We start from the raw sequence: 268511 nt of genomic DNA on the forward strand, positions 1-268511 counted from the left end.
CCCCAGAGCATAGGTCCCTTCTTTACTGAAATTCCACATTTACATCCTGCTCTTGTAAGATACGAAGAAAGGACCTAATCTGAAAAGGCTGTGGCCCTTTGAAGGTCAACAGAGAACTGTTCTAAGGTGGCATCTTTTTTCTCTCCAGAGCACGCGCCCATTTGCTTTGTGTCTCTGCCCTTTCTGACTTTTCCATAATTAAAAGGCTGAACTGGTATCTTCCTATTCATCTATTCTGCTTCCCATCTCTGTAAACTGATTCCTGAACACGAAACAAATGCTGATTAGTTAGCACAGGAAATGACTCACAGTTCCTGTCCTGGATCTCCTTCATGGCGCTGGCCATGCAGCACACAACACACATTCTCCACAAATAAAACACCTACCCACCACCTCCATTCAACACATGGAACACACCCCTCTTTTCCTCAAACCATCGCTGCTGGGGGCTGCCCACAGTTGCCTGGTCCTTCTTGTCTGGAGTCTGGGCTGGGCTTGGGTGAACAGTAATCAACGAGAGGACGGCAGAGATGGGAAACAGGATGAGCATGTTTGAGGAAGGGCTGATCTAATTTGGGGCAAAATGAAAAAAATTAAACATGGTATCATGAAAGACACAAAACTATGCATAGTTTTGTTAATTTAATTTTTTTTTACACACGCAAAAATGCACAGATCACAATGGCCCAATTTTAACAAACGGATTCATTCACATGACCCACATCTTTCCATGCCTCTAGTGCCCCTCACCAGTCTCCCCACTCTCAGAAGAGACCATAGCTTTGAGTTTGTACAGGCTCCGGACGCACAGGCTCAGCGGCCATGGCTCATGAGCCCAGCCGCTCCGCGGCAGGTGGGATCTTCCTGGACCGGGGCACGAACCCGCGTCCCCTGCATCAGCAGGCGGACTCTCAACCACTGCGCCACCAGGGAAGCCCTATAGCTTTGCCTTTCTTTTCCCATATAGACTAGTTCTCCCTGTTCTGGAACTTCATCTCAATGGTCTTGCTAAGAATGTACTCTTTGCATCGGTCTTCTTTTGCTTAGCTACCGCCTGTGACATTCACCCATGATGTGTGTGTCCCAGCGGTTCATTTTTTTTTTTCCATTGCTCAGTAGTGTCTTGCTGTTATGCACTTAATTTTAAATTATTTTAGTAATACAAACAACATACTTTTTTTCTTGCAAAAATTTGAAACGTTATAGGTAAGAAGTCTAATATCCTTTGGCCACTGCCACCCCTTCTTCCCACCTGGAGATAATTACTGGGATCTGTTGGAGCAGGTCTTCCCCCCTCTGTGCAGTCACATGCATGTATATGTCCCAGTAGAAAACACGTAAGATTGTTTCTTGTGATTTTCAAAACAGTAGGTACCACATTATACGTAACTCTCTGCAACTTGCTTTTCTTACCCAACAAGATGTTTGTAGATATAACGGTGTTTGTGCACAGATCCACCTTATTTTAAAAACTGCTGCATAGTATTTCATGATATAGATATTCCACACTTTATTTAGTCATAACTGAGATTGCTTCCAGTTCTTTCCATTCCAGCAAATGCTCAAATACTTCGGTAAACATATTTGTCAAGTTTCGTCACACTCAAGTTAGTGTTTCTGTCAGACACATGTGGAGAAGTAGAATTTCTGAGGTAGGGTGTATTTAAAATTTTAATATTTACCAAAGTATCTATACCAATTTACATTAGAGTGTTACACAACTTTGAAATTTTTGCCAATCTATAAGTGAAAAAAATCTTACCTCATTTCAATTTGTATTTCATTAATTCTAGAAGGGTCAAACACTTCTTTATTTGATTACTCACTACCTATGTTTTCTTTTTACTGAAGAGGAACTCCTGGCCTGGTTTTTCCATTAGGTGACTTCTCCTTTGCTTACTAGTTTTATTAGGTTATTATTATGAATAGGTTAGTTTTAATACATATTATTCTTCTCAGTGCCAAGCCTTTGTCTGTTCTAGTTTTTGCAACTAAAATTTTTTTCTGTTACTTTTGTAGCATAGAAATTTTAAATTAAACCAATCTTTGAGTTATGACCTCTGCTTTTTCAGGCCCTGTTTAAGAAAGTCTTCTTTTCATCAAGGTCAGAAGCACAGGATTTTAGTTCTTTTTGACATTTTTATAGTTAACAGGTTGATTTTGATGTGCTTGTGAAACATCCTGATAAGCCAATTCCAATCTCTTCCAATCTTTTAGTAAATAAACTTAGATTCCTATCATGTTAGCCATCTTCCATTTTCAACTGTGTCTTTCACTCTATTTCCAGTTTGGGGGGTGGTCTAAATAAAAAATAAGAAATGATCCCATTTTAGTATCTTTTGTTTCTTTTTTAAACCACCTTAAATTCTGGTCAGAAAAAAAGTTTATTCACTCAACAAATATCTTTAGGTTGCCTGCTTGAGATGGGCACCAGGATGCAGCACGAAGAAAGAAAGATACCCAGGACTGAGCAGTGCTCAGTCTGGTGGGGAAGGCAGACATAAAACAAGAGTGTGATGAGAGCGAAGGAGACATCTAGTAGACGGTGCTGTGGTACCCAGATGTCAGCTGAGGTCACACTGTGCTTGGAGACTTAAGTAAAATTGGCTTGGAGTTTTATCCCAAGTCCAATGACTGTCCCAAGATTTCTGTGAATTCCTCAGGGCTGTTGTTGCCTCTGGCTCTGAGCTTTTTGCTTCAGTCCGTTGTTTTGCTTGTCTCTTGCACCCGCAACTGTCCTCTTCTCTCTGCTGCGTCCTGGCCGGTGGGAACTTGGTTCATTCTCACTCAAGGCTTGTGTTTATGAAACTCTGGTGAAGCTGTGGGGAGATGGGTGTGTATGTGTGACATACAAATTGAAACCCAACACTCCTTTAGCCTCCTGGTCACTAGGTACCTAGTGCATCTTTCAATGGTCACCTTTCTCTGTGGGTCCCAGAGCCTTTATGTTTGGTGTCCTCTTTCTGCCTCAAGACTCCCTATACATCTCCCACCTTCTTGTTTTTCCAATCCCTTCAGAAGCTCCGTTTACCCCAGTTTACTACACAGACAATTTCACACAATAGAGTCTCATCGTTTTGCAGCACAGAAAAAACTAGCAGAGGATTCAGAGTTTCAGCCTCTTTTTTCCCCTCTGTAAGTGGAAGGGGCCAGTATAAAGATGGATTTTTCCCATTGATAAGGATTATGCTACCCTCTCTGTTAGCAGGCAGAAGCAGCCATTGTCAGTTTTGGGTTTAAATCACCTTTTTCCCCCAACAGAGTAATGTAAACAGTGTAAGCTAATGCCACATGGGCAGTCACTGAGAAAGTGACATTGAAGCTGAGATCTGAAGGAGGGGCAGTGGTTATCCAGATGAGGGATGGGGCTGGGAGAGGTGGGCTTGGAGAGGAAGTGTCTCAGGCAGTGTGAGTAGCACAGGCAAAGGCCCTGAGGTAGACTAGAGCAAGGCTTATTCAAGAAGTTAAGAGAAGACACCAGGAATAAAGGGGGCCAAATGGTGTTAGGTTGAATTCATCTTAAGGGCAGAAAGGGAGTGGAGGCAAGGGCAAAAAATGAAACATGTTAAGCAAGTAAGTACAAGTTTTAACTTTACATTTTAAAAAAGATTGTTCTCCCACAATGAGCTAGTACTTTGCATTCACTAGAATGGCTATAATGAAAAAGAAAAAAGGAAAAGAAATGTTGGCAAGGAAGTAGAGAGATTGGAACTCTCGCACATTGCTGGTGGGGATGTAAAATGATGCCACTCTAGAAAACAGTCTGGCAGTTTCTCAGAATGTCAAACATAAAATTACCATATGACTAAGCGATTCAACTCCTACGCATATACCCAAAGGAAGTGAAAACCAGTATTCAAACAAATACTTGTACACAAATGCTCAAAGCAGCACTATCCACAATTGTCAAAAGATGGAAACAACCCGAAGGTCCATCATATGTGAAAGGATAAACAAGATGTGGTATATCCATACAATGGAATCGATGTTATTCAGCCACAAAAAGGAATCGAGTACTGATACACGCTACTATACACGCTATACGGTGAACCTCAAAAACATGATACTAAGTGAAAAAAGCCCGAAAGGTCACCTTGTAGTTAGATGAAGAGTTCAGACTAGGTAAATTCAGAGACCGAAAGATTGGTGGTTTCTAGGGGATAGGGAAAAGGGGGAAATGACAGTGACTGCTTGATGGGTGCAGTTTCCCTCTGGGGGGGTGCAAAAATGTTTTGGGACTAGATGGAGGTGATGATTGCACGACATTTTGAACGTACGAAAGGCCACTGAATTGTATACTTCAAAATGGTTACTTTTATGGTACATGAAATTTAACTCATTAAAAGTAAGATTACTCAGACCTCCACGTAGAGAATGAAGTGGAGGGGGCAAGAATGGAGATGAGAGAATGGCGGGGAAGCTGCTGCAGGGGTCCAGGTGAGAAAGGATAGCAACTTGGAGTAGGGTGCTGGAATGGCCTGGGAAACATCCATGTGGCGAGTCACAGGCAAATGGACAGGGGGTCAGGATTTCAGGAAGAGAGGGAACACCGAGGCTGGGGGTACAGACCTGGGAGGAGGGTGTGTCTACACCTTCTGAGGGAGGGGAGGCAGCAAGGAGAGAGCATGGAGGCCTGGGTGAGCTTTTGAGTAAATACTACAATTTTGAAATATTGGTCCAGACAGACAGAGGACCGCCTAAGAGTGACCTGAGGGGGAAGCAAGGTTAAGGACGGTTTGTATTTGTAGGCTCTGCGGCCACTGACCGGGGAAGGGGAACTGAGGATGTACATGTTTGGTGCAACTGGTTGAAGAGCATAAGGGTTGGCTCTGGTAAGGAGCAGGGACATTTCTTCCTCTGAGAACCAATAAAGAGAATGAGGTCTGAAAGCCATTTTGATGTAAAGATGTAAAAGTTGTAGGGCTTCTATTGAAACCTCAGGGTAGAACATATGGCAGCTGCAGAGGGCTGCGGTAGGCCCTGGCGCAGGTCTGGAGACAGTGGAAACATTTCGGAGTGGGTTTTTGGAAGAGCGCACTGCAGAGTAAACTGGGACTGGATAAAGGACTGCCAAGGAGCCCTGAAAGTCAAGAACATACCTTTGTCCGGGAGCCAAGCTTCTGTTACGTAATTTTTTTTTTTTTTCCAAAAGCACTAGGGCCAGAGGAAGAACTAAGGCAGTAATCCTGGTGGGATAGTGTTACATAAAACACTTTAATCAAGCAGCACCCAGAAATAGAATGGGAAGAGTGTGAAAGAAATACAAGAAGTCTTATGAGAAAGATTTAAAAACCTTCCATATGTAAGCTCTTTCTTAAAGAAATGCTATTTAAAACCATATTGCATATTAGATAAGTAGCTGTACACATAAATTAGCCAACAGGAATTATTTTTGCTTTTAGATATGTACTGATGTCAAAAATTATTATTATAATATATAGGTAGCCTTTTATAGGCCGATATATTGATGCTAAATGAAATAAGTCAGACAGAGAAAGACAGATGCAGCATGGTATCACATGTGAAATAGTTTTAAAAAAGTCCAACTCATAGAAATAGTAGAAAAATGGTTGCCATGGGCTGGAGGTAGGTAAAAGGATACAAACTTTCAGCTGTAAGGTGAATAACGTCTGAGGATCTAATGGATAATATGGTGACTATATTTGACCACAACAACTGAAATTTACTGAGAGTAGAATTTAAATGTTCTCACTTTCACCCCCCCCCCCACCTCCCCCAAAAGACAAATATGTGAGATGATGGATGTTAGCTAAGGGGAAATCCTTTCACAATGAATACATGTATCAAATCACCACCATGTTCCCTTTGAATATCTTACAATTTTATATATCAATTATACCTCAGTGAAGCTGAAAAAAAAAAAACCACACACACAGCATGAACAAAGACATACATTACATCAAGAAGTCAGGTGTTTGGCCAGCAGACCAGTTGGCTGGAACACAGCAGAGGTACACAAGGGGTAAGCAGGATGAAGTTCTGAACTTAAGCAGGATATAAACTGTGGAGCATGCCACTAAGAGGATTAGGTAGAGAGGTAAGGCTGAAAGCTCTTATATGGCGTTGACTGATCAGAGCTAAATTATAGGAGATGAGTTAGCACATGAGAACACCTTACCACAGTGCCTGTCACACAGCAAATGCTCCATGCGAGTCAGTCATCAGTAATTATTGGGTGGGAGTATGCGGGATGAACTTGACATCTCTAGCTATCTCACACCCAGCATATAGAACATTCCTTACTCCTTCTGAAACTGTTCCTGCTCTCTAGCACAGAAAGTGATGCCACCATTGTTGTAATTGTCCAAGTCCAAGGAACCCCTGTCTCATTACTCTCCGTAACCAAGCAAGCCCACCCTCCCCCATTTCTGCTTCCAAAACGTATTTTCCACCACTTTGTTTTCCTCCATCTTTACTGCTATCATCCTGCATTTCTCATCTACACTTCTGCAATGATTTCCTGTCCATATTTTCATTTTTGCTACCTACCCCACAATAATTTTCAACTCAAAATGGTCTTTCTTAAATATAGACTAGATAGCCTCACCCCCTCCTTAAAAGATCCTACTGGCTTCCCACTTATCTATTTTTCTTCCATGGCCTGCAGGACCACGTTTTACTACCTCTTCATTCTCATCACATTCCACTTTCCCTTTGCTAGCCAATGCTCTAGATGCGATCCTCTTATCTTAAGCCCACTGCATGTTCTATTCCCTCAGCTGGAAATGTCAGCCTACCACTGTCCCCCTGCCCTGCTGTCTGGCTCTTTCCCATTCTTCAGTAGCAGCTTCAACATCACTCTCTTAAAGGCTCTCCTTGAGCATCTAATCTAAAGCAGATTTTCTCCCTGCCCACACCCTCCCCTATGGGTTACTTTGTCCACCACCCTTCCCTTGCCTTTACAGCAAATAGCCATATTTGAAATTATACTTATATTTTTGTATTTGCTTGTTTAATGTCGATATTGGATACTTTCAGGTGCAGGTATTAAAGTCAACTCAAATGGTCTTACACAAAGAAGGCTCCAGAGGGAGGGTGGGATTCAGATTAGATCACATCTTCCCTTGTGCTGGAGGAATGCCTTATGTTGGTTGCCTTAAGTGTAAGATTATGACTAAATACGTAGGATGAGTTTATTATGATTGCAGTGGGATTAACAGGAAATCCAACGCTATGATTTAGGCCAGTTCTTGGAGTCACATTCACTGCTTAATAATGGAGGAAGAGTGGGATAAACACCGGACCCAGCCCCATCGTCCACTGACATCTCCACGTGCAGTGTGAGAAGGGATCGCTGTTTAATTCCTTCCTGTATACTCGCTCCTAGGGCAGTGCCGGATGTGTGGTAGGAGCCCAGGGAATACTTGTTGAATGAAAGAAAAATTGGAGAAGAGAGTCTAGGAGCCAGTTTAGAGGCTACCGATTCAGTGGAGATATATAGATGGCTTACAAATCAGTCACAAAAAAAGTAAAGGGATGGATGAAGGTGAGTGATATTGTTTGCTCAAAGACTTTGGACTTGGCAATTGACCAGATGTGAAATGAGAGGGAGATGAGGAAGTCCAAGACAGTTCTGAGCTTGGGATCAGAGTCCCAGGCCCCCTTGCTTTCACTTCAATGCTCTACCTTCCCAAGAAGTACTGAAAAGGGGGCTGAGGACAGAATTATAAGGCACACATTCTCAAATGGGGTAGATACTGCCCACGAAGTGCTGAAAACTGATTCTCAGGGGAGGAAAAGAAATCAGGTATTACAATAGTTTGTAGCTCTCCAAAGCCATGACAAATCTTACCCTCTACCCTCTAGTGTTTAATTTCTCTTGTTAGGGTGAATTTTAATTAAATCAAAATTTTCTTTTTAGGAGGGGGACAATAATGAATTCTTACAAAGTTAAGAAACACTGAATTAAGGGATGAAGAGGCTTAATGAGCAGTTTAGGACTGAAGAGGGAGGTTGGAGGAAAACCAGGAAAATCTCAGATGTCTATATATCTACATATTTTGATATACACCCACCCTGGCTATTAAACAAAGCATCTTATACAGTTATAAGTAACAGTCACAGAAATACGTCTTCCAACTTTTTTACTGAAAAATTCAAAAGAATTCTGAATATGGCATTGGATTTCAGCCAGGAAAATCACCACTCTTCTGTTCACAGAGGACACAGATGCCTCTAGGACGCTGTGTTTGATTATTCTAGCAGATATACATTCTAAAAAATGTGATCACTACAGCAGGCTATTGCCACAGAGAAATGAGCTTAAGTGACCTTCCAGGACTTCTTTTCACATACCAGTCACTCTTAACAGGCAAAATAAGCCTGTCTGAGTAAACTGGACAAAGTCTTTCAAATAAAAAACATTAATGAAGTTTAGTTGAACATTCAAATTCAATCAAGAAGAAATTTTCCAAAATTTCTAAAATAAATGTATCCAAAAAGCAGATGAATGTCTGCCACAAGAACTAGTGTGAGTCTGAACCCTGTTTTGTTGGGGGCACAAATAGGAAATTTCCTTGTCTAGCTGTATAAAATGACCTGGAACACCCTTAGCTCTTGGTACTTGTCTGCACTGATAAGCAAGGTTGGCTACAGGTGGTAAGAGGCCTTAGTGAGTGAAAGGCATTGATGGGATCCCCCTCCAGGATGTCAGAAGAGACTTGTTTAACAAGCAATGTAACAACAATAGAATGGGAGAATATATTTGCAAACGAAGTGACCAACAAGGAATTGGTCTTCAAAATATACAAATGGCTCATGCAGCTCAATATTAAAAAAACAAACAACCCAATCAAAAAATGGGCGGAAGATCTAAATAGACATTTCTCCAAAGAAGACATACAGGTAGGGACTTCCCTGGTGGTCCAGTGATTAAGATTCTGTGCTTCCACTGCAGGGGGTACAGCTTTGATCCCTGGTTGGGGAACTAAGATCCCGCATGCCGCATGGAGTGGCTAAAATAAAAATCTAAAAAAAAAAAAAAAAGACATACAGATGGCCAAGAGGCACATGAAAAGATGCTCAACATCACTAATTATTAGAGAAATACAAATCAAAACTACAATGAGGTATCACCTCACACCGGTCAGAATGGCCATCATCAAAAAATCTACAAACAATAAATGCTGGAGAGGGTGTGGAGAAAAGGGAACCCTCTTGCACTGTTGGTGGGAATGTAAATTGATACAGCCACTATGGAGAACAGTATGGAGATTCCTTAAAAAACTAAAAATAGAACTACCAAACCACCCAGCAACCCCTCTACTAAGCATATACCCAGAGAAAACCATAATTCAAAAAGAGTCATGTACCATAATGTTCATTGCAGTTCTATTTACAATAGCCAGGACCTGGAAGCAACCTAAGTGTCCATCGACAGACAAATGGATAAAGAAGATGTGGTACATATATACAATGGAATATTACTCAGCCATAAAAAGAAAGGAAATTGAGTTATTTGTAGTGAGGTGGATGGACCTAGAGTCTTTCATACAGTGAAGTCAGAAAGAGAAAAATAAATACCGTATGCTAACACATATATATGGAATCTAAAAAAAAAAACAAAACGGTTCTCCAGAACCTAGGGGCAGGACAGGAATAAAGATGCAGACGTAGAGAAGGGACTTGAGGACATAGGGAGGGGGAAGGGTAAGCTGGGACGAAGTGAGTGAGTGGCATGAACATATGTACACTACCAAATGTAAAATAGATAGCTAGTGGGAAGCAGCCGCACAGCACAGGGAGATCAGCTAGATGCTTTGTGACCACCTAGAGGGGTGGGATAGTGAGGATGTGAGGGAGACGCAAGCTGTCTGATTCACTTTGTAAAAAGCAGAAACTAACACACCATTGTAAAGCAATTAAGATGTTAAAAAAAATGCTAAAAATAAAGACACAATAGCTTTAATTTACCTAAAAAAAAAAAACAAAAACTACAATGAGGTATCACCTCACACTGGTCAGAATGGCCATCATCAAAAAACCTACAATAAATGCTGGAGAGGGTGTGGAGAAAAGGGAATCCTCTTGCACTGCTAGTGGGAATGTAAATTGGTAGAGTCACTATGGAGAACAGTATGGAGATTCCTTAAAAAACTAAAAGTAGAGCTACCATATGATCCAGCAATCCCACTCCTGGGCATACATCTAGAGAAAAACTTGGTTTGAAAGGATACATGCACCCCAATGTTCATTGCAGCACTATTTACAATAGCCAAGACATGGAAGCAACCTAAATGCCCATCGACGGAAGAATGAATAAAGAAGATGAGGTACATATACACAATGGAATATTACCCAGCCATAAAAAACAAAGAAATAATGCCATTTGCAGCGACATGGATGACCTAGAGATTGTTATACTGAGTGAAGTCAGAGAAAGACAAATATAATATGATATTGCTTATATGTGGAACCAAAAAAAATGGTACAAAGGAACCTATTTACAAAACAGAAATAGCATCACAGATGTAGAAAACAAACTTATGGCTACCAAGGGGGAAAGGGGAGGAGGGATAAATTGGGAGATTGGGATTGACATACACACACTACTATATGTAAAATAGATAACTAATAAGAAACTACTGTATAGCACAGGGAACTCTACTCAATACTCTGTAATGACCTATATGGGAATAGAATCTAAAAAAGAGTGTATATATGTATATTATAACTGATTGACTTTGCTGTACAGCAGAAACTCACACAAAATTGTAAATCAACTATACGGCAATAAAAATTACTTAAACAAAAAAAAGAAAACAAACAAAAACAAACAAGCAATGTAATCTGTGGGGCAAAAGGAGCCAATATTGATTGCCATGATGAAAAGTTTCCAAAACCATATTTTTCCTTTTAAATAACAACAAGAACACAAACAAGAAATGTCTAAACAACATTATATGCAATGCTTGGGGAAGAAGACAAAAGGTAACTTAGCAGATCAAAACTTCAACCCAAACTGCACAAAGCTGTATGTCATATTCTCCAGGAACTGCAAAACTTGGTTATATTCTTATTCCCGTATAAGTATTCAATCACTTTCCCTGAAAGTTCAGGATGGGGAGAGATTCTTATCACAAAAGACACAAAATACATTTCTCTCATTGTCTTTGAGTAGGCTGTCCGTATTTTATTTTTTAAGCTCTAAGTTTTGTGATTCTTTTCTTGAAAACAACCAGGTTCCCCTCCATCGAGAGGCTAGTGTCATAACACAAAGACTCTCAACTTGAGAGATGACCCCAGTGTTCCACGGAGAGGTTTGATATTCTGGGAAGACAGGAAAGTCATTCATTCCCTCCAGCAGTTAGAGAACAGCCATTTATTTATTATATATGACACTAATTTAGATGCTCAGAAAGGGGGAGCTATGATCCACACATTTTATTTGCTTTTAATTTCACCCCATTAGAGTCTTAAATTTCTTTGCATAGTCAAGATGGTCAGGAAGCCCCTGAAGTTGACTGTGGCACTGAAAGGAAGCCTACTTTCAGTTTGGCAACTTATCTGCTAGGTTACAAAGTGTAATCTGCCTTGAGGCACAAGAAGTGGTCCATTAACAAATCACTATAGCCACTAAGACTGTCCGTTCATACAGTTTATTTCACTAGACTGCAATTTTATACACAGTATGAAGAGGTTTCCTGATAGCACACATATAGTTGACTTTCTGTACTGCTGAAGAACCACTTTTATTTTTTTTTTTACATTATATCGTAATACCTTATCATTAAAACATTATTCAGTGAATTTTTTCCAACTACATATAAATGGAGATTTACCACACACACGGTGCAAGAATGTCTTTATAACATATTTGGATCACAAAATGTGAATCTAAAATACATCACTGTAATTAGAACACTACTTTAAAATTACAATGCCCCATGTTGTATTAGCCAGATTTGATCACCCTCTGTATACATCACAAAGCAGTTTGGTGGGTATCTTCTTGGAGGACTGGCAGCAGCTTTAAACTATGATTTCAAAAGAAATCTTTATTTTGGAATCAAAATTTTGAATTTGAAAAACTTCTTCCTTTATGCGTTCCATATTCTCAGAATCAAAATGGGACATTAAAAAATGTATAGTCTCTAAAACAAGGAGAATAAATCCAACCCTCCTTTAGCTGAAAGGCTGGGGGTGTAATATTAGGTTTCGTAGAAACCTAAGGAAAGCACTGTATGGGAAATGGAAATTAGTTCAAAAGAAACATAACATTTCCTTGAAAGCTTCCTGGATTCCTCTGCCCACCCCCCCACCTCTGTCACCACCTCTGTCAAACACAGAAAAGAATACTGCATTGCAAATCAAGATCTATTTCCATGAAATGATGTTCTAAAGAAAATGTATGTAAACAAGTCAGAGAGAAAGATTTCTTCATTTCCCCATTTTTGTGGACTGAGGCAGTGGGATGGTATCAGTTAAATAAGATCTAAAACTCCTTAATCAAAGAACCACTTCATTGTACACAAAACAGCTAGGGATAACTGGTGAAAATTTCTCATGTGTTTCCTTTTCTTTCCCCCAAAGTTTGAGAATGTTTGAAAGTTCAATAAATAGTAGAAAAATAATCCTTTACTTAGAAATTTTGAGATGCATCATTTAGAGCTTAACATGAGTTCCATACAGCAACTGTGGTATCTAGGTACCGCTAAGAAACCAGGTGAAATCTTCAAAGCACACATTTCTCTCTGCATGTGCCACGTTCCCAGTCTCCGCTGGAGCATATTTTTCTCTCTTCCAGTTAAGGAGAGCCAAATGTTTCGGGCTCCTCGGAACATTCCCCTGGCTCAGCTTAACCAAGGCTGCCAATGTTTCACTTGTAGGTTCCATCTCTGTTTAGAGGTTTGCTTCTGTTCATTCCGTTGGTATTATGGCAGGTTCATTAATCAGACTTATTTCCCCTCCATTTCACAACCAGCCTCGCATCTTCACAAATGTGATTCTGTCGTTGTTTCTCTTGTTTTGAAATATATTAACAGGCAGGAAAACAGGTTAAATGACTCTAGACAGAGCACAGACACAAGTGGATTTGCTGCTGGCTCTTTCTCCCTCCAGAACATTCCATATCTCCCAGATCTCATCTTCTGATGGAGGTGAGGAGGTTAGCATTCTGCGTCGACAGTGTGTACGGTCACGGCTGCCTGCAGGTGGTGGCTGTGATGCAGCGTGGGGTGGTGAAGGCGGTAGTGGTGGAACTTGTGACTTAGAAGGGCAGCAGTCTGAGGTGGGGTGTCCAACTCCAAGTCTTCATCGTGGTTTCCCACGTCCACCCCGGCCGACAAGGGGTCGTTGGTGCACGGAGGGTTTTCACTGTCTTCCTGTGGGCTCATGGTGCTGTAACCTAGAAGATGAACACAACAAACAGGCGGCTGAGAGCTTCCAGAGGCAGGGAGGAGACGTCACTGCAGATTTCTGGGGCACTGGGAGGCGCTCCTACCTTTGTGTTACATAAGTGTCAATGTTTGCAGACTGTCAGCAGACCTCGAAGTGACTTATTTTTAAAGAGATCTTTCGTTAGCTCTTGCCTTAAAGCAATTACACCATAAATACACAATCATTTTAGACAATATGAACAACAACCCTTTTCCCAAATGCCCAAACCAACAAAACCAAACCAAAAATCACCCCAATCCTTTCTGATCCATAGACCCCACAACTGACATTTGGGGAAATATCCTCCTACACTATTCCCTCAGATAAGATTAAGGCTATTTTTTATTTTTGAGGGGAAAAAACAAACAGCTTCAAGACAAAGATCCTAACAGGACTCAGATCAGTTGGGGGCTGGTGGGGGAAGCTGAGCTTCAAAATGCCTGAATGTGAGGCCACAGTAAGAACAAAAGACAGCTGCCGCCATGGCAGCCCTGGTGTCACGTAATCCCTACACACCCACAAGGCACACATTTTAACGTCCATTTTACAGGTGAGGGAAATGATGATCAGAGAGGTGAATGAACTTGCCTGAGTTCCAGCCCCCAACAAAACACTAACTCTGCATACATTCATAGCAACTAGCAAAAGAATCAGCTATTCTCTGTGTAAGCTGGTTCACTATATTTAAAGATTAATTTCTTTTGGTATTCTAAGTAATACATGTTTCAAAAGAAAATGCCCTTGCTGATCAAAGGATTTCATTCCAAGAACCTTGGCATGTTTTTAAATATTGCAAAAAAAAAAATCCCCTTTAAGAATTTTGAGAAGTGACAGCTCATTAATATTTCCGCTGCATCTACAGTTAGCATCAATCAGCACTCACCCGTGGGTAGCGCTAGTCACATCCATGGCTGCAAAACTGACGTGCCTGCATACTAACCAAGCAGGAATAGTTTGTGGTTGAAAATGTTATGCTTCGTGCAAAAATGAGAAAGGCAATTCTCAGTCCTCAATGAAATGTTGTTCAAACAACATAATTCTTTCAGTCCCACTCAACAAATATTTATCAGGCACCTACTATGTATAAGACACTGTGTTGGGCACTGCAGGAGACCCGGAGACGAAAACCTGATCCCTGCACAAGGAGCTGATACACTAGTGCTTGAGAAATAAAACAAGTACAAGCATAGCTCAGTTCAATTATTCATTTATTGAAGACCATCAGGAGGCTGAAAGGAGAGACTATGAAACACGAATAAGAGATGTCCCTTTTCCTTAAGGATTTCACCACTGAGTAAGAGACACATATTTACAAAATTAGGCTTATTCTAGCACAGATAATGGTAAGTGCTATAATGGAGGTTTAATTGAAATCCAGCAGAGGGTTTGACTAATTCTGGCTGGAGGACTGGGAAAGCATCACAGGAGGACTCATACTTTAGTTGGGCTTAAATGGATGAGTAGGAGTTTGGTGAAGTGGCTAGGAGTAAAGGAACAGACGAGTATGGCCAAGAGGTGTAGAAACACAAGGCTATTTTTACACCATGTGGCTAGGATGAGTGCTAGCAGGTAGATGGAGGAGAGACTTGAACTTACAAGGTTTTGAGCAGACCAGAAAAATAGCACGATCATTTCTGTATTTTAAAAGGAGAGTTCTGGAGTCCCTCCCATCAGGAAACTTACACAAACCTCTTAGATAGCCTCATCCACCAGAGGGCAGACAGCAGAAGCAAGAACTACAATCCCGCAGCCTGTGGAAAAAAACCCACATTCACAGAAACATAGACAAGATGAAAAGGCAGAGGGCTATGTACCAGTTGAAGGAACAAGATAAAACCCCAGAAAAACAACTAAATGAAGTGGAGATAGGCAACCTTCCAGAAAAAGAATTCAGAATAATGATAGTGAAGATGATCCAGAACCTCGGAAAAAGAATGGAGGCAAAGATCGAGAAGATGCAAGAAATGTTTAACAAAGACCTAGAAGAATTAAGGTAACAAACAAACAGAGATGAACAATACATAACTGAAATGAAAACTACACTAGAAGGAATCAATAGCAGAATAACTGAGGCAGAAGAACGGATAAGTGACCTGGAAGACAGAATGGTGGAATTCACTGCTGCTGAACAGAATAAAGAAAAAAGAATGAAAAGAAACGAAGACAGCCTAAGAGACCTCTGGGACAACACTAAATGCAACAACATTCGCATTATAGGGGTCCCAGAAGGAGAAGAGAGAGAGAAAGGACCAGGGAAAATATCTGAAGAGATTATAGTCGAAAACTTCCCTAACATGGGAAAGGAAATAGCCACCCAAGTCCAGGAAGCACAGCGAGTCCCATACAGGATAAACCCAAGGAGAAACACGCCGAGACACATAGTAATCAAATTGGCAAAAATTAAAGACAAAGAAAAATTATTAAAAGCAGCAAGGGAAAAATGACAAATAATATACAAGGGAACTCCCATAAGGTTAACAGCTGATTTCCCAGCAGAAACTCTACAAGCCAGAAGGGAGTGGTATGATATACTTAAAGTGATGAAAGGGAAGAACCTACAACCAAGATCACTCTACCCGGCAAGGATCTCATTCAGATTCGATGGAGAAATCAAAAGCTTTACAGACAAGCGAAAGCTAAGAGAATTCAGCACCACCAAACCAGCTCTACAACAAATCTTGTGGGAAATACAAGAGAAGAAAAGGACCTACAAAAACAAACCCAAAACAATGAAGAAAATGGTCATAGGAACATACATATCGATGACTACCTTAAACGTGAATGGATTAAATGCTCCAGCCAAAAGACACAGGCTTGCTGAATGGATACAAAAGCAAGACCCATATATATGCTGTCTACAAGAGACCCACTTCAGACCTAGGGACACATACACACTGAAAGTGAGGGGATGGAAAAAGATATTCCATGCAAATGGAAATCAAAAGAAAGCTGGAGTAGCTATACTCATATCAGATAAAATAGACTTTAAAATAAAGAATGTTACAAGAGACAAGGAAGGACACTACGTAATGATCAAGGGATCAATCCAAGAAGAAGATATAACAATTATAAATATATATGCACCCAACACAGGAGCACCTCAATACATAAGGCAACTGCTAACAGCTATAAAAGAGGAAATCGACAGTAACACAATAATAGTGGGGGACTTTAACACCTCACTTACACCAATGGACAGATCATCCAAAATGAAAATAAAGAAACAGAAGCTTTAAATGACACAATAGACCAGATAGATTTAATTGATATTTACAGGACATTCCATCCCAAAACAGCAGATTACACTTTCTTCTCAAGAGCGCACAGAACATTCTCCAGGATAGATCACATCTTGGGTCACAAATCAAGCCTAAGTAAATTTAAGAAAACTGAAACCATATCAAGCATCTTTTCTGACCACAATGCTATGAGATTAGAAATGAATTACAGGGAAAAAAATGTAAAAAACCCAAACACATGAGTCTAAACAATACGTTACTAAATAACCAAGAGATCACTGAAGAAATCAAAGAGGAAATCAAAAAATACCTAAAGACAAATGACTATGAAAACACGACGATCAAAAATCTCTGGGATGCAGTGAAAGCAGTTCTAAGAGCAAAATTTATAGCTATACAAGCCTACCTCAAGAAACAAGAAAAATCTCATGTAAACAATCTAAACTTACACCTAAAGGAACTAGAGAAAGAAGAACAAACAAAGCCCAAAGACAGCAGAAGGAAAGCAATCATAAAGATGAGAGCAGAAATAAATGAAATAGAAACAAAGAAAACAATAGCAAAGATCAATAAAACTAAAAGCTGGTTCTTTGAGAAGATAAACAAAATTGATAAACCATTAGCCAGACTCATCAAGAAAAAGAGGGAGAGGAAGGGCTTCCCTGGTGGTGCAGTGGTTGACAGTCTGCCTGCTGATGCAGGGGATACGGGTTCGTGCCCCGGTCCGGGAGGATCCCACATGCCTCAGAGCGGCTGGGCCCATGAGCCATGGCCGCTGAGGCTGCACGTCCAGAGCCTGTGCTCTGCAACGGGAGAGGCCACAGCAGTGAGAGGCCCGTGTACCGCAAAAAAAAAAAAAAAAAAAAAAAAAAAAAAAAAAAAAAAAAAAAAAAAAACCCAAGGAAACTTAAAAAAAAAAAAAGAGGGAGAGGACTCAAATCAATAAAATTAGAAATGAAAAAGGAGAAGTTACAACAGACACCACAGAAATACAAAGCATCCTAAGAGGCTACCACAAGCAACTCTATGCCAATAAAATGAACAACCTGGAAAAAATGGACAAATTCTTAGAAAGGTATAATCTTCCAAGATTGAACCAGGAAGAAATAGAAAATATGAACAGACCAATCACAAGTAATGAAATTGAAACTGTGATTAAAAATCTTCCAACAAACAAAAGTCCAAGACCAGATGGCTTCTCAAGGTGAATTCTACCAAATATTTAGAGAAGAGCTAACACCCATCCTTCTCAAACTCTTACAAAAAATTGCAGAGGAAGGAACACTCCAAAACTTGTTCTATGAGGCCACCATCACCCTGATACCAAAACCAGACAAAGATACTACAAAAAAAGAAAATTACAGACCAATATCATTGATGAATAGAGATGCAAAAATCCTCAACAAAATACTAGCAAACAGAATCGAACAACACATTAAAAGGATCATACACCACGATCAAGTGGGATTTATCCCAGGGATGCAAGGATTCTTCAGTACATGCAAATCAATCAATGGGATATACCATATTAACAAACTGAAGAATAAAAACCATATGGTCACCTCAATAGATGCAGGAAAAGATTTTGACAAAATTCAACACCCATTTATGATAAAAACTCTCCAGAAAGTGGGCATAGAGGGAATCTACCTGAACATAATAAAGGCCATATACGACAAACCCACAGCAAACATCATTCTCAATGGTGAAAAACTGAAACCATTTCCTTTAAGATCAAGAACAAGACAAGGATGTCCACTCTCACCACTATTATTCAACATAGTTTTGGAAGTCCTAGCCATGGCAATCAGAGAAGAAAAAGAAATACAAATTGGAAAAGAAGAAGTAAAACTGTCACTGTTTGCAGATGACATGATACTATACATAGACAATCCTAAAAATGCCACCAGAAAACTACCAGAGCTAATCAATGCAGTTGGTAAAGTTGCAGGATACAAAATTAATGCACAGAAATCTCTTGCATTCCTATACACTAATGATGAAAAATCTGAAAGAGAAATTAAGGAAACACTCCCATTTACCACTGCAACAAAAAGAATAAAATACCTAGGAATAAACCTACCTAGGGAGACAAAAGACCTGTATGCAGAAAACTATAAGACACTGATGAAAGAAATTAGAGATGACACCAACAGATGGAGAGATATTCCATGTTCTTGGATTGGAAGAATCAATATTGTGAAAATGACTATACTACCCAAAGCAATCTACAGATTCAGTACAATCTCTATCAAATTACCAATGGCACTTTTACAGAACTAGAACAAATAATCTTAAAATTTGTATGGAGACACAAAAGACCCTGAATAGCCAAAGCAGTCTTGAGGGAAAGAAACGGAGCTGGAGGAATCAGACTCCCTGACTTCAGACTATACTACAAAGCTACAGTAATCAAGACAATATGGTACGGGCACAAAAACAGAAACACAGGTCAATGGAACAAGATAGAAAGCCCAGAGATAAACCCATGCACCTATGGTTAACTAATCTATGACAAAGGAGGCAAAGATATACAATGGAGAAAAGATAGTCTCTTCAATAAGTGGTGCTGGGAAAACTGGACAGCTACATGTAAAAGAATGAAATTAGAACACTCCCTAACACCATACACAAAAATAAACTCGAAATGGATTCGAGACCTAAATGTAAGACTGGACACTATCAAACTCTTAGAGGGGGCTTCCCTGGTGGCGCAGTGGTTGAGAGTTTGCCTGCCAGTGCAGGGGACATGGGTTCGAGCCCTGGTCTGGGAGGATCCCACATGCCGCAGAGCAACTAGGCCCATGAGCCACAACTACTGAACCTGTGCATCTGTAGCCTGTGCTCTGCAACAAGAGAGGCCACGATAGTGAGAGGCCCGTGCACCGTGATGAAGAGTGCCCCTCACTTGCTGCAACTAGAGAAAGCCCTCGCACAGAAACTGAGACCCAACACAACCAAAAATAAATATTAAAAAAACAAAACAAAAAATACTCTTAGAGGAAAACATAGGAAGAACACTCTTTGACATAAATCACAGCAAGATCCTTTTTGATCCACCTCCTAGAGAAATGGAAATAAAAACAAAAATAAACAAATGGTACCTAATGAAACTTCAAAGCTTTTGCACAGCAAAGGAAACCATAAACAAGACGAAAAGACAACCCTCAGAATGGGAGAAAATATTTGCAAACGAATCAATGGACAAAGGATTAATCTCCAAACAGCTCATGCAGCTCAATATTAAAGAAACAAACAACCGAATCCAAAAATGGGCAGAAGACCTAAATAGACATTTCTCCAAAGAAGACATACACATGGCCAAGAAGCACATGAAAAGCTGCTCAACATCACTAATTATTAGAGAAATGCAAATCAAAACTACAACGAGGTATCACCTCACACCAGTTAGAATGGGCATCATCAGAAAATCTACGAACAACAAATGTTGGAGAGGGTGTGGAGAAAAGGGAACCCTCTTGTACTGTTGCTGGGAATGTTAATTGATACAGCCACTATGGAGAACAGTACAGAGGTTCCTTAAAAAACTAAAAATAGAATTACCATATGATCTAGCAATCCCTCTACTGGGCATATACCCAGAAAAAACCATAATTCAAAAATACACATGCACCCCAATGTTTATTGTAGCACTGTTTACAATAGCCAGGTCATGGAAGCAACCTAAATGTCCATCGAGAGACGAATGGATAAAGAAGTTGTGGTACATACATACAATGGAATATTACTCAGCCATAAAAAGGAACGAAATTGAGTCATTTGTTGAGACGTGGATGGTTCTAGAGACTGTCATACAGAGTGAAGTAAGGCAGAAAGAGTAAAACAAATATCGTATATTAACGCATGTATGTGGAACCTAGAAAAATGGTACAGATGAGCCGGTTTGCAGGGCAGAAGTTGAGACACAGATGTAGAGAACAAATGTATGGACACCAAGGGGGGAAAGCGGCCTGGGGGTGGTGGTGGTGGTGTGATGAATTGGGCGATTGGGATTGACATGTATACACTGATGTGTATAAAATTGATGACTAATAAGAACTTGCTGTATTAAAAAAAAAAAAAGAGTTCTGGGACTTCCCTGGTGGTGCAGTGGTTAAGAATCTGCCTGCCAATGCAGGGAACGTGGGCTCGATCCCTGGTCCGGGAAGATCCCACATGTCGTGGAGCAACTGAGCCCGTGCGCCACAACTACTGAGCCTGCGCTCTAGAGCCAGCGAGCCACAAATACTGAAGCCCACGTGCCCAGAGCCCGTGCTCCACAAGAAGAGAAGCCACCTCAATGAGAAGCCCGTGCACCGCAAGGAACAGTAGTCCCCGCTCGCCACAACTAGAGAAAGCCTGCGCACAATGAAGATCCAACGCAGCCAAAAATAAATAAATAGATTTACATATTAAAAAAAGAGAGAGTTCTGGTGGCAGTTTGGTGGCTGAATAAAAAGGAGAGAGAGGGAGGCAGTTAGGAGGTTATTGCAACAGCCCAGCTGAGAGTTGTTGAATTAAAACTATGGGATTGGACAGACAGCTCTGGGGTGGAAACAGCAGTAGTTCATCAGCAACTTGATGTGGGGGGCTGGGGGGTGAGGGGTGGTTAAAGAGGACTGCAACTTACAGTCAGGATGATGAGAGGGTGACTCCGAGATCCTGAGTCTCAGGGAAGGAAACGAATTTTGTCTTTGCACATCTTGATTTTGAGAGTCTGTGGATAACGTATGTAGAGGTACCCAGCCAGAAAAACAGGCACGTTGGCCATAAATCAGGACAGAAGAAGGAGAGTTCGTTGTTGTGTGTCCATCATTACTGAGTGCCCTCTTGGTGCCAGATGCCAGGCTAGGGGTTCAACAGAAAAAGGGGTAAGGTGAGGCCCCAGCTTCTGAGAAGCCCACAGTCAAGAAGGGGAAACGCAGGTGCGAAACTAGAGGCATTACAAAGGAATACCAAAGCTGATGAAGTTGGCTTAGGCTCCTGGAGGAAGCGACACTTAAGGTGGCCCTCACGGGAGAGAGGGGTTCACTAGGTAAAGGAAGGGGTGGAAGGTACTTCAGGCAGGGAGATGAGCATATTCAAAGACCAGAAGACTGAAAGGCTCCATGGATTTGAGGAATGGGGAAAAGCTTCACGTGTAGGAGAAAAGAGCAAGAGATGAGGCTGGACAGGCAGGCTGAGACCAGACCAGGAAGGCTGGTCAAAGGGCAGGGGGAAGGTAGATGGCAGTAACATAACGTGTGCTTTAAGATGATCCCTTGTGGCAATGAGGAGGCTGGCCACAGGGAAGGAGGGATCTGAGGCTCAGAGGACAGGGGACTGAGCATCGGCCCGAGAAGACGGCGAGGCCGTGAAGTGGGACATCAGCCGTGTTTAAGTGGAGCGAGCAGCTGTTCAAGTTCAGGGAAGGGCTGGCTCTGGTGACCAAATGGACTTCCTGGTGAAGATGCCAAGAGGGTTAATATCCTTGGGGTTTGTAGGTTCAGTTGCTGGAGGAATAGTGATGCCTTTACCCAAGATTAAGAGATCAGGAGCCAGAACAAGATTCTCAGCTTCAGTAGTGCTAAGTCTAGAATGTAATGTAGGCTTTAAAACCTCAGTTACAAGTGTTCTACACGTAAGAGACTAAAGTACTAGAAAACACATTTTAGCAAAATCTCAGTGTCTGTGTCGATTATTTTTAGCCAACCTTTAGTGCTAGGCTGTCTTCATCTTGCCTCCTGGATGCCTTCCTGACTGCTCATTTACAAGCACCCATCGGAACTGACAGCTGATTTTCACATTCATGGTGTAAAATTCATAGTGGTCCTTCTGCCTGTCTCACCCTCCCACCTTCCCTTATCTTGCTATTGTGCTTCACGTTATGTTTGAAGGTCTTTTCTGGGAAACCTTCCCAACCAACATCCACCCCACCCAGTCATACCAACCTATAGGGGTTCTGGTGACTCTTCTGTGAGTTTAAACGGTAATCTGTGCACATCCCTATCTTAGATTTTACCATATTACAAAAAAATATAGGGCTGTTTTGTCCATTAGCAAACTCCTTCTTCAAGTACGAGGACTTGTGCCTTACACAAAGCATGCGCTTAAAAAAAAAAATCACATAATTTTTTCAGCAATCTGTGGTTCTGTCTGGTGTGACATTTTACCAGTCTCATCTAATAATGAAGACATTCTAGGATTCACTGGGCCCTGCCTGGAGTTCTGACTTAGAGTCCAGGGGTGCTCTGAACCTGGCTGGTCACAGGCCCAGGTGGGTGGTGACCTTGCAGCCATTCCCAAGGCAACTCGGGGGCAGCCCCGTTTCTCCTGGTGCTTTCTGATGAGAATCCCAGCAGGGACCCCTCCGAAGGGAACCCCTCTGGGGCAATTCTGTTTTATTTCCTCAGTGGGACACTACTGCTCAACCCCTCTGTAACTTACTCAGGCTTCCTCTTATCTCAGTAATTCATGGAAATCTGGAGGGAGGGAGTAGCATGTTTCAGAGAAGCAGGAGAAAGCCAAACACGTGCTCTCACTTAGCAAATTAACTGAGCGTTTACTCAGTGCCAGGCAATTCTGTGAAGTGCTGGGAACAGTGATGCATAAGACAGACACGGTCTCTGACTCATGCAGGAAGCAGCACCATTTGAGACACAGAGGACATTTACAAATACTTTCAAAGAAAGACTTCTTTACTATCCAAAGGTGCATACAGAGAAATTCCTGCAAAGCCAATTTCAAGGCGAAACAGGCTTCCATAAGGAATAGAAGAGTCAAATTAGGCTTTTGCTCTTTGTCATTCTGCTCATGTATTTAGCTGACGGTTCTTAAGAAAAGCCTCTTGATGGCAAGGGCTGTTAGGTCCCTCTGGGGACTCACTCACCCCTTTGTGGTCACAGCGAGTAACTGCAGGAGAATATCTCTGCACTTCTAAAAAATGGTTTTGTGGTGCACTATGTAATTTTTGACCAGATTTTCAAGGTTCAGCATTTGCATTTTAAGTCTTTTGGAATTTACTTCGCTAGGGGAAAAATTCCCTTTTACAAAGAAAAAAAATGTTGCTTAACGTACATTTGTAATGTTTCTAATGAGATGGTAACTAAAACACAGATTCACAAGGAACAAATACATACTGGTGATTTTTAACTTAAAAATAAGCCAGTTGATTAGTTAGAATATGATATTTTCAAGAGAAATAATGGGCAAAGCAGAGTGTAACAGTTAACAGCCAAGTGCTGGAAAACTATCATTCTACATGGTGTCAGAACGTTGATAAAAATGATTCTACTTTTCAGACACCATTCTTATTTTGAGTAGTTTTCTTTTAAGATACAAAAATTAAAAATCAGGTTCTTTTAAAATACAAAACTCTGTTGGCCACATGAAATGTTTCTAGTTAAAAATGCAGCCTGGAGTCTCCAAGTTTACGTGGGTAACATTTAGTTTTAATTCTGGGAATATCACCACTCTGAACCATACCATGAAAGTCTGGTCTGTTCCATACTTATACATTTATATATTTTATTCTTCTGAGGTTTCCTTTTGTGCGTGTCCCCTCTCCCCCCAGGGTCTTACATGATTTACTTGCAGATAAAAGTGAACTCTCTCCCCATCTTCTTCTTTGTTCCACTTCTTTAAGGAAGCTGTCACATTCAGCCTTTTATCAGTCTTGTGAATACATGCACGCATTTACAGTTTCGTGCTGGATTATCAATTCCTTGAGGGCAGAGTGGGTATGGAGGTGAGGTCAGCTCTGAGCTCATGCCTGCCATGTTATCTCACTTCATCCTCACGACAACCTTACCCGGGAGGAATTTCTAATCCCGTTTTAATTATTAGGAAACTGAGGTCCACGTAGCTTCACTAAGGTCTCACTACCTGGAAAGAAGGGGAGAGGTGGGATTCCAAGTGAATTCTGCTTGACCTGTCTTATAAGCTCTTCTAGACCACGCTGCCTGGCAGAAATAAGGCCCATCCTGCTCCCTTCCCCAACTCCTTCCTCTCTGCCAAGCAAACAGCAGATGCCCGCCTGATACCTTCACCAAATAAGAGAACACACGCTTGAGCAAGTCGTGTAGATCAGATTTCCGTGTTTAACGTGTACCTATGGTTTATCCTCTAGGTACCACGGGGACATTAGCTTGATACCACCCCTTTCAGTGACCCACCATACAGGTTCAGGGATATGACAACGCTCGGTTAAATGCTGCTGACTTTGTGGTGCCTTTGGAATTACGTGGAATGTCAATGTCTTCCGCTTCTTCTGGCGCTGCATTCTGTCTGCATGAGAAACTCTGGGGATAACAGGGATCCAATTATTGTGAAAAATGAAAGAAAGCAAGCCCTTAGCTAGATTCCTTGGCTTCTGGATGCTGACACCGCACTATTCCTTTTATCTCAGCTGTTGCTTCATATGCCATTTTTACTAAGATGATGGGAGGGCTAATGGAACATTAGAACATCACTCAGAATTCCAATTTTGTACTGAAGCGGTTTCTACCAGGGGAAAGGGGGGTGGGGAGAGGGAGAGAGAGAGAAAGAACTCAGTATTTCTGCTGAATAAGAAATTATTTCTGTTGAACTCTAGTAGCCTCAAACCTGTTTTATTATTCAAAGGAGAAGAGACACAGAACTGCCTGGCAGAATGAATTTATGCAGGTTCAAAGGTTTTTCTGGAAAAAAGGCAGAAAGTCAAAGAAACTGAGAAATTTAAGTTCTGCTTTGACTCTCCATAGAAACCAGAAGTTTCTATTTAGTTGGTGGGAACAATGTCATTCAGAGCCCAAATTAAGAGTCCCCAGTTTAAAAATCAGACCTTTGGCTTCTCCTGTTTTCCAAAGGGAGTTTGAATACCTGGCTGCCGTGTAAAAGGCCACATTGGTTGCTTTGATGAATATCTACTCCTGCATTTTTTAGCACAGGTGTGGAAGCACACTGCTTGAAGACATTTTTTTTTTCAGGGTAGATGTGGAGAAAGCAGAATAAAAAAAGCATAAATGCATTATTTATGCATTAAAAAAAGACCTGATTCTGGGAAGAAAAGAAAGATTTCTGGAAAATTAAACAGCTATATGAAAAACAAAAAGATCTGACAATTACAGGAAAGGATGTACACTTCTGTTATATTTTTGTGCAACAGTGGCAGGGATGCCTAGACAGTAGGACACATCTGCTGTTCTCTGTGACAATAAGCCATACGGGCACTGGGAAGGTGAGAAGGTACATGGTGGCCATGCTGTTGGTACATGTTGGTGGACTTGATAATTGGTAGCTCACTTAGCACCCAGTGTCTCTTCACAACTCAGTCCCGACCCTTCCCGAGCATCTTACAGGCACTTTAGGCACCTCCGTGACTTTGTACACACCAGTCCCTTTGCCTCTAATATCCTTTGTCCCTCACTTTTCTTTAATCATCCTTCAAGGCCCAGGGTAAGTGTTGTCTCTTTGGTGAAGCCTTCCCCGGGGCTCCAGGCCAGGCAGGAGGTCAGGGCAGGGGACGCCAGATGACAGCATGGATTCTTGCCAGGCCCTGAGAGTATGTGGCCAAGAGAGCCCTTGTTGATACTGGTGTTTGCCAACCAACATCACTGGGCAGCAGGACCTATGACTAAGCTGATTCACTGAGAACCACGTGGGGTACCACTGGTTCTCAGTGAATGGGTAAGCAGGTACCATTGAGATGATCTGAACGCTTATTCATGGAGAAAACCCAGGAGGCAATCTGTGTGCCCAGAGGTCATCCCACGTATGCCTGGGAATGCTGAGCCATAAGCCAAACTCTCCCGGGGCTTAATAAAAGTTTCATGTTGGAATGTATCTTTTTGGAAAACTATGTCAAAATAATTTACCTGAGCATGGAACAGGAAAGAGAGAGAAGGGTTATTTATGCATAAATAACTTGTGAGCACTGGCCCACAAGTGCACCAGGGTCCTCAGGGCCTCGAGCGCAGGAAGCCAGACCTTCTTACCATGATCGCTTTCTGTTCCTGAGCGACCCCAGTAGCGACGCCTCCTTTCTGGACTGTGTGCATGCCGTTCGATGACTGCAGCTATAAATCGAGTATTGCTGACTGTGGAAGGCAAGGATGGTTAGTCACTCTTAGGCCAGTATCTTTATTGCATCAAGCGCATTTGCGCTAAGTAGCCTCATTCACGTGATGGGGGGACTTATTCCTTGCAGAGCTAGAATGAGTCATTTTTCAACAATTCTGAGGATTAGGGGAGTTGGTTTTAGGACTGGGACAGCAAGAGGTCCCTAATGACATATCTCCAACATGCATCAAGGAGATATACTCTGTATAGTTGAAGGCCAAAGTATCTCAACACACATGGAGCTCTCTTTTGATAGAGAAATGTTCTTTTTTTTCCCCCTGAGTTGTATACATTAGTTAAGGGATTTAAAAGAAATGCATGCCTGATGACTCCCTTTCTAAAATGCTATACTGGAAAGGAATGAGGAGGAGAAAGAAAGGGAAGAGTAAGGTGTTTTAGGCCAAAGTACTTAATGCCACAAAGAACACCCTGAAATCTTTTGAGATGTACTAGAACAAAGCAAATACCTACGCTTATTCCTAATGAAAATGGGGGGAAAAAAGAACCCCATCATGCCAAAGCATCTTAAACTTTAATATGAGAAAGCACATTTATTCTGGATTAGCTCCTGCTGCCACGTTCTGCACGGAAGCAGCCTGGATACTCACTGATGCCTCTGTCTTCGTGGCCGTCATCATCCCTTTCATCTCTGTCATTCTCCAGGTTGGACATACGCACTGACATTTCTACCCATCATTCAAAAGAGAGAAACATGACTATTTAATCAAACAAAATCACCCACTTTAACGCCCTGCAGAGTGTTCATTGGATGACTGGATGACAGCACTCCATCAATGAACTGATGCCCCATCTCATTTTTTTTTTTTTTAAAGGAGGAGGGAGCAGGAATCAGAAGAGAGAACAAGAGGTGAATAATCCAGTGGGGCACCTGAGATTGATTTCTGGAGACAGAGGAGAAAAGATGTTGATTGAGGCTAACAGGTCTTTAATCCTCTCCTCAAGTACCTGAAACGGAAGGAAGGGGTCTAAAACCACGGCTGACTGTGCTGATAAAATGGTGCCACAGAATGCTAGAAAAGGCCAGGCCTAAGGTTACACTGGAGGGCAGTCACTCTCAGTCAAACCAAACCGTACCAAGAGGAAAGAGCTTTGTGGTCAGCTCAGTTACTAAATCAGGCAACACGATCCCATGATCCCCCGACAGGATTGCGACCACAGTGAAATATTCCAACATCGACTAATCATGACGGCTGCCAGGCTCCTCACCAAGTCCAGGAAAAATGATGAGTGAGTCTTATCTCCACAGAGGTCAGGGTAACACATCCCAAGGGGTTTGTAGGGAGGATGGGGATGGTCGTTAAATGGTTTTGTTCCTTGCAAACGAGCACAGATACCACATTTAACTCTTGATATGGAAGCCATAATGACCAATTAATCATTTTGTATCTGACCTCAAGTCCTTATCCAGGTTGGACAGTCCTTATCCTGTTTTAAGAGATGTGATCATTCCTTTGAATGTGTGTTCATTCACACAATATAGTAATAGCTGCAATAGAACAGATTCATGTTCTTGCCAGTAGTGGCCTGAGGTATCTTTGGTCCGCCCGTCTTTTCGGAACAGCAAAGGCAGCATATCTGAGCTTAGCGAAGAACAAAATTTCCCACTCAGCATCCCAGCTCCCCTGACTGTCTTATTCCAGAGGCAAGCTATGGCGGGCTCACGCTTGCGTAAGGAGAGAGATAATCTAGGGATTTTCTGGGGAATCAAATGGGGCTTGCAGGATTTAGGCCCTAAAGAATGAGCTGTGAACTAAAGGAGGGAAAAGCAGGCTTTGGGGACCTCCGAATCTACTCCACAGTAGCAGGAAATGTAGCACTGGTCTTACAGTCGCTTAAAGGCTTACAACTGGTTACTGTCCTTCTCGCCTTGGAACAACCCTGGGAGCCTGCTGCCTCCTGGGGGAGTTTTGGGATTCCTTTCGAGCTCACCTTGGGCAGCAAGAGGAGACATATGCTGATGACTCCGGCGATGAATCTGATGACGGTATGCATACACGGCCAGGACCAAGACCATGATGCAGCCCATGATGCCTCCGGCCACGGGACCCACAGGGGCACTTTTAATCATGTTCAATGTGACAACCTCATCACCTTCATTAAAATAAACAAACAGATGTCCTTCATAAAGATTTCCCAAGTGTAGCAGGAGATGGGGACGGGGGTGAGATGGGAAGGAATGCAGTGGGAAGGGGTTTAGTGAAGATATGTAAGAATGGCGGCTTTAAGCTTTGAATCCCTTAAAGAAGACCCACTGGGATGTGGGAACAGGGCTTCCTTTAATTTCTGGTTCTCAGATGACATGCTGCTTGCTTGCAGAGCACACAATTGGCAAGGACTTGTGAAATAAGCACGTGGTTGAGGATCCCTTAAACATGCAGTGCCCAGTCTAGGGGCCCAGCCCTGGGCTGTGCGCTACTCTTAGTACAGAGGTGAGGCAGGGCGACGTGGGTCTCTTCGCACATATTTACTCTACGTGGTGTCATTTATTTCAGTGGCTCAGTCACGTGACCTCCAGAAAGGATCAAATTTCAAAGCTTATTGGGTTCCCTTTAAGACACTATTTGCACTTTTCAGACAGGAAACTGCAGGTGGGCATATAAAGTGACTTCTTGGAGCAAGGTCACTTCAACCGTGTCCTAACCTGGTCCGCTAGTCATACGAGAGCTCAGAACCCTTCCTCACATATAGGAAAAGCTTTTCTTCCACAGACAGGCTAATGTGGGGAGATGTCAAAAAAGGCATTAACTAAAGGCTTTTCACTTGCCAAGCTAAGCTTGAGGAGCTTGTGGTAATTCCAGAAAGACACTGAGAAGATCTCAGGGTGGGTATGCAGGTAGTATTTTTGAGGTCTTGGGGCCTAATCCCAATGGTATTCCTCCCCAAAATGTCCCTGTCCCCCACCCCAAGCCACCCCACTGCACTGGATAGCTCTGGCTTTTGCCGACCTCAAGGACCTAAATACTAATTTGTAGCCGTAAGATTTCTGCCTTCAAAAGTTGTGAGGGAAGGTAGCAGCAGGAAAGCGATATGCACGGGTCACTCTGCCCATCACCAGCCCTGTGTTTCTGACAGCTGGGATTCACATTCACACAACCCCACAGTTCAGCTGCTCAGAAATCAGGCCTGATTTTTCTCAGAACAAGCTTTATGGGAATGAATTCCAGGCTTGCAAAATTTGGCAGGAAAGATGGCTGCTTACTCTGCACAGTATAGCTAGCCAGCTTTGAAAGTAATTATTTGCCTTGGTTTTGCAACTAAAAACTACTGGCAAAGAAATCAGGGAAGTAGGGTTGAGAATTATTTTAAGATCTCTGTCCTAGTATAGAGGCAAGAAAATACGTTTTCAAGAATCAAATTATTCTGGGTTCCCCAAAAACATACCTATTGCTCCCATGTCATCAACATAGGGACTTTTGGCTCCAACGATCCCCCCGAAGCATTCTTTCTGGGGAGCACAGTAGGATTTGTCCAAGTGGGTCTTGCCATCGCTGTCCACCATGCACCATTCACAATCCAGCACACCAAAGCAGTCCCTGCCAGAAAGACAACGCTGAATATTCCAGAAAGCGGTGTCATGCAGGGGAGAGCACATGGACTTGGGCATCAGATAGCTCTCAGGGGTTCCATGACTCACTAGTGCTATAACTCCTTGAGCCTGAATTTCCTTTCCTTATAAAAGGAGAACAGCCATAGCCTGCCACGGGAAAGCTGTCTAATGTCCCTCAACAACCTGGAGATGAGAGAAACAGAACCGCTCTCTGCGCATCAAACCATGAAGTCCACACATCATGGATTAGTGCAGGGTCACTCAGAATCATCTTAAAAGACCACATGGCCCCAAGGTTTGTTAGACTTTGGCCTAACACTCCCCAGGTATATGGTCATTAAAAAAAAAAAGAAAAAGGAAGGAAGGAAAAATTGATCAAACAAGTTGGGGAAACAGTGGATAAGTTCAACAGATTTCTTTGCTGCCAATTTCTTAGAACTTTTAACATGTTGAGTGCATTCTGACACAGTGTTTCTCAAGCTTAACAGGCTTTGGGTTACTGCATAACACACCGAATTAATCTATCTGAGGCCCTACCATTCCTTTGCTAAAATACATACTGAAAGTAAAACTGGCTGCCCCTTTCACCCAGTAATTTTGTTGAATCAAACTGCAGCTTGCAGTTGTTTAGTCCCAAACACCCTAGGGAGGAGGGGGAGGGAGCAGGGAGCGTGTGGCTTTCAGTTCTCAACACTCCTGTAAAGCATATCTGCTTTCTAAGAAAGAATTGATGAGCTTCAATGTATCACACATAGAGCTGGGTTCTGTTTCTAGAACCCATGAGTTCCTGCCCCCTTGCCCTTGCTTCTTCATGCCATTTCCTCTCTTACTCCTCTTATTTCAAGAATAACTTTCCCATCCACAGATGAGGCTACTAAGGTATGGTACATGTGCCAAATAGCTGTAACAAGTGGAAACCAGATAACATTAAACCTGGTAGATAAAGGGCATATCAAAATCAGTTCTGGATCTGAAAAACTGGTACATCTTTTTAAAACATCAAGAATGGGGATGATAAATACCATCTGGACAGCTCAAGGAGGCTGTCGGTCCCTATTCTTTACTAGGTTCTGCTCCTGCAGCTATGATGTTGACGTGAAACCAGCACCGGGCACTGCTTACCCACTCTCCATCCTCTGACTGCACCTGCTGTTGACACACTGGTGAAGAGCCTCCTGCAGGCCAGGGTCAATGGCCGTGTACGTCACTGGCTCCTGGTGGACTTCACAGCTTGGGTTTCTACGTAGGAGCAAGTCTGAAGGTTAGGACCAAGACCATCCATATTCCAAACTCATCATGCCCTTGGCCCCTGACAGTGTCAAACAGATCTGGGTTTGAATCCTGGCTTTGCCACATGAAACCCTGGGCCAATCTGGCCTGAAAATCTGTCACTGAGATAAATAATGCTATATTACGTGTGAGCATCTGTGTGTGTGAAACGTTCCTACATGTTTATCAAAGGGTTAATTTGAAAACTAAGTGACAGGGCCTCGCTGGTGGCGCAGTGGTTAAGAATCTGCCTGCCAATGCAGGGGACATGGGTTCGAGCCCTAGTGCAGGAAGACCCCACATGCCACGGAGCAACTAAGCCCATGTGCCACAACTACTGAGCCTGCACTCTAGAGCCCTTGAGCCACAACTCCTGAAGCCTGGGCGCCTAGAGCCCATGCTCTGCAACAAGAGAAGCCACTGCAATGAGAAGCCCACGCACCGAAATGAAGAGTAGCCCCCGCTCGTTGCAACTAGAGAAAGCCCACACGCTGCAACGAAGACCCAATGTAGTCAAAAATAAATAAAGTAAAAAAAAAAAAAAAGAAAGAAAGAAAGAAAGAAAACTAAGTGACTTATTGGACATACAGTATCTGACACATGTTAGGCACTTAGTTAATGCTTGTAACAGTCTCATATTTGTTGTAAGTAGCACATATACTCAAAAATTTTTTAGCATTTATATTCAAACCTGAAAGTGGACTTCATTTTAAGACACTATGGAGTTTGGAAACTGGCTCACTGAACAGTTCCATCATTAGAATGAACCACCTTCTTATACTTCCAACTCGAAACAAATCTATAAACAAGACTCCCATTATAAATATGCACACACACGCACATTTTAAATTTACCTGTTCTCTGCATTGGTGAGGTTGCCAGTGCACTCATTGACCTCTAGAGGGCACTCACAAGGACATTCACACTCATTTTGTTCCATTCTGAAAAGGAAAAAGAAAGTTACTATGCAGAGGGTTGATAAACTATATATTGTACATGCACTGAGGGAAATGAAATAAAGACACCATGAGCTAGTTAAAAGGGACAGTAAAAGTTATCACTAAAGGTTTAAATACACAATTGACCTCAATCCATTGTTCTTTGGACAAGGATGCTATGAACAACACAGCTCTAAATGCTTTTGTAACCAGGACTTTCCTTTCCTCTAGGACACACCTGAACACTTCATGTTTATTTTGCAGTTGGCATCAGTTAAAATATTCAGTAGTGTGGTAAACAGAGAATATGACCCGTCCCATTTTTACCGGTGACAGTTGAGACAGAGCCGGTCCACCATGCTACAAGCACAGAAGGCCAGAGAGTCACACGTTTCGTTGACAATGCCGACAAATGCATTGGTTCCCGGGATCCTCGCCAGTCTGTATTTAGAACAGTGACTGCCGTGCACAAGGTTTGTCAAATCCCCCTATAGACAACAGAGTTGTCAGAAGTGACAGACAACAATGCAAAGTTTCAGCTCTACCATCCTGAAAACAACCCTTCAACCAACTGCTGAAAATACTTCAGTCCAACTAAAGCAAGCATCCTTTTCTTCGTTCTATAATAAGAAAATGTGATAGCTGGCTTCATGAAATGTCTACAGTATTTGAAAGCCAAAGATTCTAAAGCAGCATCGTAAAGTTGAGTATGGTCATTTTTTCTGCACGTGTCATATGAAGTAGGCCAATTATTTAAGCCCATGTTGGTTTCCACGCCAGTTATCCCTTATGTGTGCATGGTGAGGATAAGCCTAACCCTGAGAATCATGGCACTGAATCGTTTCTTAAAAGGTCTAGACGAATTCTTTACTGCCTGGAAGATGCCCACCTTTACAATATAAGCAATAACATAGGCTTATCAGCCTGTTAGCTCCAACAACCAGGAATGTTCCAGTTCCATTTTGGAATAACTTGGGCCATTAAGAATTTATTCTAATTCATATTCCACTAAAATTTGCATGTCTGAAAAATTTCTACTGGAATATCCCAGCTTCTCTGCTGAAGACTCAGGAAATCATTGTACAAATGACAGAAGATAACAGAGTAAGGCAGACTTTCATATGACAACCTTACCTGACAGCCCCCCTCTGATTACACGCATGTTTGTCAATGTCTCCTTTACAGAAAGGGCTCATCAGAATGGGTATGGGGGTTGAACAGAGTAATAATGACTTCCCTTGCTTTGAACACACTATCCTATTAATATATTCATTCTTAAAACTCTTCTAGTCCCCTACACAATTGTTTTTACAATCACTTTTTCTGAGACTAAGTTTAGGATTTTCATTTAACCTCTCTTTTTTTTTTTTTTTTTTTTTTTGCGGTACGTGGGCCTCTCACTGTTGTGGCCTCTCCCATTGCGGAGCACAGTCTCCGGATGCGCAGGCTCAGCGGCCATGGTTCACGGGCCCAGCCGCTCCGCGGCATGTGAGATCTCCCCGGACCGGGGCACGAACCCGTGTCCCCTGCATCGGCAGGCGGACTCTCAACCACCCCTGGTTGGGGTGCCACCAGGGAAGCCCCAACCTCTTTTGTTTTTGACTTCAAGCTAATTTTATTTTATTTATTTAAAAAATTTTTTATTAGAGTACAGTTGATTTACAATGTTGTGTTTAGTTTCAGGTGTACTAGCTCAATACATCTTTATGATTATCTTTTTAATAATACATGTAATGATTTGTGAATACATTTACTTCTTGTGAATAACTTTTTGAATGTTGGTTCTGTCATGACCCATTCTCTCTCAGCTAGGATTATTTACAAATTAATAAGTATATCCTTAAGATCTCTAACCATATCCAGGTAAATCTGTAGCATCTCAAATCACAAGAGAGTATTCTAAGCTTAAAAAAAAAAAAGGAATTATTTTTGGATGATCTACATAAGAGCTCTCATCTAAGAGGGTGGATGACCAAGAACTAACCTAATTTGGCTTTAAGAATTTAGGGAGACTGAGTAATCTCTAGAAGACAGGAAGAGGGGACCACATGGTGCCACATATATTTATACAAGAGTGTGGGAACAGACTTCAGCAGACATTTCAAAGGGCTTAGATTGGGTAAGTCTTTAAACAAACAAAACCAAAGCAAAATACCAACTGTGAAACCTTAAAACACTCACTTCTCCATTCAGGGCTTTATATCCCACAACCATCAGACTGGGGAGTTGGACTAAGGTCTGTCATGTCCTATCACTCTAATTCGCAGGCAATGAAACAGCCGGTAATAGCTAACATTCAGACACAAACCATGACTCCATTGCAATTCCATAGCTGGATGGGAGAAGAGAGCGTTGAGGAATCAACTTACCACTAGGCTCGTGTTGAATTTATAAAACCTCTGGACCGTTCTGTCACTGAAGCTGTTGCACAGGTTCTTCTTTACAAAGTTGGGGTGGTTCAGGATGTCATTTGCTACCAGGGGCTCCTACCGAGGCCAAGCAGAACACAAGACAGGTGCCATGTGGTTAGTGAGCCGCAGCCCGGCGGAGAACTGGGCTCTAGCTTCGTGACAAATACCTTGTGGGTGATGTGCTGCTGTTCCACGGGTGCATGTCCTTTGGGGTCAATGAGGGTTGGATGTGCCACCAGGTAACCCCTGTCTTCCATTATGAAGCACCTGTGCCAAGACAATGACATTCCTCGTTCACAGAAGCTGCTGTTCTATGCTCCTGGAGAGCATCTATCTTGCTAGCCCTGACAACAAATTGCATTTAGCAGGTTCTCAGTAAATATTCATGGACGAAATGAAGGAAGGCTGGCAGTCAGGTGACAGACACGTTAATTCTCAAGGCGCTGGATTACCTAGCATACGGTTTAAGGCGAGAGAGTTACACCTGACTCTGAGGTCACCTACATACTTCGTACAGAATGTGACCACCCAGACTAAGTAAGATGGGCTCGAAGATCTTTTGCAAGAATGTATAAAGTGGGACATTTTTTTCTTTTCGCTGGGGAGGGAGATTCCAAAAGAAGCAGTCTTGGGTATTTTCAGGCACAAATTTTAGGTAAACCATACAATTTCCTCTTTCAATGACAAACATACCTAAAATACAACATTCAGAGGACATGCAAAAATATATTTGATGGAAACACTAAATAAGTGAAGCTAGAACTGCTTTAATCAAGACTATATTCTGCTCTATTTTACTTTCCATTCGTCATAACAGTTTGCTGTGAATTCTGCATTTCCCCATTAAGGGCCAATGTGAAATTCAGCAGTGATATGAAGCATGGGCTATGAGTTGGAAATAAAGGTATTTTTAAAAGTGGCCTGTATTAAATCAAGGGAATGCCCTTGCTTTGACACGCTCTTTTGAAATTCAGGTGGCAAAGACCTTTGGTTCCATGAGCCTCTTTCTGGGGAAATGTACAAAGGAACAGTCTAAGCATCTGAAAATCTCACAAAGACTTTGGTTTAATAACTAAGTTCACATCAAAAGTACTACTCAAGAGTACCCTCTGGTCTTTCTAGCACTCAAGATATGGGAAATCTCTAATTACAGACTCCTAGAGAAACAAGAGCTTTTGGAGAATTCTGTGCCACAGTTACTCTTCTTGTCAGAAGCCAAATCTGTCCATCTAAGTCATAAACAGCATGCATCTTAGAAAAATAAAAGAACAAAAACCTCCTTTATAGAACACCCAGGCAATGGCCTCAGTTTCTGACGCTGACTATGACAATGTGCTTGGCATTCAACTGGAGATAGCTGACATCTTTTTCTTTGTATTTTGCAGCTAGATAGGATATAGGGTCCCTGAAGGGCTCACCTTATTTTGTTGCCACCATCTTGGTTACAAACTGGTAATAAGTCCATCAGAACCTTGTAGAAGTATCGAAGCGTGAAGTCAATGCCCATCACAGCCACAGTATGCCCGGAAGACAGCTGTGTACTTCATGTGAAAATGATCAGTGAGAATAAGAGGTGTGTCTTATTTAAAGGCAAAAGCTATGTTCACTCATAAGGACATTGTCTGGTATCAGAAACACATGACTCCTGTTTTCCGCACTTTCCACCCTTGGAGAAACAATGAACTAAATGACTAGTTTAGCATAACATGGAGATTTGACAAGAGAAAAATGTAAGATTAAAGGTAGGACTTCCCAAATAAGACTAGCCCAAAACATGGGCAGCTGTGGAATAGGGCTAGTCCTAACTATAGATGGTCAGACAATGGTGGGATTATTCTTTGTCAAGAATATGGGGGTGGTGGGGGGATAGGCATCAGCTGGGAGGTTTAATGTGTGGCTGTTAGGTTCCTTCCAACAAGGAACCTTTATTTTTCCTTCAATTTTTTTTTTCTAATTGAGGTATAGTTGATTTACAGTGTTGTTAATTTCTGCCGTACAGCAAAGTGATTCAGTTATACATATTTATACATACTTTCTTTAATATCCTGTTCCATTATGGTTTATCATAGGATACTGAATATAGTTCTCTGTGCTATACAGTAAGACCCTGTTGTTTATCCATCCTATATATAAAAGCTTACATCTGCTCACCTCAACCTCCCACTCCATCCCTCCCCCAAACCCCCTCCCCCTTGGCAACCACCAGTCTCTAACAATGAAACTTTAGACAAGGAGCCTGAGTGATGTCCTTAGTTATTTCCTTCATTTTAGATCATGATAAATATACAGTTATTAATCTATACATCTCATTTTATAGAGCTCTCAAAGGTTAATTAGTTTTAGGTCATACAAAACTTAGTGAAAACGCTTTGTTTTCTTTCTATAACACTAAAGTTGGCTGTACTCAAAACTCAGCTCACATTCTAGAACGAGACTCTCCTGGTTCACAGGCCAGTTCTGTCTCCATTCTAAAGTGCTACTCTCAAAAACAGAAGCACCAAGGAAGAGAAAGTTGGGCAATACAACATGATGCTTGCTAGCTTTTTAGCTCTGGAATCAATCAGATCTGGGGTTAAAACTTGGCCTTGCTGATTTCTATCTATGTGGCTCCTGGGATGCTACTTAACCTTTCTAAGCCTCAGTTTTCTTATCTGAAAATGGGGTTAATAATAGCTCAGAAGAAAATTCCCAAAGTAAAGTCCTCTTTGGGAAAATCAAAACTTGGGAGTGAAATTAGCTTTGCTATGTAGACAACTGGTTACTAACAACACTGACACTAACATATTAACTCAACTCACCACTCACCACCCCCATCAAAAAAAAAACCAAAACCCAAAAAACAAGAAAAAACAAACAAACAACAAGAAAAAGGGACCATGACCCATAATGAAATTTCTATCAGAGCTTTGCTGTCAAAGCTGTTTTTGGCATGGGATGGGGAAGACCATGTTGTGGGATTGCCTTTGAGAGGTTATTGCCTCAATAAGAGCCCCTATTATTACTTAAGTAACTTAAATTCTCCCATGGAAGAACTCCAAGACTCAGTTACCTTATGGGATTTGTGCATTGTAGAAAAGAATATTTTGCTGAAGTATTAGTCAGAAGAAGTCTAAACTTCTCTTGCTGGTTCAGGAAAGAGTGATGAGTCTAAACAACAGCCGTCGTTACGATAATATTAACGGCTTCCATTTGCTGAATGTTCACAATTTATAGGCATTCTGGTAGGCATCTGAATATATCACTTCAATAATTTCTCACAGAAACCTTATGAGGCATTATTTCCAGAAAACTGAAGCTTGGGGAGATTAAGTATTTGGCTAAAGTCACACAGTGAATAACTAGTAGAAGCAGGGATTTAAACTCAGTGCCTTCAACTCCAAAGCATATATTCCTAACCAATAGGGTTTCTGCCTCCTTAGATCTGCATGGTACTCAAGAGTTTCCAAGCAATTTTAAACCATCTACTTAATTTCCTGTGAAGACATCAGAAAGGAATTATAGTTCCTATTTTATAAATGAAAAATTAGGTTTAGAATGGTTAAAAGACTTAAAGAAGATTGAGCACCTTTTATTTATGGTTTAGAGACTAAATCTGGTTCTTTCTACAATACTATAGCTGCCTCAGTGAAAAATACAATTCAGGTTTTGTGGGACAAGTTGATTTTGTTTCTAAAATTCCCCTGTATGACTGCCATCTGCCCCTGTTGATGATAAATGTGCTGAAGCAAAAGCATCTATTATATATGGCCCATGGAAGTCTAGCATTCATATTTTCACCTGTATTTAAAAAATGTACATGGTTACTATAGCAACCCATAAAGAATACCATAGAAAAATCAAACTAAGCCTACATTTCTCAGCACAACGGGCCATGCTGTTTGCAGCGCTTTGATGAGATTTTCACTGCCAAAGACTTGTCTAACCAGCCCCTTAATCATTGACTGTACTTCATCATCACTACCACATTATCATCCTCCAAAGAATGCATCCCTAGATTCTCAGGCCACTAATAATGCTGATGAAAGAAACTGTTTAACTGATAAGTGAGCACTGAAAAACCCTGTCCTCAAGCTCTCAGCCCAACCGCTTCTGAAAACCAAGGGAGAATTAGAGTGCTTCACCAACAAGTTGAACATTAGCTTAAGTTCCCTCTTCTGACCCATTAAAATGCAAGAAATTTAAAGCACGAATGGCGTGATAATAAAAATAACTACCATTTATTGGGGATTTGACATTGGCAAGTATAGTGCTAAGCATTTTACATGCATTATCTTTAATTTTCATTATGTTAGTTCAATTTGGGCATTGTTACCTCTGTTTTCCATATGAGGCTCATAATAATAATAAAAGTATTTTACACTTATTGAGCCCTGACCATGGGCTACACGCTGTTCTAGGAGCCTCACATATATTATTTACAGTAATCTTTAAATAATCATTTGAGGCAGGCCCTAATATACTTCTTTCACAGGTGAGGAAACCAAGGCAGAAAGGAACTTGTTAATAGTCATACAGACAGTAAATGACAAATCCGCTTTTTCAGAGTGGAATCACATCTTAGGAGGAGGGCAGGTTCTCAAGTTGGCACATGAGACCAAAATCACTGGTAATCATTTGGAAAAAGTACCTCAGCAGAGCCCACCTATGAATATACCCATTAAAGCTATAGTTGCTTTGGTTAAAAAGCAGAAGCGTTAATTGACTTGCATTCTAAACTATGGTGAATGAAATAGATGGCTTTAAATAATAAAAACACGCTCCGCTAAGGAAAATGTTCAAATGATCAAGTCCATGGGATTGCATATTTTCTTTTTTTTTTTAATTTTTTTAATTTTATTTTTGCTGTGTTGCATCTTCGTTTCTGTGTGAGGGCTTCCTCTAGTTGTGGCAAGTGGGGGCCACTCTTCATCATGGTGTGCGGGCCTGTCACTATGGCGGCCTCTCTTGTTGTGGAGCACAGGCTCCAGACACGCAGGCTCAGTAGTTGTGGCTCACGGGCCTAGTTGCTCCGCGGCATGTGGGATCCTCCCAGACCAGGGCTCGAACCCGTGTCTCCTGCATTAGCAGGCAGATTCTCAACCACTGCGCCACCAGGGAAGCCCGGGATTGCATATTGATTAAGGCAAGAGCAGATACTTATTCCTGAAATATACTCTCATTGAGTGACTGATGGACGGGATTTAAATGGCCATTTAACTCTTGTTAAACTCGAATAGCTAAACTTGTGTGGGCTAAATACACTATAAACAATAACCACATAAGGGAATTGAACCCAGGTTTTTTCTAAGTTGAAAGCCCATCATATTTCCATCATGTGTCATTTGGGCTGACACCATAAATATTTATCAATAAATGAAATGAAAATTCTTCCACCCATCCAAATTCTAATAAAAACATGTATATGAGCATAAAAATCTGTACCTCTCTGTGACCTCCTCCCCCCGCCCAACAAAAAGAATACTGTGTAGAAGGAAAAGCTAACGGCTCTTGATAATGAGTGGCAGATGGGAGAAGTCGGGTGGAATGTCAAAGCCTAAGTAAGACACACACAGGTAGGTAGGCATTCTCTCCCTGCTCCCCCAGCAACATCTTTAAGAGCCCAATTCCGGCCATGGGCATGTCCTTGTCATCAAAGACCAAGGTGACTGCTGCCTCCTCAAAGAAACCACATTTGTTTACTTTTTCTCAATTGTTTAGAATAGATGGGAGAAATGACAAGTTTTGCTATTCAGACAATAGTAGGTGTATGCCTTACAGACGGCCTGTTAATGAAAACATTGAAAAGATCTGTTCTAAAAGAATGTTTACTTGTTTATATGTGATGGAGCCAAACAGATACCATGTCCTGAAAAGAAATCAATATTTGGCTGGCAGCAGGGCCCTGCCATGGAGACACAGGTCATGATATTGAAATTCCACACAGCACTGCTTCCCAATTCTTGATTCCAACGTACTAGAGAAGAATTCTACTGAATGTCAGCCATTTGATATATAATGAGCACTGTGAAAAGCCTAAAGTTAAGCAAGAAAATCTGTCTCCCATAAATTTTAAGGCATCATTACAGATACCAGTCAAAATATGGTCTTTATTGGTTGCTAGGGAAAAACAGCGATTTGTATAATGAAGGGATTAAAACAATGTGTTTGGACTTGCCTCTCTAACCAACATTTCACTGACATTTGTAGCTTAAATGCTGAAACCTCAAAAGCCTGAAATGTAAAGCACCCTAAATATATTTACAGTAATACTGACATTTTATAGCATGCTTGGAAAATCAATTTTCAAAATGCTTTTTCATTCCTCAAGAGAGAGCAAGGACAAAGTAAAAACAGCAACAAAACCATAACAACAACAATGAACCCCTATATAATTCTAAAAAGACTCAAATACAAAAGGAAACAATCTCAAGTCTTGATACATTTTTTTCTTCACTAAAACTACTCTGTTCTTGGGAAAACACTCTCTGATAATAATAATTGTCAGGCTCTTGGTGCTATTTCTTTGATTGGTTTACGACTGGCATTTCTAGGAACTGCTTTACTGAATCTAATATCTTCCTTTTTCTTTTTCATAAGCACCCTCACGGCCACTAACAGGGCTAAGTGCTTTTGACTGCCTCAATCACACGATAATCGTGTGAGGTAAGTATTATCCCCATTTTACAGACATCAGGAGGAAGGTCAGGGTATCCAAGATGGCGCAGCTAGAGAAGATATTCAAACCCCAGCTTGCCCCACAACAAAGGTCATACTTTTGCCGCTAATTCTTGGTGTCTACTATTCTATTCAGATTTTCAAAGTATCCTTAATGTGTTTAAGAAATGAGTAAAAATTAATTGAAATATTACCTGGATGAATGAATTGTATGACTGATGGTCACTACATAGCCAGCTCCTCCAACGTCTAAGTAAGGTCCAGTCAAAGAAATCAAACCTGGATTAGCTACTGCGTGGAGATACCTGATGGAGACCAAAGAAAGTCGTTACTTGAGGGTATGAACAACAACTTTGCACATTTCGAAGAAAAGTGAGCTCGTAACCCTAAAAAAATATTATAAATGGTGCTTATGTTACATTCAAGTTCAAAAGGATTCCTCCCTTTTATGTCTGACGGTAGCATCAGCAACAAGGGGTCAAGAAAAATATGAAATTCTCTTTAAAAAAGATGCTGAGCTCAGTATATATGTGAGCTTTTAATAAGGTCTATAGGAGAGATGTTTTAGAGGCTAAAACAAAAATTAACAAATCAAGTGGAAACAAATACAACTGGGCACCCAGAAATGGCCCCTGGATTGGTAAAGGTGGGGGAACAGGCAGTAAAACTAGCGGCCACTCATGAGTGACTCAGTTACTAAGCGGCACAATGCTAGAAATCTCGTTTTCATGCCCAGGTTGCCCTCCTGCTATACCACCTGACTAGTTTTTGCTTTTGAAAATCAGAGTCAAAATAAACCCCAGAAGTAAAAAGTGTTTTTCAGTTTACGTGTGTTCATTTTTCATAGGTCACATACGAGCTGTCATTTGATGCCATCATCACACGCAGTGACATTAAGTATACCTGCTGGGGACACACTGCATACAAGACGGGATTCAAACCACTAGGAATTGAAATGGCCAAGTATAAAGTATTTCAGTCACAAAATTTCAATGAAGAGATAAAAGCATTGTAGACAGAGGAAGCCCACAAAGCTTTTGTTAATATTACATTTAAAAAATGATTCAAAAACATATTTTCACTGTCATGAAAAGTATCTTCTTTAAATATGACTGCCTGAAGTTGCTTTATTGTGTGTACTTATCAGGTCTCTTCGGGACTGGAGGGGGGGAAACCTTTGCTAATGGAAGCCCCGAAAACTCACCATTGTCTCCTAGTGGGATCAAATGCTTTGTCCATGAGGGAACCAGGATAAATTCTGAGGACGCCATTGGGCGTTGCTATGTAACGGCGGACAATGTAAGTGTTCAGGCTACTCATTTCCATTTGTGTCATCCATTCATCTGTGACGTGGCTGGTAGCCATTACTTCATTTCTGACAGAGAACTGGGAAACAAAGGAAGACATAGCAGGGATCCTTTAAGACTCACATGAAAAGAGAGAGGCCTGCTGGCAGAGCTTCCCAAAGCTCTCTTGCAGAGAAGCCAAGCCCAATTACTTTTTAAAAATCTTTCCACAGCAGATGGATACAGCCAAACTTGGTGAAACAAAAGCTTCCTGAAATATAGCCAGTGGACGTGTGATTTACTTAATTGTTCATCCTAGCTAGGCTTTCTGTGTTTAAGAGGAAAGATCCTATAATGCAGCACTAAATACACACCCAGACACACATACAAACACGTGTACACACATCCCCTAAATCTCTGCTTCTTAAACTGCGTCATATTTATCTCAACAGACAGTAGGGGCACTTTACTTCATTCCCCTGGGAAAAACGGGGCTGGAAAGTTTCACTGGTCTCTAACTCATACCCCCCTACCAAGAAAGCCCCTAGTGCATCTAACGCCTTAAAGAGATTCTTCATCTGGCCCATAGGGCTTCTTAATCCATCAGAAGGGTCCTCGCCGGCCAGCCTCCCCTGGGCCACACACTCTGCCTTTCTGGCTCTCCAGCTGAGAGGCACAGATCCAGAGCTCGGCTTCCTACTTCAAAGGTTCCCTACCAGAACCCCCTCCCAGGCCTGTGGAGGGGTGCAGCAGAAGTGCAGCCCCGGGACAGCACTCACTTTGAGCCCCGGGTTAGCAATGAGGCGGGTGTTGTCGCTGAGATAGGCTGTGTAGTGTTCCACCATGCGCTTTGTCTCCGGCTGGCTGAGGTGCTCATAGGGGGAGGAAAAGCTGCCAGCAGACAGCATGACGGTTGGACTTTCTGAGAGAGAAGCAAACAAAGCAGGCCTGAGAACACGGAGCCTGCATCTCAGGCCCAAACAAAAGCATGGCTAAGGCTCTGCCCATCTGTCAGCTGTGGTGGCTTAAAAGTCCTCCCTAAGGAAAGCAAAGAACTCCACACTGGAAGGAGCTGGGAAAGAAAAAAGTCAGATCCTCTCCCTGCAGGGAGCTTACAGTCCTGAGTGAACCTAAAGAGATACAAGAGCTGAGAATGACAAATAGTCAACACATCTTAGGCCTACATATAATATCCTACACTTATTAGGGTCGAGGAGGCAGCATATGACATGGAGCCAGCATGGGCTGAGCCTGGGCTCCACCATTTCCTGGCTGTGTGATGTTGGGCAAGTTGTAATACATGTGATGTTTTTATCATCTGCAAAGTGGGGGAAATAGCAGCGCCGACCTTATAGAGTTATGGTATTATACTAGTTAATATACACAAAGCAAACGATTTAATAAATGTAAAGTATTTAGAACAGAGCTTGCACAACTCAAGTGCTTCTGTAAGTGTTAACTCTTATTGTTCATATTAGTATGATTATCGAGGAAGAAGGAAAAATGGAATAGTGGAGTCGACGCAAAAATCAACTAAAAAAATTCTTCTCACAGACGGGGACAGCCAAACATGGCATAAACAAAATCTATGGAAACAGAGTAGTTAATATACACATATTTAATTGTTGGTCTTATCTAAGAGGAAAAGCCCAGTTCTCTGTTTATGACAGAAATCCTTGCAATGAATTACATTTTGAAATGAAAACACTACATCTCTGTCTCTAAAATTTTACTCTTCAATCATATATTTTTAAAAGCATTAGAAAGCACTAGCACATGTCCTATCTCATTTAAATCTGTGGGTCCTTTTCTATTCCTTTGTTAGTTCTCACTCACAGTGTTTTGTTTCCTTGTGGCCTGGTTATCTCTGACTGGACACTGTACTTAACAAATTTGTAGGAAATGCTGAGGCTTAACAGGATGGGAATATCTTCCTCTAGAAGGGTTATTGCATCTTGTGCTGCACACCAAGATGAGGCAGGAGATGGTAAGGTGGAAACAGTTCCCAATAAGGAGACAGGATACTGGCCTAAGTGCTATACGGGGAGACTTTGGTATTCAACAAGTCCACGATGAGTGAATGCTTGAGGTTCCTTAGACAACTCAATGACAGGAATCCCATGTCAAGGGCTGATTTAGTTCCAATTCACCTTTACCCTAAAGATATAGTCCTTTGGGACCTCTGCTAACAGCATGTATGTGTGTGTGGAAGGGAGGAGTTTCCTTGTGAGTCTTCTCCTTTTGAGAACCTTGGATTTGATTTTGGCCTCTCTTCCTAGCCCTGAGCAGCTACCTAAAGCACAATTTCACAGTTGTTTCTTCTGTATTGATGAATATGTGCACTGTAAAAGCAGCTTTAGGGGTTGGCTTCCTTCTCTGTGTTCTTATATTCTCCTAGACTTAGGTCCACTACCGATTAGGTTAGTTCTCTGATACTTTTCAAAAACTTGAAAAAAGGTTCCATCCAGGATTTTTGGTTGAACCCAGCAGAATGGGTCAGAATTACCTAGTCTTCCTTTACCAGAAGACAATGCTTCCAGTAATGCTATGTCTCCTTTAACTTTCATATCATCATGGTATAGCTTGGGAGTTATTATTATATTCATATCAAGGAGAAGAAAGGCAGAGGCTTAAAAAAGTTAGGTTGCCTAGCAGTGGATTCATGTGTATATACTCATGGGGTCCTCCGTGCAAGGATGGACCAGAGAGAGAGGACTGTCCTGGAACTCAAAGAGCTTAGGAACCAATTGGAGAGACAAGGATAAAGAAAAAAGAGGAAAACAACAATACTGGAACAACACAATAATATAAGAAATGTCTCAGGGACAAAAGAGGTGGGCCAGAGGAAGGGAAGGACAGACAACTTGGGGAGTGGGCCTTTCCTGTAGTGACATGGATTGAAGGAGAGAAAAAACCAATATACAGGACCCAAAGCTTTACAGTCAGGAGCTAGACACATAGCTCTAATTTACATAAGATACATAGTACTTATATACACACTTGTGTACTTAATTGCACTGGATGATACACTCTTTTAAAATTCCTCTTTGCCTCTTTGTGTACCAAGACAGACAATGTCCCCTCCTTCAGCCCTCTTGAAGGGAGCTCTGACGTACATTTAATACCTTGCCTCAAAATCCCCATCATCAATGAAATTAGATGGAAACCACTTATTTGCCATTGTTTCCCTTATTTTCCATTCCTTTTAAAAAATATTTCAATTATCCTGTTCCATTTTCATTACCAACTGTTACTAAACTTCCCTTGGTGACTTCTCCACACATTGTCCTGGGGGGAGTTCTATGGCCAAAGTGAAGTTGGGTGGTACAGTGGAAAGAGCACCCATTGAAAGTCAGACACTGGCATAAGGTCTGTCTGTGTGCCCCAGGATCAGCCCACTAGTCCTATGTAAAGTATGGGAGTTGATAAAGCTCTACATTTTCTGGGCATCTCTATGAGGCAGCACTGTCCAGCTGAAATACAATGCAATTCCCAATTGTAATATAAAATTTTCCAGTAGCCACATGAAGAAAAGCAAAACCAGAGGTTAAATTAATTTTACTAGTATATTTTATAGATGCCAATATATCCAAAACATTATCACTTTAACATGTAATCAATACAAAAAATTAAGCATGTATTTTATACTTACAGTAAATCTCAACTTGGTCTAGTCACATTTTAAGTCCTCAAAAGCCACATGTGGCTAGTGCCTACCATACTGGACAGTGTAGCTATGAGCGATTATCCAAAGGAAATAAAAAATCTAGGCTTGAGCTGTTTTCTCATCAAGAAAAACTGCTGCACTTCACTGTCTCAAATTTTAAAAGAATGACCTTGTAAATCAACTATACTTCAATAAATTTTTTTTAAAAAGAATAAAAAAATAAAAATAGTGACCTCATTTGCACCAGCAGTAGTGTAGTAGTGTTTAGCTTCTTCCCACAGTGGCTAAGGGAATCGTGCATATCTTAGCTTTCCTGTAAGCATTTTTTTTAAAGACAACTTTTTTTTTTTAAATTTTGGTTGCATTGGGCCTTCGTTGCTACATGTGGGCTTTCTCTAGCTGCGGTGAGCAGGGCCTACTCTTCGTTGCAGTGCGTGGGCTTCTCATTGCGGTGGCTTCTCTTGTTGAGGAGCACGGGCTCTAGGCTCGCGCACTTCAGTAGTCATGGCACGCGGGCTCAGTAGTTATGGCTCATGGGCTTAGTTGCTCCGCGGCATGTGGGATCTTCCCAGACCAGGGCTCGAACCCATGTCCGCTGCATTGGCAGGTGGATTCTTAACCACTGCACTACCAGGGAAGTCCTCTGTAAGCATTTCTTAAAAATATGAATTAAAGGACATACATACTCTTTTGTATAGAAACAGAAGGCACCCCCCCCCCACAAACCTAAATGACAACAAACAAACAATGTAAAATCCAAGTTGCCATCCCTGGCCCTCTCCAAGTTGTCCACACCACTGGAGTGTGTCACAGATGAGACCACTTAGGCTGCCTACTCTCTTGATCTCATATCCAGGCAGAAACTCTATAGGATGGAATTCAAAAGAGAAACCCAAACACAACTGCTCTCATTTGGAACCTAGAGACTGGTGACTTCTATCTTTGATCCTCTTCCCACCTGTGCCCCCTCTATTCAGTTTTCCAGTTGTCTAACGATTCTTATTCACTTTTTGAACCCTAAGTATTTTCAACAGTGAAAAAGAGAATACCTGTTTTAAAGTACTGTGACTACACTGTGACGTACTGACAACTTACACCATGGATGCCTAGTATGTGCCTTGCACATGGCAGCATGCAATAAAAGGGGCAAATCAGGCATGGGAGAAGCATGAACCACATCTCAGCCTTGCTACTTTCTGTGTTACCGTGGGAAAGTTATGTATTTCAATAAACTCAAACATCCTCATCTGTAATAGTTCAACTCAGTTGACGAATGTAAAGTTCCGGGCACAGAACACATGTAAATTCCCTTTTGCTTCCTTTGAATTATTTGCCTATCTCCTGAGCTCTTTTCAAGCAGGGACCTGTGATAGATACAGATATGCTATCTAGATATATAGGTATGCTACCCTTAGACCCTTTACCATTTCTCCACCTCCTGCCTTGCATCCCTATATCTGTGTGCTTGCCTCTAGTGGGCCATACCTGTCACTCTCTTTGATGGACATTGTTTGAGCTGCTAAAACCTCTTTGTCCAGCACTAGCACAAAGCTGAAAGTGACTAAGGAATACAAAAGTCCAGCTCCCTTTCTTGAGTCTGGGCAAACTCTGCGATGTAATTTACACTCCAAAGCCCCTCACAGGATTAGGCTGAGGCTGGAATGTCACTTAAAATCAAACTCTTGCTTGCTTTCTCCTCCTTCCTTATCCTCTTTCCTTCACTTCCTCGCTAGTTTCTTCTGAGAGTTCATCCTTAACAAATCACCAACGCACAAATCTTCATCTCAGTGTCTGATGGAGAACCTGATACCAGGCAAGGCCTCAAACTGGTTTTACATTTGCCTCCCCACACTGGCACTGCAGGTATTCAACATCTTAATTCAAACTGATATTCATGGTGAGCTGCTGTGAGGAAGACCACAAAGGAAGCTGAGAAACGCCAGGGCTTTACCTAGCGTGGCCAGCTGTTTGAAGTGGAGGCAAGCGCTAGGCTGGCCCAGGAGGTCCAGCCGGTGGTACAGTAGCTTGCTGCTGGGGACAGTGTTGAGGTTCTTCAGTTGTTTGACAGGTATTTCCGGTTGTATCACCACAATACAGAGAATGAAGGAAGTGTCTTGCACCTGGAAAAATCAAGAAAGAAGTTCTAATACAGAAAATGAAAGTTCCAGGGGAGAGCGACTTTGCCTACATTATTTTCTGCTCTCTCTGTCTTCTACTCCACATAGAAAAACATTTGATGAGTGAAGGAAAGACATGGACATGGGGCAGTAGAAAATGGCTCTAGCAAAAGATTACATTTTCTAATTTGTATTTTCCTTTCTGATCGAGGGAAATTAATGAATGTAACAGAAAATTATGGAGCTAATGAAGGGATCAGAAAATAGTTCCTTTGAAACAGTACCTACTCCTAGTCCTCTTTTGCTTATTTAAGTTAATGGATACAAGCTGGGACACGGCATAAGAACGCAAAACTTATTTCTGTTTGGGTTTGAAATGCATTTTAAAATATACAGTTGGTTTTGAAATGACTATGTCGAGAATTGACTACTTTAAATGCCAATGATAAATCCATAACACAGTCCATCCAGAATCTGGTTTACTCATTCTATTCCCAACGAACGCTTTCTTTGCTCTTGGTTGGAGGTGACTAGGACCTCAGACTCATGAAAAGCGCAAATCCTAGAGCTCCCTTGCAAGGCTGGACTGACTTGTCCTTTCAGACAAGGAAAGGCAAGTGTGCTGTAGCTTGGCCTCATTTAAGCTCCTGTGTAGAGACAGGAGTACTTTCAAATTCACTTTGCTCCTACTAACGGATGCTTGAATAAAATTTGGTGGGAAAAGTGACCACTAATGAGTCAAAAGCCAAGTCAAACTACTTAGTTCCAGCTCCTTGACTTAAAAATACAAGAAAGCCAAACTTCTCTAAGTCCATTATATTAAGAGATGAACAGAATCTATTTAAAAGATGGTTTGTAAATAAATGAAAAGAGTGATAACCAGCTAAGTCAGAACTAAAGATGGTCAGAACCAAAGCAGCTCAAAGGATTTACTTAACGATCAAGGAGAAATTTTTTAACTAGGCAGGTTAGAGTTCAGAGTAATGTAGGATTTATGAGGTTGGCTGCAGAATCTTTTTAAACACAGGGGAAATTTGCATCTTCCTGGAATTGCTTTCAAGTACCGCTGCCAAGGATATTCAATTAGATTAGCAAACTTAATCCTCTTCCTCCACCCAACAAATTAGAGACTGACAGAGTGTTCTGAAGTGGCATTTACTACTTCCCCTCTTCCCATCTCACACAGTCATCCTTTGAGTTTGTTTCCTGTGTTGCATGTTCTAAGGAACCAAAAGGCAAAAACTTTACCAGAATGACCAGAATATAATTTTATAATTGGGTCAATTCTGTAAGAGAGAAAAAAAAATTACCCTAAGCATCTAAAAGCAACACTTTATAAATAGTTTTTAACTGGAAAGGAAAACAGATTTCAATACAGGTCTTCTTCCTATTGTGTTCTTAGCCGAAAAAAACAGTCTTTGCAATAAGGAACTATGTATAACATATCCAGAAGAGCTCTCCGTGACTGGGGAGTGGTTTTTTTCACTGACTGTCCATGGGATTCATGTTTTGAAGTGAACCGTGACCGTGTAACACAGGAATATTGCAATACCTTCTGATGGTCAATAGCTCCTTCTGTCACAGCATGGAGCCTCATATGCTCAAAGATGGACTGGGGTTACACAGTGACAGAGTAGTAATCTCTTACTACTGCTAACGTAATCTCTCATTTTACCTTTAAATTAATTCAGTGAAAAAATCCACCGGTACCTGCTATATCTACAGATGCTAAGCAGTTTAACTTATTATTATCAACATAAACTAAATCTATTTAAATTATATTTAGTAGAAGAATCCATTTTATTCTTGAGGACAAGAAGAGTACCTATTCACCCCTCCCTCCAGTGTAACTAAAAAAAGCTTAAAAATACTTAATCTTACTCCTGGGGAACCAGGCAAGCCTTTTTAACTTCAATTTCATTATTTATTACCTCTTTAATTTTTCAATTAATAGTGATGTTCTTAACAATTTCAGAACTCTGAGAAAACTAACACTTCTACCTCAAGTGACTACATGATTATATCCATTTGGCTAAGTAGAGTAGCCAGAATTTACCTGTATGACTGAAGAAAGACCATCTTAAGATAATACTTCTTTCCAAAATGTTAACACTAGGTTTATTTACGGTACAAAGAAGGTCTTAAAATGCCTCCATTTCCTTCTTTCTCTTTTAATGCCAACAAACATTAATATAGATATTTTCCCAGGATGTAACTGTAATTGCTTTCAATCAGGATATACTGTAAGATAATAAGATAAGCAATCTCCAATTTCAAATATAAAAGTATTCTTCAATTCAGAATTCTGGTATCTGGCTCGCTCTTTCTGATGTGAAAAATTAAGCAATTAGACATTATTTAAAAATTGTATAATTGCAAAAATAAGGGCAGATGGTGCAATCATTCTCAAAAAAATTCCTGAAAATGAGCTGACTCAGGGAGTTTCAAAATAGACTTTGACCTTTTTCAAATCTGCATTATCAGTAAAATAGCAATAGAATTAGGCTTGTAAACGTGTTTCTCAAATGGTTTTATTATTTTGTTTAATTTCATTTCCATTTTAGAAATTACCCTTGCCACATGATGCCTTAAAAACCAAACAGAAAGGTCAGAGGAGAGTCATATCTGAAGGTGTGTTGGCTACTCCTAATTCCTGTCATTCCTATGCAGACACTGTACAGAGTTGTTGAATCCTCTGCTTCTACCACTAAGCTGGATGCTCTATGAGGGCAGAGGCAATATCACTCTTCTTTATTCTTCTTAGTTCATAGTCAATGTTCAACAAGCAGTTTTTAAATGAATGAATAAACAGATCCATTTGGAGTCAACAACAGGTAGAACAGCAGATATGGTCCTCCAAGAGAATCTCAAGTATGACTGCATTTTAAGTTTAATGATTAATATTTGATGATAAAAAAAATCAAAGTCCACTATTCTTTTAGTCAATTACAGTATTTAGGGCCCCATAATAGCATTATTATGCTATGCTTGGAAGAGGGACTAAAGGACAAAAACATAAGTAAGATGGACAGTGTGTGTCAGATTCTATTTCTCTATGATTCTTCAAGGCCTAGTATCTGAACGAGGCTAGTGAAAGAAAGCTGAAGTGCGTGCCACAGGTACGGCTACACTGTCAATCTGCTTGTGACACGTGGGAATAATCCACATTCTAATCTAAACCTTTCTTTTCCTTGGCATCAACAGAGGACATTTATGGTTTCATATCTCCTTTTCAACTCCCAACTTCCACAATATGAGTTGAAAATGATAAAAACAAAACTGAACACAATCTAAATGTGTATTAACAGGGGACTGTTAAAAGAAATTTGACCCGTCTATGTAATGCAGTACTACAAAGCCATTAAAGTTGTGTGCACACGCACATACACACACAGAGATACGTGCCTGTGTGTGAATAATAAGTTTCTGGAAAATGATCAAAGTGGTTACCTCTGAGAGACGGGAGGTAAAAGTCAGGAGGGGAAAGGGCAGAGGTCACTTTTTTATTTTTTATATGGCTTGATTTATTCATCATGAACAATGACTGGTTTTATAAACAAAAAAGGAAAAAAAAATATAAAATTTCTGTGGAATCTCTTCTTTTTTCCAATCACTTTAAAACTGATCAGTAACCTTTATCAGACCGATGTTCCCTACAATTCCCGTACGAGGAAGAACGCAGCACCCCACAGCTCCTCGGGCAAAGGAGGCTTCCTCTCACTCACCATCTTCCAGGCATAGCTAACGTTGTAGGCCTCCTTTCCAGTTTCTCTCAGCTTGTTTATGTGCCAGGACAGGGATGAGTTCACAGGGACTGCGATAATCTGGCTGCCCAGAGGGAGGCTGCGTTGGCAAACAGAATGCAATACTTCAGGTAAATGATAAAATGAAGCACTTAATTAAAGGCAGGGAAGATGCTGTGAGTCAATGACCACCTCCTGATTTTGAAAAGCAATGAAGCTCATCACTTTTGAAAGAGAGAATGTGAGATTTTCGATTCTGTAAAAGCATTCTGTCAGCTCTGCACCAAAAACATTCCTTACTCTCTACCCTGCCCCCCAGTTGTAATTCTTTCCAGAGACCAACTTGTCTCAAATCACTCAGTCATTAATTTACAACCAATGAGCACAAAGACCCATTTCTCTATAGGTTACCATCTGCCAAAATAATGTATCACGGTGGGAAAAAATCCAATCTGTTCCTTATTTCAAGAGAAAACGTTGTATATGATTGTGCTGTCAACTTGGAATGGACCCTACTTTGCCAAGCTATTTTTTGGCATGCTCTGGAGCTGGTCCTCAACTTAACCCTCTTATTTTGCCAAAATTTTTCCACTTGATATAACTGGAGCATTTTAAAAAATGAGATAAGATATATCTGATTTTACAACTAAAGGCAACATGAACATAAGAATTTGATTTACAAGACACTTCCCCCAAATAATAGTTCTGAGAGATCTTACCTGTTTTACAAAGTAAACAAAATTTTGGCTACGATCCTTATATTAAAAATTACACTTTTGATACCATTAAAATAATTTGTACACTTGTTTTATATCCTATTATAAACACTCGTATTTGACCTCAATGGATCTTATTCTCAGAGAAAACCAAAATACTACGACCCTCATCTTTTCCTTACCTTAGGATATTTTGCCGAACCAACTCAAATTTGGGGATATTTTCATAATGGATGATATCAGTATGAAGCGGGGGTTCCGATAGTAAATATGGCCTGGTAAGAGATGGGTGCATAAGGGTATACCCTGAAATAAGAAAACAAAAACGCATGCTATGAGAAACATGTCGTAGGAAGTACTGATTCTGATAAAAGTGCCCATCACAAGTTTGAAATACGGGATACTCTGGGATGGCTGCCCGACACTCAATTTCTCAGTCTGTAACTCACCAGTCCAATAAAAAACTGAACTTACTTTATGTGTTCTTGCATAAAACTCTGGAAGTGTAGCAAGACACCTTAAATTATCGGACATCTGCCTCATCAAGAGTATTTCTGAGGTGCTCGTCATTTGGTTTTCATTTCATAAAATATTCTAATCTATCACATAAACTTTAATGCCGGTAAATGTAAAGAAAACAATATAGACCAAAAAAGGATCCAAAGGATCACATTTTCTGTGTCATTCAATCCTCAAGTCTAATTTCCTGATGTTACAAAATAACCGTTACCCATCTCTCAACACAACACAGAAACAAATGCATAATTTTTAGATTCATTCTGCCATCGTTGAGGTGTTCTATGAAATGTGAGTAGTCCTAGTCACACAGTTTTTCTACAAATACTACCATTTTCCTATTTTGTTAGTATCAGAATGTCTAGATGATTTTCTCCAAGATCTTAAAGAAATCATTCTTTCCAATGATTAGATTTTAGCAGATTACCTTTGTCATCTATGAGAAAAGTATAGGAAGCCAAAGAATCTTGGTAATACGTCACATCTTCAAGGATGTAAGCCAAGTTCACATCCACTCCTACAATTCCCAGAAGGAGGTTTCCAAAATAACAGGGTTTACTCACAGTCATTATCAAACCTGTGGGTTAAAAACAAAAAATATTCAAAGGATGGCAGAAAAGGCACCGAACAAAGGCTGGCGCTGTACTCTAGGGAACTGTGGAGGCTACTATCAGACGTCTCAATTTGCTCTGAAGAAAAGTTTTCCGTGTGATATAGTAACCAAGCACTGCCTTTGCAGACAGCATAAGGGAGTTAGAGTGTGAGGAAAATAGACTCTTTTGGGGGTTCAGATATCTTAGTTAACTTAAATGGAGGGAGTTTGTATATTTTCCACTATTTTTTCACCTAAAAGGATATGCTATTCCAGATCAGTGCAAGACATCAGCAACACTTAATACACATCATTCTACTTCCTGAAGTGAGGATGATTCAGTTGAACTTGAAAGACCACTGAACAAAGAATCTAAAATTCTGGGTTCTAGCCCAGCTGTGCCCCTTATGTATCATACATGTGACACTGGACATAACTTTGAGCCTTGGCCTTCATGTCTGTTTAAAGGACACAGTAGTGACTGCCTTACTAATTTCTAGGGGTTGTTGAATGAAAGAGATTACGGATAAAGGAAAGCTTAGAAGGTACTATGTTTTATTAATGAATCCTATGAAAAAACAGGAAGATGATGAGGAAAAAAACCTAGAAAGGTACAGAATCTTATTATCTGACCACTTAGAAGGAGACACTAAAGTTCTAAAGGAATGTATTTCTAGTCACTTGGGCCAGGAGTTTGTAAATTTTATGTAAAGGGTCAGATAGTAGATATTTTAAGCATTATGAGCCATATAGTCTCTGTTGCATATACTTTTTTGTTTCTTTTCCAACAAAGCTTTAAATGTATAAAAACCATCCTTAGCTCACAGGCCATAGAAAAACAATAGGATAATTAGGGAAGGGGAAAAGCCAAGGGGAGGAAGATATACAGAAGGAGAGGGCATGAATGGCGGTCAGTGTGTGGCCTCAAGCCCCAGGCCAGCTGGGCTGTCCTTCCAGTTCTGCTGCTGGGCTGGGCAAGTTGCTCCACCTCTCTGAATGCATCGTTTTATGTAACACATGGGGAGCTGAGACAAAGTGATCTCTAGGACCCCAGCAATTCTATAACCCTATGGCTCTAAATGAAACTTAGAACAAAAAGATGGATCGTTTCTCTCCATCTTGCTCTTGTATTTTCCTGCACTTGATGACTCGTCCATGCTTTTGCAGCACATTAGAAAGCCTTTCTTCTATCAACACCAGGAAGGGGATTTGGATCTCTGAAGTCTTCTACAGAGAGAATCATGTCTGATGTCCACTCCAAGTATTACTGAGTTGTTGTGATTGCAAAGGCCAATTAAATGCATCACTTGGTAGGAAGAAGTGGATGCAACACTGAAAAACCTTGTGAAAAGTTATGCCCTGTTACAAGATAAATAAGTTCGGGGATGTACAGCACAGGGACTATAGTTAACAATACAGTATTGCATATTTGAAAGTTGCTGAGAGTAGATCTTAAAAGTTCTCAACACAAGAAACACATTATTACTATGTGAGGTGGTTGGTATTAACTAAGCTTACTGGGGTCATTATTCTGCAATATATACATATATCAAATCATTATGTTGTACACCTAAAACTAATGGAATGTTGTATGTCAATTACATCTCAATAAAACAAGAAAAAATAAAAGTTATGCAATGGGTGCCTATTATAATTTCAAAAGCATTCTTTAAGTAGTCAACATTTAGAATGCTATCTATTGGTTTTAAAACATTTTAAAAATAATAAGTAACTAAGAAGGTTTTAAAAATGCATTTTGGAGGAGGTTTTTACTCAGGTATCCCTGGACAAAGGGGTTACAAGTGATGCGAGCAGCGCTGTGAGGGTCAGCAGGGAGACAGAGGTCACGGTCTGCACACCACATTCCCCTGGGCTTTGGTCTAAGATTAAAGCCATTTTCATAGAGTAGTAAAGTACAACAGAAATACTCGGAGACCACATGCTCACTTCAAAATTCTATTCTCCTCTGGACACACTGAGAGCAAGTCTGATAAAAGAAACGCAGTCTTACTTCTCAATTAGCAATTTCGACAGAAGACTCTTTATCCCATTGTGGCAAATAAAGTATGCTAAGCTCTTCCTACGCTTAATGAAATACCCATACGTCCTCCCTACTTTAAAGCACACAGACTTGCATTTTAAAAGAAATATGTCCAGTAACTGATATTTGAATTTGTGGAGGTTTTGATTTAGAGTCACGTAAACATGAGTTTCCCTAGACTCAGGGTCCCCTTGTCATGGAGCTAGAGGAGGTGTCACCCAGTAATTCTAGGGACCGAAGATACAAAGATGAAAATGACACACTCAAGTAAGGGAATGCAGCAGACCTGTAAACCAATCACTGAAACTCACTGCATAGGAGTCATAAAACAGGCCCTAAGGACTACACTTGGGAAAGCATCAGCTTTGCACATAATTTAATTTAAAGCATTCATGGCAGCTCTCTGGATGGTAGAGTAAATTTCAGAAAAGGTCCTACTCTGCCTGATACCACTAATGGTAAGAGAATCTGACGGCATAATCTTCTGTGCTCGTACAGGACTCAGTTTCTACATCTGTCTCAGTTCCTTTCACACAGAATTATCATGATTCATTGATCTGTTTTTCTCTTATCAGATTAAAATGCTTGTTGAGGGTGAGATATGTGCCTTGCCCATCACTGCCTGACACAATGCTTGACAGGCACTCAGTGACGCTGGTTAACGCATTAAGGTCACTCGCATTTAAGACTTGACATTTCCCTACAAAAGGAAATAACTTTATCTAAAGGTGGGAGTTTCTATTCTATACACATCTGTTGGCCCTGCCAGAACTAGGAAGGATAAAAAAATTGAGGTTAGCAGTAGCTACCATATTTCTTCCTTATAGAAAGAACATGTCTACTTACTTTCTAGAAAACGCAGTCTCTATAAGGCTTATTACTTTTTATACATGAGTTTTCTCTGAATATCTATTTGTGAAAATTCCTAGTTAATGGAACATAAAAACAAGATCTCATATGGTGGTGCTGTCTGTCTAGTCATTAGCTGCCTCTTCAACCTTCACTATCAAGAAAGAAGAGAGGGAAGGATGTGGGGGGAAAAAGATAAGCAAGAATATGAGGAGGAAAAGAAAAAAAGCTGTATTTTTAGTGAGCACATACTGTTGGCCTGGCATTGTTCTAGATGCTTTACATATACTAGTGCATTTCATCTTCACAACTACTTTGATGGAAATATGATTTTTTCTACTTTAAATTTATTTATTTATTTATTTTTGGCTGCGTTGGGTCTTCGTTTCTGTGCGAGGGCTTTCTCTAGTTGTGGCAAGCGGGGGCCACTCTTCATCGCGGTGCGTGGGCCTCTCACTATCGCGGCCTCTCTTGTTGCGGAGCACAGGCTCCAGACGCGCAGGCTCAGTAGTTGTGGCTCACGGGCTTAGTTGCTCCGCGGCATGTGGGATCTTCCCAGACCAGGGCTCGAACCCGTGTCCCCTGCATCGGTAGGCAGACTCTCAACCACAGCGCCACCAGGGAAGCCCCGATTTTTTCTACTTTAAAGACCAAAAGTTTAATCCTGTGAGGTTGAAACACTTTACCCAACATCGTATTATGGGTAACTTGTGACATCAGGATAGTGATAACAATAATAGTAATAAGAACAAAAGTAAAATAATAAATAAATACACAGCAGCCATCGTTATTGAGAGGTATGCCGGGCAGTAATATAATCTTATAAACCTAATAACTCAAAGACTATTACATGAAAGATGTCATTACATTTTGAACAGATAACCAGATGTGAATTAACAAGATTAAATACATTACCAAGGACAACAGCTAAGTGGTAGAGTGGGATTTGAAATCCTCTCCATGTCAAGTCTGTATCTATTTGACAGACATTGTGTTGCCTTGCCTTTGAGGCCGAATTCCAAGCACTTCTGACTTTTATTTACCATCTGCCATGCAAAGTTACTCTTTAGTTCCAAAATCCCTAACCTTTAGATATTGGGAAATCCTCACAAAGCTTCCCGAGTAGATGTACCCATTATGTTGACTGAGGCTAGGGCAATGAGGAAAAAATAGGCCTGGGGATTTCTGCTCTAGAATACAGTGCTAACTGGACCAATGGCAGGAGGCTACACAATCCTCTGACCAGAGAAAGTGATGCCCACTCCCTTGCCTGCCCACACTCCCTAATGCTCACATGGTAAGTACTGAACAACATTTAAAAGTTACTGTTTGACTCCTGCCCATTTCTTTCCCCCTTCCTTTAGTAGGAAGTTTTCTCCAAACTCACCATCTCCCATCTCATCAGAGAAGGGGAGGCTAAAGACAGCTTCATCAATCATCCGGTTGGGAAGGTTGGTATAGAACCTGCCAACTGTGGTCTCCAGGTTACTCAGCTGGTTCAGCACCATCATGCTGCCCTTAATCACAGGCAAGGCTGTCCGGTCCAGCATGCCATACTTCCCTGAGTTCTGTTCAGCAAGATCTCTCAGAAAAGCCAGCTCTTTCAAACCAGTCACCCCATCTAAAATAAAAAGCCAAGGGAAGACAATGTAAAACAAAACAGTGGATATCCATAGAATAACTTTGCCATTTAGATCTAATAAGGGTCTGGACGAGGTCTTGCAATGCCAAGGCGGTCTTTGCAGAGACAGTGTGGACTCAGGACACAGATACCAGTTCCTGCTGATGAACAGAGCTGGAGGCGTGATCTTTCCTCAAATAGTCAAGAGGGCAAGGAATTCTTCCAAAGGCAATGATGAAAAACACATGAGTAAATAAAGGAACCTCATCCAGCAAGGATGTTCTTCCCTTAAAGTTTAATTATAAAATTTAAATTATTGTTCTGCATTTAATATTTGAAAGCAAAAGTAATGATTAACAAGTTTGCATTTAATTTAAATTAGTAGATGAAGTTGTAAGAGTTTTAAAGGATAGAGGTTTACCATTTCATTTCTTACCTCTTTGCCTATTAAACACTTGCCAAAGTCTCATGCAACTAAATGAAAGAATTACGGATTGTATTGAGTGGTGTCTCCAAACGCTGTTTCTTTAAGCTCATTTTAATTACAAATGTTTTCATGCTTTATATTGTTAGGATAATACTGGATTTGATTTATTTAGTATACTTTTTTATGTTTAGAGTTTTAAAATTTTTGTAAAAGATTCAGGCATACTGGGCTGAATTGTTCTACAACATCTGTAATCTATAGCACAAAAATAAATTTAATAAACCTTTTTTAAAATTTTGGTTTGCTATTGTTGGAACACAGTCAAAAGGATTAGTAACTGGTCCCATATGGGTACCATTGTAAACAAATTCAAATGATTTCAGTCACTACTGAGATTCTACCAATGAGTTTTAACAAGGTTTTGCCTCATGTTCTTGAACTGCTTAGTCATTAAAAAAATCTGAAGAGTTCATGGTTCACCTACCTTAAGTGGCTTTATCATTTCTAAATAGGAAGTATATATACTTCTAGGCTTGTAAGTCCATTTCTAAAGTCACGGCAAGATCTAATGGATATAATTTCTTTCTTCACATGCTGTATGTAAATAGTTTGGATTTTGCTCCACTCAGACAATGCTAAAGGAAAGTCGGCATCAGATTATTGTTGCCTTTGCTTGACACAGAATTCACATGGGAGGTGAGTGGTAAAAGACACTTTCCTCCCATGTCTGGGAGTAAAAGACAACACAGAAGATGTGATCGATCCCTGATCTTACACCCTTGATAAACTCACAGGGGCGAATGATAAAAGGAGACAACTTCAAGGCAATAAACACATTTCCTTTCTTTGTCATGCACTGCACAGCTCTTTCAAAATGTACAAGAAAAGTAACAAACAGGAACATCTACTAGACAAAGAAGCACAGTAAAGGATATCAAAGATTGGGTTACTTTATATCACTCCATTTTTTTATGTCACTCCATCATGAAATGTTATGCAGGGGTGGCAGTAGAGTCAGTAGGGTGGCAGACTGGATTATTCTATCATCAGTGTGCTCATGCTGGAAACTACATTTCCCACAATCCCCTTTCTTCTATGCTTCCAGGTTAAAGGTGGCCAAAAGTGAAGTGTTGTAAGATTTAAGAGGTGAAGAGAGAGATGTTAAGAGACAGACATAGAGGAACCAGAATGTTCCAGTCCGTCCCACTCTTCTGCTCTGTGTTCAGTTCCCTTTCCCAGCTGCTGGCATACTCACCAAGCGCAACTCCACTCCAGATGCTTCACTGAGAATTCACAGGGGTAGTGGCCATGAAAAGCCAACAACCTCTCATAGACTTCTACACCAGACCTCCTAAGCAGTCTTCCGTGTTCCTAGCCTCCAGAAATCCCTGCAAGTTCCAACTTGTTCACCCAGACCAGAGCTGGTTAATAACCTTTGAGTTGTCATTTCCTCTTTTTGCATCTTTACTCTTCCAGTTTCCCCCCATAATTGTGTACACTCTTCTTTTTTTCATTGGAGTATAGTTGATTTACAATATTGTGCTGGTTTCAGGGGTACAGCAACGTGATTCAGTTATATACATATATATTTTTCAGATTATTTTCCATTATAATGAATATAGTTCCCTGTGTTATATAGTAAATCCTTGTTGCTTATCTATTTTATGTATAGTAGTTTCTATTTGCTAATCCCATACTCCTAATTTATCCTTCCCCACCAAGCCCTTTCCCCTTTGGTGTGTTTTCTATGTCTGTGAGTCTGTTTCTGTTTTATATATAGATATGTATTACATATATAATACATAATATATATGTATAATTTTGTATTTTTTAAGATTCTACACATAAGTGATCTCATATTTGTCTTTCTTTGACTACTTCACTTAGTATAATATTCTCTAGGTTCATCCATGTTGCTGCAAATAACAATATTTCATTCTTTTTTATGGCTGAGAAATATTCCATTGTATATATACACCAAATCTTTTTTTTCTTTTAAACATCTTTATTGGAGTATAATTGCTTTACAATGGTGCGTTAGTTTCTGCTGTATAACAAAGTGAATCAGCTATATACATATATCTATATATGTATACATATACATATATCCCCATATCTCTTCCCTCTTGCCTCTCCCTCCCACCCTCCCTATCCCACCGCTCTAGGTGGTCACAAAGCACCGAGCTGATCTCCCTGTGCTATGCAGCTGCTTCCCACTAGCTATCTATTTTACATTTGGTAGTGTATATATGTCCATGCCACTCTCTCACTTTGTCCCAGCTTACCCTTCCCCCTCTCTATGTCCTCAAGTCCATTCTCTACGTCTGCGTCTTTATTCCTGTCCTGCCCCTAGGTTCTTCAGAACCTTTTTTTTTTTTTTTAGATTCCATATATATTACACCACATCTTCTTAAACTAATCATCTGTTGATGGGCACTTGGGTTGTTTCCATGTCTTGGCTATTATAAATAGCGCTGCTATGAACATTGGGGTGCATGTATCTTCGTGAATTAGAGTTTTTGTCTTTTCCAGATATAAACCTAGGGGTGGGATTGCTAGATCATATGGTAGCACAAGTCTTAGTTTTTTAAGGAACTTCCATATTGTTTTCCATAGTGGCTGTACCAATTTACATTCCCACCAACAGTATACACTCTTATTCTGATAATATGTTGTACCAAAATTTTCATAGTGACTCTCCTTCCCTATGACAGAGTTAAGGGAATGTGTCAACCCTCGTGAACAATGTTCAGAGATATCTCTCAGAGAGGTGGAAAACCTGCAATGAGGACATATTTCAGGCTAGATTAAGGGGGAGAAAGAGAAAAGATGCGAATAGTTAGAGGGAAGTAACCAGAAGTTTCAAAGAATGGAATTATCAGGGGCACAGCAAGAGCACAAGATACTCCAGTGGGAAGATGTAGGTACAGTGAAGAGATGGGTGACAGCAAGAAAATTTCTTTACTCAGTATCTGCCTGGGAAGACCTTCAAATTGAATGGAAAAGACATGATCACTTCCTTTTATGTTTCCTTACTCCTGTCCTATTGCATTTAATTCATCTGCCTTGTCTGTCTTCTTCACTGGGTCAAGGGCTTCCTGAAGACAGAGATTTTGTGTACTACAGCTCTAGGACCTCAGTGCGCTATGTTGTATATGGCACATGCTCGATAAACACAACATATCTTGTATATTTATTATCACAGCAATCCTATGAAGACTTTGTTCTTTTCATTTTACAGATAAAACTGAGGCCCTCAAGAGATTAAGTAATTTGCCATAAGTCACATGGCTAGCAAATGGAGACTGAAACTGAGAACGTCTAGACACCATCCCCTGTGTTCCTCCATGTGTATGCAGTCCACAAAAATATCTGCAAAAAAATCATGCTGGCCAAAACACAGATTCCTGGACCCCATCTAAGAGGGTCTGAGTACAAATTTGTAGATACTGCCTGGGAGTCTGCATTTAAAAAATGAGTCTCTAATATATCCTTATCCCATTAAAATATGAGAACCAGTGTCCCTAAAGCCACCTGGTTCTGCATGGAAATCTGAAAGTGGATAGGGGAGATAAAAGCCCATAGGTGGGAAGGGCTGCTGGATCAAGACATGCTCTCTTAAAAACAAGAGAATGGGGCCACTTTGAACACTGAGGAAAAGGGACCCAAAGAAGAGGACGAAGAGCTGTGTATTAACAGGTGGGAGGGACATGACACAGCAGAGAGGCTGGAAAATTGGGCTTTCATCAGACTGGAGGATGGTTAAATTGCTGAAGGAAAAATAATGAGTATTTCCTCAGATTTGCTAGTTTACTAAACCCTCTCACATATTGTCTGATTTAATAGCAACACAATCAACCTTGATGAGCACCCAGCAAGTGCCTGGCACCATTCTGGGTGCCTACCGTATGTCGGGGTTCACAATAACCCTGTCAAGTAGATAATTCTCATCTCCAATGACACAGCTAAGGAAGGGGAGGTAAAGAAAGTGTCACAAGAGGCTCCAGGTAGTGATTCCGCAGGGAAATGTGATATTCACAGTCCTGGTTATACAGAAGAATCTAGGTCAGTACTTCAGCTTCCTGCTCTTAAATCAATGAGATAAGTTAATAACCTCTATGCAGTATCAAAATCCAAGAATATGAGGAGAAGTGAAAAAAATGGAGCTGTACAGAATCTTGTGCAAGACCACATAACTGGTGATGGTTTAGAAATGAGCAGCTGGCCGGAGAGAGAGAGATGTAGAGACAGGGACATCCTAACACACACCCTGAGTACCCATGGGAGGTAGAGAAAGACAGGCTTGGGAAGGAATCTGCTTCTTATACCCTTCATCAAAGCACCCTGTGATGGTTCTTCGTTATTTTTTTTGAAAGCAGCATGCACGTAGACAGAACTTTCATCTGAAAGAAAAGAATCTCGAAACACTACCTACCGTTCATGAGGGCGTAGGTGAGAATCATTACGGAGTTGTTTAGAAAGCTATTTTCTTCACTGATGACACGGAGAGTCGCCTTTTTATCTTCTTCTGAAGAGTCCTTTGATGTAATGCCAGCAGACAGGTAAATGATGACCATGTCTGTATCTAAACAAAAACATGCAAACTGAATGTTACATCGGAGTCTGGCTAAAGGCAGCTACTCAGTTTCTCTTTCACTGGGCTTTCCTGCCTTGAGGACCTGCCCGGTCCACCGTTTCTACTCCCGCCCGTCTGATGCCGGGCTTTCGTCTTCTTGCCTCCGCTGCTCTTTCATCCTGCCCGTGGTGGGCCACGAGGCCTCATTTACCCAGTGTCAGGTAAGGAGATGTTCCTAATGAGTTTACCAGATTGAAGAAGGTGTGTTCCTTTAGGCATCTATGGTTGTGGTAATTTAGCCATCCTAAAGGGACATCTTTCCTGCCTTCTGAAATGGAGGATTCAGAACCTGATTTACCTTTTCCTTAGTGTCTCAGGGTTTTCCCCAGGAACACACATTTTTTGGGGGACTAGGTTTTACAAAAAAAAAAATATTTATTTTTGTTTGGCTCTGCTGGGTCTTAGTTGCAGCACATGGACTCTTTGTTGCTGCATGAGGGATCTTCATTGAGGTACGTGGGATCTTTAGTTGCGGCATGCAGGATCTTTTAGTTGTGGCATGTGGGATCTAGTTCCCTGACCAGAAATCGAACCCAGGCCCCCTGCATTGGTAGCGTGGAGTCTTAACCACTGGACCACCAGGAAAGTCCCAGAACTAGGCTTTAAAATGGTGGTTCTGCCAAGGATGCCTGAGACATGTAAGGTTATCTGTCTCTATGCCAGGTAATGCCAAAAACATTTTTGTTTTAAAACTCACCAGTGTAGGAGAGCAATAAAAGCATGGACATAGGAGCCCGGTTGCTTGTGTTCACATCCCAGCTGCGCCACTTTCAAGCTGTGTCTGGATTGTTTCAGGCAGATTTCCTAACCTTTCTACACCTAAATGTCCTTATCTACAACAACATGGGGATAATGACAGTATTTATTTCACAGGGTTGCTGTGAGGATCAACTGGTTAATTTAAGAGTGAAAGTCAGACTTCCCTGGTGGCACAGTGGTTAAGAATCTGCCTGCTAATGCAGGGGCCACAGGTTCGATCCTTGGTCCGGGAAGATCCCACGTGCCACGGAGCAACTAAGCCCGCGAGCCACAACTACTGAGCCCACATGCTGCAACTACTGAGCCCGCAGGCTGCAACTACTGAGCCCGCAGGCTGCAACTACTGAGGCCCATGCACCTCGAGCCTGTGCTCCACAAGAGAAGCCACTGCAATGAGAAGCCCGTGCACCACAACAAAGAGTAGCCCCCGCTCGCTGCAACTAGAGAAAGCCTGCACGCAGCCAAAAAATTTATTTTTTGGCCCAATGTAGCCAAAAAATAAATAAATAAATAAAAATTAAATGTAAAAAAGAAAAAGAACATTAAAAAAAAAAGGGTCAATTATAGTTTCAAAAAAGAGTGAAAGCCCAAAGGGTGATGGTAAATAGAGGATAAAAGAGAAAAGAAAGAAACCTCAACACAAACAAAACAAAAACGAAACCCTCGCATTGGCCTGAAGTAGCACCTATGACTCTAGAGTAAATTGACTCTCCAACCAGGGCTAATGATTGGGAAGTCATTTTAGCTCAGGGTGAAAACTTCTTTCAAGTGGATTTACTCAAAAATAAAAGTGGTGCATTTCCTACCACTAAAGATGCAGAGGCTGAATGATGGCTTTAATGGAGGAAGGGAAGTAAGCCAGCTGGATTTTTATACTGTCTTTTTAATCTGAGATTCGCTGATTCAATATCTATTTTTAAGACAACCTACACAGACGTTTACCTTTTTATTGAGAAATAATGATTGATATGCTATATGCTTAATTCTTCAGGTTTTTATGGTTGTCATTTATCTGAGATTGCTTTATAGTTACTGGGGTAGGCAACCTCCAGGTTGGTCCCCCAACGATTTCACTTCCTGATATTCACATCCCTGTGTGGTCTCCCTTTGAATGTGGACTAGATTTAATGACCGGCTTCTTGTGAACCGAATGCAGCAGAGGTCACAGGGTGTCAAGAGATGGATTAGGTTACAGAAAGACAGTGGCTTCCACCTGTGTGCTCTCTCTCGGGGAAGCCAGAGAGCATGTTGTGAGCTATCCCATGGAGAGGCAAGGTACTGAGGCCTTCAGAATCGAATCTGCCAGCAACCATGTCAGTGAACTTAGAAGCAGACCTTTCTCAAGTTGAACTATGAGATGACAGCAGCTGTGGACAACAGTTTAACTGCAACCTCATGAGATACCTTTAGCCAGAGGCACCCAACCATGCTGTGCCCAGATTCCTGACCTACAGACACTGAGATAATAAATGTTTATTGCCTTAAGCCAGTGAGTGTTGGGTAATTTACTACCCAGGAACAGATAATTTAAAAAATTATCCTAACAATTATGAGGGTACAATGACAGAATTTTCTTCCGTTTGTAAATTTCCATTTTAGACCCTGCAACATCCTTTACTATGCAGAATTGAATAATTACTACTAAGACTTAATATATAAGCAAGTCTTAAAGCTAATTTTGATGCTTGAACAATTCTCTAATAAATATTAACTGCAAATTTAAATTACATATTTTTTCATCAGAAATTAAGATATGAAAGCTGATGTATAAAAATATCATAAGCTAGGGAATATCCCTGTCTTAAACTAGATGTCAATCTTTTTCCAGTGTTGAAAATACAGTCCTGTAAATTTTTCTTTTTAGGATGCTAAACAGCTCACTTAAGCTTCAGACTGGAAAATACTACTTGACCCTAGCAGGTAGAATACAGATATACCACGAAGCTAACAAACCATCGCCCTGTGGTCTGTCATTTATGTGTGATAAATTCCTGGACACCTGCAAGACTGACCTAAAATGAACTCTTGAATTTTCTTACTTGGCTTTATGATTCTGGATGAAACACGCTGTCACTGAGAGCTGGTTTTAGGCACAGGTCCACAACTGGAAAACCAGAAGGGCCTGCAGCCTGCAGCTCCTTTAGTCGCCAAGCGTATTTTCTTTCCGTCCCAACAATAAGACATACACTCTGCAAGCATCCTCACTGTCTCTGCCCAGCCACTGACTCTACTCCTGCCCTATCCTTAGGCAAAATTGAGTTATTTTTCTATTTTTAGGTATCAGACCTGCCAAATTTGGTCTGATTTATTTTTTTACTTGCTAGGATATCCCCTCTCTAGTCGCTCATGGGAACATTAAGCCTTCTGGTTAGTAATGTTAGGGATGAGTAATTATAGGGACTTGGGGCAGGGCAAAGACATAGCATGTACCTGGAAGAAAATGCAATCCTCTCCGTTTGACAAGTTCCTGTCTCAGCCACTAGCATTCCTTGGGGTCAGTATCAAAGGGGGGGGAACAAGTCAAATTTGGGCTTTGCCCATGCCATTAGATTCCCACTCCCAGCCATCTTATTCCTTCTGCTACAAAATGACCCTCCCCAACCAGTTATCCCCCAGACAAACCCAGAACAAACAATCCAAATGTGTCGATGGTATCAGTTACAGATCTACCATGGGATTGAAAAAGAGCCAGCACTGGATAAAAGTTTTAGATTTTCTGATTAGTACAAAGCAAATCAGGACAAAGCCACCATGATATATGCCATGTGGCTTCTGTTCATATGACCACCAATGTGGGGCAGATACCTTACTGTCATTCACAGACTAATCCTTACAATAACCCTACAGGGTAGACTCATTGGAATAATCCTATCCCACTGCCTTCAAACAGTGCCAGGTATACAGTAGATGCTAAATAATTGCCTGTGGAGTGAACACAAGTAATGATGTAGAGTACAAGCTCCTATGAGGAGTACATAGACCCCTCACACCATGCTGTAGCCAAGGCTACTAATGGTCCTTGACCGTCTTTGGGCTTGGGGTCAACTTAGGATGTCTAGGGTATCCGCTCTCCTTTAGCCAGAGCTAGAAGGCTTTTTCTTTTAAAAAAAAAAAAAATATATATATATATATTTTTTTTTTTTAATGTGGACCATTTTTAAAGTCTTTATTGAATTTGTTACTATATTGCTTCTGTTTTTTATGTTTTGGTTTTTTGGCCACAAGGCACGTGGGATCTTAGCTCCCCAACCAGGGACCGAACCCGTACCCCCTGCATTGGAAGGCAAAATCTTTAACCACTGGACTGCCAGGGAAGTCCCCAGAGCTAGAAGTCTTGAAGGAAACAGAATATCATAACCACAGCTAATATTTATTTAATATTTATGAGGGAGCCCTGGATCTTATTATCACACCCAGTTTGCAGATGGGGAAACCAGACCTGGAGAAATCAAATAATTCACACAAGTTTAGAAAAATTTCAGAGTAGGAATTTGAACACACATTGGTTGAAATTCAAAACCCACATACTTAACCACTGTGCAACATTGCTGGAGAGCAGCTCAAACCTCTCCTTAATAAACTGGGTAATACTAATTCCTGATGTGTTTCTTTATGCAATCTAATTTGGGTTCTTTTTTCTTTGAACTGCCAGTAGAAGTTGTAAAGTGGAGGTCTGTGAGCTAAACTTTAGACACATCTTACTTGGCCTAAAAAAGACTCCTCTGAGCATTGAGAAAAAAGACATCAAAATGTGTCCAAATCTGTGATGGTCACTCTCCTTTCCATGTTTTTGCTCGCCAACATTAAGAAAAACCCCCAAAACCCAGAGGAGAAACGTTTCCTGTCAAAGCAGTCTTCTGCTAATGTGCAGGGCAGGAAGGTTTGTAAGAAGAGGTTTAATGAGGTCTCTATTCACAGTTTTAAAGCTGGAACAAATGACAACATTTGAAAATGAAGGGGTTTCACATAAAGATCCAGATTTCTGGCTTCTCTTAAAACAGAATATCTGGCAACACTGGATAGGCGTTCCTGCAAGGCAACGAGAGGCTGGACAGGAGAGCGGCTGCCTCCTTGATAGAGCATGTGCCCTCTAGCTTCCTGTGCTCCCCACACAATCCTCATTACCTTACCTCGAGCTCACCTGACACACTCACTGCCTGGCTGCTGCCAGTATAACATATCTCTTCGTTACTTAAACAGTGTAATAATCATCGAAATCGGACTTCATCTCTAAAGATGGTTTGATGGCTGAAGAATCAAGTAAGAAGAGCACATCTGGTGAGGAATGCCGACAGCCGGATGGCAGCTGGTAAATGGCATCCACAGGTGAATGGCATTGACCGACTAGCCAATCTGTCTTGAATACTTGAGAGGTCAGCCTTATCCTTTGGCCTTATTGAACTATGGACAACTTTACACTCAGCCATCCTGTAATATTGGTCTGTGGATAGCTGGTGCTTGCCAAGGCTGGCAGGCAAAATTCTAAGATGACCCCAATGACCCCCACCCTTGTATGACTCCCTCCTCTTGAGTGTGGGCATGACCAGTAATTTGCTTCTGGCCAATAGAATATGGCTAAGGTGATGGGATATCATTCTTGTGACTGTGCTATATATTTGGCAAAGATGGAGGGATTCTGCAGACGTAATGAAGGTCTTAATAAGCTAACCATGAGGGAGAGTAATCTATTTAAATCAAAAGGGAGAGTAAGCCTGATTAGGTTAGACAAGGCCTTTAAAAGAGGGTCCAAGCCTTCCCTGAAGTCAGGGGCTTGAAAAAAAGATGCTCTCCTCCTGGCCTTGAAGAAACAAGTAGACATGCGTTTCACAATTGCAAAGAAATGAATTCTGCCAACCATTGAGCTTGGAAGAGGACTCTGACCCTCAATGAATCCACAGACTTGGCTGACACCTAGAATGCAGCCTTGTGCAGTCCTAAACAGAGAAGCGGCTCAGCAACTCATGGACTCCTGACCCACGGAAACTGTGAGACAATAAACTGTGAGATAACAATACACAGAAACGTAAAACTGATACGCCATTTACCATCATTAGCTGTAATAATTACAGTAGCTTCTGTCTTTCAAGGGCCCACCATGTGCCAGGCACTAAGTTGTGCATTTATCAATGTGGTCTTAGTTTTAATGCAGACACACTGAAGAGCTTGAAAATATATTTTTTAAATTTATCTCAACAGGATATGTTCATTGAAAAAAACAACCTACAAACAGATTTTCTAATATAAAAGAGAAAATGACATAGATTCCTTTCAGTAGTTTCAAAGCATGTATCTTATTTCAAATATCCTTCCCTTTACTTTAGCATGCATCCTAATTCCAGATTTTCTTTAACACATGAAAATTAAATTAGAGTGCCTTTGTACATCTGAAGGGCTGTGCTCATCTAAATGACAGCTGGTTAGAAGAAGGAAGGATCGAGGCAAGAATTCCGGCTGCCCCGTTTCTGAGCACATGCGCACAAGCAGACAGCCACTCTAAGTCACTGAGGAGGAGAGGCTGACAATTAGCATCAAAAAGGATGTGGATGTTCTCCTGGGAAATAAACGGGGATATGTTCCTAATAAAGGCGCAGGAAGAAGAGGCTCAGGGAGTAAAGAAATCGTGCAGACTGAGTACCTTTGATTGGAAAAGATGAGAAAATCTAGTAAGATCCTAGTATTAGATGACCATTATGACAACACAAGAAAATTTTATCCCGTCAATTTAGAAAAAAATCCCTCTAGACATAGTTACGTGATCAATTTACAATATATTTCTATTGCCATCCTCTATCTGTTAGTTTATGAGCAACTAATTTATTAGTGAGCAAAGGCACTTACTTGCTTGGAACTTGGTGCTATTGTTGGTGCTTCGAATCAGCTGAAATGCCTTTTGAAATCCCACCGCGTGCTGGGTAGGGCTGTCCAAAGACTTGACACTGCTGACGAAGGTGGACATTTTCCTTTTTGTCTCACTGGTGGCTGGAGACAGGAATGTCTTATAGCACTGGTCAAGTGAGCAAGTCCTGACGGTGTCTGCCACAGTCAGCATGGAGATCTGGAGGGGAAAACAAACAGACAAACAGACCTTGTTATTCTGCCAGGGGAAGGTTTTCTACATTTCAGAAGAGCGCCCAAAGTGACAAGTCCTACCGAACAGTTTTGGAGAGTTTAAAAGGAAATGCCTAGAGGCATCGACCTATCAAATTTGAAGAAGATTAATTAAGGATTGGTAAGGGACAGGGACCCTAGAATTTGGCTTTTGTTCCAAGATGAAGTCAGCAGTACGGTGTTCATCTAGAACATTAAAAACAGTATTTCGCACACATAAAAATCTTGGCAAGTACTAATCGTCTGGATTCTCCGACTGGAGGTGGCAGTGACGGTAAAGGCATAGGGTGTGTGTTTTAAACAACTAGATTAGTGAGTAAAACCTTAGGAGGTGGAAAAGTCAAAATGATGAAGCAGAAAATGTCTACAGGCAATAGATTATCATTAGTTGTAAACACACCTATCTCTGAGGTATCCTAGAGATTAGTAAACCTCTAGCAGCCTTCTTTTCTCCCTTGCCTCCCATCAATCTTGAGATAAAGACAAGTCATCCACCAGTGTCCAAGCCCTAGCCCTGTTCCTCCTTAGTATAATTTCCAGTGTGAAAGTCACAGCTAATTAGAAGTCTAGGCAGGGCCATTCAGGAAGTGCAAGACTCAGTTTGGTGGGGATGGTTTTATAAAGAGATTTGGAACTAGGGCTGGCAGCTGCTTCCTTAAATACGAGAATAAAAACTACAGCACTCTCTTTTCTCAAAGTCATTTTTAAAGGTGGATTGAAAAATACATATCATAAAACATAAAGTACTTTTAAAAAGGTATTCAAGAAAGACCCAATGCCAATGGGGTGGGGGGGGTCACTGGGGTCATCATCACCTTATCGTGTTCATCGATGGCGCTGAGGATGACCTGGGCAGCGTCCTTGGCAATCTGAAGCTGGGTGTCTGTGACGGAAGCCCCGTGGTCCAGGATCACTACTATGTGCTTTGACTGCGGCCGGACAGTGGAGACGTAGATAGGTCTAGAATGGGGAGAAGCTCTCTGGGGTCAGTTCTGGTTTAGAGTAAAGGCCTCAACCTCACACAGCTATGAGTGCTACATATGGGCAGGCACGCTGGCCTCCCTGTGTTTCTGGGGGTTTGGCACAAGGATGGAGAGACCAGCACGGAACGAGAAACTATTCTGGTGCACTGAAAACAAGACCTCAAGACAACAGCGTGCGTCTGCGGAACAGGGATTGGTGACTTCTGCCTTCCAAAGATTAAAGCAACCGGGAGAAGGATTTAAGAAGCAAAGCCTTTGGAAGGCTGGCTTTTGCAGCATATGTGAAAGTCCACCCTCCCTGGAAATGGAACTGGTGGCCCCCCGGGCAGCAGAGACAGAATAGCAGGGAGAAAAAAGTCCACCAGCCAGTGCGGGGGTCCTCTGCAGATTTAGAGTGGGGCTTGGCTAACACGGAGGCAGCCTGTCATCTGTGAGCACGCTGAGCAGCTTTGAATAGCTGGTCTGGTTTCTCTCTCCCCAGACAAAAGCCACTGCTAGGAGGGCCCTTTTCCTTTCTGTACTGAAACAATTTACACAGGTCAGCCACCAAAAGGCCCCTTATCCGAGCATTTAAAACTGTGCCATCAGATTTGTCCAAGCCAGTGACAGCCACTCTTCTTGCCAGGTTTTTGTTTGCCAACATTAAGAAAAGGGGTGGAGGTGGGGGGAACGCCAAAGGGGTGGAGGTGCCTCCCACCAAAGCAACCTTCTGCTAGTGTGCGGTGCAGGCAGGTTTGTGAGAAGAGGCTTAATGAGGTCTCTATTCACAGTTTTAAAGCTGGAACAAATTAGAGGGAGCTTAAGAGAGCAAATCAGCCTCGAGAGAATTCTCTCCTTTATCGACACCCCTAAAACACTAGCGTGTTCTGTGAAATGTTAGATGCCAGTTGAGTCACAAAAGCCTGGGCACAAATTAAGAAATACAGGCAAAGGACCAAAAAACCTCAAAATCGGGCCAAGTTTACACTAATTGTTCTCAAGCCAAAAGTCCTACATTAATACGAAAGCACTACTATATTTTCACTAGTCAATACCATTCAGACAAGTAGGGAAACTGGATAAAAAAAATCCAAGAGCGGTGGCTACAGAAGCGAAAGAGGCAACAGAAAATAAGGAAATCTGTCTGTGCCGACACTGACAAGCAGGTCGAAGACTGAACTTGTAAGTCCTCCAAGCTAGATGAGTAGATTTTTTTTTTAAACGGCATACCCCCTTCTTTCCAATTCAACTCAACATAAATGAAGAGCAGAATACGTGTTCACACTGTCACAATAAACTGTTAAAAACTGCTTTACTGGGATACATAAATAGCAGCATTATATGTACAATCCGGGGCGGTCCTCATAGTGCAATTGGCTCCTTTCTGATATGCTCTGCAAACCCACTCCACACTTCAAAGGATGTGGAGACCTTGCAAAAGCCTCAGAGGTGAGAGGACAGGTCAAGAGACGGCGACAGCAATCTACGAGGAGAGGAACTCGGATTACTTAGTCAAGGAAACAGAGGCTTGAGGATTGATTTAATGCGTATTTAGGGTAGAGATTCGTGAAACCTCCCGAGTGTGGGTGAATGCTGATTTGTGACGAGGTGCTGCTTTTCCTTTTGGACCATCCCTCACAGGTGATTCATTAAAAGTAGAATGCCATCTAATCTATCTTCTTAGAAGTAAATGAGAATTAGATGGTTTATGATGTCTTTGGCCTCTCCTGAGAGATGAGCCAGACGAGAACCCAAGGTCATGGATTCTGGAACAGTCTCCAAGATGCTCAAGTCTTCAGCATGCCGTCTAGGGAGGGAACGGAAGAAACTATACAAATGATACAAGTGTCCTTCAGGAAAAGCACAGAAGTAGTATTTTCCTTGGGGAAAATTTTAGATACAATTTATTTATTTTTTTCTTCCAGTTGTATTGAGATGTACTTGACATACAGCACTGTATAAGTTTAAGGTGTACAGCATAATGATTTGACTTACAAACATCATGAAGTGATTATCACAATAAGTTTAGTGAATAGATATAATTTAAAACAAAGATGGAAAGAAGTTAAATTGGTGGTTTAGTCTCAAAAAACATGGCATGGAAAGCAGGCATCTTGCACTAGTTCCAGAAGTTCTGGCATCAAACATCTAACCCTGCAAAAGGGAAACTGTGGGGATTAAAAAGGAAAGTATCTTTGCCTAAGGGGTTCTGTAAATTGATGAGTGTTGTCCTAGAAATCATCTCACCATTACCGCCCTTCTAGCTAAGTGGTAGCATCTCAAGTCATTTCCTGAGAAAGGCAGCATGTTAAGGACCCTCGATCCAGTGTTTTCTGGACAACCTTAAGACTTCTAGTAGCTGAGATTTGCATGTAAATTTCACAAGGATGGCCAAGCATGTTATCACAGAAAGGAAAGCTGAGAATCACAAACTCTATTCTGAGCTATGCTGTAAAGTCTTCTAGCACTGCCCTTGAGAGAAGGTATTATCATTTGTCTCTCAACGAAGGTGTCTGAAACTCAAAACAGACTGGGTGCTTCAAAATTTTTTATTTCTTAGTAAATACCTTGTTTTACTTGGCTTGTTAGATAGTTCTGAAAAAGTTCCAGGCTTCATCGTTTGCCTTCCCAGGCATTTCTACACCCACATATGTTAAATAATGAAATCATTTCAGGATAAGTTTCTGAAACCACAGTTTGGAGGCAGAGCTGTGTGTATGAATGGGGAGTCTATATTTTATACAGATTACTCTTAAGCAGTAATTAAAACTCTGGCAAGCAAGTCAACGTACCTACTGCGATGCTCATAGCTGCCCTTACACCGGAACTTGTGTGCTGGGAAAACAGTGAAAATTCCTTCTTCTGAACTGAAATACTGCCACTTAATTCCAGGGTTGGATTTCAGGTTGTCTGCAAGAACTGGAGGAGTGGGGAAGAAGACGTATAACCAACAAGTCCACAGGTGCACGCAGGCACTGTGCCTCGGGCATCTGTTTTGCATAAATGGTTTGTACTATGAAGAAAAATCCCAGTAGGTATAAGGCTGTAAATTTTCTACTCAACATTTTCTTTCTGTCCCTTAAAAAAAATACCCCATGAATAGAAAATGTAATGAATGTTTCAGTCAAGTGAAGCAATCACTCTTAACATTGTATGGTGACACTATATGTCGTGAATTATTTTTTCGGCATAAATGATTCATTTGCATTCATCTCTCTCCTCACTGGGCTGGTCCCTGTTAAGCCAGTGTATACTTGCTGGCTTGGAGTATGTTCTCTAACTGTGGAAAACGGTAATATTAATAGGCTAGTCTCCCGAGGGACTAGACCTGTGACCTTGACCTTGTTCACTTCACAGTGAGGGAAACAGCATCGATAGTACTTGAAAAATGAGAACCACAATCATTCAGGAAGAGCTTACAGAATGATTCCAACATGGCAGCACTGGAATAGAGGCCTTCCCTCACGTTATCTCATTTAATCCATAAAACAACCCTAGGATGAAGGTGGTATTATTATTTTTTAACACCTTTATTGGAGTATAATTGCTTTAAAATGGTGTGAGTTTCTGCTTTATAACAAAGTGAACCAGCTATACATATACATATATCCCCATATCTCCTCCCTCTTGCGTCTCCCTCCCACCCTCCCTATCCTACCCCTCTAGGTGGTCACAAAGCAGAAGCTGGTATTATTATTCCCTACTTTGGAGTTGAGAAAATATGCTTACAGAGCTTAAGCAAATTGGCTGAGGCCTTGTCAGGAACTGGCTGAGCTGGGATTCAAATCTGGGTGTCCTGGCTCCTGTGTTCTTCACATCAGTTGGTATTGCCTCCCTTCCTAAGTGTACTGCATCCCTGCCACTGGTTTGCAGCTGGGGTGGCAGCCACCTTACTGTGTGCAATACTGTCCCAAAAGCTCCATGAAGTCTTTCTCTCTTCTCTGATGCCCCTTCACTCTACTCCACACCACCTCATTTATGTATTACACACTACTATGCGTAGGGTACTGCTTTACATGTTGCAAGAGATACAAAGATGAGCAGAAAACAAGCCCTCCTGTAATAAGCAATACATCAGAATTAGATAGAGGGAAATGGAGCAAAACAAGAAAGCATGAGGTGTATTTGGCAAAAATATATATATAAAGCTCTGAATGCCACAAAGCCATCCTTTTTTTTTTTTTTCCTTTGGCTGTGCCTCGCAGCATGTGGGAATCTTAGTGCTCTGACCAGGGATCGAACCCACACCCCCTGCAGTGGAAGTGTGGAGTCTTAACTACTGGACTACCAGGGAAGTCCCCAACACATGGCCATCTTTTAGTCTGGCTTGGGGGTCAGCAAGCTTCTGTAAAGGGCCAGGTGGTCAGTGATTCTGGCTTTGCAGACCATATGGTCTCTGTTCCAACTACCCAACACTGCCTTGTGGTGCGAAAGCAGCCACAGACATCCATAAAGGAATGTGTGGGTGTGTTCAATCAAAGCGAATTTGCGAACATCAGTGGCAAGCCCAGTTTGGGCAGTGGTCCTCCAACCACGCTGTGTAAAATGTACTATGTGGAGGCCTTCAAAACTATTCAGCAGTTACCCTGCCCAACACACACCGAGGAGCTATAGCACACTGTAGCCTCACACAGATCCTAGGAGTAAACAGTTATTAACCCCAAGTTACAGATGAGGAAACAGTCTGAGAGAGGTTTGTTGACTTGCTTGAGGTTTCACAGTGGACAAGAAGGGAGTCAAGCCAGTGTATGACCACAACGTCCATCCCCTCTCTCCACTCTGCCAGCCAGCCTTATCAAGGTCATCACCTGGACTCAGGCGACCACTCTCTCTCCGGGGACCAAAGCTGACGTGAGTGCATGTAAACACGGAAGAGGGTTTTTCTCTGCCTTGTCTCCTGGGAGTCTGAAGCTCAACCTTGATCTCATATTAGCACTCTTCTCCAGGCAGCCCTGCCAACCCAGCAATAAAAAGGCAAACACCGCCTTTGGGAGAAAGGAAAGCTCGGTGACCTCATTTAAAAGTAACATCTGTAACAATAAACAGGCTACAGTGAGACTATTAAAAGGGGAGCCAATGAGAGCAAGAATGTTTTAAAAATAAATCAGAATTCACACAGTGCGTGATACATTTAGTCTCACCACAAAAGATCATTCTGGTTCCATTCCAGCACTAGAGCCTAAGTATTGGGCAAGGTTCCTCAAACCCTCCCGCTGAGAACTCCTTTGGTATCTGATTAAATTTCATCTGTTATTCAGCACTAGCAGAAGATGACGGCTATGATGGTAATGAGGACCCCAGGGCCCAGAAGCCTTCAATCTATCATTGCGGTGTGCACCCCAGGCAGGCCCCTCCTGACTTAGAGGTGGAGGTGGATGATAGCCCTACTATCTATGCAGAGAACCCAGAGGGGTCTTCCCCCATTCATAGGAGTCAGTTAGGCGTTCTGACCACTGGATCACTTGGGCTGGGGTCCCACACACTCACTCTTTCCTCAGAAATGCTGGAAGCTGTCCAGGAAGAAAACCTGGGCAGACGCCCAACCTGTGAGCCCACGCTGCACAGTGCTAGGCTTTAAGTTATCAACGGGCAGGGTCTGGATCTGTCTAAACTGCTCTGCACACCGATCTCAGACAGACACACGTGAAGGAGGCAATGAATGTTTTTTCCTTACTGAAGCTGAACCCGAACCCCAGGACAGAAGTTCATCACACCCTCTGACATCCTCCAGCATTTTACCTCTTCCCACCTTCTAGCTAGAATTACTGTCCTAACAGGAAACTGTTGGATCCTCCATCCCTAGACTCAAAGATCCTTGAGGGTGAGATCTATATCTGAGCCTTGTCTGTTACCCCTGAAGCAGAGATTCCCAGTACCTTTCACATCAAGGCGCACACTCTGCGTGATATCTGCAGCATACAGACTGGGAAGATCTGCATGGAAGTACTATTTCTCAAATGTTTTGATACTTTTGTTTGATAAATTCTAAAATCTTACTTTCCTCTAATGCCAAATCCAATTAAACATAAATTAAACATAGAGCAATGATTAAATAAATCAATATAGAGCAATCATAATTCTAAATATGTTTAAAAATGATAAACACTCCCTTCTCCCAACACTACTGCCAATGCAACCAGTACAAAAATAGATAAATGGAGAGAGAAAAAGCCTGCTTGTCGGATGATTTCACGGGACTATACATGTCAAAACATATCAACTGTATATGCTAAACATGTGAAGCTTATTAGATGTCAATTATTCCTCAATAAAGTTGATTTAATAATAGTGCAAATTTATTGAGCATCATACAAACTAGTTTTTTTTTTTTTTTTTTTGTGGTACGCAGGCCTCTCACTGCTGTGGCCTCTCCCGTTGCGGAGCACAGGCTCCGGGCGCGCAGGCTCAGTGGCCATGGCTCACGGGCGCAGCCGCTCTGCGGCATGTGGGATCTTCCCGGACCGGGGCACGAACCCGTGTCCCCTGCATCGGCAGGCGGACTCTCAACCACTGCGCCACGAGGGAAGCCCCACAAACTAGTTTTATACACAGTCTGATGTTTTATAAAGACTCTGTGAGTTTGCTATTATACCCATTTTACAGATAAAGAACTAACTTGCTCAGAGTCATAAGGGCAGAGTCATGATTTGACCTAGGTGTCTGCCTCCAAAGTCCTGGCTCTTTCCAGAACACTGTAGTGTTTCTACATGTCCATAGATACTTGCTGAATGAATTGGCACTGAATAGATAAAAAATGCACTGAGTACTTCTTAAGAGGAAGAATAAATATATAAACAGGTTGATTGTTTTCAATCAGAATAATCAGTTGCATCAGTTTGTAAATATACAGTGTAAAATAAATACAATTAAGGAGACACTTGACTCCTTAAGGAACGATTTCAAAATTGAAATAAGACATAAGGCTAAAGTGAGCATTTAATCTTGTGAGAAAAAACAAACTGCTGAACTGCTAAAACTGGCACACACCAGCTGGGAGTCCAACGTCATGGGCTTTACCATTGACCTCAAGGGCTGGTCTACCTGGAAAATGACAGAGACACGAGCTACAGCTTGGAAGGCAGAGTCGACGGTAATTACAGCACTCAGAACTGTGCGTGAGGTCAAACAATAGCGTACTTTTTTATTTTGTTTTTGCGGTACGCGGGCCTCTCATTGCTGTGGCCTCTCCCGTTGCGGAGCACAGGCTCCGGACGCGCAGGCTCAGCGGCCATGGCTCACGGGCCCAGCCGCTCCGCGGCATGTGGGATCCTCCCGGACTGGGGCACGAATCTGTGTCCCCTGCATCGGCAGGCGGACTCTCAACCACTGCGCCACCAGGGAAGCCCTCAATAGTGTATTTTAGATAATAAAGGGAGTTTTTATTTGAGAGAGAAACTATAGCGCTAACACCTCTTAATTATTTTGTAGGTGCTCAGCTGGTTAGAGATGTGAGCCTGATGTGTCTTTTTCTTTGTCAAATTGAGCAGGCATAAGAAAGCCATTTGGACACGGGCCCAGTACTATTTTGCACTCTTTACTTAATTTAGGTTGGCTCTTAGGAACTAGAAGGGATACCCTGGTAAATCAGACGGACTGGGAATAAGCAGCCATGGGTTAAAATGCCATCTCTGACTGGCAAGCTCTCTGACCTCCAGTTTAACTTTCTATCCAGTATCCAAAGGCATCTTTCTAAAACGGAAATCAAATCCCACCGCTGATTTGCTTAAAACTGTTCAAAGGTTTCCCACATAATCATGTCTAGTGTTAAATCCAACCCCATCAGGCCCTGTACCATCTGGTGCCTTCCTACTCCCCAGGCTCACCTTCCCCCTTTTCAACTCACTACATTGTACATCGAGAGCTATTTCTTTTTAGTTCTGTAAATATGCCAATCTTTTTGCAATGGAATAACTCTTCACCTTCTCAGAGAGACCTTCCCTGACCACCCTCCATTATTATCCTCCCTTAGAGCATCCAGTATTTTCCTTCATAGGAAATTTTTGCCATAGATGGCAAAAATTGCTAAGTTCTGTGTATTTATTTCTGCCGCTATTTGTTTTGTGTCTCTCATGCAGAGGAGCTGTCAGTCCCAGGAGGGCAGGGGCCAAGTCAATTTTGTTCATCACATTCCCTGGCCCTGGCACAAGCCCAGTTTTTAGGAAGCACTCAGTCAGTATTTGCTGAGTGAATCAGTGAATGATGATGTTGGCCAAGGCATGTGATTTCACAATCTCCACATCTGTAAAGTAATAGCTTTGGACAAGGTATTTCCAAAGACCCTGTAGAAACCCAGAGAAAAGTGGTAAGAGGGCAAAGAATGAAGGTCAATAGGAAGGAAGTACATGGATTTACAACTAGAGAGAAAGCTTTTATCGAGTTTATGAAAGAAAAAAGGAAGAGCATTCTCACTTCCTATTTGCTTAGAAGCTGTAAGTCAGTACTATGAGATTATTAATAGCGATTCAATACTTTGCAAAATGTCCAAACAGTACCAAGAAACATTTAAATGAGGATGATGGAGAAAACTTAATATTGGCCTTTAAAGGATGTGGAGCTCCCTGTGACGGCTCCTGTTTCTCTAAAGGCAAAACTCTCCATCCCCTTCAACAACTGACTATTTCTCACTTACACGTCCTATGCTAATTATAGGTGAAGACCAACAATTTTGCCATACCCATTGGCTTACTTTTTCTTTGACAAACTGTCATCAGATAAGCAGCTGAAAAACCGTGCCTTTCCTCTTTCTAGGCATTCCTGTCTATTGGGTCTCAAGATCTGCCTGCACACAGTGTACTGAACTGTCTGTGGATAACTCTAACATATGGGTCCCAGATTCCACAGTCCCCAAATATTTTCCTTCCAATTTTATCATCTACATCTGACTAGTTCTTATGTCATTGGCCTCTCCAGTCAAAACAAAACCAACCACGTCCCCAAACTCCTTGCCTGCCTTCTTTAATGCTTAACCCACCAGGCCAATGAGAAAGAGCTGGATTATGAACCGCCTGTATTTGGGCTGTGACTTTCCCAATAGCATTATCCAGCGGAAGTAGGGACAAAGGGAAAATGCCCTGTAACAGAAAGCCTGTGCTCCCACTTCGAGGAACTTTGGGCTTCCCGATGCCCAGCCCAACACCGCTCAGCAAAGCACACAGAGCTTTCTACTTCCCACAGCTTGCCAAATGTAAAACACAGGAGCTGTTGTAAGCACACAGAGGTGCAGACACACAAAAACACACATCCTGGGCTTCCCTGGTGGCGCAGTGGTTAGGAGTCCGCCTGCCGATGTAGGGGACGCAGGTTCGTGCCCCGGTCCGGGAGGATCCCACATGCCGCGGAGCGGCTGGGCCCGTGAGCCGTGGCCACTGAGCCTGCATGTACGGAGCCTGTGCTCCACAGCGGGGGAGGCCGCAGCAGTGAGAGGCCCGTGTACCGCAAAAACAAAAACAAAAAAAACAAAAAAAACAACAAAAAAAACACACACATCCTTTCCTAACAGACCAGAAATTACACAGCACCTTTCAGTAATACTCTGTGCAACTGCAATCCTTTTGGAGGGAAGTAAAATAAATTAACATCCTGAGGACTCCAAACAAAATTTCTAGCCTTATGCCCTATCACACCTTTCCAATTCCTACTCCTTGCTCACATCCTGAGTATCGTTTTACCACGTATTCTGGAGGGGCCATATTTCATGGATACTGTGTATGCTGTTCCAGAAGGGGCAAGCATATTGAGTGTTTGACCACGTGCCAGGCACTTTGCAAGGTCTTTTATTTATATTATCTCAGTTAATTCTTACAACAACTCTATGAGGTGGGTTTTATTTATTATTCAGGAAACCAAGGCATATAGAGGTTAATTTTCCCAAGTATTTAACAGCTAGCAAGAGCCAGAATGTGGAGGTTTACCAAAGCGATACTGTTATTATCATTTTATAGCTAAGGATATTCTGGCTCAAAGGGAGGAGTTACTTAAGCTTTGGGCCTGGAATAGGATCCAGGCCACACTGTCCTCTGATTCTTCCACTAAAGCCCATTGCCGAAGTTAGGTTAATGGCAGCTGACTCAGCCATCTCATTGTATTTACTTTAGTCTAATACTAAGGAGAGGACATCCACAAATCTCTGATTCTGTTCCAAGCTCACAGTTCATCATGTCCATTCTAAGCTAATTACATGATGTAAAATAACCAGTCCATTCTGTCCTTGATTCTGTTGAGGCAGCTTGGTCATGGGCTCAGATAATCCAGAACAAATTTCTGGGGCAATCCAAAATCAGCACAGGATCCACGGCTCTACCCTCTTTCTTTCTCAGAGACCATTCCCAGAGGACCCAAAGGTCAAGGTAGTTTCCAAACACTCATGGAAAGAATACGACAAAATTAGCAGAGATGGAGTTCTCAACCCTGGCTGACCATCACAATCAGCTTTTGGAGCCTACGGGTTCCCAGGCTTTACCAAGCCAACATTCGGATTCACTAGGTCTGGGTTGGGGGCCAAAGAATAGGCATTTGTGTGTGTGTGTGTGTGGTACGCGGGCCTCTCACTGCTGTGGCCTCTCCCGTTGCGGAGCACAGGCTCCGGACACACAGGCTCAGCGGCCGTGGCTCACGGACCCAGCCGCTCTGCGGCATGTGGGATCCTCCCGGACCGGGGCACGAACCCGTGTCCCCTGCATCGGCAGGTGGACTCCCAACCACTGCGCCACCAGGGAAGCCCCAAGAATAGGCATTTTTGACAAAGCACATCAGGTGACCCTGATGATCAGCCAGGTTTGGGACAACTCAACCAAGAGGTTAAACTCCGTTGTCCTGTCCGTTTCCTTAGCTTCACTTGCTTCTTAGACTGACTCTCTCTCTCTCTCTCTCTCTCTCTCTCTCTCTCTCTCTCTCTGTCTTCAGCATATAAATATTTTCAAGTTGCTCTAACTTAAAAAACTATCATCTGCAGAACCATCCCTAAATCCTATCCCTTCCTAAGTTATCAGTGACCTTTCACCTTTTCTCTGCCAATCAATCAGTGACCTTTCAACTTTCTCTGCCATGGACAGTGGTCTCCACGGACTCTCTGCTTCTTGCCATCCCATTAACCACTCATCTTGGATAAGGCCATGCTTGCGTAGGCCATGGCCCCTCTCCATGACCCCTCCCACTTTTGGACGACCTAGTCTACTTCCAGTTTTCTCTTTTCCCAGGCTAACTACTCTTCTATCCGTTCTTCACAAAGCCTTCTTGCCTGACCTGCTTAAAGTCTGTCAGCTGCTTGACTTCAAGCTAAGAAACAGATCAAAACAAAAACCAAACCAAACCCAAAGCAAACTCCTCAGACTGATACACAAGGCCCATTAAAATCTGGCTTAGTGCTACCTTCATTTTCCGTTACTTATCATATTCCCTCCTCCACAGTGGTCGGCACGTTCCACAGATTCTGAAATGGGAAATGTGTTTGCCACAAGCACGTCACCTAATTCCTACTGTCTTCTAAGACTTAACTCAACCTCACGATTTGCGTCAAGTGCCCCAGGCTTACCTTTATCGTGACAGCATTTAGCACTGCATCACGACCATCTGTCTGTTGATTTTTCTCCTCATTCCTAGTGCCCTCAACACACATAGGACAAGGTTGTGAGCTCTCTGAGGGGAGAAATTCTGTCTTAATTACCCTGGTGTGTGCCACAGTAACTACGGTAAAGCTGTCCCCTGAGAGAAGCTTGTTATGAGAGAGAGAGATAGAGTCAGGGTTGGTTCTGGTCTCAAGCTTTGGTGAGGAACAAAATGAAGCTGCTGCTAACTAACGTATGGAACACGGGCTGGGGAGGAGGTTTGGGTGGGAAGAGAGAAGGTGATAGGTTCGGTCAAAAGAGACTGAAGTGTTATTAGGCAGAATACAGTAATGGGGAGAAATCCCTTCATCCTAAGCAGTCCGCTGTAAGGAGCACATCGGACAAGGAGTCAGGACATGTATGTTTAGTCACGTCGATACCAACAATTTGTTGTTTGACTTTAGGTAGGTCAGTTAATAGATCCTATCTAGTTTAGGTAGTTAGGCTTGTTTCTCATCTATAATACTGAGTAAACATTTTTCCTTGGTATCCATGGTAAGACTAAGACAAAAGTACGTAGTGGTGTATGAGGTACCCAGCAACAATGGACTGATTTTCTTGTGTGCATTGCATGTTTGAAATCACCATAGTTAGTTTCATGCAAATAATACTATTCATCTAGATAGTCTGTCTCTATATAGTCTCCCTATACCTAAGACATTTATATGTGCTGATCTGCTGTCAAGCTAAGAAAGCCAGGCCTGACTTATAGCACATCATGACTACATTCTTCTCTTCACTAAGGTCCTTCCAAAAGTCTCGGTTATTCCATTACAAAGATGAGACAACAAAAGTACAAAGGAAATCCTAGTTCTATTCATTCATTTATTCATTCAATAAGCATTTACTGTGTACCTGCTATGGGTAAAGCACTGGATTGAGCACCTGGCATACAAAAAACAAATGAAAAGGAATAGAGCATCAAACAGATGTTCAATATAAAAAAACATTAAAATTCTATAACAAGAATGTACCATAGAACAAAGTAATGAAGAGTTGTAACTGGGCCAACACAACACTGAAGGGTCACCCCAGCCTCTCAGCTCCCCTGGGGGTGGCTGAGGACTCCACTGAGGCTGGATCTCAGCCCATCTTCCCCTACTGCTCAATCCTGCTTCCTTCCCTTCCCCCACAGACTGCCAACCTCCATCTCAGAGTCTGCCTCCTGGTAAACCCAACCTGCTACAACAGACAAGGAATTCTTACCGAACAAGAGCAAAGTATGGAGGAGTAATAGAAACTGGAGATTTGAAACAATGAAAGGGATTCCCTGAGGATACAGCTCAGAGGGCTTAAGGAAGAGGAGCAGAAGATGAATTTTAAAGGCTTCCACCTTTATCTTAGAGGTAAACTATCAGAGGTTTTTGAGAAATGGAGTTACGGAGCAGATATTTTCAGAATACCTACAGTGTGTAGGATATATTGAAAATGAGAAAGAATAGGAGAAGGGAAAACTTTTGGGAGGTGGTTTCTACATTAATTCATCTTCTAGAAAGGCAATGAACATTTACGTTTATGGTACTGGAGTGGAGAAAACAAAGGGGATTCAAGACACACCTTTGAACTATGGAATCTAAGCCAAGTTTCCCTTCAATGAAAAGGGTAACGAGGGACTTCCCTGGTGGCGCAGTGGTTAAGACTCCGCCCTCCCAATGCAGTGGGGCCGGGTTTGATACATGGTCAGGGAACTAGATCCCACATGCATGCTGCAACTAAGAGTTCGCATGCCACACTAAGGAGCCCTTGAGCCTCAACTAAGGAGCCCTTGAGCCTCAACTGAGGAGCCCACCTGCCACAACTAAGACCCGGCACAACCAAATAAATAAATAAATATTAAAAAAAAAGGATAACGAGACCTACATCACCACTGGATGTGATGAGAAGGAAGAGGGACACACAGGTAAATGCCTAGCCAGGTGTCTTGTACATAGTAAATACTCGGCAAATATTCATTCTCTCACACTCTCATTTGGTCAAAACTGTTAAAGCCTGAAGTACTGGGTAGAAAAAGGCAAGGAAGAATTCCCAGTGTAACCAGGAGAGGGGTACCCAGATTGGGGAGTAAGTTTAGAGGAAAGTGTTCTTGTTTGTTTGACTGTTTTAAATTTTGAGGTAGCTACAGGATAATCATGGAGAGATGTGTCCCCTGAAGTTGGTTCCTCAATAAATAAACTCAGAAACAGGCCAGGGTTGGAGACAGAGATTTAGAATTGAGTAGCATGTGGTAGGAGTGGGAGTACTGCATACATCGAGAACATTCAGGGAGATAACACTCAGCGAGCAGAGGGAGGTGGTGAAGAGAGGACATGTGGGGACATCCACTGTAGGGAAAAGGAGCTCAAGAAGAAGGATGAAGAGGCCTGGACAGAGAAGTCCGGGGATAAATGGCACAGGACAATTTTATAGGAACTAAGGATGACAGAGTTTCAAAAAAGAAGCTTACATGCCAAATGTTATATAGCGGTCAAGTGAAACTGTGGAGGGGTCCCTTGAGATCCTCCAGGGAGCAATGATATAGTGAAAACCTGGGACAGTCTAAATGTTGAACTGGAATAGATTGGTTGTTTCAACAATGTTACACAATTACACACTGCTACAATGATAGAGATGTATATTTATTTACATAGACACAGAGGAATGATTTGCTAAGTAAAATCATTTAAAATCAGAATACATTTGCTAAGTAAAAAAACAAACAACAAAAAACCAGGCTGTATCCATTATGATCATAGGTATTATGGAAAGAGTATATATATACTCTTTCCATAATGAATATATGTGGCTAATAAAATCTTCTGAAATCAGTGTAATAGGGTTGTTGTGAGAAACTATAAGATGAGACTTCAAAGTAGCTCGCAATATAGGGATAGAGCTTGAAGGGGAAGCAAGGTGAAGAAAAGGACCCTCTGTTTGTGTACTTAATTTTGTGTATATACATACGTACACCCACACACATGAATGTAAACGGAACCATATAACCTCAAGAATCTAGATTTCTCAGTGACTGAATAGTTTTTTAGATGTTATAAAAATAATTACCAATCTTTTATAATACTAATGCAATCATGAAGCTGGAGTAATTAGGCATTAAGAAAACCCCTAGAAATTCCTAGTTTTGTTGATTTTTATTCTTTTATTATAGACAGAACACAGCTTTACACTGCATTGGTATTAGCATTTTTTTTTTTTGCGGTATGCGGGCCTCTCACTGTTGTGGTCCCTCCCGTTGTGGAGCACAGGGTCCGGACGCGCAGGCTCAGTGGCCGTGGCTCACGGGCCCACCCGCTCCGCGGCATGTGGGATCTTCCCGGACCGGGGCACGAACCCGTGTCCCCTGCATCGGCAGGCGGACCCCCAACCACTGCGCCACCAGGGAAGCCCGGTATTAGCATTTTTAATACATAATTTTCAAGCTATTTTAAAGAAAGGTGAAAAACCTATAGCACAGAGCCAATCTTTGTCGTTCACAGAAGGAAGCAATGAAGCCACTGAAATTAACAGCATGGTCCATAGCCGCCAGTGCCCACCTGTACCTCCTGCAGCATTTCCTGCTGTAACGTGACTTATAAACGCCTCTTTCACCCCGTGAATCCTGTTTCTCAGTGAAGACGGCAATGTGACCAAGATCGAAGTTTGCAACTTCAAATGCTCTTTAAATCAAATACAATAAAGAAAGTCCAGACACCTTTTCTTCTGGCGAGAAAGACTAACTCCCACTTCCACTCTCACCTCAACTGTGTAACTCAAGAGAGCAAGAGGCAACTTTCCTTGGACTCTTCAAATAAACTCTCTTTACGGATCAGGCTACGCACAAGAAAATAGCTCAGCAGGAATTTTAAGAGAGAGAGAGAGAGAGAGAGAGAGAGAGAAAGTGAGAAACTAGAGATAAAAGCAGGAAAGACCCTGAGCAAAACATGACCAACACCATCATGTAACACATGCACTGTCAAACGTTAGTCATTTGAATGGATTCAGGGGCAAGGAGTCAATTTAGAAAGTAGAGATCTGGCAGGGATGGTTTTAAGACGAAGAATACACATGTGTGTTGGATGGATGGACACATGACCTAGTTTTGGATAAATGAAGCTAAGAATGGTTTACAATTTGTGTGAGTCTGTTTCCAGCTAGGCTGAGAGGCAATCTGAAACTGTGTTATCAATTAGGGACCCATTGATGGATTATATACAGTCTAAGGCTGGACATCTTACAGATGTAAATATCAGACATGTGATAGCCTACGAAGCACATTAATTCTGCTCTGAAAAGGGGCATGAGCTGGAGAGGCGGGAAAGGGGGAGCTCTGAGGTCACCCTCCACCATCTCCCACTCCTCTCGTATTACAAATGAGTGTTCAAGAATGTGGATTTTGGGATGCAGCCACTGTCTGGTGGAATGTCACAAAACTTCAAATACAAGCAAGTCAGTTCTCAGACACCTGAATATTGCCAAAAATGGCTTGTAAATCCAGCTACGTCAACGGTGCCGAGAACAACTCCTGTCAGGTAGGACGTTAGACTTGAGGCGTGCTCTTGGAAACAGCAAAACTCAAGATCTGATCTTTAACTACATACCTCTGCCCTCACCATCCTTTTCCTCCCCACCTCTCCCTTGACAAATAAAGACTGTAATAAAACAGCATATTGTCAGGATTCCCAGTTATTTGCGCAGCTGAGCTCTACCCTAAACCTCTATCACAGAAGAGAACTCTTAGTATAACCACCAGGTCTTCAGTGCCTCCCCGTCCCCGTCCCACCCCCACCACCGGCCTCACTCTCAGCTGATGGTTTTGATTCCTACTTCTCTGAGAAAACGCAGTTACGAAGGGCATGTCCCCAAGTTCCCAACATCACGTCGGTCGTTCTGGGCATCTCCACATGCCCTCTCTTTCTTCCCTCCTCTCATTAGAAATGAATGCCCTGTGCTTCTACATCCTCTACTTGGAATCCCACCATCTCTTGCCTAATCAAGGAAAAGACTCCAGCAATTGTCTCTTTTCACTCCTTACTTTTCTCTACTGGATCCTTCCCCTTGGCACATGACCTTGCCATAATTTCTCTCAATTTAAAAATATTCTCTTGGGGCTTCCCTGGTGGTGCAGTGGATAAGAATTCGCCTGCCAATGCAGGGGACACATGTTCGAGCCCTGGTCCAGGAAGATCCCACGTGCCGCGGAGCAACTAAGCGCGTGCACCACAACTGCTGAGCCTGCGCTCTAGAGCCCACGAGCCACGACTACTGAGCCTGCGTGGCACAACTACTGAAGTCTGTGTGCCTAGAGCCCATGCTCCACAGCAAGAGAAGCCACCACAGCGAGAAGCCTGTGCACTGCAACGAAGAGTAGCCCCCGCTTGCCGCAACTAGAGGAAGCCCGCGCGCAGCAACAAAGACCCAACGCAGCCAAAAATAAATAAACAAATAAATAAATTTGTTTATTTATTAAAAAAAAAATTTCTTGACTCCATGTGGCCCTCCAGTTTCCCTTTCAGCAGACCTTTGGAGTTCACGTACTTATTGTCTCCATCTCCTTTCCTGCATTCTTAAGAGCTTGAACCAATAAGTATTAGCCTTTCATTCTATTCTACTGTCCCACCAAACAACCCTCGTCAAGTTCACCAATAACCTCTATATTGCTAAATTCAATGGTCAGTTTTCTTAGCCCTGGTCTTAGTGGGCCAACTTAGCTAACAGCTGATCTCTCCCTCCTTCTTGAAACACTTTCCTCCTTTGGCCTCAGGGAGATGGCTCTCCTGTTTCTCCCACCAGACTGACTGCCATCTCAGATTTTGCGACTGCTTCCTTCTTGTGTCAGTGACCTCTAAGTGGTCAAGTGTCCCAAGACTCAGTCCCTGGACTCTACTCTTTTTTATTCATAGCCACTTGCTATATTATGATCTCATTGAGTCTCATGATTTACGTACTACCTATACACGATGAATCTCATTTATAAATCTCCAGTCTGGTCCATTCTCTGGACTCTAGACTTGTATATCCCACTGTCTATGAGACATTTTCACTTAGGTAACTAACTTAACTTTTCTAAAACTGAAAAGTTGATTCCATGCGTCCCACACAAACCTGCTCTTCCTCTACTTCCCCATCACAATCAATGGCAACTCTGTCCTTCTCGTTGATAAGGTCAGATATCTTGGAAGTCCTTCCCAACTCTTCTCTTATTCTCACACACCCTATGCTGGGCACAGCTGAGGGAAAGAGGGCAAGTACTGAATCTGACAGTCAAAAGACTCAAGTTCCAGCTCTGTGCCCTGTTCCAGCTTTGGAATCTCCCATAATTCATTTTCTCCGCCCATTCCAGGTCCTTCTCTACTCTCTTCAGTTTTTTTTTTTTTTTTTTTTTTTGCGGTACGCGGGCCTCTCACTGCTGCGACCTCTCCCGTTGCGGAGCGCAGCCTCCGGACACGCAGGCCCAGCGGCCATGGCTCACAGGCCCAGCCGCTCTGCGGCATGTGGGATCTTCCCGGACCAGGGCACGAACCCGTGTCCCCTGCATCGGCAGGCGGACTCTCAACCACTGCGCCACCAGGGGAGCCCCTCTTCAGTTATTTTTTATGAAAAATATTTTCACTGAGCTTCCTTTCTAGCAGTAAATAAACCCCACCTGCTCCAGAAGGCCTCAAGATTCTCTGACCAATTTTTAAAAAAATGACTGAATTCATTATATATTGGTCTAGGCGATAAGTGCCTGGCAGATTTAGGTCAGGTCATTTAGATAGCAGCTATAGTTTTATTATCCTTAAGCAATATAAAGCTTACAGTTCCTTCTTTCCAGACCTAATAGATTACCTGGTTTGTGTATACAACGCCCAAAGGCTACAATTCTTCCCCTGAACCAATACTGGTTGGGCCTCTCAAAGTAAATATTCTGGCCCTCTGGCTTTTCTCTTGGCTTTTACATGTCTCCAGGAGGCCTGGAATCTGGGAAATACAGTTCTTCATGTTTAAGGGTTAACTCCTTTATCTCTCTAGTAATGAGGGAAGTCTTAGGACCCTCCTGAGCCTCAGATTATTCCTTGGTGAAATTCTAGGATTGAGGCTGGTGATTTCTAAAGGCACTTCAGCTTTTAAAATGTGAAGCCTTTAGGTTCTGAGGCCCATCACTCAACAAGTGTGCATAACAAGGCAAACAGAGTGAGAAATGTAGACTGGAACTCCAGAGAAAGACAGCAGAGACACAGTGTCACTTGGAAGCTATACATAACCATGTGTACAGGTGCCTTAGTAGTTATTACTACTGCAGATGACTGGGTTCTAACAAGACCATGAAGAAAGTTCAACCTCAACATACAGTCAGTTGTCCATATCCACAGATGCGAAACTCGCAGATACGAAGCGCCAACTGTAACCGTTATACCTCACCATTTTATATAAGGGACTTGAGCATCTGTAGATTTTGGTATCCTTGGGGGCTCCCTGGAGCCAAGTGCCTGCAGATACTGAGGGACGACTGTATAGCATCATGGCACTGTTCAGTAGTAGAAAAGCTCCTTCATCATTCTTCAATCCCACCTCCCAAATTAAAAATTATAGATAGGGAATACAAATGAATTCAACACTTCCTAAGTGCAGAGACAAATGGGTCTCTCAAGTAACCTTTAAAATAACAAATGTAAAACTGCTAACAAATGAGGTAATGGATTAAAGAATCTAGCAAATCACATGGCATACTCCATATATGTAGATGTGTAGTAAGTGCTCAATACACGTCTACTCGATTTTCTTCTTCCCTTCCTTCTTTTTTTTTTTTTTTTTTTTGTGGTACGTGGGCCTCTCACTGTTGTGGCCTCTCCCGTTGTGGAGCACAGGCTCCGGACACGCAGGCTCAGCGGCCATGGCTCACGGGCCCAGCCGCTCCACGGCATGTGGGATCTTCCCAGACCGGGGCACGAACCCGTCTCCCCTGAATCGGCAGGCAGACTCTCAACCACTGTGCCACCAGGGAAGCCCCCTTTCCTTCTTTTGAGTGTCAACTTGCTAGAAAGAAATACCTGATTTTAAGTACACATTTTTTCTTCAAAACTTAAAGAAAATCGCTAAAGCAATAAATTTATTCAACTTGAATGTGGTAGAATATAGTTCACCTTTATAAAACCAAGAGATTACTGACCTGAATTTAAGTCTCGTCCTGGATTGAAGGCTCGGCTATTAACAGTAGTAGACAGTCGATCACAACTAATTGTTCTAGATACATTGGTATTAAAGTTCCCATCAAATCTGAAACAATAGAAGAGAATTAGCAGTATTTATTTGGTGGTTATTCAATCCAGAAAACTAACCAACGAAAGTAATACTTCATACTGTGTACAAAATAGGTCAGCTCATAAACAGTAAAACTGCAATTTAAGTATTTTTAAAAAATCACTTCAGAGCAGTGTGGGTAAAACCAACATCTGCATCTAGAAGGTTTTAGAAATCAAGATCAATTCTAAGGAGATTAAAAAAAAATTCTTCAAGCCAACTTTTCCCCCAATGAACCTGATTCAGGTACTATTGATAAAATCATACAGAAAATAGATTTGACAAAATTCAGACTAGAATGACAAAAATTCAGACTTGAGCTCTGATGTGATATGTGAAACAATTCTTTAAATTATCCTGTCTGAAAACCAAAGACCAAGAACAAAAAAAGACAGTAGTGAAGGAGAAAGAATGGCTGTGGAGTAGGAAAGATCTAGATTTGAATCCTTGTTCTGTCACTATTAAATGTGTGGACTTGCACAAATTGTGCAATTTGAGCCCCAGGTTTCCTATCTGAAGAAAAAAAAAAGAAATAATAAAACACTTTCCAAAGCTGTCAAAAAGATTGTAAATAATGTATCACAGTTCCTCTCATGATAAATGACACAGAGCTTGCACCTTCCAGGTTGTAATATAGATGAGGCCAAGGTCTTTCTTGATTTCCAGTGGGAGTGCAATGCTGTTACTAGAGCTAGAACAATGCTAGTGCTCTGGTTAGTAGTTGATCAATAAACACTAGTGTAATCAGTGACTCATTTGCCAGGGCAAACAACAGTCTCCAAGAAAATAATAGGAAAATGTACCGACTCATTTATACATAGTCACTAAGACTATTTTTAAGTGAATTTAATCCAGGAGTAACGAAAGAGAAAAATCTTGAACCTCTAAATAAGCTATTTGGGATTGCAGATACTGAGAAGATTCATTAAGTTTCTAAGAGTTACCTGCAAATAAATGCAATCTGAAGTTAGATTTTTAAAAACTTGTGTTAAAATGTGTACCTTAGATGATAAATGTCATTAATGAAATTCCATTAACGCAGGTAGACAGGCTCTATAACCCTGGAGAAACACTCCTAAAAATCGAGGTCCACGTGATTATTCACATGAATATTGATTTTCTGGATCTTATATAAGAACTACTAAAATGAACTGATCGCATAAGCAAAGGGGCTAGGTATTCAAAGAGTGTGCTGGGTTCCAAAGCAGAAGTTCAACAGTTTTGTTTCGATAAATATCATCTCAAAGGAGGTGGCGTTTTAAGGGATTTGAAGAGACTCTTTAGTCCAGCCTCTCACGCAGTACACAATTATATCAACATTGTCAACTGTGCTTCCAAGGACACAGTTGCTTCACCAGTGGGGTCACTCTTCCTTGGACCTGCTCCAGTTTGTCTAGACGAGAAGATTGCTGCCTCAAAAGCCACAGATGGAGAGAAAAGAGGAGATTAATACATCAGCAGCTGCCGGTGTGCATAAGCAACATAATCTCACTGTCCCTCTCTTGTTTTAGCATTTAACATCTGTGAGGCAAGAGTAGCATTAGACAGGGAACTCACTTGCCCTCCATGTGCTAGACAGCCACATTAAACCTATTCCATCACATACTTTTTAATAAAAGACAGATAATATTTAGGCTTTGTGGCCTACAAGGTCTCTGTCACAGCTACTAAACTCTGCCACTGTGGTGTGAAAGCAACCAAAGAGAATTTACAGAGGAATAAGTGTGGCTGTGTTCCAGTAAAACTCAATTTTCAAAAACAGGTGGTGTGCCAGACTGGTTCCACCACTCCTGATCTAGACCAGGGCAGTCCTGGAGAATTCTCTGAGATGATGAGAAGGTGTTATTTTTGCACTGTCCAATATGGCGGCCACATGTGGCTACCAGCATTTGAAATGTGGCTAATGTAAGAGAGATTAAATTTTCAATTTTGTTTAATCTTAATTTAAATGTAAACAGTCACCGAATAGTGGCCACCATATTGGACTAGACTTTCTAGTGCAAGTCTAGAAAGTTCTCCTGATTATCTGCCTAATTATCCTTCAAGTCTTTGTTCACTTATCACTGCCCCAGAAAGGTCTATTCTGATTGTGGGTGACTTCCTAGTCTATGTCAAGTGTCTCCATCTTCTCTCAAAGCAAGTGTCATAATTTTTAATTTACGGCTCCATTTGCATATGTTTTTAAAAATAAATTTATTTATTTATTTTTGGCTGCATTGGGTCTTCGTTGCTGCACGCGGGCTTTCTCTAGTTGCAGTGAGCAGGGGTTGCTCTTTGCAGTGCACGGGCTTCCCATTGCGTTGGCTTCTCTTTGTTGCGGAGCACGGGCTCTAGGCGTGTGGGCTTCAGTAGTTGTGGCTCGCGGGCTCCAGAGCGCAGGCTCAATAGTTGTGGCACACGGGCTTAGTTGCTCTGTGGCATGTGGGATCTTCCTGGACCAGGGCTTGAACCCATGTCCCCTGCACTGGCAGGCAGATTCTTAACCACTGCGCCACCAGGGAAGTCTCTGTGTATGTTTTTAATGGGTGGATTTTGATAGATCAGGCTATATGAACAGACAAGAGCCCCTTGAGAGCAGACCCCACGTCTTGCTGGTTTTATTCACCACTGTGCATACATAACACTTAGCATTGTTCTTGTCAAAAGCAGGCACTCATATTAACTGATCTTCTATGAACATCCATCGTGACAGTGCTTAGCCCTATTCTGGGCTTCCTGAGAAGCCTCCAGAGGTCCAACAAGTGAGGATCATGACTCAGATAAATGGTTCCTAATTACTGAAAGTCTAGCCATATCAGAATCATGTGGAAGCATGTTGGAATGCAGATTCCTGGGATCCACCCTAGAAGAGTCTGATTTAGTGAGTCTGGGGTGGGGCCCTGGAATCGGACTTTGACAGCCTCTCCAGGGGTGAGAAGCCCTCCAATCCTGTCATGCAGATTCTTTAGAAATAAGGCAGTAGAACGGCTTTCCACGTGAGCACAGGTACTTCTCTGTATGCCTCAAAGAGACCAAGGACAGAGGATCTTTCAATTTGAATCAAGAGAGCAGAGTAATTCTTAGGTATGCCTGAAACTCACATCTGGACTTTGCAGTACAAATTACAAACTTTTTTTAGACCTACCTATCTCACGGTTGAGGAAAGTGACACCAAGGAACACATAGCAAATCAGGGACCTAAGAGAGACTTGACCTTATCACCCAGCTCTCTGTCCAAGGATGAGCCACACACCACACACTGCTTCATTTAAGTGACAAATAAGGAAGAACTTGTTAAAGGGGACAGGCAACTCAAGAGAGTTACTGACAACTTCTCCCAGAAGAAGTGTAAGCTTGAAGACAGCCCCGTTCTCCCCGGGTGGAGACTCCACGGCCAGGACCTGGGCCATCAGCCCTACCCCTGGAGAAGGCTGAAGTCCAGCACCGAGCACGTACAGACTTCCAAGGCCGTTGTGAAATGAGAGTTCGCTCCTGGGACCAGAGAGACCAGGGAACTATTTTATAGGTTGTTTTTCTTTTTGTACTGTATTGTTATAAAAACATTTTTATAACAATAAAACTGAAAGTAACATATTAACAAGAGTCGGTGCTCAGTAAACATTTGTCAGTCATAAAAGGTTTCACGATATAGTGCTGGTCATCAATAATCTGCCCAACCTTCTCTTCCCACTGTCTCCCAACCTATAGCTCTAACCAGACCAGTCCCTCAATACATGTTTTTCCTGTTGGGTCCGAACTGTGATGCTCTCTGGTGTTCACTGCGCCCATTCTACAAAGCCCCCAGCTCTTCTCATCTACCTTCCAGGAAGTCCTCTTGTCAGCCCCAGCCTGTGAGGAGCCCTCTCTCCTCTAAACTGACTAGTGCCACTCTGCATCTTAATTCATGCTTGTGTGTCTTTTCCCTAATTTTTAAATATTGTTTTGTAATCAGGCTTAGCATAATGTCAATGCAGTTGATGTCTGACAGATACAGACTGGTTGGTTTTAGATTCTGCTTATATCAGCAAAATACTAATCAATAAAAATTCTAACATAAGATTTATTACAAATAATGAGAAAATTATCTTACTTATTTTGCCTTCCCCATATACTAAATAAAGGTGAAGTGAGGGGAGGTGCCAAGATATTTTGTTATGGAAGCCTTATTGTCTAAACCCTACCATGTAGCACTTGAACTCCCAATTCTCTCTAAAACCTTGAGAAGTTCTTAGTTCTGCCAATGGATTGTAGGTTCCTTGAGGATTTATATTTCTCTCTCAGGTTTAGTGCATTCCTGGGAATGTATAGTTCTCCATAAGTTTTCTTATTGGTGGCTGACTAGTGTGGAAGGGCAGAGAGCTAAGTCACTGGAAAGCTTTGTATATTTTATTAAATCATATTCATGAACATCTATGATGAACAAGGAACTCCCACCCTGGCAAAGCATGGTCAGGAGCATGGCCTCAGAGGTACACAGACCTGGATTGGAGTCTGGGTTTAAATTGCTTATTGCTGTCTACCTCTTGCATAGAACTTACATTTTCTAAGCCTCCATTTTTCTCATCTACAATATGGTGATAAAAATAGTACCTATTTCATAATCAGAAAACAGCTTGTAAGAGCCTAGTACATAGTAAACATTTAATAAATAATAATAACTAGTAATGGATGTATTAGTAATGATAACAGTTAACAGCTACTGTGTTGTGTGTGTATATATATATATATATATATATATATATATATAAAATATCAAGAATATTCCAAGTGTTATACATGGATCAACTCATCTAATCTTCACAAGCCCAAGGGACATATTATTATTATCTCCATTTGAAGACCAAGAAACTGAGGCACAGAACGGTTAAATTAAGAAGCTCAAATTTATAAGCAGCTCATGCAGCTCAATAACAAACAACCCAATCCAAAAATGGGCAGAAGACCTAAATAGACATTTCTCCAAAGAAGATATACAGATTGCCAACAAACACATGAAAGAATGCTCAACATCATTAATCATTAGAGAAATGCAAATCAAAACTACAATGAGATATCATCTCACACCAGTCAGAATGGGCATCATCAAAAAATCTAGAAACAATAAATGCTGGAGAGGGTGTGGAGAAAAGGGAACACTCTTGCACTGCTGGTGGGAATGTGAATTGGTACAGCCACTATGGAGAACAGTATGGAGGTTCCTTAAAAAACTACAAATAGAACTACCATATGACCCAGCAATCCCACTACTGGGCATATACCCTGAGAAAAGCATAATTCAGAAAGAGCCATGTACCAAAATGTTCACTGAAGCTCTATTTACAATAGCCCGGAGATGGAAACAACCTAAGTGTCCATCATCGGATGAATGGATAAAGAAGATGTGGCACATATATACAATGGAATATTACTCAGCCATAGAAAGAAACGAAATTGAGCTATTTGTAATGAGGTGGATAGACCTAGAGTATGTCATACAGAGTGAAGTAAGTCAGAAAGAGAAAGACAAATACTGTACGCTAACACATATATATGGAATTTAAGGAAAAAAAAATGTCATGAAGAACCTAGGGGTAAGACAGGAATAAAGACACAGACCTACTGGAGAACGGACTTGAGCATATGGGGCGGGGGAAGGGTAAGCTGTGACAAAGCGAGAGAGTGGCATGGACATATATACACTACCAAACATAAAATAGATAGCTAGTGGGAAGCAGCCGCATAGCACAGGGAGATAGCTCGGTGCTTTGTGACCACCTAGAGGGGTGGGATAGGGAGGGCAGGAGGGAGGGAGATGCAAGAGGGAAGAGATATGGGAACATATGTATATGTATAACTGATTCACTTTGTTATAAAGCAGAAACTAACACACCATTGTAAAGCAATTATACTCCAATAAAGATGTAAAAAAAAAAAAAGAAGCTCAAGATTCATAGCTGGAAGTAACAGATCCAAGATTTGAACATATATTCAAGCTCTCATTCATAATGAATACATTACACTGTATCTCAATAAATCAATCAATAAATCATCATTAACATTATCTAACAGCTGAAGTAGAATTCAATTCTCTCAAAGGAAAGGATTACTCTGAAAGCTTGTGGGGCTTAGGGGAAATCTTTGCTTTTTACTTAATAGGAAATGACAGTAGCTAAGCATAAGGGTTCACCATGGATAGCTACAGAGAAAGATCCCTAGGGACAAAGATGAGGATGCAAAGGAAGACGAAGAAGATGTTAAAGGCAGGTGTTCTCTATTAATTGTAGATACCTTAGATTTTTAAAATGTTTACCACTGGCATAGCTTTGGAATTGGCCATTTTGGGGTTACACTTTTTATTATTTCACTCCAGAAAAGCCTCAAGCTCCCTTCCCATTCACCGCTAAAATCTGAGAGGTTTCAGGGCAGCAGTGGTAGCTAGAAGTTCCACGTGAACAGAAGAGCGAGCATGTCCATTCTCTGCATGGAGAAGAGATACAGCAGACCTGGGGCCAGCTCATAGCAATTTTCTCCTTTTCCTGGTACCAACTTTCTCCTCTGAGAGCAAGACCCTGGCATTCTGGTAATCTGACAACCTTAAACAAATGGCTTATGTACAAGAAAGATAAGATAGAACTAAGAAAAGACCAAGAAAGAGGAAATTTCACCAAATTCTGAAAAATTCTCACACGGGACAACAAATTCCAGGTGCTGAATAACATAACGGACAACAGACACAACTTAAGCTTTACGGTAAATGTGAGCGAGGCGTAAAACTGAAACACGGCTCAGGGACGCCTCAGCTGATGTGGTGCAAACACACAGCCTTCCAGATATCAGACCTGATCCAAAAGTAACACAGAAAATACCTGAAGCTCTTATTTTTCTGAAGGAATCCACAGAACAACCCCGATGTTTGAGAATTAAATAACCACTTTGCAGGAGAACCTCAGCCAGAGGGGCAATTTGACCTATTGTCTAGCTGGCTCACAGACCTTTGGATTCTGAAAGTTTACTAGCAAAGGATGAAACAGATTGTTACCTTGTTTCAAGAACTGGATTTAATCCTTGTTTCCTGGGTAATCCCCACATAGTGAATACTGGTGGTTTTAAATTAATTTATACCTATTAAATCCCCACATTCTGATATTGAAAGGATTCAGGGACATGACAATCATTCTCCTTCCTCCTGCTTCTTGCTCCATGGAGTTCTTTAAGGCAACAGTCTAAAGAACTCCATGGAGTTCTTTAAGGCAACAGTCTCAATGTCTTGAGTCTCCCGCATGTGGGGAGCACCCACTCCAAAACCGAGTTAACATGAAATGCAAGAAATAAACCTCACTCTGCTTCTATGGCTGCCGACACTGCTGACGTGCAGGCAGGGAAGGAAGCAGGTGTCAACAGGGGGCTTAAGAGATATAGGAGCATGGTGTGTCCAGAGCTGGTGAGTCAGCTGGGAGAAGTAATTACGTGAGTAAAACCCCCGTGATTATCTCTCCACCTTCTACTCACTCACACTCAGTAATGCTTGTTTCTCTTCTGGACTCCAAACACAGCAGTAAAACTCGCTTAGCCATCCTCCAGGCACCAGACGAACAGTGGCTTTGCCGAAGACAGGAGCACATTTTTATGCCCATATGCCTTTTAGAAAAATGATTTCTAAAAAGAAATGTGCTATTTACCCTGATTTGGAGATTGAGAAATGTGAAGTTCATTCTTATAATCCGTTATAAAAAGATGTCAGTTACTCTTAAGGGTTACCTAAGAGATTTTTCACTGAGAAATATATTAGCTGCCAGTCATATTTATAAAACTTCAGGTTTATGGAAAGGTCAAGAACTGGTAAAATTATAGATCTTCCTATAAAATAAGCAGGCAATTCAACTTATCTTTATATCTGTCCTTTAAAAAAGTAATAAGAGAACAATCCTATATAAATCTCCTGTAGACTCTCACTCTGAAAAGGGGAGATAGTGGATTACGACTGCTTTCTGTATTCATTTTCATAAGATAAAACCGGTGCCTGAAAATTAGTTTCAAGAGAAATAACTCCATCTTTCCTACCCGTTCAAGTTAAAAAAAGAAAAAACTTCCTTCTGGATTTACTTTCATGAACAACTGATCGAAACTTCATCCCGAGGGAGAAAACAGAACTGTGACTCCCACTTTGATCTCTTCCCCATGGAGAAATTCACTCCCTGCCTGGCTTGCAAGATGTTCACTTGATTGACGTTTGCTCTGATGTGCAAACTGCTTTGAACTTCAGACATTTAATTCCCATCAGGCTGCAGTCATTTTTATTCTCCTTCAACAGGATTTACAAGCAGGAGATCAGCAAATGTAGAAGGTAAAATAAATTTGCAGAAGCTTTGAATCTCACATCAAAACATTGTTCAAGTGAGTTCCAATTGGATTTCATTCAGCCTCGATTCACAGTGTAAATCAACTTTTCAGTGGAGTCCCAGTTTAAAAAGAAAAAGATATAAAGGAGAGAGACACATACACCAGTTGGGGTTTACTTCCTGAAATCTCTTTCTTGGTCTTTGTTTGAATTTCCTTTGGAAGGTGATTTGCCAGGCAAATCACTTAAAACCCTGGGTTTTCCTCAACATTTGCAGCGAAGCTGCTCAATTTATCACATAGCACACAAAAACCACACCCACAGTGTGGGCTCCAAGGACGCTGGTGAAATGCGGTATTGTTCATGGGCACATTTTAAAGGTAATAATTTAAAAAGCAAATCCCTGTGGATATCTCAGACGAGCAAGGCTTACAGTGATAGTTGAGTCCATAAATAAAGCCAATATGGTGACAGCTAATGGAGTAGGGGATATTTTTTACTTGTCTGTTGTTTTTAATCACTGCTCGAGATAGGTGCAAAAGGTTTAAAAAAAAAACAAACCAAAACACCACACATACACACCATTTCTTGTGGAAGCAAAATCTGTTATCGGATCAGAAGCTGGTGTGGAACAAATGCTGTGAGACTTCGGGTGGAGCTCCCAGCACAAGGCAGTCCCTTGCTGCTGGTGTCACTGAACTACCAAGTTCCATTCTAAGAGCAGCACACATTTTTCTGGGAAGCAAAGAAGGCAAGACCCCTCGACCAGTAGCTCCAGGAGCCTTTAAAAGGAGATCTGGACACCAAAAAACATCCTAGTGACGGCCCAGCAGTGCCTGGTTTACTCAGATATGACAGGGGGACATTTCACTTCACCTCCATTCAACCAGGTTCCTGCTCATTCTTTCTGGGAAGTGTCTGCTCTCCAAATATTTGAGCAATACCAGTTGAAAAGAATTAAACAAGAGCCCCCTTATCTTCCACTTAACCACCCATGAGAATAACGTTAAGCAAAGAAAGAGCTAAGATAAAAATCAAACATCTACACTGGCAAATATTTAAACTCTGTTTGAATGGTGGGGGAAGAGGTAAGAATGGGATCACTTCAAAAAGGAACTCTCGCATTTATAAAGAAAATGATACTCGACACCCAGCCCCAACTGAGTTTACTTAGTCAAACACCTAAATTAACGGGCAAGCTGAAAAGCTGTCAAATAATGTGTAATCACGTTCCAAGAAATGGTTTTTCCTTCCATCTCTGCAGAGATTGGAGAGATAAGTCACATTCTTTCTGTTCTTATCAGTAATAAGGATTAAATCTTCAGGGTTCAGCAACCCAGCCAGAGTGGAAACAAGGCTGGTTTCAAATGCCCTTGGAAGGTAAGGCTTTAGAGCAATCACGTGTCTCCCTCTCTGTGAGAGTCTAAGTGTCACACACACCAGCCATATTTCTTTTTTACCATTCTCACTACCCCCCTCCCCACCCCCCTGCCCACAGCAGATCACTGGGAGGAGGCCCTGCTGTAATCTGGTTTTGGCTTCTAGATTCCGTTTAACCTGCCTTCTCACACAAGCTTGGAAAACTGCACAGGTGTGACATCTGGGGGAATTGGAAGTGGATCCACAACCACGTTAAACATTTACCCTTTAACTTCCTCGTCACCAGGTTGGGACAGCGATGCATGAAGAAGAAAGAAAGAAAGGTATCTGAAAAAATAAGAGAAAACAGGCAGGTGGACAGAGGCCGGGTGGGATCCAGGCTCCCTTTGTGCCATTCTGTAGCCCCCCGTCCATCTCACCACTTGACCTCTAACAAGGACTTCACACACTTTACAGTTATTTATTTATATACTTTCTCCCTTGCTAGGAAGATGTAAAGAGAGAGATCCTTTCCCGTGTTTATCCCTAGAGCCTAGCCCAGAGTCTGCCTGTGAAGGGTAAAATTTTAGCAAATGCTGAATGACAAAATGCAGAAAACCGAAGAGGCTGAGGCTTGCCAGGACTGGAGACCAGAGCTTGTAAATTCGTGTGTTTTCTTCCTGCACATACGCTGGGTACTTAGTAAATAGCAGACAACTGTGAGTGGTATGACACAGACATCAGAGAGAAGCACTGAGAACCCCAGTTAGCCGATGACCTTGGAGATGAACTGGTTCATTCAATCTCTCAGGCACATTTGTGAAGGAGACAGACAAGGCCTATCCAAATCTCCCTGTTCTGTAGAAGGAACATGAAACGTAAGATGTGGAATACTTACGGTTAATGTGTCCTCAAAAGGAATTACTGACCCAATATTCAAAAGTTAATAAAGCTACGAGTCTGAAGATAGCTGGGTCCATCATCTTACCAGACCAGTCGAGTCTCCAAGAAAGATAATAGACGTGGGATTTTTAAATCTTGACCTTCTTTGGAACACTGATATTTTTGCACAATAAAACACGTGAAAACCTCAAGGGAAGTCCTCTGCTATAACAGGGTCTATTTCTTAAAGCTGGCAAAGACTACTCGGTAGTTTCTTTTAGAGACTAGCTAGCTAGATAGGGAGCAAGCAAGAAGGAAAACCGCAAGACCACTGCTCCCTAAAATCCATAAAAGGCCACTGGTGAAAATCAGTATTCTAAGCAGTGTGGCAGGTCTCCTGTCCTTCCTTCAGTGAAGGTCACCCAAGAAAAATCTAGAAAGCAGGAGTGTCAGCAGACCCAAATGCATATGTTTTCTGCCATGAGGGTGCTCATCAATACACCTAAAGATATATTTATATCTTTATAAGTATCACACACACACACACACACACGGGAATGACACAGACTACTGCAGTAACATGGTTTTAAGACCGAGAGATAAACTAACCAGACTGTGGGAGCTTAATATTCAGCCAATTTAGAAACTTCAGAGGCTCATACAATAGCCTCAAGTGAAATTCTAAGAAGGAATACATAGTTCAGCATTTCAACGGGCAGATAAGCCATTCCGATTTTACCACTGGTCAAAATATTTTACCATTAAAAGAAAACATGATTTGGAATCGGCAAACCTGGGCTCCACACCCAGCTCCCCGGAGTCCTGACACAACCCCTCTGAGCCTACTTCCTCATGTGCAAAATGCAGGAGGAGGGGGATTGTACCCAACTGGACTGATAGGATCATAGGAAGAAGGTAATGTAAGTAAAATAATGTTTACAGAAGAAAGTATTTTACTGAAGCATAAACATATGTAACTCTTTTACGTAAGTTAGATATTGCAACTGAGTAGGCCTTCTGAAATGTAAGGTGTTCTACAGAATCTCTGTTGAATTTTGAGCTCAACGCAAGTCCTTCTGGTACCAATAGCCATAAAGACTGTATCTGTAATATTTCGCCTGCCTGCAGGTAATAATAATTTTTAAGTGGACTGGAGATGAAATTGTGAGATAAGGCAGGGAGAACACTTGAAAGACTGAGATTCACCTTTCAGTACTGTGAGGGCAAAAACACAAAACACATCTTCCTGTGGAAGGAACAGGACCTGCGATAAAATTAAACTCAGTGGTCAAGAACCACGCCTGTCACTTTATTTGACCTTGTGTTACCCAAAGAAAAATAGAACAAGAGTCATTAGTGCAAAAGCACCTGGCTAAGTCACAGTGCTTTGTTTCTCATAAGAACAGTAATAATAAGAAATAAAATGTATATAGGGTTAAACAATTTTTATCATTTTTTTTCATGTGCACCACCTTGAAATAGGGCTGGAAAAAATAGGATTTGCCAACATGTGGATCAGCTGTTATGCCTAGAAACATCATTTTATACAAAACTCAAGTGTGCATCAGCACAGCATTAAAACTATACCTTTCCACTATGCCCTCTCCCCTGAACTGCCATGCATATAACATAGTTGGGGGGGGGGTGAAAACATCTGTGGGATGAAAGTAAAGTGATGCTACAGGCTAAAAACTCAACTGCTGGGCTTCCCTGGTGGGGCAGTGGTTAAGAATCTGCCTGCCACTGCAGGGGACATGGGTTCGATCCCTGGTCCGGGAAGATCCCACATGCTGCGGAGCAACTAAGCCCGTGCGCCACAACTACTGAGCCTGCACTCTAGAGCCCACGAGCCACAACTACTGAAGCCAATGCGCCTAGAGCCCGTGCTCTGCAACAAGAGAAGCCACCGCAATGAGAAGCCAGCGCACTACAATGAAGAGTAGCCCCTGCTCACCGCAACTAGAAAAAGCCTGAGGGCAGCAACAAAGACCCAACACACCCCAATACAAATAAATTAAAAAAACCCCAAAACTCAACCGCTTGCCAAACACCTCCTAAGAATGATCCACATGTGACTTAAATTCAAAATCAGCATGTTCATACTGAATTCACCTTCCTCTTAAATATCTTTTGCTCTTATTTTCATTGTTAGTTAATAATTCCTCTCCTCTGAGATGTTCAACTTAAAATTTAGAATCATCTTTTAAAATCTTCCTCCCCACCCAGATCTCCAATAAAATCTAGTTGGCAGAATCTATATATTCTATATTCCCTGTCTATGGGTAATATTCTAGGTAACCCATCACCACCCAGGACATCTTTTGTTTTGCTACAATCCTTCCATGAGGTGTCCTTACTTTTCTCGTAGATTATTAGGGTGGCCCAGCTTGACAAACGACTTGTCTCTTCACCACAGTTTATCCTTCACTTGCCAACGAATTAATTTACCCAAATCTCAGACCTTAACCACAGTCTTTCGTTGCTTTAAAACCTACTGTTGGGCTTCCTTGGTGGCGCGGTGGTTGAGAGTCTGCCTGCCGATGCAGGGGACAGGAGTTCGTGCCCCGGTCGGGGAGGATCCCACATGCCGCAGAGTGGCTACGCCCGTGGGCCATGACCGCTGGGCCTGCGCGTCCGGAGCCTGTGCTCCGCAACGGGAGAGGCCGCTGTAGTGAGAGGCCCGTGTACCGCAAAAAAAAAAAAAAAAAAAAAAAAAAAAAACCCTACTGTTTACAGAGGGAAACTTGTCCAGGCAACCAAGGATTCTGAGCCCACCCCATACATCTCTTATCTGCCATTCCAGCTGTATCTTACCCCTCACCACACTCAATGCTTTATGATGCTTGCTGTTTTCTGGTCTGAAGCATCCTTTCCCCTAGATATGTCTGCAGGAGTTCTACTCTTCAAGACCTCAACTACCACTCTTCTACCAAGCCTGAGTGCTCAGAGACCTCTGTTCATAATCACTTTTTCTTCTAAAAAAGTCTTTGGGTTTTTCATGACACTTGACACAGTCTGCTTAGTTTACTCTGCACCCTCTGAGCTCCCAAAGGTACAAACTGCTTTATTCACCTTTGTCTATCAGACAGGGTCTAGCACAATGTCTTGCACTTAACTATCTTGAACATGATACAGACAAGTTGAGTTGAAAGAGACATATACATAGATATCTGGAAATTTTGTGCTTTTAAATTCACCCTGCATAATAATCATTAGTATTGTTATAATAATTATTCATATCTATTATTATTATTGATTGAATCTAGCTAATAACTGAGATAACTAAGTCAACATCAACTTAAGTTTCCTATCAGAGCTTATCACAATGGAATAATACTCAGATGAAAACGACGACCATCTTGAATGGGCATAAAAGTATTTGAATTTCTGCCTAGAGGTAAAGTAGCTCAGTAATTCTGACATCATCATCACTGCCTGTACTCAAACTAAAGACCAAATCAGGTTTGCTACCATGCATGAACTCCTTCAGCAAATATATATTAAGGACCTGTTCAAGCAAGGTACTGAAAACAAAGTTGACAGGGTCCCTGAACTCAAGTGTAACAAGAAGAAAGACGAAAAGGCACACAGGATAGAAATATGACTTAGAATCCGATATCAACCACTCTCACAGCTATCCAGAATCAACCTCAGTCACCTTCAATTCATCCCTCTTCCAATACCCAACAGTGGGTGCCAACAGCCAAGTTCAGTCCCCCTTCTTGTTCCTTGCCTACATAAATGAAATCAAAGTAGGTCTTCTAGTAGTTACATGGTGGACAAGTAAAATCCCCTTAAAGGGGATCATCATTTCATTCCCTTTCTCAAAAATTTTAAATTCTCTCATTCAAACAACCAGTATTTACTGAGTGTCTACCATGCATCAAAGACACATGGAAGCAAGAGAACTGTCCTTCATTTCATTTACAGAGCTTAAGGTCTCCTGAGTTATTCAGTCTAGAATTTGAGGTTCTCTACAATCTGATATTAATCCAATTTCTCAGCTGCCTCTTCCATCACTTCCCCCAGACACAATGTCCTCTTCAGTGTTCCTGGCCATTTCCTTCCATGCGGGTTTCTTTAAATTGACCTTTCTCTCCTGGAGAGCTCTCTCTCCATACCCCTATACGTTCAAATCCTTTTCCTGCTTCAAGACTCAGCTGAAATGCTTCTTCCATAAACCATTCCACAAATGTTTACTTTTTTAAGTTAATGAATAAATGAGTAATTTAACCTCTGTAGGTCTTGTTGCATAATATCATCTTTTTTTTTTTTTTTTTTTTTAGGTAGCTCTCAAAAAGATGAAGAAAAATCCCCTAACAAAGCTAGAATTTACAAATTTGGGCAGCAGGAAAAGTTGCCCATAATAAATCTTGAGTTGGCTCTCTGGAGTATAGTTCAAACTGCTCAGTTTACAGTTGAGGAAGCTATGGACTAAAAAGGTTAAGTGAACTTTCCAAGATCACACAGCAAACCGGCAGAGCAGAGGCCCATCTGGTCTCAGTACTATATTCCTATGATATAATCTGTATCACAACTGAATTTAAACTGAACAGGAAAGCTGTCTTTACTGCTTAAGATGTTTCTCTTCTACCATGATAGAGACTGAATTGATTTAAAAATAAGATATTTAAAAAGAGGCTCGCCTCCTTTTAAAAATGAAAGAAAGCTCATGTTTGAGTTCAGTTTAAAAAAAAAAGGGGGGGGGCCTTCCCTGGTGGCGCAGTGGTTGAGAGTCCGCCTGCCGATGCAGGGGACACGGGTTTGTGCCCCGGTCCAGGAAGATCCCACATGCCGTGGAGCGGCTGGGCCCGTGAGCCATGGCCGCTGAGCCTGCGCATCCGGAGCCTGTGCTCCGCGAAGGGAGAGGCCACAACAGGGAGAGGCCCACGTACCGGGGGGGAGGAGGCAATCACAAGCCAGGACCTGATGCTCTTTAGTCCCTAAAGAATCCTAAGGAGCCTAGTACAGGAATCTGAACATTATATGTCAGCATGTGAATCATCAAAATTAAAAACAACTCTCTTAAGTAACTTATTTCTGGTTCCTATGATGTCAATAATACTTGAAGAACTTAAAATGTGAACACAGAAATTTGCACAACATCTAAATCATACCACAAAATATACAACCAATCTACATGGATAAAGACTTATTCAAATGCCTTCACTCCTTTGCAGGCAGCTCATTAACATGGGCATTAACTTTTTTTTTTTTTTTTAAAAGAGAAGCAGTCTAGGAGAACACTAGAAAGTTCCAGGAATGAGAGTCTGGAATCCTCCAATCTAACCCTGAGGGTTAGTAAAAATTCAACTTCAAAGGTAGGTTTTGTAGACCAATTTTCTATCCTTTCTCTAAGAGGGTGTGATGGTTAATTTTATATGTCAATGGGGCTGGGCCAGAGTGTCCAGATATTTGGTCAGGGACTATTCTGGATATTTCTGCAAAGGGATTATTATTATTGGATTATCAACATTTAAATCAGGGGACTTGTGGGTGGGCCTTACCTAGTTAAAGGTCCTAATAGAACAAAGACTGACTTCCCCAAGCAGAAGGAATTCTTCCAGCAGACTGGAACTGTAACTCTTCCTGGGTCTCCAGCCCCTGCTGGGCTACCCTGCAGATCTGGGACTTGATCTCCACAATCACGTGAGCAAATTCTTTAAAATAAATCTCTCTTCCTCTCTCTCACACACATCCTACTGATTCTGTTTCTCTGGAGAACCCTGACTAATAGAGTTATAATATGGGCTTATTCATGAGAATTGTCATCAGGAGGCTGTGTTCTTGCATCAGAACCTATGCTAGTTGCTTTGTCTGCAGCACAACACCCTCAACAGGTTGAAGGATGAGACCTGATTCCTGAAATCATATTGTTCTAGTGGGTGCCAGCTGGGGGATGCATTGAATTTGGGTTCTCAGAAAGTGAGACGAGTCCTCTATGCCTTCCTTGGTGACGGTATCAATCTCAGTGGACGTCCCAAATCTAAGACCTCCCTGTAAAATAGCAAAAATCCAATTTAACAATGGTGGCCAGAGTTTCTTCACTTTTGAGAATCAATGAAGCTTTTTAAGTCTCCCCTGATGGGTATGACAGAATTCTCTATAAGGCTGAAGTCTCCTAGCTTCGGGTGGCTGGCTTCAGAGAGCCTTGAAAACAAGGTGCTTACTTACTGTAGCTCCATCAGAATGTGACTTTGCTCATCTCAAACCTGGCCTAGATGCCTAATGCCAGCTCTCACCATGATTATCCAATTAACAAGTATTAATTAAGTGAGGATAACAGCACTGAATCCTACTTGGAGACACAAAAAAGAATAAAAATCTCAGTTCATTTTCCCAGTACTTCCTCCCTGGTTTAACCTCTCCATTGTTCCTGTTTCCTTAAATAAAGATATCAAAAATAAAAAATAAGAATGTTACCAGGCAGGAGCACCTACAAAAGAAATTGGGGAAGGAAGGAGAGAAATGGATTAAGAGATGTGGAAGGCAAAATTATTGACTGATTTATGAAAAAGTCAAGGGTTAGCAGGGCCTGCTGATAAAATAACAGCTTCAGATGTGCACAGGATAACCCAATCTCTGTGGCAAGCCGGGTTTCGGGGATAGATATTCTCAGTATTATGCATAAAGGAGCTATATTTAAACCTGACAGAAGGAGCACGTATGTTTAAGATGGCATATCAGGGAATGCACATGGATAAGACATTTTAAAAATTTATTAACATTATATCACATGCTAATGTGGGCCAAGCAGGTAATGAAAGTCAGGGGAATAGGCTGGGTGTAATGCGATAGGAGCTAGTGGGGACTGTGGTGAAGGGGAGAATGCAGGCTGTCTTCAAAGGGGGATGCTCATCACAGAAGCTGACTACTGCCCAGTGGGAATGTGGACTCATCATCGTCAGATCTGATTTTAGAGAGGACAGAAATTTGGATTTCTTTTTTTTTTTTAATTTTTGGCTGCATTGGGTCTTCGTTGCTGCGCATAGGCTTTCTCTAGTTGTGTTGAGCGGGGGTTACTCTTCATTGTGGTGCACGGGCTTCTCATTGCAGTGGCTTCTCTTGTTGCAGAGCACGGGCTCTAGGCATGTGAGCTTCAGTAGTTGTGGCATGTGGGCTCAGTAGTTGTGGCTCGCTGGCTCTAGAGCGCAGGCTCAGTAGTTGTGGTGCATGGGCTTAGCTGCTCCACGGTGTGTGGAATCCTCCTGGACTGGGGCTCGAATCCATGTCCCCTGAACTGGCAGGTGGATTCTTAACCACTGCACCACCAGGGAAATCCCTGAAGTTTGGATTTTTAAACTGTGTAATTCCCCTAAATTTTAAAGGTAGGCAACAGATTTTAAAACTTACAAATTTAAAAACCTTTAAAACATCTCGGGGAGCCAAGATAAACACACTTGTAGGCCAGATATAGACCACGGGCATTATTAGGTGTTTCTGTGTCTCTGCAATCCTTGCGAGGGAGCCCAGGATCTTGTGGACCCTCACCACCTAACCCATTACAACACAAAGGGAGCTGTAAATTAAATTACACGAGTGAATAAACTCATTCTCAAAATTATGCTATTTAAAGTAATACCATTGAAAATGAGTTTGTCTTAGATTAAACCACAGCCTATTTTTTTCCATGTTAGATAATATTAATTCTTCACATCATTCCTTCAACAAATATTGACGGAATACCTAATCACTATGCAGGACCCTGTACAAAATAATTAACTTCCAGGGCTCCTGAGTAAGAAGAGTTGACTGGTCTGAGAAGCAAAGTATCAAAATCATCTGAAAAAAATCAATTTTCTGCTGCTTTGCAGGTTCTCTCTGTTGTCATCATAGTATAACCTTCAGGGTGTATTCTGCAGAATATTCTATAATAGAGTGCTTTAAAGTTCCTCTCTCTTCAGAACTGGGCATTTTATTTTTTAAAAATATGCATAATCAAGCTTTAGTGACAAAAATCAAATATGGGGCTTCCCTGGTGGCACAGTGGGTTCGTGCCCCGGTCCAGGAAGGTCCCACATGCCGCGGAGCGGCTAGGCCCGTGAGCCATGGCCGCTGAGCCTGCGCGTCTGGAGCCTGTGCTCTGCAACGGGAGAGGCCATACAGTGAGAGGCCCACGTACCGCAAAAAAAAAAAAAAAAAAAAAAAAAAAAAAAAAAAATCAAATATGGATTATAAATCAGTAAAAATAAAATTCTAGGCCTAAAATATAAAAATTAGCCATTGGTTAAAATCAGTCATAAAAATTTTGGCCTAGTGCTAACTTGTCCTTAATACAGTTGGAGAAGCAAGGTCAATGGGCTACAGATACAATGTTAGTAATAAATAGCTCGAGTGCTATTGGGTCACTGTTGCATTTTTAAAAATGTTTACGGGGCCCACGTATTTAAGAATGGATAAGATCCAGATATAAGACTGGTGATCCCTTATCTCAAGTCCACTTGCTTATATTTACTATAATGGCATTATTAGTGCATATGATTGTGGCCAGTTCATGGGCATAAAGAGTTTGCTTTATAGGGAATTTCCTGGAGGTCCAGTGGTTAGGGCTCCGCACTTTCACTGCTGGGTTCAATCCCTCGTCGGGGAGCTAAGACCCCACAAGCTGCACAGTGCAGTCCATCCGCATCCCCCTCACCAAAAAAAAAAGAAAAAAGTTGTTTGCTTTATAGGACAGTAAAATCTTACAATTTGGAAGGACTTCTCTTAACAATCTTGAGCCCATTTTTCCTTAACTTCAGTCATTACCATATCGATCATCTTCAAAACTTTGGTCACATTCCCTTAATATTTTCATTTTAATTAATGCGTTTTTTAAATTTAGGTATATTTATTTTAAAAAGAAACTTTATGTTGCTTCCATAAGAGAAAAAACAGTATCTCTTGACAGAGACGATAACCTGTTTTTAGTAATTTCCTTACATTGCTTCTCAAGACTGGGAGTTCTTCGTTTCTGCATTTAACTCCAACATGGACTCCCTGAGATTCAAAATGGAGACTTTTTCGGAGGGATTGAAATATAAGAAAGAGGGACTGAAAATGTCCACACTAGGATACCACAATGGTTAAAAAATGCAGATTAAAGCGTTTTATGAGAAACTGGAAAAAGGGCAGCTAAGGATTCCTACCCCGGTTCACAGCAAAAACTTACTATTAACTCTTCCCATCTTTGAATCTTCATTAAAAAGGTGAAAGAGCCTCGATTTTACAAAGTATTTGTGCTTAGCCAATGCCTAGAGAAGTGTCAGCTCAGTGTTCACTCCAAAAATTCCTACACACATTCTCTGGCAAGTGAGCTTCTTGTTTAGCCAAGGAGACTCAGTCTAAGAGAAGGGTAGTTGTCGCTTGCCACTTTCAGCTGCAGACGGCTGTGATCAGATCTCTCTTTAAGAGGGAACCTGTTTTTTGTCATCTGTACATCTTCTGAATACTCAGCTTTATCATCAGAACTCTTCTGGTTTTACCAGATTCACCCCAAATGGCAGCTCTTGGCTCTGTCAACTACTCCTGGTAAGGAGAGAAGATTGCATTGCGGTTCCACAGTTTGCATTCTACATTCAACACAGAAGTCCAGCCTCTAAAGGAGGAACAGCCTCTCATACTCATCTGCTTACTCAGCATGGGTCCTGCTAGAAGTATAATTCAAGTCTCTTAGATGTTAAACTGAACTAAGTGAGAAATTCCTGGAGGGCAGAAACTACATTTTACGGTTTATTATATTCACTTAGAGGTAGACCACTAGTTTTTGCCAAATGGCTGGATGGACTGCATCTCAGACCTCAAGCCTTATCCTAGCATAGTCAAAATGGAAACCACTGTCTTTATTGCAAAACATTTTTTTTTTTTGCGGTACGCGGGCCTCTCACTGTTGGGGCCTCTCACGTTGCGGAGCACAGGCTCCAGACGCGCAGGCTCGGCAGCTGTGGCTCACGGGCCCAGTTGCTCCATGGCACGGGCGATCTTCCCAGACCAGGGCTCGAACTCATGTCCCCTGCATTGGCAGGCAGACTCCCAACCACTGCGCCACCAGGGAAGCCCTATATATATATTTTTAAATTGAAATTATACTATACATGCTGCTTTGTGACCTACTTTATTACTTATCCACATATTTTATTAAATATTTTTCTTTTTTTTTTTGCGGTACTAGGGCCTCTCACTGTTGTGGCCTCTCACTGTTGCGGCCTCTCCTGTTGCGGAGCACAGGCTCCGGACGCGCAGGCTCAGCGGCCATGGCTCACGGGCCCAGCCTCTCCGCGGCATGTGGGATCTTCCCGGACCGGGGCACGAACCCGTGTCCCCTGCATCGGCAGGCGGACTCTCAACCACTGCGCCACCAGGGAAGCCCTACTCCAAAACATTTTGATGTAAGTCTTCCCAAACTTGAGATGTGTACAGTGTGTGTATGCATGTATGGCCATTTTCACAAGTCAGCAAATTCTCTTCTACAGCATGGCTGCATCTTATGTTATCACCTTTTTGAATGTGACATAATTTCCTTAACTAATCTCCTATTATTAGAAATATATACAATATAGGATAGGAATATACAATAGGAATATATACAATATTCGCTATTCTAAATGGCACTACAATGACTCTGTTTACAAATTTATCTTTAAAAACATGTCATTATTTCCTTGTGATATTCTTCCAAATGACCAGATCAAACAAGATGCACACTTAAAAAAAAATTGAAGTATAGCTGATTCACAATATTGTGTTAGCTTCAGGTGTAAGCAAAGTGCTTCAGATATATATCTTTTTTTCTGATTCTTTTCCATTATAGGTTATTACAAGATATTGAATATAGTTCCCTGTGCTATACAGTAAATCCTTGTTGTTTATTTTATATATGGTAGTATCTGTTAATCCCATACTCCTAATTTATCTAACCCCCCACTTCCCCTTGGGTAACCATAGCTTTGTTTTCTATGTCTGTGACTCTGTTTCTGTTTTGTAAATAAATTCACTTGTACTGCATTTTAGATTATAGTGATATCATAGAATATTTGTCTTTTTCTGTCTGACTGACTTCACTTAGTATGATAATCTCTAGGTCTAGATGCACACTGCTGAAGTTCACAGAATCTCTGGTGATGCCACCCACCTGGTATAGTACTCTGCTTAGCGGAACCACGGCACCTCTCCGCTGTGTCACATTTTGCCCTAACTATTTATTATGTTCAGTATTTGGCCCCCACCCAATAATTTTTTAATTTCTTGAGAGCAGAAATTACTCTCAAGTAGAAATTCCATCCCCTTACTCATCCCCATATCCAAACCATTCCAGATCCCAATAAATAGTAATCAAACACAATTGCGAGGTACTGGGATGAAAATGGATGAGGTGTAATCCCTGCCCAGAACAGCAGGGGAGGCAGACCTACCAACAACTACATGTGAAACATTCAGCTCTACACTGTAATAGAGATGGAGGAAACTTACTATGGGAACAAAGATGAGGGAGCAGTGAATTCCTCCAGGGCAAAGGTAAACAAGGAGAGGGGAAAAAAAGAGGTAACAGGAAGCTATGGAGCGAGGCAAATTATTGAATTACTTCTTGAAACATTAATAGAAATTCATGAAGGGGGAAAATAATGGGGAGGTGACGTACTAGGTAGATTTACGAGTAGACGCCAGTCAATTCAAGCTTTTTGTTTCATCTAGAGTAGTTCCACCTAGGAATTTCATGAAGATCTCCCATCTTCTGAGGCAACTTCTGCACTACTGACATTCTGAGCCAGATAATTCTTTGTTTTGCAGGGCTGTCCTGTGCATTATAGGATGTTTGCAGCATCCCTGGCCTCTCCTCACTACATGTCAGTAGCAACGGTCCCCACCTTCCAATTGTGACAACTGAAAATGTTTCCAGACGTTGCCAAATATCCCTGGGGATGAAGGGGAGTGGAAATCACCCTGGTTGAGAACCAGTGTTTTAAGCGTAATTCTAGCTCTAAGGACTTCTCCCTTATTATACTATCTTTTCTCTCAGCCAGGAAATGATTTTTTCTTTGGTTCAAAGCCCTACTGGACGCTTATTTTATTTTTAGGTTAGAGACAAACTGTCAAAAACATTAAGCTACTGATGCCCCAACTATAAAAATGATATCAGTAACGAAAAATGAAATGTTCACTGTGATAGCAAAGTATATGTATCATGGCTGATATTTGTTCAGAACATTACAATTTGCAAAATACTTTCATAATTGATTTTACTGAATGCTCACAACATCCTGTGAAGTATCCATCATTGATCCCATTCTAGGGATGAAGACAGGCTGGGTCAAAGACATCAAATATCTGAGACCACCTGAGTATTAAGTCCTGGAGCTAAGATTCATATCCGGACAGTCTCATTCCAAATTGTATACACTTTCCATTTAGTTTAGCAAAAAACTAATATGAGCTTCTCTAGGTTGCAGACAGGCTAAGCCAGAGAGAAAGACTCATCTTAATATCACACAGATGGAGAAATAAAATGACTTGAGGATGCTCTGTTACCTACATAGCCCACCAAGAAGCTGTAATAAGTAAACACTTCTTTGTGGAAGCAAAGCATCACTTAACTACCAAAAAACTATGTTGTCTCCATCCTTTGCATAGCTTCAAGAGCACTTATTATGCAAAAAGAAGAGTGATACATACTAAATATGCTAACATTTACACTCATAATTTTTAAAGTATGTTAACTTATTTTAGTCATTCTATTGTAAACAGCCAATTCTAAATTGGTATAATAGAGATTATTATCCACTGATAGAAAACTGTGCATACAAATAAACATTAAGTAACTAGATTATGGTCACACAGATAATTAGAGACTAAATCAAAATTAAGTTCTTTGTACCTCTAGATAAGTGTTCTTTCCCCTCCAAGCAGTTTCCAGCATCACACGGCCCTATACACCTCCAGATAGAAATATCACTATGCCAATAAATAAAAATATCCTCAACCATTCTGTTTCAATATTATCTGAAGCCACATCTGCCTTGGTAGTTTTAAACACACTATAAAGTATGAAGTGGGAGTTTTTTCTACTCTTGTATCAAAGATAAAAAGCATTCCCTTAAATCAGGCAAATTAGCAGAATCAGTGAAACTGTCTTATTCATGATGCATTAGTTAACACATGAAAAAAATGTTTGCAATTTTCTAGACTTAGTCAACTCTGTACTCAAACAATGCTTGATACTTCTGAACCTGGATTGCAGCCTGACAAAAAGGCAAGCGGGGAAGGTCCATGAGTTTCCTGGATATAGTCGTACTTCTTTAAGAATTACTTGTCTATGTTAAGGTAAAGAGCTAATTTAAGACAGGAATACATTTTGCAATAAACAAACAGGTATTTTAAATATGAATGGAAAGCCATTCAATTCCTGGTTTAAACAACAACAAAAAATTCCAAGTCTTACTCCATCATAGAAGGTGGGATAGTACAGCAGTCTTGAATCGCAGTTAGAGGAGAGGTCAGGTGAGCCGTGTAGGATGCTTCTACAACTTGCTTGTTCCGGTTGACCACATCCAAGTAACGGTTGAACTTCTCTCGGATTTTTTTGGCTAGCTGTAGGATGAGAGTAAGCAAAATAAATAGAAAGACCAGGACAATAACCCATTGTACTTTTTCCTATAAGTTCATCAATTTGTGTCACAAGCTGCCTGCAGTAAACTTCAGGTAAGATAAACACACACCCAAGTCTTATTTCATTGTGTAAACTGAAATAAAAATTGCAAAATGCCCAGAAGGCACAGAAGGATACTTCAACAGCAGTAAAATAATAACTTCTATCTTACAATAGATTATAATACATTAAGAACTACCCGTGTGCTCAAATTCAGATAGAATGCTGCTGACCCATAAAATGCCTTGCTGGAGAAAACGAAGTCTGTTGATATTATTGTCGGCATGACAGTGGGTATTAGGAGTTACAGAGCAACAACAGTGATTGGAAGAAAAAATGCCACTATTCATGGTTCTCGATTCCCACAGATTTTTCAGGAGGAAAACACTTGAAGGAAGGGAAATGATATTCAGTATCTTCTGCTACACAACTCCAGGGGGCGCCATTCACAGCCTTCCATGTGAATGGCAAATCCCTGAAGTTGTGCAATGCAGACATCCATACAAAACAAAATACATTGTTAGAAATAGATCTGTGTTTGGTCTGTTACACCTTTAACACGGACAAATATCTTTCTTAACTGCTGTGAACAGAACACTTCATCATAATACACTTTCATATGGGGATAGCAAAAGCAAATTGCTAAGCATACTGCTTTTTTCTCCATTGTTCCCACCAAATATCACAGCTTAATTAGAGATCTCTAAGGAAAACAGTGTTGTTTTTCTTCCCCTTAAACAAAATGTTACCCAAATGCAGTGACTGATAGAATTATTGCTAATTGGTTTTGTAGAGCTATTCATTATCAGCACACTAGAGGAGAACTAATCATCTCCTTTGGGTCATGCATCTCGCACAATCCAACAGCTTGGAGGCTGAGAACATGGAACCAAATCAGAATATCTTCGTTTGTTATTTTCAAGCCGATTTTCAAATCTGCTTCAAATTTCCCACCTACAAGTGTCATTCTTCATCGCCCTTGGGAACAAATGTTCTGTAACAGGATAAAGATAAGGTGTGCTTGAAAGGACTGGAATTCCAAATAACATCTTCACAAATTCACTTCTAAAATGAAAAGGGAAATTGCAAACATTTCTTTCCCTCACACATATCCAAACACACAGACACTTGAGAAATACCCCAGTGTTTCTTCTACACATTTGGAGAATTCTAACTTAAAGCCAGATCTAGCTCATCATGATATTCTTTTTTTTTTAATTGGAGTATAACTGCTTTACGATGTTGTGTTAGTTTCTGCTGTACAATGAAGTGAATCAGCCATATGTATGTGTATATCCCCTCCCTCTTGGACCTCCCCACCCCCCATCCCACACATCTAAGTCATCACAGAGGACTGAGCTGAGCTCCCTGAGCTATACAGCAGGTTCCCACTAGCTATCTATTTTACACATGATAGTGTATTTATGTCAAACCTAATCTCTCAGTTCATCTTAGCCTCCCCTTCCCCCCATGTCCACACATCTGTTCTCTACATCTGTGTCTCTATTCCTGCCCTGCAAATACGTTCATCTGTACTATTTTTCTAGATTCCACATACATGCATTAACATATGATATTTTTCTCTTTCTGACTTACTTCACTCTGTATGACAGACTCTAGGTCCATCCACATCTCTACAAATGACCCCATTTTGTTCCTTTTTATGGCTGAGTAATATTCCATTGTATATATGTGCCACATCTTCTTTATCCCTTCATCTGTTGATGGACATTTAGGTTGTTTCCATGACCTTGCTATTGTAAATAGTGCTGCAATGAACATTGAGTTACATGTTCCTTTTTGAATTATAGTTTTCTCAGGGTATATTCCCAGTAGTGGGATTGCTGGGTCATATGGTAGTTCTATTTTTAGTTGTTTAAGAAACCTCCATACTGTTCTACACAGTGGCTGTATCAATTTACATTCCCACCAACAGTGCAAGAGGGTTCCCTTTTCTCCACACCCTCTCCAGCATTTGTTGTCTGTAGATTTTCTGATGATGCCCATTCTAACTAGTGTGAGGTGATACCTCATTGTAGTTTTGATCTGCATTTCTCTAATAATTAGTGATGCTGAGCATCTTTTCATGTGCCTCTTGGCCATCTGTATGTCTTTGGTGAAATGTCTATTTAGGTCTTCCACCTATTTTTTGATTGGGTTGTTTGGTTTTTTGATATTGAGCTGCATGAGCTGTTCGTATATTTTGGAGATTAATCCTTTGTCTGTCGTTTCGTTTGCAAATATTTTCTCCTATTCTGAGGGCTGTCAGATCCAGCTCATCGTGATATTCTAATTTGCCTCACTGCCTATTTTTTAATGGGCTAAGAATGGCTCTTACATTTTTAAATGTAATTTTTTAAAAGGTATTTTGTGATATTTAATAACTATATGAAATTTGAATTTCAGTGTTCATAAGTAAAGTTTTATTGAAACAGTCATTTGTTTACATATTGTTTCTGGCTGCTTTCATTATGCAATTGCAGAGTGAAGTAGTTGGAATAGAGATTGTATGGCTTGCTTTGCTATAGGCAGAAGTCAGAAGCCCTAACATGTCCAAGATTGAGCCATAACTCCAGTAATTTTATAAAAATCTGCGCCCCATTTAGAAGTGGGGGTCCCTCTACTCCCACTGCTTGAATCTGGGTAGGCTTTTGATGGCTTCTACCAGTAGCATAGAGAAAGTGACACTATGTAACTTGCAAGGCTAGGTCATAAAGGGGCATGCAGCTTCCGCCTGTCTCTCTTGGAATGCTCTCAACTACCATGCTGTAAGAAGTCCAAGACACATGGAGAGGGCACAGTCAAGTGCTTGGTTGGCAGCCCTAGGTGAGCAAGTCTTCATCCCAGTCCTTGCTCCGGATATGAGTCAAGAAGCCTTTGGATAATTCCAGCCCCCAGGCTTCACTGATGGAACCCCAGACATTACGGAACAGAGGTGCCATCCTTGCAATGCCTGAACCACAGAATCCGTAGGCATAAAGAAACAGTTGTTTATGCCACTAAGGTTGGGATGCTTTCTAATGCAGCAACAAGTAACCGGAACACCCAGGATAGGTGGAATTCCATCCTAAGATAAACATGTTGAAGCTAAGCTAAACAGAGCTGCTCAGACAGAAGCACTGCAACTAAATCATCAGAATTATCGAGACTGTAGCCTGTGAATTATAAACCTGTTGCAATGAGGTTTCAGGGTTCTTCAGAAAATCATAACAGCTGCCATACAGTGGTACTTACCATATGCTAGGCACAAGGACCCTACAATGGAGGTACTGTCACCTTATATCAATGAGCCACAAAATAAAAGGACCCACTCACTCATTCAGAACTCACAACTGTCTTGCCTATAAAACCTGTGTGTTCACTTGCTCAGCTATGGTGCCCCAGACAAACCTAACTTAAGAGAAGCTGCAACATGATCAGCCATGGCACAGAGTGGGCTGGCCGTGGAACTAAGTGTTCCTTGGGTTGCAGAACCCAAGGGGGGGGTGGTTACTGGCTGATGGGAGATTGGCCCTGCCCGGGGGTTGGGGAGCAGGGGGTGGTATCTGCCTTTGGCCTCCTGGTTAGGGTGAGTCTCACGCTTCATTCTTCATAGGCGGAGGCACTAACTTGCACGCAGAGCCCAGACACGCAAGGCAATGAACAAAAGGTCTCAGAAGCAAGCTCTCTCCACTAGGATTCGCACCTCTTGGTCAGAAACCCCTGTGTTTCATACTGCGACACCCTATCTTGTTTATTTAAAACAAATAATTGCCAACATCTGTTGAGGGCTAACTATGTGTAGGGCACTATTCTGAGCACCTCACAAGCATATATCAATTTAATCCTTCAAAGAACCCTATAAAGTACACATCTCCATCTTCTAGAAGTGGTTGCTGAAGGTTAAATAACCTGCTCAAGGTCACAAAGCCAGTAAGTAGTAAAGCTGGGATCTAAAGCCAATAGCATTCTGCTTTAGGAACAAAGCTCCGGGCTTTATGCAACACTGCTTCACTCTGTAAACACACAGACCAGCAACCTCCCTCGCCATTTCTTTTCAAACCCGTTTGAGCAACTGCTGTGAAATTCTCGGCAGGATACCATAAGCAATACACAGCCTCATTACTTTATAATAAGAATTAGATTTTTAATAGTTTACATTTCATTTAAAATGCTTCATAATTCCTATGAAAATCAAAAAATTGAAGAAGTTTAGAACTGCTAAATTCTATCGCCAATATGAAAAAGGGATCGGGCCGAATTTGAAATAATGTATCCTCCAAAACAATGCCTATCTGTTACCTGACTACTGTGGTATCAGTTCCATTGAACTAACTTAAACTGTTCTGATTACTCCACGGTGTTCCAGTTTGTTCATAACCTGGAAGGAGAACAGAATGAATGTACCATTCCTATCCTGCAGGAAGTGAACTTCAGAATCCAGTATTTTCCTCTGGGTTTTCATCTGAGTTAATTTATGTCATCACAGAGTAGTAAGATGAAATTGTAATTCCTATTTTATGTGTGAAAAAACAGAGGCATGTGGAGCTTGAGGGTCTCTGGATTCCCAGGGGGTGCCTGGCCTCCTGTGACCCCACTGCCTGAGATGACCCACCCTGTGCCCTTTGGACAAGGACGGCGACAGTCACTCACAGTAGAAACCTCACACTCCACCGTGGGGTAGATTTTCCCTTTCGAAAAGCAATCTCTTTCAGCATGCCAACCAAATCCAGGTTGCTGGGCAAGCATAACAATCTATTAGAGTAAAGATAGCCCACAGAAAGATTAAATCCTGAATGTATCTGTTAAATGCGAGAGAACTGGCTACCAAGGCGGAAACTTCCAAGAGGCCAGACAGATTCTGCGTGCGTATCCTGCCATGATCCCTGCAGACAGGCGAAAACAAAGGACGTTCTCAGCAAAAAGCTACAGGTGGACCCACAATCCTCCTCACTGTAATTAAAAACATTTTTCTTTCCATGGCTTAGCTTTCATCTTTTATCCTTCTTTATCCTCTCCCCTTCATCCCCTAAGGGGTTCCTGAATGCTGATGAGATGACGGGACTGAAACCATCTTGTCATCTTTTGGGTCAATTCTTCGGCTAGCCAGCATCCAGCCACGGGTCAAATGATGAGTAGGTAGCGCGCCGGTCCCCATGGGAACAGATTCTAATTTGTCATCATCTCCAGTGACAACGTTTCATCACAACATCAATGAATTTCTTTCTTGCTGAATTTCACTTCCCTTAATTTTCCCATAGACATTTCTGTCATTTGCATACTTCCCCAGAGGGCCCCCCCCCTTTTTTTAAAAGCTCTTTTTACCTTAGCTTTACACTTTTGAAGAGTGGAGATGGGGTGGGCACACAGTTAGAACAAGGTAAAAGAAAACAAAAATGCAAAGGCATAGTACAAACTTTATTTATGCCTCTTTCCTAAAAGGAAGAGCCAGAAGGAGTTTTGAATGTTAGGGAAAGCTTTATTTAAAATACATAACAATGATGCTGACAGGCACAGACAGGAAAGGTACCCTAGGGAACTGAAGATTCATAGCAGAATTCCTATTGAATGTAGAAGAGTTTAACATTTGACATTCAGAAACCTCTGTGCCATGGTAAGAATTTAATAGCTGATCCCCCTTTCCTTCGGCTCCAGCCTTATTTACTCAAGAAAATAAACCTTTCGTTTTCCAGCAAGTTTCAGGATTTGGTTATTTAAATATCCGTGACATAGACATAATTTTAAGTATACTCAAGCACAAGGAGTTAACATCTCTGAACATCACACCATTGCTTTCCAGAGTTCAAGGAAGAAACCTCCTCATTGTTTCATGTTGTACACTGTTTATAGGATATAAGAAACACCCTACCCTTGCTATTATTTTTATTAGCAACAGTTGTAATATTCCAGACAGCTCTCCCAATTATTAGCTGGGAATCTAGGCCAGTTCTTTGACTTCCCTTAGCCTTGGTGTCCTCATGAGTAGAACAGGACAACATAGTTTCAAGGGCTTCTTGTTATGTTCAAATGAAACAATGAGTATATAAAGCCCAGGATGAGTACAAGGGATTATTCTCATTGTTATACCCCAGTCTCTGGACTAGGGAGAGAGCATATGGTGGTGATAAGGAATTAATGTGGGGCTTAAATTTCCCAGTAATAGAGCCGTAAGTAACAGGAGAGGGACTACCTGCATGTTAACCATTTTACTCACTCATTTAGCTCATATCCTCATGCTTAATCCTCCACAGGAAACCTGGCACACAGTCTGGAGGGGAAAAAGCATTTTTTCCCTTAAAAATTAACAGCAAAATGGCACAAGGAGCTTAAGCTTTGGAGTCAAAGAAATTTGAGTTAAGTCAAGCTCTGTCACTTACTCAGTAAATGGAACCAAGTAAATGATTTCTCTAACCCTTAACTTAATTACCTCTAAACTGGAGATAACAATAGCTGCTCCATGATATTGTTTGAGAACTAAGAGGGATAGTGCTCATAAAGTATCTAGCAGAGTGTCTAACAGATTGTATGTGCCAAATAAATGGTAGTGACTTGTTTTACTCTTGTTGTTCTTACTACTATTATTGTCATTGTTGTGATTATTTGAGGGACGTTATGTACTGACTCAGGTTCTGTGAGTGGAGAATCCCAAAGAGCGTAGGAAGAAGAGTCAGGAGGGTTGTGTTAACACAGGGCTATGACCTTACCAGGGCTGTGGGTGCCTCTTCCACAGCACTGTGTCATGTAGGTTACATAGTTAACAGTCGTAGGTAGTTTGGGACTCTTCTGGGATCCTCTTTTTCTAAACGTAAGGATCTAATAAGACTTTACTCCTGTGTCACACTTTGCGATTTTCAAAGCATTTTTACCTGACTCATCTCATGTGTGCCTTCCAACAACCCTGGGAGCTAGGCAGAGCAGACATTCCCTGCCCCTTCTCTACAATCAGGAAATCAAGGCTCAGTTGCGCGCCCAAGCTCATGCTGAGTAAGTGCAGAAAACAAAGAGACCATTGCTTCTAATCCCCAGCTCCACTCTCTTTCTGCTACAAGCTCCTCCAAATTGCAGAAAAGTGTGAACTCTCCCAGATCAAATGATCTAAGTTCTACTCATTCTTCCAGTCCCAGCCCCGCTTTTACCTCTTTGAAGCCTTCTCAGGACCTTCTTTCCCCAAATTACCTAGGACTCTGCATCTGTGCCACTCATTGTTGGTCTTTCCTCATTTAAAGATTCCATTTCCCCCAAGAAACTAATAACATAACAGTAATTAGCATTTACCCACTGCTTACTATGTGCCAGGCACTTTGAAAGTGCAACTTTATGTGATGCCTTTTTTTTTAATGCTTACAATGCTTGGTAATTGCTATATGCTATTTTTATAGATAGTTCCGATAGGTTAACCTACCCAAGTCAATCAGCTAATAAAAATAATTAGATCGAACCCATGCTCTTGAACCACTGCACTATGCATTTTTCTTTCATGTATACCTAGCATTGAGAAGAGACTTTAAAGGTTCCTTACTGTATTCATTTCCTCTCAATCTACCATTACTTGCCATGTTGGAAAAACCTGCTTTCCGTTCAAAAAAGGGCAGATAACTTAGAATATTGCTCATATCCGGTTCAAGCCCATCAGAAACTCTGGGCCTGTCCAGTTCCCTATCTTCATCTGCTTCCTGGATAATACAAGCTGCTCTGGAGTAAGTCTTGCTGAGTAAAGAGGACAAGTTCAGAGAAGGTACCCTGATGGCAACTGGCCATAGCTGTGATGTGGCTGTCGATCCACTCTGAGCTCAGGTCTCAGGGTGGAAGAGCCTGGGCCTGGCAGGCAATGATACAGGACAAGACAGATGAAGACCCAGAGATGGGGTGGGGCCCGTCTGAATTTCTAATGGCCCGCGGAGGCTTCAGGGCTGTCTGACGGATGTGTGGGAATAGCACATCCAGTGGAGAAGTGGGGCAGCCGCTGACAGACGAACTGCAGGTGGACCAGGAAGATTTATGTGCAAGGCTGTCTGGGCTCCAGGGTCACATACCCTGATCCCGGGAGAGGTGGGCCCCTGTGGCTGAGCTGGGGAGGCGTGCAATGGAAAAAACAGGAGGCAAGTGCTGACATGCCAGAGAACCGAAGGAGGCTGAGCCCTGGGAATCGGTTGAGAGTGGCAGCTTCTCTCTTTAAGCAAAACACAGGTTTGCTTTAAAGATTGTAATGGGGTTTGGTTTGGGCAGCAGTTTGTGCTAGATATTCCAGGAGAGTCACGGAAACACATAGCCGAGCCTCCTGAAAGCCAAGGTTATCAACTCAAGGGCTCAATGGGCTCTTACCCTGTTTTTCACCCCACTCTACCCTTAACAACCAGATCATAACAAAAGAAACAAAAGGAAGGGCAGGCTTCAACCCACTTCTCCCCACTTCACTGTAACAGGAGCCCTGGGCTGAGGTTCCTTTAAACCAAAATAAGCAAGTGCTCAGGACTTGAAAGTTTACAGCCTGTTCCTTCGCAAGGAAAAAGCAGTTGAACCTAATCTTCACCTTCGAAAGACTCAAGAGGCTGAGAACTGGGGCAGGGGGTAGGAGCACGGGCCACAGCATATAGGAAAAGCGAACATTTTACATTACAACTTTTGAGATAAGTTTTCCTAGTTTATGAATCAGGGAGGAAAGGAGTTAAAATATACTGGAACTTAGGAATTCTCTGGTGGCCCATGAGGGATACAGAGAAAAGGAAAGGAAACCCAGTCCCATTACTCTTACCATGTAAAACTCTCATTTAGAGAATAAGCATCTGTGCATAACTTATAAACACCAAGTATAACTTAGAAGCATTCTAAGTAACAGGGTGGGGTGGGGGATGAATTAGAGGCACTGGGGTCAGCTGGGAGGGCTCTGGGAGCCTGCAGTTTCACTCTAGCCCACACTACTTTCCCCACAGCAAATGCAGGTAACACCTCTTATCTACACCCAACCTCGCAACCTGGCCCAGAGCCGGGCACGCTGCAGGGACTTGGGAAACATTTTTTGTATAAATGAAGGACGAAATGTGACCTAGCCTCCAGTAGGAGGCCAACTGACCAGAGCGTTTTAGGGTTCTTCACAGGCCCTCTGAGAGCACAAGGGTCAAATACTTGCCAGCAGGTGTCAATAAGTGGAAAGAAGAGACTGGCAAGGAAACAAAACTCTGCCACTAAACATTTCCTAATCTTCACCTGGCCAAGAACTCATTAAATCCAATTCTTGGGAAGACAATCTTAAGACACAATGAAAAAAAAGCTAGATGTTTCCATTTCCTCTTTCTTAATAATAAGTTAACCCAACTTACCTTTCCAATGGAATAGAACATCGTGTCATTTTAGGACTTCATTGCACTTCTAACAGCAGCAGGGCTTAATTACAGTTAGTCTAAGGTCTCCTACTCCCCCGTTATAAAAATATAAGTCAGTGTAAGACAGCCTAAGGCACATCATATCCCATTTTTTGAGCAACAGATTTTCACAATGTAGACTCCCTTTAAAACTAAGGAAAAATAATAGTACAAGGGAAAGCATCTTATAAACATTTGATTTCTTCAGTTGTTGAAGCCTGGCCTTGAGTATCCACAATCATTCGAGTCTTCAGTATGGCCTATCTTAGGAGGTAGGGGCACTCTCTCCCCTGGTCCTACATTCACACAATAAAACCAGCTTGTAATATACTTATCTCAGTAGATAGAAAAGCCACTTCTTGGCTTTAGTTTCAAGATACTTGAGTAGTGACAAATCAGCCCCTGAGATCTAGGGGCCTTTATGATGCAGGCCTGAAGCTTGAAGTACTAATACAGAGATAAAGTTTCTGGTTTCTGCTTTTTCATAACTAGGAAAAACAGCAACACTCACATAGACCACTTAGATGAGGTGCAAATGCTGTATGCTAGCAGGAAATGCACTGCTATTAAGACTCGCTAGAAATAACAACACAAAGTAACGTTTCCCATGTGGGTTCCACACCAGAGGAATGAGGGTATTTGCCTCAACCATAACAATTTTATTATATCCTTCTCTGAACTGTTCTGTGTGTTCCCTTGCCAAGCTGCATCTGATACCATTCTCTAACTGACAGTTGGATTTAGGAAGGTCTTCTTATCCCCTATCTGACGACAGGGAGGATGGCGAACACAAGAGCCAGGGTATGCGTGCTCTTCATTGGCTGTTGGCTTCCACAGGACTCACGCTCACACCTTCCCCTAGAGGGTGGTGCACGACATGAGTGTCAGCGGATGTGACAGTGACACTTCTCGATGACTTTGCAGAAAAGCCAGCATGCTCTTTGCAGCATATAAAAGGACTAAAGGCGGCTTAAGTAACAACCAGTGAGAACGCCCATGAGCAGCTATTTCAACATGATCTCTACCTGCCCAGAATCTTCTAATATTATAAATAAAGTTGTAGTTCTTGGTAAGCTTCCAATTTTATCATACCACATGTTATTTCATGGAACCAGATTTTCAAAGCATTCGGCCAATTCAGTGTTCTTGATATGAGCAGCAATTAATTCCTTTGCATCATTGCCACAAGTATTTCCTATTGCGTGAAGGAATATATTAGGGGTAAGTTGGTCCCTGCTCTTAAGTTGCTCGCTAGGTTTTAGAATACACTCTTGAGCTTCTGTTTATGCATTCCACCAGTGCAGATGATCTGAGCTTTTTTTTTTTTTTTAGTAGAAGCAGCAGTTTCAGGTGGAGGATGGAGTTGGGGGGCAGAGGGGGGATCTGAAGAAATCTTGGCCGCTACCTTCTCACCAGCATTTCCTGATACTATCCAACCTCAGGATACTAAAAATGTGTGTAAAAGGGGCTTAATTTTTTCCATTTTTAGTGGAATGTTCACTTCTCATGATGAAGTCTTCCTGGTTTTAGAATGAGGACTTAGACTCAACCTATCCCCTTCTACTTAAATAAAGCTTTGAGTGTTCAAGTCAAAAGCCCAGGCTTGTCCTTTTCAAGGGTCTGTGTCACTGAAAGAAGGTATTTGCGCACATGCGGATGGCAGAGATATCTGAAGAGCTGAAGCTCCAGCTGGAGCACGGAGAGATGCACATCGTGGCGGGAGCTTGCATGTCTTCTCCCCGCTTGCCCCAAAGGCCTTGCCAGCCCCTCTCCGGGCTGCAGCCTATTCTCTCCAGCTGTGCCTGCCTTCAATAGCCCCTCCTCCCGTGCCTCTGCTGATGGAGAAATGGTACCAGCCCCTTCATGTGTTCCTTCCCAAAGGGTGGGAACACCAAGTGTGGGAATTAAGGGAATGAGGAAATGGGCTACTCTGGGTTGTTGTCAAAACAACAACACAAAAAGCCTGTAGCCGTAATTTTCAAGCCCTAAATAGTGTGTGATGGTGGTGGTGGGAGATACAGAGAATTCCATTTTTCTATAATTGGTATATGTGTGCATATGCAAATGTAAAAATGAACACTGTGCTGTAAACATATGCACAGAGTACTTACACACAGTGCAATAGATACATAGTACATTATAACAAAATGTGTGAGTATACAGGAGGGGTGTGTGTATGTGAGAGAGAGAGTGAGAGAGTGAGAGAGTGAGAGAGCGAACAGGCGAGCAGGATTATCTCAGCTTATCTCAACACCAGGCATACATTGGCTAATGTACAGTATGTACCCCTGAAGTCAGCTGGTCTATATTTAGTACAGGAATTAAAGCTTTCATGCATGCATTCACACATATTTTCACTTCCAAATATACACAAGGATTCAGAGCATATGCTGCATATATACTTTCCTGAAAATATAAGCAAGATAGTTAAATACTTCAAATTCCAAATTGCCATTTCTTAAACAGTGAGGTGGTAGTTATCAGGCTGCTTTCTCTCTCCTGGCCCACCTTGGTTTTGGTTTTTTTTTTTCCCTCTAAGAAGCTGGCTGAGCAGTTCCTCAAATATCCCTGATTACTGTTAAATGCTTCATATTGGGAGAGAACCTGGGAATTCTGAGGTAGCTAAAGGTTTGTTACCTTCTCTGTGGAAACTGCATGAACAAACGCTGTACCAACCACAATTCTACAGTAAGAATTTCAAAGAGTTATCAACTTCTACTCATGAGCAACACAAAGGAAGCCCACTATGTTATACTTAAACCCTATGGACTAGCCCAACAGCTGTAGATTTTTCACTCACTCAATTAGTTAAAAGTTCCTCTTTAGGGGATACTATTTACCACCCCCCTCAATCCCAAAAAAACAAAAAAAATCAATAGCCCCATAGAAGTTCCACAATGACACAAATTAGAACCAACTGACTTAGGTATGGTAATAATGGAATAATGATGAACTGTGAAAAAGACAAAGGAGTCTGCTCTTTAAATAAATCAAGGACTGCATTTATTTTTATATCTTGTTTATATTCCTGCAGGATAATCCATTAGTAACAGAATGCTCTTCCTCGTAAGACACAAGTTATATCCTTGTGATTTATTAGAGCTAAAAGGCAGACGGCACCTCCACCATTGTTTGGCCCATGTCAACTGAGTATTTAAACTCCATCTTTTTCTCATTTACCAGCTGAGTTTTCATCAGGGTACTTAACAATGTTTAGACATATTTATCTTACTTTGGTTAATGTGTAATACTCTCAGGAGAGAATAAACCACCTTCCTCTTAAAAATTGAAAACATATAAAAGGATTGGCAATGGAAGAAGTATGAAAAGCAACATAGCATAGTGATTAAGAACATGGATTTTACAGTTAAAATTCTGGCCCTATCACCTAATTCAAGAATGATTTGGGGCACCATTACTTAATAGCTTTGAGTCTCAATTTCTTCAACTCTAAAACAGTGAGAGGAATTGTATTTGTATCACAGGGTTGTGGTAAAATTTTAATGAGATAACTCAGGTGAAGCAGCATTTGTTAAATGAACATGAACCATCACGTCAAATACACCACCTGTTCCAAAGTGCAACACAACCTAGATACACACTAGGTCTTGCACCCATCTCCCACTTATTAGAATTCTAGAAAAACATACATAATTTGAATATAACCAAAAATACTGCCACACCAGGTGGGATCCATAGTCCAGTTAGACAACCATTCTGCCTCTCATAAATGCCTAAAGAGGGCATCTCTCCTTTGGGCCATCACCGGCAAGAGATTAGCAAGTTATACCAAATACATGAACACATGTCTCCTGTGACTTAATTATGTCCTCGGGATAAGCTCTTTGTTTCTCCTCCTACAATGGCAAGTATACAGTAAGTCCTCAACAAATGTTTGCTGAATTCATCGACTGTCAGAGTCTCCCCCTTAAAGAGCTCATACTCTAGTTTATCCATTCATTCCCCAATATCTATAAAGTATTACAGTGTGAGTTATGCTGACAAGGTCCCCACACTCAGGAGTTTCGGTTCCCTCAACTTTTATTTTTAGAAGAGGTAATAGATACTACAAATGTTCTTTCTGCTACAAAAACATTTATAGTATTTAATATTTTCTTACCTCTTCCAAACTTTGAGGAATATCCTTTAACCACAATATTTTTGTACTTTTTTAAAACCAATTCAAGTTCAACCTTGCATGACTTTTTTCTGGAAAGCAGCATGATGTAGCATAATGATTTGTAAATCTTTTTTTAAAGTGGTAGACCATTAAAAAACACAAAACTTCATACTAAACTTCATACTAAACTTCAATATATCAAACAAGTAAAGTAAATTGCTGCAGGAGGGAATGGAGAGGAAAAACACAGAACCTGGGCCCTTATGTTCTGTACCAGTCTCTGCAGTATCTCCCTCATACCTTTGGAAACAAAATTTTGAAAATATATAGTACAGCATTGAATCTAAATCCCTTGAATCCCAAATTGGCTTCTCTTAACCTTTCAGTTGGGTGACCTTATACAAGATATTTCTTTGGTTTGATTTTCCTTGTCAGTGAAACTTTTCCAGCTTTTTTTGAGGATTATGAATTCATGCAGTAAATAATTACTGAGTACCTACCATCTACTACATTGAGATACTTTTTCATGGTACTGAGGGTACATCAAGGACTGAAATGGACAAAAATCTCTATCCTCATAGAACTTATATTCTATTTAAAAAGATACACAATTTAAAAAATGCATATGGAAGTCCTAGGTGATAAACTATAAGGAGATAAATAAAGCAAGAAAAAGGTAAGAAGCAAAGGTGGGTACAATTAATAACATTTATAAATGGGTGGTCAACGAGGGTCTCAGTGAGAGGTAACACTTAACTAACACTGCAAGGATGTCAGGAAACAAGCCATGTGGCTCTATGAGAAAAGATTTAAGGACAGTGCTTGATTAATAATACATATTCAATAAATGATGATGATTCTCATAGCCAAGATAATTTAAACAAAGCACAAAACTAGGATTAAAAATTTTGTCTCTGCCATTTTACTAGTACTCTGAGGCCTTGAACCACTTACAGTGACCCCTCTGAGATATGGTATTCTCAATGGAAAATGAGATAACAATACCTGCACTTTTTACGATGTCACTAAGCAGCTAAAAATGAGAAAATATACATGGAAACATTAAGGAAATAGATAAAGAACCACATAAATGTGACAACTATGGAATCCCCTCTCATACTATCTTTCCAAAATGACAGATGACCATTCCGTCTTATTAACAAGGCATCCAATGATTTGATAGGTAGCCCAGGACGAAGATTTCTAAGATAAAAAATAACTTCTCTTTTGGAGACAGACCAAGAACACTAAGAACTGAAACAGACCTAGATTGATTTCCAATAAAGGAAACCTAAACACTAACCAGCTGAACTTGCTGGGGCTCTGGTTTGAAAGAACAGTCATCTGTTTGCTCTGGTCCTTGGTTGAGTCACTATAAATTCCCCATCTGGGTGGCTTCAATACACCTGAACTTTTCTTTTGCCTTCCTAGAGATTTAGTGCCTTTGGTTCACTCATTCAACAAACACTTAATAAATACTCACAATAAATACAGAGCCAAGAATAGATTTGGGTGAGGTGGTGAACTAAACCAGGACTCAGCCTCAACAAATCCCCTGCAGAAAGATGGGGGAAAGGTTGGGGGCAAAGAAAGAAAGGAATCCGTACTGCTTCCAGGATTCCTCTAGTTGGAACAAGTCTGAGCCTTGAACATATTTCAGTAGGTAATTGTAAACAAAATGAGAGCCTTCAGGGTACCACCACACTACATTACACTTGGCAGGGCAACCCCCAAGCAAGTCTAGATTCTGGAAATATGAATATTGAGGTACAAGAGTAACTCCAGTCATTTTTTTCAGCAAATATTTACTAAATACCTATCTAGTACCAGGCACAGGGAGCCAGAATTCAAAAGACAAAATTCCCAATTGCTCAGTTCTTCCACACCCCCTCTGTTTGTCTAACCACTGGTGCTTTTCCTTCTGTGGTCCAGTGCACAGTTCAACAACATAACCAAAATTTTCTAGAGTGGAGAGTTTCTGGTAGTAAGGATACAGAACTAAGACAAATGCAAAGCCAACATAAATCCTATGTCCAGTCTCACATTTCTCAACTGCCATGACTTTTATTTTACAGCCCTCACAAGTCCCTGCCAGGGTCTTTCTGTTATCATCCTCTCTTGGAAATTCTCCTTCTAAAGTGGGCCTTACCTAAGAGGATTAAATAGCAGACTAAGAACAGCAATCTTCTCACTAGTGTACTCTTATATTCATACACTATCATCTTTTGTATTCAGAAAGCAGAATACAAAATACTGAAAGCCCACTCTGAGCCAACAATATAATCTTTTAAACAACCTTGCAAGACAGACCCTTATCCCCATTTTATAGATAAAATTGATGTAGACACTGAAAAGTTAAATATCATGCCAAAAATCAAACAAAAGAGTAAATGACAGAGTCCTCCCTGGAACTCAAGTTTTTCAAATCAAAAGATGAAGCTCTTATTCTCTATCCCAAGCTACAAGGGAGCTGTCAAAAAAAAGGGGGGGGAGAAAAGTTTTCTAACGTTTCTGGTCTTGTACCCATGGTTCTTGAGGTCCTTTCCAGCTTTAAAATTCTAAAACATCATGCTAATTAGGACTGATTATTTACATTTTAACACATAAAGTGCCACCTCTAAAACTAGTTTTCTATTCACAATCTCTTTGAAGAAAAAGCTCTTTAATGTTTTTTTGTTTTTTGTTTTTTTTTGCGGTACACAGGCCTCTCACTGCTGTGGCCTCTCCCATTGCGGAGCACAGGCTCCGGACATGCAGGCTCAGCGGCCATGGCTCACGGGCCTAGCCGCTCCGCGGCATGTGGGATCTTCCCGGACCGGGGCACGAACCCATGCCCCCTGCATCGGCAGGCGGACTCTCTACCACTGTGCCACCAGGGAAGCCCAGCTCTTTAATGCTTTTAGGCCACATGTAAATTGCTCTGCTACTGAGTATCTTTTCTTCTATGAATAAGAGGATATTATTTTGTGCAAAATCTACTTCTTGCTTTTCAGATGGATAATAATCTATTGCTTTGAACTGATCTGAATTCCTCATGACTGAGGCCTTGAGTTCATACTCAGATAAAAGAATAATTTAGAGTATTGGCACCTGCTCAGTATCAATTTCTTACAAAACCAATACGTTTCTCCTTTACTATGTCCCAGTGAATGTATTTGGTGGAATGAAACATTAAACTTTAAATCTTTCAGGCAGAATTGTCAGCGTCAAGTAACAATTCACAAAAATAATTAAGAAAAACTAGACTTGTACTATATTTTAAATGCTAGAGTGGTTTTTTGTTTTTTTTGCAGTACGCGGGCCTCTCACCGCTGTGGCCTCTCCCGCCGCAGAGCAATAGGCTCCGGACATGCAGACCCAGCGGCCATGGCCCACGGGCACAGCCGCTCCGCGGCATGTGGGATCCTCCCGGACAGGGGCACGAACCCATGTCCCCTGCATCGGCAGGCGGACTCTCAACCACTGCGCCACCAGGGAAGCCCATAAACGCTAGAGTGTTTTGAAATACCTTTGGGGGCAGAAAAATTCTTAGATTCTTATACTATACATGTATGGGGTAAGCTACATCTAAGGATAAACAACTGAGCTGAGATTTGAGCTGTTGACAAAGAGAAGCAGTTTGTGTCCAAGTTAATTGCCTGCTAAAACAAACAAAATCAACACTCCTCATAGGACTATAACAGAATCCAGAGTTTTTCCAATCTTCAGGACACAACCCCAATTTTTTGACATATAAAGAAAAAGTGTGGTCAATTCTCAAGAAAAAAAGACAATCACAGAGATTAACTTCAAATGTTTGTAGATGTTAGAATCAGGATTCTAAAACAGCTATTATAACTATGTTCAAGGATTCAAAGGAAAATATGCTTGCGATGAGTGGAAAGAGAAAGAGAAAAGTCTCAGCAGAGAAAAACAAAATCTATTAAAAAGAAACAAGTGAAAATCCTAGAACTTAAAAATACCTCTGAAAAATTTTAAGTATATTTGGAGAGGTCAACAGCAGAACAGAGATAATAGAACTGAAGTTAAAAATCAAGAAAAATTATCTAATCTGAAGGTCAGAAAGGGAAAAATTAAAAGAATAATAGAAGGAGGTATCATCTCAGGAACTTATAGTAAAATATCAAAAGATTTAGCACACGTATAATTGGAGTCCCAGAAGGCGCGCACAAAATGAAGTAGAAAAACTACTTGAAGAAACAGTGGTCAAAAGGTCCCCAGGGCTTCCCTGGTGGCACAGTGGTTGAGAGTCTGCCTGCTGATGCAGGGGACACCGGTTCGTGCCTCAGTCTGGGAAGATCCCACATGCCGCGGAGCAGCTAGGTCCATGAGCCATGGCCGCTGAGCCTGCGCGTCTGGAGCCTGTGCTCCGCAACGGGAGAAGCCACAACAGTGAGAGGCCCGCGTACTGCAAAAAAAAAAAAAAAAAGGTCCCCAAATTTGATGAAAGATATAACTTACAGATTCAGAAAGCTCAACAAACACCAAGCAGGATAAATATGAAGACTGCTATGTCTAGGCAGCCATAGTCAAATTGCTGAAAACTAAAGATATATAGAGAAAAATCCTAAAAGCAGCCATGGGGTGGATGGAGGTGGGGGGATGACAACGCATACAGAGTAATAACAACTTAGGTTGACTTCTCATCAGAGACTATGGAGACCAGTACACAGTGGAACATTGCTAAGGTGCTAAAAGATTAAAAAAAACTGTCAATCCAGAATTCAATCTCAAGCAGAAACATCTTTTAAGAGAAAAGACAAAATAGTGACATTTTCTGAGTACAAAATATCATGAAACACTAACACAATTCGTCACCAGGAAATCTGTACTATAAGTAAATATTATAGGAACTCTTCAGGCTTAATATCAGTTGGTATCCTTAGAAATAAATGAAGAGCATCGGAAATGATAAATAGATGAGATTTATTTTTCTTTTCTTTTCCTTTGTTTATTAAATTCTTATGACAGTTTAAAGCCAAAGCAATAACACTCCCTTGTGCAGTCTATAATATTTGTAGATGTAATAATATGATGACTCTAGTATAAAGGATAGTAGTGGGAAAATGAACCTATAAGGTTGTGAGGGTTTTAGAGTATACATGAAGTGATAGATTTTTAAACTCCAAATAGACTGTAATAAATTAAGGATATATATTGTAATTTCTACAGCATACACTTAAAATATGTAAAGAAATATAGCTAAAAAGTACAAGTCAAAAAATATTCAAAAATCCAAAATAAGGTAGGGAAGTAAAAAATAAAAAATGGAGGGGAAAATGGAAAAAAATAAAATAAAATAGTTTAGCTAAATCCAACAATCAAACTAAACATTAATTGACTAAATACTCCCCATTAAAAGACAGAAATTATCAGAATAGCTAAAAAAGAAGAAAGAAAGAAAAGAAAGAAAGAAAGAAAGAAAGAAAGAAAGAAAGAAAGAAAGAAAAAGAAAGAAAGAAAATCTCAACTATATTCTGTCTACAAGATACACACTTTTAGCAATAGAGACACTGAAAGTTAATGCTTGTGAAAAGACACACCATGCAAAAATAGGAAGCATATAAAGGTTGGAGTAACTATGTTAATATCAGGTAAAATAGACTTTAAGGAAAGAGCACTTTCACCAGAGATAAACAATCATATTTCAAAATGTCACAATTTATAACTTGTCAAGACCTAACAATCTTAAATGTGTACATGGCCCATAATGGAGCTTCTGAATACATAAGGTAACAATGCACAGAATTAAAGGGAAAAATATACAATTTCATCATTGTAGCTGAGGATATTAACACTCCTCTCTACAAATGATAAAATTAGACAAATTAAAAATCAGCCGTAAAACAAATGATCTGAACTATCAACCAGCTTAACCTAATGGATATATAAAGAACGTAACAACCAACAACTGAAGAATACACATTCTTTTCAAGTTCACATGGTATATTCACCCAAGATAGATCCTATATACTGGGTCATAAAACCAATGTTTCAATAAATTAAGAAGGATTGAAAATCATACAGAGTCTGTTCTCTGACCACAATGGAATTAAATTAGAAATCAGTAACAATACGATACCTAAGAAGACCCCAAATGTTTTGAAAGTGGATAACATACTTCAAAGTAATGCAAGGGTCAAAGAAGAAATCACAGGGGAAATTAGGAAATATTTAAAAACTGAATGATAATAAAAATATATGATGTTCAACTTTGTGGGGTGTAACTAAAGCAGTTCTTAGAGGAAAGTTTATGGCTGTAAATTCTTCTATATGACAAAAAGAAAGGTGTAAAATCAATGAACTAAAGTTCCAATTTAAGAAGCAGGAAAAAGAGCAAAACTAACCTGAAATATAAGGAAGGAAATAACAAAAAGCATAAACCCATGAAATAGAAAACAAACAAACAAACAAACAAAAAGCTAAGTTCAAGTTTTAAAAAACTTGCTTATCACTAATTTGCTTCCCCATTCATTCTCTCTTTCTCTGTCACCTAGTTTATCCATTTTACTGATTTTTTAAAAGAACCAGTATTTCATTTGATTGATTGTTCTCTATTGTTCTTCTAGCCTACAGATATTAAAAGGATAATAAAAATATTATGAATACTTTTATGCCAACAAATATGACAGCTGAGGTGAAACAGACAAATTTCTTGGAAAAAAAAATCAACTTACTAAAATTGACACAAAATAAGACAAAATCTGAAGAAAAACAAAAGGAAAAAGAAAAAAAAAGAAAACCCCAACCCCAGAAAACACCCAAACCTACAGCTATTAAAGAAACTGGACGATCAAAAGCCTGCCCTCAAAGAAAACTCCAGGTCCAGATGGTGCTCTGGTGAATTCTACCTAACATCAAAGGAAGGTGTAACACCAAACTTATAATCTTGAGGAATTTCCATACTAATTTTATAAAGTCAGTACCCTAAAACCAAAAAGTGATAAGTGAAAAAGGAAAAAGAAAGAGTAAAAAGAAAACCAGGGGTTTGGGGAGCAGCGTGGGCTGTAGTTATAAAAATGGTGGTCACCTCTTTCAGAAGGTGACACTTGAGGACAGACTTGAAGGAAGCGAAGGCTCATGGGGATACATGTTGGAACAGAACCAGTGCAAAGGCCCTAAGGCAGGAACGTGCCAAGAAACAGCAAGGAGACAAGTGTGGTATCCTGCAGGCCCAAGTCCGAAAAGTATCAACATATGAAGGAAAAAGGAAGGGATCAACTGTTCAGTACTAATGTTAGTGAAATACAACAAGGACCCTGGATTTAGCAAAGTGAAGGTCACCAGTGACCTTGAAGAGAGCGGTGTTGTGGGACTGGTAAGGCCAGAGAAGGTTTTAGAGAGAATGGGAGAACTGGATCTAGTGAGTATAGACAGCTCTTGTGATGGGCTGTGCCTCAAAGGGGGAGAAAGAAACGGGGCAGTAGTTGGAGTGGGAGGTGGTGTCAAGAGAAGAGTTTTTTCTTGTGTGTTTAAGATGGAACAGCATGTTTACATGTTAATGGATGTGATTCTGAAGAAAGAAAACTGATACCACAGAAGAGAGAGGGAGACTGTTAGACGAATGCCCTTGGCCCAATGTCAGGTGCATCTCTCCTCTATGAGTATGCAGTTCTCCTACCAATTTTCCCATTTCAAAAGAATTCTGAAGTCTTCTAAAATCAGCCACTGCCAACAATCAATATTTTATGAAATACTGCAATTATTATGAAGATGATGCTTGCCATATCATTGAATAAATTGTTAACATAAATAATTACTAGAGCACTTGAAAAAAAAGCACAAACTCTTGAAACATGTCCAAAGTAGCTTTGATTTTTTTAGTGATTCAATCAAGCGCCCCAAGAAGCTTTTCTTCCTTTTGTTTTGTTCTTCACTGTTTTGTGTTTTATGGACCACATTTTGATATCTTCTAGGGCACTTAATCAAAGATTTATTTTTCTTGATGCAGGTTCAATTTCACATAATGCCCTTATGTGCTCAAACAACTTAATTTCTTTAAGTATTCAAAACTGGAGTCTATGGGAGGTGATCCACTCAAGAATGTGTGCATGGGATATTTATTTTCCCCGAGGCTGTTGCCATAGTTTTTTGGCAGCAAAATTACATAATGAACTAATTAAAAATTTAAAACACATTGTTAGGCAATTTAGAACCACACTCTGAAGGTTAATTTAAAAGAAATAATGAGAAAAAGCAAGGAAAAGTCTATATACCATAGAGAGTTGTGTGGTAAGAGTCAAGAATCACAAAATGTTTTTTATTAGTTTTAATTATATTGCTCCCCTAACCAGAAATATATTAACACGTTAGATTTACTGCCTAATTACGTACTATGCATAAGTCAGATCCAACTCTCAATAAGGTTTGATAGTAAAGAGGGAGGGCAAGAACCCTTGGGGCTCTAGTTTCCATTACCCCAAAGGAGAAATGATGGATAGAAAATGCAAGTCAGTATTCCAGATACTACAAAACATACAAAAACAAGCATAAAGAAGTGGTTCCTTTCCAACTAAAGATCGTGAGCTATAATTAAGAGGACATAGGTCAGTAATCTACTTTGAATAACTAATCTGTTTTTGGCTTATCAAACAAATCTTTAGAAGCAGTTGTAATTGTCCTTATAATTATTAAGAGGTTAGTGCCCTGGATGAAAGTGGAAACCACCTTTAGGGGCACTTAAGTCCCCAAACAAGGTGAGAGCCAGAAATGTGGGAAATAAGCCAGTGCCAGACCCTTCTTTTTACCCTGAGAATTGGGCATAATCTGGAGACCTTGAGTTTCCACTTTGATGATAGCACAGCACAACATGGATAAGAGAGAAACCTCAGGGCTTGGCCAAGGTGGGAAATCTGATGGGAGGTACTACATAAAACTATAACCCAAAGAGCTATGCTCTCAATACAATGAGGAAAACAGAAGGGACGGCTAGAAAATTAGAAAGACTCTACATATATCTGGAAATTTTAGAACATAGTTTTAAATAACTAATAGATCAAAGAAGAAATGATAAAATACACCTGAAACTAAACAATAAAAATAATACATATCATAGGTGGCCACTATTACCATACATATACAATACTTTTCTGGAGGCCACTGTAGCAGGACACAGAAAAGAAATAAAAACTATAAGAATTAGAAAGAAAGAATCAAATCTATCTTATTTGCATATATGATCATTTACATAGAAAACCCAAAGGAATCTATAGGTAAATTATTAGGACTAATATAATAGCTTAAGAAGATAATTAGATATAAATACATAGGAGTCAATAGTAACAGAAAAATATCAATTTTTTTAAAAAAATTCTTATATAATAGCAAAGAGCCACAGATGCTCTCAAGAAAAATAAATGAGAGAGAGTGGCATGGACATATATACACTACCAAACGTAAAACAGATAGCTAGCGGGAAGCAGCCACACAGCACAGGGAGATCAGCTTGGTGCTTTGTGACCACCTAGAGGGGTGGGATAGGGAGGGTTGGAGGGAGATGCTAGAGGGAGGGGATATGGGAATATATGTATACGTATAGCTGATTCACTTTGTTATAAAGCAGAAACTAACACACCATTGTAAAGCAATTATACTCCAAGAAAGATGTTAAAAAAAAAAAGAAAGGAATTGCAAGTTAAAACAAAAATAAGATACTACAACACACCTATTAGAATGGCTAAAATCCAGAACATTGACAACCTCAAACGCTGAAGAGGATGTGGAGTAACAGTAACTCTCATTCACTGCTGGTAGGAATGCAAAATGGTACAGCCACTTTTTAAGACAGTTTGGCAGTTCCTTGCACTATATTGATACTTCACCATAATATCTGGCAATTGCACTCCTTGGTATTTGCTCAAGTGGATTGAAAACTTATGTCCGCACAAAAATCTGCACACAAACTTATAACAGCATTATTCATAATTGCTAAAATCTGGAAGCAACCAAGATGTCCCTTAATGTACAAATGAATAAACAAGCTGACCTACATACATACAATGGAATATTATTCAGCCATTAAAAGCAATAAGGTAGCGAGACTTGAAAAGACATGAAGGGACTGTAAATGCATATTGCAAAGGGAAATAAGTCAACCTGAAAATGCTATGTACTGTATTATTCCAGGGAAGAAATGGGCTACATTTTGTGTTTCAAAACTATAATTTTTAGCATATGAAAGTTTTTATGAAATTAAAAACTTAAATGCAATTCTGTAAATGGCAAAACTATGGAAACGGTAAAAAGATCAGTGGTTGCCAGGGGCTCAAAGAGAGGAAGGGAAGGAAGACTAAACAAATGAAGCACAGGAGGTTTTAAGGAGGTGAAACTGTTCTGTTTGATAACATGATAGTGGATACATGACATTATACACTTGTCAAAATCCATAGAACTGTACAGAACAAGGAGTGTACTCTAATGTAAGCTATTAACTTTAGTTTTAATAATAATGTATAAATATTGGTTCATTAAGTATAACAAATGTACCACACTAACACAATTTTTTTCCTAATAGGGGAAACTGTGAGGAAGCAGAGGAGGTATATGGGAACCTGTGTAGTTTCTGGTCAATTTTTCTGTAAACCTAAAACCGCTCTCAAAATAAAGTCCACTAATTTTAAAAGGAAAAAAAAAAAGAAAGAAAAAGAAATGAAGGGGACAGTGTTACCCCTTCTGAATACGTGGTACTGGCACAGTGACAGATAAATACACCAACGGAACCAAATCAAACTCACACATACGTGGAAACTTGACTAATGACTGAAAACAGATGGGGAAAAAAAGACAAATTGTTCAACAGATAGTATAAGAACACTCAGAAATACATATGGGGCAGAGGAAAAAGAAATCGAATACCTACTTCACCATCCAACACTAAAATCAATTCCAGGTGGATAAAAGTCTTAAATGAGAAAGGCAAAAGTTTTAGAAGACAATAAAGGAGAAAATTTTTATGTCTTTGGGGCAGAATTTAACAACACACAATAATCAGAGACCAAAAAGGAAAAGTTTTTTTTTGTTTAACTTATTAGTAAAATACTATAAAATATTTAGCTTGAGATAAGAAAGCAAAAGTTTAATTCAGTTAAAACAAACATTAAGATCTTTCAATATCATCAGTAAATCTCTTTGCTTTATGAAACCTGTCCCACAGAGATGACTATATTTATTTATTTATTTTTTAAAGATTTTTTTTTTTGATGTGGGCCGTTTTTAAAGTCTTTATTGAATTTGTCACAATATTGCTTCTGTTTCATGTTTTGGTTTTTTGGCCGTGAGGCATGTGGAGATCTTAGCTCCCTGACCAGGGATTGAACCCGCACCCCCTGCGTTGGAAGGCGAAGTCTTAACCACTGGATCAGCAGGGAGGTCCGAGATGACTACTTTTAAAGGAAAAGACTGGTTTAAAAAAACCTGACTATTAAAAATTAAAACTTCAATTCTTTAAAAGATATCATAAAGAAAGTGAAAAGAAAAGCCACACATTGGGAGAACATTTATATTTATGAAACATAAACCTGTAAGGGAATCTAATATGGTAACCACTGGCCATATGGGGCTACTTTATTAAAATTAAATTAAATGAAATTTAAAATTTAATTACTCAGTAGCTCTAGCTACATTTCAAGCGCTCAGCAGCCACATGTGGCTAGCGGCTGCTTGATTAGCACCAATATGAAACATCTCCATCAGCACAGAAGTCTCTTTTGGACAGAGCTGATACAGAACATGTGTGGAATATTTAAACTTCTAAAATAAAGAGACAGCCCAATTTTAAAAATGGACAAAAGACATTAGCAGACATTTGACACAACAAAACAACATACAAAAATGAACCATAAACATGTAAAAAGTCATTTCAACTCATTAGTAATCAGAGTAAAACAAATTAAACCCATTAGATATAATTTCAGACACCCCAAACTGGGAAAAGATTAAAACTCGGTAGCACCAAGTATTGAAGACGGTACAGAGCAGCACATTGCCAGTACTCCGTCTGTAGGAAGGTAACCCGTGGCAACAACTGTGGAAGCAGTTTTGCATTATCCAGACACACTGAACACTCTGGTACCCAGCAATTCTACTCTAGAGAAGGGATTCTCCACCTGAGCTAAACAGTCCGTCTCCTCACCTAGGGCACGTGGAACATGTATAGATACACACACACTAGCATTTAATTGGCAGAGGTGAGGGATAATAATGTTTCTGCAATTCAAAGAATTATTCCACCTGAACTCTGCACCAGGAGACGTGAACAACAGCAACAAAAATTACGACACTAGAAACAACCCAAACATCACCAACAGAAAAATGGATACTTAAACTGCATTTAATGGAATACCACAGAATTGGAAATAAAGGCACCTTAGTTACAGATATCAACATAGGTGATTTTAAGGAATATAATGCTCAGTAAAATAGCAAGATACATGAATAATACACTTAAGATGTATATAAAGAACAAAAACAGTCGAATAATGAATTTGCGGATATATATATATCTCAAACACACAGACACACACAAGCAAAGGAATGGCTAACAAAAAAATCGGGATAGACTTATCTCTGGGAGAGGAAGGGAGGTACCACCTGGGAAGGTCACATGGGAGCTTTCTGAAGCACCGGTAATGCTTTACTTCTTTATATGGGTAGTATGTTGAGATGTTCATTTTAATATAGTATTCCTTTATTCTACTCATATATGTTTTATATACTCTTTACATGTTTGATATATTTCACAATTTTTAAAAAGTCAGCTCAATTACTAATTATCTAGGATCCTTGACCTTTCTGAACTTGGTTAGTAATAGTAACTTCACCTACCTTACAGAGTTATTCTGAAGTTTCAAGGAGATAATATATATGAAAGTGTGAATGACTGTGATGGGGGATAGAACAGGAAACCTAAGAGGTAAGTATTTCCCTAAAGATTTCATCCTGGGTACTGTCCAGGATCACAGGGCCCAGAGTTCCTGGGTAGCTATTAATCAAGTCAAGAAGATGTGAGGAGCTCTCTGTTTTGTCACTTTAGAATGGGAATAACTCTAGTCCAATTCAAGCCACAAGAGTATCACAATATTGAAGGGAGAGCAGATACTCGGTAAATACGTAAATATAAGCTTTTATTATTATTGTTGTTGTTAGAGTGACCAGAGGACTGAAAGGGCCTGGAAATCTTGTCATAGAAGAAGAAATTATCCACGATCTGGGTATTTTAAATTTTAGGCTAAATGATAATGGTATGATAATTATCTCCAAATACTGGATGCAAAAGAGGCATAAGATCTGTTTTGTCCAGGGTTCTTCTAAAGAGACTGGAGAAATTAGAGAAAAGTTAAAAAGTACATTCCTAGTCAATATAAAAGAGAACTTTTTGACAATCAAAGAGAGAAGGCAGAACTGACGATGTGGTGACTCTCCTTCATCTGACTTATTCAGCCAAAGACAGTTTAGCAGAGACTACTGTTTTGTATGAAAATATAGATTTTAAAAATAAACTGTTAAAATAAAAATACAGATAATATAACTTAGTGTAAACTTACTTTGAAAACTAGCTCTTTTACGTATTAGTCATGAGACGATAGCTAACTTATTCTATCTTTCGGAGTTTCACCTACCTCATCTGTAATAAGGATAGTATCTTTCCTTCAGCGTTATATGGAAAAAAATCAATGTGATAATATACTGAAATCACCAGTGTTCTATGTGTGCTAAATCAGCTGCTAATATTTTTAAAAAATTATTATGGAAGGCTTCCCAACTTGTTCACAGCTAGATAAAAAGAAAAAAGCAAGAACATCACTCCAAGAAAACAAAACAACTTTCATGTTTAAAAACCAGTGAAGGAAGAACTTGTATCTGTTACTCAAGAAAAGCAGTAAAACTGATATCCCTGGATCAGTTTCTTTAAAATGTTATCGAATGGCCTTTGGTCTCCCAAAAAGTTTCCTTGAACATGCTTTGTGTAGAAACCTTCCCCTATAAAAACCCTTTTAAATTTCATGACCCTAAAGCACTTTCCAGTGTGCTGGAATAAAAATAAGACAGGAATTATGAAGGTAAGATTTGATATAGCAAACCACATTCACTACAACTCAGGTCATTAGGTTTTAAAAATATCTAAAGCTAAGAAAAAGGGTACGTGCTTAATGGCTTATGTCCTCTAAATTTAACCTGCAGAAACCAATAAAGATCTTTAATGTCTATAAATAAGAGATGCTGAACTTCAAGATCAAATTACAGTAATTTATTATAAATAAATACCCTATAAATAACTTCACTTTAATGATACTTGCAAAACTTTGTCCTCTTGCATAGCACTTCTGTAGTTCCGATCAAGTCAAGCTGTTTTCCATGAATAAGATGAAGGCCCCAGAGAGTTTAAATTATTATGTATTTTCCTATAGTTATCTTTTTATTCTGTGGAAGCACTCTGCTACACTCTGGTTTTTAGTTTGGTCCTGTTTTTTACTTAAGTCTCCAACCTAGCTTCAAATTACTAGTTGGTGGTCACATGGTGTAATGAAGTTGGTGGATTAACTGAAATTAAAACCCAGAATCCTCTTTACCACCCTTCTTTTCAAGCACAGATCAATTATTTATGACCAAGTTCACCAACACTATGTTTTAATTTAGGAAGCAGTCCATTAGAAGCCAGCTATAAATAAAGTAAACAGAATCTGGCCTCAGAACTTTTTGACCTCACAGTGCATTGAGAAGATGGGAGAAAAGCAGCAATGGAAGAATACAAGAAGAGGAAAGAAAAATAAAAGAACAAAAGAAGCCAACATCCACTGAGCTGCTTCTATGTCAGGGCTTCCACCTAAAGCATTTCACTTATTCTCAGTTAATTTGACATTACTTCATTTAATTCTCACAACCCCATCATGCAGATATTATGTCCCTCTGATTTAAAACCTCAAAAGGCTAAATTGCTTCCTGGGAGTCATGAAGTAAGTAGGAAAACCAGAATTTGACCTGGGGTTTGTCTGATTCCAAAGCCTGGGCACTTTTTCCTATAGCAGATGAAATAATTTCTAATATTTTAAAATTTGAGTAGTTTAGGAATTTCCAAAACAGTAACAAGGCACTAAATAATATTTTCAAAGCATAACATGAACAGCAGAAAGCCATCTATATAGCCATTATTTCAACTGCTTATAAGAACGTGAAGTGGGAAGTTGTCGCCATTTTGCTTAAGATGTATATGAAATCACACCCAGAAAACAACAGACAGCCTCACGTGGAGATTGGAAAGTGTAATGAAGTCACACCCAAAAGCAAGACAAAGACAGAGAAGGTCAAGTGCTAAATCACGTCTTACCTGCTGTACTTCACTTTCTCCATTTGAGATTTTCTCAGTGTAAACAAAGGAGTTGAATATCCGCTGCAAGGAAAAGAAAATGAACAAACATCAGATTTTCTAAACAAGACAGCCATTTTCTATATGAATGTGTATGTGAATAAGCTGTTTACAGCACAGATAGAATCAAGCAGAAAAATTTAATTAAAACAGTTATTTTACACAGAGAAATCCAAATATCAGCTAGTCAATCACACTTATGTAAGCAATACCCATCCACTTCTGTAGTGAAATAAACCAGATGTTACGCTATATTTTTCATTTTCAGAAATACATTTAATTATAGATTTCCGGAGCCCATGCCATTTTATCCGACTGGTATAATCTGACAAAGTTGTGTTTCTCATTTAAATCCTGCACTCCCTGAATGCTGTAATTGTTTACAGACACTACAGTCTAATGTAATCAAGCTCTTTAAAAAAGATTCTTTCCATATTCCCTCATGTCCCTGTCCAACCAGTACCTACTCAATATTGTCTATCACCTTCATTACCCAAGCAGCCCCTCGAAAGAGTAAATTAATAGGGTTTGCCAAACATGTGTGGCCTTAAGAGAGAATCCAGCCCTTACATGCCAGGAAACAAGACGGCCGTGCCAAGACATCAGTCCAAACTGCGGCACACAAGCACACACATTCTTCCCGCTGGTCTCTGCCTCGCTGGTACCCAGTCCTGCAGACACTGCCTGCATTTACAACACCTTGCAGACTTATGACTTTACCAAACCCCACCATTACTGACCAATCACAAAAGATTAACCTGTAACAAACCAGAAAAAAAAAAAGAGAACCCAAGAAACGGATCTGTTAGGGACTGGGGGGAAAAAAAAGGAACAGCAGCCTCGTCATTTATCCTAAAACTTTAAAGATACCTCTGGAACTCTCCAGTTGAGTAAGGAGTCAGACCTGGAGATGTCAGCCAAAATTTACCGTGTTCCTTTGTATCCTACTGACAAGGGTTTGTCGTCATCTGGGACAGCTTCCCAGACAGCCTAACACACCTGCATGGTGGTGATGAGGAAGACAAGTGCCAAGTTCATCAAGTGCTGTGCAAATGAAGGAAAATCAAGGTGATGGGGCTGGGGGAGGGGTGGGGTGGGGGCATGTTGCTGGGGGAAGGGAAGTAAACACACTTGGGAAGGATGGAGATGGAATGGGACGGAATTACAGTCTGGAAAATTCTAATTACAAATTATGATAATTTTTCAATGCACCACTCATTCAGTCAACAGATGCTTACTGTCGTTTTCTTTCCTGAAAATGACTTGCTGATAGGAAAGGTACAGATTTTTAGTAATGGTGATAATGATACTGGCGACTAGTTATTAAATGTTTACTGCGGGGCAGACACTATTCTTAGGCATGTTACACCTATATACCTATTTCAGTCTCATAAAACACCTTTGTGACAAGCACTATGATTATCCCCATTATATGAGTATATATGAGGAAACAGAAGCATATTTTATTGAGTGCCTAATGCAATTCACATTGTACCTCATATGCATATCTTATGTAATAACAAAATTCCTGCAGCTCCAAAGATGAAAAACGAAGACCCTGGGAAATTAGGTAATTTACCCAAAGTCATTTGGCAGGGCTGGAATTTGAACCCAGGCAGTGCGACTCCGGTTATGGTGCTACTAACCCTATTGTCTCATGAGCATTTGCTACCTGGTAGCTGGACACATATGAAAAACACTCCTGTTAGGAGCTAACACCCAAACGTAATGCAGATCAACAATCCCTTTATGTGTAATTCTAAAATTCAAAAGGCTCTGAAAATCATAAGTTTTGCATAACACATTTGCTAGCAAAATATGACACGACATGAACTTATTGGTAGTAAATCCTAACTTGAACTGATGTGGATTTATAGTCTTTATTAAACCACTTAGTGAGTATTTATTCTTTTTGATGCAGATGTACTAATGCATCTGATTACAGGGTTCTGCTTTAGATTTCACTGGAGGTGTTTCATCATCAAGGTGCAACAGGATTCTGAATCCTAAAACAGACATCATTTTGGAGAAGGAATTATAAATCTGCAGACCTCCAGCCCCAGTTTTCTGGTGAACACCTTAGTTCACTAGACAACAATGCTTTTAGAGGCTGTGTCAATGTCACTGCCACCTACACTCCCAGACCACATTCTCTATTTTTATATAATTTGATTTTCACAACCTGCTCAGTACCAAGAGTGCACGTTTATTAAAAACTAACATAATTCATGAAGTGTCTCCATATCTTGATGAGTGTGGTCAATTTCTTATTTCATTTCTGGCAGCGATATTTCAGTTGATACATTATCTGTCCTATCCTGGGAGGTGTTCCCCCAAGAGGTGACTGATGGAGTAACCCATGTTCTGGGAAGCAAAGCAGATCCACTTTGCTCAAAACAACTACCAAGGGCCACACCTAATGAGGAACCTCAGATCCTTCCCTCTTCTTTGTTGTTAAAAGAAAGGTGAATTCCTCAGTAGTAATAAGGAATATAAGCCAGGAAGTGTTTGCCAGGCCGTGTCCAGCCCGTTTTACTCATTCATTTTCTTAACAATTACTATCAATCATGATGGCCAACACTTTTATTAGAGCCTTTTATGGCTTATAAGTGTTTCTATATTCTCAACACCTAATAAAAATTAGGTGGGTAATAGAAAATGTTAAAAGAAAGAAGTTATAGATGTAAGCAGTAGTGAGTTTACAGACTACTTATATATTTTATACAACCCTCTTACCACCCCAGAAATGAAAGGTGGCCTGCTAGAATAATAGTTTGGAGCTATCACCAAGCAAACAACTTTTTGCTCCTCTCCCCACAGCGGGGAAGGGTGTTCGTGAAAGGCCAGTAGAACCTAGACAAGTAACTCACAACTAAACAGGTCAGCCAGCCACGTCTGGTGCAAGGTTAAAAGTTCAGGCTTAGCTGTGTGCCCAAGATCTCAAGGTATAGAGTGATATTCCATTATGCTCTAGATTAATGGCCAGTAATAATCTTTCTTAAAATGCAGGGCCTGCTAAGCCCAGTTCTCAAAGGCTTATTAGGCTTAGTACTTTCATAGTTTACAGTTTCACATAGATGATCTCATTTGATCCCTGCAACAACCCGATGTGGGAGACAGCGATCTGAAACCTATTTTACAGATTAAAAACTACAGCTCAGAAGTTAGAAAACGCATCACAGGTAAAATATTGAAGTGTTGAGGTCTAAATCTAGGTCGTGAGTTAAAAACAGGCATTGCTTCTAGCAAAACTATTAAATTTATTCACATCACCTTTTCGTTCAGGATAATCTAGAAATCCTATTATCAGGATACAGAAAAAGAGTGAAGATTGGGGTCTTTTTCTATCAATTTTATTTTAAGCAAGATACAATGTGCTGGTATAACTTTATATACATATGACCAATGTCAGGCATAACTAATAAGAGTCCCAGACAAAGATTTTATCTTTTATTACTTTCTATTGCTATGTAAAACTGTGAAAGGAATAGAATACAGAGTTTTCTGGGCATTTTATTTTTAATTTGAGAGCCAGGAATTCCAAATGATACACCTAGCTGACATTTTCGTGACTGCAAGAGTTTCTTGGTTGTCAGAGGACTTGAAAAGTGGAAATGGAAAAAAGTTTTCTTAAAACATGACATGAAGAGCAATCCCAAAAGGTCAGATTGTTCGTCTTCTCTGATGCTTCACTCACAGTAACAGGGTTAGGATGTAGGTGGGTAGGGTGGGCATGCCGCATTCTATTTCCAAGTTGTCACTTTCCCTTACTCAAATTCCCTCGAGGACCAAAGGAATTCCAGACATTTGAACTCTTAATTTGAGCACAATCTGGAGGGAGTTTGAAGTCAATCTCCTCGGTGTACAAATCCCTGGAAGTAAAGGCAAACATATTGCTTGTTCTTGCCCATTACTCTTCTCATTCTTGTCAAATACTAGAAGTAAAAATACACTTTGTTGTATAGTGAAAACATCATTAAAATAGGTGAGGGGTCTTTACAAGTTATTTTAAGGAGAAATAGTTCACTGACTCCTCTTTGTCAGTCATATTAATTTCCATAATCAAAAGAATACAAGAACAACAACATGCCTTATTCTTTTTGCGGTACGCGGGCCTCTCACTGTTGTGGCCTCTCCCGTTGCGGAGCGCAGGCTCAGCGGCCATGGCTCACGGGCCCAGCTGCTCCGCGGCATGTGGGATCTTCCCAGACCGGGGCACGAACCCATGTCCCCTGCATCAGCAGGCGGACTCTCAACCACTGCGCCACCAGGGAAGCCCCCATCATGCCTTATTCTTAAACTCAAGGCAACTAAGTACTCTGATCTAAAGACAAAACTGACCTTTCCCTCATTAAAACACATACCTTGGAAAACTGGAGGTATCTTCTGAAGTTAATTATATGCATATCCTATGACCCAGCAGTTCTCATCCTGGTATATACCTAGCAGAAATGTGTTCGTGTTTATCAAAAGAAATCTTAAGAATGTTCATAGCAGCACTACTCATAATAGCCCCAACCTGGAAATTATCCAAATGCCTATCAGCAACAGAATAGACAAACTGTGTGAATTCACACAGTCGAATATTTGGGCGAGATGAAAATGAACACACAATTGCAACATGCATCAACGTGATGACTCTTATAAACATATTTCTGAGCGAAAGAAGCCAGACACCAGGGCACAAAGAATGTTAATTCCATTTGTATCAAGTTCAAAAACAGGCAAAACTAACCTAGCCTATTAGAAGCCAAGATAATGGTTACATTTTGTGGGACAGTCAACTGAATAGGGCATGAAGCCTACGTTTGGGATGCTGAAATGTTCTTTCTCTTGATCTAGGTGCTGGTTACAGGGATGTGTTCACTCTTGTGAGAACTCATCCAGCTGTACATTTATAAGTGTGCACTGTGCTGGATGTATGCTATACTTCAATAAATCTACTTTATTTTATTTATTTATTTTTTTTTGCGTTATGTGGGATCTTCCTGGACCAGGGCACGAACCCGTGTCTCCTGCATCGGCCACTCAACCACTGTGCCACCAGGGAAGCCCAATAAATCTACTTTAAACACACATTCTAGGCAGTTTCTTTAAAATATACCCATGACAAATGTTTTTGTATATTTTAAAAATCATTTATGCAGTTTTAAAAAGGACAATAATCTATTAACTGGGCTATTATACTTAAAAAAAAAATCTACACCCCAATCTGCAACCAGATGAAATTAGACTGTACCAATACTGGAGAGTCACCTAGCAATTTACAGATAAGGTCTCCTGAGCCTTCCCTGAGGCTACATATTAACTACTCCCTCAAACTCTAAGTATATACCATGACTTAGTTCTTCAGTTTCCCATCAATGGTACTGTACTAACCTGAATTTCCAGCAAGAAAAAAGTTGTCTTTATCTGAGTCTCATCCAACCTGCACGCTCTAAACTTATATAACACAATTTAATCAAATCTCCTATTTGCATATTCTGTTCTTTTATTCCCTAAGCGCTGCCTTCCCCCTCCTCCCCCAAAGAGGAAATTAAAGAGCCACATTACACTTGAATACAGTTCCCCTACCTCTCCCGCATGAAAAGAAAAAAAGACATCCTGCTCTGTGTGTGTGTGTGTGTGTGTGTGTGTGTGTGTGTTAGTGTGTGTGTGTAGGTGGAGGGAGAGCTACTTTCCCTCACCTCTTAAGGGCTGCAACTTAGTCCTTCCCTGTCCCCAAGTCCTCACTCCATTGACCCACCCTCCCTACCCACCATCTTTCCCTCCCAAATCTCTCTATTAATTGAGCCTGCTTAACAGATGGCAAGAGAATTCCACTTAACTGGAACAGGAACAATTACATGAGTGTTTAATAAGATGGTCAATCCTGACAGTTGGCTCCACCTTCACTCCAACAGCTCTGCCAAATTTGAACTAGATGTTTAAATGAACGGTATAGCACAAAACCACAGAGGAGAAATACCTCTAACAAGCCTAATAAGGTTCTGTTGGACTCCCTCCCTGATCTTTGCTAAGAAAATGCAGGACTGAATTTTTATTCAAAAGCTTATTCTCTTGACGTTTACAGGTCTCTGTCACAAGCCAATTTGGCTGACAGTTCACTAACAGCTTCATTCCTGGATCTCTTCCTACTGTTCTAGGAATTATGGCCAAAGGGAAGGAAAATATAGATTACCACTGTTATCTCAAGATGTTGACCAACATTAACCATGCTGTCATTAAAACAAACTCCAACAATCACTGGACAGGGAATTAATGGCAGCTTAGTTTAAGTGTTTCAGAAGAAAACATATGCATAACTCTATTCTCCCCTAAGCATACCCCATGAATAAGCTTTTACTAGGTTATAAGGGATCACTCTGCCCAGAGTAGACATTGTCCGATTTTTACCAGACTATTTAACCTCACACTGTTGAACATATGGAAGGTCTAAGGAGGTCTAAGCCTCTAAGGAGGCTTCATCATCTGCATTCTGAGATCACAAACCTGCTGCCATAAATCTCCATCATTAAAAAAAAAATCTCTAAATTTGTTCATCTGGATACAGGTAGTTCCAGAAAATAGTTTACCAAGAGTATTGAAAAGGTTACCACTAACAAAAAAAATAATAACCTAACTGTCCAATAGGGGACCGATTAATTACACTTCATCCAATCAATAATATACTGTACAGCTAATAAAAGTGTTTACAATGATTTTTGTTATTGTTTATATTTTAAAATGAGCATTTTAATACACAAATATTGTTCTAATTACATGTGTGTAAAGGGGGTACATTATGCATAACAGTGTTACCGTGTATATTAACCGTGTATATTAATGTGCTTTGCAACACATTACCTCACTTAATACTCATAGCAACCCTTCATAGTAGTTAGCTACTATGTCATCATTTTACAGGTGAGAAAACTGAGGTCTTAGAAGTTTGGTTTGCCCAAATGTAGAACATTGTAATTAAGTGACCAAGTCTGGGTGCAAAGTTTGCCTTACTCCAAAGTTTATGTATCATCCTCTATGTAATCATCATCTTAACAGAGAAAACCTAGGTAAAATCTAGAAAGTGACCAAAATAGTAACAGGGCTTGCCTATGAATAATGAACCCAGAACATATATTCTTTCCTCCCCACCCCCCAATCTCAAAATGGAGCATGAATTTCCTTTATGATGGGTAATGACAAACATTTTCCAAAGAGTTGACACACTAGGGAAAAAAAAGACATACGTTCAGTTACAATAAACTCTACAGAGAACCATTTGTACTAGATCACCACCTTGAGAGCTTACAGAGGAAAAAGTAAATGTAGGGGCTCATGCTTGATCCTCACTATAAATATTTGATCTTGAATACCACAGTGACTTGCAAGAAACAGGGCTATTCCAGTTTCATGACAAAGGGAAATGCTTAGGTACTGAAAATCATGGTAGAGGAAGAGGCCTAGATTGGGAATTTAAAACAAAACGAATCAGTACACAATAGATGACCTTGTGCAAATGGTACCCTGGGCACACATGTCCTGCCCCAACAGACTTCCTTATTTTGTTTTACGGTTGCTATATATAACAAATGATATAACTATTGCTTGTGTAGTGCTTACTATCTGTCTAGCACCAGGTACTTCACATATCTTAACCTCATAAATGTGAAGATAAATTTAGGTAGACTGCACTAAAAACATTATGAATGTATTTCACATACCATTATGATAGTTATTCGAACAGTCTTGATGGTCATTCTATTATTATTCTATTCCATTATTGTTCATCTCTTAACAATATCCTCTTAATGATAGCTATGCTATGATAGTTGGAGGTACGGGGGGCCAAAAATACCTGTATAAATATTTACCAACTCAAGTCCTACCTCATCCCTAACAACCTCCCAAAGGTAATCTCTCCCTTCTCTGAACTTCTGCAGCAAAGACAGTCTATGCTACAGTTAAAATAATATGTTCACTGTAGAAAATTTGAAAATATGTAAAGGAAGAAGAGGGGAAAAAAATCTACTGTCTGACCGCTCAGTAAAAACCAGTTTACAGTTTACTTTATTTCCTTCCACTCTTCTAGATTTCTAGGTTCTAACTTTGTTGTAAATTCTTTGACAACTGGTCCATGCCATGATTCCTCAGCACATTGCATGGTACACAGTAAGCATAAATAAGCATGTGTGTATCCATTAATCTAGGCATTAAGTCATACAGACGGTCAGTTTGGTTGATTACTCAACCAGCTAGCAAAAAAGGGAACAAAGTATCCTTTCTCTTTAAGATAAAAAAAATTCCCCTTTTCTCAACAATCTATTAATAGAGTCTTCCCCCCTCACCTCTGTTTTTCCTTCCCTGTCCTCTTCAGGCTCTAAGTATATACACACACAGCCCCTCGGATACTTCAAGTTTGCAAAAGAACTCAAATTATGAATTCCTTAGTCTCATGGTATTTAACTTACCCTTCAACCAACATGAGCTCTGAATAGCAAGCAAGAAAGCTCGTGGGAGAGTCACAAATCGGCGACCAGGGTCACCTTTACAAAGGGTTGCCAGTTTTGGCCCTCTCTATCCCTCAAAAGAAATTACAGGGAAAAAGGAACAGCCTGCAGTCTGATTTAGCAGGGAAAATCTAAAGCAATAATCTCAGCAAGCAAAGTTTCTAGTCTTGATCACTTCATTTCCTGTTGTAGCATTTAAACCAGGAGAGCCAGGGAGCAAATAGGAACGGAGAGAACAAAGACAGGCATGGAAAGATGGAAACACTTCCCTAAATGCAATAAAGCTTCTGAAGGGTTACTGAATTTTTGCTGTTGTTGTTGTGTTTGGGCTTTCAAAGGAGGTAAGAGGGGGAAAAGGCAAGTAAATCAGTTCCACATGTTGGAAAGACTCAGCCTTTTAGCCAGTGTAACTTGACTATAATATTCATGACAATGCACATGGAAACCTCTCAGAAATGGAAAGCTGACTTGAAGCTGACTTGCCCAAACGCTTTGCAGATGGGGACAGATTTCCACTCCCCGACTTCCACTCTCCTAACTCTTAATTTCCTCACTCCCTATACCCCAGATCTCCATTAAGGCTTTTTAAATTTCACCTTGAAGGGGAAAAAAAAAAAAAAAAAAGGCGGGGTAGTTAAATGGCCATGCATTTATTCTTGGAGGAAAGGCATTTCAAGTATATAAGCCTTCAATATTCAGTGCTCTGTGTGTGCGCAAATCCACACAAATGCTCAGGTCCTCGGGAATCCATCCATTAAGGACAAAGGGAACTGGAAACCCTGAAATGCTTAACCTTCCAGACCTAAATGATAATGTTTAATTAATAACTCAAGTTAATCACGTCCTTTCTGATAGAGTCAGAAACCATGTAAAATATGGCTCCATATTCTTAAGGAGCTCATTCTCTAGTTGGGAGAAGAAATGAAAGATTAAGAAGTAAGGATGAACAGTGAACAGTGCAATGCAGGCTCCGGATGAACTCAGGATGTTTGGCACAGACCCAACGTGCTGCCAGAGTTCGTGGGGGGCTGGGGAGCAGGACTCTGAAGAGATGGGCTTGGGCTTGAATTTGAGGTCAGATTTAAACAGGAAAAAAAAAGAAAAAGAGCTTAAATGAGAGCATTTCAGGGCATTCACAGAGAGGGTTTGTCACATAGTACTAAACACAAAGTAATAAGTATTCAATACTTGGGGCCAGGCACTGTTCTAGACACTAAAGATACAAAAAAGAGCGTAACAAAATCCCTGCCCACGTGGCCCTACATTCTAGATCCTTTGGCCTCGAGAAAACCCTTAAAAAGGACTTACTAAGCACTGGCCTGTATACTTGGAAATGGGGTGTTCAAAGATAAGGAGATTGCTTCTTTTGTAGCAAAGCTCACAATCTAGAGACAGACTCCGGAGTCAGTAATCATGATACAAAGTCAGTTGCCTAAGGGAAGCTTTTGGAAATGAAACTGAACTCAATGGAATAGAACTCAATGTGGAGGTTTTTCAAGCCAGGAAGAGGAGTTGGATTTTACACATATGGTAGGCACTGAGTAAAGAGTTTTTTGAATGAGTAAATGAATAAATGTGTATTTGCCAAGAAATAAAGAGCTGTTAGGAGGATTTTTAGCTGGGGAGTGACATGATGAAATAGGTGCTTTAAGAATGTTTATATTCCACATGCTCAGAGCCATGCACCCACTTCCCTCAACTGTTCCTAAGCCTTCTCACAAAGAAAAAAACCTAGTCCATTTAGAAGCCAGTTACTGTCCCAAGGATCTGTGACAACTTTAGGAACCAAATGAACTGGATTGTCTTTGATCCTTCAGATGACACTTGACCTTAAATGAAAGTTTCCCATTTGTCATATCTCCTTTGTAAAATTTTAAAATCCTCTGAGGGGCTGTTTTATTCAATTTTACAACCCCTATAGCACTTGCACAGAGCGATATTATGGAATGAGATGTACTTGTTCAAAAAATAATTTATATAAAAATAGCTTAATGAAAAACAACTGTTCAGGTTTAAAGCACAGTTGCAATGTTGCATTCTGAGTTGAAGACTAGTTTTCTATTTTTTTTAATATTTATTTTATTCATTTGCCTGGGCCGGATCTTAGTGGTGGCACATGGGACCTTTGTTGAGGCATGTGTGCTCTAGTTCCCTGACCAGGGATGGAACCCGGGCCCCCTGCACTGGGAGCACGGAGTCTTAACCACTGGACGACCAGAGAAGTCCCGAAGACCGGTTCTCGACATTTCAAAATATGCTACTGGGAGTCTGTTTTGGATGGTTTTCAAATGAAATGTTCATTTATGCCATATCCAAATAGAATTTTTATAAGTTCAATTCTGGTTTATTCTTTTATTTAAAGCGATGCTTCATTAAGTGCAGAAACTATAAATCAAAATTTATCACAAAAGCTAATAATGTCAAATTGCAACTCTGTATAAACTAGCTCTGTATAAATCAGCTATATGCCTGATGAAGGCATTAAGCCTCCCTAGGTCTAGTTTCCCTTACCTATAAAGTGGAAAATTGGGTTAGATTATATAAACCTTGGTGATCCTAAAATTTCCACTCTATTATTGTGCTAGAATCTTACTGAAGTATAGATTGCTAGACTTTTGAGAAGCTACTAATGCTAGGTCTTTCTGCCATATGAAATGGATGCTTCAAGAAAATTATATTTGCTGGTGAAATTTGACTTAAATTGTTAAGAAAAATGTTATAAACATATCTCTAAAACTTGTTGCAGGAGGAGAGGCCAAGTATTGAAGGGATGAATAGTTTAAGATGACAATTTAAATAGAGAAAACCAATCTTGAGAGTGGTGAGCTTAAACGTGGACATTAAGACGTGAAACCGAGCAGTTAGCCTTTCTGGAATAAATGTGATGCTAATATGATTACACAAATGTCTCCCAGGTCCTCCTCACTGTATCGTCTTTCAGGCTTTCACAGCCAGGGTGCCTGTCATGCATATCGAATACCATGGTAACAACCCTGCTGTAATGGCTCCAGCACGACATGCCATGATTCTCAGCAATAATCATTAACTCACATTTCAATGAACAATGAATGGCTCTCTGGGCTCAGATTCACAATATAATTTTAATGAATAAATGCTGGTTAAAATTATTTCTGCAAGTTTTTAGGGCTAAAAAAAATAGGAACGTGAAAGGGAGTTTAAAACAAAACAAAACAAAACAAATCCTCTATTACCAGCTGAGTGGCTGTGGAGAGGTTAGATGTGCACCAGTTCCTAATTTGTAAAATAAGAGGCGACAATAATAGCGAGCTTATGGGTTTTTTGTGAGGTTCAGTGCTTGTATATCACTTATTCCTTACATACAGTAAGAGCTCAGTAAATAGTAACTTTCAAAAATCCTTCAAAATGAACAACTATTCCCAGGAATAAAAAGTCATTTGAGATTTCCTGTGTCCTCATCCCAATGTCAGGAGCTCTTCCAAATCGCACTTCCGAAGCCTTCCATAGTGACAAGACTTATTAAAAACTCTATTTTCAGGAAATGGCTTTCACATTAGCTCCCAGTGCCTTGGCAAGCTTGGCTCCCAGGCTCAACGAACTGCCTTCTTCAAGTTTCTTTAGAAACCCACATGCAAGCTGGGTCCTTGAGAAAGTGACTTTCCCTTTGATTAGTGATGATACTTGGTAGGGAACACCTGTCTGAGCACAGGCCAAATCTCTAGTTTACTAGAGTCTGCGGCTTTGTAAACATTTGCCAAGGAGGCCAGAGGCATAAATTCAAGTTGGGAAATACATCACAGAGATGCTGGTCCCTCCCGGCCTAGTACTGCTCAACAAACAGGGTTCCTGCAGGTACCAGGGGACGGAAGTAGTCCTAAAAATCCAACCTGCAGGTATTAAGCAAATAGGGGCTACAGGAGAGGGAGAAATGCAATAATTAGCTATGCCTCTAACGGAACCCAGAGGCTCATCTAGACGCCTCCCCAAACCTCCTCAAAAAGAGGCCAGAAGATTAAACCTCCTTTAGCGCCTTCACTGAATTATTTACTTCCACATTGTGTTGCAAGTATTTGTTTAGAAACATGAGTAGTGACCTCACAGAAGGCAATAACAACTCCTGCTCACCTGGAGAGGAGTGTGAGGACTGAGGTCCAGGCTTTGGAATCATCCAGACCTCAGTCATCTCAGCTGTGTGACCAGCACAAATTATTTAAATCTTCTGAGCCTAAGTTTCCTCATTTAAGCAACATACCTCCAACGCCGTAGAGACAGAACAGGGTGATCGTCACTACCTACTAGGCTTGCAGTTAGAACTAAATGGAATGACAAGCTAGGACAAGCTAGTGACTGACATATAGTTTTTGCCCAGTTAAGCACAGCTGGTATTAAAATTGTCAACATTTTCTCTGAATATCCCATAGACTGAGCATCCAGTGTAATCACCATTAAACGTCCAATAAATGCTTAATGAATCAATAAAAGATTTGGTATTACTTCCTCATTTGACAGAAGAGGAAAGTAAGCCTCAAACACCGTATATGATAGGTCACAATCAGGGACAGGACCAAATGCTGGTTTCTCCTGGCTTTCAGTCATGCTGATTTCTTATGTAACTGTTGCATAATGAACTAAAAACTAAAACCTATTTTTTTAATTTATTTTATTGATTTACAATGTATACATAGTTGATTTACAGTGTCGTGTTAATTTCTGCTGTATAGCGAAGTGATTCAGTTATACGTACATATACATTCTTTTTCATATTCTTTTCCATTATGCTTTATCACAGGATATTGAATATAGTGCCCTGTGCTATACAGGAGGACCTTGTTGTTTATCCCTAAAACCTATTTATTTACCCTACAAAGACAGAATGGGAAGGGAAAATATATTATCTAAAACTACTGAACAAGGAAAAAGCCAGAACCTCAAATTATTCTCCCCACCAAGCAAATATATGTCTTGAGTTCCTGGAAAGGGGCATGGTATAGTCGAAAGAGCGTGGGTTCTAGAAGCAAGGAAGTCAGACCATGGTCCTCAGCTCCACTACTTACTGTCGGGGTTGGAGGTATGTTGCTTAAATGTCCAAAGCCTCCATTTTCCCGCCTCTAAAAATGGGTGTAATAATATCCACCCGTGGGCAATGACTGCTAATGGGAATAAGGTTTCTTTGGGGGATGATGAAAATGTTTTAAGATTATGGTGATGATTGCACAACTCTGGAACTATACTAAAAGCCACTGACTTATGCCCTTTCAATGGGTGACTTTATGTAAACTATACCTTCCTATGGTCATAGCTGTGAGCACTTAAGTTACTATCTATGTGATGAATATGACGAAGAACACATACTGGGTGCTCAATAACAGTTATACAAATTGGATTTCCATCACTAAGATAGCGGTTATCAGACTTTATAGAGATACAAAACAAATCCTGTTTGCTTGTAATGAAATGCAGATTCCTGGGCCCCCGCCTCCAATAGATAATGGGTCCCCAGGCCCGGGGGAGGTCAATATGGGCGAGAATCATCAAGGTAGTTGTGATGGAGGTGGCCCATTAATCACTGTTTGAAAAGCCCTACACTAATGCACTTTTCAAATCAAAGCACTTCTGTGAATCTCCTTGAAATATCAGTAATAGTCTCCCTATGTTGAATTTCTGTATAAATCCACATTTCCATAGACTATAAAGTATGGTCTGGTTAAAAGAAATACCTTTAAAAAAAAAGAAAAGAAAAAAAAGGAAAAAGAAGGAGGGAGAAGGAAAGAGAAATACTCACTCCCGCTGACCACTTAGAGGGGAAAAAAAGGGGCATATTCCAAATCTTCAGTCACTGACAGCTGCTCTCCACTTGCAGCCACCGAATTCAGAATTAGAGATGAACTAATCTTTGGGTGGGGCTTCCTGGGAAGACAGGAGGAAGGAAAGAAGGAAGGAGCACTTGGATTTGCAATGTCTCTGCCTTACCACCACCCTGGGAGGTGTGCGTCGTTAGAATCCCTGTTTTACCAAACAAGAAACTAACTAATGAATGAAAAGGCAGCTTCCTTCAGAGCCACACAACCAATCCGCACAGGGTGGGGTTACTTTCCCACAACTCTAGGCTCCCCTGGAGGCCATGGCTCAAATCTGGGATCAAGATTTCTTGGTTCCTCAAACTGCTACAACCGCTGGTGAGCTTCCTTTGTCCAACCTTTTCCAGCTGAATGTTCTGGAAGGGCTCACCTTCCCAACGTAGCCCGGCTCAGTTTTCTGTCACTGAGCACAGACTATGGGCTGGCTCTGGACGAAGTGATGCTAAGACAGCCCCATCCTTCAAGAGCTGACAGTGCAAAGGAGAACAGGGAGGTGTAAGCAGGTGTGCAGAAGCTGTAGCTAGTAGCCAGCGTGAGGAAGGCACACCTGAACCAAACACAACACAAAGTTACCTGGACCCTTGTTCTCAGCACTCAGCAGGGAATATTAAGGCCTAATGTGCAGTGCAGGGGAGACAGTGGGAAGGTTGGCTGGTTTGTTTTTTGGCCTGGGGTTCATATTCATCAAAAGCCCCAAACCTGTATGTTTGATCTTCTCCTAATGAGACTTTATACACAGTCACAGAGAGAAAGTGACAAAATGAAAAGAAAAAGGTATTGATCATACAACTTTGAACGTGTATCCCATTAACAGAACACATCATGCATGCACAATATTCTCTAAATTCATGCTTTAAAAATAAATAATGGAAATTAGCTCAGAAATGGCACAATGACGCCACATAGGAGTTAATTTGTTAAACAGATATATTTAAAATATAACAGCATTGGTAACTGTTTGGCATTTCTTCATTTATTAATACACTGCTTCAAAACTGGAGTTGAGTTGGACAGCTCTCAGGCTCTGGAAGGCCCAGCTGCTGTTAATACACATGGTTGATCCAACGTTATCCGGGTATTTGCATTATTCCTCATCTATAGCAACCACAGCCCAGTGTCTGCAAGGCCTGATTTTGGAGCTCTGTTCAGAATGCCACCTCTCATACTCATATAACTGCCCTCACCCTGCCACATTCATCTCTCATTCACACCCTGCCTCTTAACACACTGATAAACAGACACAAATTCTCTTACTGTTATCTACCTCTTCTACTATTAATACCACCACCGCCACTTTTCTCCTCCTCTTCCTCATTGCAACATTTCAGGGTAAGAATAATAAGCCTCATTTTTTTAGATGAGGAATCAGACAGCGCTAGTAAAAGTGGCAGAGTGAGATTTGAACTCAAATGTGTCTGACTCTAGGACCAAGGCTCTTGGCACTTCCAGGCCCAAACTCTCTAATAGCTTCCTAATCATTTCAGAGTAAAAGCTCAAGCCCTTTTCCTGGTTCCAAAGCCCCTACCTATAGCCTGTTCACCCTTTGACTTCTCTCCTGCCCTCTCCCCAGTCTCAGTCTGCTCCAGACACACTGGCCTCCAGGTTGCTACTTAGACCTGTTGAGCAATTTCCAGCCACAGGGCCTTTGCACTTCCCGCTCCCCCCTTTTTGAAAAACATTGCCTTTGGATGTACTTGCTCCCTCCTGCCTCTGGAGTTCTGCTCAAATACTATTTTACACAAAATAGCGACCCCAGTAACTCTTGTCACATCTCACATGTCCTATGTTTTACTCTTTGCTGTCTTTCCCTGTTGGTATGCATGTTACATGAGCACAGGGACTTTTGTTTTTTCCCCACTGTCCCAGTACCTAGAACCACTCAGTTAATAAATTCATGAGAGGGGCATAAGTTGTACACACACCATGAGAGAAACATACCCCACTGGGAATTCATAACACAGGGAATCATTCAAAGGGGTGGCTTCCCCCACCTAGAATGCACTTTACCACTAATTTTCTCAGTAAATTCCTCACTAAGGCTCCCCTTAATTTTTCACCTCCATGGAAAGTCTTCCCTGCTCTCTATGCAGTGGGGATATCCCACTATTCTAACACTTACAAAACACACTGCAATTATTTGTTTACATAGCTCCTCCCCGCCCCTGGTATCTTGTGAGTTTCTAGAAGACAAGGACGGATTCTCATTCATCTTTGAATTCCCAGCACATAGTAGGCATGTTGTTGTTGACTGCATGGTATAATGCTACCTTCTAATATGCCCCAGAGAAACTGTCAGTATTTAGGCAGCACTATGAGTCTGGCATTAAGAAAAATCATAACAGGGAAGATTCTCCAGTCACAGAAAGCAGTTATCACCAACGAAGCTCATCAGTGTATAAGCATACTCAGCCTGCACTAGTGTAGCAAACACTTTTCTATGTTTGAACAGCAAAGAGACATCGGGGGTAATAAGCAAATTAACAAGCTTAGAATCATTCTGAATGCATCTCTACAGATAGGAGTTCTGCCGGAGCTCATGTTCTTGTTGACCTTGTTTACCTCTCCAAAATAAGTTCTTCAAGGCGGTCTCCTTTGTAACTGTTCCTTCAAGGCGGTCTCCTTTGTAATTGTTCCAGTTCTCTCTCTTCCTGTCTCTCTCTCACGCCAATTTGCATTTTTACAGCCGGTATGTACATTCTCCTCCACCCCAAGTCACTAATGAAAAGCAAAGGGGCAGCAGAAGGCAGAGGTATTTGCTAGGCATCGAGGCCCTGACTAGGATTTAGCTCCTGACAAATTAGATGTTTGCCTGGTTTCCTCCCTTCTCAATCTCCAATCCTAATAAATAGTCAGAAGGATCCATACACAAAATGTGGGCAGGTGAACATTTCACTTATGGCAGAAGAACTGCATTAGAATGCAGTGCACTGGATTCCCCGTAGCTGTCTGATATTCAGATCTCTGCTGTGTTTCCTCTCAAAGGGGTCTGGGGCAGGCATCAAATAGGGTGCTTTCCATTTTGTCCACAAGGCATTAATTCCAAGTTTAAGGAATGAAGCCAGTGGAGAAACATTCCATGCAATGACCAGACTTGCTTTGCATTATAAAACTAGCTGAATGTGATACACGATTAGTTGCCAGTAAGGTTTCCTAAAATTATTTTAAGAATGAGAAAAAGGGAAGAAGTATTTGTTTTACTGAATTCTTCTTTCCTAAAAAAAAAGAAGATGGGGTGAGCTTATTCACTCCAATGAACTGTTCAAGAAAAGAGTTGACCCATTAATAATGGTGGGAAAAAAAAATCTGTATTGCTCTTTACCTTCACTAGGTAAAAAAGGCTAAAGTCCTGTCTTACTTTATATCTTCACTATTTTTAAACTTGGTCTCTCTCAAATTAACTTCCCCCCCCCAGATGTATACATAGGGATTTCAAAGATCTTGTCAATGACTTTGATTTTCACCTCAAAAGTCATTTCTTAAAGCTAAGTTTTCACCTATCATTTAAAAGTTGCTTGTCTTAAACCTCTAGGAAGGAATGTTGAGATTTACCGTGCACGCAAGATTGGGAAAAGTCAAATGGCCCTGGGGAATGCTAAATCGCTCGGCGCCAGGAATCAGCACCGAAGCACCCAGTGTTCTTCCAATTAAACGACAGGGCAAAATGCTGAACACAATTTTAAGTTTGCAGGGAAGAGTTCTGTGCTATTAGATCCTGACCACAAAGGACACCTGACTCTTTTACTGCCAGGCACTGTGCCACTTCAGGAGACAACAAACAGTCCTAATTACAGAATCATATCAATGGTATTCTGAAAGGCATCTTTTTTCCTTTTTGTTTTTATTCTAGCCAGTCAATCCTTATCAATCATAAATAATGACAAGGATGAGGAAGCAGGTTTGGGCAAAATCATGGAGAACCTAAAAGCAAGGCTGTGAAGGCTTGGAAGTAATAAGGAACCTTTAAAGTAATGTTATAGGGCAGGGGAATGAATTGATCAGATCTGGGTCTGAAGTAGAATAATTTGGCAATAAGAGTATAGCCCCTTATTAGCAAATTATATCATAATATCGTGTCGAACATGCACACTAGGGTCAAAAGCTGTTGTGGATTCAAATCCCAGCTCTGCCAATTACTAGCAGAGTAGCCCAGGGCACATTACCTAACCCCTAAGTCTCCCCTCTGCCCCCTGATTTCCTACTTCATAGGACTATTGTTATTAATTAGATTTTATTAATTGTATTAGTATGTATTCATAAGATAATTCATTTACCTCCCTAACACAATAGCCAGCACATAGTAAGTGGTCAATAAATGATAACTTTTGTTGTTGCTAATGTAATACACCAAAAAGGGGGCAGGGAAGGAGAGAGAGAGATGGAGGGCTAGAGTAAGATGGTTCTAGAACTGAAAGAAAGAAAATGGATACAAGGGGCATTTTTGAGCTCTCAGTTGCTGCTTGGCTATGGAGTATTGAGAGATGCATTAAAAATGCCAAAAAAGGGACTTCCCTGATGGTCCAGTGATTAAGACTCTGCGCTCCCAATGCAGGGACCCGGGTTCGATCCCTGATCAGGGAACTAGATCTCCCGTGCCGCAAATAAAGATCCCGCACGTCGGGCTTCCCTGGTGGCGCAATGGTTGAGAGTCCGCCTGCCATGCAGGGGACACGGGCTCGTGCCCCGGTCCGGGAAGATCCCACATGCCGCGGAGTGGCTGGGCCTGTGAACCATGGCCGCTGAGCCTGCGCGTCCGGAGCCTGTGCTCCGCAACGGGAGAGGCCACAACAGTGAGAGGCCCGTGTACCGCAAAAAAAAAAAAAAAAAAAAAGGTTCCCGCACGTGGCAACGAAGATCCCGTGTGCCACAACTAAGACCTGGCACAGCCAAATAAGTAACTAAATATTTTTTTAAATGCCAAAGAAATTTGAAAACTGGGTAATTACAGGACCAGCAATGATAGGTTTCATTTTTAGTGTTAGTTTTACCTAGACAAAATGAAAAAAAAAAGAGAGAGAATATTCTCTACAATCACTGCAAAGGCAGAAAAAATTAAAAGCATAGTCCCTGAAAGTTATCCCATCCTTTTCAAACAGATAGGGTACAAACATTAGGCAATTTCTTTTAGAAAAGGTGTTTCTCAAGAAAAATTCATGGAATTTAATTAAAAACATTTTTTGGAAGCACATGTAACATACTCTTTTACATAAGTAAGCACTAAGACTATAGACTCATGAATTCAGATCCCTCTTTCCCCATGCATAACTGATACTTAGCACAGCATGCAACTAGAATACAATATTGCCCAATGAAAGGCAGGAAGGCATGGTGAGAAAATATAGGTATGATTTTTTTTTAATGTCAGATGTCAGCATTGTAAAATAAATCCAAGAGTCTCCTATTTAATTCCCTTGCCATTAAATTAGGCGAATACCATCAATTATTAGAATATTTTTAAAAGGAAAAAAAATTATATGTGATTACAAATATCAATGTCAAGAAAGTTATTCTTGAATACTAATAATAGTAGTAATAATCATGCTTCTTGTCAGAGATTCCACAAAAATGTTTATAGTACATACACTAAATCTCGTTGAGTCCACAAAAGTAAGGCACTCGTTTTAACAAAGCAATAAACCTAGGGAAAAAAACTTTTTTTCCAACAAAAGGAATTCTCCTCTGGTCATTTGACTTTATTAACTTTAAACAAAAAATAAAAAAGGGGTAGAGTGATTAACCTCCAGAGACAAAACTAATAATTTATTTCAAAGTAAATCTCTGCTGTGGTATTATTCAGAAGTATTCTATTTATATTAACTTCATGATTTAGGACATCCCCATGCTGATCAAATATATAATGTCATCTTCATTAAAAATAATTAAGATTCCCTAGGCAGACACTCACACTTGAAATGGGGGGGTATCTCAATTTTTTATGCCACTGCAAGGTTTTCTAAAACTCATTCATATTTAATTTTTAAGGATGCTTTGCAGCACATTAAATATTTAACAGTCAGAGGGATTTCAAACCAGAATGCTAAATGTCATCCTATTCCTCCAAAATACTTCTTATTTCATTTGCAGTAAATTAGCTGGACCTCTCTTCAGAAACAGGAAACAAAAAACAAACAAACAAAAACAACGGTCTTCAAAACTTAACTCATATTAGGACACTGAGATAATAATACCTATCTACATAATTAGACCATGTAAGTGATTGGATTTTAAATACCTGGCTTATTAAGCAAGGTAGAATTCTGAAGTAGTGCAGCTCACATTATAAATGGAGATAATCTTTCAGAAACTCACCCCCCTCTCCTTTCCAGAATTCATTCTGCATCATGCAACATACATTAACATACAGAACAGATGTGATAAGTTAGCAGTAGCAGGAGCAGAGACACTGAGGTTCCAACAGTACTGGGCCAATTAGCGATACAAGATGACAACTTTGAAACAGGGCTCACCGTCGGACCCTCATTAAGAAGGGGTCTTAGCAAACCATTTTGATTTCTGTAAGGAGTTAGTAATTATAAGGTCACAGAGCATGGGGTAGTCAGTGTTTGCCGACCCCCACTACAAGAAATCAAACAGTCTTTTTATACGTTTGTATACTCATCCTAACATTATAAGGGACAGTAAAATCTGCTTTACTTTTAAACAGAAAGGAAATCGGTTTTAAATGATGATGAAAAGGAGAATAAAGGTATAAAGGGAAAAAAAACGAAGAAGAGAAAATCTCCAAGACTCAGAGAATCTATTAAACTGGACAGCATCAGGTCAAAATTCAGTTCCTCCAGATCTTAAAAACTTGACAAGTGCCACAGCACAAAATGATTTCACAACAGCACTGTGTGAAAATGTGTTCACACTGTTACCACACAAAACACATGATCATGAGGCTTCCCCAGGAAAGGCAGCAAGGGGCACTGCAGATTTGCTGTGATGGCTCCAATCAAGGGGAATCTACTGGCTTCACAAAGTTTGGGTAATAAAGGTAAATAGCACAATTCAGACATGCCAGCAAGAGTTACTACCATGCTGATGAACATGGTTTATTTGTGTTTTGCATTAGAATTAGAAAAGTGAGAAGTTGTACTGATTTCATATTAACTTACCAATCTTTTCAGTTTCCCTGGACCTCCACCCAATGTATCCTTTCAATAAGAACTTATTAAAAGTTTGGAGGGGGGGGGGTGTCTCTTGCCAGCAAAGAAATAAAGAAATGTCAGCAAGAAGTGCTGTCCAGATGTCACATGGGCTGCACTCAAGGATTCCAACTTTGGGGCATCTTTGATCTGTAGAGATGAGAAGGTAGACAGGGAAACAGCATCCCATTCCTTGAAAGCAAGGAGATCTGCATCTGTCCAAACCCTGCTCCGCTGTTCTCTGCTCACCCATTTTATGCCATTTAAGAAGAATCAAGTTATTTTTTTGACCAATTTTGCCAAAGGTGTCCTTAAAAAACAAAGCCATCTCTAACTGCCTATGCTGTTCTTTCCTTCTACCCAACAAGAACAATCAGGAAGGATCTCCACACCAAAGGTTTAACAAATGTCTAGAGAAGTTCCACTAATTAATCCACTCATGATTCTCCGGCTAAATGATGCGTGTGGTCGTCCTTTCCCTGAAAGTTTTCTGAAAGTATAGTGGTAATAAATTGAGGCTTGTATTCTACCACCCAGTAATATAAACCCAAACCAGAGGTTGTCAGGGAAGGAAGAGGGCATGAAGAAATGGTCTCCACAGGAGCTGGGGCTCTCAAATAACTGGGCTCCAGACACCCAGAAGGAAAAGAACAGGTTTCTGACTTACATGGGAAAAAACTAAACCTGGAGAGTTTTTGCATTCGCAGGAATGGGAAATTGCTTCACTTCATCAATTTTGAAACTTGAACTTAATTGCTCCTTTCCCTAGTGCCCTCCTCCCACCCCAAGTCTCTCTAAACTTTAGAGTCTAAAAGAAACCCTGTTACAGAACTGTCAGCCCTCTCAGGACTTTGCAAATTCCAAAACAAGTCAGAGCAGGCCGGAACTTTTTCTTCCAGAAATAACATTGTTATTAACTACTTTTGTTTGTCTCTTTCTCAAACCACTTTAAAAAAAAGTCATGAGGTCCTCATGGTCCCCACAGACATGGGTAGACATGAATCACTTCTTACCATTTTTCACCACTGAAAGATGAATGAAAAAGAAAGGGGCCGCTGAGAGGAGAAACCACCCATAACTTGGAATCCCACATGCTCCGTAAGTATGGTTCAGGAACCCCTACCATGTTGTCTTACTTTCAAGTGTATCATGGCAAATGTACAGATTTTTTGTTGTTGTTAATAATGTGCTAGGATTTGCTAAAAAAGAAAACAAGAAAAAAAATCCTTTTGAGTTTGCTCTAGAATAAATGAGACTTAATTCAAAAAAATAAATAAATAAATAAATAAAAAATAAATAAAAAGACGCGGGCTTCCCTGGTGGCGCAGTGGTTGAGAGTCCGCCTGCCGATGCAGGGGACACGGGTTCGTACCCCGGTCCGGGAAGATCCCACATGCCGCGGAGCGGCTGGGCCCGTGAGCCATGGCCGCTGAGCCTGCGCGTCCGGAGCCTGCGCATCCGGAGCCTGTGCTCCTGCGGAGGAGAGGCCACAACAGTGAGAGGCCCGCGTACCATAAAAAAATAAATAAATAAAAAATAAAAAGACGCAACAGTTTACACCGTCTCTGTGAGAGGTGGCCACCATTGCAGTTAGGCCCACCTTATGGGTATATATGCCCAGATGCGTGGGTTCTGAGGGGCTTGCCTAACTGAGTTGAGTTCAAACGCAAACTCCCACCTTCTGACCGTAAATCCCAGGAAGCTTCACAGTCTATACATCAAATAAAGCAACGCTAAGGCAGGTTTTTATTTGGCCCTATTAGTAGCACTAATGCAGATGCCATTCTTTCTAGTTCTTAGATCATCTCTTCATTCAAAAGCAGTAACAGGGGCTTCCCTGGTGACGCAGTGGTTAAGAATCTGCCTGCCAATGTGGGGGACACGGGTTCGAGCCCTGGTCCGGGAGGATCCCACATGCCGCGGAGCAACTAAGCCCGTGCGCCACAACTACTGAGCCTGTGCTCTAGAGCCCGCGAGCCACAACTACTGAGCCCGTGTGCCACAACTACTGAAGCCCGCGTGCCTAGATCCTGTGATGCACGAGAGAAGCCACCGCAAATGAGAAGCCCGCGCACCGCAATGAAGAGTAGCCCCCACTCCCCGCAACTAGAGAAAGTCTGCGTGCAGCAACAAAGACCCAACGCAGCCAAAAATAAATAAATTTTTTAAAAAGATGATTCTTTAAAAAAAAAAAAGCAGTAACAATTTTAAAAAGCACACACCCAGAACAAGAACAAAAACATTGTTGCTTACATTTCTAAGATTCTTATAACTACGTGAAAATTGAGTTGCTATAAAATGAAATTTTAAAATTATTTTAAAAGTATCATTAAGTGGGGAATTCCCTGGCGGTCCAGTGGTTAGGGATCAGGCTCAGTTCCTGGTTAGTTCCTGGGGAACTAAGATCCCACAAGCCATGTGCCCCCCCCATCAAATACAGTCATAATGAAATTCAGAAACACAAAATGAAACAGTACAGAATGAAATGAGGATGAAATAAAAATTTTTTAAAGTATCACTAAATGATAATAAAATTAGTAGTGGTCAGTGGTCTGTCTACTTAAAAGAGCTCTCCCCCTCCTCTTCCCTTCTGCATACAGGGCCTTCCGTGTAATCTCACAGGCAGGCTGAAGAATGCAGTGTTGCCATTACCTAAAGAAAACCCAGAGTGTCCAGAGAGATCGAATCAGTTAAAGTGCACTGCACATGTGGGATCAATTAGGTGGAGACGACCTTTATATTGAGGAGAATACTGAAATGCCAGCCAGCCCCCTTAATGTCTGACCTATATCTGAAACTCAAGAACGGCAATAATTCTAAAGATTTAAGCACTTCAGGCTACTGTATTTGGTAATCAGTAACACAGTGTGATAGAAAAGAAGCCAGGAGAGGGAGGTAAGTGAGCTGCACTGAGAACCAGCATGTCAAAACTGGACAAGACTCTTCAGAGCTTCTAATCTGACGCACTTATCATAAAGGGGAGGAAAAGAGTGTCCGGATAAGTTATTAGTTTTCCAATTTGGGGTATCTAGTTGACATTCTTTGACTGTATTAATCATTGAGAGATTTTTCGCTCTCTCTGACATTTTAAACCCTCGGAGGCTACTGTTACTCCCTCTGTCTCTGATGGGGAATACTCATTTCTCAATGCCGTTCTTGACAGGAGACCTAATATACCAAACTTTTTTTTGCCGAGATTTACAGGAATTTTATAAGAATTATGAAGGAGAATACAGAAGAATATTACAATTTTATATGATAATATTTGTTATCTACAAAGAGAAATGAGTCAGGAGACAGACGTTCGCTGAGACAGTGCACTGGTGGTGGTGTTACGGATGCACCAGATACACAGCATACAGTGAAGCAAGCTCTTCTTTGGCATAAAGTTCAAATCCTGCCTCTCTCCCCTCACTAGTAAGGCGACCTTGGGCTAGTTACTTGGCCATTCTTACTCCATGTCCTCATTTGCAAAGCAGGAATAATAAGTCTCTCATCCATGGGATTGCTGTATTAAAAAAACAACAACAACAGAAACCAATACATGGAAAGCAATAAGTAGACAGGAATATAATAAGCATATAATAAGCATAATAAATACAGCTATAATGACCACCACCACCTCTACCACCATCAGTGTCTTTGGTTCCAGAGTTTTTCCTGCATTGAACATATGTTATTTTTGTAATTTAAATACATTAAAAATATTTCAAGGATTATTTCTCCCCTAATTCTGCTTTTCAGTTATTCTTACAATACAGAAAGTCATCTCTAGAACTTTTCTGGAACCCTCTTTGGATTTTGGTAATGAACTACGAGCTGTCATTTCTCTCATAAATTCAGTTAGGTAGGTAGGCAAACATAGTGTATTTAAAAGTACTTTTTACATAGTTAGTTGCTAAACAGTATATTATTCCTATGCCTGTCCCATGAACTAGGAAATGCCAATGATATGAACCATGCCATGCAGTCAAAGGTTAAAAACCCAATGTACGGTGCTATATGATCTTGAACATAGAGCCAAATATGACAAAACACTACAGTGAGCTCGCTTCTGGAGAAAGGTGAAAATCTTCCTACACATAAATTATTCACACAGGTCAATATTTGTTATTATTACTTATCATTACTCAAATGGTAAAATAATCTAGAGCTGTTCAAAGCTGCTCCTCCTTTCAGCTACAACAGCACAGATAGTTTCATTGAAAATATGTGAAAACAAAACAAAAAAGTCAGCAAAACCTTTACAAGCCTTTTCAGACCCCAGCACCATTTACCTCACGAAGTTCAACAATTATGAGAAGCTGGAATGCTTGTGTTTCATTACACTAGCAAAACCAAGAATAAAGCATGGAATAATTTCCAGATGGTGTCCTTTTTTGTACAGATTTTCAATTCAACATTGTTCTGAAAGCTTTAGTCATCTGAACACAGAGCTGTAAGCATTCTACGCAAGAATCTCGTTCTTGAATAAAGACTCATATACTGCATTTACTGAGTTTTCTAGTTATTAGAAAGAGAGCAAGAAAGAATAAAGCATGTGGTGAGTCTCTTCTACAAATAGCAAAATCAATGATTGCCAAAGAATATAGTTCAACCCCCCCATATGCCCAAATTCTCTGTAGACTATTTCTGACTTTTTAAACTATCAAATCTATATATACACATATAAATGTACATTTTATATATAAACTTCCATTTTAAAAAGTGTAAAGATTTACAGAATCACGGGTTTAAAAAGCTTTAAAAAATAAACTTACGTAACTATGAAACAAAGAGCAATCTAGATTAGCATCTATAGCATACAGAGCACAAAGGGCACTGTAAGCAACAGATGAATTCTATTAGGGCTCTAACAGACCTCAGATGGATCCAGAAAGCCTCTACAGTGCCTCTGAGAAGTGTGCATTCCAGTAATTGCTTTTAAGTGCTCCTCCATACCAGTGTAGGCGAGGGCATGCAGACTCAGAAGACCCACTTCTATGTAAAGCAAATGCAACTCCAAATGGTCATGCCTCTCAAACACTTCCACTGCTGTATTAAAAATGAACAAGGGCTTCCCTGGTGGCACAGTGGTTGAGAGTCCGCCTGCCGATGCAGGGGACACGGGTTCGTGCCCCAGTCCGGGAAGATCCCACATGCCGCAGAGCGGCTGGGCCCGTGAGCCATGGCTGCTGAGCCTGCGTGTCTGGAGCCTGTGCTCCGCAACGGGAGAGGCCACAACAGTGAGAGGCCCACGTACCGCCAAAAAAAAAAAAAAAAGAACAAACCCACCCCAAACTATTTTTCTATTATGGAAAACCTATAAAAGAAGAGAAAATAGTATAACAAACCTCCACATACCCATTACCTAGCTTCAACCAAGGCACACTCTCATTCACCCATAAACCCACTTCCCCAACCTAACTTATTTCTGAAGCAAAGACACCCAGTAATGTGATCCACAAATAGTCTGCATAAAATTCTAAAAGATAAAGACTATTTTTGTAAAAAAAAAAAAAACCCACAATACTATTATTACATTAATAATAATTCTTGACTACCATCAAATACTCAGTCAGGTTCAAATTGAACTGCTAAACTTTACAGACTGGGAAGCTCTACTGGGAAGAATGGGAGCAGTAACGAGGAGCAGGTCAACGTTGCAACTTATGCTTTTGTTTTAAAACTGTGCCAGCGTTTAGGGCAGAGCATGGTCTAATTCCTTGGACTCGGATCATTCCAAACTCTACTAAGGGTCCTCTCTTTCTCTTGCAGCCCAGATGCAATGCTCTTTCACTTGGAAAAGAGGCCACGCCAGAATAAAATACAGGAAGCCATTTTCCTCACTGTATTTTCATAATTAGGAGGAAACTACTAAACGAGCCCAAATCTCCTGAATTTTGCCTATGTCGCGAGAACATTTTAAAAAGTGTTTTCTTTTGTTGCACATCTGAAACTAATATAGTACTGTATGCCAACTATACTTCAATTAAAAATAAGTTTTCTTTTGAAAAAATTTCAGACTTACAAGTTACAAATACAGTATGTTTCCCATGTACTGTTCACCCACCTTCCCACAACAATAACATCTAACGTAAGAGTTTTTAAGAACCTGCACCAATCCATACACCTATGACCAACTGATTTTAGAAAAGGGTGCCAAGACCATTCAATGGCAAAAGAAGGGTCTTTTCAAGAAATGGTGCTGGGACAACTGGATAGTCACATGTAAATGAATGAAGTTGAACGCTTATCTCATACCCTTTGCAAAAATTAACCTCAAAAATGAATCAAAAACCTAAATGTAACAGCCAAAACTATAAAAGTTCTAGAAGAAAACACAGAGGCAAATCTTCATGACCTTGGATTTAGCAAAAAATTCTTAGATATGACACTAAAAACATGAGCAACAAAAGAAAAAGATAGATATACTGGACTTCATCAAAATTAATCAAAGGACACTATCAAGTAAGTGAAAAGACAGCCCACAGAATGGGAGAAAATATTTACAAATCATGTAGGTGATAATGGACTTATATCTAGAATATGTAAAGGATTCTTACAACTCAGTAAGAAAAATAATTATAAAATAGGTAAAGGATCTGAATAGACATTTCTCCGAGGAAGACATACAAATAATTCATAGGCACATGAAAAGATATTCAACATCATTAGTCATCAGGGAAATGCAAAACAAAATCACAATGAGATACCACTTCACATCTACTAGGATGGCTAGACAAAAAGTCTTAACAGAAAGTGTTGATTAGGATGTGGAGAAATCAGAACCTTTATACACTACTGGCCAGAATGTAAAATGGTGCAGCCACTATGGAAGAGCCTGGTAATTCCTCAAAATGATTAAACAGAATTACCGAATGACCTAGCAATTCCACTCATAAATATATACTCAAGAGAAATGAAACATAGCAGAACTATTCACAATAGGCAAGACACAGAAACAACCTAAATGTCCATCGACAGATGAATGGATAAGCATATGTGATACATATATACAATGGAATATTATTCAGCCATAAAAATGAATGAAATAATGCCATTTGCAGCAACATGGATGCAACCAGAGATTATCATACTAAGTGAAGTAAGTCAGAAAGACAAACATGATATGATATCACTTATATGTATTGTAGAATCTAAAATATGACACAGATGAACCTATCTATGAAACAGAAACAGAATCATGGACGTAGAGAACAGACTGGTAGTTGCCAAGGGGAAGGGGGTTGGGGGATGCATGGAGTGGGAGGTTTGGGTTAACAGATGTAAACTTTTATGTATAGAATGGATAAACAACCAAGGTCCTGTGCCTGTATAGCACAGAGAACTATATTCAATATCCTATGATAAACCATGATAGAAAAGAATACAAAACAAGAATGTGTATATATATACATATACATATATATAATTGAATCACTTTCCTGTATAGCAGAAATTAACATATAAATTGACCATACTTTAATAAAAAATTGATAAAAAAGGGAAATGAAACCCATATCCACAGAAAAATTTGTACACAAATCCTTACAGCAGTGTTATTCATAGTAGCCATAAAAGTGGCAACAACCCAAATGCCCATCAACTGAAGAATGGATAAACAGAATGTGGTATATCTCTACAACGGCATATTATTCAGTCATAAAGAGGAATCAAGCACCGACACATGCTACGACACGGACAGATCTTGAAAATATTAGGCAAAGTGAAAGAAGCTAGTTACAAAGATCACATATAATTCTATTTCATATGAAATGTTCAAAATTGGGAAATCTATAGAAACAAAGTAGATCACTGGTTGCTTAGGGCTTGAAGAGAGGGACAGGAGGATAGGACGGTGACAGTTAAATGGTACACAGTTTCTTTTCGTGGTGATGGAAAATTCTAAAATTATGATGAGAGTTGCCAACATTTGTGAATATACTAAAAACAATTGAGTTGTATACTTTAAATGGGTGAATTATATGGTATGTGAATTATATCTCGATAAAGCTGTTAAAAAATAAATAAAATGCATATATATTTTAAAAAAGAAAAAGACCCTGCACTACTGGCTTTCAGTCCTTAATTCTGCTCTTCTAACTAGCTTTTCCTGGCCATGGTCAAGCACACATCACTTCCCTACAGAAGAAGGACAAGGAAAGTGCAGATGGCTCTTGGAGATATGAAGGCTTTTTATGAGTTCTAAGGAGACAGCCAAAGGGCAATATCAAAACTTTTCATTTACTGCCTCTTATAGAAAGAAGTGTCTGGAGCATAAAACACTTTATTCTTTATATCCTATACCACCAGATATAAGGGAAATGTTTGCTCTGCAGGGGGGAAGCGACAAGGCTTTCCCCACTTGCATCAAAATCTCTGTGAAGAGAGATGTGTATCATGGTATTCTGTAAATACTCAATGTGTTTGATTCGACTAATTTGGGATATAAAAGCACCAGTGGGTGCTTCAGAATCTTGTACAAGAAGGCATTCCTGAACGTAGTGCTGCCTTTAAAAAATGGTCTACTAGGAAGGTCTCTGGTCCAAGGGTACAGTATCTTCTGGAAGAAAGAGGAGACAAGTAGGAATTAGAAATCTGGGTTCTCCTGGCTGCACAGTCACAAGATCTCCTTCCTCTCTGTCTCCTTTTTCTCTTCCTGTGAATAGTGGTACCTTTGGGAAGAGGAATTAATTAGGAACGGGCACAAGGGAGCTCCCCGGGGTTTTGGAAATGTCCTGTCCACAATTTTGACCTTGGTGGTGGGGTTACACAAGGATATACATATATAAACTTTCATCAAGCTGTACATTTAAGATTTATGCACTTGACTGTATCTTGTATCTCAATTAAAAATAAAATCAGACAAAATGGTTTCTATGAAAGCACTCTGTATATTGTCAGGTGCTATGTAACTGAAAGACATTATCATTTTAAGAGATTTTTTTTGTTTCTTTTAAGGTAGTAGTTTTCTCAGGTAGAACGCACTGAATGAGGAAGTAGTAGTTGTACATTCTCCAACAGTCCTCGATTCAATGATGTTTACCATGCAAAGGCTGTGTTACAGGCACTGTGTGACCACTAGAGATACAAAGCTATCATTATTATTTTGTGTGTGTGTGTGTGTGTGTGTGTGTGTGTGTGTGTGTGGTACGCGGGCCTCTCACTGTTGTGGCCTCTCCCGTTGCAGAGCACAGGCTCCGGACGCGCAGGCTCAGTGGCCATGGCTCACAGGCCCAGCCGCTCTGCAGAATGTGGGACCTTCCTGGACCGGGGCACGAACCCGTGTCCCCTGCATCGGCAGGCGAACTCTCAACCACTGCGCCACCAGGGAAGCCCAAAGCTACCATTCTTAGAGCTGTGATCATATCTAAGCTGTTGCCCTGTTCACCAAGTACTCCTCTGTGAAACAAAACAAAACCCATCTGATAGAACTACGAAATCAAGCCCTCTTCCCCATCTAAGGCTCATTTGGATCTTGCCTAGACCATATTCCAAGGTCTGTTACTGTATGATGGTGTTGGGGGTCACGGTGAAGCACAAGGAATTTATTACCTTGGGTCTCCATATTTAGGCACCTGCAACCTCGGGTAGCTCCCTACCATCCCTCGTGATTAGGAGCTCCCACTGTGGCACTCACCCTGGGTAGAGCTCCAGCTCCTCTTTTTCTTTCCCTCTCTCTTCCTTCTAGATCAAAGTTTCTGAGTAGGGTTTGGTAGGCAGAATTTTAAGATGGCCCCAAGATTTCTGGCCCCTGTTTGTACATGCCCTGCATAATCTCTGGGATTGACATTTTACTCTGTCATTAGGTTAGGTTATATGGTACAGCTGACTTTCAAAAAGGGAGATAAGCCAGTGGGCCTAACCTAATCATACGAACCCTTTAAAAGCCCAGAGTTCTTCTCTGGCTAGTGCCAGAAGGGGAATCAGAGAGGCATGCTCCAGCTGGCCTAGAAGGAAACAACACCCATAGTGCAAACTGCGTATGGAAGCCACCTGGCAAGGTAGTGAGCTGCCTGTAAGAATTGAGAGTGGTCCCTGGCCAACAGCCACAAGGAAAATCAGGACCCTGGTCCTGCAACCACAAAGAAATGAGTGAGCTTAGAAGATGACCCCCAAACCCACATGATAATTACCCCCCCAGCTGACACCTTGATTTCAGTCTAGTGAGAGCCTAAGCAGAGAATCCAGCCATACCATGCCTTGAATTCTGCCCTAAAGAAACTGCAATATAATAAACTGGTGTTTTCAAGCTATCAAGTTTGGCGTAATTGTTACGTAGCAATAAGAAACTAATGTAGGGATTATAGGACAGCCCAACCTACAGAGACAGACCTAGGTTTAGATAAGGGTTCCACTGCATCTCTTTCTTAGCCTCAGTTTTCTGTCTATGAAATGGAGCTGAGTCTCTGCTTCACAGAGCAGATGAGAAGATAAGTAGAGACAATGTATGTAAAGTTCTCGACACATATTAAGTGCTCAATAAATGGTAACTAATATGATTTTCCACTCACTGACAGGAGATGGTTCTGAGTATGTGGAAATTAAGCAAGGCTTTTTGAACAAAGGAATCCTGACAAATCGTTTCAAAGTCTAACTGCTATAGAGTGCCATTAACAACAGTGGTTTCCACCATGGGGTTCTAAAGAGAGTGTTAAGATGCCCACTTAGCAATAATTCAGTACAGGTAATGCGACATCACCTGGGAGTTAATCAGGTTCAACTACAACTCAAATGCAGTTGGCATTATATTCAGGAAGGCCCTCTCCAGGGGTAGGCAACTCGTGTTCTAATCATGAAGCCTATACAAGGCACCGCAAATGCTTCCGTTATCCATATTAATCAGCATCAGACCCTTTGGCAATTAGCAAAGTGAATGTCAGGGGTGGACTGCGCTGGGAGAGATGAAATGAGTGGCTTATGAGCAGACACTGTAAATGTCAGAAATGGGCCCTCACTGGTGAAATGAAGGATATATTCAAGTTACAAGGATTGGCCCAAATATTTTAGAGCAACCCCTACCCTTGCATGACCAAGAATGCAGCCTTGATAGGCTTGTTCCCTAAATGACCTCACGTCCAGCTACAGTTGGAAGACTGCCAGTTGCTTGGTGCTGATTATTAAGGAAAAGAGAATGCTCTTCTGGAATGCCGTCAGGTCTAGGAGTGCAGTTTCCATGCAAGGTGGCGATCAGAGCAACTAAAGGAAGAGAGCTGGGACTTTATCAAGCATACAGAGCGATTTTGCAGGAACTGTTTTGTGCCTGCTGGCTGACGTCTGGCTGTGAATCAACGTCCGGACGCATGGCAGAATCACGTCTCAGACGTGCTCTAGTTACAACCAGGTGGCAAGGTTGTGGGATAGTAGCTAAACCTCACTCACCTCAAGTAATTTGGCTGCTATCAAAATCAACCCCCGCAAAACCCTAGGAGTTGTGCATAACCAAATTGGCTTAGGTCAGTTTACAACAGGTGGCAATGATTGAGAGCCATTTGGAAAAAAAAAAAAGTCAAAATCTGCCAGTCATAAGATGAGCTAAAGCATCGAGTTTTTTGGTTTGCCCTGGAATTGTACCAACTTAGTACTATACTAACTCTGGTTAACTCAAGCTGTTCAAAGGATCTGACTGATGGTTAATGGGCAGTCACTGATAACTTGTTTTTTGAATTTTATTTTATTATTTTTTTAATACAGCAGGTTCTTATTAGTTAACTATTTTATACATATTAGTGTATATATGTCAATCCCAATCTCCCAATTCATCCCAGTCACTGACAACTTTTTGCTGGAAGGAAAAACAAGTCGATTCAGACTTAACTAGTTTGGTCGGTGTTTTAAAAGTATTAGAAATAATAATGAGTTAGTTCTCTAATACCAGGTTAGTCAATGCTTTCATTTTAGAGATAAGGAAACTGAGGCCTGGAGCAGATGAATAATTTTGCTAAGGTGTTGCACACGTTTCCATTTCTGAAATCAGACCTCCTTAGGGTACCTGATGTGACGCTCCTAGCAATTTCTGGCTGTGCCTCAAACAAAAGGTTCCATTGCCTCAACCTGTTGGCCCCACATTATTTAGCAGCTGGAATTTTCCCACATTTCCATTGCCGAAGGCAAAAAGTTTATCAATCAGGCCAAGAAGCTACTTGAGTCTCTGAGACTTTTGAGCAAATTCTTCCATAAGTCCACCATCGCATGGGTAACAAAGGGTTAATAAGATTTTTACACGTTCCTGCTAATGGGTCACCCCTCAATTGTAAAGCTTTAACTCAATTAAGTGATGCCTATCTCCAAAATTACCCCCAAATAATTACCATAATGGGTGAAAGATGGGGTATTGTGAGGAGCTAAATATTAGTAGGTCCACTAGACAGAGGACCATATTGTTAGGGTGTGTGTTGGAAGGTACAGGCTGATGGTCTAGTCAAGGCCCTTATCTCTAGGGTTCTGGAGTGCAATAGGTTGTAAATAACCTGAAAGAAAGCCCCAAACTTCAACTCCAGTGAGGCAGTGGAGAAACGCCCACGCTTGACATGCTACTCTCTACAAAAGGTGAAACAATAATCGTCCCACCCTCTCTGTCCCCAAACAATGACTTCACCAGAAAAGTGGTTCCCAACATTTGTAGTCAAAATTCTAGTAACTTGGTGACATCTGTATACCTCATTTTGTTCCTATTCCATGAGGTAGAAAAGGCACATGCAACTCAATGCATTTCGGAGATGAGGAACTTCAGACTCATAAATGTCACGGTTACTTAGCTGCTTTGACAGAGCCAGGCATGGAACCTAGCTCTTCTGACTTCAATCCCATGAGGTCCTGTGTTAAATTTTGCATCATAGCCCCCTTCCATCCCATCTACCATTCCCTAATATCACCATATTCCCGTGCAGGCATTAAAAAAACAGATTACATATGAACTTGGTTGAGCAAAAGAGGACACAAATCAAACAGTGGAAGATGATCTTGAATGTTGAAAGCCAGGTTTAAGAGTCATTGATTCTCCTTGGAGACATAGCACAGAAACGTTTTCAATCCCTGTGTGTGTTGAAAGTATGTCTGCTGCTGTTATCTCAGACGAAAGAAGTTAAGCATAGGTCATGAGCTGACAAATTACTACACTTAAGCTCTTCCTCCTATCCCATAATGGATCCTCTTCACTGTAAGGAGATACAAACATTTAAAAAACACTAAACCAACCAACACCTCCCAGGATCCTCTACAAAGGTTTCCTGGTTCAGTACGGGGAGCCTGGAAGACATCAAGTCTGTTCAAAGAGGATCACAAGCTGTGCTACCACAGGATTCTACTTTCCTTCCCTCTTAAGATCTAATCATTTCCTTTGTTTCCCAAGGAATACAACCATTACAGCCACAGGGCTGCCAAGTTCAATCAATGACATAGAGTAGGCAGGGCAGCTACCCTGGGGTAGTGGAATACGCTGTTTCCCACATATTTAAAGTGTAAAAGGTTAAGCTAATAGGAGAAAGAGGAGCAAGGAGCTACACGGCCCAGGTCTCTCCTCCTGATGAGAAGCAGCTCGGCGATGATGATCGAGCATGTCACTTCTCTGCTCAAGACCCCTCGATGGGGACTTCCCTGGCAGTCCAGTGGTAAAGAATCCGCCTTCCAATGCAGGGGACGCGGGTTCGATCCCTGGTCGGGGAACTAAGATCCCACATGCCCCGCGGCAGCTAAGCCTGTGAGCCACAACTGCTGAGCCCACACGCCCTGGAGCCTGCGCGCCACAACTAGAGAGAGAAAACCCGCACACCACCACTAGAGAGAAGCCCGAGCACGACACAAAGACGAGCCCATGCCACAACAAAAGATCCCACATGCCTAAACGAAGATCCCACGTGCCACAACTACAACCTGATGCAGCCAAAATAAATTAAAAAAAAAGACCCCCCAATGGCTCCCCATTACTCACAGTGGCCTCTAAAGCCCTAGTGGTCCCTCTTCCTCTCCTCCTGCCACCGTGGCCTCCTTGCTGTTCGCCCTCACCGTAAGCCCTCTGCCAGGTTCTTCCCAGAGATCCACATGGCAAACGCCCTCACATCCTTCAAGTCATATGCTCGTGTCATTTTCTCAATCAGGCCCGTGGTGAATACACTATTTCATGGCAACATCAAAGGCCACCCAAGGCCCCTACAAACTCTCTTAATCCTCCTTACCCCTCTTTACTTTTTTATTTAATAGCATTAGACACTCTCCAACACGATCTATAATTTACTTCCCAACATTCATTATGTCTATTGTCTAGCTCTCCCCTGCTAGACAATTGGAATGGAAATTCCATGCCAGAAGGGACTTTTGTTTTGGTAACTGATGAACTGGTAGGACAAAAGAGTGCCCAGGGGCTTCCTTGGTGGTGCAGTGGTTGAGAGTCCGCCTGCCGATGCGGGGGACACGGGTTCGTGCCCCGGTCCGGGAGGATCCCACATGCCGCGGAACGGCTGGGCCCGTGAGCCATGGCCGCTGAGCCTGCGCGTCCGGAGCCTGTGCTCCGCAACGGGAGAGGCCACAATAGTGAGAGGCCCGCGTACCGCAAAAAAAAAAAAAAAAAAAAAAAAAAAAGTGCCCAGTACAGAGTATGCACTCAAATATTTGCTGAATGAATGCATAAAATGTACCTATGTGCTAATAAACAACAGCAGGTAGCATTTGTTGAGAAATGTCTCAGACATATGGCAAGAGTTTTACCTGCATTATCTCCTGTGATCCCCACAAACCTATGAGACAGGTACTAATAGTATTCCCCAATTTACATATGACAAAACTGAGGCATGAGTGACTTGCCCAAGGTCACATTGCTAGTAAGTAGAGAAGCCAGAATGAAAACCCAGGTCTTTCCGACTCCAATTAACTCCAATGCTCTATTTTCCATTTCAGCTCTGCTAGATAAGTGTCTATGGTTTTGTTTTTGGTGGAACTCCATTAAGCGTTTATTAGGGGAAGGGTCTGGAACACAAAAAAAATGCTCTAGTAAATTCCAAGAGAAAATTCTCTACAAAAAAGTTTCCCTAGAAACATTTCTATATCAGAGGATATCCTCCTGTCATATGGCGGTAAGAACAATCATCAAGCGGATGTGTCGTTTAAGTGATACGACACAAATGAACTTATCTATGAAGCAGAAACAGACACACAGACGTAGAGAACAGGCTTGTGGTTGCCAAGGTGGAGGGAGAGGGAGGAATTGGGAGTTTGGGGTTAGCGGAGGCAAACCATTACATACAGAATGGATAAGCAACAAGGTCCTACTGTATAGTACAGGGAACTATATTCAGTAACCTTTGATAAACCATAATGGAAAAGAATATGAAAAAGAATGTATATATAAATGTATAACTGAATCACTTTGCTGTACAGCAGAAATTAACACAACATTGTAAATCAACTATACTTCAATAAAATAAATTAAAAATATAACAATCAAGAAGATGAAAACCCGGGTTCAAATCCAGACATTCTCCCAACCAGCTCTGAGATCAATCAGGGTTAATAACCGATGAAACAGGGATAATGATGCCTATTATGCAAGCTTGGTTTAAGGATTAAATGAGAACTGTTAATGAAAGTGCAAAAAAAAAAATCTGGCTCATTATTTGGTCCTTTCTTCTTTCCAGTGTTGACCACTTCAAGTACAGAACCTTTAGTTTGTTCGTGAACGAACAAACATTTATTAAGTACCCCATGTGTGCCAAGCACCATGCTGGATGTTGTGATTACAAACGCAATAAGATGGACTGTTATGTAGTCAGGCTCCCAGTCTAGAGATGAGGCAGGTCAGCAAACCAGTTATTCTAGAACCACGTGAGAAATGATGCCACAGAGATATGTGGACATCACAGGACACTTAATGCCAAAATGAACGGCTTTGGCTAAAATGAGAATGGAGAGAGAATTGATAATTGATTGCCAAATCACCAGAAAAACAAAGAATATGAAAAGGACAGGTAAGTCAAGAATTGGGACTACACTGCTGAACAAAGGACCCATGTTACATTATCCTTAGCTTAGAATTAATCTGCAAGTGTTCAGTATCAGTCTAGTTCACATGCTACTTATCAAGAAAATGACTACCTGAATAAATAAGAATTTTCTCAGATATCTGTAGTCTGTATGTGAGAATCCTATCAACAAACTCTTATAACACGTCATCTATGAAGCATACCCCAAATTCCAAAGACTTAAGGATCTCAAAATCTCAGGGTTTATACATGCTTTTAATTTAGGAAGTAGAAGTAGGCAAGGGAAGGGATGACATTTCAGTGTCCTCCTAATTTTTGAATTAAAATCAGTGAATCCCAGAGTTGGGACCATGAATCCCAGCCACTTTTCCAAAAATACAGACAGATCAGCATGTTAGTTTAATTTCTGTACACCACTCCAGACCACCTGCATCCCCCAATAGTGTCAGATAACAGGCCTTTCTTCATACATTAATTTTACATTACCCTCTCACCCAGGCAGCCGGGGAATTAACAAGCAGTCCCTGCGGCTCAATCTGAACAGAGCTGGCATGCGTTCAGGCAACACAACTACAGCTGTTGCATAATAGCACTCTTCATTTGAGGAAGCCACACCACCACAAATACTAACAGTCAAAATGATTTAAGAAGGGGAAAAAATGCTTTGAGATATTGTGAACTTGCAAAGACAGAAACTCATTTTCGTTTTTAATTGCCTAAGCTTATATTCCAAAGGTCCTAGACAAATGTCAAACCAATCAGACTGGAAATGCATCTGGTTTGAGGAGACCTCTCAGGGTAATTTGAATTCAGTCTCTCACACCAAGTGGTAGGGTCTGTATTTTTTACTCTCTGTTTTCATTATAACCTGAAAGTGAAACTTCCACAGCTCCCTGGTTCTGTTTTCCACAGCATACCCCAAGGAAATTATTTTTTAGAGGTATGCTGTTCAGTTAAGGTGAGTAGACATTGTTAAATTGTAAACAGTTTGTGTTAATGAGACTTCAGGATTCATTATGAGAACAAGGAAAAAAGTCTAAGAATTCCTACTATTCAGATTAATGTACAGCCCTAATTTTTACCCTTCTGTGTTGTGCGTGTGCGTGTTCCTCCCAAATCCACCTGTAATGTGACAAAAATCACATGGATACCAACATGCCAACAAAGAGAGCTGGAAAACTTGAACATGGGGAAAATATCTCCATTATGACCAAGGAAGAACATATGAGCTCAACAGCCCTTGAACTAGTCAACTTCATGCTCTTTCTCAGCATAAATATAAAATAGATTATTTAATTCTAATTACAAAGGACAAATAAGGACTCTGTAAGAACAAATCAGGCCAAATTATGTCATTTACTTTACAAGTAGAAATTGTATGAACTAATATATACCTTGATTTTTTCAAGACATCTGATGAAGTATTTCACACTTTGTCCTTGAGATCAAGGTGACACACTGAGCTAGGCTGTCAGACATGGAACTCGGACACCATCATAAAACTAAGCCATCTCTGGATACTTAAAAGAATATAAATAGGGGTGATCACATAGCTTTGCTGCAGAGGTAAATATCAATAATCCTATGGTCAACTATGAATCTAGCTCTGTTGCCTACAAAAACATTCCTTCCCCAGCCATAGTTCAGTTTTTCAAAATGTAGAGTAAAAGGAGAAATTCCTTCCTTTCAATGTTAAAGTTAAAACACTTTTATGTAAAGCTATGAAAGAAAAGAAAAGAAAAGAAAGAAAAGAAAAAAAAGAAAGAAAAAGAAAAGAAAGAGAGAGAGAAGAAAGGAAGAAAGGGAAGGAAAAGAAAACCCACAGTCAAGTTGGCAAGAGTCCTTTCCAGCTAGATAGCCATATGGACACCTCTTGAAAAAAGCCATATGGTTATACTTGTTATTTTTGGCCTCTTTACCCTTAACTTCTTTCTAGTATATAGAGGTCTCCAGTTATTACCACCAAGTGATAAATCACTTTGAATTTCCAAGGCTACAAAAGGAATTTACTGGCAACTGTTCCAGGTTTCACTTTTAGCTGCAGACCCTGGAGAATTCTTAAGTGAAGGATGCTCACATTTTCCAAAAATGTTATTCTACTGAAGCTAGGTCAAAACTTTAGATCTAAACTTTATCCGGATAGCTAAGTTTCAAATGGAGAAAGTAAAACACAGGTGGAAATGAATAGGATACAGTAAGAAGGAACTTACCAGTTTAACTTTTCCTCCAACAGTAGTTTTTTTTTTTTAAGAGAAAGGATGGGAAAAGGGCCCCCCTGAAAAGATTACCTGGACCAGAGGCTGCAAACTGGCAAGCTAACTTGACCTGCATCAGTCTTTTGTTTGACCAGCACAATGTTATGGGTGTTTTAATTTGAGCCAATGTTTAAAATTCAGGAAATTTTACATTTAATAAAAATCTGGATTTTCAACATGTTTTGAAAAACTGGAAGATCTGGCAATACCAGACTAACATTCCTGCTACCAACAATTGGCTTTAATTGACAAGAAACTGCCTCCTTTAGATGGGTCATACAGTCTTTGGTTTGATGCATACATTTAAGGCCTACTTCACTCATGTCCATTTTCTGACTGGCAACCTATCGAAAGACTAGAAATGAAGCACTGGTTTCTTCTTGGAGTCCTTTACATCTCTACCCTTAAGGTATAACTCAAATGCCAAATGCTGCCTTGCTTTTGATATATTAACTGAGCCTTGCAGATTTATCAAATTCTACCTTGTATCACCTCCTTCTATACAGTGGCTCAGAAGCAGGGACAGTAACTTACACATGGTTATTGTAAGTCCCTTTTCTCCATAGCACTTAGCACAGTGCTTTACCTTGAGTAGCTATTTAACAAAATGTCTAGTAGTTATCTCACAGCTCTTCAGCTTGCAACAGGCTTTTACATATAGCATTCTACCTTAGAACAGTGTTTCTTAACTAGGGGTCAATTCTGCCCCCTCCCAGGGTACATTTGACATTTTTGGTTATCAAAATGGGATGGGGGGTGGAGGACAGGGGGAACTGCTGACATCTAGTGGGTAGAGGCCAGAGATGGTAAATATCTTAAAACGCACAGAGCAGCCTTTTCCACCACTACACGTAATGTCATTAGCGTCAAGCTTGAGAAAACCTGCCCTAGAAGAACCCTGGTACGGCCTATTACAAATTTGCAGACATAGTCTCAAGTGGCTTACTCAAAGTAAACCAGCTTGCAGTAGAATCAAGGTTTGAACTCTGGAGACGGGCTCTCAGAATCTGGTAACAGCAACTGATAATAGAAAAACAGAACACAGTAAGGATGGAAATTTGTGCCTCTTTGGCATGAACTTGTGTAAGAACGTTCACAGGCCAGAGATTAACATTTAGCTAACAAAGTGTATCTGATCTTTTGTAAAATATATAGTGTGGCCTGATTATGATAGAGTCTGGGAGATCCTCGGTAGAAAATAAAACTCAACTGTATCTCATGTCAAGTTCACCATATACATATACTGAAAAACAAAGTTCTACTCCCGCAAAGAGACTATCATTAGCTATTCAAAACAAATATATGAAGTGACACCTAATACATGTGCTGATGAATAGAGAATGCAAACGACTGAAATAACAGTTTCAAAAGAAAATTCCTCTTTAGGAGAAAAAAAGAGGAAGGTGTAGCAATTTGAGGTGTGGAAGTGTTGAATTTAGCCCAAGACTGTCACATCTGCTTGGTGTATTTTTTTTTCTTTTTCCTGTTATTCCAGTTGGCCTGTGGTTCCCTCTCTCTGTTCAGAGTTGGGGAGTGGTAGGAAGTGTTAAGAAGAAAAGAGCAAAAGTTGAATCATTTGCCCTTGAACCTCAGGGCACTTGCTTTTCCACTTGCTTTTTCTGTGACTCTCAGGAAGTTCCATCAGTTTCCGAGATCTGAGAAATGGGAATAATAATTTCTACCTCAGAGGGTTATGGAAAGTAATAACAATCAGTACCTTATAAACCCTTAAAAAAGCCTCACTGTGTGCCAGATGCTTTATCTCATTTGATCCTCACAACAGGATGAGGTGGCCCCCATGTATGGATGAGGGCTTAGAGAGAGTATGTGACTTTTCCAGGGCCTCAGCTAGTAAGCAGAGGAGCTGGGATTCAAACCAAAGCAATTTAATTCTAGACATCTGGTTCATAACCACATTGCTGCATAGCTTTACCAATTCAAAGTGCTTATTACTGTTTGAAATTGCTAAGAGGTTACTGGTAGACAGGTAAACTTGGAGCCAAAAGAATTCCTGGGATTCAGTAAGATGTTCCCCACCACTGTCGCCGGAAGGGGCTGGGTGACCACTTCAATACAGGAGTTATCAGCTAGAGAGGGCGATGAGCTTTATTTCTTTACATAAAGAGGCCATTCCATTCTCACAATTTTATAGTCTGCTATTTCCTAATGGAGCTCAACCTTTTTATTTCTCAATAATCTATGTCTGGAACCTAATGGTTGTTTATTTTCCTAGGTAACCTCTATTCTCTTCTCAAGTCTTTCTTTATTCCACTTCCTTCTTTAATTTTCCATTTATCCTAGCCTGAAGGGCATGGAAAAAGCCTGGACTCTGAAATATAAAAGCCCTGAAAAATGCTCAATCTCCCCCCAAATCGCTAATTGATACTGGGCAAGTTACTAAGACTTTCTCTCAGTGAGGATTTCCTCATCTATAAAATAAAGTAACATCAAATGAGAAAAAAAAAAAAAACAGATTAACATATAGTGCCTGATCTATAGGAGCTCAGTAAACATTAATCTTCTTCATTTGCAATGTTCTCTCAACTCTCCCTACCGCAGTATCACACCGTCACTATCTGCTCTAGGGTCCTGGAGTGCCTGTAGAGATCTCAGGTACACTAAAAATAAGAATAGTCACAAGGTATTTGTGCATTTTACCTACCACATAGTTATAAGCAGAAGAAAAATGTCCTGCATTCTCTGGCTCAACATGGACTCCCAATGCAAGGACCAGAACCATTTCCAAATCCTGTATCCGTTCTTTGACATTCTAAATCCCAAATAATACCCACAGCCATATTCATCCCACAGATTTCCCCCTCATCAGAACCTCCAGGAATAACAAGTTACAAATGCGAACTTCCAGGGTCCCACAGCACTCCAATATGCAATATCTCATTTAAATTATACAACAGTCTTGCAGAGAGACTTACAAGGGCACTTGACATTATCTGAATTTATCTGAATCTTAAACCCAGTGGGCCAACCTCTCTGCCAATTTCTGGTTTTTATAGTTTGAAAACTGTACAATGCTGGATGATGACCACCACCAGGAGAAAAAAAAAATCAAGACAGAAATTACCTTAACTGGGGAAAAGGAATATGTCAGAAAGACATTAGAAACACAACAAGAGGCAGGAACTCAGCACGGTTAGCTAGTTGAGAACATCCCCAAGCAGATCAAATCACTAAAACACCTTCCCTAGAAGGCCACCATGAACACCTGGCTGTCCTGTCCCTGGAATCTCTTCTCCATCATCTTAAAACATTAACTGTCTGATCACCCTAGCCGTTTATGGAGCAGGGAGAAAGAAGGAGCATCTGTCCATCCTCAAAAACGGTGTCTAAGATGCAGGGTAGCCAAAACAGCAACAAATGTTCAAAGATTCACTGAATCTTCATCACAACCCCATGGGAGAGATTCTACTATACCTCCCCATTCCTTTTTAGGTAAGAGAAGGTATTGACCTGCTCAAGTTCAAGCAGCTGGTCAAGTGCCAGCATGAGAATCCATCCAAGACTCCTGGTTCTTGACTCCCAGTAAAAATTTGTTTAAAAAACACCTTTAGGGCTTCCCTGGTGGTGCAGTGGTTGAGAGTCCGCCTGCCAATGCAGGGGATACGGGTTCGTGCCCCGTTCCGGGAAGATCCCACATGCCGTGGAGCGGCTGGGCCCGTGAGCCATGGCCGCTGAGCCTGCGCATCCGGAGCCTGTGCTCCGCAACGGGAGAGGCCACAGCAGTGAGAGGCCCGCGAACCGCAAAAAAACAAAACAAAACAAAAAAAACACCTTTAACAAGCACCCTAACTTGTCCTAAATATAGGTTTTTTTTAAATGTATGTTCTAATCCCTCTTCACTATTCTGTCATAAACGTGACTTTGTATGTGTATGTAGAGCATGTATGATCCAGATTGTCAGTTTTTCAGCAACCTTTTAAAAAAATTGTATTTTTCTGAAGCCTATCATCCCTTCGTAATCCTCAAGTCAAACATCTTGACAGTAGTTGTGCAACACAAAATACATCCAAGAGTCTTTGTTTGAGAATCCTTGTCTCTACTATGTCTGTATCTTTCCTAGTACTAATTAAACTGAGAAAGGATGCAAATGTCACTAATATTAAAATGGATTTATATTTTAGATTTTTCAAAAAAGATGTTTTCACAAAATCTACCTGATAGATTTATCTTCACATTTACATATAATATTGTATTGTTTTTCTTCTATCCTCAGAGATTTAACAAAACTTCACTACTTTAAAAAGCACCCTATGGCTAATTTCATGGTCAAAGAAAAATAAAGCCTTATAAAATAACTGAATAACTTCAGTGTTTTACCCTAAGACCCTTTTCCTTCCTACCCATTTTTTTAAGCCAAGAAAGATAAATGAACTAAAGCTATTCGTCTTCAGTTGATTCAAACCTACCTTTTTAATAGTAAGTGGCTGATGCCAAAGAAAGGATTAAAAAGGGTATTCTTTCAACAATTCCTTATTACAGCCTGGGATTTGCTTTGCAATTAGTCTCTCCTGGACAGAGCTGAGGCCACGTGAACTTGTTATTACCCAGTCTGAAGAGCTCTAAAAAATGAAAACTCCACACTTGCAACAAGGGGCGGGTACCACAAGCATGAAAGGCCCCACAATGGAGGAAGGTATAAGGCCTTTGCTAATGACAGTTCAAAGAGGTGATGAGCCCCAGCCCTCAGGAATAAAAGCAGAAAGCATTTTCCATCCACACACATAAGTTAGGAATGAGGTAACAGAGAAAGAGAGCATGAACTTCATTAAATTTTCAGTCCTGTAAAAGTCTCAGGGTAGTCTTTCTGTGATGCTCTATTGCTTTCTCTCTTATAATTAGCAATAAAAGCCTTAAAAGGAAAAAGAAAAAGAAAAGATCTTTTCCCTTTGTTCTTGTCTTCTGGGCAGCAAAGATGGGAGACACAGCAGCCAATCATGGAGGGAGAAGAACCTTAAGAGGGGAGATGGCGGGAGACACCAAAGGAAAGGCTGGGAGCTTAGTGCCTTTTTCAAGGATAAAAAGAAGAACCAGGGAGGTAACTAATCCAGGTTGGAGAAGTTTGTCTTGGACTTCAGTGGTTTTTGTTTGTTTTTAAGTCTGGTAGAGGTAAATCAGTGTTAGACCTGGGAGTGTCAGGTCAGACACTGAGTATGATTCTCCCTGTGAGTCACACCTCTGTCTTACCTAGCCCACTATTTGATCAGTGAGAGAAACAACAATGGTGAAGTTGGTAGGAACATAGCTAAGTGAGAGAGTAGCAAACACTTAATGCCAATCCCAGAAACACGTTCTCTAGAAAAGTCCCAGCGCGAGTATGTTCTTGGCCTGTCAGGTCGGCATTATCCTCATTTTACACATGAGGAAACGGAGGCTTAGACAGGCTAACTTGCTAACCTGAGGTCACAAAAAAGACCACGTGCTCTCAAGTCCTCTGAGTCTAAACGCTGCTCTCTTTCTTCTGCAGGAAGCTCTCTCACCCACCTCCACACCAGTGTTTGTGTTGTGCTTTACACTTACTACAAGAATGCTTCTATGTGCATTCTTATATAATTCCTACAAAAATATGTTGGAAAGAAGATTTTTTCCACTGTAAAGAAATGGAGGACCCAACTTTAAATGACTCGTCCAGGCATATACTAGGGCACGAACTCAAGTTTTCTGACTTTTAAAGATAGGCTCTTTCCTTTTAATATCACATTTTTGACATATCAAAAAGAAATCATTTTTCTCTCTGCTATTTCCTAATGGAGCTCAAGTTCCATTCTCACTCCCAGCTCCTTGAAAGCTCATTCTTGTCTATTTCTGGCTCATCTTCCTAATTCAACCTGAGTTTCCACATTCTTTATCTCCTGGGCTGTCAGCAGGTCCCTACTCCAGTTCCCCCATTCTCTTGCCCCACCTCTTCCCCAGAGGCCTTTGAGCCAATGCTCTCCCCATGTCTATGCAAGATGCCTCTTTTCTACCCCACAGAGTAAAGGAATAGCAAAAAACCTAAAAACATCACTTTTCATCTAAACATTATTAACCAGGCAGCCCATTAGTTCAACGCAATCAGCCTGTGCTGCATGTAGTTTCAAACTCAGAAGCAAAGATGAGCAGGGTAGTGCCTGGCTCAAGGAGCACCTAGTCTAGTGGGGTGGGCAGAAGTGCACGGTAAGTGGTATAATAGAGGCACAAAGAGTAGAGTGAAAGTAACTGTTTCTGGCTGGAGAAATTTAGAGAAGATTTGACCCCCAAAGTCTGGTCCTGTTTGCTCCTAGTAGATCAGGAGCAACCTCCAAAGCAGGATGCATGAAATATATACTAATTTACAAGTAATGAGCTTCCAATACCTTTCTGCCTAGGATCTTTTTTTTTTTTTTTTTTTTTTTTTGCGGTACGCGGGCCTCTCACTGTTGCGGCCTCTCTCACTGCGGACAGAGCACAGGCTCCAGACGCACAGGCTCAGCGGCCATGGCTCACGGGCCTAGCCGCTCCGCGGCATGTGAGATCTTCCCGGACTGGGGCACGAACCCGTGTCCCCTGCAGCGGCAGGCGGACTCTCAACCACTGCGCCACCAGGGAAGCCCTCTGCCTAGGATCTTAAAGTAATACTCACTGAGAGCTCACAAGACGAGATGGTAGTTATTATTAATCCCATTTTATAGATGAATAAGTTGAAATCCGTGCCTAACAAATGGTCCTAAAAAGAACTAAAAAGCAAATTTAGCTCCTATCAGTGGTTTTCAACCACTTTAGAACTGTAACTTTCCTAATCGCTCCAACAAAAAACATGCTCTAGGGAATTCCCTGGCGGTCCAGTGGTTAGGATTCCCGGCTTTCATCCCTGGTCCAGGACTAATCTCCAAGCCACACAGAGAGGCAAAAAAACAGCAACAAAAAAATACATGTTCTAATAAAGGAAGCTACTCCCACAAAGAACGGGCAATCTGAAGTATTTAATCAGGTAAATTGAAGCTCTACCTCCACTTTTAAAACATCTTCTGGGTGCCTGCTGAGCTTCTATAAACAGGTGCAGTGTATACTGGCAGGAACACAACCATGATACACAAGATACACCAGACTCTCACAGCATAGGAGGGTCACCCTCCTTCTGAATCTCTCTCGACACATCACCCTCCTCCCAGCAGAAAAAAACCACTTCCTCCCACTATACCCATTTACACCCTGCCTAGCTTTGACTTCTAGCTCTGCTGTCATTAGCAAGTGGCCCCGAGTAAAGTTATTTCATCTTTGCCCCACCATGTCCTTTTCTGTATTAAAATAATAACAGCACTTACACCTCATTGATGGTTGGGAAGATTACACAAATTAATCTACATAAACTGTTTAGAACGCTGCCTGATACATCAGAAGCACTCAATACACTGCCCCAGTGTATTAGTCTTGTTTGGTGTAGTGGTTAAGAGTACCAGGGTTTCAATGCTGGCTCTTCCACTCATTAACTGTCATTAGAGGGTCCATTGTAATAGATACCGAGTAGCAACCGAGGTGAGGATTCCATAAGATATGCTGGTGAGAGTATTTGGTAAGTGCTCAATAAATGACATGTACATTACCTGTCTGCATCCATGAGAAACTATGGCCTCTGTAATTTTTTTCTTTTTTTAAATTTTATTCTTAGAGCCCAGCACAGCACCAAGCACAGCGTTAAGTACTCATTAAATGCTAAATGAATGACTGTAGGGTGGCAGTTTAGCTCAGATAGGTGAAGCAGATCGTTGGTTCCTAATCTTGGCCTGTTTCTCAGCCAGAGAATCACTGCCACCTGGCACTTAAACAGGCACGAATAAAATAATGACACACCAGTGAAGGACCGCAATTACCCAGCAGTGCAATTCACTGTCGTGTTTTGCGTGGAAAATCCTCTCCCACTTAAAAAAGCGCCTGTTTTCTCCGGTACTCCCCTCAGTAACTTTGGTTTAAAAAATAAAACGCAGGCCTTCCCTGGTGGCGCAGTGGTTGAGTGTCCGCCTGCCGATGCAGAGGACACGGGTTCGTGCCCCGGTCCGGGAAGATCCCACATGCCGCCGAGCGGCTAGGCCCGTGAGCCATGACCACTGAGGCTTCGCGTCCGGAGCCTGTGCTCCGCCAACGGGAGAGGCCACAACAGTGAGAGGCCCGCGTACCGCAAAAAAATAAAAATAATAAAACGCAGCCCAAAGCGGGTAGGAGTGGCAGAGATTGTTGGTGGCAGAAGAGGAGGTGACGGCCCAGGTCACCGCCACCCTGAGGAGCAGCCCCGGGACGGGCTGGGCACGGTTCCTGAATCCCCAGGTGCAGGGGAGGGTCAGCGCGGGTTCCGCGTGGACCATAAAGGGCAGAGCGTTGGAGGGGAGAAAGGAGCTGGACGGCCGAGTGGAGCTGCTACACAGTGCCCAAGGGAGGGAAACAAAGAGCTGGAACATTGTACTGGGATCCTGGGCGGCCCACCGGGGAGCCGCGGCAGGGGGAGGGGGAGGAGGGGGCGGAAAGCCGGGGTACTGGGGCGACCGAGACCTGCGAGCGCTGCCGGGGGAGAGGCGGGGCCGGGGTAAAAGGGGGACAGGGGCTGGGCGAGGCCAGGGTGGCGAGCAACGGGGGCGGGGTGCGGTCGGGGGGGCGTGGCCTGGGGGATGGGCAGCCGGGACAAGGCAAGGGCCACGGTGCGGCGGGGGAAGGGGAGGAGGAGGAGGAGAGGTTGGTCTCGCAGGCAGCGATTTTCTGCACCAGGTAAGGCTTCCAAGCCAACTGAGAGCCTTGCCTGGCTCACAGCGGCCCAGGACAGCCGCGTTTCTGGGGCAGCCACCAAGGTAGCTGAAGGAGCCGCGTTTCTGGGGCAGCCACCAAGGTAGCTGAAGGAGCACTCTCCCGTACCCTGCCCTCCAGACCCCGCCGACGTCACAGTTGCGAGAAGAGCAACAGTACGGACAGCTTTTATTTCTCGAGTTGGATTTTACCAGCAGCCCACGAGAAAAGGAGGCAGCCTCCTGCTTTCGTGAAGAGAGGACAGGAGACGTTTTCTGTGCGGTCTGGGAAAGGGTGTCAGGCTGGTGCCGCCGTCCTGGCTGTACTGCTGGTGGCAGTACCCACCCCCCCCCCCCGCAAGTACCTGCCCTCGGGCTCACCAGTGGCTCTTGACTGTCCAGTAATTTGGCCCTTCCCCCTGCTCTAGGGAAGATGACCCGGAGAAGACAAAGGGCTATTCTCGCATGGACACCCAGAGTGGTGTCATAAAATTGAGTGGTGTCATAAAAAGTGAGCTCTGGGTTCACAAGTTAAGATGCAGGTCTAGAAGAAATCTGACCTACAATCAGAATAGAAACGCTCTTCTGGATGAACAAGAACATTTCTTTTAGAAAAAAAGTTAGCAGTCTTGGTGTCAAGAGTTGCTTTCCAGGGGCTTCCCTGGTGGTGCAGTGGTTGAGAGTCCGCCTGCCGATGCAGGGGACACGGGTTCGTGCCCCGGTCCGGGAAGATCCCACATGCCGCGGAGCGGCTGGGCCCGTGGGCCGTGGCCACTGAGCCTGCGCTCCGCAACGGGAGAAGCCACAGCAGTGAGAGGCCCGCGTACCGCAAAGAAAAAAAAAAAGAGTTGCTTTCTGGGACCAGCGGCCTCAATATCAAGTCATGGAAATGAAACCGTAAATAAGAGCTACTTCCATTTACTAAATAAACAGCTACTATGTGCTCCTGGTGCACCTCATCTCACTGTGTCTTCACAATCCATCCAAACGTCTAATGGGTGTCTTCTGTTTGACAGGCACTGGGCTAGGGATTATAAATGAGGGGTGGTGGTGGGTGGAGGTTCCTACTACCACACCCTGCCTCCTTAAATATAGTAGTGTTTCAGTGTTAACATCTGTTTTTACCCTTCTGCTTAGGGAAAGAAAAATGAAACCAACGAGAGGCACCTATACACAAAATGAAAGAATTAAGCCCAACAAGTAAATCCAAAGGCTGTAAAAAACTGACAGAGGTAGGATCACTAGAAACTTCATTAACTCAAAGACCACGTTCCTCAAGATTCAAATATAAGAAAGCAGTTCTCATGTATACCATGTTTCCTGTGATAAGATGCAGAGCCTCTTAAGTAAAACAGTTCTCCATCTTTTCGTTTGAACCTTTCATATGCATGTCCTGTTATGCTCATCACTGTTACCTCTATTTGGGGAGTAGTCTAAGCTTGGCCTACACAGAATGACAGAGCTATAAGGACTACCTCCAAACTCTTCATTTACAGGAGAAAGGGAAAGAGTCCAAGAGAGGTTCAGGTCACTTGGGGGGATGGCTGGCAAGGCCAGAAGTTAGTACCTAAATCTCCCAACCAATGATCTTCCCAATAATATACAGGAAATTTTACCTACCAGTCCCTGGATTATTCACATTTGATTCTCCAGAGAAGCTCTTCAGCTGCAAAATACCATTGAAACCTAATTTTATGTGTATAGGGGGGACTGGCCAATAAAAACATTTCTAACTCAATATCTCAGTTTGTTTAACATAAGTTACAAATATTTTAGGTCCCTCCCAACCAGCCCTAACTACTACTCTACTTGAGAGTATGTTTAAAAATGTGAACTGAAAAAGTAATCCAGCAGATAACCTCCTTTTCCACCTGCAAGAGTACATGAAGACATCTTAAAAATATGAGATCATACTCTGCATCAACAAAGATGATTTCTAAAAGGCACCATTTAGTATCTTGGCTCTGTAAAATTTCTCTTTTTTTGTTGTTATTTTATGCTTTTCCACACAAATATATTCTGTATTTCCTCTAAAGTAAACCAGTGCTTTGACAGATTTTAGATTTTTCCCCTTAACTAAAGGCACTATTCAATTTCAATGTCCTTGGAGTGTTTTATCTGGGGATTAGACAACTGTACCAAAACACAGCTGTTCCAGTTTTTTCTCCTTTATTTTTCACATTAAAAAACTCCCACTATCAGCCAGTCCAATTAGTTACTCACTATCAAAAGCCTGCTTTGGTCTTTCATCTTCTGGAAAACTGGATCCAAGTGACAGGGTGTCATGGAAACTGTATCTCGGGTCATTTCCTGTTTCAATTGTTTAGCCACAAAAAAAGTTCAGCTCTATCAGATGGAAATTAATGAATACTTGCTGTTGCCTTTTGAAGAGCATGCAACTAAATAAAAAAGTGATTACCATTTTTGACCAAGTCTTCCCACCAACACCAAGAAATATGGAGAGATCAGTGCACCCAAAATGGGAAAGGAAAACTACTTTGACAGAATGCAATGAACCAAAGCCTTTTTCAGTTCAGTTTCCATAATTCAGTGGCCAGTTTTAAGGCTCTCACTTGGGTCTGGGAAAAGTAACTATAGGTTAAGTGGTTTTAACTGTAGTGAACCTAGTTCATTCTCTTCCACTTCCAACAAATCTTCACCTCTCCTCACTTACTCTGCTTTCCCCCAATTTTGACATTCGCTAGAGAAGAGCTGGCATTCTCCTCTTCAGCCTAAAATCCCCTCAACATAAGGGAATGTGTAACAGAAACAAAAATTGTAATATAATCTAAAAAGATTTCTTGCTTTATCTATTCTCTGCAAAAAACATGTGCGCGTGCTCACATACACGAGGGAAAAGTAGAGCTTAAGGCCTACAAGCAATACCAGGCAAGCACATGTGTTTAGGAAATGAAGTCCTGGCTGGAATTCAGTAATAATGAGCCCCTTAGTGATCTAATGTACACCAGTGAACACTGTGGATGGAAACAGAGTGCCAGACAGGACAATGGGGAACTCAACCGGTGTTTAATGTGTTTCAGCTTTGTCTAAATAACTGTTGGCAAAAAACGTGGAAGCAATACAACAAATCAATTTTAGGACTCAGGAGGATTTGCTCAAGTAAGACAGCAATGAAGTGTGCATTACAGGATAAGTTCACAGCTCCACTGTGGGAAAGGAGCCCACTTGCAATACTCTCTGTCCTGTTTAGGTTGTTATATATCTTCTCTATTCCAAATGAGGAAGTAGTATTTGTGCTGCTGCTTTTTCTTAGATTGAAAAAAGGAAGACAACTGGGGAAACATCCAAGAACAAACTAACTTTAAATATTATTAAAGTAAGCTAAGCCTTATGTCAGTTACATCCAGCTTGCTATTTGGACAATTTCTATGGAGAAGAAAAAAGGACATCTTTCAGCAATGACACCTGAGTTCTAGACCTTTGCTTTGTCATTAAGTCACTGAGTTAATTTAATCAGTACCAGCAAAGAGCCATCTAGGCCAAGCTTGTCCACAACTTCTCTCCTAGTTGCTTCATACATGCTGCCCAGTTCCTCTTTCAAAATCTACATCTATGCCCCTAAGAGACTGGCTCCGTTTTATTAAAAATAAGGTGAAGCTGATAATTTCTAACTGGAAATCACTACTATTTCTTCTTTTTTTTTTTTTTTTTTTTGCGGTACGCAGGTCTCTCACTGTTGTAGCCTCTCCCGTTGCAGAGCACAGGCTCCAGACGCGCAGGCTCAGCGGCCATGGTTCACGGGGCCCAGCCGCTCCACAGCATGTGGGATCTTCCCGGACCGGGGCACGAACCCGTGTCCCCTGCATCGGCAGGCGGACTCTCAACCACTGCGCCACCAGGGAAGCCCTACTATTTCTTTTTCATCAGCCTTTGAGGAAAGTAGAATATTCATCTTTCTACAGCGTTCGAGGAGAAAGTCCCTGATTTAAGAGAATAGTACTGACAGGCAATCTTTTAAAGTCTTTATTTATATTATACTTATCATGCTTTGGTCTTTATGTGCCCAAAACACCACAAATAGAAATAATTTCACCAGAGGTAATTTTTGCCAGAATTAGAAGTCACTTCTAGAAGCCATTCCGATAGTATTTTCTTACAGAAAAACTAGTCAAAATATAAAGTTAACTGCTAAAGGCATCAACACAAAAAGGCATAAATCAGTTCAAAGAGGTAGTGAGCCGAGACTAAAATAAATCCAAGAATACAGCTACCAACCAGACTTAAAGGCCTCTGGTCATGATGAGTGAAGTTGGTTTTATCCCAGGAGAAACAGTACATAAAATAAAGATGGAGCTGGTAGAAGAGGTTACAACCTCTTCTTCTAAGAAATGCAAGAAATACAGTCAGTGTATCAAGACAGACCATTTTTATATTCTGGTCTTAACTTACTATTTTACTTTTAATTTCTTTCCCCTAGAAAATGCAATGGTAGTGGGCTCACTGCACTTTCTACATTATTTATCATAATGGAGGGGGAGGAAAGAGATAATCTTAATTTGTAAGCAGTAGCTCAATTATAAAAATCTGACTCTCACTATTTACATAGGAATAGGTTAATTCTTTGTAATTAGTATATGAACTTCTATATTAGGTTTTATGAAATTTCAGTTCTGGGTTTTGTTTAGTTTGTTCACATGTCCAGTCAAGGATACCATTTAGAATGTAGATGTTTATTAGGTACCTTCAATGTTGAAGATACAAGGTTGAACCCTTTTGGCCAATGAAAAGCGTACCACTGACAAACAGATGTATGCTGCTTACTGGACAGCCCAAGTGCTCTCCCACATACACAGCTCCTTTGCAGTTAGGTGGGGTCATGTGACCAACTGTGGCCGATGGGCTTTGACCAGAAGTGACTTGTGAGAGCAGGTGTACACCTGGATTTCAAGATGGCATCATTCATACTAGTGAAAGAGAAGAAACTCAATGGATTTTGAAACTCAAGTCAAAACAGGGGAGCTGCCAGGCTAGATACTGATGTGGGATTCCACCCCTTAAAGGCATTGTTGGAGCATTTCAAAGCTGTTACTACCAGTATTACAAGTATGTCAATATGAAGAAAGGGAGTATCTTGCAGGGGCGGGGTTCTAAGGTGCTGGAAGCTTACACGTTTTGACAGCTGCCTTTCTTACAAGGAACTCAAATGTGAACGGTTATGCAACTGCCACCAAAGAGAAAAGGAGTGGAGAGGACTTCTCTGGATTCCTGACCATGACCTTCACTGCACTGGCACCCCTCCTTAAGGAACATGATCATTACTGAATTCTTTCATATCCTAACTGAGAATTAATGCCCCCCAAAATATGACTGGTATGTATTTTAAAAAGTGACCTGTGCCATCACCCAACAAAAGCCTGGAAGTCACAAGTTTGAGATGCTAAGGTCTCAAGATAGAGAAAAGCCACATCAACCCCCAGAAGACATTAACTAAACAAGAAATACGTATCACTGAGATGAAGGGATTCGTTCATTACCTAAGCCTATTCTAGGCCAGGGATTCTTAGCTTTTTTATGTGTCACGGAGCCCTGGGACAGTGCAGTGAACTGTGAACCTCTTCTCAGAATCATGTGTTTAAATGCATAAAATAAAACCACAAGATTGTCAAGAACACCAACTCTAAAATGGTTTTTAACTGATGCTACAGCAACGTGTGCATCTATAAATAACACATTCATCAACAAGATCTAGCAGCTTTAATCTAGCAACTACTGTAATTTCAGAGTAGTGAAGATCATGTTATTTCAAGTTATCTGTGATATTTACAACAAGTTATGGAATATCTTTGATTTGTTTTCGTGACAAAGCCCCAGGTACTGCTAATACTATTAAGACTGGTTTACATCGCAATGAAGAGAAATGATAAATTTCCATTAGAGATTTACGTTATACTTTTTTTCTCATCAAATTCATGGGCTCCCTAAACTCTGTGGAGCCCAGAATAAAACCTCCAAGTGCTACCCTCTCCTGCCCAAGAGCCTCACTCTAAGCTCTCAGGTGGAGCGCTACTGGGCTCTCTAGAGTCGCTTGCTTGTGCAGCACCAAGCAAGGCATATTGCTCTGTGGCTTCTCTTCTGCCATCGAGTTCCTGTCATTTATATTGTGTTCACACCAATTGTTTTCACAAGATGACAACTGACTAAGGAAGAGTGTCATTCAGGTTGTTAAAATGCAATTTTATGGAGGCTTAGATGCCTTTAAGGCAATGGTCAAGAAAATTGATCAGAATCAGCCCAAAACAAAGGACTGGTTAAGTCTTTTGACATCATCAACATCACCCAGTTTGGGAAAACTGACCAGCAGTTGTACAAAAGGCAGCTGGTAAAACCCCTGTATGGAGGCTTGTAGTGACTTCAAGAGACATTAAGACACCTGGAGACGGCCAATACAGGATGCTGGGGTCAGCGGATTAGGGTGCTCTCCATCCTGAGATGGTCAGTACTACTTCCAGGAATGTGTACCTCAAAGGGATTGGGGAGTGAGTCATATTTAATAAGCCTATGAAGGCTGGGGAAAATGAGATTGAAATAATTCATGCTTTTTAAGATATTCCTCCATTCTATAAATTGCAAAGAGAGTGGAATATTCAACGTACATTCACATAAACCATTATTGTTCTTTCTTTCTTTCTTTTTTTTTTTTTTTTTTTGCGGTACGCGGGCCTCTCACTGTTGTGGCCTCTCCCGCTGCGGAGCACAGGCTCCGGACGCGCAGGCCCAGCGGCCATGGCCCACGGGCCCAGCCGCTCGGCGGCATGTGGGATCCTCCCGGACCGGGGCACTCTCAACCACTGCGCCACCAGGGAAGCCCCTATTGTTCTTTCTTAAGTCAGCCTAGCACAGTAGTCGACACCTTATTCAAGAATATATGGGGGCTTCCCTGGTGGCGCAGTGGTTGAGAGTCCGCCTGCCGATGCAGGGGACACGGGTTCGTGCCCCGGTCCGGGAGGATCCCACATGCCGCCGAGCGGCTGGGCCCGTGGGCCATGGCCGCTGGGCCTGCGCGTCCGGAGCCTGTGCTCCGCAGCGGGAGAGGCCACAACAGTGAGAGGCCCGCGTACCGCAAAAAAAAAAAAAAGAATATATGACACGGTAGGCAATTGAGCTGTAGCTCCCAGTCCTCAGTTGATAAGGGATCAGAGGGCCAAGAAAATATTTAAAATCAAGTAATTAACTCTGCAGGCAAAACTAGAGAACAAAGAGGGCGAGGCCTGGAAATCCATCTTGTTTCACATTTCACATACTAAGAAGTGGTATACTGTGGTTAAAGTGCCACTGGATCAAGAGTCAGGAGAAAGGGCTTTTAATCTGGACCCCGTGATCTGAGCAAATGTGGGCAAGAAGCCACATTTCTCCAAGCTTCAGATTCCCCTTCTTTAAACGGAGGAAATTAACTTTGAAGGCACCTTCCCACACAAAAATAAAGATTTGGTAACTTTTGAAATCTCAGGAAGACAATGAAAAGACATATAGAGTATTACTGTAATATAATATAATCAAATACATATTTAAACTGAATGTCTTATGAAACAAAGTGTTCCCATTTCAAAGGGTGAGAAAATAAAGAGGAGAAATGAATAGCTCCCATGTATGAACCACAGTGTTTTGCCAGGCACTGTATGTGGTCCTGTACTTACGTCAGTTGAAAGCTTGCGCTAGTCAATGTCTAGATGCTATTGGGAGACCCTTCTGCTTTCTCTGGTAGCCCTCCCCATACTATACCTAACCGCTGGTCTAACTGTCTATTAGGTAGCTCTTTGAGCATGTCTTGTTTAGAGGTATATTTCCCCAGGGTTAGAAGAATCGAGGAAGGTTTTCTACAGAAAATTAGAATGCCTGAAGGTCTGTCAAAGGGTTTGAAATCTAGTCTATGCTCACCCTTGGCCCCCGGAAATTCCTCCTACCCCTTTTTGCTGTCCCTGTTCATCCTATTGTTATTTTGATTATTTTCTCCCCAAGGGCTGACCCATTTACTAGAATGCTATTCAGATAATCAGGAGAATAAGTCAGGGTTTAATGTCTGCTGACTCCAGGTTCTTTTCCAGGTATTTTTTTCCCCAAACTATATGATTCCAAATAGCCTCAGTTCTCATAACCGTCACATTAATTCCACCAGATTCTGAAGCCTCCCTGTTTTTCCTGGCTAAAGGTTTCCTTCCCTGCCCTTCCCTATTGTCCTTGCCAACCACTGCTGGCTAGAATTATGGAAGTGAAAAATTCACAACTAGGAAGAACTCTTAGATTTTGCCCAGCCCACTAGCACAGTAAGCAGATGCAGGGCCTGTGTCCTTTTCTATGTCTACCCCAGGGCCTCCCAAGGCACTGTGGAGCACATAGTAGGGGCTAAGAAAATGTTGGCCACATGAAGGGACTATCAAAGGACTGCTGCTGGCCAAAGCCCTGCAGCATTATAGCCAACAGAAAGAAAAAAGCTCAGCCATCTTTGTGAGGATAGAGGCACTGTAAAATCAGATGCTTTCTTTCTCTCTTTACTGCAAAGCTAATAACCAATCAGTAGCCATGGGCTGATTACTCCTCCACTCAGCATTTTGGAAGAAAAAGTAAGTTTGCCTAAACACACACATGATTTGGGGGGGCAGGGAACACAACTAAAAGTAAATTTCCACCCTGCTTTGAAACATAAATCTTAAGACCCCTCAGGTTAAAAATGACAGCTAGAGTCCTTTAATCTTGAAAATGCTCTCTCCATGGAAACCTTAAGGACAGGAAACCACTTAGGCAAAGCTTTTTTTTTTCCCCTTTGGAGGCAACTTCTAAGGAAAATCTAGGTTTTGAGGAAATTGCGCTTCCACGCACAACTATCCCATAGGAAGGCAGTCCATGTCATATGATTTCTTTGACCCGAAAACTGACCCATAAATAAAGCTTTCCCAGTTTGGCTCAGCTGGAAGAGACTGACTCACTTCATCCCTCTAACAGACTCATTCTCAATTCCCACTACACCACCTCCACGATTAAGATCCTTGTTACGGTAGGAACAAGAATTTATACTATGGTCCACTCCATTTTCATCCAAAGTCAGGGAACTTTGCAAGCTGTAATTTTCAAGTATGACAAGCACCTAAATGTGATGCTTTTGGCTGCAAAAGGTTGGGAAATTTTGAGTTAGCACGTAATGCTAGAAAAGTAGACCTGGGAAAGTATCTAGTAGATTACAGGAGGCAACTATAGCACAGAGAGGTTAAGCAATTAGCTCAAGGCCCCACCAGATGTAGAATATGGTCTCCTACTGCAAAGATCGCTAGATTTCCCTTGCACACCACCTCTTAGCGATTCTAGGCTGGCTAACAGTAATAATGATGACGATAATAATACAAGCTAAAAATATCAGCCAGAACATTTTCAATAAGTATAACGTGAGGCGATTTTGCAAAATCCTGACATCATTTATAGAATCTTGAGCCTATTAGCAGGAGTGAAATAGCCCACGTGTTTCAAAGGATAGGTCTAAAGTAGTTCAAACAAGTACCAAACACTAAGTCACTTTCACAACCACCCAAGTTTTAGGATGTACTGTCTGGGACATCAGCCAGGTTGGCAAACAAACCATTATAAAATGCAAAGGTATTAAGTGCCCTCTTGCCTTTGGCAGTACACTCAAAGCTATTCAAATACATTACAGTAAAACTAAAATACAGCTACCAAGGTCTCAGCCAACAAGAGGGAGAGAAGTCTATGCATGTTTTTTTCCTTTTTTAATTTGTTTAGGTATTCCAACTTTTGTTGTATTTCCTCATGAAAGAAAAACCTAGGAAGAAATGGAGATGATGGAGACCCAGCAATAAGCTTATGGAAAAAGAAGGGAAAGAAAACTAAGCTGAGATGAAGAAATCTGGGGACATCGGTGTTAGGGGTGCTTTGCAAACTTATAGCAACTTAGGTTCAAAATGGGTCCAAAAAAAAAAAAAAAGCTAATTGTCTTACGTCTGAGTCGAATAAAATGGAAACTATCGCCTCTTTCTGTCCAAGTGTCTCTTTCCATCTCTCTCCCAGTCAACTGGGGGATAAAGTCCTTCTACCAACCTCAGTCCAGGTCCTAGAGATCAAGACACACCCTTTTGCACGGTAATCACTTGGAAGATAATAGAGAACTTAACAGTCTTTCAAGTATATGAAGAGATTATGTATAATGACAACAGAGAAGGCCAAGAAGAAATAAATTTAAGATTACACAAGAGAACTTTTCTTAACACATTAGGAAGGAATTCCAGAATACAGGATAGACACTGTATACTATGTCTGAGACTAAAATTTGGCATTGTGTCCTCAAGTTCCCTTTCCTTTTCTCTTTTTCCTAATGATGATGACAATAACACTTTACATTTGCATCCATTTCCAGTTTTCAAATTATTTCTATATACATTCTATTCTCTCCAGCAATGGGTGGCAGCAGGGGGGTTCCCATACATGCCTACTTGAGACAGAGGAATGAACTAAACAAATATGTCTTCAACCACTGGATCTGTTCAACATTTCCTGTTGACTGAGCTACAGTAATGCTAATTTCTCCAGTAACCCACTCCCATATTCTCTAGAAACAAGATTTATGCAGACAGCAAATATTAATGCATTCATTAAATGCTGGATCAATTAATTGCGATTAACTTAAGTCTCAGGCAGAAGCTGAGACGGTTTTGAATCTAACCTCTTCCACTTTGTGACTTTCAAAACTTGGACAAGTCAGTTTACTCTTTCTGAAGTAACTGTCTGCATTCGAAATAGAACTCTATTCTATAATAGAACTATAATAGAGTTCTATAATAGAACTCTTAGTATAATATCTGGCATATAAAAGGTGCCCTTAAAACGTGCACTATTGTAAGTCATACTTACCAATAAAATGTCATCCTTAGGCGATGTAGCTCCTTAAGTTGCTAGGAAAGGAAAAAAATACCAGGCACAATCCCTGTGGTTTTACTGGTAGGTAACAAGGAGTGAATAAAAGCAGCTTCCACTTGGTTGAATTCTAGAGTTGAGCTTACAAAATAAATTGAAAGAATAAAGAAAGTGTAAATCCTTTGTCTAAAAAAGCTTTGGGATGTTGTTGTTTGGGAACTCGAAACTGCTATCCTTTACACGTAAATCGTCTCTGTGACAACTGCTCATGATATGTCACTAATATAGCTTGACTTGTCCACAAATATGAATGTAAAAATGCCCTTCAATGAAGAGAAAGCAGGGAAAGAAAGAGAGTTGGAAAAGTTGAGAAAATTTCATGTGTCTTCCCAGGCAAAGTCAAAACTACTGCGCCACTTCACAAACCCCTACCTGGTCTAAAAGAAAAGTTATCTAAAGCATTAACTAAGAGGATAAGAAGCTACCATTGTAGCAGGCTTAAAGTGATCCACTTTCACTAGAGCTCAGGATACTGGGGCCCTCATTGAAAATGCAAAATCCCCAGCTGGGGTAAGAAGAAGAGAAAATGTTAAGATGCTCAGCTCTGGAGTGCCAAGACCAAGGGTCTCTGCATTCCATCACTCCGCCTCCGCCCTCCCCCACTCCAACCCTCTCTCCCATTATTCTGGAGTAGGTCCTTTCCAGCCCCACCACTGGGAGTCAGAGAGACTTGGGAAGTGCCCCAGGAACCAGAGAGATGGAGAAACACACAAAGGCTCTCTTCCACAAAGCATTCTTTCACAGAAGCAGCCGAGTCTATTAAATACGGCCTCTTACCATGCATACGCTTCTGTAAGGAGATTATGAGGACCACAAGCTCACGCCATTAGCACCCACAAAATGTGTTTAAACCCACTGCAGGGAGGAGAAAAGGTGTGTGTGTCAGAGGGAAGGGAATACTTAAAATTAGTGGCAGGGGGCCTCCCCCTCCTTGGTAATTCCCAGGGGAAAAGAAGGTATAGACAAAAGCACCCAACAAGGCTGCTGCAGCTCCAGGGTTGAGCTGGTTGGCATCCATACAACGCCTTTCTTACGCCTGCCTTCTCATATTTTCCAGCTGTGGGTTGTAACACGTTCAAAGTATTCCTCCCTATGTATACGTCATGAGACAGGTATGACAATTCCAGTAATCTGTACTCTTCAAAATGCTCCTCAAATCTTTGGAAGTAGCAAGTAAAAATGTAATAAGTAATGCTCCTATAAAACTTATGATACATTTTCACAGAATATATAACATTAAAAGTGAGGTGTCCAGCTATATATTTAAGTTATTAAACCACTCATGGGCCATCACTGGCTTAATGAATGATTAAGTTTTTCACCTCATTATTTCTTCATAATTACTTCTTCTTGGAGGAGAATGAAATTGTTACACAAAGAACAAGTCCACCCGTAGTAATAAGTGGAATGTCCTTTTATTTATCTAGATATATAAAAAGATAAAACAAATCTTTCCCACAAGAAAGAACTTCTATAATATGTTAATTTTTTAATAATTCACAAGGGATTTTAGAGACAGCTCATTTGATCTAACAGCTCTGTGAAGTATTATTTACTCCCATGTTATAGATAAAGAAACAGACCCAGAGAGGTTAGTAAGGGGGAGCCCTGGGTCTCTACTTCCAAATTCATTCATTCAGCTTTTACCGAAGGCCTACTCTTATTCTGGGCACTCTGCAAGGTATTGAGTTCATTCATTCAGCTCTTACTGAAGGCCTACTCTTATTCTGGGCACTCTGCAAGGTATTGAGGATTCAGGGAGAACAGCCTTAGCTCCTACACATATGCAGCACCCAAGGGCAAGTACAGAGTTTGAAGGGGTCACATCGGGGCAGTACTCAACCCAAATATAATTGTAAGAAAACAGACCACTTTCTAGAGAAGGCAGTGCCAGAGCTGAGTCCCCAAGGACAAGCCCAGTGTTCTCTTCACCCCATGCCTTCCATGACTCATCAGCCTTGCACATGGCTAACAAAACATGCACTGAGGATGGTATTCGTTCCAGCCAAAAACTGCACAGCACACCCTGGAAGTCCCAGCAGAGTGCTGTCTTCTACACTCCTGTTAACGCTAAAGAAACAGTGAGTACTCCACAAAAGGAAGCCTACTATTCCTGTGTGAGAAGGATTTCAGACAGGGGAAAGTTACCTCCTGCGATGAGCAGGAAAACTCCTTCCTGTGAGATGAGCCTGGAGGGACCTGCAGCCAGGGTCCACTTGGTGTTGTCCAGAGGCCTCGTATGAACCCATGGATAAAGGCTGGGAAAGGGGACATGGAGGCCAGAGTCGCTTGTCTAAAGCCTGTTCTAAGAAAATAATGGAAGAACCCAACTCCATGGTATCAGAATAATGGTTATCCTTCCCTACATGTTTCTCAAGTTATAAAAATGCCCTTACTCCTCAAGCAACAAAGATTTCCAGTGGCTTTCACTAAAGATAAAACATCCCCTCAGGGACTTCCCTGGTGGTCCAGTGGTTAAGACACCACGCTTCCAATTAAGGGGACGCGGGTTCGATCCCTGGTCGGGGAACTAAGATCCCATAGGCCACAGAGCGTGGCCCAAAAGGAAAAAAAAAAAAAATCCCCCCAATACAGGGTGTTTATACAGCAGCTATAGAATATCTTCTTCAACCCTCCTCTCTCTCCCAAGTGAAAAATCCTACCCAGATGAAAAAAATTTTCATTTTTTATCCTGAACTTCTAAAAAAACTGTCCCACTCTTTTTAAACTCATGGAGAAATATGAGAGTTCTGGAGTTTCAAACCACTTTTAGTCAAGCAAGAAAACTAAGGAAACATCTCTTAAGGAAGTCAAAGAGAGTATATGATTTCAATACAACAAAGCAAGTATCTCACCGTTCATTTTTATTAATAATTTCTTTTAAAAGAGGGGGTAGTCTTTGAAGAAAGGCACCTCATTTCCCATTGCTTTGGGTTCTGTATAGAGGGCTTTGACATTCATGGACTGCACGTTTATAGTTTGGACCATTTGAAAGCAATCCCTGCCCAAGCCCTGAAGCAGGGTAATAAATTTAAGGCATTATTAACATTATAGTCATATCACACTGGCCTCTATGCACTGTAAGTTTGATTATTTACTGTTTTAAAGATTTCTAAGCAAAGTTTTCTAGATTTCATCTTTTACTGTTACATAAGGATCTCAAAGTGTTGAAGGTTTACTGAAAATTAATGGGCAGGAGCTTTGGATCCTACATTTTAAAAGAAAAAATATTGGGGGGAGGGATAAATTGGGAATATGGGATCAACAGATACACACTACTATATATAAAATAAACAAGGACCTACTGTATAGTGCAGGGAAATATATTCAATATCTCGTAATAACCTATAATGGAAAAGAATCTGAAAAAGAATATGTGTGTGTGTGTGTATAACTGAATCACTTTGCTATACACCTAAAACACTGTAAATCAATTATACTTCATTTTTTAAAAGTCTTTTAAATAAATAAAAGAGAAAATATTACTCTGCATCTATATTCCCATTACCATTTGCGGACACCCCGAGTATAAGAGATTAAATCTGAAAAGCACAATACAAAACACTCCGAGGTACATGCTTTTATTTGATGTTCACCACAGTCCTTTGAGGTAGCTAGTACTCCCCATTTTACAGACAAAGAAATTGAGGCTCAGAAGGCAAGTCACTCAGTCTTTGTGCAACCACTTTGTAATTGTTCTTGAAAGACAGAGTATTTTTGAAACTCGCTGAATGGAGAACACGGTGTTAGCAAAGCACTGTACTTCCCATAAAGTGCACTGCCGCCCCTCAGATGTCTGAAGGGCACATACATCTTCTGAGAAGATGGAAACTCATCAGTTTGAGGAGAAAACGCCAAGTTTAAAGTGAGCCTTGTTAGAGAGGGAACTATCACAGATTATTAATTTAGCCTTCCCTCTTTGCGAGTGTTTGATGTAAATGGCAAGGGTTCGAAGGTCAAAGAGGAAGAAGTATGTGCTTTAATTTCTCCCCCCTAGAGGTGTGTGAGTGTTTTCTATTAACAAAAACCCGGTAGCCAACAAATCCTGGGCTTGGATCAAACGGCCCTCCACCTTTTAAGTTACAACATCACAGGGAGACATTTCAAGAGGAAACCAGGCCCAGTCAGGCCTGCGGTACCAGAGAGAAGGCTGTTCTGCCCTTTGGGAATTTGAAAAGCATCTTCCTTTTTGCTGAAACAGCTTGGTGACAGACAAAAATGTCCCCAGATAGTTATTCTTGATCTACAGATAGGGGCTAAATGGAAAAAATATATATAGAAGTGGGCAGAGGCTGAGTAGAGCCATTTGTACCTGAAGAACCACTCACTTTGGCTAAAGCTATTAAGAACAGACATTTTGGCAACAAACCTTGATCCACTGGCCTATGCCTGAGTTAAATAAAAACAGCCAAAACTTAACCTGTGCTTGGCACAGTACATAGTGCACAGTAAACGTTCGATAAATAGTAGCTCATCATATTCTAACACGTTCCTCTTCCCTGCCCTTACTAACGCAGACGATTTATCCTACTCATTTCTCAGCTCCACACACACCCACGACCCTCACTGCTGCTCAAAAAATCTAGAAGTGAGGGGTGGAACATGAAATTCTGAAGACACAGCAACACCTTCCTTCCTAAAGAAAAGCTAAGACTTTGTGAGACCTCTGGCATCAGGCATTGTGCCAGATATTCTCTTATAATCCTACAGCAATTAGGAATGTACCCCCAATTTTTACAGTGAGGAACTTGAGGCTCAGAAGGGCAGTGAGAAAGCTTGGATTAAAATCCCCGTTTCTCCAAACAGGCTTTTGTGAGTTGGCCTGGGAACTAGGTCTGCTTTTATCATCTCTCTGGGTGAATGTTGTTCTAAACAACAGGCTTCAAAATGAGCTTTGGAAGCCAGACTGTTTGTAAACTGAGGATCGCTGGAACTATTCACATCTCTCGCCACCTTTGGGAGCACCTCTGCTACTTAAAAATCACTTTTAGTTTGAAGCACATCCACAAAGCCTACAGGAAGGTAAGCATTCCCTTTCCTGTCAAGACAGTGCTAGGCGATTGGAGAATGAGGTAAATCCCAGGCAGCTGAGTTGTAAAAAAGAAAAATCCAAGGGAAGGGTTTATAGGAAACACACAGAGGAAGAGTAAAAGCATAGTAATTGTTTACAGGCCACTTGTGAGTCTTCTAAAAATGCCATAAATAAGAAATGCGGCCTGGGAGAGACTAGCCTGAAAAGACTTAATCCCTCAGACAATTCCTCTTGGCCACGTGACCCATCCCCATCCACCAGGCAGAAGCCTTGACCAGTGCATTCACATAGTTTCCCTGAACTGACCCTTGTCTCCCTGCTGTTCCCAGCCTGCTTGCTAATCACCCCAGTAGAATGTCTGCTCTAGGCAAGCAGGATTGTATTTTGTTGACTCCTGTCTTCAACATCTACAAGAACGCCTAACTAGTAGTAGACATTAAATATAGTGAAATGAAGGATTACTTATTTCATCGTTCACTTAATTTTCCTGGCTAAATTGTTCAGCTGCAAGAATCATTTCTTAAGTTGAAAAGGTGTTATGTAGTGATATGAATGTTTTGAGGGAAAAAAGCATCTATAGAATCCTAATCTGATGAGAAAACTAAGAAGAAACAGTCCCAGGACTTCCCTGTGGCCGACGCAGGGGACAAGGGTTTGATCACTGGTCCGGGAGGATCCCACATGCTATGGAGCAACTAGGCCCGTGCTCCACAGCTACTGAGCCCACGTACCACAACTACTGAAGCCCGCGTGCTCTAGGGCCCGCATGCCGCAACTACTGAGCCCATGTGCTGCAACTACTGAAGCCCATGCGCCTAGAGCCCGTGCTCCACAACAAGAGAGGCCACCGCAATGAGAAGCCCGCACACCACAACAAAGAGTAGCCCCCGCTCGCCACTGCTAGAGAAAGACCACACAGCAACAAAGACCCAACGCAGCCAAAAAATAAATACAATTAAAAAAAAAAAAAGACTCTCTCCATTATAAAAAAAAGAAACAGTCCAATGTCTATACAGTTTTGATCTTAGTCTCATAACCAAGAGAACCAATGTATAAAAATGAAATTCTAATGAAATGGAAGGTACCTAAAATTACTGAATAAGCCATACTGCTTGATAGATTGTATGCACATTTTAAGTGGATTAAAAGAATGGATGGAGGAACAATGGCGGTTATGTTAGCAGGCTTTCCATCTCTTGATTCAACGTCAGATATTTTGGGACTGGCACCACAAATCTTTACTTCAATAATATATGAACATGCTAAATGAAAATTCAACAAGAAGTTCACTGTGTTACATTCAAGTCCTATAACTCTTGAATCAACTCAAACAGAAGACAGATTTTTGGAGGGTAAACTAAAAAAGGATGCTTTTCATACTTTACCTCCTTGATAATATTTTACCATGTCAAAATGAGATTCCGTGAACAACGGATTCTCAATAACTTTGTCCAAAATAGATGGTAATTATTCTCATAACTATAAATCTCTCAAAAATCATTTATTAAAAATCCAATACTTTGTATTTATGTTCAAACTATAAATCTCTCAAAATTTATTTATTAAAATTCAATAAACTTTGTATTTATATTCACTTGAAAATATATTAACTATTATTTCATTTCAATAACTAAATGCAGGCTGTTTAATTACCGCACCCTAAAGTAGCAATTCTCTTCATGACTTTTCTAAACATCACTGTGGAACAGACACAGGCAAACAAGAAAAATTAGGGAAGAGCACATGGAGATTGGTCAAAAAACCAAAATTTGCAAAACACAAATTATAAAGTATCTGCCACCGGGTGCTTAGAAACATGATTCTGTCTATAAATCATATTAAGATATATTAGTAGTCTTCATAAAATGTAAACTCCACCAGCATGGGTAATTCTAAACCATAATCATCTCACATAAAGCTAAAATTATACTCTAATACAGAAATTATTAGAATTGCTTTCTAAACTAATTGATTTGGATTCTTCTATTAACCAAATAGATTAAGCAGTCCCAGATCATCATACTGACATGATACCATACCTATTTTTCATGTAAGTAATCAGTAAATAATTTTTAAGGGGGGGGGGCCAGAGGATGGAGTCCAGCATAAATAAGACACCAGCCAAAATAAAGAAAATCATTTTCATATTCTACTGTCACTGGATCGATGACAGAGACAACTGTAGTGAACATCTGTGTTATCTTCTTGCTGTCCAAATCACTCAATTATGTAGCTGTCATGAGATGTGGGTGGAATCAATCCCATGCCCAGCTCTAGGAACAGGAACTGATTGGCACAAACGAATGGCATCCCATCCTCTTGCATTCCACTAACCACAGTAAGGTCCAATCAGAATGAAGCCAAGGCTTCCTACGAGAGAGGGGAGGTGTTGTCCTCTTCTGAAGAGTCCGATGTCCCCAGAGAGACCTGGGATCACTGACCTTATTTTACTACAGGCAAAGCCAGCCTGAAGGTTAGCTAACTCCTACAGGGTGATAGAGCCAGGGGGATATTGGGGTGGGGGTGGACAAATGGAGCCTGCCTCTAACCAAACAGTGCCTGAAAGTTCACATTATACATAAATCTTTCAGTTACTTAAGCCAACAAACTCTTTATCCTTTAAGGCAGTTTCATGGGCTGTTGGGATGGGTTGTTACTTGCAGTTCAAAACATCCGAACAGAACCACAGACGATGCTAATGAGGGGTCTATGACATACACACATGGCCACCCTTACAACAGCCCAGGGTTGAGGCAGGTATTATTTTTCTATATATAAAGTGAGAAAACTGAGGCTCTGAAGAGGGAAAAAGGACTTATCAAAAGTTACATAGCTGGTAAGCTAAGATCTCAACTGCCTTTGATGATCAATCACTTGGTAGAGTATCTGTACATAGGAAAGAGATTACCACTGTCTCATATATTCTACATTAAAAAGTCTTATTTTCTTGAATTGTTCTTCTATGGCAGCTGTCCTACTTTCTTTCAAATCACAGCCTTGGTCCAGTGGGCCTTTGTTGATGTAGAGCATTAAATAACACAGTTTCATCATATTTAAATGAAATCACAAAGGTAAATGTGGCAATACCTACCTGTCCATGAAGAACACATACCTTCATTACTCTAATGGTCTCCCTGCCTCCATTGCTTCCTTTCCCCATCCCCACCACATACAACCAAGGCACCCAACAGCCAGAGGGATATTTCTAAAGCAAAATTCAATCACGACCACGTCACTCTCTGCCTAAAATCCTCCAATGGCTTCCCATTTCAGCCAGAATAAAATCCAAACTCTTTGGTTCCCACTGTAACTATCCTCTCTCCTCCTCCTCCACTCCCACCCTCCTTCAGTGCCCCCTTTCAGCCTCTCAAACACACCAACCCATTCTACTCTCAGGGCCTATGCTTCCTACTCCTTCTTCCAGCTCCTCCCAGGTCTACCTCCCCAAGCCCATTTCAGTCTCAGCTCCCCCAGGAGGTTTCCTTTAAATGGCACAGTAGCCTAATTTAACTCCTTCACAGAACTGACAAGGGTCTAGTGTCATTTTGATTTAATTTTTGCATGCTTGAATATTTATCTGACTCTCCCAGAAGGCAAGCCTCCCAAAGGCAGGGACTGAGTTCTGGTTATCACCACCTAGAACAGTGCTGAGGTGTACAGGAGGTCAGTCAATAGTTACTAAGATTGACTGATTAAATCTACAACTCTACTCAGGACACATTAACCAAAGCTCTTATATAATGCTTTATTTCTTGCTGAAAACAAGAACTGAAAATTCCTGAATTCTCTTTTAAAGATTTTTATCTATCCTAGATTATACTTGATTCTTTCTAATCCTGGGCACCATTATTCTTTAAGCTGTGAAAGCAAATTTCTTGTGAAAACAATGTCACTTAAAAAAGCAACTTATATCAATACATAAGGCAACTGCTAACAGCTATAAAAGAGGAGATCGACAGTAACACAATAATAGTGGGGGACTTTAACACCTCACTTATACCAACGGACAGATCATCCAGACAGAAAATAAATAAGGAAACACAAGCTTTAAATGACACAATAGACCAGAGAGATTGAATTGATATTTATAGGACATTCCATCCAAATACGGCAGATTACACTTTCTTCTCAAGTGCACACAGAACATTCTCCAGGATTGATCACATCTTGGGTCACAAATCAAGCCTCAGTAAATTTAAGAAAACTGAAATCATATCAAGCATCTTTCCAACCACAACGCTATGAGATTAGAAACCAATTACAGGGGGAAAAAAATGTAAAAAACACAAACAAATGGAGGCTAAACAGTACGTTACTAAATAACTAAGAGATTACTGAAAAAATCAAAGAGGAAATCAAAAAATACCTAGAGACAAATGACAACAAAAACACGACGATCCAAAACCTATGGGATGCAGCAAAAGCAGTTCTAAGAGGGAAGTTTATAGCAATACAAGCCTACCTCAAGAAACAAGAAAAATCTCAAATAAACAATCTAACCTTACACCTAAAGGAACTAGAGAAGAAGAACAAAACCAAAAGTTAGTAGGAGGAAAGAAATCATAAAGATCAGAGCAGAAATAAATGAAATAGAAACAAAGAAAACAATAGCAAAGATCAATAAAACTAAAAGCTGGTTCTTTGAGAAGATAAACAAAATTGATAAACCTTTAGCCAGACTCATCAAGAAAAAGAGGGAGAGGACTAAAATCAATAAAATTAGAAATGAAAAAGGAGAAATTACAATGGCCATCACAGAAATACAAAGAATCATAAGAGACTACTAAAAGCAACTCTATGCCAATAAAATGGACAACCTGAAAGAAATGGACATATTCTTAGAAAGGTATAGCCTTCCAAGACTAAACCAGGAAGAAATAGAAAATATGAACAGACCAATCACAAGCAATGAAATTGAAACTGTGATTAAAAATCTTCCAACACTAAGTGTCCATCGACAGATGAATGGATAAAGAAGATGTGGTACATATATACAATGGAATATTACTCAGCCATAAAAAGGAACGAAATTGGGTCATTTGTAGAGACATGGATGGATTTAGAGACTGTCATACAGAGTGAAGTAAGTCAGTAAGAGAAAAACAAATATCGTATATTAACACATATATGCGGAACCTAGAAAAATGGTACAGATGAACCAGTTTGCAGGGCAGAAATAGAGACACAGATGTAGAGAACAAACGTATGGACACCAAGGGGGGAAAGTGGCGGGGGGTGGTGGAGGTGGTGTGATGAATTGGGAGATTGGGATTGACATGTATACACTAATATGTATAATATAGATAATTTAAATAAGAACCTGCTGCATAAAAAAATAAAATTAAAAAAACAACTTGTAGTAGAATTTGGCACTCATAAGGAAATTAAAAGTACATCTGAATATTTTTTCTAAGTACCTCTCAAAACTCAACAACAGGCACATAGGAACTTTCAGGAGTAATGAAAATGTTATAAAACTAGATGATAATAATCATTGTACAAATTTACAAATTTAACTTAAAAATCAGTAAATCATTTTTTTTAAAAAAATAACGAAAAAAAGGAAACAACTCAATTTAAAAGTGGGCAAAGGTTTTGATATTGCACCAAAAAAGATATACTAATAGCAAATAGGCACATGAAAAAATGCTCAGCACCATTACTCATTAGGGAAATGTTCTTTAAGACCACAATGAGATACCACTTCACACATTTTACCATGGCTAACATTAACATGACTGACCCAATCAAGTTCTGGTGAGGCTGTGGAGCTACCAGGACTTTTACCCATTGCTAGTGGGAATACATCATGAGATAGCTCCTTTGGAAAACAGACTAGCAGTTTCTAACAAAGTTTAACATACACTTAACATGGTAATCCCACCCCTAGAAATACGAAGAATTATGTTCAAACAAAAACTTGTATGGGAATGTTTACAGTAAGAATATTTATAGATGTATGGCCTCAAAAAATCCAAATGTTTTTCAATTGGTTAATGGATAGACAAACTGTGGTACATCCACACAGTGGAATTCTACTCAGCAATAAAAAGGAATAAGCTACTCATATACATAACATGGATGAATTTCAAATGCATTATACTAAATTTAAAAAGCCAGACTCAAAATGCATACTGTAATGCCTCCATTTATATGACACTCTGGAAAAAGCAAATTAGAGATGGAGATGGTTTTCAGGTGAAGCAAGTTGGGGAGTGGGGGAGGGGAAGGAATGACTAAAACGAGCAACAGAGAATTTTGAAGTGTGATGACACTTCTGTATTTGGATTGTGGTGAGAGTTCCATGATGTGCATTTACCAAATTTCATGGAACTCTACACCAAAGAGAGTATATTTTCACACCCATTAGAGTGGCTACTGTAAACAAAAACAAATGTTGGCAAGAATGGGAAGAAATGAGAATTCTTGTGAATTGCTGATAAGTATGTAAAATGGTGCAGCCACTATGGAAAACAGTATGACTCTCTGTCAAAAATTAAACATAGAATTATCATATGATATAGCAATTCCACTTCTGGGTATATACCCAAAAGAATTGAAAGCAGTGACTCAAACAAGTATCTATACACTCATGTTCATAGTAGCATTATTTATAGTAGCCAAAAGGTGGAAGCAACCCAAGAGACCATCTATGGATAAATGGACAAACAAAATAATGATATATATTTACAACAGAATATTATTCAGCCTTAAAAAAGGAATTTATTTTTATTTTATCGAAGTATAGTTGATTTACAATTTCTTCTGTACAAAGTGATTCAGTTATATATGTGTATATATGAATATATATTCATATATATGTATATATACATATATATGAATATATATGTATATATATATCACAAGATATTGAATATAGTTTCCTGTGCTATACAGTAGGACCTTGTTTTTTATGCATTCTAAATATAATAGTTTACATCTGCTAATCCCAAATTCCCAATCCATTCCTCCCTTACACCTGCCCCTTTTAGCAACCACAAGTCTGTTCTCTATGTCTGTGAGTCTGTTTGTATATAAATTCATTTGTGTCGTATTTTAGATTCCACACATAAGCGATATCATATGATATTTGTCTTTCTCTGACTTACTTCATTTGGTATGATAATCTCTAGATCCCTCCATGTTGCTGCAAATGGCATAATTTCATTCTCTTGTATGGCTGAGTAATATTCCATTGTATATGTGTATCACATCTTCTTTATCCATTCATCTGTTGATGGACATCGAGGTTGTTTCCATTTCTTGGCTATTGTGAGTAGTGCTGCTATGAACATAAGGGTGCGTGTGTCTTTTTGAATTACGGTTTTGTAAAAAGGAAGGAACTTCTGATTCATGCCATAACGTGGATGAACCCCGAAGACATGGTAAGTGAAATAAGCCACAAAAGGACAAATATTGTATGATTCCACATATACAAGGTACCTAAAGTAGTCAAATTCATAGAGGTAGAAAGTAAATAGTGGTTGCCAGGGGTTGGGGGGAGGGGGAAATGAGGAGTTATTGTTTAATGGCTACAGAGTTTCAGTTGGGGAAGACAAAAAAGTTCTGGACATAGATGGTGGTAATGGCTGCACAACAATGTGAATGTACTTAATGCCACAGCTGCACCCTTAAAAATGATGAAGATAAAAAAATGTATGTTATGTACATTTTACAACTTTTAAATTAAAATGAAAAAAAATGTTCGACCCACTTCACAAAGATTTGGTTCTAAAATTTAAAGGCCCCATTAAAAAGTGATCATTGCTATCCGCGGGGAGAAAAAACAGTCCATTTTACTGTGTGTAAATCTATCTATCTATCTATCTGAATGAATGCAATACAATGGGGGGAAAGTACATCTAAATCATTACTGCAGGACTTCATTGCTGTATTCAGAGTTTGCTCTAGTTGTTTTTCCCCCCCTTCCAAGATAAAGAATAACATGGGAAGTATGAGTATTTTTTTTAATTTATACGTGTAGAAGAATGAAGCCACATTTAAATTTTTCATGAAGCAGTAATCTCCCACCCCCTCTCCCCGTCCCTCTCTCCTTCCCTCTGTTGCAAGAGAGAAACAAATGACCTGCCACAGATTTTCCAACCTCCAGACCTCTGCAGATCCAGGGTCTTTCATCGTGCATCTTCACCTTTCGAATGGGTCCTTATCAGTAAAGGCATGATCAAAAGAGTTATAGGGAAACAATTACACTTGCATTGATTAGAATTAAGGTTCAAATTCCTCATTTGCATCATCTTTCTGCTGGCAGGCTAATAAGTCAGCCACCTGGCTATCTTTCAGTTCTTTAAGTATGCCAAAATTTGGCCTCAAGACCTCTACACAGGCTCTTGCCTCTGTTCCAATGCTAGCCCTTGCCCTCCCTGACTGGCTCCCCCTTCTTTTGCTAGCCCCACTCCCACCTCTCCTCTGATTGGCTCCTCCTTTGAATCACCTCCTCTGATTCCTTCCCATGCCATCCAGTCCAGAGTTGTCACTCCCACTCACCTTATCCAGTTAAGTATTTGTTGAGTAATTCTAAATGCCAAGCAGCATTCCATAAGAAAACAAGTGAATAATACAAAGCTTACCTGTGGGAACTTAAGAGGCATGACAAACAAAATGAATGGGGTAAGGTGGCAGAGTAAGGAGAGGCAAGGGAGGATACTGTTTTAAAGAAGATGGGCAGGAAAAGTTTTTTTGCTCTTCCCAGACAAAAGGAAGAGCAAGTAGAAAGGCTCTGGGGCAAGTGTGTGCTTGGAGCATTAGAGGAACATTGTGTCGGGAACTGGGGCAGGGGTGGGGGGGTGGGGGGGGCGGGAACTGGGTGGGTGAAGGGGAGATAAAAAATAAGGCCACAAAGATATAAGGGGCCAGATCACACTGGCTGTGAAGACCACTGTAATTTTGGATTTTACTCTGAGTCAGATGGGAGCCTTTAGAGAGATTTAAGCAGAGAAGCAACATATCTGACATATTTTTAAAAGATCTCCCTGGTGTCTTTCTAATAATCCTTGCTTCCTTCATAACATTACTCAAAAAGTGTATCACTTATGTTTATTTATATGATTACTTCTTTAATGTCTCTTTCCCCTAGTAGGTGGTACACTCTGTAAGAGTAGAGATCCTGTCTCTCTCGTGTTAACCACGAACTCAAATCCAAGCACAGTACCTGGCATATAGTATGTGCTCAATACATATTCGTTAAATGAACTAACTGATGAATTTAACCTCTAGGATTAAGTAGCTCTAAGTACACAATTTGCAAGTACACACACATTTTTGTACTTTTTATATTCCTAAATGGCCCCGATATACATACCTAAGCTTTCTCTAACATGAAGAAATTAGACATCAGAACCAACTAATACTTAAGAGTCTTGATGTGCTTACTCTGCTAGACACTGTCACTCATCCGAAACATGTTAAATCTTTAGTAGCAAGTGTAGGCTCAAGACATTTCACTTAAGTCTAGACTAGGTAATGAAACAAACAGTAGCAAAAGCTAAATTCAGAATAGTATTAGAAAGTTACAAAATCTACTGTTTAAAGATGACCACACAATTTCAGTAGTCCAGACCTTTTTTGAGTCCTCGCCACGTGCCAGAGACTGTGTTAACAGACCAGGACTATACAGATGAATAAATCTGGGCTCTTTCTTGTGAGAGCTTACACTCTAACAGTCCTCATCCGTACAAAGCTTTACTGTTTGCAACTCTTGCCTGCATTTGTTAACTGATTACACATGGATGCAAATAAAAATTTCCAGGCCTCCTTGGTCATCTGAATTTACACTAACTCTGGGATATCAACCCATAACAAATGAAAAGGTTCACAAGTCAGCACACAGTCTAGTCCCCCCCCCCCAAGGACTACAAAAGGGGCAAATATCCCCAGTTCACGTAGGGTCAGTGAAACCTGCTCTGGATCCAATAGCCAAGATTGCCAAAAACCTCAGTTCTCCAGGCTTTCTCCAAAACTGCTCAGGGTAGGAACAACCGAGAGAGGGAGCAGACAAGCAGCAAAAAGCAGAAATCTGGCTCTCCTACAGCAGCCAAGCGTAGCCCTCATTCAGAGAGGAAACCATCCAAGCAGAACGCAGCACCTTGAGTACTTTAGCACCTCCTGTCCCTGGGCTGCCAGGAGAAGCACAGGCTTTGGAGAAAGCCAATCAAGAAACATGGGTGGAATTAGGACACGGCATCCAGGATCCTGATAGGGGCCCAGGGTGCAATCCAGTGGACAGAAAAAAATCCCATGAAGTTTCATGTGAATTAGCAAATGTCTGATAAGAAACCCAACAGGTCTTTCTACACTGCTCTTTCCCAGAGATGAATGCGAAGATAACAGCAAAACTTTTAAAACGTGCACCACCCATAAGGACATAAAAATATCCTCAAACCACTTATAAATACTGTAACACATATCAGGGAGGTGACAGACTTCAAAATTTCTTCTTCAAATATCTTTTCATGGTTATACACAGAACTGTAATTGTTAAGGCTTTATGGTGTCCCTGTGATTTTTTTTTTCCTATTTAGAATCCTTACTTTATTTTCAAGTGACATGGAACTATGAAGACTATTTTAAGCTGGTTAATTATTTTATATGCAGAGTCAGGGCAGACTGATGAATCTGTACTTCAGAGTATTTATGGATCATTAATTTCTGGCTATTCCTCTTTTGAATTAAGATTTGTTTAAAAAAAAAAGAGAGAAAGCTGGCCATCATATACTAGACTCAGTTTGTCTTGTTTCCTTAACATACTCCTTATCAGCTCTGCCACAGCTGAAGTGATTCCAAAGTGCTTTATGACACACTTGGATTTTCTCCCGCTAATAATTCCTCCTTCCTGTCCATGACTGGCGGGCTTCTTCCACACTGCAGTAATGTGGGACAGCTAATTATCTACCAATCCACCTTGCTATTCTGCACTTGGCAACTTTTATCTGCACAGGACAGCTGCACTCTCCCCGTTTGAAGTGAAATGTCAGTCTCTGCTAATGCAACAAGACTTACATCACTAATGATGTCTCCACACTTTGCAGAAACAACTCAAAGCCTAATTAAAAATTCAGGTTCATTCTCACTGGCTTGCCGATTTTCACTGCCCCTCCACCAGGGCCTCGAAGTATCTTTTCAAATACTCGATGCAAAAATTAAAATTAAAAAAAAATATCCAAGGGGAATCCAGAAAAAAAAAAAAAGTGCTGGAGTCTTGGGCTTTGACCGAGCCTTTAAAATAACTGTTATGGTTGGAACGGAACCAGGAGGTTATCATGTACAATGGATAAGAATTCCCTCCACTGGCTTCTCTACTACAATGACAATAAAGGACACTATTTCCAGGGATATATGGACCAGAAGCTACTTTTCAGTGGACCCAGGCTGGTATTTGGGTGTTGGAACTTTTCTAACTGTAATTAACTGAGAAATCATGTGACTATGTAAATCTGAAGTAAGGGAAACTTCTTTTGAATTTAGAACAAAGTGGGCAAGGTAAAGAGGCATTCAAATGACATTTATTTTGTTTCATTATCAAATCAAACAAACAACCCCTCCAAAGTAATGATACTATTACAATTTTCACAAAAAGAAAGAACTTCATACTTCGAATAACCGGGGAGAGATATGCAGTCCCGAAATTCAATTCTAAAATAGCACTCTGCCTGAAAATTACAGGTGTAATTTCCTTCTGTAGCTTTTATATAAATACCAAAAAACCAAAGTTGTTCCTCCCTTAAAGTTCTGTTTTCTTTTTCTGCTTTATCTTTTTAATTAAAAATTACTTTGGTGGTACAGGTTCACAATTATAAATAGCTATTGACCACTTAAATTTGTTCTTTTAAAAAATATCTAAATATATCTAACATTGTGGTAAGTCTCAGAATTTTTGTATTTCTTCAGTGGCTCACTGACTTCTAGGTATTTAAGTAGCTTTAAAACAAACAAACAGACAAAACAAAACCCAGTTAGCTGTCAAATTAGACTATCAGCTTTAAGTTCTCAACCATAAAAGAAATAAGCCAGTTTTTTTCAAAAGAGGAATGGAAAGGTTCTTAAGTCAAGTTTCCTTTCCATTTTAAGGCAATCTTCTGTAGGAAAATGGAGCTGCCATGGGGTAGAACTGTGAAAAAGGTCAAAAAGCAACAACCCTAAAACGAAGACCTGAGTTCTAAGTCTACCACACGTACTACTGGTGTAAGCTCCAGAGAGCCACTCTCCAGTGGGCCTCCGTTTCTCATCTGTAAAATGCGAGAGGTCCATCTGACTTTCTCTCTGGTTCTTCCCAGTTCTCATGGCACCCGGTGATCCGTGGATCTGACAGGTCAGGGAGAAAAGGCATGCCCGGGGCAGGCCTGCTGAGGCTGAGTTTGTACAGCCCCTCAGGGCAGGCCACAGGACCACAGTGGGAGGCCAGCCAGCCTGTGTGCAGGCCAGAAGCAGGGAGACCGCAAAGCAGGCCCTCCCGGAACTGTACTGGGGGAGACAGAACCTAGGTACAGAGCAGGCCATGGGATGTGGTGGCTGCTAATGGTGCCTGAATCCTAAATCACTTCAGCTGAGCTTTCTAGGCACCAAGTTCCTCATTTCTCCAGGTTCCTATTCCTCCCCCCCGCCACGCCCCGCCACCCCTGCCCAGAGCACATTTCTTCCAAAGACAAGAGACTCAGGCACAAGCAGCAGCTAGTTCTCAACTCAAACACTAAGAAGCTACTGCCAGCCATGTTGAAACAAAGGGGAGAACCTATGAGAATGGAGGGAAGGAGGGTACGGCCACACTGAGCCCTCATCTAGCCCTGCCCAAAGATCTCCCCTAGACTGTCCAATTGCATGAGGCAGTACTTACTTCCTTGTTTAAGCTGGTATAAACTGGGTGCTCTGTTACCTGCCATGTGTCTTGACGGACATGAAGGATCCAAGGACCCACTACCTGACTTCTGTCTACTTCTCTGACCTCTTCCTGCACCCTTCCTTCCCTCCAGCTCTCTAAACTCCAAATCTTAAGGCCGTTTTTCCACTTCTTGAAGGCGTCATCACAAAGGAGACTTCTGGGAATGGCACTCTCTGAATCCCTCTGCACCCCGCAAATGGGTTAACATCTCTGACATACTTTCTCCAAGCATCCGGAACCTCCTTTCTCATAGCGTTCACTGCCTTGGAAATTAACCGATGGCTGCCTCAGAACGAACATAGTGCCTGGCACCAAATAAACATTCGATGACCATTTGCTTAAGTAATTAGAATGACAGGGAGCTAATCTCCTAAAGCAATCCAATTTAGAACTCTTCTATCAGAAAGTTGTCCTTCCTACCATACAGAAACTTGCTTCCCCATAACCTTTACACACAAGCACTGATTTTGTCTCCTGGAGCTCACTGAATAATTCTAATCCAGACACCGCAAACTGGTGGCCTCTGGCCTGATGCAGCCTACAGGCATGTTTGCTTTGGCCCACACAATGTTTTGTTTGTTTATTTTGTTTTTTAAATGTGGATTGTTTGCCAACATTTTAAGAATCAAGAGATTTCATCTAAAAACAAGATACCCAGCTTCTCCTGAAAAGTGAGTCACGTGGCAACACGGGACCCTCATTGCCACCGGGCAGCAATCGGAGAAGCTGAGTAGCAGCTGCCTCCTTTCAGCCCCCATCAGTGACCTCCTGTTTACAACAGCCAACACCGTTCCCTACTGACCTACACCTGGCCCGCCTCACTCATTCTGTCTAACTGACCCCTGGCAACGTCAGAGCTAGCAACCCCCCCACCCCTCCCCGTGTAACCTTGATCCCATATTTTAGCATTTCTTTCTATACTGCCTTGACCTATTCAAGTTGGTTTAGCCTCTCTGGTAAGACACAGCTCTTGGAGGGAAAGCACTGGGTATCCTATACTTTCCCTGCACTCTCCCAGCCTCTGATTCTGCAACAAGGCACCCAGGGAATATCTGCTGACAGACTCATCAGAAGATACATTACATATATAATCAGCTTTTCCTCCTCAACCTCCCCTCCTCCCTCACAGCTTATTTTGCCTTGTTCCTTTCTCACTCCTGCCTTCCTTCTCTGCAAGAGGGACAAAGTAGGAGTAAGAAGACGGGGCCTGTGGCGTATCAGTCAAATACATATGCTCAGACTATAAGCTGGCCACTAAGAAAACATGGAAGCTCACAGCCTCGTGGGGAAAGCCAGGCATGAAAATGAGGGTCAGATGCAAAAGAAACTTGGGCGTTACATATGGAAGGCAAAGGAGGCTGCTGGGCAAAGGTACTAGCTATTTGTAAAGGGCCAGGGGACGCAGTGATCATTTTGCTCAGGCACTTCATTATAAAAAAAATTATAAGTATATATCCTCCAAAAGATTTGTATTTATGGATTGCAAATTCTATACACTAGTGCAGCAATATATTATGCATATTATAAAACATGAAATTAAATAAGGATGCAATAAAAATGTTATGGATGAAATGCTGTGATACCTGGAATTTGCTTCAAAATAATCTGCGGGGGAGGGAAGAGCATGTGGAGGCAGAGGCAGACATGAAACTAGTGTGACCACAAATTGATAGCTATTTAGGCTGGGTGAGAGGTACAGGAGCATTCTTATGCTATTCTCTTTACTTCTGTATATTTTTTCAAGTCTCTGCATTTAGAAAGCTTAAAAGTAAATAAATAACTATAAATAGCAGGTCTAATACTTTCCTCACAAGCCACAAAGGATGATTTTGCATCACATCCCTGAGGTCTGTGCACCACACTTTGGTAACCCCTGGGCCAGAGGACTGACCACATGTAGCTTAGATTTCGGTTTCATTCAGGCTCTGGAGTTGCATGTTTGTTGCTTCCAGGTTCTGTGCCCTGGCACTAAATAGATTGTCCCATATTTATTTCTGTTTACTGACTGTTCCTATGTTAGACTTTGTGCTCAAAGATACTTCCCTCCATTAACCAAATGAAGCGCGAAGACACTCAAGTTCAGGGTGATTTAATAACATGCCGGAAGTGACGTAGTTAATAACTAGCTGAGTCAAAACTGTCGCCCTTTATATGTTTTTGACTTCCAATACACTCTTACACCAGGTTCAAGCAGATTCAAAGCAAATCCCACTGCACGTAATACCTAACTTCCAGAGTTCTGCAAGTTTCCTGTCTGCTCATCCACTTAAGCTCAAGGAAGGAACTCTCTTCACGCAGCAACCAGAAATAGCACCAAGTTAGAAAGTGTAACACCATCTCCTTCCCCTCCCCCACACCCCGCCAGGCTCAAGTACGACTGGCAGGAAAAGCATAAGCACAGGCGATGACGCCAGCTAAGACAGGTATCAGTGGAGGGGAAGGGGAGGAAGTACTAAGCACACCAGTGAGAGTCCCTCAGAAGGGATTCAACATGCTTTTCCTTGCGCTCATTCTTACCAAGTTCAACTCAAAGTCATCCACCAATGGTCAATTTTCCTCTACTCCAAACATTCAATCTCCGAAGAAAACAAGGCTGCAGTTTTCCCACTAGGGCTTATACTGCGCACGGGGCATAGGCTCAAACAACATTATTTGCAAATACAGGTGATTATTTCAGCCCTAAAACATTCTCGATTGCCTAAGTACACGTTCAAATCATCCTAAAACATGCCATTCCTGGTATGATGGACATGATTAAGGGGCAAATGCCAACCTTGCCTAAACATAACTGCAAATCAGCACGCAGTTATAGTAGAGCCACAAAGATGGTTATGTCCAATAACCACAGAAACTCCGGGCGTGATGGCCAAAGAAATGAGATAGAAGTGTGGCCATATGCAGAGGTACAAGAGTCACAGCCACCCCCCTTTTCTGGTGCTTAAGATATAACAGCTACCTTGTCCAGTACGACCAAAGGGCATTAGAAATGTCTGGTGAACTGCTGATTTGGTTACCCTTAATGTCTGAGGCTGTTTCTGCTTGCAGGACTGGCCTCTGTGTGTGGACAGTTCATTTAAAAGGCCAAAGGAGGAGTAGCCAACTTCCGTTACCTCACCAGATGGGCTTCGGCAGCCCTCCTCTGTACTCCCATAATGCCCTGTTCCTCTCTCTACCATGGCACTAGCCCACTGCTTTCTAACACCTCTCTGCCTCTCCTTAACCCCCGTATCATACCACCTCCTTTTGTATCTGTCTGCATCATCAGTTGAGAGCTTCAGGGCCTGGAGCAGGCCTTATTTACCTTGTATCCCCAGCTTAGCCGAACCCAAGGCCCCTCATAGAATAGAAGCCTCCCCCAAAAGTTTGTTGAATGTATGCCAATATGAAAAATGAACTTACGTAATGCTGTCCTAGGGCATACAAAGAAGGCCTCCGCTTTCACTTTCAGCTGTAGCCACTACTTACAACACTGCTCTATATTTTCAGTCAACACCTCACCCCTACAGCGCCCTTCAGTTTCTGAAGTCATGACTGTCCTGGCTGCTGCTCTTTCTTCAATTTGAGTTCAAGCTCAAGTTTGTGCTTCTGGTATTTCTTCTGTCCCTGCTGGAAGGACCCTCCTCACCCACCCCTCTTCCAAGCCCCATACAGCAGCTGTCCGACCAACCTGCTAGTGTGTCTGCCAAGTTCACAGTGACTATGCCCAGCCCAGCAGAGCTGAGTTAGAGCAAGGCGGGCACCCTGGATGTGTGCCAGGCCCTTGCTGTTAGGAAGCCTGTATTGTCATATAATGTTAAATGGGCCTTATAAGTGCCTGGTGAAATGGCTCCCAGAGCCCGATATGCCTTCTAACAAGCAGGCATTGTTGCTTAACTGTTTTACCTGTGCAACCTTACCTCCGCCTGCATGTTGCAAACTCCTTAAGGGGTTGTGCTGTGATACCTCCCTGTAAATCCCCCAAACACCCAGCTAGTATAATGCTCTGTGCTCAGCCAGCTTCCAAGGAATATTTCTCCATTTAAGAACAACCACGTCCATCAACAGTTCCCAGCCCCAACTTCACATCAGCAGGTGCCTTCACACACACTATTGCCATTAGGTCCACAGAACAGATCTCTAGGAAGAATCATCATTTCCAGGTTTGCAGATAAAGATCACCCAACTTCTCAAGTGGCAGAGCTGGAACCCAGGTTTCCAAATATCCAATGTGGAGTTCTTTCCACTCTACGATGCTCTTCGATTAAAACTTGTTGCATGAATGAAAAAGCAGAGGCAAGCCTCCCTGGACACAGCCACTCTCTGCTCCCTAGATCTCAACGTTGATGGCTTCACTCCACGAGACCCCTGAGGAGATGATGATTAGGTTTTTGACTTTTACCCATGATGTATGGGGTCTGCTGCCAGGGGGGCAGTATTCAGTGGCAGCTTTCCCAGGGCACTGGCAAAATTAGCTGGTGCAGATCATTTAGAGTTTTTGTTTTGTTTTTTTAATTTTGTCCATTACTAAAAAGGAACCACCACAACAAAAACATGAGCAGGCAGCCTCCATGAGAAAACCTTTCCAAGAAAATCTTTAAGATAGATCGCTTTTCAAACTGTCTTCTCTATCAGCAAGCACAAAAACTATGCCATGGGAAACAACAGTGCTGAAAGAAGGCCTGGGTTTTGTTTTTGTAAAATTACTCCTTGTGCCTGTCCTGTGACAGAGGCGGCAACAGGCCTCCTTGGAAGGCTACTTTGCAATTTCTCAAAATTAAAAACGGTCCTTGGAGAATTGCAGCAGCAGCAACTGAAGTCTGGAAATAGGCTTTTCATGTATAAACTGACCTACAGAGAGTTTCTTGTCAAAGAAGATGCTGTCCTGAAAGGTCTGCACTGTACTGGAAATGCCAAGGTCAAGTGAAGAGTCAATCCCTTAATCAAGAGAGGACATTCTTTTTCTGCAAAGAGACATCATCTCTCCCCAACCCCCTCGTATCTACAGATGGAAGTTTGACCCTGCTCACCTTAATGCCCAAATGAGGCTACCTGCCTCTGAGCAACAGATTAGCTCCACAGCTATAAAATCCAACATGTCACAAGGAAGGACTATATTATCTGCACTTTAGGCAGCTAAACCCATATAATTTCAGACACATTGAAAAAATCCCAGAGGTTTACGGAGGAAAATGTGAGGCTCGAAACCTGTGTTCTAAGGGCAAAAATTCTAACCTGCCTTAGATTTTTACAAGTGTTCCCTCCCCCCAAAAGCTGACAGTCTAACAAAATTGAAAAGAGACCCTTTCCCCAATTTTCCCAGAAGGAGGCAAGTGGCAGATCAATGTACAGCTCAAGAAGAAGAATTTAAATACAGTATGTGCTGCTCCTTTCAAAAAAGGAGAGAAGCCACTTCACATTTTACCAGACAAAACCCTGTCCCCAGGAGGCCAGTTTCCACAATGAGGTTGCAAAGGTGTTAGAAAGAGGCCAGTTGGGAGGAGATAAAGGGCCATTTGGGCACAAACCCCCCACTGATCAGAGCTTTTTTTTCTAAAGTGTCTCCTTTTCAACAGGGAAGCCTTTTAAAACTACATTTGCTTTGGATCCCTACCTGAATGACAATGTGTTGGGATCCGATTTCACCTTTTGTCAAGGATCGGGTGAGAAACAGTAAAACTGCTGTCAGCATCTTAGAAAAAGCTAGTCCTTAGCTTATATGGTGAAGGGGGAAAAAAACCCTGAGGTTCCTTGTCCAGCCCTAGTGATGGGATGAAGGTGATAAATGCCTGCTAATCTTACAAACACAGTCCAAAACTGCAACGTATTAAATTTCCTTTATTAAAAGAGGGTCTCTATGCAAAAAGACAATTATTTGTCCTCTGAATTGAAACATTCATCAGTGGAAAAAGAAATCCTCGTTTATCCCTAACATTTTAGTTCATTTCCTCTAAAGGTCACTTCACTCCTAAGATCTCTGTCAGCAATCCTCAGAAATCAGAAAACGCATATGGAAAAAATTATAACTTAATCTGAGCCTAAAAGATCTGCATAGAAAAGTTAAACGACGTATCTTAAAAGCTTGTCTACTATTATGCACGTGAAGAAAAATCGGACTCTATTGCACTTCAGGGCCGGTGCCTGCAAATAAACGCAGCATTGCCATTCAAGCAAACCATCCACTCCTCAGCCTCACCTCACTCCTAAAACAAAACAAAAAACCCTACAGTCTTTCACTACAGCGGTAAAGGTCTGTGGAACTAGCTTTAGGAAAATTGTATCATCCTGGAAGGAGACTGGGGCGTGGGGGGAGGGGCGTAGGGTTAGGGAGAGAGGTTTAAAAAAAAAAAAAAGGACATCAGAAACCTGAGTCCCAAGTGACTTTAAAACACCTCTCCCGGTGGGAGGTAGAAGGGTTGTCACAGTAGAATCGAAATCAGAAACCTATTCCAAGAACACATTCCTGGAAACTTCGCTCTTTCGAAGACCACATTCATCACCGTTATTATTGTTAGAAGACATAAGAAGAGGATGAGGTTAGTTTACGGAAGAATGTTATAGCAAAGGTTTCAGACTCGGAATGTCATCTCAACCTCTCCTCCTAAACTAGTGGGCCAAGGAGGTTAAAATAACGGCGCGATAGAATCTCCAGGTGGTTTCTGTTTAGCAATTTTTTACTACTATTGGTTATTAGTAACATCTTCAGGATTCCTTACTAGCCTCGGGCAATCTTTCTTTAGCCCCCTTCCTCTCCTGGGGAGGACGGACCTGGTAAACAATTTAGAGAAATGGGAACCTTATTCACTATGCTCCCTTTTTCCTCCCCAAAAGGCATACACAAAACAAAAACAGCCGACAGCGCGCAACCGACAACAGCGACAGCGGAAAGCAACAACAAAAAAAGTCCACCACACAGGACGAGTCGGGAATCTACCCGGAGTCTACCAGGCCAGCCCCTCCCCCAATACACCCGGGCGGGGAAAGGGAGCGCGGAGTTCACTCTCTCGGCCGCTCTCAGCCGGGACCCCAGGTGGCCCCGGAGCTGCTGCGCACGCAGCGATGCCTCCCCTCCCGGCGCCCACTGCAGCGCCCAGGTCTGGGGGACCCGAAGAGGTGATCAAGGGGGTACACTGGGGGTCTCGGAAAATCATCCGGGCCAGGCTGGACCGGCTGTCCTGGGATGGATACACAAAGTGGGAAGGGGAGTTTGCAGGGGTGGAGGGGTAAAAAAGACTGCGGGGAAATGCGTGCAAATTAGGAAAGGAGGTGCGAGGGAACCTGAGAATCCTTGCCGAGATAATGCAACTGTGCCGGGGGGCGGGGAAAATGGGTCTGTGCAAAGGGCAGGGGCTTCTGCAGAGGAGAAAGGGAAGGGGACCCGAGTGCTTGGAAGAGGAGTTGGTGTGTAGTCAGGGGGTCCATGGGGAGGGCGGAGCTGTCCGGGGCAAAGGGGGCTCTGTGCATGCCAGCGAGGTCGGTGCTCGTTTAAGGGGACCTGCACTGGGGATGGGACCGGGCTCTGCGCGGAGGAGATAGGCGGGATGCCTGGCAAGTTCGCGGGCGCGATGGGGGGGGGCCCTTACCTGCATGGTGACGACCCCCAGCTCCTCGGCCGCCAGCCTCCGCATCTGGCTCGCCAGCACTTGCGCCTCGTCCAGGATGGAGAAATCGGCGTCGGCCCCGGCGCCCAGCAGCCAGCCCGCGGCCAGGCAGAGCAGCCAGAGGGGCGGCCGCCGCGCCCCAGCCCGGCCGAGCGAGCCCCGACCCCCGCGGGCCAGGGCGGCCGCCTCCGCCGCCTCCTCTTCCTCCGGCTCGCGGGCCATGCCGCCTACCCCCACTCCCCGCCGACGGGCTCCAGGCGCCGGGAAGCGGGGAGGGAGCTCCGGGAGGTGCGCCCAGGGCCCGCTCCGCGCACCCGGCAAAACTTTCTCGCCCTTCTGCAGCCGCCTCTCAGCGCCGCGGCGGCTCCCGAACTTAGGGGGCGCCCAGCTACGGCGCGGGAGCGCGGGCGGCCACCATCTCCGGGCCCCGGTGGCCGCGGCGGGAGAGGAAGCGGCCGCCCCAGCCGTCCGCGGGACCCCGGCGCCGGCGCGGCCCCCGCGGTGCGGCGGACGGCTGGAAGAGCTGCGGCGTCCGCACCGGGTTTGTGGCCGCGGGGCTGACAGGCGGAGCCGCCGAGCTTTCGCTTCCCGCGGGTCCCGGCCGAGCGAGGCGGCGGCGGCGGCGAGGGCGGGCGGCTGCACCCGCGGAGGAGGAGCGGCAATCGGGCTGCTCTGCTGGGGCAGCCACCCGAGCGAGGCAGGAGAGGGGGAGGTTTAAAAAAACAAAAACAAATAAACAAAAAAAGCACACTGAAAGAAAGAAAGCCAGCGACGGGGGAAAGGGAGGTGTCTGGTGCCACCACGCTGCGCTCCGACTCCGTACACTTCCCGGCCCGGCGGCCGCCGCGGCTGCGGTGATTTATGGAAGCGGGGAAAGAGGCGGGGACATTCCCCCGGTCGCCCCTCCCCTCTCTCTCCCGCTCCCGCCTCAGAACCGGCCCCTCGAGACGCCACGGGCCGGAGAGCAGGCTCTCGGCTCGGGTACCAGCCCTGCCGGGGGTGGGGTCCCTGGGACCTTCTGGTTGCCGGGGACAGCTGCCCACCCTAACCCTAACCGCCTCCGCCCTCGCCAGGGACTCCGGGGTCCCACCCATCGAAAGTCCCTTTAAGTTCTAGGACGCTGGCTTTCTGCCTGGCGGAGATTCGGGAGGGAGGGGACTGCTGTTCGTGCGTCCACTGCTCTTCATCGATGTTATTAATAACAATAGCTAGCATTCGTTGGATCAACGGATTCCTTTTTTTTTTTTTTTTTTTTTTTTTTGACCAACGACTGTGTGCCCGGCCCAGTGCTCTGGGGTTTGTATACATTATCCTTTAATCCCCACCACATCCCTGTGAGGTACTATCTTTATCCCAAAATTTTAGGTAACAAAGACCGAGGCTTAGAGAGGTGGAATGAATTGCCGAAGGTCACCCAGGGGATAAGAGGCAAATCCAGAATTTAAGCAGATCCGAGACCCTTGCTCTTAAATAGGACATAATTCTTTCTGCCTCTCTTTGGAAATGAACCATCTGATCCCGTCAAAAGCAATAAACAAAACAAAACAAAACCCACAACACTACTGAGCGGGAATTCGCCCCACAACAACTAATCTCTCTGAAGCCTGGGGAGGCAGTGTGCTTGCTTCCTTCCTGCTGCTGACTCCTGGCTCAGGCCCTCTGAGAGATCACCTATTGGAAGCACCTGGAACAAATGGATGAAGGTTGTGGTGGGGGCCGTTCTTAGAAGCCTCTTAAGGTTCCTCCTTGTAGGTTCCTAGAGGACAGAGCCGTGCCCAGGAAGATGAAGGCTGCCTAGCAGAGGCGGTAGCAGGACTAGAACTCGGCTTTGGTGTTCTCTTCACTTTACAGCAAAACCTTATGTTTTACTTCTTTGACTATATTGTTTTAAAACCCCATTTTTGGGCTTCCCTGGTGGCGCAGTGGTTAAGGATCCGCCTGCCAGTGCAGGGAACACGGGTTCGAGCCCTGGTCCGGGTAGATCCCACATACCGCGGAGCAACTAAGCCCGTGCGCCACTACTGAAGCCCGCGCACCTAGAGGCCGTGCTCCACAACAAGAGAAGCCACCGCAATGAGAAGCCCGCGCACCGCAACAAAGAGTAGCCCCCGCGAACCGCATCTAAAGAAAAGCCCACGCACAGCAACGAATACCCAACGCAGCCAAAAATTAAATAAATAAAACCCATTTTGCCTCGCAGTTGTTTCTCAGTTCTGAATTCCCCAATCAGTGTTATCTCTGCTATACTCTATGTTTTCATTTTGTGACACTCCCCATTCTGTGCCCCCTTGAGAGAGGCACATGGGACTCTTGGAACACCATCATTTATTATGTGCGATGCTCCTTTTGCATAACACGTCCTGGAACCACGGTAACCTCATTGAGGGCAGCGACCTATCCACCTCTCCGTCATCCACACTTAGCTCAGTACCAAGCACAAAGTAGATACTGTAAAAACGATTCTTGAATTAATGATGAGATTAAAAAAAATCTGTTGTCTTTTATCCCCAGAGTTGACTTGACATTTGGTTGCGAGATGCTCCTATAACTTCTGTTTTTCATTGTTATACCATTGCATATGATTGTTAATCAGTGATACAAAACTGATGTCAGTCCCTGTGGTAAGTGGAAGAGGAAAAAAAAATGATAAAGGGCAGCTAGCATTAATTTTTCTGTCTTAGATTCTTCAAGGTTACTGTCATCAAAATTGTCACAGATCTCTAAACTACCCTTCTGAAACTCTTTCAGATGGCTTCTCCATCTTTGCCCAGCCTTTGTATCTTGCTATTTCTTGGGGTCCTATTTCTTGAGGTTATAATCCTATGTCCCCCTTTTTTTACGTTGTGTTTTTTTGAGAACTCTCATGTTACACCCACACCTTCAATTACCACCAAGACGGCAGAGTTTTGCAAATTTCTAAACAAAGCTCAATCTCCCTTTTCAGTGGGATTTCCAAAATTCCAACTGTTCACTGGCGTCTCTACTAGATACACTTGAACTAAAACTCATTCCTGCTTTCTCCCACTCTCCACTTAAATCTATACCCTACTGCGAATGTGGGTGGATGTCACGCATGCTCCAAACCAGGTACCTCACTCGCCACATCCGTCCCCTGCTCTCCATCTGTACCCCACTGGCTGCCTTCTCATCACAGCTCACCTGTGATCACGACCACGGTCTCCTCTCAGGACTCCATGGAGCCCACCTCACCTCCATCCTTCTATTCTCCACGGTAAAACCAAAATCACCTTTCTAAAAGTCAAATCCGGACTTGTCTCTCACTAACCTAATCACTTCTGGTGCCCCATCACAGAGAAATAAACTTAACACAACAAACAAGACTTTCTGGGCTCTGGCTTATCTGCCTTTCTGGCCTTCCATAAGCCACTCTGCCTCTCAAATCCTCACAAACCGCAGAAAACACGTTTGCTGGTGGTATTGAAAGCCTTACCCTTTTCCCCACCTGACAAGCCCCTACTGAGCTGAGATGTCACCTCTGTGAAGCCTTCTCTGACACCAAACCCCACAGAACTGATTGCTCCTCCTTTGGGTCCCTCTAAGTCTTGTTTCTTCTCTTAGCACTGATTATCCATTGGACAGTCATGTTTTCTCCACCCCGCTGCTTCTCATTAGGTCCACCAACCCCCTGCAGCTATAGGAGACTCAATAAACTGCAAATCCTGTGGTCCATCTCAGGTCCACTGAAGCAGAATCTCTGGAGATGGGCTAGGTCCTGGAATATGCATTTTACAGACCTCCCTTCCCCCCGCCCACCATGAGTCTTATGAACTGCTGAGAGGCTTCAAACAAGCTCCCCGGGATGGAAACTCACTCATCCGGGAGCTCTGGCGCTTCGTCCAGTGCCTACACTCTATAGAGCCTCAATACCGAGAAAGGGCCACTGACAAGTAAAAGTCTCAGAAATAGTCAGTTGCCCAACAACTTTTAAACGGTGGTGGCAGCGTGCAAACCCACGTCTTCAAATGGCAAGCTCTGAGCTACTAGTCTGGGGTTAGAGAAAAGGCTTACACACATATGTGCTGACACATGACAGACCAATAAAAGCTTGTTGCCCGATGAACTAGTAATCCTTCATGTCTCCAGTGCATTTAATTAAATTGCCCTACCATCAGCCCCTCTCAGCAAGAGCGGATTGTTCTCTGAGGGGCAGCTGATTAGACCTGGGTAGGCTTATAACATCAAGTAGCCAATCTATCACACCCAAGGCATGGCAAAAAATTAGCTGGGTCAAGCAACTTTTCATTCTCAAAAAGTTTAGGGAAAATAAGAGGAAAAAGCAATCAGAAGTGGCAGTTGAAACAGAAAAACATGATTAGAAGTCAGAGGGGACATGAGTCCCATAAGACATACTACAGGAAATGTATAGCTATAAATACATATACAGATATAGATTTATATATAAATATTTTTACACATACATTCCAAGATGTATATGTAACCATATATGTGTATGTGTGCATGTGTGCATATATAGCCATATAGCATGGCAGCTAAGAGCAGGGTTTTTAGAATTAGAAAACCTGGGTTCAGATCCCAAGGTCAGTACTTATTAGCTGTGTCATCTCTGTAAACCTTAACTTCTCTTAGCTTCAGTTTCGTCATCTGTACTTTATAAACACTAACACCCAAAGTTTTTGAGAAAAGGCACATAAAACACTTCACATAGCACCTGGTACGTAGAAGCACCCAATAAATAGTGGGGATGTCTGCAAGCTGAAGTTATGAGGGAGCAAACATTACAAAGGAGCTAAGAAAGCCAAGCAGAGAGAAGAGAGAGTGGAGTACACAGAACATGCGGCCTGAGAGAGGCCATCCCCCAGATTCAGAACTAACTTGATTTCAGAACTTTCCAGTTACAGTCCAAGTCTACATGTTCTATTAATAACAGACTCTTCTTTTCTCCCTTCTGTCTTGATGTAATTCTAAGGATCAAGTTCAATCATCCATTCTTACAGAGAGAACACTATTGACTATGTAACTATTTGAATACAAAATGAGGAAAAGACTGGTAAGTGGGCCACAATTGTCCAGAAGACTAGAGACCACCATGAAAGCTGTCTGATAGATTAAGCTTCTCCTTAGGGTGCCCTGTACTCCTTGCTTGTGACCGAGTTGGACACCTGTTCATTATGTTTCCTCTTCATAAGCTCTAGTACTTAACACACAGCCTTGCAAATGTCCATTTATAAGTCTGTTTTCTCCAACGTAATGTTTCTCAAACTGTGGCCTACAGGCTTCTACAGCAGAATCACCCATCAGGAACTGTAACTGTCTTATTCATTTGCCACATTGTCAAGCACAACTCTAGATCCAGAGTAGAAACCCAATAAATGTTGGACCAGAGAACTGGGAAAAAATTAAGAAAATCCATGAGTCATTAACTCTGAGCAAAGAGTAGCACTAACAATATTGTTCCTTGACTGCGAAAGAAGAATGGACCAAGATTCCTCATCAAACTGGCTGCTCTGCCCTACTTTGGAAGATGCAAAGCCCTTCAGTGAGAGACCACCTCATGGCACTCACTGGCCAAGCTTCTCACCACAGAAAACCTGTAGGTCAAACGGTTTTGAGGAATTCTTGGTCAGATTTCCAAAAATGTGGTATGGAGTTTCCAAGCCACCACGATTCCCCTTTGCATGCTCTGAGGTGGAAACAGGGCCAAGTTAACAACAAATCCTCAGCCTAATGCTGCTGGCAGGCTTCCCGTTCAAAACAATAACTGGCTGCAAACTATATTGAATCTGTGAACTCAGGGAGCTCGGGAGAATAGAATCAGTAACTTCAAGGGCAGAAATTAGCATTTGCTCATTAACTTCTACAAGACTTCAGATCTCAGCAAGTGTGCTTCTTGTTAAATAGATGGAAAGAGCTACCGGTCTAGAGCATCTAGAACATAGAGCCTCCCTGGGTTCCATATTCCTCCTGCTGATTTTAAAAATCATCAGGTTTCCCACTCCCCTTCAGATTGGGAGCTAGCAATGATAGAATAACAGTAACTGATATAAGTAATCGAGACCCTACCAAGGGTGGGATAGCATCTATGGCACACAACTTATCATTTCTTGAACTCAGTGTGTTTCCTATGTTCTATCATTTAAGCATCAAAGCAGAGAAGACAAGATTATTATGATGATTTCATACACAGGGAAACTGAGGCTTGGAAAAGTTAAACAACTTGCCCAAAGTTATAGGCTAGTAAGCAGCAAAGCTGGGCTGGAAATCCAGGTTTGTATGACCCCAAACTCAATTCTTTTGCTGCTCTATTGTGTGCCTGTCTGAATGCGAAAAGAAAGGAAAAAGAAAGGAAATAATAATTATTGACACCCATAGATCTCTGCCTGAGAAACATCCTTATTTCTAAGGCAACAACTTTTTTTTCCTGTTAATTTCAACAAGCATCTATTGAGCATTTGCCATGAACCAATAATTTTACTGGGTCCTAGGGATACACAGATGAATAAGATTGGTTGTCCTTAAGAACTTTCCTGTTACTGAGAAAGTCAGAGAATTTTAAGACAGGTAATAACACACACAACAAACGCCTCAGGGCCTTTGCACTTGCCATTCCCTGTGTCTTGAATGCTCTTCTTCCAGATATCTGCATTTCACTGTCAAGAACTGTGAAGTCTGAGTCTTTACCCTACTTGCAAACCAACAAGTCAGCCTACCACAGCCTCACGGCTGCTGGCAGAAGACTCGAGCCTCCAGGGTTAGAGACAAAGGACTTTATGCCTCCATTATTCACATCAATAGTAGTAGCCTGAGTGTCAGCACTTGTGCCAGTCCTCCAAGCCCTAATTCTCACTGGCAACATGAAGAGGGTCATTAACACCTGCACACATCAAGTACCATGGAAGAAGAGGAACCCCAAGCTTAGATAACCCAAATCTTATTTATAATAAAATGCAAAAAAATACTGCCCTTTGCTCCAGAGGGAGATATCTTTAATATACTGGGCAGAAAGCAAGTTTTCCCTAGGCTCTGAAGAAAGACACCGTCTCTACCTGTCAAGGTTGTTCACTAAACAAACATCCTTGAAAACATAGTGTAGAACAATAGGGCAGACAGTACCTTGCTCACAAGACAGGTAAAAGTGCAAGAAACCCATGGAGAATTATCTCCCCACATTGTCTTTCTCTAGTCTGGACTCAAATATGAGGGGAGGCCTTCCCTCACCATTCCATTTAAGACTGTAACCCCTATAACCCCCTCTCTGGAAATTCCCTGTATCTTCTCTCTCTGTTGACTTATACCATCTAGCAACATGTATATTTACTTTCTTATTTTGTTTATTGTAAACTCGATGGAGGCAATGATTTTGATGTGTTTTGTCAACATATCCTCAGTGTCTGAAATAGTACCTGGCACATAGTAAGTATTCAAGAAATAGTTGTTGAATGAATGGATATAATATGGAATGCTCTAGAGAAGGTACAATGGGAGGGACAGTTAACCTAAGCTAGGTCAGAGAAAGTTCCCTAGAGAAGATGTCACCTGAGGAGGGTCACCAAAGACAGGCAGGTGTCACTCAGGCATAAAAAAACAGCCCTGGTAGAGAAAAGCATTAAAATGTGCAAAGACCAAAACAAAACTATGTGAAGAAAGGAGCTGTAAGTTTGGGATTTCTACAGCATTAAGTGGGAAGGGGCAGTGGGCGAGGCTGTTGGTGAAAACAGAGGCCTTGGTCCTTAGCCAAGGGACTTGGAGTTTCTTCCATGATAGATGGGGAGCCACAGAGGGTTTTAAGCAGGAGAGTGATATTTTAGAAAGATCACACTATATATAGTTCTTTGGGGGATGAATTTAAGGCAGGGACTCTTGACTCAGACCGGTTGACTGAACTAAATAGCAACTCAAAATATCTAAATATTTCCAATTAGGATGTTGAAATTTCTAAGGAAAAAGTATGACATAGGATTTCAGTTTAAAAAACCAAAACAAGGGGCTTCCCTGGTGACGCAGTGGTTGAGAATCCGCCTGCCGATGCAGGGGACACGGATTCGTGCCTCGGTCTGGGAAGATCCCACATGCCGCGGAGCGGCTGGGCCTGTGAGCCATGGCCACTGAGCCTGCGCGTCCGAAGCCTGTTCTCCGCAAAGGGAGAGGCCACAACAGTGAGAGGCCCGCGTACCGCAAAAAAAAAAAAAACCCAAAACAAGACAAAAATTGAAAATATTCAGAGCTTTAGCAAGATTCCTCACGATTTTTAATAAACATAATAGTAATAACTTAAACATAGCTAGGGAGTCTTAGAAAGCAAACATAACTTAGGGAGTCTTAGAAAGCAAAGAGTTAGAATTAACTCTCAGCTAGTTATACTGAAATCAGATGACACTTTCTTTCCATGGGCTTGATTGGACATAATAAGCAGTATAGTTCTTTCCATCTTACCAAAGGTTTAAAATTTTTCTAAAAACTCTTTAAGAGTACTAGAATTATCAATAAACCAAATCAAACCAACTATAGGGTGAGCATTTGCTATGTGCAGGAAACTGTGCTGCTTGCTCTGAGTTTATACTTTGGCTAGGGAGGCAAGACTAGAAATATACAAAGTGAAATAGCAATGAGAGATTTAAACCACAGATCAAGGCTGCAATAGGAGAGATGGACAAAGCAAATGAAGTACACAAACAGTGGTTTGCACAGTGAAAAGATGACTATATATGGAAAAAATATTGATAGCCAACACTTTCTGAGTGCTTACTAGGTTCTAGGCATGATGCTACGGGTTTTATATCGAATTATCTCCTTTAATCCCTAGAATTCTGTGAGTCACAATCATAATAATAGCTAACATTTATTTAGCTCTCACTAGGTTCCAGACAGTATGCTAAGTGTTTTCAATGGATTATTTTATTTTATCCTTGCAAAGACCCTATTTAGTAGGTATAGTCATCTCCATTTACAGATCAGGAAACTGAGGCTTAGTAGGATTGGGTTCTTTGCCCAAGTTTTCACAAGTAACATGCGACGGTGTCATTATTTAAATCCACTCTTAATTACAGTGCTCGCCTGCTTTATAATAACAAGCAGGTATTATTATCAAGTCTATTTTCCAATGGAGAAAAGTAACACTCAGAAAAGCGGGGTCATGAACACATGTCTGAATGAAAGCCAAAACATAGGAACCTAACCACAAAACATCTTGACGCATCAGAAACATAAACGGCATAGAGTTTATATTTTATCAGTGTCATCCAGCTGACTTAAACTGAGTTCAAGTTGAATATGAGGAACTTAGTGGGGCAAACAGGATTCGGATTTTAAAACCTTCGTCGCTTACTTACACCAGGGACTTTGCCATATGCTAGGGAGCACTGCTGTGCAGGCGTACTGCATAGGCTTAGACAAGGACAGATACTGACCTAGTAACTGCAAACACACGTAATTGGAAGTGAGGAATTTTACAAAAGGCAGACACTTTCAGATCAGTGCTCTTTTTGTTCTGACGACTCCATGATGTTAGAGAATTCTAGAATTTCTACTGCAGTGGATATGTGTACTGAGCATATCCACTCACCCTACAGCTCCAGGGGTCAAGAAAAGGAAAAGAAAAGGAACGTGCTTATTTGTATTTCCTATTTGTACCTCCTACCCCCACCAACTCTTAAACGCCCGAGCAAACCTTGCTAGTGTTATACTAAAAACCTGCAACAAAGCCTCTAAAACAAATTAGAAGGCCTCTTGTTTCACCTGCCATTCATCACTCCAGATTTCCCTGGCCCATTAGGTTCACACATAAACCCAGATTTTCACCTTCGGCATCCCTGGGTTTGATGGGCCCCATTGGACCCACTACTTCAGTATGTCACCTCGGACACACTTGGGTTATTCACTCTCTGGCACTAGGCATCTTAATGTTGGGTGTCCTTGCCCTGAACTCACAGCACAGACTGGGCAGACTTGCTTCCTGCCTGACCTCAGGGGAGGGCATCACACAAGTACAACCTGAGGGCGTCAAGATGGAAATTAGAGAGTCATCCTTGAAGTCCCATTTTTTAAAAATCTGGTTAAATAATTTCATTTCCCCAACATTTATTTATCAAGGATCCCACGTAAGCCTCAGGATGAAATGGAAATTCTTAGCACACAAGGACTGGCATAATCTGGACCCAAACACATCCCTCCATTCCCCCCACTCCCCTCCCCCCCAGCACACACCTACATCACCAGCCAAAATCAGTCCCCTGAATCTCTGACTACGATCCTTCATTGCTCTACCTCGTTCCTTCCCTGTCTTTGCTCTTTGGATTTCATCTGCTTGGAATGTCTTCCCTCACCTTTCCACCTGGCTAAGGCATTCTTATTTTTGGAGATTCAGGTAGAATCACTTCCCTCTAGGAAACCTTTCCTGACCGCTCTGCCCTCTCCCCCACGTAGAGGTAGAAGTCTCTTCTCTGTGTTCCCTCAGCCTGTTCCAGGCAACACCTTCATCACTCTGCATAGCAACCGTTACCTCTTGACTGTTTTTCTCAGAGGGCAGTCACTTCCTTTAGGAGAAAAGCAACTTGTTTTTGGCCTTTAAATATCTTACTTCTCAGCAACAAATGACACATAGTGGAGACTTAATAAACATTCATTCAATTAATGAACGCTTGAATCTATTACTTCCTACTTAGCCTTCTTACTGATCTGGAGACTATTTGGTATTTGTAGAAATATCACATTCAGATGCTTACCAGGACCAGGCAGTAATGTAAAGGCATTAAACTGGCCATGTGGGACATTAGCCCTGTCTAGAGTGGCCTCTGCTTTGGGCACATGATGTTCTTTGGAGATGAAGAAGGAACCTGGGAAAATCATCTACTTTGTCCTTCTGCCAGTAGATGAAGACTTATCATTTTTTCCCCATACATAAAGAGGTTTCCAACTTTCCCTGAAAGTACTATGCCAATAAGATTAATGGTATAACATCAAATTCCCTTTCATCCTTCTCACTGAATTTTCTGCCAAGTTTCTCTGCCTGTCACCATGAGAGCAGAAACACTATTGCTCACATGTTCTGTTTACCACTTAGCACATGGTGGGTGTTTAATTCGTGTTAAAAGAGTAACCATAATATGCAGAAGGTGAAAGAAAAAGTTAGGTGTTTTTAATGAAAGAGTGTGACAATTATTTTCCTTTTGAAAATGTATTCAACCTAAACATGATTTCTTGTTTATATGACCTTGTCTTTTTCCATGCTACCTCAGCAACAGGAGAAAAAGTTAGGTTTATATCATAGTCAACAAGCTAATTAGCTCACATCTTCTCTATTTTGGTCATTCACTCATTCATTCATCCAACAAATAATCTAGGCCTACTATGTGCCAGGCACTGTGGTTATCACTCAGATTCTACTTGAACCCTGGGAGTTGCTTTTGGTTCACCCCTCATTTTTCTTCTGAGACGAACGAATGATAGCTGTCTGCCAGAAAGCGGCTCTGAGTAAGGAGGAAAAACTTGGACAGTTGCAGAAACACAAGATCTGGATGAAGGGCTTCCTTAACCAGGTCTTGAAGCCCTTTGTAGAGGATTCCAAGTACAAAAATTGGAGACCCTTTTTGTAGGCAACAATCTGCTGCTGGTCAGTGACTAGCCCAAGGTCAAGTTCCAAGATCATTCTGGTTAGTTGTGATGTTCTCCACTGTTCCTCATTGCTGACTGATATCCCATTCCTGGCCCCAGTTCATCTGCTGCTATGAACCAAAGGTCATTTACCATGAATTTAACAACTGCTTCAGAATCAACGTTGGCTGGAAACAGTGTCCCACCACACTGGTGCCCTCCCACATACTCTGCCTCTGGGCTCCAATGCTGATGTCTACACCCAACATCCCTGAGCTCTTTGTAGGCACCATGGGCTCTACTAAACAATTGACTTTCATCCTTATTCAATCCTTCCAAAAACTTGATGAGAGAGACATCAAGACTGCCAGACTGTGTGGGTTCTGGCGCCAAATTGGTCATCACTGTTAAACTACCAAGAATCACCCTCGGAGTGAGATGGCTCTTTCAGTCAATAATAACATTCAACCGTAAAAAATAATAACGATGATTCTGTATGGGGTAGGGACTCCTAGTTGCCCTTGACTATTCTTTGTTTTATAGTAGTAAAATCCTTAGTTTAGCCAGGCAAATGGCTGCCTACAAAAATAATACGTTTCCCAGCCCTTCTTGAAATTCTCTGTAGCCATGTGACTAAGGTCAGGCCAGTGGGATGACACAGAAGTGGAGCATTTCCAGGGACTTTATAACAATTGCTTTGAACTCTTTTGATAGCATCCTACATACAAAATGCATTTTATATTATGTTGCATATATTATAGGCCCATATATATTTCTGAAACAAAAGGTTTAAGTAGAAATATTTACCTTTACTGTGTGGTAAACACTCTGATATTGTCTATTCTATTCTATTTCATTTTTAAAAGTTATCCATTATATTGATTTTAGGACCCACTAGCGAGTCATGACCCACAATTCAAAAAGCATTGTTCTACCAGAAACATTATATGTACTCTTCTTTTTTTCTTTGTCTACGCTACCGTCTCGATGCCTGAAACAAATACCTTCACTTTGGACCATGAGATCAAGGCCACACACAAAGGAGTATCAAGATAGGTCTCTGATAATATAATACATCATAATAACTGTAAATTACCTACCTGGGCTTTTCCATGAGAGAGATACAAGTTTCTATCTGATTTAAGCTGCTGTTATATTGCATTTTCTGTCCCTCATGGGCCAAACGAATACTAACTAATTGTGCTAATGAATTGTGTGTTTCCTTTCAGATCCATTTCTCTCTATTTTCCTGCTTTGCTTTTTATTGGGCTGGCCAAAAATTTTGTTTGGATTTTTCCGTAACAGCTTATGGAAAACCTGAACCACCTTTTTGGCCAACCCTATATTACAAAGGGGCTGAGCCCTGTGTTCTGACAGTGGTGGGTAGTCGTAGGAGACAGGAAGGCAGAGGAAAAGGAAACCAAGGTATTTCTCCTCAGCTCTCTGTCTTGGACGGTGGCTTCACCAACAGCAGCTGTGTCTCCTCCATGGCTCCAATCCCCGCTGGACATGGTTTCATCTTCTGTTGGGTGACCTCAGCTCTTGCTATCTGGTAACACTAGCCTCTCCCTTGATCTCTTTAGCACAGGAATGGTCACAGCTTCCTGCTACGACTGATCTCTGGATCTCCTCACCTTCCCTCTCTGGCTTTGAGTTCTTTGATCCCCCATTTAACCAAGTCCCCATATTACATTTCCTCTGTTCTAAATACTTAAAGTAGTTGCAGTTCTCCTGACCAGCCCCTGACTCACACTAAAATATCATAGAAAACACTTCAGGTAAAATTTCTCGTTTCCTCCTCATCCTATAAGATAGGCACTATTCTTTGCTGTCCCCCTCCCCTTACAAATGATGAAACTGAGGCCCAGAAACATTACATGACCAGCCCTGGTCACGTGGTAAGTGTAGGGGTGTCCAACTCCAAAGCTACTAACAACAGCCTAACTTTCAGAGAGCTTGACCTCCTTTTGGATTTTTCTGACTTTCAAAAAGTAATCATTTCTTATCATTAACATTTTTATCATTAACAGTAAATAACAATCATTTATTGTTATTTTGCAAAGGTCTAGACACAAAAACTGTTGGTATGACATCATTTCATGTAACCCAAGTAGGTGGTCTCCACCCTCTAAGACATCCCCAAAGCAGCCAATGTCCTTTAACCTCTGCCTTACAAAGAGTTTCCAGTCCCTTCCCACCCTGGGTGAGGAGGGTGCTTTCTGTCCCTTTACATCAAAGTCTTAATTATTCTTCCAGGGCTGCATTTACTCATTCATAAAATGTTTACTGAGTGCTTAGTATGTGCCCAAGGGCTAGGGTCTGGGGCTGAGCAAACATGAATGTGACTCAGCTCCTGCACTTAAAGAGCTCATTGTCTGGGAGGAGAGATTGGTATATAAAATAATGAAAGCACACAGAGAAGGCATTCTTTGGTGAAATCCAGCACAATAACAGCATAGTGAAAGTGTGGATCTTGAGCTGGTTCTTGAAGAATAAGTAGGAGTTGGGAGGCAAAGGGGATTGGAGGAACATTTCAAACTGAAGGAACCAAGATATGCAAAGGTTCAAAGGCATAAACCATTTCATTTTCATCAAATGTGGGTATGTAGCTTACACACCAATACGAGCCTCAGTACTTTTGTATTTACCCAAGAGTATGTATATCTGTATGTGTGTATCTGTGTATTTATAAGTATGTATACATAATGTTTATGTATATATATTTATTTTTATGTGCACTTCATACATATATACACACACACTTCTAACTACATACCTATATTTTATATAGACATTACATATACTGTGCATTTGCATATAAATAAACACAGATATGTATACATATAAAACTATATTTATATTATATATATAAATACAGACATACATATCTTCTTTGGTTCTCTATTTTCCTTTTTGACATTATATTGATCTAACTTACCGAATAAAAGATGAACAGAAGAATTAATGTATTATTAAAGTAAGAAAATCTAAATGCTGGGATCTGTGACTGTATTCACCACACTAACAAATACCCAGGGGAAAGTTATTGAAACATAAGCCATAGACACATAGCTTTGTACAAGGACATTCCTTCATAGGGGAAAGCCTAAATGCTTCTTGCAGGCTCAAGTTCCTTTCTGGAAAACTATTAAAGAATGTGCCCCGTCCTTGTTATGTTTCAGCTGAAAGTAAAATGTGAATAACAAAGGATATTTTCCACTAGGCTGGAATTAGTTCACATTTATCAGTCTGCAAAATGATAGTCTGTCCAAAATTCCTTTTGCTCAAGGCAGTACGACTCTGGGAGAAAAAAGGAATTAAAAGTTGCTGCCCAGAGTTCTCTAAAGGCCTTTTGCTAACCTACTGAATTCCCACCCAATGCTCTCCGTGTCATCCATTATGTCAGTATTTAGGGAGGGGGGGCTTCCTAGGTTGCCCTCCACCTCAGCTCTACCAGCTGAACCCACCTCTGGATGGATTATAACATCTGCAACACCGGGGTAGCTTTTGCATTGCTTCACGTTTTACGTATTGTCTTACCTCTCCAATTAGGGTATAGAGTCCCTGAGGACAAGCAACCTCTCATATGCTCGGTTCTTTGGAACAATTACACTGTTTTCTAAAAAAAATATCTCCCAATGGGTTTCCCTTCTTGGTTTTCCGGTTTTCTTTTGCCATTCTGCCCTCAGAAAAGGGAACATATAAGTTGCCTTGGGGAGGAGGAGAAAATGATGTAGAGGAAGAAAAAGAAAAGATAGTCCTTTTGACAACAAGAAGTAGGGCCTCGGAGGAAAGGAGAGAAGGCTAAGGCAGGGAGGGAAGATGTGTACCAGGCTGTCTTCTCTGGCCTGAAACCCCAGTGGGTGAGGGGGAAGGAGAAACTTGAAAACAAGCAGATATGTCTGATACAGGTGGCCCTGCAGTGATCACAGTGCCACCACGCTGTGACTCAGAGATGGCAGAGAGGCATAGCAATGTAGAAGACAGATCTCCCCTGCTTTCTCAAGGAGCCCGGGTTGGCAAGGAGAGGATTCCTAGATTTGCTGTCTCCCTAGAGAAGGCTGTGTAGGACGCAGGGGCATGAGCCATGTCCATCAGTTCCCCAAGAGGTTGTGGTAGGGTCCTGCCACTAGGAATCAGAGGGTGCAAGTTTCTGCCTCTGTAGAATTCCTAAAACCTACAAGTTGGGGAGGAAAGTCCCAAAAGGGCCCTAGAAAATGGGCCACCTGATAGAGTTGGCAGCAAGATGCCATCAGGACTGGAGACATGAACATATGAGGCTATCAGCAGCTGGAGCCATCACTGAATAGACCAGATGTTTCTTTGGCTAAAAACTATAGCAGTGGGTGCCAGCTTGTGATGAGAGCAGTGCAGCCACACTGCATCAGAGGCCGACCAGGACCCAGAAGACAGGACGGGGGGCAGGCGCCCTTCTGTCACTAGGAGAATAGGAAAGTTCTCCTCCAATAAGACTAACCTCGGGAGAAGAGGGAAAGGAAGGCCCCCTGAAAGGGGAGTTGTTACCCTAAAGAGAGCAAGTTTAAATGAAATAGACAAATTGAACTGAAAGAGATATTGTTGATGAATGCATTTAAGTATATTTTTCCTTTTACCAATGGGATGGAGCCTATTGAGGAACTTTAAATTCATCAGAAAAAATTTTTTAAAGTTACAAGTTTCTCCCATATTCTGAATTTTATACTATGACATATTTGACTGGTCTATATTTACTAGTAGGGATTGGCTCAGAGAACCTTATGTGTAGTAGGCATGAAATAATATTTTGGGAAATAGGAATCCGTAATTCCCTTTGCCCACTTAATTGCTACATGGATTATCAAATTCCCTATCCACAGCTAATGGAAGTTTCCATGGCTTTATAATTAACCAAAATTTAATGTCTGAAGATAGTGATTATTGATTAAGGTTATACTTGAACCTACATATGTACAAATTCTGCATTTACTGATGCATCAGTTCCATTTCAAAGACCTGCCTTACTTGTGTTTACTGCACTTGTCAACCACTCTTAGCTACTTCCTAATAAGACACAGAGACTTGGACCAGAGGGGGAAAAACAAATTGATTTTGCTGCCTTAGTGTGTTCTTAAGATTTGCCTCTGTCACTGTCTGCCTGTCATCACCTGATTATCTTTATTTACCACCCATTCACTTATCTATACCAACAAGTCTTAAGAATTAAGGTTAAGTACTTTTTAACCACAATGATAAGTTGTAACAAAATTCTCATATGTATGCCACTTTACAGTTCACAGAATTTTTCTAACATTTCATCTCTTAACGACCCCAGATCTCTCTATAACCCATTCTAATCAAGCCTTTGTAGCTACTACTCCATTGATAGTGGCTCTTGTCAAGGTCGTCAGTGACCTCCATCTTGCAAAATCCAGTGGTGAACATTGAGTCATTATCTTACTGACCTCTCAACACCACTAAAAACACTTTCTGAAAACATTTTCTTCACTTTGTTTTCGGTCATCTATTGCTTATATTTTTAAAATTTATGGTCTTCTCCTATCCTTTTTTCTCTGAAAAGAAATGTTGAAGGGACCCACGTTTCAGTCCCTGGCTTCTCTATTTTCACGTTCTAGGGGATCTTAGTCAGCATTACACCTTCTGGTACTTTGCTAAGTCCTAAATTCATTTCTCCTGTTTCAGCCTCTTTAGTCTTGAATATTCAAGTCCACCTGGCTTTTCTGCTTGTGTGTTCAAGAGGCATCGCAAACCTAATATGTCCACCTCAGCCAGACTTCCCAAATGCATGTTTTTCTGGTCCCCACCTATCTTTCTAGTTTTTGGTCTAATGACTACCTTGACTCTACTTCTTTCATATGCCCTCATTGTGGCTTAACCACATGTTTGACTCTAACCTTAAATTGACCTCCACATAGGGTCTTGTCTTCACTTCAACCTGCTCTAGACCTGTAGTTCTGCTTTCCCCATTGGCTTCCAGGTTCTGCCCCTATTTGCTCCTTTTTCATGGTAAGTAGCTCTAGCTTTCCTCAACAACAGCAGCTCTTTGTCCTATATCCCAGACTCTGGTTGCCTGTGACTCTGGTGTTAATATCTACCTAACAGCTTACTTTTAACGAAAACCTAGTGCCTTTTAATAACCAGTAAATCCTGGTTCCTTGATACTTTCTTCTTTAACAAGGACTGTATAGAGTACACATCATCAGAGCATCATCAGACAAGATTTATCAAGCATTCAATTGCATATTGCCTTGTTCTTGCCTTTTAGGTGATTATCATCAGCATTGGCTGAGAGGTTCATCTCCATTACCTCTCCAGGTATTAGCTGCCTGGAGTGCATTTGGGAAGGATTTGAAGTCAGTCAACTCAGCAGAAAAGAATGCTATGATCTAACGGTAATGCTTACCATCTACACTGCACAAGGGAAACTTATTCTATGCATTTGCCATCCATATATAATCTAAGATATTCTTTCTCAAATTCTTTTTCTGTCGTATACCAATAGAAAAATTCACTAACATAATTAATTCTTCATTAATAATTATAAATAAAACAAATACCATTATTTAGTAGTAGCAATAGCACTGCTAATACTAGATACCACTTCTAGCATAATTCACCCTTTGCCCAACAATATACCAATAATTTTGCTCAACTGACTCATTTAATCCTTACAGTTACCCTGTGTGAACATTACTATTATCTCTTCTCACACATAAGGAAACCAAGGCTTAGAGATATAAAGTAATGGCTACAAGTTCTGTTCACTGGTAAGTGGTAGAATTATTCAAACCAAAATTTGTCTGGCTTCAAAGTCATGCTCCTAAAGACTTTGTTAGTCTGTCAATAAGAAGTTTGTTTAAAAAATTTTAAGAATTTGATGAGTAGTATACATGAAGTGCCCAAATCTTTTTCCCTGTTTTATTGAGATATAATCGACATACATCACTGTATAGGTTTAAGGTATACAGCATACTGATTTGACTTACATATACTGTGAAATGATTACCCCAATCAGTTTATTTAACATCTATCATCCATCATCTCCATCATTTCATTTGGATACAAAAAGAAAAAAGAGAAAAAAATTTTTTTTTCCTTGTGATAAGAGCCCTTAGGATTTACTCTCCAAATAACTTTCATATAAATCATACAGCAGTGCTAACTATAATCATCATATTGTACATTACATCCCTAGTACTTATTTATCTTATAACTGGAAGTTTGTACCTTTTGACCACCTTCATCCAATTTGCCTCTGGCAACTGTAAATTTGATCTCTTTTTCTATGCGGTTTGGTTTGGTTTGGTTTTGATTTCCACATATAAGTGAGATCATGCAGTATTTGTCTTTCTCTGTCTGATTTACTTCACTTAGCATAAGGCCCTCAAGGTCTACCATGTTGTCACAAGTGGCAGATTTCCCCCTTTATCATGGCTGAATAATATTCCACTGTGTACACATACCACAACTTCTTTATTCATCTGTCGATGGACGCTTAGGTTGTTTCCATGTATAGCTATTGTAAATAATGTTGTTATGAACATGGGGGTGAGATACCTCTTTGACATAATCTTTTTGTTTCCTTTGGATATATTCCCAGAAGTGGAATTCCTGGATCATATGGTAGTTCTAGCTTTAATTTTTTGAGGAACATCCATACAAAGTACCCAAATCTTAAGTGTACAACTCAATGAATTTTTACAAACACTAACACTCATGCACCCACCATTCAAGTCAAGATCTAAAACATTCCCAACATCCCAGAAGACTCCCTCATGTTCTTTCCCAGTTTCTACTCCTCCCTAGTAGTAGAAATTCTGACTTCTATCACATAACTTAGTTTTGCCTGCCTTTGAATTTCACATAAAGGGAATCATACTGTCTATGGTCTCTGTGGCTGTTTTCGATTCCTAATCATTATGCTCATGAGCGTCACCTGTGGTGCACAGATCCTAAGGTGACTCCCAGTAATTCCGACCTACATCCTGTGCCAAAGGGATTACTAAATGGCAGAGATCACTCCAGCTGACATCGTCAGAGAAGTGACACTGAAGTTCAGTCTTGAATACCAAGCAAGGTTTGGAGGTGCAGATCAGAGCAGGACAACTGATTTGGGCAGGGCAGGCCAGCTGACCAAGCCACTAAACAGCCACAGTTCTGGCTGAGGTGCAGGAAGCAGCAGACAAATCTGGAGATGCATTCCCTCAGCCCTAGAGATGTGGCTAATGATAAACTATAGGAAGCAGGACTACTTAGTATTCCATAAAGAGCCTCTTCTCCTCCAGCTACTTCAGTGATTCCAGTGTCTGGTTTTCAGAACCCAGCCTCTTTTTTTATCATTAATTTTTATTTGCGAGATTTTTAGGGTGATTTTGGTGAATGTCTTAATTGCATTTATTTTCTCCCTGTCCTTATACTCCAGAACACAATGTTTTCTTAGAAACTGTCATTATTCTAGTATCCACTAAAGAAGTATTCCAGTCACATCCAGCCAAGGAGGAAGCAAATGTTCTCATAAGCATAATCTCTGCCTGTATTGTTTCCCTGTACTCTCAGCCTCCTGCCTTCACAAGTTTCCTCCTGAATTCATTTATTTCTGATGGATACGCACAGTTGTCAACAAATGTTGTATTAAAAATAGATTTCTGTATTTCCTAGGAGTGCCTTGGGACTAGAGAGGCAGCATCAAACGAGTGTTTTCTACACAGTCTGCTACTGAGACAACTATTATGCACACCAAGCTTTTCAGAAATCTGAAAAAAAAATTGTTTCCAATGGCAAAACTGACTTATAATAACAGAAATAATATAAAATGCTCTGAGTAGTAGTCTTGCATTCACCAACAGTTTAACCAACTCTCTTCTGATTTATCCTAGCCCTGAGGTTATCAGAATGCTCAAATCAGGTCAAATGGAGAACTGGATTGAGGTGGCAAATTCTAACTTTTGGGGGAAAGAAAATTGTAGAAAAAATAGCAACTAAGTCAGAAGGGGCTAAAACTAAGTTTTCTGGCCCAAATATGATGTATCAGACCCTGTTCTCAGCATTTTTGTACATGGTCTGTGCCCTGACCTTTCCGTGCATTGTAGATATCTGCTGCCTTACTTGTGTACATGTACCTGCAGTCATGTGCTAGCAAGTGGTTCACATTTAGGCCTCTCCAGCCTGTGGCTCCTTCCTGTTCTCCTGCCTACACCACTCCCTTCAGGGGTAGCTCCTCTAGCCCTGACAGTCTGTCCTTGGTTCTTAAATCCCTCCTCCTACAACCTGCCTCATGCAAGCTGTGTTCACTAATCCCTCCTTCCTTCCCTGCTTCCCTCCTGGCTTCATTTAACCTAAACCAGCCTCCTAGAAGGAATTTACATATCTGTTAGCTTCAGTGTGCAGGACCCGTTCTTGCTTCAGGCCAGGACTTATCTGGGTAGGGTAAGAGTTTAACTTAAAGGGGGAGTTTACTTTTCCTCTTGAAATGTAGACAGGCAGACTGACTTAAAGACCCATTTCCATCAGTTGTACTATCAGTTTGAGAAAGTTAAAAGAAAAATAATTAGGAAGAAGATAAATCTTAAAGAACAGCTAAAGCATGTAGATGGCATTCATCGTTGGATATTATAGCCCTAGTCGAATTGTCAGCAATCCACTGTCTTTAGGTCACCCCATCCCAACTTCCCAGCCATCCTAGGGTCAATATCGCACGGGCAGACTCTCAAGCCCTTTACCTCACTTTTTATAATGGAACGAAAAATATTTCTATCTTGCCATCAGTCTCCTGCTACAGCCACTGTCTCCTGAATAGTCATGCATGTTCCAACTCTGTGTTTTTACTCACGGCTTCCTGGAATTCCCTTTCCCTCTTCTCCATCTCTCTAAATCCTTTCCGTTTTAAAAAACTTGTTTGAATCCAAGTCCTCTACAAATTCAACCCTCACCACCCAGTGAAAATGAGCTCTTCCTCCACTCATACTGCTGGTGTAATTCGGCAATTAAAAATTTTCAGTGCAATAACTATTTATTGTTTACCATGTGCAAATTACCATCTAAGATACTCCAAGATAAATAAAACACTTTTAACCTAAGTAGAGTATAAAATAAGTACTCATAACCAAAAGCAAAACATGCTATGTACTAGGAGGCATGTCAGACAGAGCTGTAGGGGTTTGGAGAAGGAAGGGGAGAAAGGAGTTAACATTTATGGAATGGGTATTACAGGTTAGACTGAAAATGCTGGACACTTTATATTGTCATTTAACCCTCACAACAACTTTTTTTTTTAAATTATTATTTATTTATGGCTGTGTTGGGTCTTCGTTTCTGTGCATGGGCTTTCTCTAGTTGCAGCGAGCGGGGGCCACTCTTCATCGCGGTGCGCGGGCCTCTCACTGTTGCGGCCTCTCTTGTTGCGGAGCACATGCTCCAGACGCGCAGGCTCAGTAGTTGTGGCTCATGGGCCCAGTCGCTCCGCGGCATGTGGGATCCTCCCAGACCACGGCTTGAACCCGTGTCCCCTACATTGGCAGGCAGACTCTCAACCACTGCGCCACCAGGGAAGCCCCACAAAAACTTATTTTATAAGGTTGGAAGTTAGGGTAAAAAAAAATGTTTAGAAAAAAAGGAACCAAGATTGCATACCTGATTAAGTGGTAGCATAGAATTTAAATCTAGCTCTGTTTGGCTTCAAAGTCCCATTCTTTCTGCTTCTCTTATCTAGTTATAAATTTCAAAAAGTTTTCATGAAGAAGGAGGCATTTGAGATGAGGCTTGAATCATGAGTAGGATGAAATACATTAGAGAGAGAGAATACAGGCATGTCTCACTTTATTGCGCTTCACAGATAATTGTGTTCTTTACAAGCTGAAGATTTGTGGCAACCCTGAGTCAAGCAAGTCTATTGGCACCATTTTTTTCCAACAGCATTTGCTCACTTCATGTCTCTGTGTCACGTTTTGGTAATTCTTGCAATATTTTAAACGTATTCATTATTATTATCTTTGTTATGGTGATCTGTGATCTTTGATGTTAATACTATGTCTTGCTGAAGGCTCGAATGATGTTTAGCATTTTTAGCAATAAGGTATTTTTATTATTTTTAATTGATATTTTTATTGAATAAAAGATTCTTTAAATTCTATAGTGCTTTGCAATTTTCAAAAGTTTCACACACATGATTTCACATAATCCCATAATGACCCTTTTTTCCCCTATCCCTATATTGGCCCTCCCCCTTCCCTGACCTCACTGGCAACAACTAGTTTGTTCTGTATATCTGTGAGTCTGCTTCTTTTCTGTTTCATTATTTTTTAAAATATTTATTTGGCTGCTCCAGGTCTTATTTGTGGCACATGGGCTCTTCGTTGCCACGTGCAGGGTCTTTTTTTTTTTTAGTTGTGGCATGCGAGATCTTTAACTGCCGCATATGGGATCTAGTTCCCTACCAGGGATGGAACCCGGCCCCCTGCATTAGGAGTGTGGAGTCTTAACTCCTGGACCACCAGGGAAGTCCCTTTTTTTAAATTTTAGCAACAAAGTATTTTAAAATTTAGGTATGTACATTGTTTTTTTAGACGTAATGATATTGCACACCTAATAGACTACAGTATAGTGAAAACATAACTATTATATGCACTGGGAAACCAAAACATTCATGTGACTCACTTTATTATGATATTCGCTTTATCGCAGTGGTCTAGAACCAAATCCACAATGTCTGTGAAGTATGCCTGTACATTCCCCAGTGCTTAAAATTCATAAGTAAAGTACAGAGATAAGAAATAGGATGAGTTTAGGTAACAGTGGATAGTCAAGTTAGACTGGCCCATAGACTATGTGGAATGGGCCAATAATAGAGTAATAACTGTCTTTTATTGTGAGACACCATTTCATGTGTAGAGTCTCATTCAACTCTCCTAGCAACCCTATGAGATATCAGTTAACTTTTCTGCTTAACACACCACCCCAAAACACAGTGGTTTCAATTAGCTCACAATTCTGTGGGTTGGCATTTTGGACTGGGCTTAACTGGGTGGAGCGGGGGCGGGGTTCTTTGGCTAGTCTCGCCTGGACTCACTCCTGCAGCTTATAGTCAGCTGGTGGATGAGCTGGAGCTTGATGGTCCAAGATGGCCTCAATTACATGTCTAGTGGTTGGCAATCAGTTGGCGGGCAAGCTGGGGAGCTGTGGTTCTCCTCCACATGCCTGCTGCAGAAGGCTACGTTGAGTTCATTCTCCAGAGAGTCTTTGGTTTTCAAGCACAAAGAGTGGAGTCCTTAAGGCATCTTGAAGCTCAAGCTCATAAATATAGCACAAGGTCTCTTCCACATATTTATTTAGGGAATGTCAATGCCAGAATTTGAACCCAAGCCTGCCTCAGTGTAGAGCCTAAGCTGAAAAGGTGGGTAGTAGCTATATAACACAGTCTAATGTGACTGACAAGGTGATGAGTTTTCATGTAATTTAAAAAGGTAATAACCTGCCATTGATAGGTTTTTAGTAGGAAAACGAAAAAAATATTTATGCTTTAGGAGAGTTTCTTTGGCAAGGGATAGATTGATGAAGGAAAGTCTAGGTGGGGGTGATGCCAGCCCAGGAACTCATATAATGGTCAAAGTGAGACAAAAATGTGTGTCAGAAATAGAGTGGCTGCTACTCGAATGGTAAAGATGAGAAGAAATGTGTCTCCTCCTGGTACAGAGGGAATGAATTTAAGAGACACTGTGGAGTTCGAATTTACTGAATTGGCCATTGATTGATATAATGGAGGAAGAAGAGTAAAGAGAAAACGGTGCCTCCAAAGTTACAATCCTAAATGTCAGCGGGGAAGTGATGCTATTAATAGAGTCAAGGAAGTCGGAAGAAAGAATGGGGTTGGGGATTATTGAAGAGTCTGGTCTGGGACTTGTTCAGGTAAAGTATCAACAGAAAAGCCACATGAAAGTGCTTAACAGGAAACTGGTAGGGGGGATAAGAGCTGGGAAGAGAGACTATTTCTGCAGGGCAAGTTTAGAAGTCATCTTCAAAGAGGTGAGATTAGGAGCTGTAAAAGTAGATGAATTTGCCATAGGGAGAGATGGTCAAGGGAAAAGATAGTTGGAGTAAAAAGATTTTAATGTTAGCTGATTTCAGAGGCTATCCAGAGAAAACAAGACCAGATATAGAGATAGAAGAATGGTCAAAGAAGTAGATGGAGGATGAAAGTAAAGGAAAAAGAGAGTTTCAAGACATCAAGGAAAGACAGAATGTCAAATGGAACAGGTGATTGGCATACAGATGCTACCAAAAACTCTGATTGATTACGTTTCTGAGGCAAAGAACCTGTATTATGAAGATCAGAGCTGAAGGAATGGTGGGTTAGAGAAGTGATGGGTTATTGAATCTAGGGTAGAAATTTTTAATATTTTTGGCTTGGAGATACCTTTGAGAATCTGATTGAAGCTATGTATCCTTCTCCCAAGGAAATATATTTCCAGAAAATACTGCACATTCAACTTCAGGAGGTTTATAAATTCACACACAATTTCAGGCAGTTTATAAAGTCAATGGGCTACAATGAGCAAGAAATGGATTTCAGATTTTGAACGCCTGTTCTAAGGGTAAACAGTGTTACTCATCAGAGGGAGTAGAACACTAATTGGTTGATGTGAGGAAATACTAGAGATAAATATAGTGCCTATCTTCTCTATACACACACATTTCCAAGTTTAAAAAGGGCATAAGTGAGGAGAGACAGAGAGACAGAGAAAGAGAAGGAGGGAGGAAGAGGATTAATCATAGTCAAATTAAGAATAATAATAATAACTCCAATTTATTAATGCTCTATATATCAGGTATTTTATATATAATGTTTTGTTTAAAACTTACAAAAATCTTCTAAGGCGGGCATTATTATCCAGATGAAAAAATTGAGATTTAGATCAGCTAAATGGCAAACTCAATGGGGTCATTGGCTGAAATAGGATTCAGTGTGAGATCTTTCTGGCTCCAAACCCATGCATTTCCTAATATGCCATACTACTTCTCAGGGACAGGAATTACAAACAAACAAATAACAAATACTCCCAGCTAAAATGTTAGCAACAGAAAATAACTTATTTTAGGCATTATCTAATACAACCACATGGTGAAAGCAAGGTTAAAATACCAAAGGAAAACACTAGCCAATACAATGTTAACTGAAAATACCACAAGAATCAAATAAGAACTTCAATGTAGCTGAAAAGTCATCCAGTAAACTTTACTCTTTATTCTCGATGAAAACTTTTAAAAAGTTGGTTTGGAAAGTTAATTACAGAGGTTATGCAATCACTATGACGAACAACTCCCAAATGCAGTGGCTTAACACAGCTTTATTGCTCATTCACATCACACATGGCATAGTATGCATGTGGTGTGATGGGAAGGGGAGTGGGCAGGGCTCTGTTCCACTTAGGCATTGGGGGGAGGGGGGAAATTCTATCCAGTGGTACAATTTCCTTAGGGCCTCAGATTCCTCTGCTGGATCTTTTGTATTCAGCCAGCTGCCAAGCCGAGGGAGAGAACATGGAGGATCACACTAGACCTGTCCACATCCCATTGGCTGGAGTGAGTCACATGGGTCCACCCACCAAGAAGGTGCTGGGAAATGTAGTTTAGTCATGCACCAAGAAAAAGGAAACTGATTTAGAACATCTGTGCCATTGAGTTTCTTATTATGTTTAATAAGATATATGATATATATATTTAAAACTTTATATTTATATCCGCCTGAGCTCCGCCTCCTGTCAGATCAGTGGAAGCATTAGATTCTCATAGGAGCACGAACCCTACTGTGAACTGTGCATGCGAGGGATCCAGGTTGCGCCTCCTTGTGAGAATCTAATGCCTGATGATCTGAGGTGGAGCTGAGGCTGTGATGCTAGTGCTGGGGAACAGCTGCAAATACAGATTACCATTAGAAGAGAGGTTTGACTGCACAGAGATCATAATACATCTATTGCTTGCAGACTCATAGCAAAACCCTATCAGTGAGTGGCAAGTGAAAACAAGCTCAGGGCTCCCACTGATTCTGCATTATGGTGAGTTGTATAATTATTTCATTATATATTACAATGTAATAATAATAGAAATAAAGTGCACAATAAATGTAATGTGCTTGAATCATCCCGAAACCATCCTCCCACACACATCGTTGGAAATATCGTCTTCCACGAAATTAGTTCCTGGCACCAAAAAGATTGGGGACTGCTGCTATACATAAATTCCAAATGTGGAAGAGAGATTCACGGATGCTATCAGAGACAAGATGGATTGAACATATGTGCATCTTAAACATTTGCGCAACAAAAAGTCCTCAGACTTTACCACCACCACCACCATCTCCGCCCCTTACTACATCCTCTCCAATGGTGGAAGAGTTGCTACTCTGATTGGTTAGACTCCTGGACAGGCACTGGTCATGTTTACCATTACAGGAGGTTACTGTGTACACCAGCAGTCATACCTCCAGCCCTTGAAGCAAGCAACCCTCTTTTCCTCATTTTCTTTGTTATATTTTTTATGTTATAGGAGGGCCTATCTTTGCTGGACACACCAGGAACTTCTCCTCCAGCTTGCTGTATCTATATGCTGAGCTTTCACTCTCATACTGTTCCCTTGTTTGAAACACACTGTGGCAGAGCCTGGTCCTCAGTGACAGGACTAGCCATTTCCTTCTGTCGCTTCCTGCTTTTAAGACTGTATAAGGTTCATGGACTCTTTTTCCTTTTGTTGAGGAGCTGTGGCTACATCTCTTCTGCCTTCTCTTCTCCCAGGTGGAAGCTAAGCCTCGGTTCTGATTGTTATGCAGCTGTGCAGACACTTCTTCACAAATCGATGTAGGAAGACAGGTTCTCCTTGCAGAGACTGCCTCAGCAGCCTCATCTGTTCTACACAGGTACTCTGGCAACAGACCTTCTCCCTAGCCAATGGGTGGGCACACAACTCATGCTTGAACAATTATATGCACTGGGCACTGCTCTAGGTGCTTTACACAAATCAACTCATTCAATCTTCAAAATAACTCTATGAGATAACTACTCCTCTAAAGATAAGTGTACTTTGATATACAGAGATTAAGTATTTCCCCCATGTGATACAACTAGCAAGTGAATAAATGTTTTAGGGTTCAAACCCAGGCAGCTTGGTTCTCAACTCCTCCTGGCCTCAATGTTTCAAGCTGGACAATTCAGAGTTCTTTCCTAGGAGTTTTCCAAGTTGTGATGAGGCAGGTAATACTGTCACATCCCCAAGATGTTAAGATGTGAATCTAAGGGCATCAGCGACCGCATTCCTCACCATGTGTCTGCCATAGGGGAGAATGAATTTGACAGTTGGAGACAATCAGAATTGCTTGACTGGTTCCTAGAAACATCAAGACACAGCTGCAATTGCCTTCAGCCTTTCTCAGTTTCATTAGTACATGAAGTACAACAATTCACTTTTTTGCTTGTGTTTTTTCAAACTGTGTTTCTGTCCGTTGCAACCAAAAGAGTTCTGACTATGAGAGAAGTTGGCGCCCAGATTGGCTAAGCTCATATGGCAAAGTAAGCATGGTCATTAAAATAGGGAATAATGTGGGCTCAGTACTCCCTGTTAGAGAAACTGCTAAAGGAATATCTCAGATAAGCTTAATTAATCATAGGTTCACGGAAATAATTTAAACAAGTGACCCACCAAAGTCTTGATTTGTATAACCCAAAACATACCAGGTCTGGTAAACAGAGACTTAATATGAGCCATTGTGCTATAGGGTCACGTCCTCTCATCCATTTGCAGACCTGAGTAATCTTCAAGAACTAGAACCCTTGAATGAAGAGAAGACAGAATAAGGTCAAGTAAGAGGAAACAGGTAAGGATCCTATTATAACACACCATGTGCCTACTATGCATCTCCTTTCCCCAAAGGAACTTACAGTCTATGTGACTATTCACTCAGGAAGGATATATCCAAATTGAGGAGTGGGAAGGAGTACTATCGGATCTGGGCTTCAAACCCACACTTGTTCATGGCTACCTACAAATACCACTGTGGGTGTTATGGGAACAGATGGTCTGAAGCTGAGTTCCAATCTGAATTCACATCATAGAAGGTTCAGTGGAATCTAAATCCATTTCTATGGTTATTTCCTTAGTCTCTGATCTCAAATGAATATCTCTGGCAATTCCCCGCCACACTGGATCCCTGTCCCATGAAATGACCGCAATCACGGGAGGAAGAGCCAAGTGGAAGATATTGGAGGTCCTCCTCTTTATCAGAGTAGTTAATCAAAGCAGTGTGCTTCCCCTGGGGAGTTGCAAAGGATAGAGACATATTAAAAGAAAAAGTTCGCCCTTTGTCGCTGGGCTGAAAGTTGATTACATGTTTTAGTTTCTCTACAGTCATTCACTCATTTTCTTACTTAGATCCTGGGTTTTGAAACCACACTAATTTCTCTTCACTTGTATTTTATGTTGTTTTAGTGTGTAACTTATGTCTGATATTTGTTTATGAGTTAAGGTTTTAAGATTTAATCCTCTTTTAAACTATATATAAAAGACTAAACATCCAAGATGAAATCTTCTTACTCCAGCATATAAAGAGAAGCTGGCTAAAGAGAAAATGTTACCATCTCTGACTAAGGAAAAAAGATTTTGGTAAATGTTTACTAACACAAGTCTATAGAGATAATGAGAACTGGCTCATGGGACTGAAGCAGCACAGATTTCTCATTTCCTCAATTGTATACTAGTGAACTCTGCCGGTTAATCATTTCCATTTTGAGGACTGTTTATAAATGAAGTTTAGAAATAAGTGCTTAATAGGGAATTTGAAGAAGGAGGAAACATTGTGTCAAAGGTTTCAGGTTTTGGAAAATCTTACTCATTTACTTAGATTTCTCTCCTTGACAGATAAACTAAGCATTTCAGAGATGTCACTTTTTTTTCCAAATGATCTTGTGGATTTTATAAAATTTTAACCAAAATTGTACTTCTTAAGAACTTATCCAAATAATTCTAGAAAATGTCTGGAAAAAGGAAGAGACAAGAATAACTAAGCAGTTACTGAGAAAGATCACTATTGGTGGAAAATTGTTCACTAACAATTAAAGTGAAATAAGTAATACTGATTCAAAATAGACAGAAAATCAGTTAAATAGCTTTAAAGCCCAGAAGCTGACACAGGTGTATATAAAAACGTAATACATAAAGAGTAAGGAAACAAATGTATTATAGAAATTGGATACTCTGAAAAAACTAATTAACATTCTTACCACATGCTATTTATTAAAATAAATTAAACAAATTAAGTTTAATAGTTTTAAAAACGATAGAGACAGAGAGAGTTCAAGATGGTGGTGTAGGAAGTTCCATCTTCCCTCCTCCCACAGACACAATAAGTCTACAGCTACATATGGAATAATTCCCTCAGAAAGTGTCCTGAAAGCTGGAGGAACAGAGCCTCCACAGCAAAGGGTAAAAGGACAACGTCCAGACAGGTAAAAGAGGCAGAGACAGTCTCAGCAAGGGAGAAACCACACTCCAGCCATAGCAATCCACAAAGAGGAAGGATCACAAAAGGTAGGGATCTTTTCCCTAATGAGTGACGGATTTGAGCTCCACATCAGGCATCTCAACTCCTCGATCCTGCACAGGAAAGATGAGCCCCCAAAACACTTGGCTTTGAAAACCAATGAGGAATACATCCAGTAAAGCTATAGAACTGCAGGAAATGAAAAACTCCTTCCTAAAGGGCTCATGCAGATTCACTTGACCTGAAAGCCAGTGCAAAAACACCAGATTGAAAAGTGCATGGACCATAGGTGAAGGGGACCCATTTATTAATCTTGAAGCATCTGGCAGAGAGGCAGAAACCAAGTGGGATGCTCCCCAAGAACTGATACACTGGCAAAAGACATTTTTGAGATCTCAAGCTACCATAATACTGGTGCTGGTGGGTGTCATTTTGGAATTCTCCCTCTAACCTATTAGAAGGGCCCTACTGAGAGCCCCACCCACTCCTGATCCTTGACCAAGTATCACAGCCTGGAGCAATAGGCCAGCCACAAGTACACTACAGTAGTCACAGGCAGGTCTCGAAGCTTAGCTGGGAGCCAGCCCCATCCACCAATGCCACACAGCAGCCAGAGCCAGGACCTGCAGTTGATTTAGGAAATGGCCCCACCCACCATTGCACCACAGCAGCTGTGTCCAGGTCCCATAGCCAGTCCAGGGGCCAGCCCTGTCTACAAGTGAACTGCAGTAGTAGCTGCAGCCACCACAAAGGAAGGATGAATCCAGCCCACATAGGGGACACCTCTTGAGTGCCTGGCTCTAATGGCCAGGCATAATTGAACTTCTGAGCCCCACAGGACATCTCCTAAATAAGGCCACTCCTTTAAGCCTGGGAGAGATGGCTGATTTACTCAATACATAGAAATAAACACAGAGAATTAGGTAAAATAAGGAAACAGAAAATATGTTCCAATCAAGAGAATAAGACAAAACCTCAGAAAAAGAGCTAAACAAAATGGAAATAAAAAATCAACCTGATAAAGAGTTCAAAGTAATTGTCATAAACATGTTCATAGAATTCCGGGGAACTTCAACAAAGAGATAGAAAATGTAAGAAAGTATGAAACAGAAGTTACAGCTCAACTGAAAAATACACTAGAGGGATTCAACAGCAGACTGGATGAGGTAGAAGGATGAGTAAGTGAGCTGAAAGACAAAATAATGAACTATCTTGGACAGAGAAGCAAAGTGAAAAAAGAATTTAAAAAAAATGAAGATACCTTATGAGACATTCGGGGCAACATCAAGCAGAATAATATTCACATTATAGGAGTCCCAGAAGGAGAAGAGAGAGAGAAAAGGCCAGAAAAAGTACTTGGCCAAATAGTGGCTGAAAACTTTCCTATTCTGGGGAAGAAAACAGGCATCCAGGGCCAGGAAGCCCAGAGAGTTCCATATAAGGTGAACCCAAAAGGACACACAGCAAGACATATTATAGTTAAAATAGTAAAAGTTAAGGAAAAAGAGAGAATCCTAAAAGCAGTAAGAGAAAAACAACTTGTTATATACAAGGGAAACCGCATAAGGCTATCAGCAGATTTTTTCAGCAGAAATTTTACAGGCCAGAAGGGAGTAGCATGACACATTCAAAGTGCTGAAAGGAAAAAACTTCCAACCAAGAATTCTCTACCCAGGAAGGTTATCATTCAGAATTAAAGAAGAGATCAAGAGTTTCCCAGGTAAGCAAGAGCTAAAGGAATTCATCACCACTAAACTATCCTTACAAGAAATATTAAAGGCACTTCTTTAGAGCTGAAAAGAAATGGCACTAATTAATAATAAGAAAACATACAAAAGTAAAAAATTCACAGGAAAAGGTAAATATATAATAAAGGTAGTGTATCAATCACTTATAAAACAAGCATGAAGGTTAAGAGACAAAAGTAGTAAAATTAAAATTACAATAATTAGCTAAGATATGCATAAAATAAAAAGATGTGAAATGTATCATCTAAAGATAAAACATGGGGGGGTTAAAAAAAAGATAAAACTTTGGAATGTGTTCAAATTTAAGTTGCTACCAACTTAAAACAGGCTACTATTTACATAGAATATTATATGTGAACCTCACAGTAGCCACAAGGAAAAAACTTATAGTAAATACACAAAAGGAAATAAGAAATATAAACATAACACTAAAGAAAACCACTAAAACTCAGGAAAGAGGAAAAGAGAAGAAGAACAGAAACTGCCAGAAAATTATTAACAGACTGGCAGTAAGTACATACCTGTCAATAATTACTTTAAACAAAAATGGGCTAAATTTGACAATCAAAAGACATAGAATGGTGGAATGAATTTTTTTTTTTTAAAAAAAAGACCTATCTATATGCTGACTACAAGAGGCTCACTACAGAAAGGAAACACACAAACTGAAAGTTAAGGACTGGAAAAAGATATTCCATGCAATGGAAATGAAAAGAAAGATGGAGTAGCTATATTCTTATCAGATAAAATACACTTTAAAGCAAAGACAAATAAAAGACAAAGAAGGGAATTACATAATGATAAAGGGGTCAATACAACAAGAAGATATAACATTTGTAAATGTATATGCACCCAACAAAGGAGCACCAAGATACATGAAGTGTATATTAACAGACTTAAAGAAGTTGAAAGCAGTACAATATAGTAGAGGGCTTTAACACTCCCTCTCACATCAATGGAAAAAATTATCTATACAGAAAATCCATAAGAAAATATTGCAGTTAAATGACATGTTAGACCAAATGGATTAATAGATAAATATAGAACATTCCATCCAAAAGTATCAGATTACACATTCTTCTCAAGTGCACATGGAACATCCTCTAGGAAAGACTACATGTTAGGTCACAAAACAAATCCTAATACATTCAAGAAGACTGAAATTATATCAAGCGTTTTCTCAGACCACAGTGATATGAAACCAGAAATCAATCACAAGAAATAAATAGGAAAAGCCACAAACATGTGGAGATTAAACAACATGCTACTGAACAATCAATGGATCATCAAAGAAATCAAAGGAGAAATTAAAAAATACCCAGGGACAAATGAAAACAGAAATACAACATACTAAAATCTATGGGATGCAGCAAAAGCAGTTCTAAGAAGAAAGTTCAGAGCAATATAGGTCTACCTCAAGAAATAAGAGAAATCCCAAATAAACAATCTAAATTTACACCTAAAGGAACTAGAAAAAGATGCACAAATGAAGTCCAAAGTTAGTAGAAGGAAGGAAATAATAAAGATCAGAGTGGGAATAAATGAAATACAGACTAAAAATGATTGAAATATCAATGAAACTAAGAGCTGATTCTTTAAAAAGTTAAAAAAAATTGACAAACTTTAAACTAGACAGATCAGAAGAATAAAGAGAAAGGACTCAAATAAATGAAATTAGAAATGACAAAAGAAATACAAGTGATACCACAGAAATACAAAGGATTGTAAGAGATGACTACAAACACTCATATGCCAACAAATTGGACAACCTAGAAAGAAAGGATAAATTCCTAGGAACATACAATTTTCCAAAACTGAATTATGAAACATAAAAAAAATTGAACAGACTGAAACAGTATTGAAAAGTCTCCCAGCAAAGAAAAACGCAGGCCTAGAAGATTTTGCTGGTAAATTCTACAAAATATTTAAGGAAGATTTAATACCTATCCTTGTGAAACTCTTTCAAAAAATTGAAGAGGATGTAAACCTTAAAAACATACTTTATGAAGCCAGCATTATCATGATACCAAAGCCAGACAAGGACACCACAAATAAAAAAAAAAAAATTACAGGCCAATATCCTTGATGAACATAGATGAAAAAATCCTCAACAAAATATTAACAAACCAAATCCAACAATACATTAAAAGGATCATACATCATGATCAAGCAGAATTTATTCCAGGGATAAAAGGATAGTTCATCTGCAAATCAATCAACATGATATATCACATTAACCAAATGAAGAATAAAAATCATATGATCTACTCAATAGATGCAGAAAAAGCATTTGACAAAATTCAATATCCATTTATGATAAAAACTCTCAACAGTGGCTGTAGAGAGAATGTAACTCAACATCAGAAAGCCCATATATGACAAGCCCACAGCTAATATCATAGTCAATGATGAAAAGCTGAAAGCATTTCCTCTAAGATCAGGAACAAGACAAGGATGCCCACTCCAGCCACTTTTATTCAATATAGTATTGGAAGTCCTAGCCACAGCAATTAGGTAGGAAAAAAATTAAAGGCATCCAAATCGAAAAGGAAGAAGTAAAAGTGCCATGATTTGCAGACAATATGATACTGTATATAGAGAATCCTAAAGACTCTACCAAGAAAACGTTAGAACTAATAAAGAGTTCAGTAATGTTGAAGCATACAAAATCAATACACAAAACTCCATGGCATTCTATACACTAATAACCAACTATTTAAATGAGAAATTAAGAAAACAATCTCATTTACAATGGCATCAAAAAGAATATAATACCTAGGCATAAATTTAACCAAGGAATTTAAAGACCTGTACACTGAAAACTACAAGAAATGCTGAAAGAAATTGAAGAGGACACAAATAAATGAAAAGATATTCCATGTTCATTGATTGGAAGAATTAATATTATTCAAATGTCCATATTACCCAAAGCAATTGACAGATTTAATGAAATCCCTATCAAAATTCCAATGCCATATTTCACAAAAGTAAAAGAATTCTAAAATTTGTATGGGACCACAAAAGATCCTGAATAACGAAAACAATCCTGAGGAAAAAGAACAAAGCTGGAGGTATCACACTCCCTGGTTTCAAACTATACTACAAAACAACAGTAATCAAACAGTATTGCACTGGCACAAAAACAGACATATAGATTAATGAAACAGAATTGAGAGCCCAGAAATGTACCCACACATATATGAACAATTAGTTTACTGCAAACGAGTAAAGAACATATGATGGAGAAACAACAGTTTCCTCAGTAAATGTTGGGAAAACTGGAGATCCATATGAAAAAAATGAAACTATACCACACAAAAATTAACTCAAAATGGATTAAAGACTTGAATGTAGGACCTGAAATCATAAAATTACTAAAAGAAAACATCAGTGATAACCTTATTGACATTGGTTTTTGTGGTATTTTTGTACATCTGAATCCAAGGGGAACAGAAACAAAAGCAAAATTAAACCAATGGGACTACATCAAACTGAGAAGCCTCTGCACAGCAGAGGAAGCCACTTACAAAATTAAAAGGCCATCTACTGAATGAGTGAAGATACTTGCAAATCGTATCTTCAATAAAGGGTTAATATCCAAAAAATATAAAGAATTCATATGAAGAACTCAAAAACAACAAAAACAAACAACCTGATTAAAAAATAGGCAAAGGTTCTGAACAGACATTTTTTTTAAAGAAAGCATATGGTTGACCAACAAGCCCCTGAAAAGATGTTCAACATCACTAATTACTAGGGAAACGTAAATCAAAAGCACAACGAGATATCTCTCACACCTGTTAGAATGGCAATTACTGAAAAGACAAGAAATAAATGTTGGAGAGTTTGTGGAGAAAAGGGAACGCTTGTACACTCTTAGTGGGACTGTAAATTGATGCAGTCACTATGGAAAATACTATGGAGATTCCTCAAAATACTAAGAATAGAACTACCATATGACACAGGTATTCCACTTCTGGGTTTTTATTCAAAGAACACGAAAACACTAATTCAAAAAGTTATATTCATCCCTGTGTTCACTGCAGCATTATTTATGATAGCCAAGACATGGAAGCAACCTAAGTATCCACTGATGGATGAATGGATAAAGAAAGATATATACAAAATGGAATATTATTCAGCCATAAAAAGGAAAAAATCCTGTCATCATGACAACATGGATGTATCTAGAAGGTACTACTCTAAGCAAAACAAATCAGATGGAGAAAGACAAATACAGTATGAGTTCACTCATATGCAGAATGCTAAAAAAAACAAAAGGAATTTTAAAATAAAATAAAACAAAAACAAACTCATAGATACAGAGATCAGATTAGTGTTTACCAGAGGGGAAGGGGGTTGCAGGGAGGTGAAATGGGTGAAGGGGTCAACTTTATGGTGATGGATGATAACTAGATATATGGTGCTGATCACTTTGTAGTGTATAAAGATATCAAATTATAATTTTGAACACTAGAAACTTATAAAAACCTACAAATAAAAATCCATAGGCACACTTTAATGTATAGTTTTTTGATCTCTGAGAAGAAGTAGAATATACTCAACTTAAAAACAAGGAAGAATAAAAATTGCAAAGCAAAAGATTTGATATGATGTTTATATTGTAAACCAAAACCAACCATAAAATCTAATTAAGAAACTAATAAACTGGGGAGCAAATTTTCAAAAACATGACAGGTAAAAATCAATGTACATTGAAATAGAGAGCTCATAGATACTAATGAGAAAATGCATGAGCTCCCATTCAAAAGATGGGTCAGGAACTTCAATGGTAAATTCATATACCTTTATACATACACACAAGGAAAAGAAAAAAGAAAAGACAATGGTTTACAGTATTAAAATATTTAATGTTATGAATTATGGCAGAGATGGCTAACAGACTTCCAAAATTTATGGTCCTTCTTTATAGCAGCTTTTTATTTTATTTTATTTTATTTTATTTTATTTTATTTTATTTTATTTATTTATTTGTTTTTGGCTGCATTGGGTCTTTGTGGCTGTGAGCGGGCTTTCTCTCTTGTTGCGGAGCATGAGCTCTAGGTGCACAGGCTCAGTAGTTGTGGCACGCAGGATCTAGAGCACAGGCTCAGTAGTTGTGGCACATGGACTTAGTTGCTCCGTGGTATGTGGGATCTTCCCAGGCCAGAGCTCAAACCTGTGTCCCCTGCATTAACAGGCAGATTCTTAACCACCACGCCACCAGGGAAGTCTCTATAGCAGCTTTTTAGTTAGAAACTGCCTTTCTCAGACACCCTTTCTCTAGGTGGTTCATATGACTGGTCTCTATCAATGGAATGTGAGTAAAAAGTGATGTCTATCACTCTTAGAGCAAGGCTTTTAAGAATTGGGTTGTGCCTTTTTTTCACATTCTCTGTTCTTCCACCTTCTGTATGCAATTAGCTATGATGTTCTAGCAAATGTTTATGACTTAGCTGCAATTATTTGGCATTTTCAGCTCTTATAAAATGAAGTGGTCTCTTTTCTCCTATGAAGATTAATAAAGTAGGAAATTCTCTAAACGGTTTAGAAAGTGGCTATAAAACAAATAATCAATGCTACAACAATATAGTGTAGGACTATACTCAGAAAAGCAAGGAAGAAGTAGACATAGGATTATGGAAACTGTGAATCCATATCAGATAGAATTAGCTTTGCTGCATGTAACAGACAAAATAAATGAGTAATTTAAACAGGATAGAGTTGTATTACTTTCTCACATAAAAGAAAGGCAATGTAGAACTGATGTGCTATCTACCCATTATCATTTTGGATCTAGGGACTTATCTTTCTGTTCCACCACCTAAGCATTTTGCTCCCACATTCAGCATCATATAATGTTGCAAGATGGACAGTGCAATGCCAGCTGTCATAGTTATAGGCTTGAGCAAGGAGAAAATGCAGAAGGCAAAAAAACTACGGAGTCAGGTTCTTTTAAAAGTATTGTGAGGAGTCCTGCACTACACTTCTCTTTCCACCTCATTGGCCAGAACTGCCATACAGTCATACCAAACTGAGGAAGGCTGGGAAATGTGTTTTACATCAGGCAGCAATATGCTCAGTTAAAATTTGGGGTTTTTTCCAAAGAGAAATGATGAAGATGATAGGCAACTGGACCATAGGACCCCTCCTACCTAGTGGTGAAGAGAAGTTCTAGGATGAGCATTGCCAGCAGCTGTAGGAAAAGCCAGGCCACATTAAAGGAGGAAGGAGGTCTTTGGGACAAAGTTCCCTGGGGGAAAAATTGGGACTCCATGCTTTAGATGATATGACTGAGAGGGCAGGACAACTTGAAAATCTGATAAGGACTTTTTTTTTAATGAAAGAGAAAATAATAGCAATTAAAAGTCCAGGAAAAACAAAAGCTGTACAATAAAATCATGTTTGAAATATGTAACAAAATAAAATAATGGTGTAAGAAAATAGAGTTCATTAAATGTTTTTAATAAGTATAATCTCTTTTAAGTGGCCAAGAGATCAGATAGTGACCACGTAAAGAAAGATGTAATCCTAGAGCACTGCTTGAACAAATGGGAGAAAAATATTTACATACATATAAATATGAAAATAGTATGTACTAGTTTTTAATGTTTAGAGTCAGCCTTCAGACAAGATATGGATTTGTTGTTGCTGAGAAACAACTAATGTGAAAGTGTAACTGACAGAAGATGGAAAGTGGGAGGCAGGGGAGGAACTTAAAGAAAAGGGTAGAGCTCGTTTTTCATATTACAGAGTTGAGTCAGGATACTGACTAATATTGATAGAAAGAGAATTTTAAATATTATTTAAAGTTATAAAGATAATCAGTAAAAGAAGTATAAATAATATATTGGAGGCTTGGCCAAGATGGTGTAGTAGGAAGACCCTGAGCTCACCTCTTCTCTTGGGCATACCAAAATTACAACTATTTACAGAGAAGCTATTGATGAGAAAGGTTAGAATCTACCAGAATAGATCATCTACAACTAAAGATATAAAGAAGGAACCACAACAAGACAGGTGGGGGGGTGGAATCGCGGTATAGTAAAGACTTATACCCCCAGGTTGACAACCTATAATTGGGAGAATAATTACAATTGCAGAGGTTCTCCCCAAGGCACGAGGGGCTTAAGCTTCACATTGGGTTCCCCAGCATAGGGGTCCTACACCAGGATGACAAGCCTCCAGAATGTTTAGCTTTGAAGTCCAGTGGGGCTTACTTTTGGTAGACACAGAGGACTGTGGGAAATAGAGACTCCACACTTAAAGAGCACACACAAAATCTCACATGCTCTGGGACTCAGGGCAGAAGCAATAATTCGAAAGGAGCTTGGGTCAGAGCCACCTGCTGATCTTGGAGAGTCTCCCAGAGAGGCAAGAGGCAACTAG

The 268511-nt window shown here is 41.0% G+C and overlaps 1 protein-coding gene across 3 annotated transcripts; it reads right to left on the reverse strand.

Moving 5' to 3' along the window:
- Positions 1-11134: 11134 nt before the first annotated feature.
- On the reverse strand, positions 11135-229637 carry CACHD1 (cache domain containing 1). Of its 3 annotated transcripts, XM_060139853.1 has the most exons (27): positions 229272-229637; positions 144389-144451; positions 115402-115550; positions 91320-91426; positions 74387-74513; positions 71448-71592; positions 70363-70579; positions 63565-63714; positions 58469-58702; positions 54027-54176; positions 53266-53389; positions 52350-52467; positions 48459-48627; positions 43620-43762; positions 42759-42940; positions 41749-41859; positions 36319-36441; positions 35068-35167; positions 34859-34975; positions 32817-32977; positions 32406-32492; positions 31405-31521; positions 30117-30268; positions 28665-28826; positions 27323-27400; positions 26591-26692; positions 11135-13366 (listed from the first exon to the last, which is right to left on the reverse strand). In XM_060139853.1, exons 1-27 carry the CDS (start codon positions 229509-229511, stop codon positions 13128-13130), a joined length of 3867 nt encoding a protein of 1288 aa, XP_059995836.1. In that variant the 5' UTR covers positions 229512-229637; the 3' UTR covers positions 11135-13127. The 3 variants fall into 3 exon arrangements, with proteins under 3 accessions (XP_059995836.1, XP_059995837.1, XP_059995838.1); XM_060139854.1 differs by lacking the exon at positions 36319-36441; XM_060139855.1 differs by lacking the exons at positions 26591-26692; positions 27323-27400; positions 28665-28826.
- Between the last annotated feature and the right edge of the window lie 38874 nt (positions 229638-268511).

Source organism: Lagenorhynchus albirostris, chromosome 2 (assembly GCF_949774975.1).
Source record: "Lagenorhynchus albirostris chromosome 2, mLagAlb1.1, whole genome shotgun sequence".
Lineage (NCBI taxonomy): Eukaryota > Metazoa > Chordata > Mammalia > Artiodactyla > Delphinidae > Lagenorhynchus > Lagenorhynchus albirostris.

What these genes read in the sequence shown, in the direction of transcription:
- CACHD1 (XM_060139853.1), bottom strand. Translation starts at nt 229,511, where the DNA reads ATGGCCCGCGAGCCGGAGGAAGAGGAGGCGGCGGAGGCGGCCGCCCTG. An exon ending in GATGGTGGCAACAAAATAAG is followed by an intron (nt 35,168 to 36,318) that starts GTGAGCCCTTCA and finishes GTCTTGGCACAG; the next exon opens with GTGCTTCATAATGGAAGACA. An exon ending in AGGAACAGAAAGCGATCATG is followed by an intron (nt 13,367 to 26,590) that starts GTAAGAAGGTCT and finishes TTCATCTTCTAG; the next exon opens with GTTACAGCACCATGAGCCCA.